General features: G+C 39.3%; 1 protein-coding gene across 1 annotated transcript; it reads left to right on the plus strand.

The window, feature by feature from the left end:
- The first annotated feature begins 83,014 nt into the window (after positions 1-83,014).
- On the plus strand, positions 83,015-241,700 carry FREM2 (FRAS1 related extracellular matrix 2). The gene is made up of 24 exons (XM_032611517.1): positions 83,015-88,443; positions 100,531-100,620; positions 155,080-155,226; positions 162,078-162,308; positions 172,224-172,349; positions 173,428-173,679; positions 200,643-200,792; positions 202,481-202,690; positions 204,299-204,496; positions 205,283-205,447; positions 206,017-206,199; positions 209,370-209,500; positions 211,223-211,381; positions 215,147-215,450; positions 217,533-217,664; positions 220,682-221,013; positions 230,407-230,599; positions 232,059-232,163; positions 233,664-233,791; positions 233,890-234,024; positions 234,770-234,896; positions 236,150-236,337; positions 236,914-237,060; positions 240,001-241,700. Exons 1-24 carry the CDS (start codon positions 83,265-83,267, stop codon positions 240,508-240,510), a joined length of 9,522 nt encoding a protein of 3,173 aa, XP_032467408.1. The 5' UTR covers positions 83,015-83,264; the 3' UTR covers positions 240,511-241,700.
- The last annotated feature ends 7,446 nt before the right edge of the window (positions 241,701-249,146 follow it).

Genomic DNA, 249,146 nt, shown 5'->3' on the forward strand with positions numbered 1-249,146 from the left:
GACATTAACGTTTATGATGAGTTTAACAGCTTGTCAGGAGCTGTTCAGAGTACTTAAATGTATTAACTCATCCTCACAGCCGTATGAAGGAAGTACTATTACTAGTTCCACTTTATATGTGACAAAACCAAGGCTTAGCAAAAGTAAGCAAACAATTCAGGTTTATGGAGAAATTAAGTGATGGAATTGAGATCGGAACACTGGCAGCCTGGATCTAGAGTTTCTATTCTTTTATTTTTTAATTAATTTTGATTGGAGTATAGTTGCTTTACAGTGTTGTGTTAGTTTCTGCTGTACAACAAGATGAATCAGCTATACATATACATATATCCCCTCTTTTTTGGATTTCCTTCCCATTTAGGTCACCACAGTGGACTAAGTAGACATAAAAAGGAACGAAATTGGCTCATTTGTAGAGATGTGGATGGACCTAGAGAGTGTCATACAGAGTGAAGTAAGTCAGAAAGAGAAAAACAAATATCGTATATTAACACATATATGTGGAATCTAGAAAAAATGGTATAGTTGACCTTATTTGCAAAGCAGAAGTAGAGACAGACGTAGAGAACAAATGTATGGATACCAAGGGGGAAAGGGGGATGGGAGGAACTGGGAGATTGGGATTGGCATATATACACTATTGATACTACCTATAAAATAGATAACTAATGAGAACGTACTGTATAGCATAGAGTTTCTATTCTTTTTTTTAATATAAATTTGTTTATTTTACTTACTTATTTTTGGCTGCACTGGGTCCTCATTGCTGCTCGCGGGCTTTCTCTAGTTGCAGCAAGTGGGGGCTACTCTTCCTTGTGGTGCACAGTCTTCTCATTGCGGTGGCTTCTTTTGTTGTGGAGCACGGGCTCTAGGCACGCGGGCTTCAGTAGTTGTGACACGCAGGCTCAGTAGTTGTGGCACACGGGCTCAGCAGTTGTGGCTCGCAGGCTCCAGAGCACAGGCTCAGCAGCAGTGGTGCACGGGCCCAGCTGCTCCGCGGCATGTGGGATCTTCCCGGACCAGGGCTCGAACCCACGTCCCCTGCATTGGCAGGCGGGCGCTCAATCGCTGTGCCACCGGGAAGCCCGAGTTTCTATTCTTAACATATATATATATATATATAACTCTCTCTCAATAAAAGACTCTGAGACAAAAAGACGTGTTTCCAAGGAAGGCAAGAAGCATATTTGAGTAAAGAATAGACATCACATAGTGGAGGGAACAGAGACAGCAACAAGCAAAGATAGACGAATGACAAACTTGAAAAAACATTTTCAACAAATATCCAACGATCCTGGAACGGAGCTCTTCTAATGGGCACTGACAAGTCCTACCACTCACATTCCCATACTGATTTCCATGGGGCCGGGCTTCCCTTTAAGAGTCCAATAGAGAGAGGGATGGAGACAGTGCCCTTAGTTCCCTCTATCTATTTGTGCCATGGAGAAGATCCAGAACTCCTTCATGCTCTAGCAGGAGCCAAGAAGGTGATGACAGTGGCCTTGGATTGAGAGATGGTGGAGTTAAGACAAGGAAGGCACAGAAGATCTGGACCACAGGACCAGGGGCCGAGAATGGAAGCACAAATATCAGTGAAGGATGTAGCTCCCAAGAACACATGAGTCCTAGTACAATCGCAGATGCTGCATAAACAGAGGCCAGGGCTTCCCTGGTGGTGCAGTGATTGGGAGTCCGCCTGCCGATGCAGGGGACACGGGTTCGTGCCCCGGTCCGGGAAGATCCCACATGCCGCGGAGCGGCTGGGCCCGTGAGCTGTGGCCGCTGAGCCTGCACATCCGGAGCCTGTGCTCCGCAACGGGAGAGGCCACAACAGCGAGAGGCCCACATACCGCAAAAAAAAAAAAAAAAAAAAAAAAAAAAACAGAGGCCAACAGCAAAGCCCAAATGGGAGACACATCTCAGTAGCAACAGAGATTACAAGACAGACAACTCTTAGCAACTATCACAATGTTTCCCAACTTTTCTTCTTTCTCCATAAAGGAGAAAGGAAAGCCCTTGAGAGGAGAGTACTGAAGTTATTGAGAAAGTAAGTGGGAAATAAATGGCTTTAAATTGAAAGAGATGGATTTAATTTAAGTGACTAGATATAGTCTTTTCTGTCATTGGTACAAACTGGTTGAGAATGTTACATTTCTGCATACCTGAGTTGCAAACGTGTAAATTTTAAGTCCGCTTCTTATTTATGGCATTTCTTTATAAGGACCAACGTCAAAAAGAGTGTCTAAATATCCCTAAGTATTGCCAATGCTCAAACTAATATTTTATGATCAAACTATACATTGAGAGTCTTCACGTTTTACTAGAACTTCAACATTATGTGTTTTTTTGAATGAAATTCTATTTAGTATTTCTATTTAGAAGCAAGAAAGTGTACTTTATTTCCTTAGCTTGCCTGATCAAGTTATCCAAAGTTAAAACTAGTATTTCTAAACACACTGCCGTTTATAGGGGGAGAAAAGTGTAATGGCTAAGAATCTAGAACCAAATTATTGTGTTCAAATCCCAACTCCATCACTTACAAGCTATGTGGTTTTTGATCAAGCTGCATAACTTCTCTGTTTCAGTTTCCTCATCTGTAAGATACGTGTCAAAACAGTACCGTATAAAGTTCTTAAGAGGATTAACTAAATTAATATTGTAAAATTCTTGCAATAGTGCCTGGCATATAGTAAGCACTGCATAAGTCTTATCTATGGTTAATATATTTTTTTTAATGTTCTAATCCTGAAGGTCTTTTTAAAACAGAAGCAGACTGGGGTCTTAAATGCCAGGCATAATCACCGATGATCAGTACTACCCACCTAAATCAGCTCTATAGAACGACAGTGGGCTGACAGTCATATCTAATTTATAAGTCTCTAAATATGATTTACTATTCTTCTGTATTCTTTATTTTGCTGTTTTCCCTATGACTAAAATTGTTTAGATGTCTTTCTTATTTACAATATCCCCAATAAGGAATGTACTAGTAAATTGACCCATCTTTAAATATATCATTTTCATGCCTAATATCTGCACTAAAGATTTGCTTTTTGAGTTGTCACCTTACAAATCTTCTAAAAAGGAATGTAGTTGGATATTAAGACGTCATTAAGAATAAAGATCCTAAGTAGCAAAACAAAGGAAGGATTTTGAGTAAGTTTAGCATGGTATTATGTTCTTAAAGAGTATCATTATCTTATTATGTTAGAATTTGTTTATTAGAATTTATTTATTTATAACAAGGTCCATCACTGATAGAACTCAGGGAAATATAATACATGTCGAATATTTTGGGGAGGGACTTAGTTTAATTGTGGGTTTGTTTGTTCCTTTTTTGTTCACGCACTTGGTGGTATAGCATGCAAATAGCATTAAGAGTCAGACAACCTGGAAATGAGTTCCAGCCTCGGTCATTGGTTATGAAATTGCAATGGGAAGCAATTCAAGCCTTGTAGCTATCTTTGCATCTAGAAGTGACAGTAAAACTCCATACCACTTAATGGTTAGGACCGGAGTTAGAGTGGGTTCTGGAGTTAGAAAACTCGGGTTCTAATCCTAGCTTTGGCACATACCAGCTTTGTGACATTGGCCATGTACTCAATTTGTCTACGCTTAAATTTCCCCATTGTAAAATAAGAGTAATAATAATTATTATTATTACATATTGTAACTATGTGTAATAATAATTTTAAAATCAGGTAATAGTGAGACTTGAATGAAATACTACATATAAAACTCTTAGCAAATTTTTGGGTAGACTGTAAATAATAAAGGTTAACTCCTTTATTTGTTTATTTATTTATTTGTTTGTTTACTTTGTGGTTGAAAGGGATGAGTGCATGATAGCCACCCATAAATAATACAGGACGATGCTAATTCAGCATTGATATGATTCACAAAAATACCCATGACATGTCCTCCATATTCTCTAATCATCAAGACAAAGGAAAACTGTATTTCTAAGGAAATGCAGTGGAGAACTAGTTCTTCACCTAGAAAACGTCCTAATCCGTTACTAGAAACGTAAAAATGAGGGCTTCGCTGGTGGCGTGGTGGTTGAGAGTCCGCCTGCCCCGGTCCAGGAAGATCCCAGGAAGATCCCACATGCCGCAGAGCGGCTGGGCCCGAGAAAGTGAAAATGAAAGCACAAAAGAGTTCATAAGGATTTTAAGTATAGCAACCTCTGTGTCAATTTCTGCTAAAATAAAAGGGGGCTGCCCACGTATCTACGGTAGAAAGAACATGTATTTTTCTTGACCAAGAGGTCTCCCTTGGACACCTCTACACCCAGAGAAGCCCCTCTGCTGGTCACCATAAATGACCAGTCAATTAAGAGTTAAGGACTTAGAAAATTATTGGTTAGTCTTATCCTCAGGTTCACACTCCCCTTCCATTTCTCAGTCACAATTAAATTTCATTATAGCCTTTTTTAACTACTTGGTATTCTCAAAACCACAAACACTCTGGATATTTTCCCCCCTCTACCCACAATGCCGTCCTCTCTTCACTACCCACCAACGCATACTCATCTGACTCAACCTTATGAGTCATAAACTTATCTGACTCATATCCTTAAAATTTTGCTTCAAATTTCACCTCCTCCAGGATGACTTCCTTGATTTCCTCAGGTGAAATTAAGAATTTTCTCTCTTTAATGCTGTGTACATAACTCAAATCTATTTCTTCTTGAATTTTAACTTGTTCCTGCATGTATTTATTCCTACAACAGAATATAAACTTGGGGATCAGAGATTATTGCCTATTCATTTTTGTCTTTTATATACTTATCACAGTGTTTGGAACATGGTAGACACATTAAATTTTTGCAAAATATAAGTCAAGATGAAGAGAAGATTCTAAGATGTGAGCTCGGAAAGGTCTTTTCTCATTTCTGACATGAAAATATTTCCTGTAAACAAGCGGTCTGAAATTCAGCAGAAATTGTTGGGTCCGTAGTTTTTTAAATTTTTATCTATTTCGAAGCAAGTGATTTACTTCATCAACATTATTAAAGTTGAATGTCTTCGGATATGCATTTCAATATTTTTAAAAGCCTAAATGGAGAAATACAAATGATATCAAATACCTGACTATTTTTCCTCCCTGCGAGGTTTCAAAGATATATAACTTCAATTTTTTTCCTCTGTATAAAATAAATATAACAAAGCATAAAAGTATAAGTGATTCAGTGACATTTTAAGAAATGGAAGCTTTTTTTCCATTTTAAGAAATGGAAGGTTTTCCTGGAACATCCCATGTGCGGAGGCTTGCTATCAATGACGAGTCCAACTGTAAAGTAAACCCCCTTCCCCTGCTGTTGGAAGGCAGCGTATGTAGCACTTTCCAGACATTATTCATCATCTTCAAACATGGTCATCTTAAGCGAGTCCAGCGCAGAGACTGCGCTCTTCACAGAAGCACAGCAAGGCTTAAACTATCACTCAACAGAAAGATAATGATGCTTTGGCAAGGTTGTGTCATTTGATCTTTAGTTCTTTCATAAATGCCACTAAGTACCTCTTTGGCCAAGCATCAGGTTTAGCAAACAATGTGAATTCAAATCTCCAATGAGATTGGGCAGGAATGTGCACTGACTGATCAGGTAGTGGTGGAATGAGAAAGCAGAGCCCTTTGGATTGGGGTTGGGTTCCATCTCTTTATTGGTACCACGGGCCTCGCGGGGCTGATTGGGGCTGCTGCTGCTGTATATGCAGCATCCGAAAATAGGAAGTCACCCTCCTCAGGTTGCTATACCTGCTGCCATAATTGTCAATGGTCTTTCCTCACAGAAAATTGATCAAGTTTAACCAAAATCAAAACATGGTTAAAACATAGCAGCTACCTAGTTGTCAATGAAAAGTTAGTAGACTTTCAACGAACTTAAAACATTCCTAGAGAAGTGTATATATGTCAATCCCAGTCTCCCAATTTATCCCTCCCCCCGCTTACCCCCTGCTAACCATAAGTTTGTTTTCTACATCTATAACTCTACTCCTGTTCTGTAGGTAAGTTCATTTGTACCTTTTTTTTAGATTCCACATATAAGCGATATCTTATGATGTTTGTCTTTCTCTGTCTGACTTACTTTATTCAGTATGACAATCTCTAGGTCTATCCATGTTGCTGCAAATTGACATATACACACTACTATATATAAAATAGATAACTAAGAAGGACCTACTGTATAGCACAAGGAACTCTACTCAATACTCTGTAATGACATATATGGGAAATAATCTAAAAAATAGTGGATATATGTATAACTGATTCACTTTGTTGTACACCCAAAACTAACACAACATTGTAAATCAACTATACTCCAATAAAAATTTAAAAAAAAACAACAACATTCCTAGACTGGAGAAAACCCCTCATGAGTACCTCCAATCTGTCAGGCTTGTGGTGGGCCCTTTACCTAAAGGCACTTGCTTTTATCTTCACCGTCACCCTATTCGTTTGGCATTATTATGCCTACTTCACAGATTGAGGAAACTGAGGCTCAGAGAAAAGTTATATAACTTTTTCAAGTTCTCATGGGCGGGATGTATCACAGCTAAGATTTGAATTCAGGAATCTAATTTCCTTCCCACTACAGCAAATTCATTTCTATTTCACTCCTGGCCTCAATATTTCTAGGTCTTATAAATCCCCTTTTCCCTACCCTAACCAGTCTTTATTCTTTTCATCTCCTTCTCCCTTACACTTTCTATTGATAAAACCATAAGAAAATGTACCAACTTCATCGCATGCTTCCCAAGATTTTGTTCGTAACCTTCACAAATTTCAACCAGGCATAGGTGGCTTCCGGATTCTTATTGTTTGGTAAGCACACACTTTCTTGTGGTAGGAACCACTTCCAAACATAAGGAAATCAACCATGTTTCAGAGTGGACTCAGAAACAGGTAAAAGAGAAAGCACGGGCTCTTTAAGCAGTTGCTTCTTTGGAGAGACGTTCTCACCATCAGCAACGGGTGCAAATGTATCTTCATTGTACTTCGCTTATATGAACGTGCGATGCCCTAAAGCTGCACCTTGTCTCCAAATAAAGCCACTTCACCCTGGCTTTTTGCAGAAAACAAATATTTCACTCGACTTTCAGAGGCTCTTTTTTCCTAATTCTAATTTTTCAGATCAATGAGCAATAGCAACTAGAGAACACATTTGTGAAAAGGACTTAAAAGGCTAATTGTATGCCAGTTTATATGTGACTATTTATTTTCTGATATGTACCAAGATTTGAACGTTTAGACTTTTGGATTTTAAAAATCAACTACAAGTGTTCGTAATTTGCAGGATGATTTCCATCAGCTGATCAGTTTCCCAACTGCCACCTCACACTCTCCATGTACAGCCTGCATCAAAGACTTCAGTACCTGCTGCATTGTGTGTCTTTCCACCCACGTTCTGTCGTCGTCCTGGCCAATAACATCATCACTGACAGCACATATGATAGCCCAGAAAACCAGCTCCTTGATCTCCAAGGATATTCACCTCCATTCTCCATTCAGCTACAGATACCCCCAGACCATGGTTCCAAACTAGCTAATGTTATCTCCCAGAATGGCAGATGCTTGCGAAACCCCAAGCCCAAGGTTGCTGGGAGCAGCTGAAAAACCATCACACAACCTTCTCTCAGATGAGTTTGTCTGCTGGCTCATGGGGGACCTATCTTAACTGGGCTTTCAGTTACCATCCTCTCCTGTCCCGGGAAATTCCCCTTTTCTCCAAAGCTGTTCTTTCATAACCTTGTATAACTTTGCTAGAATTTACTACCCAACCATCTGCCTCTCTCCCACATTTAAGTTTTTACTTACTTATTTCTTCATAATGAAATATTTATTGAACACCTACTGTTTGCCAGACCCTAAACTCAGGGTCTCAACTCCTACTTCGCAAAGAAAATGGGATCCATTAGAGAGGTAAGACTTCAGTTTCTTTTCATGCCATCTACAAACTACCTGACATCCCTACCCATCCTTTCCAGCTTCTCTGTATCAGAAGGGGTTCCCACCTTCATCCTGCTGAAGATGCTCCCATCCTTCTATGCTTGGTTTTTTTTTTACTCCTTCCAACCTGCTCTCCTTTACCCCAGCCTCTCTCTCCTTTTCTATTGGTTTCACGCAACCAACACAAAAACATCTTCAAACTCTCTAAATTAAAAACAAACTGAGCAAACAAACAAAAAACCCCTCTCCTGACTGCACCTTCCTTTTCAGCTACTGCCTTTTTCATCCACTTTCTCACCTCCCATTCACTCCTCCACTTCTTGCAAACCAGCTTCGCTTCCCATCACTCTACACAACATCACTCGTCAAGGTTATCAGCAATCTCTCTGTTGCTATAGCCAACGGACACTCGATAGTCTTTAATCTTACTTCGCCCTTCTCAGATGTTTGATACCCTTGGCCACTCTGTCTCTCTTTTGAATTTAGAGACACCTTGCGCTCCAAGTTTTCTTATTATCTTCTCAGGTTCTTTGTGGGTTTGTCATTCTCTCTGCCCTGTGCCTTCAAGTTAAAGTCCAGATTCACTCACATGGCAAAACTCTGTCTTCTTCCCAGAAGGTCCTGCCTCTTCTTCATCGTAACACCTACAACTTCACTTTTCTTTCTCCCGGACACCTTCCATTTTCACTCTTATCTGGCAATGCCCACTCACTGACAGGTACCACCTTCTCTAAGACTGGTTCTCATCCTGCCACAGCACTAATCACACTGTATTGAAATTGCCTCTCTCCCTACCAGACTGTGAACTTCTTAAAAGCTGAAGTGATGGAGAGTGCATTGTTTTATCTTTAGCATGGGACCTGGCAAATAGGTACCCAGTGATTTTAAATTTATTTAATTTATGAATTCTGGGCATTTGTATCTTTTTCATGTACTTCACCCTTCTTTCCTTGATACTACACTATCCTCCCATAAGATTTCTCAAAGTCTCATGCCCAAGGCTCTCTTAGACATAGAGCTTTGTAAGTGTACATTATTAATGCAAAATAATTTTGCTGGTTAGAACATTATGAGTCAATAGTAAGAAGTCAACCTACTACAGAGTTTATTATTATCAGAGTAAATTCCAGTTTAATTAAAATGTCCTCTCACTTTTAAAGAATTAAGTCACATTTTACAGCACACCACAAAGTATATGATATCAAACATAAAGTGACAAACATCAAAGGAACAAGAGAAAAATCAAGAAGAAAACACAAGCTCTAAAACGGAACACAAACTGAAAAAAACAAAAAATGAACCTAGATGTATACAATATTGTCAACATCAACTTATGGAAAAGGGTTAGTGTAAGTAACTTTTGAATATAGTACTCTGTAAATTCCTGGTGGGATATATTCTGAGGACAAAAATAATTGTAAGGAAATCTTAAACTTGACTCTATGTTTAGTGACAGTAGTGCTATTGGTATTGTAATTCTGAAGAGATTTCAGCTATATTATAGGATAAAGCAAATAAGTAAATACCCTAATGTTATTATGAATCCTGATTTGCAAAGTAAGAGAAAAGAAATTCAAAGACATTTAAAAATTAAACTATATTATTAAACGCAAATTGGAAATAGAAATATAAGCCCATATTTTCTGAAAAGTATATTTCCTAGCTCTAGCCACAGAAAAAGCCTGGAAGCAATGACTCACCAGTACCAATTGGCAACCTTAGCACCTAGATTTTTGTTTCTAGATCATTTACATTAAGTCAGATCCACTAAGAAGCAGACATGAAAACTGAATTATGGGCTTCCCTGGTGGCGCAGTGGTTGAGAGTCCGCCTGCCGATGCAGGGGACACGGGTTCGTGCCCCGGTCCGGGAAGATCCCACATGCCGCGGAGCGGCTGGGCCCGTGAGCCATGGCCGCTGAGCCTGCGCGTCCGGAGCCTGTGCTCCGCAATGGGAGAGGCCACAACAGTGAGAGGACTGCAAAAAAAAAAAAAAAAAAGATTAGCCAAAGTGAATTTTACCAATTGATTGTGAATAAACTAAAACAATTGGAGATATTGTTTATGGAGTACCTACTACACGTTACCATTCTGCTGGGCTGTTTTCAATTCATTATCTAATTTAATCTTCTCAGTTACTTAGGGAAGTAGTAGTAGTACCAGGAAAACTGAAGCTCAGAAAGCTTAAATAATTGGCCCATAACTGAAAAATGGCAAGACAAGGGTAACTTTCTCTCTCTGTATAATTACAAAGTCCATGCTCTTTCCTCTGTGCCACATCCTATTTAGTTGAGAAATTCTTGAAATAAAAGATTAGTTTATCCTTTAAATGTAAAGATGATTCCGTGCTTTGTGTTTTTATGTTCAGTGTGTCGATTATTTAAACATCTTTAATTCTCCTCTGTCTTCCAATCTTACAAAAGGCTACTACATTACTACAGTGACTAACAAGATTTACTATATTAGGTAACGTAAGACCTCGGTTCTGTTTCCAAGTTTGAGCTTGGACAAGTCATGAGATTATTGTGCCCCTACTTATTCACTATATAGTTGAGAGTTTGGACTAGGTGAATTTTAAGGTTTTTCTCTAGCTCTAAAATTTCTCTATTAACTCTAAGTTAATTCATTTTTTGAGTTTATTCTCCCAATGGAGGGAAAACATGTGGTTCTCCCAAGAACTTTTCTTTCACCATAATAAAAGATTATTAACTCAAATAACATGGTTTTTTTGTTCTTTTTTTTTATTGGAGTATAATTGCTTTACAATGTTGTGTTAGTTTCTGCTGTACAAAGATGTGAATCAGCTACATGTATACATATATCCCCATATCCCCTCCCTCTTAGACCTCCCTCCCTCCCTTAGACCTACCCCTCTAGGTCATCGTAGAGCGCCGAGCTGAGCTCCCTGTGCTATACTGCAGGTTCCCACTAGCTATCTATTTTACACGTGGTGGTGTATTTATGTCAAATCTAACCTCCCAATGTAGTTAACTTGGAAATTATGGAGATGAAGGATTCAAAATGTTAACTCAAAATGCCATACACGAAAAAAATACCATACATGAGATTTGTTAATGTTTTTCTACTAAAATGTAATTTTTAAAGCTTCAATATTAATAACAATTTTGACAAAGTGAGTCCTGAATATTTATGTATATATTACTAAAAAGTGGAAGGAAAGACAAATGTCCACAATCCAAGTTCGACGTGAATTAGTAAAGACTGACGCCTACAGTAATAAATTTCAGGTCTGAAGATATTCTATCTCTGGTCCACGATGACTTCGGCCCTGGTCGTTACAAGTGCTATTTTACTATCTTCACGTTAAAAAAAGTGACATCTCAAGATGGATAAGAGAAAGGCATTAACACTAGAATTCTCACTTACATTATCAGAACTAGTCTTCCTCTCCCCTTCTGCTATATGTTGCTAAAAGACCAGCTTTGGAGTATGAATTCTCACACTCCCACGTTACTCCTTCCAGCAAAGTTACAGAAATGACAAGCAACACATGAAAACATTTGACAGCTTAATATCTGTGCCTCACATTTCAGTGTCTCCTTTGATGCTGTAAGAAAAGCTGGTGGCTCTACATAAGACAGCAAGATTGGGAGGTATGTGTTTCGACTTTGACTATATCACAGTGTGATCACCTTACCTGAATTTTCGGTTCTTTCTAAACTAGAAAGACTCCATTGTCACAAAGTCAAGTCTGAAATAAATTATTAAAGGAGGTACCCATATTGTGTTAGTAGTGAAGTTAATCTAAATCTTAAATCTCTACCATAAAATTATTCTGTAACGAATTAGGAGTTTGAAGTAAAACATACAAAATAAATTTTTGCTCTCCTTGAAAGCATTTAGAAGTTATCTGAACATTATCTTCAGTTCCAAGCATTGCACTTTAAGAAGAAAATGGTTCAGTGGAAATATAACTCAGAGAAAATCACCAGGTTGGTGAAGGAACATGAGACCACAGGATATCAAGAACTGCTGAAGTAATTGGGGGGTTTATCTTAGGAAAAATGAATATTCGGGAGAGAGACGATGATTATATTCAAGTATCATTTGAAAAAGATGGTATTTGCCTAATAAGACACTGAGATTTAAAATAAACCCAATATATAATAATTCCAGGTAGGAAAAGAAAAGAAAGAACTAATTTTTGGATACCTTGAAAAAGAAAGGGCTTCCTTGGAAGGTTATATAGTAATATATTCCCTATAACTAGAGACGTTCAAAGAGCCACAGTGACCTGGTGGATTCTGACCCTGAATGAGTGGGCCAGATGATCATTGGGGTCATTTGCAACCATGGATTCTGTGATTCTCTTATTCTATGAAAACAGAGTTTTTAGAAAAGTGATAAAGAGCTTCTAAATAATGTGTTCCAAGCATAGAAACAAGTAAAAAGTTGTTATTCAATTATAAAATGTTTCTTTTTTCATTCTCTGAAAAAATATAATTCCAACCGATTTTTCACTCATTTTCAAGGATCCAAGGAACATGGTAAGTAAACACATTATTAAAAATAAAATATTCATTCCCAGTTTTGTCAACTCTTTATGAAACTGAACTAAGAGAGTACCTGGAGATGAAGTTTTCATCCAATGAGATTTTACAGGGCAAGCAAAAAAAGCAAGCAGCAGGACAGCAGGAATAGTATTTAAATAAGCGAAAAATTTTGGAAATACAGAGTAATGATGTTTGCACAACATTGTAAATGTAATTAATGCCATTGAATTGTATACCTAAAGATGGTTTTGATGGCAAATTTTACACTGTATATATTTTACCACAATAAAAATAAAGGCAGTGATGACACTGAGGAAAAAGAGAAAGAAAGAAAGAAAGAGAGAGAAAGAAAGAAAGAGAGAGAGAGAAAGAAAGAGAGAGAGAGAGAGAAAGAAAGAAAGAGAGAGAGAGAAAGAAAGAAAGAAGAAAGAAAGAAGAAAGAAAGAAAGAAAGAAAGAAAGAAAGAAAGAAAGAAAGAAAGAAAAAGAAAAAGAAAGAAAGGAAGGAAGGGAGGGAGGAAAGAAAAGAAAAGAAATAAAAGAGAAAAAATTGGAACATACACCAAATTACTAAGTAAGGAGTGGTTATTAAGAATAAATCTAACTTTGTACTCATTCATAATATTTGAACTTTGTTTCAATAATCCTGTATTATTTTTTAAAGTTATATTTAAAATAATTGTTAAAATAAAGCTAACAGAGGACCAACCCTTCTTTAGTACTCAAATAAATATGAATGGCTTTCATTATAGAAGTTCTCAAAGTACATTTCTGCCTTAAATATAATTTATTTTGGATGGTACTCTGCATTAAATGTCTATTAGATTTAACTACATACCAAAGGAACAACACGTGAGGAAAGTAAAGCACTATTCCTTTCTTCATGAAGCTTATAATCAAAAAGAAAGGGCAAGAAATACATCCACGAAATAACTAAGGGGCATATTTACCAAGCAACATATTAACAGAGTAGGGTTCACTAGAGAATAGTGAAAAAAAAACTATGTACAGAAATGTTAAGGAATCCTAAATAAAGGCAGGGTTAAAATTAGGTGGGGTTACACAAAAATACCTTCTGGATGAAACAGAGATGTTATTGCAAGTTTCAGAGAAGATAAGAGACGAGGAAAAACGTTAGATTAATTGTAATTGTATGACTCCTTCTCTATCACTCTTTTAATTATTAAATCCTTTCATAGATTCTCACCCCCACTTAGGAAAGCAGGTATTCAGTTGTTCTCTTTGCCGCCTCTGTGGAGCATGTAGTGCCTGGAAGGCTGGCCTCAGGCCCACCCACATGGACACCCTCCCTCCTAACTGTGCCTCAGTGCCTTTGGTGCCCTTGCTCAGTGTTCCAGGGAATGCCATGTAAATGGAAGGTTTGCACGCTTCCCGGGCTTCACTCACGAAAGAGTAACATTGAACTCGATGTTCTTAACTCACTTGAACCTATCCCAGTGTGCTCGCTATGTAACTGGAAGTGTGGACTAGGTGACTTAGTTGATGGAAAATCCAGTCCTACTCCCTGGGCTTTCAAATCTAAGAGAGAAGATCCAAGTCCTCAACTCTACTCCCTCTCTCAACTCACCTAGTCCTAAGGGCTCTCCTCTGTTTTTTAGGAAGTCACGGTCTTATAACTCAACCTTCCTCCTCTACAACTCTTTGTGAAAACCTATGCTCCAGAATTCTAGGTGTGGCTTTCAGGATTTCAAGGAAAAACCTTTCCTCCATTCAACAAAGTCTGACTTTTACAAATCAAAAGTACTTACTTTTAGGCTATGATTTTCCTAAGAACTCAAAAAACTCTACTTATTTTAAAACTCAAAGCAACTTCTTTGTGTCAGGGGTATTCTGAAGGAATGAATGCCTCCCTTTCAATGGGGGAAGGCCACAAGATAATTAAGGAATGAGAAAGTAGCTATAGGAGATAAAGACGTTGGTTGAATATTATTTTAAAAACTTTATGCCCAATATTCTACATTTCCCTTGCTCATTAGCAACTTCATTTCAGCATTTCTGACGGTATGCATATGTGTATGTATACGCACACAGACATACACACATTTATACATGTACTGAGATTCTCCTTTGAAGTTGTGCAAACATCTTATCAGTTCCCTCATCAATGAGTGAAATGACATTTTTTATACATATTCATTTTTATTTGCATGATTTTATCCTGTGAAAATTATACTTAAGGAAGGGTTTAATATTTAAAGTAGAATGGTCAGAGAAGGTCTCCCTGGTAAAGTAATATTTGGGCAAAGGCTGAAGGAAATTAGAGAACAAGCAGTTTGGTTCTCTGAGGTACGATTGTTGCAAGCAGAGAGAAAAGCAAATTCAAAGGTCCTAAGATAAGAGATGTAAATAATGAGAAAAAGAAACTGACCCACTTCCATCTTTCACAACCTATGTACAATTGTGGGCTTTAAGAATAGACAAGAAACAACACACACACATTGCATGGACATGGGCTACAGATATCTGGAGTCTATGTAATTCAAAAGCAGGACATACAAATTTCTGAGGGGACTTAGCAAAGGAAATAATTGATTCTGCTTGGACGAAGAGGCAGAAGGCTTCCCTACGGGGATAACAATGAACATTTGGCAGTTTAATCAGGCTGATATGTGGCTATCCCTTGTCTGGTCATTCTGAGTAAAAGTTACATTCAGGATAATTTTCTTTTTTAACAATTGTCCTTATTCATGAGAACATGAAATTTAAGAAATTAGTCTGAACACGGTCAGCTTTTTGAATAATGATGTCTACTAGCAAGCAGAAATTCTATAGTTGTCTTTCTAATCGAGTTTTTTCCTTAATTTCATACTAAATTAATCTTGAAATATGATTGTAGAGAATATTCAGAATTAAGGTGCATTAACAGGCCCCTAAATCACTGAGATCTGAGTGGTCAGTTAAGGCAATTCACTGTATCACATTTTAGAATGTATAAGAGAGTTGTAATATATACTATATATATTATATATATACATATATTGTATATATATAACTGAAAAAAATAAGAAGTCATATTCTATTAAACAAACTTTAAAATCTGTAATAATTGAGTGATTAGTGTCTTGCTTTACATTTTGCCCCAGAGATGAATACGGCTCAGATATAATAATAAAGTTGATTTATGGATACAAAGCAGGTAATTTATATTTCCTATTATTAAGGGAATATTCCCAGAGTCTCTTTAGGAATGTCAAACCACATATGAAAAGAAAATAAAAATTTCACCAGCAAATAAGTCATTTTTCATATTTCTGAAAGCTGACAGAGGCAGGTTGTCTTGACCGGTTTTTATTCTACTTATGCTCTCTTATGTGAGAGATACCATTGTGACATTTTAAAACATTAGGCCAGAGGATGAAGATACAACCTGTTTTGAAATATTTGTCTGCATTTCCCAGGCTTTCCTTAAAATGTATAATTGTTTTGGGCAGTATAAATAAGTGAATAGTTGTATGGAGATACATTTATGTCCATGGTCCCAAGCAGAGTCAGTGTCCCTACTATCATTTTCCTACTCAACTCTTCTTGTCAACCTACAACAAAAATAGACCCTTGCTCTCCTCCCAGGAAACAGCCCAGCAAAGCATGCACAAGACAGCAAGGTGTACAAAGAATGCTCTAAAATAAAGCTTAAAAACTGTCATCACAAATACAGTGAGAATCTACATCCTGACCCCACCTTAGCTACAAACGTAGGTGCTGGTCTCCAGGAAGTGTCAGGGTCTAGAAAGCAAGAATGACGGAGCAAGTGATCAGAACAACATCGATTTCATTCATGACTGCCTTTGATGGCTGGGGTCACGAGTGCAGAGCGGCATTCATGCCACTTAGCACGAGAGGCAGCTAGAAGAGCACCTGAAGGAAGAGGCTGCCAAAGGATGCTCTCAGGAAGAGAAATAGCAGAGAGGAGAAAGGGGAGAAGAGGTTAGCAGCAAGAATAAAGAAGCTCTGATTTCTTTAGATCTCTCAAAACCTGAGAAAAATCTACCTATAATTTGGGGGTTTGGGGTGCAAACAAGAAATCTACAAGCAAACATTGTATGGACATAGTTTTTAGATGTCTGGTTGGTGGAATGAAGTCGATTTCGGGAAACCTCCTCAGTTTTAAGACAGCTGGAATGCAAGAATTTCCTTCACCTTCAGGGATCCACAAAAAATTGTGTCTTTGGGCAAAAGATTAAAAAAGAGGAGAAAACCTACTGAGTTAACAGCGTTTCCTGATCTATGATAATTAAACTTGTCAACCAGTTCGGTTAAAGTCCAATTTATATGTTGGAGGGCAAACCATCGTCCAGGTCAGTGTCACAGATATTCTACAGAAAGCAGTATATCCATAACACTCTTAGGCCATTTGGGGGCATCAACAAAAGGCTTTGTTTGTGTGTGTGTGTGTGTGTGTGTGTGTGTGTGTGTGTGTATGTGTGTGTGTGTATGTATAGTTGGATTATACACAGGCATTGATAGAAAATTATTTCTGTTAGTATTGTATCCTGAACATTTTGACATTCTAACTAAAGACTTTCTTGCTGTCATCTCCAAGAAGCTTCTGTAAAGATTAAGAATTAAGCAATTTGAGGTTATATTGGCTCTAATGACAAAATCATTTTCTAGGTCCTCGAAGCTTACTGAATTAAGGTACAAAATTTCAATCCGGCATGCCAAATTTTGTACCTTTCACACTTTATGTGATTCCATCTTATCACACCATCTGCAACAGCAACTCAATGTCCGGTGTCCAGTACATATCACCCCAGCCATTCAAGTAATCTAGTTTGTAAAATGTTTGGTTCAATATTATGAAAAGCACAAAGTAGACAGGTGGTTTCATAAAACAGCCTTCAGTTTTATGAAACCATTTCTGTATCTCCTGGTGGAAGCATTCCTTTCTTGGGAACTTAGAAGACTTTTAAATCAGGAAAGTCCAAAGTTGCAATGAAGGGAAGCAAACATTTGCTAATAGATCACTAGAAGGAATTGTGAGAGGAGCCATAGAGATGTAAATATTTCTGATGTAAATATTTACAGTGATTAATGTTTTACTGACATTATGAGATTATAACTGCTATGTTCTTATCGAACAAGTAATTATTTAATCGATAATTAATTTTTTTGGCAAAATAAGTGCATTTCTCCCATATAATAAATTAAATATTTAAATGGTATGTGATGCAATTAAAACTAAGGTATTCAACAAGCAACTTATTCAATGCCACAACCTCAAATCCTTTCAAGAATGAGGCAGTGGATAAAAAATTCATAAAACTAAACATTAGGTACTATGTACATTGTGTTATACACTTTGCTATAAGATTTGAACCATAAGAAGAGTATAAAACATAGACTATAAGCTTTCCATATAATAAAAAATTGTTTCACATAAGCTTATGCTCAGAGAATATGATTTAACTGTGAAATAGATGGAGAATCAAACGCTTTCTGCAGCTTCCTAATTGCCTAAAAGTCTTTAATGCACTTTTTATGGTTTGAAAATTTGGCTTTAAATGAATAAAAACAGCAACATTTATAATTAACTCCTTTATCAAAATGTTTTCAGGCAGCTAATTCTTCAGGAAATATAGCATGGTCCACTGCCAGGTAGAATGAATTAATGCTTTATTCTCCCTAGGTAGCATCTCACACCTGTTTCTAATATTTGTTCCTTTGAAATAATTCCTCATACTTGGTTCACTGATTTCTCCTTTCCATGTCTGCCTCGTCTAAAAGAGTTGAGCGTAACTACTAAACCCGGGTGGTCTAGAAATCTTTATCACTGTAGGATTGCGGTTAGCCCTAGTGGGTGGCAGTGGATGTAATGCTGAACAAAACACACCACTTTCTTAAAAGAAATCACATAGACCACACAGTCCTACTTCTCCATTCATGGAGTTGTCTAACGAGATGGGTAAATGAATTTAGCTTCTTCAAAGAAATGATAGAGCGACTTCCAACATAAACACGAATTGTTATGCTACAAGGAAAGCAGGTGGTGATAAATATCTTTTTGCGGTTTTGAAATCCAGCTAAAGATAACCTGAATAAAAATGCTGGACATTTGAACTGATTTATCCCTATAATGTGAGGGAGCTTCATTTCCGTTTGTGTCGTGAACTTTTGCCATTCGATTGAAAGCCATAGATACACAAATATATGATCTTGGATTCACTGAGCATGCCTGAAAAAAAAATTTATTCATTGTTTATTCTGATAGATAGAACCCCTGCCCTTATAAAGGCCACAGTCAAGTGAGAAAGGCAGATAAAACCACCAAATGGTAAGTGTTAGGGTTTACTGCCAAAGTTCAAAGGAAGGAGATCTAAATCAGAAATTTAGGAGGAGAAATGCAAATCTAACAAATTGTTCCAGTGAATTTAACCTAAGCTGAGCCTTGGGACCAGTAATAACTAATCAAGTACAGAAGTTCAGAGAGAGTTTTCCCTGGTGAAATAACAGCTAGAAGGTCAAAAATAGTCATAGTGTTCAGGGACTCTCAGGCAGTTTTATGGGACTGACACAGGGGCCATTTGTGGAAGTGACAGAAGATATTAGGTGGATAAACCTGTATTTGATCATGAGGTTACACTATCTATACTTGATTACTTGGGTTTTACCTAAAAACCTGAGTAGCCATTGGAGGGTTTCAGGCTATAAGGTAGCATGACTATATATTGATACATTTTCAAAAGAACCTTCTGGCAACCTGGCATTAATTGGCAGAGTGTCAGGTTATATATAGGAGAGATATGGAATAAGACCCATAAATGGGGTGGTGATAATGGGGATTCAAGGAAAGATATGAATTTATGAAATATACAAAGAGTAGTGCAAAGAATTTTAAGAGGATGATACATAGGTTTCTGAGTGATTGGTGTAACAAAGCAGATTAGTCTGTTAAGGCTGTCATAACAAAATACAGTGACATACTGGGTGGCTTAAATAACGAAATTTATTCTCATAGTTCTAGAGGTTGGAAGTCCAAGATCAAGGTGTCAGCAGGTTTGGTTTCTCCTGAGCTCTATCTCCTTGGCTTGCACATCTGTCTGCACACATCCCTGGTGTCTCTTCCTCTTCTTATAAGGACACCAGTCCTATTGGATTAGGGCCACACCCTTATGACCTCAATTAACCTTAATTACCTCCTTATAGGTCCTATGCCCAAACACAGATAACATAAATATTAAGCCCTCAACTTATGAATTTTGTAGGGGATGCAATTCAGTATATAACACAAAGTAAGGACTATTGTTCTCAAACTTTAGAGAGTATGAATCACATGATTAGATTTCTGGGAATGTAGAGATGGAGATCACCCGGCTCTAAAGCCTTGGTGAGAGCTCCACATCTTTTCCCCATAGATAGGCTTTTGAGAATCTAGAGAGCAGAGTCATAGTGGGAGAGAGCCTGAGTTCCAGATAAAGGCAAGGAGGGGAGCCTTTGTCTCTCTGCTCTGCACTGTGATAGGAGCAAGAGGGGAGACTTTTTTTTTTTTTGGCTGCATTGGGTCTTCATTGCTGTACACGGGCTTTCTCTAGTTGTGGCGAGCAGGAGCTACACTTTGTTGCGGTGCACAGGCTTCTTTGTTGTGGAGCACGGGCTCTAGGCATGCGAGCTTCAGTACCTGTGGTACGTGGGCTCAGTAGTTGTGGCTTGCGGGCTCTAGAGCGCAGGCTCAGTAGTTGTGGAGCATGGGCTTAGTTGCTCCGTGGCATGTGGGATCTTCCTGGACCAGGGCCCGAACTCGTGTCCCCTGCATTCGCAGGTGGCTTCTTAACCACAGCACCACCAGGGAAGCCCAAGACATTTTTTTAATATGTTTATTTTGTATTGTATACTTTACTTTGAGTACTTCAAGAAAGAAAATCATTACAGTGTTTTCAGAATGCCATCCTTGGATTCAATGAAAATTCTTTACCTTTATACCCAATCAATATCTAGAAATGTATGTAGAGACTCAGTCATCTAACAAAATAAATAAGATAACTAGGTAAACTATAAATCTCAGAGGTGAGGATCATTTCATTCATTTTGCTACTGCCAGCATTTTTTTTAAAAAAAAACATAATCACATTTGTTTCGATCACATATACATCCATTACAAGTTAGATAAAACCACTGATGCTAATAGCTTAGAATTGTGATCTTTGCTACCTTAAAAGAAAATTTAATTTAAAAAAGAAAGTCAAGAAGAAAATTTCAAGATTCTTGATTAGGAATTTTCAATTCTATGAAAAGACATAGAGGAAACTTAGATGCATATGACTCAGTGAAAGAAGCCAATTTGAAAAGGCTACACACAATATGATTGCAACTACATGACATTCTGGAAAAGGCAAAACTGTGGAGATGGTAAAAGTATCAGTAGTTTTCAGGGGTTAGGGAGGATGGAGGGATGAATAGGTAGAGCACAGAGGATTTTAGAGCAGTGAAATTACTCCATATGAATCTATAATTGTGGATACGTGTCGTTCTACATTCGTCCAAATCCATAGAATGTACACCACCAAGAGTGAACCCTAATGTAAACTCTGGATTTGGGTGATTATGCTGTGTCCATGTAGGTTCATGAGTGGTAGCAAATGCACCACTCTGGTCGGAGATAATGGTTGATAATGGGGGAGGCTATAATATGTGTGGAGAGGTAGTATATGGGAAGTCTCTGTACCATCTGTTCAATTTTTTGTGAACCTGAAACTACTCTAAGAAATAAAGTCTATTAAAAAAAAGTAAAACGTTCCTGTTATCTTTTGTTCTAAACAGTTTATTAGACTAGGTGGTAGAGGGCAAAACAACCAACCACATTCCTTCCTAACAGAGGAAACACTGAGGAGGCCAGCTGCTCCACGCAATTTTCATCTTCATAGTGTGTACCAAGCTCTGATAGGGTGTGAGGAATACTGTACTATATGTCACAAAAATACTTGGAGATATTTCTAGATAATTCGGGATAATGGAGAAACACTTGATTCATTTCAAAAGATTCTAAGACAAACTTGTGCTCAGCAACCTTTAAAAATATAAAGTTCATTTAAAAATTATAAAAGCAATAAGGAAATACAGAAATTAGTAAAATACTACAATGTTGTACAGAGAAGTTCCCCTATAAATCCCCTTCCCTCGTACGGAGATAACATCAAGCAGTTAAACATTCCAAAAATGCTAAAGTGCTTGAGGCTTTCGTCTCATAAAAACCTAGTTAGTCAGATTTCAGAGATCAATGATGTCCTCATATCATCCCCTTTTTCCTCTTTATAGACGAGTAAACTGACCATGGTGCATTTCCTAAAGCCACCTAAGATAATGGCAGAATTAAAACTAGAAACCCCTACTGTCTGCTTTCTGCCTAATTACGACTTCCTTTAGTAAAATATTTTTAAATGTTTTTTTCCTGCTTTATCATTCCTACAAGTCTCATCTCAAATACTTACCTCAGTAAAGTGTTATCAAAAAGTGATCAGATTTTACAGAAGCAGTATCCAAAAAATCATTTACAGACTATAGCCTTGTTACTTAGTACTGTGTAGCCTTTAACTTTTGAAGAATAACATTTCAACATTTCATTTGGGCTTTATGCATATACTCCTGTCAGACTGAGCTTGCTATATACATTCTATAGAAGACAGGAAGTCATCACCCCAAGATTATGTCCAGAGAATTATCAGAAAAAGTAGAAAGGACAGATTTGGTAAGTTTCACTAAACACAATTTGACTAAAAACCATATGCTTATTTTCAGAATAAAAATGAGCATATATTGTAGAAATACAGGTTAAACTGTTATTCCACAAGTCAGAGGGCTCTGACTCGTGGGCTATAATGTGAAGTCCCGATATGTTCAAAGGTAAAGTCCTGATAACAACTGGGATTGGAGAATGTGCTTTACTATAAGAAGTCTATGTGACATTTGGATTTAGATTCATTGTGTCTTCTGACGGACCATACTTGCAATTATTCATGGATGAGGAAGGAAGAAAAAAGAACACTGTATGTGCTTTTGAAAGAGGTGGCCCTGTGCTTGTGAGTTTAGTGTGTGGGAACAGGAAGTAAGAGAGAAAGCTCCATGGTATAATAATCCCTCCCCCTAGCGAAGAACTGTCCAAGGAATATTAGTTTCAGAAGTAAATTGTCAACCCCTCTTACTTTGGGAAAAAGCCAAAAAGGTGTGAATAGAGAGTTAGGAGAGTCTCCCTTTCTCATGGGTCAAAGGGTTGAAGTAAAGGAAACACCATCTGAATCTTTCTCACCTCTCCAACAAATTCTTTTTTTTTATCTCTGATGAAAGAAAGAAAGAAAGAAAGAAAGAAAGAAAGAAAGAAAGAAAGAAAGAAAGAAAGAAAGAAAGAAAGAAAGAAAGAAGGAAAGAAAGAAGGAAAGAAGGAAAGAAGGAAGGAAAGAAAGAAGGAAAGAAGGAAGGAAAGAAGGAAGGAAGGAAAGAAAGAAAAAGAAAGAAGGAAGGAAAGAAAGGAAGAAAGAAAGAAAGAAAGAAAAAAAAGTTAGCTTTTGACCCCTCATATTAGTTTTATATAAACATTCCAAATGAACAACTTCTTGAGATTATAATAAAGTAACTCTCAAACCATTTGAAACTTTTTTTCTGGTTTTATTTTGCAACACTTCTATAACAATGGGAACTCCCAACATTGAGATTGCCAGAAGTTATTCACATAAATTAAGATTAAGGAAGAGATGAACAGTCTTCTTATCTGACTTGATACCTTTGTTCCTCATTCAACATCAGTTGCCAAGATGCAAAGATAATATAACAACGAAATATTTCTAGAACCAAACTGTTGAAGTAAGCTAACAATACAAATGCTATTTCTCATGATTCAATGTCAGTTCATGTGCAATAATTCAAATCATCCTTAACATCAATAATACGTCAACATCTTAAAACTTTATTAACCATTTCATCCAATTTTGCCTGGTCAGCACTTACTTTTCACTTCTCTTTTGCTTTTCTTTCTTTTCTTTACTAACACAAGTTTTTTGTCAAGTTGAGGAAGTTCTCCTCCATCTACAGTTTGCTGAGAGTTTTGATCATGAATAGATGTTGGATTTTGTCAAATGCTTTTTCCATACCTATTGATACAATCACATGGTTTTCCTTTTCTTTTTTTTAAGCTTTATTGAGGTAAAATTGACATACAAAAAATCGCACACATTTAATGTATACAACGTGATGAGTTTGGACATATGCGTACATCTGTGATATCATCACCACAACCAAAGTACTAAACATAGTCATCAATCACATGGCTTTACTTATTCTATATAATGAATTACATGAATTGATTTATGAAGGTTGAACTAATCTTGCATTCCTGCATTAAACCCCACTTGTGGTGTATGATTCTCTTACACATTGTTGGATTTGATTTGTTAACATTTGTTGAGGAGTTTTGCAACTGTGTTCATAAAAGATCATTGGTCTGTAGTTTTTCTTTCACGTAATGTCTTTAACTTGGCTTAGAGTAATGCTGGTTTCATAGTATGAGCATTCCCTCCGCTTCTGTTTTCTGGAACTGATTGCAGAGAATTGGTATAATTTCTTCCTTAAATGTTTGGTAGAATTCAACAGTGATACCATCTGAGCCTGGTTGTTTCTTACTTGGAAGATTTTTGATTAAATTTCTTTAGTACTATAGTCCTATTCAGATTATCTATTTCTCCTTCTGTGAGATTTGGTACTTTGTGTCTTTCGACGGACCTGTAAATTTCACCTAAGTTGTCAAGTTGATAGACATAGAGTTTTTCAGTAGGGTCCAGGGTCTGACCATTCCCTGGAGTGAAAATCTGTTTCAGTCATTTTGGGGCAGAATGCTTTGCTTTGCTTTGCTCTTTTTGTTTCTTTAACGCACAAGTTGATTCGGATGGATTTCTAGGTTTAAGAACCACTAATGCGCAAGAATAATCAACAGGTTTAATTAATTACCAGAGATGAATTATTTGACCATATATCTTTCCAAAAGGGTTATACTCTGCTGAAGCAGGTAATCTTCCTAGTCAGCAGAAGTGCATCATTCAGGCAAATGACTATATATAGACATTTCTCCCTATAGAGTCTCCTCATAAGCTCTTCTAAGGTACTTGGAGTATTTTAAGTTAAAACTTTGGATTTAAAAATCCATTATGTGTAGAGTATTTTATTACACAAGGGGAGAGACTAGAATAATCCACATGATAATGGACTAGTTTTGGAGACGTCAGTGTGAACTCATGTTTAGCTTAATATAAATAGATATGATTGGGGGCTTCCCTGGTGGCACAGTGGTTGAGAATCCGCCTGCCAATGCAGGGAACACGGGTTCGAGCCCTGGTCCGGGAAGATCCCACATGCCGCGGAGCAACTAAGCCCGTGCGCCACAACTGCTGAGCCTGCGCTCTAGAGCCCGTGAACCACAACTACTGAACCTGCGCTCTAGAGCTCGTCAGCCACAACTACTGAGCCCGCGCGCCTAGAGCCTGTGCTCCGCAACGAGAAGCCACTGCAACGAGAAGCCCGCACACCACAATGAAGAGTAGCCCCCGCTCGCCGCAACTAGGGAAAGCCCATGCGCAGCAACGAAGACCCAATGCAACCAAAAATAAATTAATTAATTAATTTAAAAAAAAAAGATATGATTACATACAGAAATATTTATAGAAATGTAGAGAAAATTTATGGAAAATTAGAGATTTGATTTAAACTTACTTATGCCGAGGTATATTTGATGTAGCCTTGAAATCTTATGCGCTTTGTAATGAGTATTGATGCTTGTAATTGTGCTGGTTAACATAGCTGGTTATGACCACTTCATTTTACTTAGGTACCTGTTTGGGAAGGTTGCCTTTTGATCCATGGCCACAGAGACATTCCTGACAGGCACGTAAAGGGCTGGATAAAGGAAAGGCGTATGTAATCTTGTCCTGATTAGTACCAGGGCACAGTGATTCCGACTGGATGCATGCCTCAGGAGGTTTAAAAACTCTTACCACACTTTGTCTGAATTTCCTTACTCTTTTGCTAAGCACATGCTTGGAGCTTCTCTCTCTCTCTGTCTCCCCTTCTCTCCTTCCTCCTCCACCCCTTTCCCCTTTCCTATTTGTATTTCAGTGAGTAGCTGGGCCTCTCACACAGTGTTTGAGTCCTCGATCTGGAGTGAAATTAGCAAATTTTGGGGGGGTAATTGAGCTTTTTTTTTCAGTTTTTAACTCTCAATATATTTATTGTTTTATAAGATTCACGAAGAGTAATCTTTTTCTACATTCGTGTGGTATTCACTTACTAAATCACTTGAAAGAATTAGCCACAATTCACTACTCTCACCATATACAGTTATAGCTTCAATTTCATGTAAATAACTTCACTGATGTTTATTTTCATGGTTTTTCTTGTTGGATAGGACTATGAGAAAAAACTATAATTTTTAAGCTGCTATAGACAGCGTCTCTAATCCACTCACACCTTTTTCTTGCTTTGAATAGAGAAAGCAAGTATCACACCTGATACACGACATAGGAGACAGCCTGCTCCCAAATATATGCTCAGATATTTGACACTTATGCATCTTTCACAGCATCTGTCAGCTCTCTTACCAGCTGTAGCTTACACCCACTCAAATAACAGAGAAAAATATTTGCTGTGTCTTAACATGCGCCTCTGGGGGATGACCTACCTTAACATTCATTCGTTTATTAATAAGTTCGATGGACACTCATCAAATATCTAATATATACAAGGCATTATCATAAAAGCTGTTGATGTAAATGCAGAAAATAGAATGGCATTTTGATCTACTCCATCCAAACATAGAAGGCTCCTTCTATTTTATGTTCACATGTGTTAATTAAATAAGCATGGAATTAAGACTGTCTTATATGCATATTATTCTAAGAGCTACCATTTGCTTTTGCTATTCCCTTTGATCTTTCTCTTGACTTGTTCGAATAATAGTTACTCTACATATTAGAAACAATGGGACTGGAATTTCTGACACTACACTTGGACATCCAGAAGGAGTTTCTATAAACCATGGCTTGTTGTCCACCAAATGTCAGGCTGACAGTGAGGGGTAGAAGAGAAGAAAACACTAACTTCTTCCAAGTACCACCACATGGGTGAGAGCATTCCTCAGGCTGATTCTGTCTAAATCAATATGCAGTCTAGAGAAACTGGACAGACTGCAGCTTGCAGAGTGAGAAGTAAATTCTCTGGTTATATCAGATTGGGGCTGTATTGCGGATGGGAACGCTAAGGAATGGGGTTAAAAAGTGATTCCCAATCTTGGGGCAGGAGGCTGGGAAAACAAGACAAGGGATGCAGGTCCTAGCCTGATATGTGGAGAATCAAGTGATTTCCCTGAGTGCCAGCAGAGATGCCATGAAGGGCCTGATGAGTGTTTTGACTCCCAATAATCCCCATCACAATATTCTCCATGATTTCAAATAAAAAGAAAAACATATATACAAAACACACAAACGTAGACCGCAGTTTTTTTTTTCATAATATCCAAAAACAGAAAGCCCTGGTATATCTATCAGTAGGAGAATGGATAAACAAACCTTGGCATATCTACTCAACCAAATACAAGTTTGAGATCAAAAGCCATGGACTACTGATACAGACAATAAGGTGAGCTAGAAGGAAGGCTTGAAATGCATTCTGACTGCGGAGTCATATTTCCAGCTAAAACTCAGGAGCCATGTCATTTAAGAGGGAAGAGTATTTGTGGACAGCAACAGACTCTCTGCCACAATCAGTAATGATTGTAAAAAGCTGCCTTGCAGATCTGTTGTTTCATATGGTAATATGTAATGCTTAGCATAGTAACAAGTAATAAACTGTTGTAGTGTGCATTTATAATGATTATTATTATCAACCGTTTATATGTGCTTGAGTCCAAAGGAAGACGTGCTATCCAACTGGGCTCTAGGCTCAGAAGAAACTGTGTTGTCAGCTGAAAACCAGTTCTAGCAATAACAAATATCCCTCCCCACAAAAATTATTCAGTACAACCTCTTTCAATAATTAAATTTTTTCAATTTTTTTTTTTTCTTTTTCAGTTCAAGGTTCCAAGAATAGTTACTTCACATTCAGAGATGCTTCGCAGGAGGAAGTTTTGTTTCTATGACCAGCCCTAATGGGTTCTTTGAATGAAATAAGTGGATTATGTATAATTTGCAACAGATTTGTTAATTGCCGACAGGAATTATTTTTGATATTTACTGCCTAAAATCGTTCCCTTAAAATCACTGAGGTAATGTTTCATTAGATTCAAGGTTTAATGCCAATGAACTAAAAAGAAAAACACATACACCCCCAAATGAAAAACGTATAAAAATGATTGTGAGAAAAGAATTTTAAGTCGAATTGCCATATGACCCAGCAATTTCACTTCTGGGTATACACTCAAAGAATTAAACAGAAACTCAACAGATATTTGTACACCCCTGCTCACAGCAGCATTATCCACAATAACCAAAAGGTGGAAACAACCCTAGTGTCCATCGATGGATGGATGAATGATGAAACTGTGGTCTACACATACAGTGTAATATTATTCAGGCTTAAAGAGAAAGAAATTCTAACACATGTTATAACATGGATGAACCTTGAGGACACTATGCTAAGTGAAGTAAACCAGTCACAAAAAAACAAATACTGTATGATTCCAGTTAGATGAGGTACCTAACGCAGTTAAATTCATAGAGACAGAAGGTAGAATGGTGATCGCCAGGGCTGGGGGCCCGGAGGAGTGAGGAGTTAGGGTTTAACGGGGTCAGAGTTCTAGTTTGCCGAGATAAAAACAGTTCCGAAGCTGGATGGTGGTGCCGGTTCCACAATAGCGTTAATGAACTTAATGTCACTGAATTCTACGCTCAAAATGGTTAAAATGGTAAATTTTACATTATGTGTATTTCATTACAATTTTTAAAAATAAAATAAATGATTGTGAGAGGAATATATGTTTTACCTGCGTTGAGTTCCTTCTCCCATAAAATCTGTCACCCTCTTGGTCTTGTTACTATCACTGAGGGTCAGCAGTGGACCAAAGGCAACCATAAATTTGCATAGAAATACATGTACCAAGTAAGCATTAACTAGTGTCCTCTGTGTTGACTGAGAACCTTGTAGTCTACTCATGAATGGCTTCCTAAGAGAAAAAATAATAATATTGCTTTCTTTACGAACGAAGAGTACTTTTTTAAATTAACGTAGGGATTCATTCGTTCATTTGTTCATTTTTTTTCACCCATCTGCTGGTAAGTGCCTGCTGTGGATTCAGTCACGTACACTTTTCCTTTTGCAGATCCTCTTTGTGTTGTAAAAGTAAGATAACTGAATCTTAGGGCTGGAAGGAGAGAGAGGTTGAGGCCAAGAAATAAGCCTTGGAGTTCATCCCTGTGTCTGGAAGCCGCAGGATTATCTAGAAATGTCAGCTGTCTAACGCCTTACGTGAGTCTTTGGGAATTTCTGGTTTTTAAATATTTAGCAGTTTTAAATAGCAGCAGTCCTTTATTTGCAAAGGCACCCAATTCAAATCGGCTTCATAATCCAGTGGCCTTCTATTGCCCATAGGGGAGCTCTGGTTTCAGGGATGGCCAGACCTTGGCCAGCAGGACTCCCCTTTCTGTGTCCTTGTCCTTTGTCTCCCCTTCTTTGTGTTCACTGGTTTCAGGTCTCTTGCTGTCGACTACTCCATTCCTCATCTGCTCTGCTGCATAGGCATTGCTCTTCTCTTCTGTTTCTAGAACATTCGAAGTGTGATCCTTGCCTTACAACTTTACATTTACTGCTTTTCTTCCCTGAGCCCTTTCCCCGCAGGTATCCACATGGGTCACTCCATCATTTCATTCATGTCAAATGCCATCTTGTCAGAGAGGTCTGTCCTGACTACATAATTTAGTATAATACATACACACACACACACACACACACACACATACACACACACAGGCTCACCACATCTCTGTCAATGCCCATTCTCCTTACTCTGCTTTATTTTTTCCATAGCACCCAAATTTGATTATTGTCTAACTAAAATGTAAGCTTCATGCAAGTAGAGACATTTTTTCATTTGGTTGCATTTCCAGTGTCTAGAGCAGGGCTTGGCAAGACCACAGCTCACAGCCAAATGTACACTGCCTGTTTTTATGTGGCTTATGTGTTAACGACAAGTTTTTATGTTTTCAGATTTTTTAAAAAAAATCAAAAGAAGACTATCTTGTGACATATGAAAGTACAGAAAATTCAAATTTCCGTGTCCATAAATAAAGTATTATAGGAGACAATCACATTTATTTATTTATGTATTGTTTATGGCCGCTTTCACCTTACCATGACAGAGTTAGGCAATTAGGACAGAGACCATATTTGGTCTGTAAAGCCTCAACTTTATAGAAAATTTGCTGACCCCTGGTCTAGAACAATACCTGGCACATAAAGGTGGATGAAATAAATACTGGTGAGTGAGTACATTTCTGCTCTCCCAATAATAGACTTCTTTCAGTGACCTGAAAATTATACACAGCTTTTATCTAATCACTGGTTCCTCTGATAAAAGGATTTAACTTTCCCTAGTGATAAAGGAATTGGCACAGAATCCAAAAAATATTCTACAAGAAAAAAAAGAGAGAGAGTAAAATAAGAACAAATGATAAAATCACAGCATAGTCGTATATAAAACTTATGAACAGCAATATATCCAGGAACTTAATAACATATTCATCTCCGTACATTATCATTAAATCCCTTCATTCATTCCCTTTTTCTCTTTCTTCTGCTATATAATCCAAGTCTGTCTGATACACCCTATCCTTCAGCTAATCATGACTCTCGGTTCCCCAAAATACCAGATTTTCCTTCCTTCAATAAACCCACACATTCTCCACCCTCTGTCTGGGATGTTTTCCTTTTACCCACCCGCTGAATGAGTGCTTGTTATTCAAAAGATGAGAGCTCAAATACTACCACCTCCCCACCATCCCAGTACAAAAACTCCCATACATGATGGCTCACATCTGCAATCATTCATTCATTCATTCATTCATCCTACACATATCCGTTGGACAACCACTCTATGACAAACATTCTTCCAGATACAGGGCTACAGCCGTTATAGAGAGAGATTTCATTCTACTCTCTTAGAGCTAATATTTTATTGGAGGAAAAGGCAATAAAATTTTTAAATAAATGATATTTCCAGTGTTGGATAGACAGTGAGTGAGTGACACGTTGTTAGTAGTTTGAGTTCACTATTAGGAAGTGGCACACAGAGATGGAAAGTATGTGAGTATTTGAAATATTAGGAAAATGTGCACCAATTTCAGAATTATGAAACTTGTGAGAAAAATAAATGAGAAGATAAAAATTATTGCTATTTAAAGACCCGTTTTTAAAGGGAGCATAAAAGCAAAAAAACAAAAAAGGGGGGGGAGCGAAACATGAGTGTAAACTTAAAATTATGTGAGTAGAAAAAATTTCCGTTGTTGGAACTGAATCAGATAATTTTTTAAATCAATTGGTTCATTGCTTTGCAATTCATCTGTGTAGCTGGAATCTGGAAGTACCAGTTTCACATCATATTAAAACGGTCCTCGTTTTTAAGTTGCACTGACCAATTTTTTTTTTTTTTTTTTTTTTTTTGCGGTACGCGGGCCTCTCACTGTTGTGGCCTCTCCCGTTGCGGAGCACAGGCTCCGGATGCGCAGGCTCAGCAGCCATGGCTCACGGGCCCAGCCACTCCGCGGCATGTGGGATCCTCCCGGACCGGGGCACGAACCCGCGTCCCCTGAATCGGCAGGCGGACTCTCAACCACTGCGCCACCAGGGAAGGGAAGCCCCTAACCAATTTTTTAAGATTTCGTTTTTCTCCACTGATTCCCCGCCGTGAGAATAAGCACTGTCTCGAGCTAATTATTTCTATGTCTAAAAAAATATTTAAAAGGCATAAGTGTCCAAGAATGATAATATTCTGAGCTTTCAATTTAATTTTTAAATTTAAAATATAGGTAAATTTCATACTCATTTTCCGCAATTTCATATTCAGTTCATTCAAATGTATTCAGTAGATTCAAGCAATGGTAATTAAATGAGCTATAGTAATTTTTTAAAGTTTACTTTCTCAGAAGGGCTAAACAAGGTCAAGTTTATTTGCTGATGCCATAGTTTCTCAGAACTTTTCCAAGACATCTAGAGAAGAAAGGCAGGGAGACAGCTCTCTGAAATATGGCTTCAAGAAATCCTATTTCATATCAAAAACATTTTGAGTGTGTGTGGACACAAGCTATGTGTGTCAGAAAGAGAGTCTGGGTGTGTGTGTACCTTTGTGTATTTTCATGCTGAGAGCACAAGAGTAACATAAACATTTGGGAATGTTTTTGATTGAAAAAGTCTCCCACGTGATAGGAATAGAGATTACATGATATTTGCTGTTGATGTTTCAATCCTAATTATTGAGGCTCAGCGTCTTACGGTAATTCTTTCTTGAGGCACTGGAAGACACTCCCATTGAAAAGAAAGACAGTTGCTCAAGTGTGTTATGTATTAACGATGAAGACAGAAAAAAACAAGGTGGGAAGTGCTTGGCCCTAAAATTAACTTCCTTTCTACTACAGAAGAATCCCTATTTATTGGCATTCAGGGCAATGTACAAAAAGAATACCTTTTGCCTCAATTTCTGAGAATTAGCAGAAAAATGCAACTCAGTTGCCTGGAATCACACTTTCTCCTATTTGTCTGTCTAATTAATAATTTCTTCTATCTTATATTTGTGTATACAAAGGGTAACTACCTTCTTACAGGATGTCTCCAAATTTCAGAGTTTTCTAAATTTTCAAAGACAAAGTACATAACTTTGCAAAATAAATAGAGTGATTACCGTAACTTTGTGACTGCCCAACATTAAAAGCGAGAGATGTCTGACAATCATCTGGGTTAAACCGACTTTTGATTCATAGAAATATGTAGAGGATACTTCTGAAATGATCATTAATATGGTTAATTCTGATAGATATGGCCAAATGAAAATATGATTTTGGTTAATCAAGGAGCAATTTAATGTCATTCAGTGGTAAATGGGAGTTTAAAAAATGTGCTTGGAATTTTGTCCATCTTGACATTGCAGTCAGCTGAGACATCTGCCATAGTAAGCAGTTACTACGGACAAAATCACATTGACGCTGCAGAAAGGTCATCATTGCTGTAGCAGGAGGAAGCCTAGATTAAAGACAAGGAAAACAAGACAGAAGGAGACAGCAATCCAGGGAATACACGATTACGGCTTGAATTCAAGCAGTGGGAATAAAAATGGAGTGAAAGGAAGGATTTAGAGACATGAAGAAGGTTGAATCTAAAAGACCTAGAAAATGAATGGATGTGGTCTAGGTGGACTGAGGGATGAGTGAGAAGAAAGAATTGAAGATGTGCTTCAAGCTTCTAGCTTGGATAGCAGACTCTGACGGCAACTGGGGGAGAAACAGATTTCGATATAATCTTTCATGAATATACTAAAGATGGTGATTTTAAGAAACAGCTCTACGGAGGCATAATGCACATACCATACAACTCACTCATTTAAAATGTGTAATTCAGTGGCTTTCACCATGTTCCCAGAGTTGTGCAACCACCACCACAATCAAATTTAGAACATTCTCATTACCCCCAAAAGAAACACCATACCCTTTAGTCGTCACCCTCAACACCCCACCCCATCTCCCCCAAGCCTAGGCAACCATTAATCTACTTTCTGTACCTATAGATTTGTCTATTTAGGACATTTCATATCAACTGAATTACATAATTAATTACATACATGGTCCTTAGTGACTGACTTCTTTCACTTAGCATAATGTTTTCAAGGTTCATCCATGTTGTAACATGTATAGGCCCATTATTTCTTTTTATTACTGAAAATGTATTATCGTATAGATATGCCACCCTTTACGTATCCATTCATCAGTTCATGGGCGTTTGGATTGTTTCCACTTTGGGGCTATTACGAATAATACCGCTATGAATATTTACATGTAAGTTTTTATGTGGATGTATGTTTTCAACTCTCTTGGGTATATACGTAGAAGGAGTATTACTGGGTCACACTGTGACTTTAGCCTTTTGTAGACTGCCAAACTGGTTTTCTAAGTTGTTGCATCATATTATGCTCCCTCCAGCAGCGTCTGAGGACTCCAGTATTTCCACATCCTCCCCAGTATTCTTTATTCTCTATCTTTTCTATTATAACTACCCTAATGAGTGTGAAGCGGTATCTCATTGTGATTTTAATTTTGATTTCCCTAATGACTGTTAACATTGAACATCTTTTCTTGTGCTTATTGACTATTTGTATATCTTCTTTGGAGAAATGTCTATTCTTAACTTATGCCCATTTTTCAGTTGGGTTATTTGTCTTTTTGTTATCCAGCTGTAAGAATTCTTTATATATTTTAGGTACAAGTCCCTTATTAGATACATGATTTGCAAATATTTTCTCTCATTCTGTAGGTTGTTTACTCACTTTCTTTCTTGTTTTTCTTTTTTCTTCTTTTTTTTTTGGTCGTTGTTCAATATTTATTTCTTTATTTACTTGGCTGTGCCAGGTCTTAGTTGCTGCATGTGCGATCTTCGATGCCTCGTGTGGGATCTTCGCTGAGGCAGGTGGGATCTAGTTCCCTGACCAGGGACTGAACCCCGGCCCCCTGCTTTGGGAGCATGGAGTCTTAACCACTGGACCAACAGGGAAATCCCAATTCACTTTCTTGATGATGTCCTTGGAAGCACAGAAGATTTTAATGTTGATGATCTCCAGTTTACCTATTTTTCTGGCATGTACTTTGGGTGTCATATCTAAGAAGTCATTGCCTACTCAAAGCCTACAAAGATTTATACCTATATTTTCTTCTGAGAGTTTTATAGTTTGACCTCTTACATTTAGGCCTGTCATCCACTTTGAGTCAATCTTTGTATATGGTGTGAGATAAGTGTCTATGGTATGAGGTAAGTATCTAACATCATTCTTTGAATGTGGATATCCAGTTCTCTCAGCACCTTTTGTTGAGGAGAGTATTTTTTCCCAGTGACCTGTACTGGCACCCTCTCATGGTCCTAGCTGATTGCCCCAGGGTTGCAAATCTGACTTAAAGATAGTTGATCCGTAAGTTTGCCAATGGTAATGATGTAACCTGAGGTCTAAAAACTCTGCTTAGTAAGAAAGAACTCTGTCAGTGAGATTTTCCCTCTTGGAAATTTGAATAGACGTGCAAAAAAGAATTTTGTAATTGGAAGAAAAACTAAAAGATTATAAACAAAAATGTCGTTAGTCATATGATGATTATGAATGAGCCGAATTATTAATAAGTAGATGCTATAGATAGAGAAAATATAGACAGAGAATGATTTGATTGATCTGACAACTTAGAGGGAAGTGACAAGAGACCCAGGAGAAGCAGAGCCTAAAAGTGCTGAGTCATTGTCGAGACAGAGTGGAGAGATGATACAGAAACCGTTGTTAAGGGTTTTATACAATTTTTTTTCTTAAATTCCTAAGAACTTCTAGACTCTTCCTTGTGTTAGCCAGAGAGATTTGCTGATCCTTGCAATCAAAATGACCACCCACATGTGTTCTGACAGTTAAATCTACGGGCTCCATAGAATACTGTTAAATGAAATGAGACAGCTTATGTTAGCAAGTCTGACACATACCTGGCTCCTAATAGAAGCTGCACAAACACCAGTTTCCCCGACCTACTCTCAGACTCTCCTAGTAGGTTTCACGGGCACTGTCTGAATTCTGCAGGTATCAGAGATACCCCAAGTCATCCTGTTGTAACATGGATACACGGCAATCTAAATCATAACTGAAATTCCTTTGGCCCCAGGAGTAAATACTGTAATGAACGAGGTACCAAATTTAAGGGATGCACAGATGGGGCCCGTCCAGTTGACGTCTCTCTTCAGATTTCCTATTCATCCACCTCAGTAATTTTTTTTAACTTGGAGTCTTTTTACTGGTAGAAAATATTTTGGATCAGATACAGTACTTTTTTTTTCACTTAATAGGAGAAATCACGTTGGAAATGAATACACACACGCTGTGAATACATGAGCGATCTCACAGATACTATATTAATGGTAATCTCAGCCACATATTCTTTCTTTTAAACTAATTGTGATCAACTTTTTGTCTTTGATTTCATGGAATGTTTAGTCTTTTCTTTTTTTTTTTTTTTTCACTTGTCAATGGATTAAGCTTGAGAAGATAAGCCTGGAGCAATGCAGCTTTGCAAGGAGGCACTAATATTCAGACAAAAATGATAGGGGTGGAAAGCAGATTTTAGACAAAGTTCCAGGTGGGCTACAATAGCAACATTCTTGAAGACTTAGAGCTTCATTCAGATTTTTTTGAATGTTGACTTTGCTTCTAGGATTTAATGCTGTATAATTATTTTCTTTCTTTACTCCTTAGATCATTACTGACAATAGAACATAATTTACATGGAAATCTGGGTTACAACAACATAATTAGTGATTTTGCTAAAATGGCATCAACAACAAATTTCATAGAATAAATAGTAATTATAAATTATGCATGTCTTTATTTTTATTATTCATTTAAACCTCATTGGTCCATCAGCAGAACTTCTGTATTGGATGTGGGTCTCCATTTGTGCTCTGGCCCAAGCCCTGCAAATATTGGGGGACAAGTGACAAAACAGAAGATAGAAATTTAAGGCAGAAACTAACTTAATAAACTAGCAAGTGGGAATGTGGTAACTTTTGGTGGCTGTTAAGTGAAAAACAAGGAAGAGCAAGACTTAGGATGGGAATTTATTTGCACTTGTTCTTTCTTCCTTGCTAGAATCATTTTATTTGCTTCCTAACTTGCACCAAAAATGTTAAGTCTCTGGCTCAAGCTACTGCCAGGTGGAGCGCCCTTGTCCCTGGAACCTCAGATGTTTTATTATTCCCTCACTGTTATTTATTTTTTAGGTTGTTGGGATCTTTTTCATATGGGAGAAAATGACCAGAATATTAAAATAGAAAACCCATCATGTTTTATTCTCTCACATAAATATAAAAACTGTACATCAATGGAGTGTAATGCAAGGATATTTCTCATAGGTAAGACAAACACACGAACACAAAAGCCATAAACACCATAAATAACACTGAGCTAAAATCAAGCATCATCAATGAAATAGAAAGATGCTTTCCTTATTCATAATGCTAACTGAACTCTGCAGTGAGATTAATGATAGCTGCAGATAGCGTTAAGTTATTTTGGTAACAAAATTCAAGTGATTACTAATCCTCCATTCATTACAACTTCAACTGAAGTCACCGCATTAAATCACTTGAAGGATTCAGAATTTTTCTCTCATACAATTTTGAAGAAGGTCTGTATCAGAAACGATATTTTCATATTTGACTTCCTAGAATGATAATATGTTCCATGAGTACACCAAAGCAAGTCTCCGTATTACCTTGTCATGAGGGATGGTGTCTTACTATCCTTCACATCAAAACTGAAACATCTTTTCTGCAGAAAGACCTTGCCTGATACCCCAGTCCAAATTTGGTCACATAGTTTTGTAGAGGTATTCCTCATTTTATTGCATTTTGCTTTATTGCACTTCACGTTTTTTACAGATCGAAGGTTTGTGGCCACCCTGCACGGAGCAAGTCCATCGGTGCCTTTTTTCCAACAGCATTTGCCCACTTTCTGTCTCCATGTCACATTTTGGTAATTCTAGCAATATTTCACACCTTCTCATTACTATTATATTTGTTTTGGTGATCTATGTTTAGTGATCTTTGGTGTTACTATTGCAAAATGATTACGACTTGCTGAAGGCTCAGATGATGGTTAGCATTTTTTAGCAGTACGGTGTTCTTAAAATTAACGCACGTACCCTTTTTTAGTCATAATGCTATTGCGTACTTAATAGACTACAGTTTAGTGCAAACAACTTTTACATACACTAGGAGACCAAAAAATTCATGTGACCTGCTTTATTGTGATATTTGCTTTATTGTGGGGGTCTGGAACCGAACCTGCAGTATCTCTTAAGTTACGCCTGTATTCGCTGTGTGTTTCCTTTATAGGGATTGTTACAATTGCCGTTTACTTGGGCCTTTATGTGTTCTAGGTCTATGCCACTAGATGAAGTTTAACAACTACAAGGACCATGTTTGTTAGGTTCACTACACATCCCTGACACCTTGCACTGTTTCTGGCAAACGTTAGTCACTCAAAAATATCTGGGGGATAAATTTTATTCACCTCATCACCATTTACACACTCTGAAGCTCATAATGCAGAAAAGGTAAAAAGTGCAAAGGGAGGTTGGGGGGAATGGCGTGATGAAGACTCAGAGGTTCTTAATGTTTAAGGTTCCCAGAGGGTCACACAACAAGCAAAAGGCTTGAAGAAGGTGAAAATAGTTTCATTTTGGAATGAAGTCTAGGAGGGCCAATAAGGTGGGCCTGGGTTTATCCTTTTGAAAGGATGCTGATCAATAAGGTGGGAGTTTTATGGCCTCTTGAGTTTCTCTTGTTTAAGAAAGATGACAAACAGATTCAGAAGAGGGTGATCTTGCACCTACTGTTTTCAAAAGTAGACAACGTTTGCATCAGCCCCTCAGGACATCTATTTCAGTTGAGATCTATCATTTACTAGTCTGCTGGTTACTCTAAGGGAAAATAAGATTTTCAGACTCCAGTTTGAAAGATTTCATCTATGTCCTCATAGACAAAATTATTGAAGTGTTGAAAAGTTCCAGTTTTCCATTTCGTATCTTTTCTGTTGGGTTCTGTACTCCCTGGGAATATATTACGGACTTTACCCAATAGGAGAATGTGAAAAATTAGATAATGTCGATAATCCACCCCCTTCCCAAACTAAATGTGACCTTTGTGTCTTATTTGTCTTAATGTCCCTAGAGCCTAGGGCAGTGTCTGGCACATAGCAGATGCCCAAGAAATATATGTTGAATAAAAATACCCATGCAAAAGTACGTCATCTATAGGTCATCCTTTCCCCCCAAACCCCCAGGCCCACCCTCAATCTCATTAGATTGAAGAATCCAAATATATAGGACTGTTTGGAGTCAAAGAGATGGCAGCATAAAAGGAGGGTTTGGAAGAAAGTTGCTAAGAACTTGGAAAAGCCCCTCCACACACATCCCCTGGATAAGAGATAAGTCTTAGACAAGGTCCAACCAGGACGAAGCAGATTTATCCATTTTCTGTATAGACATCTATAGGCATCTTGGACATATGTTGTGATTAGGAATGAGGTAAATCCAAGACACTCATGTTAAATGACAGCAGCAAATCAACTGGGGAATAAGACAGAACTTTACTCTCCCAAGACAGTCTGATCAAGACGCCAGGAAGATACTGCCTTCCCTAGAGGACAGTAGTTTCTAACCTTTTGCTATAGCGTATGACGTAGAGGATCTGATTAAGGTGCTGGACCATCTGAAGATTGATGTACGTTTCCTGTAGTGCATGGGAAAGACTACAACCGTAGAACATCACAGGACAGCTTAGCATCTTTACCCTTCAACACAGAAACAGAAGAATATTGTCAAACCCCACTATGTGAGGCAAAGCTTTTAGAAATATTAAGTAGATGACACTTTACTGGTCCCCTAGAAAGAAAGAAATAGAAAGGAATAAGAAGAAAGAAAGAGGGCTTCCCTGGTGGCGCAGTGGTTGAGAGTCCGCCTGCCGATGCAGGGGACACGGGTTCGGGCCCCGGTCCGGGAGGATCCCACATGCCGCGGAGCGGCTGGGCCCGTGAGCCATGGCTGCTGAGCCTGCGCGTCCGGAGCCTGTGCTCCGCAACGGGAGAGGCCACAACAGTGAGAGGCCCGCGTACCGCAAAAAAAAAAAGAAAGAGAACAGCAAGCATGTGGTGGATTCTAATTATAAATAACCAAGGCGGGTGGGGCAAAGCCTGGTGCTCACAATCATTAGTGTTAGGGAAAACGCTTCCCCCCCTCCCACCCCCCAGCTCTTTACTTTCCATGAAAATTCTTAGGGAATTTTCTGGGAACATCTGGACTTGCTCTGCCCCATTACTTAGTCAGCCCCAAGTGGAAAGACTTATCAGATCGATAAATTTAGTAAGAAAAAATCAAGCATGCCCTGCCTCTTTTCCTTGGGAGCAAACCTAGAAGCAAGCTATTCCCCAGTGATGAGGTCAGTTTTACTCTTCTTTTATGCCTACATCTTAATTTGTACAGAAACTTGATGGGGAAGAAGCCATTTGCGGTTTCCCGTTAGAGACCTCCACTACTCGGTACCAAGTGATGCTCAGCGCATGTGGTACTTTTTCATTGGTTCGGTGATGTGTACATGGTCTCACCTTAAGCAAATCTTTTAGACATCTCAGGATTATTCTCAAAGAATCTTTACAAGGAGGAAGTTTAGGCATGTTCTACAGAATCTTTTAAAATTATGTAACCTAAGTCGATTCTATTTTGAATTTAAACATAATCTTGTATGGAAATTAGTAGTGAGGAAAAAATGGTCAATGGCTCCATGCTTAGATAACCTTGATGAAAGCTACTTTAGAATTTGTTCAGAGCAAGAAACAATTAATGACGGACTAATTTTTTTCTTAGGTGTAATTGCTGAAATAAACCTCTAGAAATCATGTAAAATCAAAAGCCCAGGTTGTATAAGGATACATAAGTAGATAACAGTTTTTTGTAATCTTTGAAATTAGTAATAAGCTTAAATTCACACATACCTATATAGACTTTGCTTAAAGGCATTCCAACAATGTTCAAAGGGATTGCCCATCTGAAGCGTGGTGGCTAATAAATAGGAAAACACCCCTGGGAATTCCCTGGCAGTCCAGTGGTAACGGCTCTGCGCTTCCATTGCAGGGGGCCGGGGTTCGATCCTTGGTCAGGGAACTAAGATCCCACAAGCCACTCAGCGAGGCCAAAAAACCCATACAACAACAGCAACAAAAACCAGCCAGTGTTCGTCCAGCTCTCTGGGTGACTGGTGATGTCTGGCTGGACGTCTGCTCTGAATGGTTTGTCATTAAGAACAAGTTGAGCAGGTCAGGCCACTCTCCATCAATGCATGTTATCAGCAAGACCTATTAAACTTTAACTCCACATTATGCGACTTTTGTGGCTGAGAACATTGAGGGTGTAATACAGGAAATGCATGTTCAGAATAGTTCCCAGCAGGTATTTGGTGAATAATGTTTGTGTCTACTCTAATACGGTTGAGCGATAAGACATTTGATATAAACATTGATTATCTTTATTACAGAAAATTTTAAGTGCAATTCCAAATGAAGCAAAGCCTATATACAATTTAAAAAAATACCACTTATTTAAAAAAATTTTTTTTTGGAGTATAATTACTTTACAATGTTGTGTTAGTTTCTGCTGTACAGCAGAGTGAACCAGTTTTATATATACATATGTATCCCCTCTTTTTAGATTTTCTTCCCATTTAGGTCACCACAGAGCATTGAGTAGAGTTCCCTCTGCTATACAGTAGGTTCTCATTAGTTATCTATTTTATACATAGTAGTGTATATATGTCAATCCCAGTTCATCCTCCCCCTTCCCCCCTTGGTATCCATAAGTTTGTTCTCTACATCTGTGTCTCTAGTTCTGCTTTGCAAATAAGTTCATGTTTACCGTATGTTGTTATTCTGAATATAGTACATTTTAAAGAATGATTTGAGTGTATTGGATTTGGGGATAAGAAAGCCTTTAATCTATATCTTGTTATTAAATCGTCATCACAACTACAGATAGGTATTTTACATTGGATTTGAATTTATTGCCCTCTAAAAAATATAAAATACCTTATGAGAAATGGAATATTGCCTGTCATATCACTAAACAAAGGATGTCACAGTCATCAGTGATTACAGCCATCACCGAAGGTAAGCTTGTGAGCCCTAAGGGAACTCAGGAAGGAAACAAACAATACCTGCCATCTAGCAGCCATCAGACTTCAGCCACTCCCCACGGTGAGCCCTGAGGAAACTCAGGATGGGAAAACACAGGATCCTGGCCCCAGATAGCTGAAGTGTTTATCAAAGGGATGAGCTCAGGGAGCCCAGACTCTTGCATCTTCCCACACACAGAAAAGCACTAAATTCCTTAACTTGAAATTTCTAGTTTTCTTTAATTAACCGTAATCTTTTGTTCCTACTACCTGCCCTTTGTTGCAAAACTCCTACATATCCTAGCTCTCCCTTCACCTCTGCAGAGCAGTTCTTTCAGGGTTACTTGAGATGCTGCCTCCCCGGCTTGAAGTCATAAAAACTTTCGCCAAGTAAAACATAACTCTCAAATTTTAGGTCGCGCACTTAATTGTTTAGTCGACACTTATAATGTAAAATTTTAACCAAATTTGAGTTATTTCTTTTAGACGGTCATCGATAAACCTGCTTCATTTCTATTTCAGTTATAAAAAAAATAGTCAATGAAAATAATGTATTCTGTAACTCTGATTTCTAAAATGCTAAGTTAATTGAATAGGTTTTGGTTAAATATTTGGTGGTAGTAAATACAAATTAATTACAAAAGAATTACACAAGTTCACTGCAGTGAAACCTAAAAGCTATATGGAACATAGGAGAGAAGGGAGACGTAGATTCTGAGGCCACAATCTTTCCCCTTGGCTATTGCAACTAATAATCCTGTTTTCTCTCTCTCTCTCTTTCTTCTTAATGTCAATGAGCCAATGTACCCAGAAGCATGGATTATAATGTTTGAGTTCATTAAGTAGAATTTTATTTTTAAGTCAATGAGGAGCCCATTGAGACATTATATAAGGAAGAGCACAGTCCAAATTCACTTGAGAAAGGGGCATGTTAGTGAATCCAATCGAAGAAATAGGTAGGGAGCTGGGAAAATGATGACAGAGGTCCAGACTCAACATGGTTAAATCCCAGGCAGGAGTCCTTGATGAGATAAAATATAGGGTTAAGTGAATGACTGTGAAAAATACAGGAGAGAAACACGGTAGATTGAATATAGGTATTTTCTTCTATTCCCTCCTGAAACTCAGGAAAATGGTGATAAAAGGGATTTTCTTAGAGCGTAAATGCCCAAGAACAAATGGTAGAGAAGATGTGGCAGCTGTCAAATTTGGAAGCTGAAAAGCCAGTGAACGAACCTAACAGAGTAGAGGGAAGCCTGGACCTGAGTTGGCCAGTCAGAGAAAGGCCAGCAGCAAGGCCATCTGAGCCGCAGAAGCCTAAAAAGGCACCGAAATTGGAGGGACCATGTACCTGAAAGTAAAGATGCAGTTAAGAATAAAACTAAGATAGGCTACCTGTTCACATAAGGAGCAGTTATCCCCAGATTCTCTTACCCTACCCAGCTGAGCAAACTGCTTCTCATCCACCCAGGCAGAGGGACAAGTCTGCCTTCCACAAAGTAGAGTTGGGGCAGAATGTGAGGCCAGACACCAGGCTCCACTGAAAAGGCGAGTGAGTGAGCCACTGAAAGTGAAAACTGGGGCTGCGGTGAAAAACCTGTGTGAAGAAAAGAAAAAATCTCCCACCACTTAAACCCAGTCGACTGGCTTATTCTCGTTTGTCCTTCTAGGCAAAATGATAAGTCTAGTTTACCATCTGTCACCATACAAAGATAATATATTATTATTGACTACATACATTCCCCACACTGTACATACATACCTGCGACTTATTTATTTTGTAACTAGAAGTTTGTACCTCTTCACATATTTCTCTTATCCCCCTCATCACCCTCTCCCTGGCAACCACCTGTTTGTTCTCCATGTCTATGACTCTGTTTCTGTTCTATTTGTTCATTTGTTTTGTTTTTTAAATTCCACATATATGTGAAATCATATTCTTTTTGTCTTTCTCTTTCTGACTTATTTCACTTAGCATAGTGCCTTCTACGTCCATCCATGCTGTTGCAAGCGGCAAGATTTCTTTCTTTTAATGGCTGAGTAATATTCCTGTGTCGTGTGTGTGTGTGTGTGTGTGTGTGTGTGTGGTGTGTGGTGTGTTGTATCACATCTCTCTTATCCATTCATCTGTTGATGAACACTTAGGTGCTTCAATATCTTGGCTATGGTGATAATGGCTGCAATGAACACAGGGGTACATATATCACACACAGAACATTTCCATCATCACAGAAAGTTGTATTAGACAACGCTGATCTAGATTAGTGTGTTCACTATGGAACATGGGGACATGGACTTACTCCTCTGAAGGGATTTTATGTTATCAATAATAAGTGATCCAAAGCCATCCCAAAGCTCTAGATTCTATCATCGTCATCCAAGATGTTCAGAATCAAAAACCTGATTGCGCTTACCTTTACATAAAAGAGTTTAAAATTCACTATTTTAGATACATTATTTAAAGTTAACAGATTTCTTTACTCCAACAGATCAAGGCTAAATATTTTAAATTATCGTCAACATATTTCTCCTTCTGATCTTACCAGGTATAGCCATACGATCCTCTCCTTTCTTCCTAGATCAGAAAAATCAAAACTTTCTTATTTTCCAATGAAGTTAATTAAAAGCAGAATCAACAAGAGAACAATTTTTTTAAAGAATGCATAGCCATAATAGGTGTAGATAACATTTATCCATGACATCCGTATCAGAGGAAAACTCAAAACATTCAAGATAAAGGTAACGTTTTGATTTTGGTTTGGGGGGGTTTTCTTTGCAACTCTGAATGTAAAATTTGCCACTGAGTAAATTCCTTTCTCTAACTCAATCATAAGAATGTATGAGCACTATATTGAGTTGTACAAAAACATTTTTCTGGATGAATTGAATTAACTCCCAACTTCTAAAAGTTTTAAACATTTACTTATAGATAACACATATAAATATCATGTTTTATTTTATTATATGAATATCAAGATATTGGATTAAAAATATTATTATCCCTACCTCAATATGTCAAATAAGCCATTTAATGGGCTCATTAATTTGATTATTAATGAATCCAATCATTATTAAAAAGAAAATTTATATAACTGCAATAAAAGATAGAAGTAGGACTTTTTTTCTTTTACATCAAATAATACCCTATTCTGCAAATGGCTTAGGACTTCAGCCTTTAACATATTCAAAAAATAGTTAATGAACATCTATACGTGCCGGAGAGTCAATACTTAGCTAAGCATGGTGCCACCCGCCGTGAAATTTTCAGGCTAGTGGTAGAACTGACAGCCACGTAGACGTTACACCCATTTGCATGTCATGGGAATATGTCAAACAAGATCATGACACAAATCATCCCTAAGAATCTCAGATATAACCTGCCATACATATTTATTAATTCAATAACTATTTATTGATTTGTGCTATATATCAAGTACAGTTCTAGGCCCTGGTGATACAACAATAAATTGATACGGTTTTATAACCCAAAGAACAATCAGCATTAGTTTATATAATCATATTCAAGTTTTATCTCTTGCTTTTTTTTAGGCTCATATAGATTGAGAGGGGATTCACGTTGCTGTGAATTTTATCTCTTAGTTATTTCGTTTGCATATTGAGAGTAGAAACCAGTGCCCATCAACTCTTTTCTTCAAATCATAACAGGGACTTCCCTGGAGGTCCAGTGGTTAAGACTCCGTGCTCTCAGTCCAGAGGGCACAGCTTTGATCTCTGGCTGGGGAACTAAGATCCCGCATGCCGCACGGTGTGGAAAAAAAAAAATCATAACAAATATTTGTTGAGCCTTGAGATACCATCTGAGAGTAGTAATGAATAATTAAATAAACACAAAGTGATGAGGCTGTTATAAAAATGTATCCAAGTACTCCTGGCTGTTAGAGGAAGATACAGACAAGTATTCCAGAGTAGACTAGTAAGGATTTATAAAAGAGAAGACATTTGAGTTTAGTCTTGAAGATGGGTGGATGTTTCCTAAGCAGAGAAGAGCATGCCAAACATAGGAAAAAATGAGAGCCTCTGAATTCAGTCTGGTGATTTAGAGCGCAGAGTTCAAGGGGGAGAATGGCAAGAGAATGAGATGACATATTTTTAGAGGGTATATTTTTACCATGAGAAATATATGTGTTTGAACTGAATTATCAATCAAGAGCTCTTTTACAATCTGACTCACGAGCCAAACATCCACTTTTTCCTCTTATGTCAAGCTTTTTCACAAGAAATGTATCGTTTTGCGGCATTCTATTTTGGTCAATGCTGGTTGATAGAAAGAATGTAAAAATCATCCTTAATATATTTTCAACTAAAATTTTCATTAACCTAACAGATATTTTAAACCATCTGCTCTGTCCCAAGCACAATATACGGAACTGTAGTAACACAAGAGGTAAATAGGATACAGTCTACCTTTGAGAATTTGCTGTTTAATTGGGGAAACAAAGGTGATCCAACATAATTACATACAAACATGACATGTGCTCTCTGATAAAGATGAGGGAATTTGGAGGGGAGGAAAGATGTGGCTACCTCAGGGAAAATATAAGATATTTAACAGAAAAAGTAAGATTTTCTGTGTCTTTAAGAATGATTAAGGACTTGGCAGAAAGAAAAGTGAGAAGAAATTATTCTAGGCAGAGGGATAAAGATAAATGATGTCTTCTAGCTATAAATGTTCCTGGCAAACATTTCTCTGTCCTAGTTTTGGATGTTAATAAAAATATTTTCAAATGTAAGAAATTCATATTTTTATAAACATACTTGCTCATTATAAATGTCTATTTTACTAGATTTTATATGCAGCCAACTAGACACCATGCTTTTGAAAAATATTATTTATGAAATAAGCATATTCTAAACATCAAAACCCGTGGACCCAATTTTCATTCCTCCATCATATCCTGGATGTATTTCCTCTACTTAGAAAGCCCCATTTGATATTGCTGTTGACAAGAGCAAGTAAACTTTTAGAGTAAAACAAAGCCAGCATGGGAGACTGAAAAGCCACACAACTTTAATCGAAAAATTCCTTTCCAGTATTTCTCCAAATTTGGTCCGTAGCAAAGTTGGGAACACCTCAATAATACACATTTAGATAAGATTTCTCTCCTTTCTGCTTTAACAATTCCAGTATCTCGCTCTTTTATATTTATAAGTTTTTACTAAGGTGCAGTTTATACATAGTGAGATGCAAAAATCCAAATGTAATTTTTGATGAACTTTGACAAATATATACATCCAGGTAACCCACACTCTAACCAAATATTTCTGTCACCCCCCAAAATTTCCCTCTTCTTTCCATGTATAGAAATTGATATTAATCATTATTGGTGTCTATATTCTTATACATTAATTTATAACCTGCAATATCAAGTATACAGGAAATCCAGTCTCTGCCCAAAGGTAATGGTATTTAAATACATACACAAGCAATACATAAGCTAATCATAAGTTCTGTAATAACAGTTTCCCTGTAAATACAGTAGTACTTTTAGCATGGAATAGATACCAAAATGTCATCACTAAAAACACTTATTATTTTTATCATAGAAAGAATGTACATAACTATATTTATATGAATGAGTCACCAAACCAAAATAAATTAATACCAAATATAAAACACTTATAATAGAACAATGCTATATACAGACTTTACAGTAAATACTTCATGGAAGAAATGAGATTTCAGCAGAGTGCTATATAAGGAGGAAAATACAGGGACTTTCAGGAAGTCACGTGGAAAATGCAGGAAGAATCATGTGTAAATGCTACATGCGTGTGTGTGTGTGTTTATGTGTGTGTGTGTGTGTTGGGGGCAAGTTAAAAATGGAACATAGTGTAATTTGTGAAGCATGAGGCATTAGTAATTGCTTAATAAAAACAGTGCTTACGTGAATTAAAATAGATCATAGAATCCATTGAGTAACTGCTGTATGAGAATGTCTTGAATTTCTAAGCAAATTCCTGAGACAGAGAGACCTCAAATGGACTGTGGTACAAATGCTACTGGTGTAGAAGATTTTTGTCCTAACCTTTGTCATGTGCTTAGCTGACAGTCGATGGGGGGGTAACAATTTTGACCTTCTGTCCTTGGATAATTTTCACCACTAGTAGATACGATAATGCTTATTATAAATGTCCTCTGGATATTGCTAAGAAGATGGCATGTTTTATAGTTGAAAACAAACAAAACACCTCTGTGTGTTTGCATTACTTACTGTTATGCTATTCAGTTCTTACCACGACTGCAAATACAACCTCGTGATGACATAAGAAATCTCTTCTTGGACTTGTTTGCATGTGGCTTTGAGTTCATTCTTATTTATCTTTCCAATGAATACCATCTGTTTTTTCCAGTTAGTCTACAAATTCCCAAAATATCTTGAGCCCACTTCTCTACATTGTAAATAGTCAATAAAGGTTGAGGACAGAATGACTTTAGATGACCACTTATAATGTAAGCTCCAGATGCTTCCTAGAAACATACAATGGATACAAGTCTTTCTCCATTACTCTTTAAATATACACATAAAGCCTTTTATAAAAATATGAGATAAAGTTGATTTATTAAGTTTAGGTATGTATTTACATTCACTTTTTTTCTTGCTATAAATCTCAAGAAAGCAGTAACTGACTCTGTATTTATTTCTACTTGTAAAGTGACTAATGGGACATAAGGCTTCAGTAGAGACTTAAGAATATATTCTGAGTTAATAATCATGCTATCTAGCTGGGTTATAGTATTATGAGCAGAGAGAGCAGGCTTTCAACAACTGTTCTTAATTGGGAAAAATAAGCCCTTCTGAAAAAAAAATACTTACATTTTTAAATCAATACCCAATATAAAACTATAAAAAGGCAAAAGGACAATAAAACACACTAAAAGGCAATAAATAAGGAGCAGGTCATTAAAAGTAAACTGAAGTATTTCTGGGTGTAATCATCTTTTGATGGGTCTACCTGGCTGAGCTACAATGCCCAATTATTCAACCAAACATTAATCTAGTTGTTGCTGTGGAAGTATTTTGTAGATGTGATTAAAGTTCATAATCAGTGACATTAAGTAAATAATATGGGTGGGCCTGATTCAATCAGATGAAAGGCCTTAAGAGCAGAGCTGAAGATTTTACATAAAGAGGAAACTCTACCTGTTGACAGCAGCTTCCGCTCCAGAGTTCCAGCCTGCCTGTCCTGACAGCCTGCCCTATCGATATGGGCCTTGCCTACCATCCCCACAACTACATAAGCCAATTCCTTGCAATAATTGTCTTAATATATATCTCCTACTGCTTCTGCTTCTCTGACTGAACTCTTTCTGATACCAGGCATGCATTAAATGACAATGTTAGCGCTTTTATATAAAGCTTCTATCTCAGCCCCTCATTTTTAGTGACAAAGGATTGCTATAATTGCATCCTAGAGGAGAAATGTCCTGAGATCACGGACTTTTTTTAAAAATAAATTTGCTTAACACCATTTCAGAGAGCTTTGTATTAACAAGGATTGAAAACTATATCTTCAAATATTTTAAACAGAAACAAATATTTCAATATTTTGTGATCAGAAAGTCATAACCAAGAAAATGTTCTTTAATTCATTTGATGTAACATGTAAACAATAACCAAGTAAGAAAATTTCAACAGAGTCTTTCAGGTCATTTTTTTCCTAGGTTTTAAGGCAAGTACCTAAAGTAATAGTTCAGCATTCCTAGCTTATTTGTTTATGCAATGAGAGCCATTAATCATTCCATCTGAGCTCAAGTATTTGCAACTGAACCTTGTACCAAAGCTCTGATAGAGTAGTATACTTGAAGACTGACCCTGTGGAATTTCTTTTCTTACTTCAACAAACAATTCAGTTCAGTTCAAACATTTATAGAATACTCATTAGTTACTAGGAACATAAATTCTTTATGGCTAAGTTTTGATTATTTGCCTATTAAACTCTCAAATACAAAATGGGTGTCAGGATTCAAATACTTACACTACTGAGAAATGTTAGAAAATTAGAAAGCCACCATTATTCATATTCTGAAAGAAATTTTCTTCCGTTGACACTCAAATGAAACAATTTCTAATATTTTCCCAAACTTAAACCATACCCCTCTCTTTCCTAATTTGGAGGAAAACATTTTATAATGTTGTAATGCATTTGTAATGCAATTCTGTAGCTAAACTAACTACCACTAAATATTATACTTTCTGAATGGATTAGATTAGAAGAAAAGAAAGAAGCTTGGCCAGCACTTAGGGTATAAAAATAGATGACAAAATCAGAAGGGGTATAAATAAATGAATATGAAGAGAGGGTAGAGAAATGGTCAAAGAAAAAGAAATATACAAAAAAGGAGTAAGAAACAGATGACAGACATTAAACATCTAAACATCAGGAAATAAAAGCAAGGAATAAGTTTCAAGCAAAAGGAATTTTAAAAGTCATTCTTCTGTGGAATAATCAATTAACAATAAAAAAAATATTTTAGCATCCTTAGAAGAAAGCCTACATAATAAATCTCAGATGATTTGGTCTTATTCTTCCGCCAACTAGACAGTAGGAAGGCTAACTAAACTATTAAGTCTGAGGCAAGGAAACTGATCCTCTAGAATTCGGATTTATAATACCAGTGGAGATGACTATGGAATACACTCTTATTTTTCTCCTTAGAAATCTGGGAGTGGTCTAAGGCCTAAATTCACTTGAGAGAGTGAATGGATTGGGGTACAGAACTCTTTTAAAAATGTATCTGAACCCACCTTGCATTCTAATATATTAATAGCTCAAAATAATACATGTCTGTCTGCCCCTACATTTAGCCCACAATGTCTGTACGGCTGGCCTACTTTATTAAGAGCTCCTTTTGTTTTTATGGGATTGCATAGGTATGAATGCAACCTATCTGCGGAATGAACTGCGGCAAATCTTACCACGAATCTCTGAAGTCAGATCTGTTCTCCTCATAATGCACAAAATCTTGTTTTTCTCTCATTCCTGTAAAGTAGCAGAAGTTTTTCTGCATGAAAGGTTGGTTGTGGGCAAATTCCAAGAAGCAAAACAAATTGAAAGACTCATGTCAAAAGGTCAGTTTTATAAAGATTCTTCCCTTGGTTTGTTTTCTCTCCTGATACACCTCCTCTGGTGTAAAGTAAGGCAAAGTGTTTATTTCTTACAGTCAAAACATTTGATTCAGCCCAGGTCCTCACTAGGACAGTAGGAGTAAAAGGGCTAAAAAGAACAGGGGGTGTAAAGACGGAAAATGGTAAACACATAGCTAGTTTGTTTAATGTAAATCCTAACATGCAAAGCCTTCTTTACAAAATCCTGTTTGCAATGTTAATCTTTTTATCCTTGCCATTGTTGAAGAATGTTCCTCTTCTGGTATTATAAATCCTGGATTGTTTCCAAAAACTCCCTAACCCAAGAAAAATGTCTCAAGGCCCTAACCTATTTCTAAAGATTTATGAACATTAAAAGAAATTAAGGATTTAAGTATGAAGCACGGTCTCAGTCTCTCTGCTTATAAAGTTGGTGTGTGTGTGTGCTACTTCCTTAGGCCTATTTTACATGACGTTGTTTTATTGATATCAGCATGTTGGAAGTTTCTAGGTTTGTTTATCTGAAGCATTCGTTACTGACATCTTTTTCTTTCTTTCTTTCTTTCTTTGTGTGTTTGTGAGTCTATTCATGTGACTGCTAGTTTTTCTGGTAGCATGGTAGCTGAGAGTTTTTTTGTTTTCTTTAATTTTATTTATTTATTTTTGGCTGCATTGGGTCTTTGTTGCTGCACACGGGCTTTCTCTAGCCGCTGCCAGTGGGGGCCACTCTTCCTTGCGGTGCGTGGGCCTCTTGTTGCGGAGCATGGGCTCTAGGCACGCAGGCCTCAGTAGTTGTGGCACTCGGGCTTAGTTGCTCCACAGCATGTGGGATCTTCCTGGTCCAGGGATCGAACCCATGTCCCCTGCGTTGGCAGGTGGATTCCCAACCACTGCACCACCAGGGAAGCCCAGTTACTGACATCTTTAAAACTTCCTGTAGTGTACTTACATGCCCATTTTGACTGCATTACAGAAGAACTATCTCAGCAATAAGAAGTAAAAGAGGGCATTATTTTTATCGATTAAGGGATCAACTAAAATATTAGAAACTGAACGCAATGAGAGGAACATAAGTGGGAGAAGGTATTGGATAGGAAGAAGCAAAATAACGGATAATATATAATGAATGATTACTACGATGCCGTCACACTTCTAATTACTTTACATCTGTTGTTTCATCCAATCCCTATAGCCATTCAGCTAAGCAATAGCTCAAACAATATTTTTATTTCTATTTTATAAATGAAGAAACTGAGAAATGATGAAATAAAATAATTTGCCCAGTGATTACACAAGTAGTATATGGTGAAGGTAGGATTCCAATTTGAGCATTCTGACCCCGATTTCCACAACTTAATACTACGCTACATCGGCTCACTTAAATTATTTTCCTGAATTATATATTAACATCTCTATGATCCGAATTATACCTTAGCAAGATGTCGGGGACTCCCAATACAAAGGCCAGAATGACATCCTAACCAATGTTTCACTTGCTTACACAGATTTGTCATAATAGTAGATGATGATCCCTCCCGATTTTCTTCACTTTTTAAAAAAACTTTTTCCTGGTTTTTCCTGCATAACACTGTAGAAAAGAAATTCTAACCTTTTTGGCCCCATGGCTCCTTCATGCTCTGAAAACCGCTCTGAAAATTTATTGAGAATCTCAAAGACATTTTGTTTATGTAGGTTCTATTTTATATATTAAATCTGAGAAATGTTTAGAAGCTAAATTTAGTACTTCATTTTAAAATACAATAATAAACCCATTAGATGTTAACATAAGTAAACATATTTTTATTAAAAATAACTACATTTTCTAACACAAAAAAAGCAAGAAAATTGGCATTATTTCACATTCTGGCAAATCAATGTCTAGCATAATAGGAGACAGCTGGATTGTATGTCTACTTCTATGTCAATAACGTCCTTAACTGCGCATGCACTGGTGGTGAAAAATACAATGACCACCAGTACCACTAGCATAGTTCGGTGCACTGTGTTGACATGCGCTAAGGCACCAAGAGTTTTGCCCATCATTACGTTTGCTCCTTCAGTGCAAAGGCCAAGAGACCTGATATTTAAATCCCAATTATTTAAAAAAGAAAAAACTAAACACAACCCTGACCAAATAAAGCTTTTGTTTCTACCAGCACACTAATCAAACAGTAATGGAAGAAATCATCATTTATTATGGAATGGTTTTCATCATGTGATTTTAATCCAATGAGGAAAGTTATTGGGAAAAGAATGGAAACCTTGATCTGATGCAGAAAGCAAAAAGCAGCGCCAGGCTCCTCCTTTTCAGGTGGCAGCTGTTTCTCATAACCAAGACACATGTTTTTTTGTTTTTTTTGCGGTACGCGGGCCTCTCACTGTTGTGGCCTCTCCGCTGCGGCGCAGGCTCAGCGGCCGTGGCTCACGGGCCCAGCCGCTCCGCGGCATGTGGGATCTTCCCGGACCGGGGCGCAAACCCGCGTGCCCTGCATCGGCAGGCTGACTCTCAACCACTGCGCCACCAGGGAAGCCCGAGACACACGTTTTATTTTCAAAAATAATTGTGAGGACTAAGGAAGAGCTACAAATGCCTTACGTAGAATTAGAATTGTTGTATTTTTATTTGGTTTGTGGAACTTTACCAGAAAAAAAAAGAGATCAAACACTGTTTAAAGGAACTGTTTGAAGTCCATTGAAAAAAAAGGTTGCAATGAGCCATGTTATGATACTTCAGTCTTCCTTTGATACATACTGGATAAAACTCTGGCAGACATATATGTCTAGCTAAAAAGATCGGTGATGGTTATGTGACCAAAAGAGTGTGGCCTGGTAATGAAGACTAGACTGTGGTGGAATTGGCCCGCCTTTCTCCTGGCAGTAATTAGCACCTTGGTTGTGTACAAAACAACCAACCAAACTAACTGTGATATGGCATTATTGTTAAAAGATGCTTTTTACTTAGTATGCTCACACCAAAGGACAGGAAAATCTTGCAATCATCAAGTGGGGTCCATAAAACTAAGCTCTCTATTTGTTATTCTTAGAGGGGGCATCTTTAAACACAGAACAAATAAAAGAATGAATTTTTCAGAATGGCGGAACCAACACCATCAAATGGGACACATAAACAGAAGTCCAGCAGAGATGTTCTAACACCTTCCTTAGGCCATAGAGATACTTGTCAATCTCAAAACTGAAACAACGAGTTACATTAAAGTCCTGTACCATACATATATTCTGAGCATCTAGAAAATATACTCTTAAATAAATGTCTCCCTCCAATGACTTATTATCTGAGTAATGGTTTCTCTATTTAGTATATTGTATTATTGCACTTGAGTGTTTCTAAGTCTGTCTGCCTCTGGGACTGTGATATTAAGGCTGAGAAACATCCCTCTCTGTGCCCCCAGTGCCTGGCACACAAAAGGGACAACTTTATATTTGTTTATATCTGTTATATTCCAAGAGTGCAGGGATTTTCCACTATTGCATTCTCAGTGCCTAGACCACTGGCATCCAGTAGGTACTCAGTAGATTTGTTGACTGAATGGCACAATTATGATTAGTGGCCCACGTATTTCTGCCACTGAAAGACAGAAGAAACTGTTCCTTTTCTGTTAGTTTATTTTAAATAGCATTTTTCCTAACCATGACATAGATTTCTATGGCTTTTGTTTTTACTGATTTGCCCTGGCTAGACCCTTAGATTATAAACTCTTCAAAAACCAAAGACAATTGTCTTACCCATATCTGAACTCTGTACATTTCTCTTCACAACAGTAAACTCTAATGATGTTATCCATGGCAAAATGTCATAGCCTATTCTCAACGTTTTCATTTTATGTTAAGAAAATGTTAAACCTATCTCCTTCATATCTCACTTTCTACGTCCATCAAAAAGTTAAGAAAATCAAATAAGCGTATTTTAGAGAAACGCAATTAGTATAAGCACTTAGAATGCCCTCTGTCGCCCATCCGCTCCTGCTAGCTCTGGTCCGGACTTGTCCTAAGACATCTCCCTGACAGACAGGATCAGGGTGTGGCTCACGAGGCAAACAGTGGAGTCTTCTAGTTCTTGCGACTCACGATGGGTATCATGCATAAAAGAGCAAAAGTCTATAGAGTCCTATATCTGTGCAATGGCTATTAGGAGAAAATTTCTGTTAGTGTCCTATCTACTATGTTTATGCAATACTAAAGTATAAATTATACTTACTCAAATTGAGTCTAAATGAAAAGTTTAGTTTTAATACTAAAGTTACAAATGTAATCGTATCGACATTAGGAAAAAATAATTTATGAAAATGGTCTTTACATAGTAGCCCCTATTTATGTTCTGGAGAGCTCTAAGGGAAATGACTCTGCCATAGGGAAGCCCAAACACGCACAAAACTACAGAAGATCACTGCTCATCCTTCTTTAGAGGTGGAAGTCATGGAGTGCAGTGGACTTTGCTTCTATTGACCAGCCATACTGATAGGCTGGTACCGCCCCCTTGTTCATAGAAGGCTATGACCACCTTCACCCAGGGCCTCCTTTTTCCTAAAGAGTCTGGCTTCATCTCCATTCCACAGCTAAGTTAGCTTCCCCAAAGATTATGAATCATCTTCTAATCATCAAATGCAATGACTGGTGTTTGTTTCACATTCTGTGCCATCCCACTGAACCAGTCCATTTCCCCTTCTACTTCTTTCCCCTTCTTCACTCTTTCACCATCTGCCCCTCACTTTTTAAAAAAAATTTTAATTTGTTTATTTTTCGTTGCATTGGGTCTTCGTTGCTGTGCGCGGGCTTTCTCTAGTTGCGGCGAGCGGGGGCTACTCTTTGTTGCGGTGCACAGTCTTATTGCGGTGGCTTCTTTGTTGTGGAGCACGGGCTCTAGGCTTGTGGGCTTCAGTAGCTGTAGCACGCAGGCTCAGCAGTTGTGGTGCACGGACCTAGTTGCTCCACGGCATGTGGGATCTTCCCGGACCAGGGCTCGAACCTGTGCCCCTTGCATTGGCAGGAGGATTCTTAACCACTGCGCCCCCAGGGAAGTCACTGCCCCTCATTTTTAAAGCTGGGTCTTTGATCTTATTCTTTTCTCACCCTGTCTGCCCTTCCTCAGAAACCCTATTCATTCTCCCAGCCTACATCTAGAATGTATATCACTTGGCTTTCCTTCCCTAATTTTCTTATTTCTGTTTGTGGGGTAGCATCTCTTTCCAAGCACCTACACATATTTTGTGCAAATATTAAATTTTACTGATTCTTCACCTTATTAGATTGAACCATATGGAGTAGCTATTAATGTAGTCAAAAATGGTCAAATATCAGTAATTTCACATGATTCACTTTATAATTACCAGCAAACAAGTTCAAGTGCTTTTAATCTCAAACTACTCCAGTGGCCTCCTGTCTCTGTACTTCCATTTCTATACCTACAACAATTTCTAAAGGCTGTAATTTATCAATCCTTCTGAAATACTCATCTTTGAGCACTTACTTGTCTTAAGTAAATAGACTAAATTTCTTCACTTTTCATTAATCACCTTACAATTTGCTCCAAACCTACCTTTACAGGCTTGTGGCCCTACTGACCTTAATATTCCTCCCTTCCAGTTGAACTGGTGTAAATATCATCTCTCTCCCATCTTTAGTCAGAGAACTCTCCTTTCTTATTTCAGAGATTCCTCTGCCTATAGACACACGCAAACGTTAACCTTACGTATACGTGGGACATTCCCAGCATCATTCACTTCGTTTGCAATTATTTTTACTCATGATGTGTCTTTCTACACACTGTTTAAATGCCTTCAAAGTACAAATGGTGTCTTTTATGTCTCTTTATTTCTTCTTTAAGCGGAGTAGAGAGTCTTATATATAGTAAGGGATCAAAAGATAGTTGCTCTCAGTGATTTTTTAAGTGGTCTGAGTCATCTCCCAGATACCATCACTTAATCTTCTCATCTGAAAATAGTTCTCCGGGCCCAGAGATGGGATGTCTTTTAAAGTAGTTTTTTAGACGAAACTCTTTCCTATCAATGCTACTGCAATTCATGGTATCACGCACTTGTGGACTGATTTATCTCCTGGGCAGACTCCTAGATTTCATCAGAATAAAAACTGATGAAAGATAGAGACTTTTCACAGGTTTTTAAAATCTTGGACTAGACTTGAATTTCTTTAAATCGCTAGCAATGAAATCTTGTAGAGATGTATAGTGATATATCTCAGAATCTACTAAATCCAAACAGCTCAATGACTAAAGTTAAATTGAGAACTTTGGTACATGAATGCTGTTTTCATGGGACCTCATAATCTGTTATCTGAATATCCAGACAAGAAAATGCCTTTTGTCATCAAGTCATAATTGTCTGGTTCGTCTACTGCCTGCTTGATTTATTTTTAAATACCCTGATCTTTGTCTTCTCCTAGATCTAAATAAAGTAATTCTTACAGGCCCTACTGGTCCCCTAATGTCTTCTACCCATGTTTCATCTGTTCTGCCAGACAATTGCTGAGATCGATCCAAGATGATTTAAAAATAAGCTAGTTTATGTTTTTAGATAACTCCCTAAAAAGGCAACTCTCAATCCTAAAGTTGTATTTCTTGAGAAACTTCTATTGCATTGTCCACTTTATCGCACAAAGGCAAAAAAAGACTAAAAATGGGTGGTTTTGACTTTAAAACAATTCAAATAACTTCTATAAAACAGCATACTCTCTTCTGGTCCTTTGGGCCATTTTCAAAGACTACTTATCAAAAGAAGAGTCAATAGACTTAAACAAAGGTTTATACCATTAAGCTCCAGTGAGGAAAAGATTCATTTCAGAGGACCACAAAAATATATGAACAGGGAATAAAATAAATTAAATTTAATCTTCAGATAGGACATACTTAGGTAGATTTTCTAAGTATCTGATATGATAGCATTCGAGGTCATTTGGTTTAAATTCATGATTAAAGAAATCACATTTATTTAAATGTGCTGTATTCATTAATTATTGAACCACATGACTGACTTGCTATTTTACCTTGGTTAAAGATTAATTGTGGTTGTTCTTAAGCTTTCCTTAAATCTTTTTACTTTGTAATTGAGTGGAAAGATTATGCTTAAAGTTAATTTCTATGTCATATTAGGAAAGAAGGGAAATTGATTGCACCAGGCAGAAAAATTTCCCTTAACTCAAACACATTGATCTAAAAATGAAGGCCAAATGAAACAAAAGATCCTGGGTTTTTTTTTTTCTTTTTTTTTAATTGACCTTTGTTCTTCGTTTGTTTGTCTTGGAATAGGTTATGAAGCTTTCTTACTAAACATTTCATTTCTTGGCTTACAGTCAATGTAATATTATTAGAAAAACATTTTCCCTCTCTATAGAAATTCTTATGTCCATTAGTTCTTTCTTAAATACTGGTATCTGCAACCTAATTGTAATTGATGTACTTTTAAATTAAACATCATCATTTATTTCTCCAAAGGAAAAAAATTTGCATTTTTATTTGCTATCTTCCAATTCACACCCCAAAATAATTATTAAATGTCTACTACGTGAGAGTGCTTTAATAATTCCAATAATACTTTGTAAGAAATGCAAGTAAAATGTATGGATACTTTTATTTTGTTTGTATTAGGTGCAATGGGCAGCCTTTACAATGGCTCCCAACAATCCCTGCCTTTCTGTGTTTGTGTCCTTGTGTAGCCTCCTCCCAAATTGTATCAGAGTTGGTCTGTATGAATGTTGAATATAGTAGAAGTAAGGTACTGTATAATAAAACATGTTCCTGGCCTCCCTGATCTTGCCCTTTGCATCTCTTCATTTGACTGGTTCTGATTTGTATCCTTTATAATAAAACATTATAATTATACTATTATAAATTTATAAATATAATTATACTTATATAAATATAATTGTAATATTTTATTACAAAATTATAAATATAGTGCTTTGCTAAGTTCTGTGACTCAGTCTAGTGAATTATTGAACTTGAGATGAAAATAGGAACCTACAAATTTGTAGCCAGTTGATCAGAAGTGCAGGTGACCTGGTGTCTGGGGTTGAGGGCAGCCTTGTAGGAGACTGTGCCCTGAACTTGTGAAATTTAACCAAACTCAGGGAAGCGGGAGTCAGAATTGCATTGCATATGGTATGTCACTTCCAACAGTACAAGATACAAGATATCGTGGCTTCTGCCTCTCTCTCTGAGATCCCTTGCTCTGGCGAAATTAGTTACCATGTTGTGAACAGTCCTAGTAAGAGTTCCATGGTGAGAAACTGAGACCTCCAGCCTACAGCCATGTGAGGGAGCCTGTTTTGGAATTGGATTCTCCAGACTCAGTGAAGACTTTAGATGACTAGAGTCCTGACTGACACTTTTGTTATAATCTCATTTGAGACCCTGAGCTAGAACTACCCAGCTAAACCATTCCCAGATTCCTGAACCACAGTAACTGGAGATAGTAATTATTTTGTTGTTTTTAGCCACTAAGTTTGGGATAATTTGTAATGCAGCAATTATTAACTCACTAGGGAGTATAAGGTTATTTGCGTTTGGTTTCAAGATTCAGATCTCTTGTTTTCCAGTCCTTCCAAAAGAATAACATGTAACTACCCGTTCGTGTCATTGACTGATTTTTCTTTGGAATGGATCTCAGTAAATTTGCACTAGTGCCCCAAAACAAGTAAGACTATCCCTCTTGACTCTAAGATAGGCTAAACAACCCCAAATCTCTCTCGCTTAACATAGTAAAAGTGTCTTTCTTGATCACATTGTAGTTAGATGCGGTCCAAGCGAATGATCAGCATGCGAGCGTCTTCCATCTTTTCACATCCCCACATGGGAAAAAGTGGGGAGAGTCTTATCACCAGGGGTCTTATTACCAGGGCTGGAAATTATGTACCTTACTTCTGCCCACATGCTGTGGCCAAACTCAGTCACACAACACCAACCTAACTTCAAAGAAAGCTGCAAAATCTGCTTTTTATACCTGGCCAAGAAGAACAAATAGAATTTGTGACGATCAAGAGTCTCTGCCGCAGAGATCTGCTTTCTTTGAGGTCCACTGGCTCCGGTCAGTAGCATCAAAAGGTATAAATAACATCTTCCACCCCAAGTAGAGGAATCTTCATGATTTAACAGAACATAGGTTAATGCAGTAACACTAAACATCTCCATGAGACGGCACTCGTGGTGTATCACGATTGTTAGTTTCTATTTTGGTGAAAATGTTCTGCTGTTTATTTACACTGTCACAAAACAGTACGAAATGTCGGTTTCTCTATTTCGTGTACTATTATGTTTTTGTTCTGTCACACTTGAGACAGTTACAAGGTCTGTACATTTATATATGACCTGATTGTGTGGACTCACTAGGATGAGTAGGGGAAGGGCATTCTCATATGCACCTAGAGACACACACACTCAGGTCCTTTGTTCTGACCTGTGTTGCTTCCGAGATGGACTAGTTAGTGCCTAATTTCTCCAGCTCCTCTCATCTGTGGACGTTAACTTTACTGAACTTTTATGTTTTGCTCAACTAGGCCCCTGAGCCAGTACCCATGATGAAAGTCATTCCAATAGGCTGTTCACCAATATGCGGCAATAGAGTAGAGCTAATCATTATAGTTCATCTTGCTGCCCTAAATACATGTACATCATATCCCTCACCTGCCTCCTTCTTCGTCAATGCACACCCCTGCCCCGCTTCGTCCTGCTGCCTGTCATACACACACACACCTTCCATGTGTGCCCAGTCAATATGCTTGGGCTTATGCTTAATTGTATGTCCATTTCCCACTCTGAAATTAAAGCATTGGACTGAAATGTAACCTACTACATTTAGGCTCCACTATCCACTTTGGTTCTTGTTAAATTTGAATCTGAAATCTCCATACCCTTTTAAGATATTTAATTTGGACTAAAATACTAGAGGGAGACCTACATTATACATTTTTCTAGTGTCTCTGGACCTGCTCATTACTAAATTCCTCCCTGTACTGGCAGCCACTGCTGAAGTTTCAGCATGTACGAAGGCTAAGCCTCTATGGTTATGACGTTACGTTGTTTATTGGTTTCATTCAAAGACCTTACAAAGACGAAGTGAGCTAGAGATAAAGAGAAGCTTAAAAGGACTGAATATTTATTTTTGAAAATTGAGTATTCTAAGTAATTTTTGGTATCTGTAAGATATTAAAGAAATCACCATAATGTATTTTCACATATATGGATGTGCTACAATAAAACAAAGAATACAGAAATAGATATAAATATGTAAAATAGATATAAATATGTAAAATTGATTATGTTGGAAACCAAAGAGACAATATATATTAAAATAAAACACCTTAAATCATTCTCTTTATATACTCATTCTTTAGTTCCTGAGAACCCAGAAGAAAAAAGTATATATTATCCAAGCTATTTGGGACTCACTCAGAACCTAGACTTTAAATTGAAACTTGAGATTAAAAGCCAGTTTTGTGGCTAATTGGCGTATACCCTAAAGAAGAAGGGGATTATCCAAAGATTCAGACACTCCCTTTCCCAAAAATCTGTCAGCAAAGCTACCTTGAACTTTAATGATGGTAACAAGATTGAAGTTTTATCATGCTTTATTATCTTCTTGAAAAACAGGTGAGGATGGGGGTAGAGAAGGGGAAAAAAAGCACTAACGAGCACATTAATTACTCTCTTTTAAATCTTGATTCATCAGACTTTCCAAACTGGAAACCCTTGATATCTTATCCTGAGCTCTGCTATTTATCAGTGGATAGATTAGAGAAAGAAAATTAAAAAATAAAATAGCCTCATGTGTTCTGACCTCTTCTGTAAGGGCTCTGAAAAAATGCTTTAAATAAACAGGCATGTAGCATTTTTCTTTCTCTTCTCTCTCGAAGAAGAGAGCGAGGGGCAGATGTTTCCACTGTCCTTTCTTCTAAGCACTCTCTGTTTTAGCTGCCAACCACGCTTAGCAAAGAAAGGGGGCTGATTACAAAATCAGTTCCAAACGTTCTTCTTAGGATGAGAGGCTATAATGAATCATTGAACTGGAGACTTGGGCAAGACCCCAGCTGCTTACAGGCAGTAACTCTTACAGTCGAGATAAAAAGAAAACTGACACAGAAAAACTTAGACAAAAGCAAATTTAAACTTTTCTTCTCCGGAAGTAATAACTGAGCCAATTTTGTCTTCACGTTAAAGCTGGGTGGGAAGTTTTTCTCCCAAAGAGAACAAATGGAAAATTTTTTTGCATTGCAAATATTAACTCCAGGTTTAAATTCTCACATTCATAGGCAACTTGTCTTTCTGGAAGGCTCTCAGAAAGAGCCTTCATCATTTGCTGGTGATTTTATATAAGAAACATTAAGGGGGATGCACTAACTCCACCCCCATCCTCGCTCAAGGGGGCGGGGACTACAGGATGTAGTCCTGTAGCGATGTTTTCATTCACAAATATTCGGAGAACTAACTATGTGTCCCACATATTTTAGGTTCTAGGGACAGAAAGATGAACAAGAGGGTCAAGAGAAACGGTTCTTCCCTTATTATCTGTAGGACTTTCAGGTCATCTCTCTCTATTTAAAAGCTTAGTTCCCACGCTGTGAGCCTTAAGAGGTACTTTCCCTACTCTGAAGATGTCTTTATCCTTCCAACGAAATCCAGAATATACATTTTCTCACAGGGCACTGAGACAAAAATCAACATTGTCGACAACTGGGGTGTTCCAGCCCTAAATGTGTGTGGAAGGTCGGGCTAGGAGTCAGGAGAGGTGGGTGGGCATCTGTTTAGCTTTGGAAAAAATGCAAAACCTTTCCAATCACCAAAATAAAATATATTTCTGAGACACTATTGCCCTTCTGCCCAGGTGAGTGCATGGTCTAAAGACGGGATAGAGGAGTAGGCCCTAATTCATCTCTTCTTCCCACACTTACCCCACACCCTTGGGTGTGACTGCCTTTCTAACACGTATTATTTCCCCTTATGTACCACACATGCATATATTTGTTTGTTCTCATCTTATATTCCTTCTGTCTCTGAAAGAAATGCTGACATTCCTTACAGCCCTGTAACACCCAGAAGACATAAATAGGAATCGGCTCTATTTTGGTACTATTCTGTTAAGGATGCTGTTTAGCTTCCCCCAAATATTAGAGTGTGATGGAATTATATTTGTCTTTCTCACTAACAATACCAATAAGGTTTTATTTTGCTTGTTAGTTTTATTAATTCGAGACATTATAAAGTCAATAAAAGAATTTGTAGATAAAACTAAACCTAGTTTTTTTAATCAATACATATTTATTGAGCATCTATTATGTGCCAGCCACTTTCCTGGCACAAAGACAGACAAAAAAATCTTCTCTCAGGGAGTTTAAATCTATGAAATGTATGAAATGTATTCAGTACACACACACACACACACACACAATGACTTATAACAGGTAGTGTGTGTCTTATGTAAACTAAATAGTATCTTAGAGAAGTCTTTAGCAAGAAAGCGGGAAAGACAAGTGATGATTACCTAGTTTACATTCCATGTCAGACGCTATACTCATTACTCATTTAATTCTCCTAACCGCCTAAGAGATCAATATGATGAGGAAATTGGGAATTTAAGAGATTCCACTGTTCAGTGGTAGAATAGCAAAATTCTTTTATATCCACAACTCCCTAATGCCTTCTATAAAAGAACATGGTTTGAAATGAGCAAATTAGCCTTTGACATGTTAACTCTGGAAAAAAACCAGGAACATCATAGGAAAACTAAATGAATGTTGCTCAGTAAGCGGAAAGGCCTTCCCTTTCCTGCCAATCTCTGCTGTCTGTTCCTCTTTTCCTGTCAGTGAAAATAGTACTGCCATGTCCCCCCAAACCAAGCAAGAAACAGAATAATTGCTCACTTTTCTCAGTTCTTTAAATCGCACTATAATTCAGCTGCCCTATTACTCTCAAATCTTTTCACACAAATGCCTTTTCCTGAAATCTTTCTCTCCTTTTTACCCTTACTTGACTCACCTGCAATCTCTCCCCTAAAATATTGAAATCTCCTCACCGCATCCTTCTAGGTCCTGCACACCACCCTCTAGCCACCAGTGTCAGAGTGGCTGCTCTACGTAGAGACTCCACTCCTTCTACAACGTTAGATCCCAAATCAGCAGCAAATACAGCCCTATCTTTATTAATCAGATTAAAAATACATCGTGCAAAAAAATGTTTCTTCTTCGTGCTTGAATTATGGAATCTGTCGTTAAATCTCTACGTCATTGCGTTTCCACAGTATAACTGGGAAAATTTTTAGTAAGGTCATAAACATCACTCATACCACTGGGGGTAGCTTGCATTTCTTTCATAATACTGATAAAACTTGCAATTTGCTTGTTTACCATTTGTCTTGTGCTAAGTTGTAAGGGCACCTTACATTTGTTTAGCTTCCTTTGGTCTGGTTTGGTTTTAATTCAACAGTATAAGCTCAGAGCCTCACACACCTGAGTGAATGAATAACACAAAGTCAAGACTGGTGCCTGGAACCAAGGAGTGGCTTTGCAACCCAGCTAACTGGCTGCAAACTCACAGTTAATCAGCAAGCATTTACTGCATTGTACACACTCTGCGTCTGGCGGTCTGCGTTTTGTCTGCCTCTAAAAACATGTATCTGCTTTTCAAGCTGTCATCATTGCTTTTCGTCAGCCTAACTAAGGTAGAAAGAGACATGCAGAGGTGGAGAGAAAATAACTGTGCTCTACGTGTTCAAACTTGATGGTGTGTCGTTTTGGTGTTTGCATAATAAAAATATGCCTAAGACTGAATTATGTCAAATATGTACGAATGGTATTTTGCCTGCAGTAGTACCAGAAATCTTAGAGCCTTCAGACCTCTGCAAATCAAAGACAGACACACAGTGCCAGCTACCAGGTGATGTAAAGAAAAGGTTTTCCCATTTTGTGGGAAAGGCGACGGATCTCAAGTTAAGTAATTTGCCCACAGTCGTCAAGTAAATCAATGAAAACACCAAGGCTAACACAAGGTGGGCAACAAAAGGTAACACACTCCCTGTTTAAAAAAGCTTATGTTGGGGCTTCCCTGGTGGCACAGTGGTTGGGAGTCCGATGCAGGGGACACGGGTTCGTGCCCCGGCCCGGGTAGATCCCACATGCCGTGGGAGCAGCTGGGCCCGTGAGCCATGGCCGCTGAGCCTGCGCGTCCGGAGCCTGTGCTCCGCAACGGGAGAGGCCACAACAGTAAAAGGCCCGCGTACCGCAGGAAAAAAAAAAAAAAGAGGTTATCTAGTAGGAATGTTCTGACATCAGTCAACCTTAGTTTAAAATTCAGAAGCTTCTGGGAAGGAAAGGAAGGAGAGAGAATCAGAGGAAACCAAGACACTGTGGGATGAATTTTATGATTCAACAGAAGGGTTAAATCTGAAAAGATTCTATTACTGGCCCCCCATCATACCTCTCTATTTCCAGGCTCTATTCCATTTTAATGCCTATGTTGAAATTTTAGTCTTTAGCCGGCTGTCTGCTTCTTCTGTTGGTTTCTATAGAGCAGATGTTTTAAATCTAATATCTATGAATCCCTGGACTCCACGGATGCATTGGAAGCCCGGGAAGTTCCTCTTCATGAACTCCTTGAAACTGCAGGCAAACCTTTGTGTAAATGTGCAGACGTGCATCTCACAGGCAAGGGGTCAATAGCCTTGATAAAATTGCCATGAGAGCTAATACTATGCAAAAATGAGTCGATTACTGCCATAAAAAATAAATAACAAGACCCACACAGCAAGTCCTATTCGGAAATCAAAAAATTGTTTTGTTTAGAAATACAAGGAAAGTATTAGCTGAAAAAAGTGTTGATAAGAAACATAGAACTCTAAATTGTGCTACTGCTATGCTAGCTGATGAGGGTAAAGCATAAGTGCAGTAACAGAAACTTCTTCCCCCTACAAAGGGTCACCTTCCCAAACCTGCAGGAACCCTTCACTCAGCCGTGGCTTATGACTCAGTGAGTCCCCTCCCAACAGTGATGGATGTTTTGATGCCCACTGACCGCTGATGTCTGTTCCTTCCCTTTTATCTCCAGATCTTTGGTTTTACTGAAGTTAAAGCTTCCCTTCCAATAATTTCTAGAGTCCTTTTCTCTCGAAAAATATTTATTTGTTTTTTTGTTTCTCTTTCTCGTGTAGTGCATCAAACAGTACATGATGTGACTTTCTGGGTGCTGTGACATCACAGATGTAGTCAAGTTTCTAGTATACATCTCACCTTCCATCCTGAACGGCAATAGTTAGTATTCAATGATAGGTTTAATATCTTAAGAAATGCCCAATTTTAGAAAAGATATTCATCTACAATCTACCTAAAATGTAATATTTTCAGATTGTTACATCCTTGTGCTAAAAACGGATGACTCTAGTCTAACAACTGACTTCTCAGGCTGATCATGGAAAGAGATTTTACAGTAGAGCAATCAAAAGGAAGTCCTGTTCTCAACTTTTTATCGTAATTCAACTTTATACTGTAACCAAGACACAGGAAACAGAAAAGCAAAGGATTCAGTCCTCATTGTTTTTCTAAATACTTAACTCACAAATGTACCGAAGACTGAAGCAATTTAGCAAAGATTTTAAAAAAATGTAAATATAAAAATAAAAGCACGGGATGTGTCCAGGCTAAGTTAGAAAATATTCTGATGAAAGAGTGTCCTTAATAACTCTAAAAGTTTTTCTGTCTCTACCTAGCACAAAACAAGTGTTTCCCAACAACTGAATTAAGAAATGTCTCTTCATTCAATGGGACTATTTAATGACAGTTAACTTTTATCCTTGATTAGTAAGACCTTTTTGCTGTAATTAATGGAAAGTGAACTCAAAATAGCCCAAGAAAAAAATGGGAGAGGGGGATTTATTGCCTTACATAATACACAAATATTCCTATTTCTCCTTCAGTTCTGAGTTCTAAGTCACCTCCTCTGGAAAGTTTTCCTGAACCCCTACAAATCCCATAGGTGATACCATAGGATGCCTTATAGATCCCATCTTGGGGTGAGTTTCATTTGAGAATTTTTTTTAAAATTCTATATTCCTAGGAAAAGACTAATCGTTTTATAGCCATGGTAATAAGTAGCCACCAGAACTTTAAAATCGGTTTCTTCCGTGACAACTTGCCTCAGGAAACATATTTTTGTAAGCCAGCCAATCAGTAGCAACGCCTCATCAATCAGGAATCAGCCAATCAGAAATAGACTCAGACTCAGTCCTCTAAACGCTCCTTTAAGTGCCAAACAACCCACAGCAGTCTCATCGAAACATATTTCTACAGATGATGTTCAATTCATTTACATGCTTGAAATTTTGCCAAACTCTGAACTGCATTCTTTTTCTAAACCTTGTGTGAGATCAACAGCCTCCTCTGCTCAGAGAGACTGTGCCTGGCCGATGTAGTTCCCCCTTACTACAGTAAACAATCCACTCATCTTTGTGCTTTTTGTTTTTTATATAGAGTAGTCATCTCATAATTCTTTGACAATCTATATAGTCTGTTTTCTTATCAGTATCCAGCACTGGACACTCCCATTAGGGCAAAGGCTGAATCTGTGTTTGTTGCAGTTGCACTTCCCTTGCCTGGCAAGGAAATATACACACAGCATTTGTTGATTAAATATGTGGATGCATGTGAGGATGGACGGGTAGGTGGGTCAATGGATGGATGGATGGATGCATGCATCGGTGGATGGATGGTGATAGAAAGGCAAAAATCATATTGTCACCTGGAAGGTTCTGGGAGATGGCCCTCTGGGCAAAAAACATCAGAGGTCTCAGAGGGAACTCCAAAAGCAAAGGTAATGAAAAGATCCTTCATAAAGAGATTGTGATTATATGTGAGATACTGGCAGAAATTCTCAAAATAGGTCGGGATAAATTTTAATGGGGTCCTTTTCCGGTTTTCTAGAGCAGGAGAAGGGGGCCCATGAGAGAGAAAATGATTCAGAGACAATAGTGTCTCAATGAATATATAATCTAACATTTATCCGTCATCAGGTGGAATCAGAAGAAACTCAGATTATTAAATTACTTACCAAGCCACTTAGAGAGTTGAAAGTTTAGAACCCATAGCTTAGCATTTGATTTTATCCAAATCACATTGCCTTAGGTTGGGTTCCGTGGGGAAGAAGCCTAAGATGGAGATTCTTGTTCAAGTGATTTTTTGAGGAAGAACTCTTGTGAGACTGGGAGTGACAGAAGCAGGACCATACAGGGGAAAAATCCAAGCAAGAATGTAATCTCAACTACAACCTGACTTTGGTGTGATTCCTCAGGAAAGCTCTGAAGTATGAATTAGTCCGCAGAATCAGTCGCTCTTGAGGCAAGGGAGCTAGACTTGTGAGCCACTGGCCTTGGTCTGATGCTGTCTGGGTAGAATAGAGTCTTAGTTTGTCCAGTGAAGTGGTTCCTGTTTGGCCAAGGGCAGTTCTCAGAGCAGAGAGAGGGCACGAGGAGTTATCAGCCGACCCCAAAGCAGCTGGCAGACAGATGCACCTTGGGGATCTGGGCAAGGTACCAACAGCATCCTGTACACAAGGCTAAAACAGGGCTTCTCAATGGTGGTAGTATTGCCAATTGGGGCCAGAAAATTCTTTGTTGTACAAGGGATATCTTGTGCGCTGTAGGATGTTTAGCAATATCTCCAGCCTGTACCCACTAGATACCAATAGCACCACTCCCCTTTTTTCCCCAATTGTGAAAACCAAAAATGTCTCCCAACGTTGCCATACGTCCCCTGGGGGCAAAAATCACCTTGGTTGAGAATGCCTGAGTTAGCACAAGAAGTGAACGTGAAGATTAATTAAGTAACTTTATCTTTTTTTTTTTTTAACCAGGGCCTGGGACTTTATTTTTTATTTTTATTTATTTTTTAACATTTTTATTGGAGTACAATTGCTTTACAATAGTGTGTTAGTTTCTGCTTTATAACAAAGTGAATCAGTTATACATATACATATATCCCCATATCTCTTCCCTCTTGCGTCTCCCTCCCTCCCACCCTCCCTATCCCACCCCTCTAGGTGGTCACTAAGCACTGAGCTGATATCCCTGTGCTATGCGGCTGCTTCCCACTAGCTATCTATTTTACATTTGGTAGTGTATATATATCCATGCCACTCTCCCACTTCGTCCCAGCTTACCCTTCCCCCTCCCCGTAACCTCAAGTCCATTCTCTAGTAGGTCTGCATCTTTATTCCCGTCTTGCCCCTAGGTTCTTCATGACCTTTTTTTTTTTTTTTAGATTCCATATATATGGGTTAGCATACAGTATTTGTTTTTCTCTTTCTGACTTACTTCACTCTGTGTGATAGACTCTAGGTCCATCCACCTCACTACAAATAACTCAATTTCATTTCTTTTTATGGCTGAGTAATATTCCATTGTATATATGTGCCACATCTTCTTTAACCATTCATCTGTCGATGGACACTTAGGTTGCTTCCATGTCCTGGCTATTGTAAATAGAGCTGCAATGAACATTGTGGTACATGACTCTTTTTTTTTTTTTTTTTTTTTTTTTTTTTTTTTTTTTTATGCGTTACGCGGGCCTCTCACTGTTGTGGCCTCTCCCGTTGCGGAGGACAGGCTCCGGACGCGCAGGCTCAGCGGCCATGGCTCACGGGCCCAGCCGCTCCGCGGCATGTGGGATCTTCCCGGACCGGGGCACGAACCCGTGTCCCCTGCATCGGCAGGCGGACTCTCAACCACTGCGCCACCAGGGAAGCCCATGACTCTTTTTGAATTATGGTTTTCTCAGGGTATATGCCCAGTAGTGGGATTGCTGGGTCGTATGGTAGCTCTATTTTTAGTTTTTTAAGGAACCTCCATACTGTCCTCCATAGTGGCTGTATCAACTTACATTCCCACCAACAGTGCAAGAAGGTCCCTTTTTCTCCACACCCTCTCCAGCATTTATTATTTGTAGATTTTTTGATGATGGCCATTCTGATTGGTGTGAGATGATATCTCATTATAGTTTTAATTTTCAGTTCTCTAATGATTAGTGATGTTGAGCATTCTTTCATGTGTTTGTTGGCCATCTGTATATCTTCTTTGGAGAAATGTCTATTTAGGTCTTCTGCTCATTTTTGGATTGGGTTGTTTGTTTCTTTGATATTGAGCTGCATGAGCTGCCTGTAAATTTGGGAAATTAATCCTTTGTCAGTAGTAACTTTATCTTTTGCGGCACAATGCAGAAGAGGCTGTGACACAGAAGAGTCACTAATCAGATATTTTTGAACAATATTCCAAATTGTGAGGTAAGGAAAAGGGACTCTGAAAGAATTCACAATTGACTCTCCAGCAAAAATTATCTCAACAATTTTGCTCTTTCCATGTACAGAAGTATGCACCTATTAATTGTTTTGAATGCATAGATAAATGCTTCTAACACAATGTAACACATTGCTCCCTAAGTAATGTGTTTCCTCAAGTCATGAGGTACCTGTCACCATGGGGTTTTCTGACAGTGACAATTATCATACTCTCTCATTCTTAGAACCGGGCAAGTAAAACAAAATCCATTGTCAAAAATAGGGCTCAGAGCAGGTGATCAAGCCAGACAGGATATGAGGAGGGTTAAGCAAGAAACTTCAGTACATGAGAAATGGAAAGAAAGCACCAGTTGTATAGACTCAAGTGGAAACTGAGAATGTGATCTAATGTATTTCTGCAATTGGTGGCTCAGCAGGACAGGTGTCAATAGTTCCAGCAGCAAGTACCTGAATCAGTCATGGAGGCATCAAATTCAGTGATGAGACGCCTCCCAGCTTGTCTATTTGATGGACGTGTACAAATCCCTTCCTGAAGACTCAGTTGAGTTTTCATCTTCGCTGTGAAAACTTCCCACCCTGCTCTCCCCACAAGCAGAGGTGAGGTTTCCCTCTACTCTTTTTCTATTCTACCCAGGGCATAGATCTATTAAAATACATACCCATTGTTTCATCACTGTTGGACTATTTGTCATTCTCTCCAACTTTAAAAAAATTTTTATTTTATATTGGACTATAGTGGATTTACAATGTTGTGTTAGTTTCAGGTGTACAGCAGAGTGATTCAGTTATACATATATCTATTCTTTTTCAAATTATTTTCCCATTTAGATTATTATAGAATATTGAGCAGAGTTCCCTGTGCTATACAGTAGGTCCTTGTTGGTTATCTGAGTTTGGGATTGACCTATACCTTCTCTCCAATTAAATGGTGAGCTTCCTAGAACAGGGTTTTGTTTTTTATCTTCGTGACTTAAACATCTAGAACATTTATGCAATATTCATTCAACAAGCCTTCACTGAGTACTTGCTATGAACCAGCCACAGTCTGCCTCAACGCTATTCTGTCCTACAGATTCCCTATAATAAGGGAAGAACACCTCAACACCAAAAAAAGGAAGTATTACCTCTCATTGTCTTGAGAATGACATCACCCTGTTACCCTAAGAGTCTCTGTGCTTCTGTGATGGGCTTTGATTGCCATTCTCCATCCCAGGGAGAGCTGCACTGTGATGGATTCAGTGTCTCACGAAGTCTGTGTGCCCTGGGCACTCCCTGTAATTTAAGCTGTCCCATGAAGAGACAAGCAGAGAACTCAGAACATTTGCCGCAGCTGATTAGCGTTATACGACTGTTGATGATGAATGCCCCCGGCAAAGGGGAATATTTGATATACCTCTCTGGGATTGCCTGATTTTTATTGCTACTTTTTAAGAACTCATATAAATCAGAGCCACCTCTTCTCATAAAATTGTTGAGATTTTTCTAATATTCTTAAAATCTAATGTGTCATTCAATGATATTGGGAAAGAAATAAATTATATTGGAGAAGTCAAGTGGATCCTGATGTTCCAATAGTTGTTTTCCTTTATTCACGTCACCAGCACTGGGGACATGCAACATATTCCAAAAAAAAGAAATCTTTTTTTTTTTTTTTTTTTGCGGTATGCAGGCCTCTCACTGTTGTGGCCTCTCCCGTTGCGGAGCACAGGCTCCGGACACGCAGACTCAGCGGCCATGGCTCACAGGCCCAGCCGCTCTGGGCATGTGGGATCTTCCCAGACCGGGGCACGAACCCGTGTCCCCTGCATCGGCAGGCGGACTCTCAACCACTGCGCCACCAGGGAAGCCCAAGAAACCGTTTTTAGAAGCTACTTTCATTTGGAGACATTAATGGGTTCTTTTAGTAGCCTGATTTCCCCCTATCTAAGGTTATCCAGAACACTTGTGAAATATTTTGATATTTATAGTTGTAATACACCAGTAATTTCAATCACTTAAACTCCCAGATGACATCATAGTAGTACTATCTCAAAATTAGGAATGTTTTACAAACTTTTTCTATCTCTATTATATATGTTTTTATCATATACATGTATGTATTTCTATTATTCCTTTAACAGCTGTTCTACAGTCGGGGCTAGCATAGCAAGATCAGCACCTAAGGTGTTATTCTCAAGCACACACGTAGCCTATCTGGAAACATAATAGTATTACGAGTATTGTGATTTACATTCTCTGGGGAACAAAGGCAATAAACAGAGTCAGAATTTCATCATGGCCCAACGTAAAAAAGATAACCTTCTGCTGTATCATATACCCATATCAACACGCCTATAAAAGCAACATGTTTCTAGATAAAACAAAGAACACAAAGATAAACATATATATTTTTCTGAGTTAAGACTCATCTAGCTTAGCTGCATATTTTTACAAAAACCATCCTCGCAACCTGGAAAGCTGTACTTAGATACACAGTCAGACAGATATCAACATGCAGGGATCTTGAGGCATTAGGAAGAAGAAGTATGAAAACGCCCCCAAATATTATTTTGGCTACATAATTAAAAGAAGAAGATAACTTCTAGAATTGAAGTGGCAAGTTACACATGTTAAAATATTGTAATTATATTATTTCAAAGTCTAAAATAATAGTGCAAAGAGCTGGAAGAAAAATGCTCACTGGAGTTTGAGACATTACAACTCTCCATAAGCAGAGCCCATTATGACTATCTTTGAGCATAACAGTTTTACACCAGGAATAGATCAAAGGAATGTAACAGCCTTGTGTATATAATTACAACCTTCCATCCTTTGAAGACAGTATAGTAGATGTGGGTGTGTACATGTACATGTATATAAAGGCATGCTCTTCTGGAAAAAGAATTGGGCCAAAATTCTCTTGCTTAGGTTGTGTTGAGTTCCAGTTCTTTGGGTCCATTTTCTCCCCACACGTTAGCGGTCAAACACTTCCATTCCTGCTCCTTGTGAAGTCAGTTCTCCACTCTTCCAGTTAGAAACCATAAAGCTGTCTTTAATTCCTCCCTCTTCTTCATTCTCTATACTTCTATCCATTCTTAGCATAGTCCTTTGCACGCAGTAAGCATTCGACAATTATGGCTTCAAATTACTTGCTGTGGACATATTTTTACTTCCAAGTGTTCTAGCCTTTCCTTTTGTTCCTTATTTCTGCAGCGACCCTACTCATTCCACCCTAGTCATTCCACTGTAGTCCTAGGCACTCTATTCTTATTTACCATACAGGAAACTAGCTGCCACATTAATCTTCCTAAAGTATCACTCTATTGATCACCTTGAAAATCCCCAATAACCACTGCTACTTTCGTTTTCAAATCCTAATGCTATTTCCTTTTTTTAAGTGACTTTCTAACCTGAATCACCACAGAGTACTCATCAATACTTTCATTTTATACCACTAAAAAACCTATTTTCACCATCATTATCCACTACTAAGGTGCAGGGTTTTGGGGGTTTTTTGGGGGGGAGGCGGGGGTTTGGCTGTGCAGCATGGCTTGTGGGATCTTAGTTCTCCGACCAGAGATTGAACCCAGGCTGTGAGAGCGCAAAGTCCTAACCACTGGACGGCCAGGGAATTTCCTAAGGTGCAGTTTTAACCACAACCTTTGATGTCCTCCCTGATTTATAGACTCTCCTCTCTTTATTCAGTTATTCAAATGCATCCTTCAATTTCCAACCCAAACCTACATCCTTCATTAAACCTTCCTAGTTTCTACTTCAAGTACTTCGTTCTTTTTCTGAACAATTACAGTCTTTATCTACCTTGCAACGTTCATTATTTAATTATATATTATTCTTAATTCCCTTCTAATTTTCCCTTAATTTCCTTCTGATTATTCTGGTCTGGTCTATCCAATTTGGTGGTTCAATTTTTAAAGGTAGGACAGGTTTTAACCACCATCTCTGAGCTCAAAAATCATGAATAATAGGCATAGAAGATATAGCTGCTTATTTTGTCAATGCTATATACTGATTTTGATGCTCTAAGTCAGAAAACATCAGACAAAATAATTGAAAGAAAAGTAAAAACTACTTTTTCCTTCCAAGAAATCAGTGTCAATGGTAAGCATCATATGTAAGTTATGGAAAACAGCAGATGCATTAAGTTCAAATTCATCAATATGAATTTGAAAGCTCTTTAAGAAAATTCAGAAATTGCTTCAGTAGACTTTACCGTTCTTGTTCTTCCCATCAGCAATTATTCTAGTAAGCTTTCTTAAGATGTAAATCAAGGAAGGTGAGAAACCTGTATATTCCTATTAGTGGAAAATAATATGATGACATTTACAAGAAGACAAGCTAACAATTAGGAAAATTTGTTTCAATTAAGTTAGCTTTTTAAATGTATTCGATTTAGTATTAGGTTAAAATATCTCCATTCATTTAAAGTGAGATGGACACATTTTGTTTTCTGTAACTGACATTTTCATTGAGAAATAATCTCCTTCCTTTTATCCATCCAAATCCCAACTGCTTAACCTTAGACATAGTAAGCACTCAAAAATTATTTCTTCAAATGACTGGCAATGAACACATTCTTACTTCCAAGTGTTTTTTCTCCTTATTCCTACAGCCACCCTAGTCATTCGGTCCTAGGACCCTTATTTAAAATATTATAAATAATAACAAGCACTTGTTACGTATTGATCTACAGTGATTTTCTGGTGTTGTTTTGTTTGCTTAGGACAAGGTAATAGGTACAGACAGAGCCATAGTCTGTGACTCAGTAACAACAGCTCATATGTAAAAAGGCAGCAGTTGCCAACCCTATTGTGTAATGCGACTCCTCAAGCGACTTCTCTGTTAATTTGCTAAATTTTAATTTATCTATTTTCTTTTAGACAGTTTTTCTTTGTAACTTTTTTAAAGTCCATTATATTGCCGTAAACATCTTTGTTTGTATAGAACTCATTTCAACCTTGGATTAGTTTCTAGGATAAATTCTTAAAATGGCAATAACTGTTTCAAAGGAATAAAAATATCATCTCCTCACTGGGGGCTAACTAATATACTAACAATAAGCTAATTCCTTTCTGAACGTGTGGTAACCGTGTATACATTTTCTATAACTTAGCATTCCTATTTTTTCCTTTTCCTTTTTAATTTCTGTTGCTGTTGGGTTAGGGTTAGGGCTTTGTTTCTCTGAGAATTTAAGAGGTTAAAATGGAGCTAGGGGGCTTCCCTGGTGGCGCAGTGGTTGAGAGTCCGCCTGCCGATGCAGGGGACATGGGTTCGTGCCCCGGTCCGGGAAGATCCCACATGCCGCGGAGCGGCTGGGCCCGTGAGCCATGGCCGCTGAGCCTGCGCGTCCGGAGCCTGTGCTCCGCAACGGGAGAGGCCACAACGGTGAGAGGGCCTGCGTAACACAAAAAAAAAAAAAAAAAAAAAAAAAAAAAAAATGAAGCTAGGGAACTTTTCAGCTAATTTATTTCTGCTGTTTCAAATTATGTTTAGCAGGATAATGTAGCTTATTTTACTTTGAAATATCCTTGAACCACAAATAATGGAGGCACTGTGTTGGCAGACAAGATTGTCTGGAATAGAAGAACCCAGTCACCGGATCTATATTACCTGGGTTCAGAGCCCAGCTCAGCCACTTATCAGTCCTGCAATCCCAAGAAAGCTATTGTGCTTAGGTCTTGGTGCTACTTTTTAAAACAGACACTGATAAACAGAGCAAGCAAAATGGCAAGGGGTCTGGAAAACGTGTCGCAGAAAACAGTTGAGCAAATCAGCAATATTTAGTCTGGAGAAAAGATAACATGGTGGGGACACGACTGCTGACCTCAAATACCTGGAGAGCTGTCATGTGGAAGAAGGAGTAGATAGAATCCATTTCATGCCAGAAAAGAGAATAAATGGAAATGACAAGGAGGCAGTGTTCAGCTTTATGGAAAGATGGACTTTCTAATAATTACAGCTTTTCAGTGATAAACCCAACTGCCACCTGGAGCAGCAAGCTTTTTGTCATTGGAGGATTTGTAGCTGCAGCCAAATGACCATCTATCCTAGATGGTGAAAGTTAAATAATGAAGTCTGGACAGGAAGGAAGGAGATGGGGAACGGAATTTGGGGGGCCTGGCAAAAGATAACAGGGCTGAGCGGGAGGGAGCAAATTGGGAACACTGCTTGAGATGCTAGGAGGTCACTGGCAGAACCAAGGCTGGCATCTTTCTAGGTCGGGGCTAGAAAATTGTTGGAAAATGGGGTCTAGAGATTGATTCATAAATAAAAAAGGAAAGAGAATATTTTTTGAAATATGTTAGTGACCTACCAATGAAATCATTCTCGAGGCCTAAGTCATCTTAAAAAATAATTTCTGAAAATAAATCTGTAATTGTTTCTCTGTTATAACCTTATAATTTTGTTTTGAAGCTATCAAAATAAACGTTTTTTTTTCCCCCTCTAGGAATGTGTGCACAATTCATTTCATATTAAAGTTAGATTTTTTTAAGTTTATTTACATGTATCCCTTAGATTCCTCTGTCTCACAGAACTTAATTCGTGTGAGTAGACGGGAGAAAGCACTCTATTTCAAAGGGGCTTTTGTAAAACTCCACATGGTATATTTCTAGGACACAGTGAGTACTTCGTTAGAAACCTACTAATAGGAGTGGAAAATAGAATTGCTGTAAGAAACCTACAGAAGTCATCCCATAAGATTTTGTTTTTAATTTAAATCCCAGTAAGAGAAGAGTTTTTCCCTTATTTGTTCTTTGTTTAGTTCTTCTGGGTTCCCCTGAGTGGTGGCCTCTTGTTTCAACTGTGCTTAAATTCCACTTCGTTCTGAGTTTTGTTTGAAAACTTATGGGTGGAAAATCCACAGCTATTCATGCCCTAGGATCAATGGCTTTAAAAAGAGATCTTAACATGACACAGCCAAATATTGGGGAAAACTGTTTTAAGGGCGTCAAGGCTTTTATGCTGAACCTCAGGACACAATGAGTTCTTATTGCTGGCTCAGCTCAGGTCCCTGCAAAGCACAGTGACATGGCCTCTCCTCTCTTCTCCCTCCTCCGTCAGTTATTTTTCTCAACAAGAAGGATTTTCACAACTGTGTGGATTGAGTACGTTTCCAATATGTAATCCAGTTATCCGCATTAGGAAAGCCCGTCAAAAGATAATGCTATCATGGACCACTTTCCCCTCTCTGCGGTGCTCAGTAAGCCTTTCACTGAATAAGAAAAACATACGCAGGTTTTGCCAAATGTGCTTAAAAATGTTTTTTAATGGCATATTTCAGAATGTAAAAGAAAGAACAAACTAGCAGTAGTCAGATGACACTTTCCCCGTGCCCTTGGCAGCTAGAATGTGGGCCCGAGACTTAAGCTGGAAAAATCCATGCCTGCCTGGATGTTTGAATTTACAGTGACAGAGAGAGAATTCATTTGGTCTGTGGCTGCCGTGACCTCGAGTCCAAGAGCGGCAGAGGTGATGTTTACCGAGCTGCTGCCTCACGCCCAGTGCTGGCCGTAGCGGAGGAGTCGCCTGCAGGGTCCACTGTCCAGCGGTGACTGCAGTGCCATCCCCACAAGACCCTTGCCAAGCAGGACTTTGCTTCTGGTTGCCTAGGCTTTTCGGTTCATGTTCACTTTTCTGAGCCTTCTGCTATTTGCCTTCCCAGAAATTATGAGAGCAATCCAATATCTTTTCATTTCTTTTTTGCTTAATTCTCTTTTGCTTGCTACTAAGAAAACTGAATAGTATACCTGGCTACCTCCCAAAGGTGTTGTGAAATCTGGCTGAGTTGTTTCAATCTGGCTTGGAAAAGAATAAAATGTGATCTAATTTCATGCAATAGGTGTTTATTAATGTCTTTATGGAGGTAAAGGATGAGCAAGTATTCATCAGGCTGTGTGCTCAAGATGCTTTCAAAATAGTGATGGGCACAAGAACACAACGACAATAGCACAACATACAGTAAAAGTGGTTTCAGGTGAGAAACACAAGCAAAGGCCTACGATGCAGGGGGAAGAGGATGGAGAAAGAGTCAGAGATGCGTAGCGTGTACTAAGTTGAGTAGATGAGCAAAGATTCCACGGGAGAGTGAATATTTGACATCAGCCTTAAAGGTTGAATTGGAGCTTAAAAGAGGATACAGACACTGGCTTTGCAGTTGGAGCTAGGACTCTCTTTTCCTCTCCAGCTCTACACCCAGATCTCAACCTCCTTGGTTCCGTTTCCTCACCTACGATAGGAGGAAGTTATGGTATTATAAATGGTCTATAAGGTTCTTAAATTTCTGATAAACTCTCGTGGGCAGAGAAGGAGAACATTGCAGGTAGAAGGAGCATGGTGGGCTAAAAAGTGAAGGTTAAAAAGGTGAGATGAGCAAAGATCTAGAAGGAAGACAGCAAGTTCAATCCCCAGACAATGTATAGTTTAGCATAAAATATAAAGATGAAGACAGTGTGTTTTACTTGACAGACAATGGGAAGCCAGAAGAGATTATAGCAAAACACTGTGATCAAAGATGAACTTCTGTTTTTTTCTGGAGCGATGCATAGAATGGCAGATACAACAGTAAGGAGACTGGGATTTGAAGAAAGTTAAAAGAAAAATAATGTTGAACTGAACTAGGACGATGCCGGACAGGATTGGGAAGAGAGGACAGTTGTGAATGGCATTGTGGAGATAGATTCTCTCCAGCTTAATGACTCCAGAGAATGAGGCAAGTCACGGTCAAGATAACTTGCAGGGCGAACGTCACCCGATAGAAGGTTTATAAATCTGTTTGGTAAGGAAGTTGAAATAGTAGATTCAGAAGATTCAAAAGACTCAGCAAGAGCGAGATGTGTGCATAGTTTGAGGGGGTATTGCTACTGAGGGAGATTGTTTTCTACAAAATAGGAAAAATTAAGCAAGATTTTAACCAAAGATGAAACAACTAGGAAGATCGGAAATCCAAGCAAGAGAGGAAAACTGATAGGACAATTAATAGATATAATTAGGATATATTATTTGTTATAATCACAATCAAATGTTTCACTTTCACTAATAAGATACTAGGAAATAAATTCAGAGAATGAGATAAGGAGAACCAAAGAGAAACTATGAGTTTGCCATTTTTACTTCAGAAAAATTTGGAATATATCTCTGTCTATCTATCTATACCTATATATTTTTAGATATAGAAAGGTATTTGAAAACAGTGATCATTTTTCTTTATTTCAACTTTGCATATATGCATATACATAAATACATATACATTTTGTTATTTCATCTTTCCGATAGCTTCACGAGGATAGTCAAGGCAGTATTTTCACCTTCCTTCTCTCCTCTCCAATCACATTTTTAGAAACGGAGACAGTGACTTGTCCACAGCTCCAAGCAAGTAAGTGGAAAAGCCAACTTCAAAGCAGGGTTTTCTGACTTCTAGTCCAGTGTTCTTTCTTTTTCCACATAGTAGACCCCCATCTGAACATAGCTTCGTCTGGAAAATCTGGGTATTTATGACACTATTTGTATCACCTTATGATAGATCCATCTTGAAAATTTACCTATCCTCATAATGAATTTTAATTTAGTTTTGTATTGCCAGATTTTAATTTTGATTTTCTTGTTGATTAAAAACTATAGCTACTTAATGATGTTGTATGTAAACTGCCCATGTCAATGAATACAAACATTGTCATACAATCGAAAAAGGCACAATCGATTCATTGGCAAAGCGCACAAGCTATGAGTTCTAAGTTTTCTAACCTAGTAGTAGTGACTTATTTTTTATTAACAGAGTCAGTCTTTCTGGCAAGAATGAAAACTATTGCCTCTGAGCACAGAACATAGGGAAGGAAAATGGCGGGTCATCCATAAATTTGGTCTTATGGCACCAAATACCAAAACCCAAAGGGTAACCAAAGGGGAATTTGTCCACAAAGACTGAGTCCCTTGTTTTATAGTTGAGGAGACTGTGGTTACAAAACAAAGGGAACTGCTGCAAGTCACACAGTGGGTGTCAGAGCCAAGGCTGGAACCCAGCTCTTGGTCAATCAGCGCAGGGCTGCTTACCCCTTCAGCACTGCTCTGAAATCAGTTAAGTTTGGATTTATAGGAAGCCATGGTTTTGAAGCCATCAAAGAATAAAACTCTATTGAGAATGCTTACAGATTTTTGACATAAAGCTTCAATCACTCATCTGTAAGTATTTTTAAGGCGCCTATGAGGCAATCTCTATTGGAGTCTTTTGAGCCAGTAGAGGAACATAACAGATGTGAAATAAACCCTGAAGTGGCACTATAGCGATCAAAATGTAACCAGGTGTATCTTTAGCTCCAGTCTTACTTTAGAGTACCAAACCCGTTGTCCAGTTTCGACATGAATATCTTGCCTGCACTGTAAATTCATCACATTACCTCTTTCATTTTAGGGCACAAATTCTCTGGTGCTTAACCTTAGGTCAGAAGTCATTTGAGTTTTAACGATCAATAAATTTAGCTTTAAGTTGGTTTGAGGAGACATTCTGGTGTGTTTTTCATAGAGTAAACAAATTTAAGAATTTATTATAGAGGATATTTTCCCCAGAATATATACAGCAATTGTCTAAAAGCTTAAAAAGGTAAGAACTGAAGAATTAAGCTCAGATTTTAAAAAATTACAAGTTTGTCGGCTTATTTTATCTCTTGTAATATTGTGAATGTTGGCCATAAAATATCCTTGCTAATTTAAGTATAGAAATATTTTAACACTGAGCCATTTATCTTAATGCGAGATCGTTACCACCAATAATATTTGCTTTCAGATGAGAATTTAATATTTCACTATTATATCGACGATCATCAATGCAAAATATATTTAAGCAAATGACAGTATGTGTTACCTTCGATGTAATTTAAAAAACCCAAATAACTAAGACATTTACCAAAAAATAATAATAATTCCTAAGAATCATTCCATCGCTTCAGTCAAGGCAGGCTAAATTAAAAAGTCAAAAAAGATTATAATTTACTGATTTCCTTAGGCTACTTGAAAATAAATGTGGACCTCTATTCTTCTTCCCATGAAACAAAATATTGAACTCTGCCCTTCGGGCATACTGCCATACCTCAGATGCTGATCTTATCATCGCTTGCAAGTCAAACAGAGTTGGACTTTAAAAGGAAGAAAGGAAATGCCTGGAGCCATTGGGAAGCATCAGGGGTCGGGATGCTGGTCTCATTCTGGTCAGAACATACCCAGAGTCACAATGCCTGAATAAGGATGACTTGGCTTCCAGCTGACGTTTTTCAATCAAGACACATAACCAGAATTTGAAATACAATATATAAAGAACCATATTCTAAAACTGATGTCTTATTTCACTTGGCATCTTCCCATTTGTTTTATTTGTGAATAGGACATAATAGATGTTTTCCTTGTCACTACAATTTGATTTCTGTATGTAATAATAAATAAGCATACTAAATTAGAAAATAATAATGTCCAAAGCAGATTGGAAATTGATGAAGAGTTGGTTGGGGATTTTCTCATACATTTAAAAGATTAGTCACATCCCTTCTGTGTTCCTGGATATTCGTTTTGTACTAAATTGTGAAAGGTATGTATCAATTGTAAGCGGGAGTTCAAAGTTCCCTAAAAGTACAATATGTAGAGAATAAGCTGAAATATATTCAATTAACTAAATGTTATTTGTTTGGATAAGTGGCTCACTTAAAATTAGTCTCTCTCTCCCTCTCGACTCCCAGGGCCAGACACTGCCCAGCGGGCTTCCTGGAGCCGTCCCTGATTATCAATCACTCAGCCCTACTTATGCACAGAGGTGATGCTGTGGCCTTGAAGATAGCTCTCAGTGCTTCAGGCAGGGATCAAAACCCTCAACTGGAGGAGCTCAGGAGAAAGACACGAAAGGTTTAAAGGGATAAATGCTTCTCACTGCAATGTACCCGCGTATGCAACTTATATCTTCAATTTGGACTGAAATGTAAAAGGGAATAACACTGTCTTACACTCCTTTTTTTCCCCCCAAATCTAAAATACCTTTAAGCAGGAAAAGGGCAGGATGACCATTATTTCAATTTTATATTCCAATTAATTATCTGATTTGTAGTATCGGAGAGAAAAGAACATGACCCAAAATAAAACATTTTGCTCAGGATAACCAAGGCTGCTTAAAGAATGGTAGAGTATTCATTGTGAGGGTTTGGGGGTGGGGGGGAAGCAGTTAGAAAACCTTTCGGAAAGGGAATCTACACACTTCTGAAACCCGACAAACACAAGGGGGCAGGCAGAGCTCGAGTCTGACTTGGAAACCTGCTGACTGAGGGTAGCTAACCTGTTTTAGTTCGCCTTCCGGATATTTATCAATTCTCCTGGCAGGCCAAGAAATGTGATTCTGACACGCGGGTCTAGTTAGTACTTGGTCTAATTACTGCGAAGAGAACAGGAACGTCTCTAGTGACCACTACCTCAACAGCGGCGGCTTTGGAAGAGCCAGGGGGCTACATACCCTGGAACGTATCCTCTGCTGCGACTCTCTCGATTCCGCTCTGATGGCATTTCTCACACATTCCAAGCGCCCCTTTTTCCTTTTACTCTGAAATTTGGTTGCAAAGGAGGGGCTTGTTAAAATCTCACCAATCCGAGAACTGTAGTCGTTGTAATTTACGAGGAGACAGCGAGGGGCGGGGGCGAGGGGAGGCGCAAACTCCTCTAGACGGGCTTTTAATTCCAGCTTTCCTTCTTATGCGCAAAGGCCCCAGAGTTTCTCCCTAAACTGCTCTGGGTTTTGATTCACACTCAAGCCACGTTGCGTCTAACTTTCCTCTCGGGTTTGTTTGCAAGTTACAGTGAGAAATAAGCATTCCCTGCGCGGGATCCCATTGAATTGGGGGGATGGGAACTAAAACGGGGGTATTGCTGGATCGCAGGCAGCTGGAAGAGTGAATCTAGCTCGGCGGCGTGTTCCGGCTCTGGGGCTGGGGAGCCGCAACCCCAGCAGTGCAGTGCGGAGCTAGCGCCCTCACTTCCAGGACAACGCGTCGCGCGTCCTATCTCCTCCCCTCCGCGCGGTTTCCCGGCCTCCGCCCCTAGGAGCTGATTGGCAGAAGTCGCTACCCAACCCTCGTCTCGGGGCCTCCTCCCGGGACCGACGATTGGCCTCCTGGGAGGACTGGAGTAAGCGGGTGCGAGGGGAGGGATTTCTCTCAAAGCTCTGGGTCCCGGGCCCTGGGAGGGAGGAGTGCCGGGACTCAGTTCTCCGCTCGACTGAGACGTGAGCCGCGGAGCTGGACCGGCCGGGACGGTTTAGCCTCCCCGGCAGCTCCGGGGACCGTGCCGAGCCTCTTTCCCATCCTTCTGGTCCAGCCTCGGCTACAGCAGGAACCCCCGGGCGCCGTGCGGAGTTCCTGGCACTTTCCGGAGGGCTCTCTTACCACCTGCCCCGGACTGGGACTGACTGCGCTCTCAGGGCGACCCGTCCGAGCCCTAACATCCGGACCATGCACGCAGCCCGGATCCCCGGGATCACCGCCCGCGCGCGCCACGCAGCTAACCCCACCACCTCTCAGCTGTTGCCTCCGCCGCCGCCCCGGCTGGTGCTGCTGTTTTTGCTTCTCCTGTCACTGGTAAGCCGCGTCCGGGCACAGCCCCCTGACCCCGGCCGGGCGTTGCTGTCCCCGGATCTCGCGGGCGTTGCAGGAGTCCCCTCCGAAGAGGCCATAGTGCCGGCGAACCGCGGGCTCCGGGTGCCCTTCGGCCGTGAGGTCTGGCTGGATCCGCTGCAGGACCTGGTGCTGCAGGTGCAGCCGGGGGATCGCTGCGTAGTGACCGTGCTAGACAACGATGCGCTGGCCCAGCGGCCCGGCCGTCTGAGTCCCAAGCGCTTCCCGTGCGACTTCGGCGCTGGCGAGGTGCGCTACTCGCACCTGGGCGCGCGCAGCCCGTCGCGGGATCGGGTCCGGCTGCAGCTCCGCTACGACGCGCCGGGAGGGGCGGCAGTGCTACCCTTGGTGCTGGAGGTGGAGGTAGTCTTCACCCAACTGGAGGTTGTAACTCGGAACTTGCCCCTGGTCGTGGAGGAGCTGCTGGGCACCAGCAATGCCCTGGACGCTCGGACCTTGGAATTCGCCTACCAGCCCGAGGCTGAAGAGTGTCGCGTGGGCATCCTTTCGGGCTTGGGCGCGCTGCCTCGCTACGGGGAGCTCCTTCACTACCCGTCAGTCCCGGGACGTGCCGGCGAGGCGGGCACCCAGGAGCCGCTCCTGATGGACTGCAAAGCTTTCCAGGAGCTAGGCGTGCGCTACCGCCACACGGCCCCCAGTCGTTCTCCAAACAGGGACTGGGTGCCCATGGTGGTGGAGCTGCGTTCACGAGGGTCTCCTGTGGGCAGCCCTGCCTTGAAACGCGAGCACTTCCAAGTACTGGTGAGAATCCGAGGAGGGGCTGAGAACACTGCACCCAAGCCCAGCTTTGTGGCCATGATGATGATGGAGGTGGACCAGTTTGTACTGACCGCCCTGACGCCAGACATGTTGGCAGCCGAGGATGCTGAGTCGACCCCCGACTTGTTGATCTTCAATCTCACCTCTCCTTTCCAGCCTGGCCAGGGCTACCTGGTGAGCACTGATGATCGCAGTCTGCCCCTCTCCTCCTTCACTCAGAGGGATTTGCACCTCCTGAAGATTGCCTATCAGCCCCCCTCTGAGGACTCCGACCAGGAGCGTCTCTTTGAACTGGAGCTGGAGGTAGTGGACCCAGAAGGAGCAGCTTCAGAGCCGTTTGCCTTCATGGTGGTGGTGAAGCCCATGAACACACTGGCTCCAGTGGTCACCCGGAACACTGGGCTCATTCTCTATGAGGGCCAGTCTCGGCCCCTCATCGGCCCTGCAGGCAGTGGACCACAGAACCTGGTCATCAGTGATGAGGATGACCTAGAGGCAGTACAGTTGGAGGTGGTGGCTGGCCTCCGGCATGGTCACCTTGCCCTCCTGGGTGCCTCAAGTGGCAACTCTGCCCCTAAGACGTTTACGGTAGCTGAGCTGGCAGCCGGCCAAGTGGTCTACCACCACGATGACAAAGATGGCTCCCTAAGTGACAACCTTGTGTTTCGAATGGTGGACGGCGGGCGCAGACACCAGGTGCAATTCCTGTTCCCTGTCACCTTAGTGCCTGTGGATGACCAGCCGCCAGTCCTCAATGCCAACACGGGGCTGACACTGGCAGAGGGTGAAACCGTGCCCATCCTGCCCCAAGCTCTAAGCGCAGCTGACATGGACTCAGATGACTGTCTGCTGCTTTTTGTGCTAGAGTCGCCCTCCTCAACTACAGGGCATCTGCTTCTCCGTCAAACCCATCCTCCCCAGGAGGAAGAGATGCTGATCAGGGGCCCTTGGAGAAAACAGGGAGCGTTCTACGAGAAAACGGTGACAGAGTGGCGGCAGCGAGACATAACGGAGGGGAGGCTTTTCTACAGGCACACTGGGCCTCACAGTCCTGGGCCAGTAATGGACCAGTTCACATTCCGAGTCCAGGATAACCATGACCCCCCTAACAGGTCTGGGCTACAGAGGTTTGTGATACGCATCCATCCCGTGGATCGCCTCCCTCCAGAGTTGGGCAGCGGCTGTCCCCTTCGGATGGTGGTACAGGAATCCCAGCTCACACCGCTGAGGAAGAAGTGGCTGCACTACACTGACCTGGACACAGACGACCGAGGACTACGCTACACGGTGACGCAGCCCCCAGTGGACACAGATAAAAACCACTCACCAGCCCCACTGGGAACCTTGGTCCTGACTGACAACCCTTCAGTGGTGGTGGCCCATTTTACACAAGCCCAGGTCAACCACCATAAAATTGCTTACAGACCTCCAGATCAAGAACTGGGAGTGGCTGCCCGAGTGGCCCAGTTCCAATTCCAGGTGGAGGACCGAGCTGGGAATGTAGCTCCAGGGACTTTCACCCTTTACTTGCAGCCAGTGGACAACCAGCCACCTGAGATCCTCAACACTGGCTTCACTATTCAGGAAAAGGGCCACCACATCCTGAGTGAGACTGAGTTGAGTGTGAATGATATAGACACTGATGTGGCCCACATCACTTTCACTCTCACGCAGGCACCCAAACATGGCCACATGAGGATGTCTGGACAGATCCTGAGTGTAGATGGGATTTTCCACTTAGAGGACATAAAACAGGGTCGGATTTCCTATGCCCATAATGGGGATGAATCTCTGACTGATAGTTGCTCCTTGGAGGTCAGCGACAGACACCATGTGGTGCCCATCACTCTCAGAGTGAATGTCCGGCCGGTGGATGATGAGGTGCCCATGCTGAGCCTTCCTGCAGGCACTCTGGGGTCCTATCTAGATGTTCTAGAAAATGGGGCTACTGAAATCACTGCCAGTGTTATCAAGGGGACCGATGAAGACACTGATGATTTGATGTTGACTTTCCTCTTGGAAGATCCACCCTTATGTGGAGAAATCCTGGTCAATGGAGTTCCAGCAGAGCAGTTTACCCAAAGGGACATCTTGGAGGGCTCAGTCGTTTATGCCCACACTAGCGGGGAGATAGGTCTATTGCCCAAGGAGGACTCTTTCAACCTGAGTCTGTCAGCTATGTCTCAAGAATGGAGAATAGGTGGTAACACTATCCAAGGAGTTACCGTGTGGGTGACCATCCTCCCTGTTGACAGCCAGGCCCCAGACATTGCTGTAGGTGAACGGTTTATAGTGATGGAAGGTGATAAAAGTGTTATAACCTCAATGCACATAAGTGCTGAAGATACCGATTCCCTCACTGATGACATCTTGTGCACCATAGGTATTCAGCCTACCTCAGGTTACGTGGAGAACATCTCTCCAGCCCCAGGCTCTGAAAAATCAAGATCAGGAATTGCCATAAGTGCTTTCACTCTGAAGGATCTCAGGCAGGGTCATATAAACTACGTCCAGAGTGTCCATAAAGGAGTAGAACCGGTGGAAGACAGATTTATATTTCGTTGTTCTGATGGCATTAACTTTTCAGAGAGACATTTTTTCCCCATCATAATCATTCCCACCAACGATGAACAGCCAGAAATATTTGTGAGAGAATTCATGGTGATGGAAGGCATGAGTCTGGTGGTCGATACGCCCATCCTCAATGCTGCTGATGCCGATGTGCCCCCAGATGATTTAACTTTCACCGTTACCAAGTTTCCTACCCACGGTCACATCCTGAACCAGCTGATAAATGGCACGGTTTTGGTTGAAAGCTTCACCTTGGACCAGATCATAGACAGCTCCAGCATTATTTATGAGCACGATGACTCTGAGACTCAGGAAGACAGTTTCGTGATTAAACTAACAGACGGTAAGCACTCTGTGGAAAAGATGGTCACCATTATGATTATCCCTGTTGACGATGAGACCCCCAGAATGGCCATCAATAATGGACTGGAAATAGAAATTGGGGAAACCAAGATTATCAACAACAAAATATTAATGGCAACTGATTTAGATTCTGAAGACGGATCCTTGGTTTATATTATTCGTTATGGGCCAGGACATGGCTTATTACAGAGACAAAAACCTACAGGCGTCTTTGAAAATATCACACTGGGCATGAATTTTACCCAGGATGAAGTGGACAGGAACTTAATTCAGTACGTCCATTTTGGGCAAGAGGGCATTCGGGATCTAATTAAATTTGATGTGACTGATGGAATAAATGCCCTTATAGATCGTTACTTTTATGTGTCTATTGGGAGCCTTGACATTGTCTTCCCTGATGTGATAAGTAAGGGAGTGTCTTTGAAAGAAGGTGGTAAGGTCACGCTCACAACAGACCTACTAAGCACTAGTGACTTGAACAGTCCTGATGAAAACTTAGTTTTTACCATCACCAGGGCTCCCATGAGAGGTCACTTAGAATGCACAGACCAACCTGGAGTATCCATCACATCTTTCACTCAGCTCCAACTGGCTGGCAACAAAATCTACTACATCCACACAGCTGACGATGAGGTGAAGATGGACAGCTTTGAGTTTCAAGTCACTGACGGACGTAACCCCGTCTTCCGGACATTCCGTATCTCCATCAGTGATGTGGACAACAAAAAGCCGGTGGTCACCATCCATAACCTGGTTGTCAGCGAAGGAGAAAACAAGCTGATTACTCCCTTTGAACTCACTGTGGAAGATAGAGATACTCCAGACAAACTCTTGAAATTCACTATCACCCAGGTGCCTGTTCACGGTCAACTCCTATTCAACAATACCAGACCCGCCATGATTTTTACCAAGCAAGACTTGAATGAAAACTTAATCAGCTACAGACATGATGGCACCGAGTCAAGTGAAGACAGCTTCTCCTTCATGGTGACTGATGGTTCCCATACAGAGTTCTATGTTTTCCCTGATACAGTATTTGAAACAAGAAGACCCCAAGTGATGAAGATCCAGATCTTAGCTGTTGACAATAGTGTCCCCCAAATTGCAGTGAACAAAGGGGCTTCTACACTTCGCCCTCTGGCCACAGGCCACTTGGGGTTCATGATCACAAGAAAAGTATTGAAAGTGGAGGACAGAGACAGCTTACGTTCTTCTCTTAGGTTTATTGTGACGGAGGCCCCTCGACATGGATATCTCCTCAACCTGGGCCAAGGCAACCACAGTGTGACTCAGTTTACACAAGGTATGGTTCACTTTTCTTTCTTTAGAATCAAAGGGCACTCCGGGGCTTCCCTGGTGGCACAGTGGTTGAGAGTCCGCCTGCCGATGCAGGGGACATGGGTTCGTGCCCCGGTCTGGGAAGATCCCACATGCCGCAGAGCGGCTAGGCCCGTGAGCCATGGCCGCTGAGCCTGTGCGTCCGGAGCCTGTGCTCCGCAATGGGAGAGGCCACAACAGTGAGAGGCCCGCATAACGCAAAAAAAAAAAAAAGGCACTCCAAGTCTTATTTCTTGAGATATGGCTGTCACTGAGAACTTCGTAAATAGAGCATCAAATTAGAGTCCAAGGGAAGAGAAGGGAAATGAAGGGGAGGTGAAAATACAGGGACTCTCTTTCCTGGGAGAACAGCTCCCTTCTTGCCATATGTCCTACTGCAGTGACCTTTATTAGAAGGAGTGTCGTATTTTGAAAATACAAGCTAAATTGTCAAAGGAGGAGCTCGACTTTGGTGAATTAAATTTAAAGCAGGCTTTCCAGTTCTGCTCTGTTAGCCACACCCGTCCTCTGAGCAGCCTGTTTTATATGCTGCAGGCAGTTCATGAAGCATGTTAGCATCTTAGAGAAAGATGTGCTTTCTAAATTCTATATATCCACATTATTATTATCATCACCCACCATTCAAATAGAACCTTCAAATTTACATTATTTTGATTGCTTTTTTAGAGGATTTGTTCTAAGTCTGGTATAGTTGTTAGAAAGTTTGTAACGAAAATAAAAAGATGTATTTATTTTATAGATTTTATAATTTTTATAAGATTTTATGACTTAGGCTAACACCAGTCCAAAGATGTAAGAGGTAAACACCTATCTAGATTTAGAATGATTATATGTACAAGGCATGCTACAACAATCCACACAAGAAAATAAAGTATACTTAATGATGTATGAGAAGACAATAAGTCCACCACCAAAATATACAACCACTTCATTGTTAAGAACCTGCAGATATGTTAACAAGATTAGTAGTAGAAGGAAGAAGTTTTCTCATTTCAAACCTCCTCTCTGCCCTGTTTCAAACACAATAACCAACACCGTTGCCTGAAGCATCTGTATCCTTGAGACTAAAGCATTTTTGTAACCTCAGTTTTCTTTGTGTGTGGACAGAATCTGAGACAGGAAGGGCAGGTGACCTGCACAGAGTTACTCAGTGACTAAAGGGAGAAGCCCATTCAATCTGCTGGCTTGGGAGTTAGAGCTCTGTTTTCTAGAACGTGCGACTTTCATTACAAAGAGCTTTGGGTTGCTTTCATGAAAATCTCACCCTTGTCAGAATGGAAACCAGATGGAGTTAAACCCCAGGGCTTCCCAGGGGGAGTGTTCTTTTCCTGCAGCAGTGTTGTGCTCTTAGATAACAAATGCTTTAATAAACATGGATGTTGCAAAGTGTAGTGTTAAAGTAAACTGCTTCTCTGTTTTAGATGCTGGCAAATAGCCCTACACCCCAACCTCCTGATTCTTGGCTGAAAGCCTGACTATATCCTAGGGCTTGCAGGGACAGGAAAACTTCAGAGTGCCAGTGTCATGCCAGAGCAGCAGGAAACTTTTGTGTGAAGGCTTTCTGAGGGTAGAAATGCATGCAATCTTAGACCGGTTTATTTTCATGGAAAGTAAAGCGGATGAAAGGAATATGGAAAGGATATTCTTTACAGGATTGAAAATGTTACTTCAAACGACTCCTCTGATGAGAAAATATAACCTGATTTTAGAGATTTTTTTTTTTAAAAAAAGAAGGAAAATAAGCAAATGATTTAATTTAAATTCTATGGACCAAGTCCAACAGCTCAAAGTATTGGAATATTATTTCCTAAATATTGAGCCATAAAATTCTGCTATTTCATTACAGGCTGTTGCTCTATCTGTCACTGACTTGACGTCACCATGATTACTTTTTATAGTCACTTGTAAATATAGAGTAGCTATGAGTTTATTATAAAAAGTGAAGATAAAATTTTAAGGTTACATTTTAAAAGAAATCATCACGTTCCAATAAGAACCCAAATGTCGACTAGGAAAATTGTTGGTATTTAATCACACAGGACTCATTACAACAAGTTGAGGCTGGAGTTTGGTTCATAGAAGTTATTTATGGAGATTAGATAAGTGAGTCAAAATGGAGACACCTCCATTATAGAGCTACCAAGGCTGCTCTTACAGTAGAGAAACTAAAAGCAGTGACTAAAGCGAGGACTGTACTGTCTTTTTCTTTGTTTTTGTTTTATCTTGAAGGGATGAGATGAACTATATTTTGATGGATTTTCAATGCACTGAATTAAGTCCACTTAGCACATATGGCTTGGAAAGTCTATTGCCAAATAAATTGACTAAATGGTCCCTAGGAGAAAAAAAAAATATTTCTAAAACTTATTAAATTTCACTATTAGGAAAAGTAAACAAGGTAGAATTAGACAAGTTAAGGAAATTATTTAGTTATTTCAAATTCTGCTCTTTCTCAAGGTGCCCTTCCCTGCTCTCTCCACCCCACATCTAAATCACTTGTCTCAAGTACCTGGATTTTTTCTCTACAATAGATACATAATAATATCTTGTGGGACATAATTTAGAAATCAATTTCAGAAATTTCCCAAAGGTAGCCAGGGTGTGACTACCAGGAATGTTAATAAATTTAGAATTAAAAAAAAAATAAAACATGGAATGATTATGTAGATAAGCTGAAATAAATTCGATGCATGTTTAACAATGAGAAGAAAATCTAGTTAATTGTTAGATGTTTACTGAAAGAAAATAACATTTTGGCTGAGGTTTTTATCTTCCTAATACTTCTGTGCCTTAAGAAGCAAGTGTTTCTATGTATATTTATAGTGTGTTTTGTTATTTTTAGAGGTACCTGTAGAATAACAGTGTTATGATCAAAGTCTTTACTCACTTGAGATTTTTTAAAAGCCCCCCTTTCGAACAATGCATTATTAACAGAATTATGAAAAGGGTTGTAGTTTGTTTCATCTAATCAATAGCCTAGGCCTAACTTGAAGAGAAAATTTGACACCTGAATGTCTTATAATTGAATTCATGTTCTCATTACTTTAAAAAAGAAAAGTTCTTAAAAATCAGTCTTGAAGAGGTATTTTATTTCAATGAAACTGTCTCCCAAGTATGATAGTTTCTGCTTAGAAAACATTGAGACAGGGATTGGGTATTGTTGTTGTTTTTCCTATAGTGGAGCCTTTAGATTTTCTTATAGAATTAAAGAAGAAATGGGAACATTGGACAAAGATCTTCCCCACATGACCGGAGGATGTTGTCTTTATGCTAAGGACCTATAGTCAGAGCAGAGTTCACTTCATTCCTAAACCGATAATTTAAAGGTTGTAAAAGTTAAGAGTTGTAAGAGAAAACAGGTAAAGAGCAGTGCAGGGGGCTTCATTACCCCCAGAGAGACATCATCCATTCGAAGGGAGAGATGCAGGTGTGGACCACCAGACCTCCGGGCTCTTTCATTTTAGATTAACAAATATTTGAGCCTTTACTGAATGTAAGATCCTGAGCAAAGGACTGTGGAAACAAAAAACAGATTGGAAAAAGAAATTTTTAATCTTCTACAAGAGGCAGCCATGCAGAAAGAGGCAGAATTTGGGGAGATTACAGTAGAGTTAGAAAACAAATGCTAAGGGAGAACAACACATCTTGAACTTGCTTCACCTTTACGTATCTCTATTAACAAGAAGGTACTATTAACTATTAAATCAGATTTTCCCCTCCTCAAATGTCTGATTGTAAGCAAGTCACCTTCCAAAACTGTGTGAGCCAAGGTAGATCATATGTTTCACATCTGTAAAGCGGAGCTATGGAAATTCATGGAGTAATTTGTTGATTCTAATACTTTGCATCACTTGATACTATTCTTTCATAAAATCATTTTCTTTTTTTTTTTACATCTTTATTGGAGTATAATTGCTTTACAATGGTGTGTTAGTTTCTGCTTTATAACAAAGTGAATCAGTTATACATATACATATGTTCCCATATCTCTTCCCTCTTGCGTCTCCCTCCCTCCCACTCTCCCTATCCCACCCCTCCAGGCGGTCACAAAGCACCGAGCTGATCGCCCTGTGCTATGCGTCTGCTTCCCACTAGCTATCTACCTTACGTTTCGCAGTGTATATATGTCCATGCCTCTCTCTTGCTTTGTCACAGCTTACCCTTCCCCCTCCGCATATCCTCAAGTCCATTCTCTAGTAGGTCTGTGTCTTTATTCCTGTCTTACCCCTAGCTTCTTCATGACATTTTTTTTCTTAAATTCCACATATATGTGTTAGCATACGGTATTTGTCTTTCTCTTTCTGACTTACTTCACTCTGTATGACAGACTCTAGGTCTATCCACCTCATTACAAATAGCTCAATTTCGTTTCTTCTTATGGCTGCGTGATATTCCATTGTATATATGTGCCACATCTTTATCCATTCATCCGATGATGGACACTTAGGTTGTTTCCATCTCCGGCCTATTGTAAATAGAGCTGCAATGAACATTTTGGTATATGACTCTTTTTGAATTATGGTTTTCTCAAGGTATATGCCCAGTAGTGGGATTGCTGGGTCATATGGTAATTTTATTTGCAGTGGCTGTATCAATTTACATTCCCACCAGCACTGCAAAAGGGTTCCCTTTTTTCCACACCCTCTCCAGCATTTATTGTTTCTAGATTTTTTGATGATGGCCATTCTGACTGGTGTGAGATGATATCTCATTGTAGTTTTGATTTGCATTTCTCTAATGATTAATGATGTTGAGCATTCTTTCATGTGTTTGTTGGCAGTCTGTATATCTTCTTTGGAGAAATGTCTATTTAGGTCTTCTGCCCATTTTTGGATTGGGTTTTTTGGTTTTTTGTTATTGAGCTGCATGAGCTGCTTATAAATTTTGGAGATTAATCCTTTGTCAGTTGCTTCATTTGCAAATATGTTCTCCCATTCTGAGGGTTGTCTTTTCGTCTTGTTTATGGTTTCCTTTGCTGTGCAAAAGCTTTTAAGTTTCATTAGGTCCCATTTGTTTATTTTTGTTTTTATTTCCATTTCTCTAGGAGGTGGGTCAAAAAGGATCTTGCTGTGATTTATGTCATAGAGTGTTCTGCCTATGTTTTCCTCTAAGAGTTTGATAGTTTCTGGCCTTACATTTAGGTCTTTAATCCATTTTGAGCTTATTTTTGTGTATGGTGTTAGGGAGTGATCTAATCTCATACTTTTACATGTACCTGTCCAGTTTTCCCAGCACCACTTATTGAAGAGGCTGTCCTTTCTCCACTGTACATTCCTGCCTCCTTTATCAAAGATAAGGTGACCATATGTGCATGGGTTTATCTCTGGGCTTTGTATTCTGTTCCATTGATCTATATTTCTGTTTTTGTGCCAGTACCATACTGTCTTGATTACTGTAGCTTTGTAGTATAGTCTGAAGTCAGGGAGCCTGATTCCTCCAGCTCCATTTTTCGTTCTCAAGATTGCTTTGGCTATTCGGGTTCCTTTGTGTTTCCATACAAATTGTGAACGTTTTTGTTCTAGTTCTGTGAAAAATGCCAGTAGTAGTTTGATAGGGATTGCACTGAATGTGTAGATTGCTTTGGGTAGTAGAGTCATTTTCACAATGTTGATTCTTCCAATCCAGGAACATGGTATATCTCTCCATCTATTTGTATCATCTTTAATTTCTTTCACCAGTGTCTTATAATTTTCTGCATACAGGTCTTTTGTCTCCTTAGGTAGGTTTATTCCTAGATATTTTATTCTTTTTGTTGCAATGGTAAATGGGAGTGTTTTCTTGATTTCACTTTCAGATTTTTCATCATTAGTGTAGAGGAATGCCAGAGATTTCTGTGCACTAATTTTGTATCCTGCTACTTTACCAAATTCATTGATTAGCTCTAGTAGTTTTCTGGTAGCATCTTTAGGATTCTCTATGTATAGTATCATGTCATCTGCAAACAGTGACAGCTTTACTTTTTCTTTTCTGATTTGGATTCCTTTTATTTCCTTTTCTTCTCTGATTGCTGTGGCTAAAACTTCCAAAACTATGTTGAATAAGAGTGGTGAGAGTGGGCAACCTTGTCTTGTTCCTGATCTTAGTGGAAATGCTTTCAGTTTTTCACCATTGAGGACAATGTTGGCCGTGGGTTTGTCATATATGGCCTTTATTATGTTGAGGAAAGTTCCCTCTATGCCTGCTTTCTGGAGGGTTTTTTAAAATCATAAATCGGTGTTTAATTTTGTTGAAAGCTTTCTCTGGATCTATTGAGATGATCATATGGTTTTTCTCCTTCAATTTCTTAATATGGTGTATCATGTTGATTGATTTGCGTATATTGAAGAATCCTTGCATTCCTGGTATAAACCCCACTTGATCATGGTGTATGATCCATTTAACGTGCTGTTGGATTCTGTTTGCTAGTATTTTGTTGAGGATTTTTGCATCTATGTTCATCAGTGATATTGGCCTGTAGTTTTCTTTCTTTGTGACATCCTTGTCTGGTTTTGATATCAGGGTGATGGTGGCCTCGTAGAATGAGTTTGGGAGTGTTCCTCCCTCTGCTATATTTTGGAAGAGTTTGAGAAGGATAGGTGTTAGCTCTTCTCTAAATGTTTGATAGAATTCGCCTGTGAAGCCATCTGGTCCTGGGCTTTTGTTTGTTGGAAGATTTGTAATCACAGTTTCAATTTCAGTGCTTGTGATTGGTCTGTTCCTATTTTCTATTTCTTCCTGATTCAGTCTTGGCAGGTTGTGCATTTCTAAGAATTTGTCCATTTCTTCCAGGTTGTCCTTTTTATTGGCATAGAGGTGCTTGTAGTAATCTCTCATGATCTTTTGTATTTCTGCAGTGTCAGTTGTTACTTCTCCTTTTTCATTTCTAATTCTATTGATTTGAGTCTTCTCCCTTTTTTTCTTGATGAGTCTGGCTAATGGTTTATCCATTTTGTTTATCTTCTCAAAGAACCAGCTTTTAGTTTTATTGATCTTTGCTATTGTTTCCTTCATTTCTTTTTCATTTATTTCTGATCTGATTTTTATGATTTCTTTCCTTCTGCTAACTTTGGGGTTTTTTTGTTCTTCTTTCTCTAATTGCTTTAGGTGCAAGGTTAGGTTGTTTATTTGAGATGTTTCCTGTTTCTTAAGGTAGGATTGTATTGCTACAAACTTCTCTCTTAGAACTGCTTTTGCTACATCCCATAGATTTTGGGTCGTCGTGTCTCCATTGTCATTTGTTTCTAGGTATTTTTTAATTTCCTCTTTGATTTCTTCAGTGATCACTTTGTTATTAAGTAGTGTATTGTTTAGCCTCCATGTGTTTGTATTTTTTACAGGTCTTTTCCTGTAATTGATATCTAGTCTCATAGTGTTGTGGTCGGAAAAGATACTTGATACAATTTCAATTTTCTTAAATTTACCAAGCTTGATTTGTGACCCAAGATATGATCTATCCTGGAGAATGTTCCATGAGCACTTGAGAAAAATGTGTATTCTGTTGTTTTTGGATGGAATGTCCTATAAATATCAATTAAGTCCATCTTGTTTAATATATCATTTAAAGCTTTTGTCTCCTTATTTATTTTCATTTTGGATGATCTGTCCATTGGTGAAAGTGGGGTGTTAAAGTACCCTACTATGAATGTGTTACTGTCAATTTCCCCTTTTATGGCTGTTAGTATTTGCCTTATGTATTGAGGTGCTCCTATGTTGGGTGCATAAATATTTACAATTGTTATATCTTCTTCTTGGATCGATCCCTTGATCATTATGTAGTGTCCTTCTCTGTGTCTTCTAATAGTCTTTATTTTAAAGTCCATTTTGTCTGATTTGAGAATTGCTACTCCAGCTTTCTTTTGGTTTCCATTTGCATGGAATATCTTTTTCCATCCCCTCACTTTCAGTCTGTATGTGTCTCTAGGTCTGAAGTGGGTCTCTTGTAGACAGCAAATATATGGGTCTTGTTTTTGTATCCATTCAGCCAATCTGTGTCTTTTGGTGGGAGCATTTAGTCCATTTACATTTAAGGTAATTATCGATATGTATGTTCCTATTCCCATTTTCTTAATTGTTTTGGGTTCGTTATTGTAGGTCTTTTCCTTCTCTTGTGTTTCTTGCCTAGAGAAGTTCCTTTAGCAGTTGTTGTAAAGCTGGGTTGGTGGTGCTGAACTCTCTCAGCTTTTGCTTGTCTGTAAAGGTTTTAATTTCTCCATCAAATCTGAATGAGATCCTTGCTGGGTAGAGTAATCTTGGTTGCAGGTTTTTCTCCTTCATCACTTTAAATATGTCCTGACAGTCCCTTCTGGCTTGCAGAGTTTCTGCTGAAAGATCAGCTGTTAAACTTATGGGGATTCCCTTGTGTGTTATTTGTTGTTTTTCCCTTGCTGCTTTTAATATGTTTTCTTTGTATTTAATTTTTGACAGTTTGATTAATATGTGTCTTGGCATATTTCTCCTTGGATTTATCCTGTATGGGACTCTCTGTGCTTCCTGGACTTGATTAACTATTTCCTTTCCCATATTAGGGAAGTTTTCAACTATAATCTCTTCAAATATTTTCTCAGTCCCTTTCTTTTTCTCTTCTTCTTCTGGAACCCCTATAATTCGAATGTTGGTGCGTTGAATGTTGTCCCAGAGGTCTCTGAGACTGTCCTCAGTTCTTTTCCTTCTTTTTTCTTTATTCTGCTCTGCAGTAGTTATTTCCAATATTTTATCTTCCAGGTCACTTATCCATTCTTCTGCCTCAGTTATTCTGCTATTGATCCCATCTAGAGTATTTTTAATTTCATTTGTTGTGTTGTTCATCATTGTTTGTTTCATCTTTAATTCGTCTAGGTCCTTGTTAAATGTTTCTTGCATTCTGTCTATTCTATTTCCAAGATTTTGGATCATCTTTACTATCATTATTCTGAATTCTTTTTCAGGTAGACTGCCTATTTCCTTTTCATTTGTTAGGTCTGGTGGGTTTTTATCTTGCTCCTTCATCTGCTGTGTTTCTCTGTCTTCTCATTTTGCTTATCTTACTGTGTTTGGGGTCTCCTTTTTGCAGGCTGCATGTTCATAGTTCCCTTTGTTTTTGGTGTCTGTCCCCAGTGGCTGGTTCAGTGGGTTGTGTAGGCTTCCTGGTGAAGGGGACTAGTGCCTGTGTTCTGGTGGATGAGGCTGGATCTTGTCTTTCTGGTGGGCAGGTCCACGTCTTGTGGTGTGTTTTGGGGTGTCTGTGGACTTATTATGATTTTAGGCAGCCTCTCTGCTAATGGGTGGGGTTGTGTTCCTGTCTTGCTAGTTGTTTGGCATAGGGTGTCCAGCACTGTAGCTTGCTTGTCATTGCGTGAAGCTGGGTGCTGGTGTTGAGATGGAGATCTCTGGGAGATTTTCACAGTTTGATATTATGTGGAGCTGGGAGGTCTCTTGTGGACCAGTGTCCTGAAGTTGGCTCTCCCACCTCAGAGGCACAGCACTGACTCCTGGCTGCAGCACCAAGAGCCTTTCATCCACATGCCTCAGAATAAAAGGGAGAAAAAGTAGAAAGAAAGAATTAGTAGAAGTAGAAAGAAAGAAAGAAAGAAAGAAGGGAGGGAGGGAGGGAGGGAGGAAGGAAGGAAGGAAAAAAAGAAAGGAGATAAAGTAAAATAAAATAAAGATAAAATATAATAAAGTTATTAAAATAAAAAAATAATTATTATTAAGAGAAAAGGAATTAAAAAAACAAACAAAAAACGGACGGATAGAACCCTAGGACAAATGGTGGAAGCAAAGCTATACAGACAAAATCTCACACAGAAGCATACACATACACACTCACAAAAAGAGGAAAAGGGGAAAGAATCATAAATCTTGTTCTCAAAATCCACCTCTTCAATTTGGTATGATTCGTTGGCTATTCATGTATTCCACAGATGCAGAGTACATCAAGTTGATTGTGGAGATTTAATCCGCTGCTCCTGAGGCTGCTGGGAGGGATTTCCCTTTCTCTTCTTTGTTCTCACAGCTCCTGGGGCTCAGCTTTGGATTTGGCCCCGCCTCTGCGTGTAGGTCGCTGGAGGGCATCTGTTCTTTGCTCAGACAGGATGGGGTTAAAGGAGCAGCTGATTCGGGTCTCCAGCTCACTCAGGCCGCGGGGAGGGAGGAGCACGGAGTGCGGGGCGGGCCTGCGTCGGCAGAGGCCGGCGTGACGTTGCACCAGCCTCAGGCGCGCCGTGCATTCTCCCGGGGAAGTTGTCCCTGGATCCCGGGACCCTGGCAGTGGCGGGCTGCACAGGCACCCCAGCAGGGGGGTGTGGATAGTGACCTGTGCTCGCACACAGGCTTCTTGGTGGCGGCAGCAGCAGCCTTAGCGTCTCATGCCCGTCTCTGGGTTCCGCGCTTTTAGCCGCGGCTCGCGCCCGTCTCTGGAGCTCCTTTAAGCAGCGCTCTTAATCCCCTCGCCTCGCGCACCAGGAAACAAAGAGGGAAGAAAAAGTCTCTTGCCTCTTCGGTAGCTCCAGACCTTTTCCCGGACTCCCTCCCGGCTAGCCGTGGTGCACTAACCCCCTTCAGGCTCTGTTCACGCCGCCAACCCCAGTCCTCTCCCTGCGCTCCGACTGAAGCTGAGCCTCAGCTCCCAGGCCCGCCCGCCCCGGCGGGGGAGCAGAGAAGCCTCTCGGGCTGGTGAGTGCCGGTCGGCCCTGATCCTCTGTGCGGGAATCTCTCCACTTTGCCCTCCGCATCCCTGTGGCTGTGCTCTCCTCCGCGGCTCCGAAGCTTACCCCCTCCGCCACCCGCAGTTTCTGCTCGCGAAGGGGCTTCCTAGTGTCTGGATGCTTTTCCTCCTTCACAGCTCCCTCTCACTGGTGCAGGTCCCGTCCTTATTCTTTTGTCTCTGTTTTTTCTTTTTTCTTTTGCCCTACCCAGGTACATGGGGAGTTTCTTGCCTTTTGGGAGGTCTGAGGTCTTCTGCGAGCGTTCAGTAGGTGTTCTGTAGGAGTTGTTCCACGTGTAGATGTATTTGTGGTGTATCTGTGGGGAGGAAGGTGATCTCCGCGTCTTGCTCTACCGCCATCTTCCCGGAAGCCCTCCATAAAATCATTTTCTTGTATGTAATGCCTTTAAACTCCATAGCATGAACTTATGAGAGATCTTAGGAGATGAATAAACCATAGAACATACACGAGACAAATAAATATCATATACTATTGTTGAAGCAATTTTTAGCTATGATCTTGGTTTTATGTAACCTTGGAAATAACTACTTGCTGATTGGCCCAGATCCAATAGAGGTCTACTGTGAGTATCACTGAACAAAATGATGTTTGTTTTATTATGTTGTCTGTGTGGCATTATTAAGGAGAAAAACTGATAAAATGGATGAATAAATTTTCAAATTGTATTTTAGTCAACACTGAAAACAAACTATAGTGAATTTGATAGCTAGAATAGAAAGCATTAGAAAAAGCCTTTCCGAGGCAGAATAACTTTTCACTCTGAATAAAGGTTTCAGCTTTCACCCGATGTTTCCTAAGTTCTCTTTGGCATTGGGTCATGATAGTAATTTCAATCCGTGGGATTTTTTTAAAAAAGATTTTCTTCATTTTTCCTTTCAAAAATTTGGAGAGCTTAAAAACAGCCTGCTATACCACGAGAGGTAAGAAAAGTTAGCCTGAGGTAGAGCCGAGGAATCTCTTTCCTCTTAGGGCCAGTCCTACAGGGAGGCAAAGGGTGTGATTTCAGTAGTGCCAGGAAATCTGCCATGCCTCAAAATATCTCCCTTTCCACCTGTCATGGAGTCTGACATTCCGTATTTAGATAGTCACTCCTTTGGTGCATGAACACGCGACCATTGGGAAGGGCAACACCTTGCTATTATTATAACCTAGCTCTTGCATTCTATCTGTGTAAGGGATCAGATTTCCAAGGGACAGCTGAAATCAAGGGGCTTAGAGATATGAGAAATAGGATAGCACTCTTCCCCTTAGGAGAAGAAGGAGATCTAAACATGGCTCAGAAAAGTAATAGCCAATAGGATTTACCATAAATGATGAGTCACCAGTTTTGCCCTAGTAATTAATCATCTTCTTATTTGGTTATTTTCTAGCTGACATTGATGATATGAAAATATGCTACGTCTTGAGAGAAGGGGCTAATGCCACAAGTGACATATTCCATTTTACAGTTGAAGATGGTGGTAAGTATTCACTCTCCTGTTACTATAAACAAGGAGAGTGACTTTTATTCGTTGCTCTTTGACTACTTTATTACAGGGAATCGGTATCAAGTATCAGTTTATGTTCACCTGAGTTTGTACTGAGTGAAGTTGGTTTTCGCTCATGAAAATCTTACATTCTAAGTCTGACACAATACTACTCTGCAATGATTGTAAATACATGTTCTAGTTATATTATTCTTGTCTTATGATTTGTAAAGCACTAAAGAGAAAGATCTATGTAAATAGGATCCCCATGTCCAGTTGTTCAGATTATACTCTGCATAAAGCTGTCTGCTTGAGGCTACCAGAGGATGTTGGGACCAGCCCAGCCCCACTTGCAAACCATGTGTTCTACCTAGGTGTGTCTGCCCAAAGGGGGTGCCTTTTTCTAATTTTCTTGGGTGCTATGTGGACTAATGCTGGTGGATCATATGTCACCTTCACCAAGAAATCAGTGCTAAATAAATGTGTATCAAGCTCAGTATGTCTAATGATTTTCTTAGTTTTCTTAGTTTGGGGCCTTTTGTGACTTGGTCTAGCTCAGCTTTTCCTTGATGAAGTCTGAATACTGCAGAGAATAGACTATGATCTGGGATCTAAGTCACCTCGGTAATTTATTGTCATCGCTCCCCCAGAGCCCTGACTGCCTCTCACACTCTTCAGCTCCCTTCCCCCACCTGCAGCCTAGGAGGAGAGCTGGCCACTTCTAGATTGATCATAAGGATGATTGTGTTCTCACTTGCTGTCAGGAGAAGGAAAAGAACCTCAGGAAGAATGTGTGAACAGGACACAGGAAATGAGGGGTCCTGTGTGCGAGAGAAGAGAGAGGGAGAAATGATTCAGTCACCTGTTCCCTTACGATGCTTTATAAAAATGCACAGTCTTCTGTCATCTATCTCAGAAAGATTCCATGCTTACCCTTCCTATTTTTTTGAAGCATTAAATAGCACTTATTTAAAATGTCGTTGGATGTAACAGGATCACAGCTCTGAAAAATGACATCTGCTGGGTGTGTGACAGAGAAGAAAAAGAAAAAAGTGTGTTAACTTGGGTTCAACTAAATTTAATAAGTTTAATGCCTTTACTTTTTTAGCAACCAAATCATACTTTAGTATTCTACATATTGATAAATGAATCTTAGTATGAAACCAAGTTCTGAGAAGGAAATCAACTTATCAGAAAATAATCTGCTTGTTGAATCTTGTTGCCCAAATGGGAAATACTACTGCGAGTAAACTTTAGAGTGAGACTCTGAAATAATTCAAATGTCTTATATATATACATATATATTATATATATATGTGTATATATATATATATTTTATATATGTGTGTGTATATATATATATATATATATAAATGTAAGGACTAAATCTTTGTTTCCAAACACCATGTATATCTTTCCGAGTGACTGAATAAACCTCAATAGCAAAAGTATGATTTTCTTTAAAATTCCCCAAAAATGTTTGAAATCCAATGACTACAATTCCAAGACATTACAGCCTATACTTTTTTATACATTTTGCTTTTTCTTTCTTTTTATAGATATATATGCTGTATTATTATGCACTTTTCTTTCCTTAGCTGAATGGAATGGTAGCAATTACTTTAAAATTTTGGTCTGTATTCAAACTTTGGAAAACACTATACTGTATCATATTTCAAAATATTAAGTGAGGAGTGACTAGTTGAAGAGACTGGGTTTATTTTTGGATTTGCTGAAAAAGTGGCTGAGCCTCTAAAGATTGTGTTTATGGAAATAGGAACTAAATCATTTTGGGAGCTTTTTCAGAGCTAGAGTTTCATGTGAGAGAGAATTCCAGAGATATTGTCCTTTACTCTTCTCCTCCCGCTGACTTAGCGTTACTTACGGGGCTCAGGCAGATTCTCGCAACTCTCTGTGGAACAGAATTTATGTTAATTTCCCTGATGCAAGAAAACTTCCCTTTGACAGAATAAATACGGAGACCTGCAAGATTATAAAATAAAAAGTCATATATGTATTTCAAAATAGTTTCAATCTGATACTTATTTTTTTAGGATTTTTGCATTGTCTCTTGTAACATATTCTAATATATCAATGAGAAGTGCAATACTATTTAAACTTACAGAGTATCTTGAATGAAATTCTCCTCCCTGGGAAGTGTGAGGTATTTTGCTAAACAGAAGTAAAAAAAAATGTTTGCAATATTTGTGATAAAAGAAGAAATAAAGATATTCTTCCTCTCTACAAAAATATTATACTAAGAATTATTAATTTTTTCTGACCTAGCTATTATATCTTCTAGTAATACAGTCAGTAATTTCATCAAAATATACTCTAGAAAATACCTATTTTATAGACTGTAATATTAACATTTATTTTCAAAATCTTCAAATGTAGCAATGTAAATTTCATGAACTAGATGACATGTTTATGAAGATGCATTTGTGATGTCGTTTGACACTTCTGCAAGATAGGTATGCCTCAGGAATTATGTCAGGTAATACAAGGATTGAATTTTATGAACAAGGATTCTCCTTGTTTCTCAGTTGGAAGGATCTAGGTCTCCAAGTAGCCAGGTAACTTCCCCAAACACATCCATCCATCCATCCAGGAAGTAACAGAGCTCCCTCTAGGGTACTTACTCTTCCCGTCCATTTGATGACAGACATTTTGGACCAGAGGGTTGGTTTAGTTACTGAATTCAGCTGTAGTCATTTATTATCATTTACTTTATACAATTATAGTGAGCATATCCATACACCATTCCCATGAAATATATGAAATGCTTCAGTATTTCAGATCTGAGAAGGAAGTCAAGGCACCATGGCATAAAATCAGTCAACTCTCTACTGCCAATTCTCTCTCCAACTCACTAAAAATCACTTTCTTCAAGTCAACCAGATTGATTTTAGGACAGTGACTATCTAAGGAAATTACTGGAGCAAATATAATCCTCACATAACATTAAAAATAAAACATAGGACTTCCCTGGTGGCGCAGTGGTTGAGAGTCCGCCTGCCGATGCAGGGGACGCGGGTTCATGCCCTGGTCCGGGAAGATCCCACATGCCGCTCGCAGCTGTGCCCGTGAGCCATGGCCGCTGGGCCTGCGCGTCCTGAGCCTGTGCTCTGCAACGGGAGAGGCCACAACAGTGAGAGGCCCGCGTACTGCAAAAATAAAAAAAATAAAACATAGCTTTTAATTTCAGGAGTCAAGAATAGGAGAGGAGGCTGAGGAGAACAGAAAACTAAAATCCCTTGTTCTCGATTTAATTATATTATCATAAGAACCTGGCTAGCCACAGAATTCTCCTGTTACAATGTTCTAACCGGTTAAGACCACCCATGACTAATGGATTGGTGTTTAGGACAGAGTTACTACTTTTTAGTGTTTGGAGGGCTTTGGGGCAATTACCGAAAGACTGGGCTAAAGAATACACTAATTGAAGAATAGATAACATCGGGATTTTCACCCCGGAGTTCTACTGTGTTTGGACTTAATGAATGTTGGTTAATATAGCACATGTATACACACACACGCGCACACAGATCCTCATATGTCAGGGTTCTTTCCATTAGATCTTTTATTAGAACTATTGTTTATGCAATTTTGCCTTCATAGCTCCGGGCACAGTTAAAAAATACGTATATTTGGCAGATGAGTAAACTGAGTCACAGATATAGCTAACTCCTTCAAGTTGTATAACCGGGCAGCTACAGGCCAATTTGAATCCCAGATTCTCTCCTCAAACAGTGACTTCGACACTTATTCAGGATTGACATAAGAGGGAGGAATACTTGAATTCTTCTGGGTTCTCCAGACTGACTTTTTAGGCATGTTTGATAGACGAGAATGAAGTCAGAGTAGGATCTGCTGAGAGACAAAAAGTTCTGCATCCTCTGGGGTGTACAGTTTTATTTTAGAATACTTTAAAGGTCACTGCATCCTAACATTTATAGTATTCTTTCCTGGTATCACACTGTAATTTTTCTACCTACATGTGGAAAAAATTTTATTCCTTCTAAGGTTGAAATAAACACAAATCAAATCAACCTTAAGGTACCATTTTTTTTAACGTTTTTATTGGAGTATGATTGCTTTACAATAGTGTGTTAGTTTCTGCTTTATAACAAAGTGAATCAGTTATACATACACATATGTCCCCATATCTCTTCCCTCCTGCATCTCCCTCCCTCCCACCCTTCTAGCTGGTCACAAAGGTACCATTTTATAATTACTTTATCTATTAAATTACAAAGAAAGTTTTTAGAAATTCACTTCAGGGATTATGGTGAAACAGGTACACTTCCAAACTATTTGTGAGGTTGTAAACTGAGAAAATAAAGTTGAAGAAACATCTGTGAATATGGAGATGAAGTCAAGAAGGCTATAATAGGGCTTCCCTGGTGGCGCAGTTGTTGAGAGTCCGCCTGCCCATGCAGGGGACCAGGGTTCGTGCCCCGGTCCGGGAAGATCCCACATGCTGCGGAGCGGCTGGGCCCGTGAGCCATGGCCGCTGAGCCTGCACGTCCGGAGCCTGGGCTCCGCAACACGAGAGGCCACAACAATGAGAGGCCCGCGTACAGCAAAAAAAAAAACAAAACAAAAAAAACCCAGAAGGCTATAATATTCCACTTGAGACAGGGCTCAACAGAAGCGAACATTTGTAGGCACATGTATGTCACCATGCGAAAAGTAGCAATCTGGAAATTACTAATGCCAATAAAAATAGAGCTTTTCAGTAATGGTATCTGCATCAGGAAGTGTTATGCAGCCCTTAAAATTCATAATTATAAATTGTCATATTGTAATTCTTCAAATGGTCATTTAGTAATGAAATACATTTATTGGAATATTAGTGAAGAACCTGAGCAAATTCCCCAGCAGTCCAGTGGTTAGGCCTCTGCGCTCTCACTGCTGAGGGCCCAGCTTCAGTCCCTGCTCAGGAAACTAAAATCCCACAAGCCGCACGGCACAGCCCAAAAAAAAAACCCATGAAAATGTTACATCAAAATAGGTCATCCATCCAGTTTTCTGGGGCCAATCAACACATGCATCTTCATAGTTACAATCTAAAAGGTCAAACTCTGAAATTAGGAAGTGTATTCCAGTTATCTGTGGCTTCATCCAAAGAGCTTTTGTATATAAGTGTGGGTAGCAATCACCTATGGATTTAGCTAAACCATCTTCCATCTCTTTTGCTTTTACCCTTTATGTCTTCTCAAGGGTGATTCAATGTAATAATAATAATACAGACTTGGGAAACACATCCTCCTTTGATAATTGCCTCTGTGAATTAAAATTCCAGATCTAGTACTTGGAATTTTGTGGGAAGAAAAACAGCATGTATTCTTGTTTTGTTTTGTTTTGTTTTCCTAAGCTAATAGAGGGAAGAAATTAGAAAACTAATAATAATGAAATAAATCCAAAAGATAACAAGAAATGAGAGAAAACAGAACATAGAACAGAAGAAACAAAAAGAAAGCAAATATTATGATGATAGATATAAAGCAAAATGTATCGATAATCATATTAAATGTAAGTGAACTAAATGTTCTAATTAGAATATAAAAGTTGTCAAACTGGATAAGAAAACAAAATCCAATTACATGTTGCTTACAAGAAGCACATCCTTGAAAAAACATGTATTCTTTTATCCCCTTCATAATAGAGCATTTTACCTGATTTCTTCTCAGCGTTTAACTCTGTAATTTTCCTCTTCTAACATTATAAGTATTCTAACATGAAAGAGCTCCTGTCCCTTTTTAGTTTTGTCTCCAAGGAAATCGTCTAGCTCTTTATTATGATGTGAAATCCAGTCTCATGTAACTATTCCAGTTATGTCCCACCCTCAGCCCTGATGACCGCTAATCACTCCTCAACTTTCAACTCAGATGTCATTCCCTCTCCAAAGTTGCTCCCAATATCTTGATAACAAAATTAGCCATGCCCTTTTTTTGTGCTTCTATCCCTACCTTTCTTTAGGACAAGAATGTTGTATTCTGATTATTTGCTAATGTGAAGACCTCCGTTAGTAGAGAAGAAGCTTTTTCAAGTCAAAAAAAGGTGTCATTAATCTTTATACCACAAGGCCTATCCAGGGGTGAACACACAGTAAATATTAAACAAATATTAAAATAAATGAATAGACAAATGGCCAAAAGAAGCTCTATTTTATATAAGGATCAATTAAATAATATTCTACAAAAAGCTCCTATAAACAGTTCCCAGGGGACCCTTTGCATTCCTTTAGAACATTCTCTTATCCTAGCATTGATTTAAATCCTTGTGGCAGCAAAAAAGATTTTTAGTAAAGCTTTCACATTTTTAAATACATGAAACTAACTGCTGTAAAAATGGCTTTGAAACCTTCAGTGAAATGTACTTAAGATTGAAGAGATTCACAGTAACCACCAGTTTAGAGCTCATGTTATTCTTAAAGAATTCTTTTAAGAAAAAAAAAAGTTGTCAGTATGTTATATACTGACATATATAACTGTATATATGTTATATACGTATATAACTGTATATAAACATACATATACTGACATATGTATATAAACATACATATACTGACATATATAACTGTATAAACAGTTATACAATTTTAAAATTTAAAAAGAAATCAACATTTTCTATAAATCACTGAAATTTTTAAGTCAGCACCACTGTCTTAAGTGTTTTTAGTCACCCCAATTTTTTTGCCTCATGTGAGACAACTTTATGACAGGAGAGAAGTAGAAAGCTATATTAGCATAAAGTATCCTCAGTTCTTATTAAAAAGCCATTATGTATATTTTTATGTTTCTTGTTTGTTTGCTTGTTTCAAGTCTCAAAGCCTGATCATCAGATTCAAGATACTTCTTTTTTTCCTGCAATATTTCTCTCTTTTTTAAATTTTTATTTTATGTTGGAGTATAGTTGGTTAACAATGTTGTGTTAGTTTCAGGTGCACAGCAAAATGATTCAGTTATACATGTACATGTATCTATTCTTTGTCAAATTCTTTCCCCATTGAGGTTATTACAGAATATTGAGCAGAGTTCCCTGTGCTATACAGTAGGTCCTTGTTGGTTATCTGTTTTACATATAGCAGTGTGTACATTGTCAATCCCAAACTGTGACATAAATCAAGGTACTTCTTGATGGGCAGAAGAAAGAATTAGGATACGTGATCATCTGGCCCGGTATACTTAGTAGGAGGAGCCCTACTTTTTTCTCCATTATGAAAACTGGTTTGCCGCTTCCTCATTTGAGCTCTCATATGACATGGGCATACCGTCTATGAGAGCCTCTCTCTGGTTTTGGCACTGAAACTGGGCGTCAGACATGATATGCGTGTTGGCCATTATAATGTATCTGGTCCATAGCCAGACACGTGTTGCCACTGTCTTTGATTGTGCCTTGCGGTGCCCAGTTTTTCATCCGCCAAGATCCCTAATTCATATGCTATTGAAAGATATAAATAGCTTCTTGACATAGTAGAAAAAGCTGCAAAGTCATTTCTGTATATGAAATGTCAGTTAAGGACGAGGCTTTCAGAATTTTATTCTGTACCTGATGGTTGAATACTCAAGACACCAGGAGACTGGAAGCTCTTCATGTGGATTTAGAAGAAGCACAAGTTTTTGCTGGAAGGTGACCAGTAACTTCAGGGTTTAGAGCAAAGTCATTATTGATAATTAGCTTGAACTTAAAGCAAGGGCTGGAAAAATATAAATAAGTGCAGTAAGTCGGAAAATGAGGTCTGAGTACAAGCATTAAAAGATTTTACAGACATTCAGCTGAGAGGAAAAAAAGCAAGCATTCTTGGCAATAAAGTTAATTACTAGTGACATGAGAACCAGAGGAAAGACACTAGTGCCTCAGGGGGTTATAATAAGACGGTGAAGTAATGTCAGGCACTGATACAAGTATTTTTAATCTGTAAGAGAGCACAGATCCACTAGAATACAGATCCTGGGAGGAGGTGTTGGCGACTATGGCATAATGTTTGTAAGCCTCTCCTTTTTTATTGAACAGTTCAGAACAGTTCAAGTCGTCAGGATCTTTCTATGCCAGATCCCTGCCTTTAAAAGCATGAATCTATAAAATACCTGTACTGTACTGTCCATGAAAGAATTTGTACCTTTTAAATAGAAAAATATAAACTAAATTTTATTAGTTATTATTCTTTAGGTTCATTCCAAAATTATATGTCATATGGCTGTACTGTTTTCATTAGCTTTTGTTCAGAGGAAACTTTTCTTAAATCATTAAATCTTCCCGTGAGTATGAATCCTTATTAGACACATTTTTAGAGGTTTAGCATGGTTCTATATTTACTCTCAAAACAAATGATAATCACCTTTTAAAAACTAAGCAAATCTTTCATAAGTGACTAAAATACCATAATCTCAAATCAAATATTTGTTTGTGGTATATATTACATTACTCAGTAATATCCCAGTCTGTCTTTTTAAATTTGCTCTGCATGGCCGGGAGAAAGAGACCGTGGTGTTCAATGACAGTTGTCATTGGTATGATTCTATATTTGCTAGAACCTATAAGAATACAACAGAGAACCAGAATGCAATGGAAGAGAAGGTTCAGAGTTTCTATGGTGAAACTTAAGGAGTTTCCCTATTCACTTATTTATTGAATTATTCAACAAGTATTTTTGGTGCCCCAACTATGTTTCAGGTGTCTATTGGGATCTTGGAAAATAACGATGATCATGGCAGTTTTGACCTGTGACCTGAGGTTCTGATAGCTATGGATGATAAAACAGTAGACAAATACAACACGTATACCTTGTTTAAAGTACTATGGGGGTTATAATTAAATCCAAGATAGAGATGCAGATGTCAGGAAAGGCCTCTGAAAGGTGTGCTATTTAAACTTAGACCTAGGATGAGATGAAGCTGTGTCAGGAAGAAGGGAGGAAGAAATGTTCCAGGTGGAGGGAAAAGCACGTGCCATGGCCCTGAGCTTGGTGTGTTCAAGTGACCGGAAGAACATCAACACACCTGGAGCTCAACTAACAAACCGGAGAGTGGGACAAAGATGATGCTCGAGAGACAGACTGGGGCGAGAGCCTTATAAACCCAGGGCAGTAATTTAGACTTTGTTCTGAGGGAAAGAGAATCCCCCAAATCCTTTTTTTAACTTTTTATTTTATTTTGGAGTACTGTTGATTAACAATGTTGTGTTAGTTTCAGGTGCCCAGCAGAATGATTCAGTTATACGTTTACATGTATCTATTCTTTTTCAAATTCTTTTCCCATTTAGGTTGTTACAGAATATTGAACAGAGTTTGGGATTGACATATACACACTGCTATATTTTAAATGGATAACCGACAAGGACCTACTGTATAGCACAGGGAACCCAAATCATTTTAAAACAAAGGAGTAACACATTCCAGTTTATGTTCTCAGATGATGACTCCTGTAGCTGTGGAGGGTCAAGGGGACGTATCAAGGAGAAAGCAGGGGCTGTTGCAGGAAGACATCTGATACAGAGAGAAAAAGACAGGCTTGCGTAATTTCAGATCTCAGTCTATAGTACTTACTGATGGATTGGATAATGGGGTAAGGAAAAGAGAGAATTAAGCATGATTCTGGGTTTCTTGGCCAGCAGAATATGGTGCTGCCATTTGTTGAGATGGAAAAGACTAGCGGGGCATGGAAAAGGTTGAAGGGAAATTAAGAGGTCCTTTCCAACATATTAGTTATGAGATGTCTTACTTCTTTGAAATGTGTACACAGGAAGGTCAAACTCTTGACGCTGCTTGTCTTCCTCTCCATCCAAGTGAGGGGCGCAGCCTCTGGAGTTAGAAGTGGGACAAATACCAGTTGGTGATGTGACCCTGAGCCAAGAGACTGAACCTTTCCAAGCCTCAGTTTCATTTGTAAAGTGGGACAATAATAGTACCTAGCTAATAGGGTTCTTTTGAAGATTTAAGTAAGATTATTCGTGGAATAATCATTCACGCAGCACAGTTCCTGCGGCATAGTAAGAACTGTGCAGGTAGCTACTACTATGAGGGTTTCCAGAGCTTCTCTTTCTGTTTGTCTCCCTTTTTTTTTTTTTTTCCCTTGCTTATTTTCCCTCTCTCACTCCTCCTGTCATTTTCTTTCTTCCTTTCTTCCTTGTGCTTGCCTTTCTCAACTGTGTATAAAGTTTGACTGTCTGACTGTTTGTTTTTGGTGGAAAGATGGGATATACAGGGACGAAAGTGGAAGAATAATGAACACTTCTTCAATGCTGAATCTAAAGGCTAAGAATGCTTCCAAAGTTATTGGACCACTAGTAAGTAGCTAAATTAAGATTTCCATTAATCTAATAATAATGAGTTTTCACTTTGGCCAAATCATAGCAATACAAAACACTGTACCTCTTTTCACTGTACATGTTTTATTTCTCTTTTTTACTGACTGGAAATATAAATTTTATAGACTTGAAGGTTAAATACAGTAACATGCTTTTACCAAAATGTAGTACTCCAAAACATCTTGATTTAGCAATTGTGAGGTTTGAGGGACAGTTTTGATTGCAAGTCTAATGCGCTGGGACACAACCAGCCGAAGACAGTGATAAAATACCATGTCTGTTCAGGTCTTAGAATTTCCTAAATATATTTAGTGTAGAATGCTGTACTAAACTATACTGTAGCATAGTTATACAGCTGACAGGTGTTCCATTTAATCATTATCATAAAGAAAAAAACCAATAAAAGCATCTTTGAGAAAATTAGTAAATTTAAGTAATAAGAAGAGCATATATTTTGAAATTCTCCGTTTATGTCATTGGAAAATAAGTGCCGTGGATTTGTGTATTACTCTTAACATGTTCCTTAAAAGCTGAATGTTGCTTATGTGAATTATTTGCAGTAAACGGATACTTCTTTTTTTTTAATTAATTAATTTATTTGGTTGCTCCGGGTCTTAGTTTCGGCATGCATGTGGGATCTAGTTCCCTGACCGGAGATCGAACCCGGGCCCCCTGCATTGGGAGCACAGTGTTAACCACTGTGCCACCAGGCAAGTCCCCAGTAAACAGATACTTCTTGATTCCGTGTAATAAAAATGTAAAATCTTATTTTCCTGTGATTTTACAGGAAAACTGTCTGCTTTTTAAAAATCTCATCCTTCTAATGTTCTTAAAAATAATGATTGGATAATATGTAGGTTTTATTTAACAGCTTCATTTATCTGTTTCTACCTGATAAGTTTTACAGCCATGGGTCTTTCTGCAATACTCCAGTGAAGTCAAAGGGAAAAATGTCATACCTAATCCCAATTGCAGATAAGGAGAAATGTGGTTTTTTAACATTGTGATAAAGTGAGGAATGTGTGAACCACACACACACACAAAATATAGATGTTTTTGTTCTCGCTTCACAAATGTAGACTGATTTCATAATGTACATTTCCTAGGAGCAATACTGTTTGTGTAAACGAGGGGGAAAAAGTTCTCCTGAACCTTTTCTTTTAGAACAGTTAGTGTAAATTTACTAGGATCATTCATTTGTTGATCTGTTTCTGCCCCTAAGGATAAAAAATCAATTGCCAAGTAGTGGTATCATTAGCGATTTTTCATTAGGGAATAAATATAAGGTTAAGAAAACAGTGTACCCTTGGGTGGTTCACATTTAGAATTCTCGTATTGTTGTTACGGTAGAAGATTCCAGAATGAATTATTCAGTTATGGCTAAGTACCATGTCACATAAGACTCACTTTTTGCAGAGGCTATTAGTATTCTTGGTGCTAAGAAATTAAAAGAAAAGATTAAGGGAACAAAATTATCTTGCTATGTTTGGTTTTCAATTTAGAATTACGTTTTATTCTTCTTGTTGATTTTGATTTAAGCTTGGAAAATAGCACCTTCATAGTATGTTGATGAAGGAAGCCAGGACACAGTTCTCCTCTTTTTTTTTTTTTTTAACATCTTTATTGGGGTATAATTGCTTTACAGTGGTGTGTTAGTTTCTGCTTTATAACAAAGTGAATCAGTTATACATATGTTCCCATATCTCTTCCCTCTTGCGTCTCCTCTTTTTGTTTCAAGAGAGCTCTGACTACTTTCCTCCAAACTGTGAGAGCAGAAGTGCCTGCTCTATTTCTTTGCTGGCTTCCTCTGTGCAGAAAGAGCTAATCATTTCATCTTGGTAATGCCCCTCCTGTTACCTTTAACTCCACTTACATAGTTATTAGAGGCATGATTTGAGAACACTGAAAACAGTGTTTTTAAGCATAGCTCAAGAGAGCCACTTCAGAAATTGAAAATAAAGTGGTAAAACTGGTTAGTAGACTTCAGAAATCCAAGAGACAGAGAAGAACCATTTTGTGTTCCCATAATCCTTCTCTTGCTTTGCTTTATTTTTATGCAGAAATAGCCCCAAATTAAATGCATGGCATCATTGCTATAGAATTAAGAAAAGTAGGCTACACTTAACCATTTAAGAAATTGTTATTAACCATTTAAGAAAAAGTTATTCTTACTGCCTAAACCTGAAGAACCATTTTGTTTCGCCATGCAGAGCCATCCAGTTACTAAGCCAGTCAGTTTTACCTGCTTCCTGAATTTCTTTTGAATCAGATTCCTTCACTAACTCTATGGCTATTGATCCCGTTAGAACCACATCAGTGTGGTTTATCTTAAATGATTTATTAAAAGTAAACTGCTTAAAATAATGATTGGCACAGAATAAGTGCTATATAAATGTTAGCCATTTTCCCCAGCTGTAATATAGTAAGCTATCCACGAGAACTATCTCTGTTTTTTACCCTTGTTTTTCATTGATGTATCCTCAGTGCCTGGAGCATATAGCTGCTCAATAAATGTTTATTGAGTGAATGAAGGACTTTTTTCTAATGTAATTCTTCTAATGGATCTCTTCATCTCTTTGTCACTTTACCCTCTGACCCAGATACACACTGTTTCTATAGATATCTAAAAAAACTGTTGTGATTTTTAAAATTATCTTTAAAAAAAACCCTTCTGTCCTTCCCTCTGCTGCCACAGTTCATTTTCTACAGTGCAAATGTGATACCATTATTACTTTCCAACTCACAATGGTCTTTTGTTATGCACAGGATAAAACTCAGACTCTTCTTGGGAATTCCCTGGTGGTCCAGTGGTTAGGACTCCACACTTTCATTGCTGAGGGCCCAGGGTTTTTTTGTTTGTTTTGTTTTGTTTTTTTATATCTTTATTGGAGTATAATTGCTTTACAATGGTGTGTTAGTTTCTGCTTTATAACAAAGTGAATCAGTTATACATATACATATGTTCCCGTATCTCTTCCCTCTTGCGTCTCCCTCCCTCCCACCCGGGTGTGATCCCTGGTCGGGGAACTAAAATCCCACAAGGTGCACAGTGCAGCCAAAAAAAAAAAAAATTCACACTCTTCTTGATGTACAAACTAGCCAAGCCTAATCTATCCAGCCACACAGCCTTTTCAGGATTCCTGCACATGCCACATGCCTTTCCTTTCTTCTTTGGTATCCTTCCATTGTCTCTGCATGAGATTCACTCCAACAGTGTATTTTCTCCCTGATTTCTTCTACCCCTGTTATTAAGGTCAGACATCACTTCCTCTGTGTCCCCATAACTACTAATATTTGTATCCAGGGACAATATTCAAAGTATTGATTTGTATATCCATATATTGATGTAAATAATAATTTAAACCATTGTCAATTATAAAATTATATATATATACATACATATGAATGTGTATATATACACATTCATATATCTATAATTACTTAGCAAGTGATATAAGTGGCAGCACAAATAATTAATAATAGCATAATATAAGAAGGCTGTTAATATACTATGCAGTATAATATATTACACATATATATGTTTTATAAAAGTGCTTACAAGTATAAGTTTACAGTACAAATCACTCATCAAATCACTAATAATTTTAAAATGTCGTTTTGGTGTCATCTTTTTTGAAAGCAGCTTTCTCAAGCTAAAGCATACCTTCCCTGGGCCATGATTTGACATAGGATCAAACTCTTCCCTCAAACTGGTCATGATTAAGTGACTTGTAACACTAATTGGTAGAAGACTTCTCTCAGCATCAACGATATTGTTCATGGTGTTTTTGTTGACCTAAATCAATTACATCCAAATTATTTCTAAGCCCTACAAAATATATGAGGCTCATATATTCAATGTCTATGTATAGATAAAGTCACAAAAATTATTCACTGGAATGCAGGGTTTAATTAGGTAGAACTTCAGGACCATTGAGAGGCTGGGTATTATCTTGGTTAACAGTGTGAGGTCTTCCAGGCATTTTGGGCTTGAATTCTGACTCTGCAAGGTTTTAAATAATCTTTCCGTCTACTTGTTGATCAGTACAGATGCATTCGCTATTTTAACAATCAGTATACAAGCTCAGAACATACCACTGTGTCCTGGAACACTTTACGTACATCTGGGTTTGTAAAGCTTCTCCTCTGCAGGAGCTGCTTTCTTCATATTCCTGTCTCCTTGTCCAGGGCTTAGTCTCCACATGGCACTTAGTTGGAGGTCAATAAATATTTATGGAATGAAATCATGAATAAATGCTGAAGGTAAATAACTCATGGTTTCTATTTTCTCTTAAAGTTGTATGTGGAGTATCTTCAGAAGTCAAGAGAGGAATCTAAAGGAAAATAGAAAAGTCTTACCCATGTAAAAGAATGTGAAATAAACAAAAGCTTGTCTTGTCTTGTCCTTTAGCTGTCTTCCAAACACACAGAGGTGTATATGAACATATATTTTCCCAATATTCTTTGCATAGAATTTATGGTGACATCCAGCTCTTTGTCTTGCTTATTTTATAATGGAGTTCCTCTTCTTATGTGTATGCCTGGATATGTTTCCAGTTTAGAGACTTAGCTTTTAGACATTTAAGCTTTTGTAAGTGCTACAGTTTCTTTGACTTAGTTATTATAATAAGCGTGCTGAATCTTACTGATTTATGTTCTAGACACCACTGAGAATGGAATGAGTTTATACTCTTAATAGACTCACTTCACGCCCCTTTTCCTGCATCATTTTGACAAAGCTGAGAAAACTGCTAACCCCTTCCCCTCCGGGTTCCCACCTCCGCCTCCTGTATGTATGTGGTAAAAGTCAACATCCATAAGAAAAGGTACAGAGTCAATTAAATGTGATCTGATAATCGTTTCATTTAATTTGAGAGAACAGTAACACTGTAAGAGATAAAGTGAATTAGCAAAGCACTGGAGATTCTTCCAAATAAATAGTGTTGCTGAGTGATGTGATAAAGTAAATGTGTTTAGAAATGAATCAGTCTCTACTTTTACCTGCCTGATTAAATATTCACTGTATGAATTTTTTAAATAGATCTTTATTGGGAAAAACACTATGAATTTATATAGTGAAGGTGGTGAAGACCATGTTTACAGAGTCTTTAGAATTATAGATACAATATAGCATCTGATTTTGAGATTTCAAAGAAAGGCTTGTCTTTTAAAAAGAAGATTCCTAAAGTTTTACCATGTTGATCAAGTCACTAGCTTACTTTATTCATGTAGAGATGGTTTTCGGGTGTTGGTTTGTTGGTTTGTTTGGGCATGCCGTGCGGCTTACGGGATCTTAGTTCCCTGACCAGGGACTGAACCCAGGCCACTGCAATGAAAGCACCAAGTCCTAACCACTGGACCACCAGGGAATTCCCTAGAGATGGTTTTTAAAAGTCTTATTACTTATTTAAAAGTTAAAAATAATTTTAAGATTTTAAAGCAATTTTTCCATGAAAACTACTGAAGAGAACTGAGTCCATGTAATTATAAAAACATCAATTAAAAAGAGCATTTGACACTTTGTTATTACTATCCTCAAATACCCACAGTGCACAAACAGTTTTAAATACAGTGGCTTATCTTGTAGATTCCAAGAGTTAAGGAATTAGATGCAAATAGGGTAGACCGGAAACATAGGTGTGTAGACTGGTTGTGATTAAGGGCTCTTCTGCAATTCTCTAGAAAAACATGATTCTGCTTTATTAGGTAGTTGCTTAATCCATGGTGATTGAGTTATTTGACCCAAGGTTTTTTTTATTGTTAATAATAGATACAACTGATTTCATGATTAAGGGTCTTTTGAATCTACCAAGATAGCTTAATACAGGTTCTGCCATATTCTTATTTCTTCCTTAGGGATAATATATCCATATGGACCCCTTCTCGTATTTTAGTGATCATTCGGTATCTTTATTAAGTAGAATTCAGAAAGCATTTTATATACACTTTCTGTTTTTATCTCATCAGTTACTTTGAGTCAGGACAGTACACACACACACACAGATTTCTCCTATGGAATCCTAGTATTATCACCATTTGGCAAGCAGTTTTACACTTTAATGAGTTAATAACATTTTCCTGCTACCAGTTCCAAAACTGGCCTCTTAAGCAATAATATGAACAAAGACTGAAAAATATTTTTTTTTACGTTCTGAGTTACTCCTGGATGGTAATTTGGTTTGGCATCTAATTCTCACATTTAGGTGGCTGTTATCAGACACGAGTCTTCTATCATCCCCATTTCTTTTAATGGTATGTCTATTCTCTCAACCATCTAAACATCTTTATAAAATATTTTTGGACCCATCTATATTCTCTCTTCCATGCTAAAGGTGGAATCAAAGCTGTATTCTTGTTGCTTTTAAGAGTTGATGAGACCAAGACCCCCCGCCACCTCAGCATTCCTTTTCCCTTTTTAGTATTAATGGAAAGAGAGTATGGTTTACAATGATCTTTTGAACTTTGAATTCCTGGCATGCTTATTCAGAGCATCTACCATCTCAGAAGTCATTTTACATCCCCAGCGATAAGCTATACATAAACAGAGTTTTTTTTAGTATTTGCTAATAGCTCTTGTTCTACCAGTTTCTCTCTCTCTCTGTCCTTCACTATAGAAAGTTACACTAATATTGATACATTTAAGAGATAATTCTTTTAAATCTATTAGACAATTATCTGTTAATTACATGCCCTCAGTTTTGAATGTAGCCATCATTGCAAGATTTGTGGTTGGTAGTGGGCCTGCAGATAGAAGAGATAGGAAACAGTGTGTACTGAATACTTCCTATGTAACCAGCCGTTTACCCAAGTCAATTTACTGGATTATCAAAAGAGCAGTCAGTGATTTCTATTATTGCCATTGTACCTAGGAAGAAAGTGAGGCTTAAAGAGTTAAAATAAATTTCTCAGAGTTACTGTATTAATTTCCTATTGCTGCTGTAAAAAATTATCACAAGCTCAGTGACCTAAAACAACACAAATTTTCTTATCTTACAGTGTGGGGATCAGAATTTTAAAATGAGTCTGACTGGGTTAGGATCAAGGCGTCGACAAGGCTGTGTTCCTCTGGAAGCTTTGGAGGGGAATCCGGTTCCCTGCCTTTTCCAGCTCTCAGAGGTTGCCTGCATTCTTTGGCTTGTGGTCCCTCCTTCCATCTTCAAAGCTGGCAGTGTAGCATCTTCAAATATCTCTCTGATGCTGACCTTCTGCTTCACTCTTCCACTTAAAAGATTCCTTGTGATTATATTTTGCTCATCCAGATAATCTAGGACAAACTCTCCATCTCACAGTCAGCTCATTAGCAATCTGAATTCAACAGACAATCTTAATTCCCCTTCGCCACTAGACTAACATACTCACAGATTTCCCTGGGGGTTCGGGGGAGGATGTCTTTGGGGAGCCATTATTCTGCCTCCCAAAGTAATCCTGTTTGTAGGAAATAAACCAAATGATAAGTCAAGTCCAGGTTTGTCCACATGTTGGTGGAATTCAAGGGGCATGAGGCACGTCCTCCTGTGCAAAAATATCTCACCCACTGCCTGCCATAATACCTGAAAATCCATCGTTAAGAGTTACTTTCTTTGAGGTTTGTATGTAAAAGTCACCAAGAATCCCCCAAGTAAAATTCAGACGTTACAGGTCCTCAGGAGGAGATTTGTCAACAGCTTATTGAATACAAGGGGCATTTCCGGAGCAGGAAGTAAGGGAAAATGGTAGCAAAGAAAGTCACCAGAAGGGGAAGTGTAGTGATGCCAGTTCTCTTCCCAGCCTATGACATCATTTGGCCCAGAGCTAGTCTTAGTGGTAGGATTTCCCCCTTACTTAGGGATACGAGGCATGTACAAACAGGGTTGTAACTTTTCTTTGATGTATTTTCTGTATTCTTAATCCTTATTTACTACTCTCTTGTTGATACTTGACAATTTAACTCTAAAGAAAATCAGTTGGCCCACTCTCAACTAGAATGGAGATGCATGTTTGTCTAGAGAGATTGACACTAAATGGACAAAATTCCATTGCCTTCTTGGTATGTGCAAGCCACATTGCTGAAAGATGTAGGGATTACATGCACTCTAGCAGATACTAATTGTCTCAATTCTGGGTAGATACTGACATACAAAAGCCTGGGTTTATAAATTCAGACCAGAACGATCTATGCGGATTAAAGAAAGCTACCTGAATCATACCCAATAAAATTAGGTATCTGCAGTGTCCCATGTACCCAGGCAGGGGTTCTGAGCCCGAGCTGGATGAGGGTAAGGGTAGGTTCCCGGCGCATAGCCTAAGGGGCAGAAAGCTAAAGTTCTCAGTCCGAATGCATTGAGTTGAATTGAAGATGCTGCATAGTGCTTTGCAAATACTTTATGAGGCAAATGACAGACGCTAAAGAAACCAGGATCAAGCAACCCAGTTCAAAAGGGAGGGAGAAAGACTGAATCTAGACAGCATGGGGCCCCTTGACCTCCCTGGGGTGAGGAGGGAGATGTTAGGATGCTCAGAGGGTTGGGATCCCAAAGAAGGAGTCCTGTTTCTAAGATGTATGTATTATTACTCTCCTCAATGTGGATCCTGTACTACTTAGTATCCTCAAATGTGGAGGTAAACCAAGATATTTCTGACCATGACTTCAATGAAAAGCAGCACAGTGACTATTACAGCAATTGTGTGTGTGGTAGGTGCAGAAGGAAAAAAAAAAAATCTTGTTGGCTGGCAGTGCATTGAAGTGAACTCCAGACGTCTCTGAAACTTGAGGAAAATGAGATTAACTGACAAGAAGACATCAGAGGGAAGAGCCTAATGGAGAGCATAGGTAGGGACCAGGGAAGGTGAGCGGGAGCAACCCCAAAGAAAGGAGCAGCCTTGGATGAAGACAGCAGACCAGAAGGAGAGCAGGGATGGCAGAGGTAGCCATCTGGGGTAGGGAAGTAAAGCCAGCCGCATAGCTTTATAGTCAGTGGGTACATTTCCTGTGGCACAGTGGCAAACTGATCCTTATAAACAGTCCCGTCACCTGCACCAGAGCAAGGATGGAGGTGTCAAAGATGACATCTACTGATGCTGATCCAAAAGGCAACTTAATACCACATTTTATGAGAATAAGTAGTCGGCCAGGCTATGCATATTCAAGCAACAAGATTTCAACACACTGTGAAGCTGCAGGGGGGAAAAGTATTAAAATTTCATAACTCTTATTTCTGAGACCAGCTCTTGATAACATTTTAGCACCGATGAATCCATGTTGATGAAATTTGCCAAACTTTATTCCAAGGAACAGTAAATTAAGTAATAGTTACCCTTGCATTTTAGTGGAATAAATACAGGCTTGTTATCTCCTTATGGTACCCAAAGCTACTAGTGCCAGAAAATAAAACCTTGAAAATACAAAGTTTAAAGATGATGATAGTTTCCATCCTTCCTGAATACTATCTACAGCTTAGAGAGAATGATTTCTCAACCACGGTCAGGCATCAAAATCACCTGGGGAGTTTTTTAAAATCCGGAAGCCCAAGCCAGCCCCAGAAATTTGAATCTCTGGAGCTGGGACACAAGCATTTGGTTTTTTTTTTTTTTTTCAACTCCTCAAGTAATCTTAATAGGCAGCCGAGATTGAGAAACACTGACTTAGAATAAGTTCTGAATCCTGCCTGGAACTCTGACCTCTTCTTTTCATTTAACACTGATTTAACTGTCTAAGCTAAGTCTACATTGCTTGAGAAATGGTTCTCAAATTTTAGCATGTAGGACTTGTTAAAACACAGATGAAAAGGCCCCGCCCCTTGAGTCTCTGATTCAGTAGGTCTGGGGTGGGGCTCCGGCACACTGGAAGCACATTTTGAGAACCTCTGTTCTAGCAAGATGATGTAAAGATAATCAGGCAGAGTTTGTATCTGGTAATATTTTTTCCATCCTACTGCCTATCCACTTGACCTCAGATTCAATCTATGACCCAGAGTTAATATCAAACATGAGATTTCAGATACTTTATATTACTCATTTCTGCCAGTTGAAGAGGTTTGCAAAAAGTTTTGCTGAATGTTGAAAATTTAAGCTTGGAGGTATTTAAAACCCAGCTGGAGGTGATCATGAGGGTGTGCTGCAGTCAATGTGTTTATTCATCTTAAATCTGTTAATATCTGTGTCTGGCACATAGTAAGCAAGTAGAGCTTGTTAACACATGCATGCATTTTTAATTTGTCAAATATAAGAAGAAATTTTTGACAATATACTACTTATTTAGAGAAAATTTCCTTTGTATTTACCTATCCACTGTTTGTTTTTCCCGTGCTTATCAATGTTGCTGGGAGAAAAAGAAATATGTCCTGAAATAGACAAATTTTAAAAGTAAATTATACTTTTTTTGAAATACACTTTGTAGGGAAGAAAAGAAAGAGATGAAGTTATAACTAGGACTTACGGGGAATTATACATAACCCCCGGCGTATTTTATATAAGCCACAACCAGTAATCTGGGTGTGTAAACGCAAGTGCAGACACACACATTCATTTATTATTCATTTATCCATTCATTAACTCTTCCTCATCTAACAATTTTGTGTCAAGTACAATACTAGGTGCAGGATTTAGAACAATGAAGAAAACATAAGGAATCCTTGCCTTTATAGTTCCTACAAGGAGGGGAAAAAGAAACAGTGGACAGGTAAACAGGTAAAATTTTAAAATGGTTATAGATCATGATGAGTGGTCTACAAATAAAAGGAAACAAACAGTGGGTGAGATGGAGAATAATGGAAAGACGGGGAAATGTAGGAGGTATTTAAACTTTCCTAGGTAAAGCCAGAGAAGGCCCTCAGTAAGCTGTATTCAAACTGAGCCTAATAGGTGAGAAGGATTTAGCCCAGGGAAGACTTGGGAGAAAGCGAGGCACTCAGTAGGAACAACACCGGCCATTTCTGCAAAGGTCCGAGGTAGAAAAGAGCCTCGCTTCTTCAGAACTGAAAGAAGCCCAGGGTAGCTGAAAGCACAGTGAAGTAGAAGGAAAGTGAGCAGAAGACAAGTCATTCAGAGCTGTTTAAGCTCCATGGATTCCATCTAAACTACGGTGGGCGTCATGGAAGATTTCTAAGTAACTGATAGAATCAATCTATTCGTTAGAATTAATATAGATCTATTTTTGCGGATCTATAGAGAACTGATTTGGGGGGTTTTCAAGCTCAAGTAATTGGATAAATAGCGAGGCTTTTGGCTGGTGTGGGGGGCTGTGATGTGGGGAAAATGAAAAGTTCTGCTTTAAACACGTCAAGATAGAGAAGTCTCTGAATGAGGCAGCAAGTGCGCAATTTCACGTGGGACCTACAACTCACTGAAGTCTGGGCCTGTTTTGAAATGTAGGTTTCGTTATTATTCAGATATGGTGAGGCCAACAGATTAGGATTCAATGCTATTGAAAAGATAGTTTGTTACTCACAGTTCCCAAGAGGAGGGGGTAGGTACATCATGTCACACGGGGCCACACAGGGAAGCACCAGGGTTGGTCAGGCGTCACAAGGCGCAAGGGGAAAGCATGGGTAGCAGCCTTTGCTGTGGCTCCCATCACAAGGCAAGGAGGGTAAGCAGGCTTTAGGACTGGCTGGTTTGAAAAATTTCGGCAGTCTCTGGGGTATAGGTGCTGTCTCCAGCTGTCTGGTACCTGACCCGGGGTGGTTAGGACAGAAGAGTATTGCCTCCTGAAGGGTAAGAACCTGACACAGGAGTTGGTTCAGAGTACGTGCTCTGGATTGGTTGGTTTGCATATGAGAAGCATGTTACTGGGAACAAGACCCCAGACTCCAGAACATCAAGAATACAGAAAATAGGGCTTCCCTGGTGGCGCAGTGGTTGAGAGTCCGCCTGCCGATGCAGGGGACACGGGTTCGTGCCCCAGTCCGGGGGGATCCCTCATGCCGCGGAGCGGCTGGGCCCGTGAGCCATGGCCGCTGAGCCTGCGCTCCGCAACGGGAGAGGCCACAACAGTGAGAGTCCTGCGTACCGCAAAAAAAAAAAAGAATACAGAAAATAATAAATTGAGAGATCGGGATTGACATATACCTACTACTATATATAAAATAGATAACTAATAAGGACCCACTGTACAGCACAGGGAACTCTTCTCAATACTCTGTAATGACCTATATGGGAAAAGAATCTAAAAAAGAGTGGCTATATGTACATGTATAACTGATTCACTTTGCTGTACAGCAGAAACTTAACGCTGTAAATCAGCTATACTCCAATAATAATTTTTTTTAATAAAAGGGCTACAGAGCAGCATCAAAACAAATACAGACAATAAGAAAGTATAGTTAATACGGGATTGGAGGTATGAATTTGTAAATGGCATCTATTGTGTGTATATGGAGGACAGGGTGGTAAATAAAATCTGAGAACTACCCACCATTCCAGATACCTTTGGTAGATGCTGAAAAGTATATCCAAAAGAGAGGTGGAAAAATATTCTTTAAAATTTTTTTTCCCTCCACTAGTAAAGATTATGGCCATAGGGAGCCTAGACAAAGAAATTGCAGCTGCTTCCCCTACCCCAACCTGTTGCCCAAGCTATTCTTATGTGGTGTTTTAGCACAGACGTGTGATTGTGGGTGGAGGAAATAAAAATATTTACCCAGCACGCATATAATGAACTTACAGCTGTGGCTGCGCCTTAATTTGGAATCTGATAGCTGCTTCTAAAAGAGTTAAGTGGTGGTTCAGTTAATCGGTAAAACTTCTGCCAAGTTTCTAGGTATTTTAATTAAAACAGTTGAAATGAAAGGTGGTGATTGTCAGGGCTGACAAAGTAAGATTCTTTCCTGACTTGAATTAAGGTGCAAAGGAAGTATTGTTTTAATTCCCCAAAGCTTACTGGAGGTTGTTTTTATGCTTTGGGTCCAATTTCAGCCATACTCAACCAGCAGTTTTCCTCTGTTGCCCCAAAACCCCTCTAAATCGTGGGTATTTAAGTTTTAGATTCAAGTCTAAAGGGTAGAAATCTTTACCATATCATTGATAAAAGTAATGTTAAAAGAAGCCCTCTGGGTAGTGTACTATTTTATTCCTTTATGTAAAACGCTGTAAAAAGTGCAGATCAAACTTCTGCTCTTCAAATGCATTTGAAAACTTTTCTTTTATGGATAAAATATTGCAGGCTGCCTGAAGGCAGGGACCACGTTTGTTCACCATCTCATCTATCACCTAACAGCCCTTGGCACAGGGTAATTCATCAATAAAATCTAGTGAATAAATGAATGCATGGACACCAAGTAAATTACAACAGCAGCAATTATCATCTATGTAATAAATGTTGCCATGTCCCTCATGCTTCTTCCACTGCATAGCCTCTCAATATCTTTCTTTCTTCAGCCCTGTTTTGCTTCTGCCATAATATTTCATGATTTTATTATATAATTTTAGTGATGGGAAAAGTGGAACAATTCAGAACTATAAAATTAACTATATTTCTCTTTAATTATAACAAGTTAATCCAAGCTTGTTACATGAGCATGGCTTATGTGCAGATGGTTATACAACAGCAACATTGCCAAAAGGGTCAGCCGACTCAAGATTAACCTTATAAATGCTTATTGGACCTGGGGTTGGCCCATTTCTCAGATGAAGAAAATTAGGCAAGTAGAGGTTTTGGATATACTTAGATTCACACGGAGAGTTAATGGTACATTCAAGACTAGAATCCTCAGATAAACCTTGCCCTGGTGAGCACATGATATCATAAATAATGCAGAACATGGTATATTCTTTTCCTTTCTTTTTTTTCTACCTGGTGGTTTTCTGAGTCTCTGATAAGGACCAGGTTACCTGTTATCATTGGCAGGGCTGCCAGTGTTAGCATTCTTCACCAAGCAGGATTAATACTACAGGAGTAAATATACAATAAGCGTGAGCTTTGGTTTTCTCCATTTGGGTTATCGAGAAGGTCAAATATCAAAGGCTTTGTGTTTGAGATGGAACGTTCACTAAGACTCCCCACCCTATCATTTCCATGAATATGTTTTATAAGACACAAAGCTCATGAGATAGCTCATGAAAAAAGTTTCATAGCAAACTCTGTTTGGGAACTACTGCCTACTTTATCCTCCTCCTAGAGAGTCATAATAGTTTAAGAGCTCTGAAGAAAAGAAACCTTTAACTCAGCATTTCCCATACTCATTTGAGCACAGACATTTTCTTTTTCAAGTAACACCAATGAGTATACTATAGGATTTGTCTTCCAAAAAACACAGTTTATTATGCAACTCTGAAAGAGAATGATGAATTTTTGTGCATATGATACTTTCCTTCTGAATTATTTTATTTATGAGATAACAGCAAGATAGGAACTTGTGTGTCATTCTTGAAATGTATTGCTACATAGCTGTCCAAAAAGATAGTGTAATTTTGTCATAGCCTCAGGAACATCTTAGCAGATAATTTCCATTATTGCGACATCACCAAGATAGTGAGTTTTTTAAATGTTATTTTAATAATTATCATTAAATTCTAGATCAAAGAGGAATTTGAGCTAATTTTATTTCTGGCCTGTTCAATGTTTCTAAAGGACTTGGATTTGATTCTCACTCAACTTCCTTTACCCATGAATACTTCTTTCAAGACCCTATACCCATTTGTGAGTGGTGCGTTAGGACAAATACAGTATTGTGATATACGGAATGAGGCTTTCTTTAGACCTTTGCACGAGTGTTAAATGTGGGCTCTGTCATACCTAGCAGTTTAATGTTTGTGGTCAAACTGTGGTCAACATGTTTCTTTCAAAGGTACATGATTATAGAGGTTTTTTTTTTTTTTTTTTTTTTTTTTTTTGCGGTACGCGGGCCTCTCACTGTTGTGGCCTCTCCTCCCGTTGCGGAGCACAGACTCGGGACGCGCAGGCTCAGCGGCCATGGCTCACGGGCCCAGCCGCTTCGCGGCATGTGGGATCTTCCCAGACCGGGGCACGAACCCTCGTGCCCTGCATCGGCAGGCAGACTCTCAACCACTGCGCCACCAGGGAAGCCCCGATTATAGAGTATTTAAACTGTAGTTTCCTATGCTGAATTAGTAACACCGGGAGAAATGATAGTCTTATCTGTGGTCTGGCAGTAAACATAAAGTATCTTATGTTGGCTAACTATGTTTTATCCAGATCTGTTAAATGATAAAACAGAGACAGCTGTCAGAATAAAGCTAAAAGTGTATGAAGTAGGTAAATGAAGAGATCAAAAACATGAGGGGCAATTTCTCTTTTTTTCTTTTTTTTTGGTACAATTACAGCACAGTTGTTTAGGAGTCATGAGGGGAGTGAACCCTGATGGCCGAGAATTTAGAAACAGTGTTAGAACACTGCCTTTGGCTAATGTTAGATAAACCAAGAGTCCATTGCCCTGCACCTCTCATGGCAGTCCTGGGTCTAGTTGCAGTGTGAAGAGGTCTTTGTTGTAACTGGAATTTTCTTATTTTCTGTTGGACTGTCCCAGTATGCTTACGGCGCATCTGTTTAAAAGCAAAAGGATGGGGGGAGTGGATTTTTATACATTTAACCTCTTTATAAATGATTTTTCTTTTTGTTTACAAAGTGATTCTCTCAACCATTATTCAGTGGTAAAAACGCAAATGGAATCTAAGAACTTCATATATGGAATATGCACAGGGGAGGTGAACTTGGCACCTCGGCCATTAGTAATGGCACTTAGGTGCTTGCTAGAGGGATTTCTGTGAGCTTTTGCATTTCTATCAGTGTGAATCAGTATCCCATTCTGGGAGAAAGGAATGCTGCATTGCTGGAGATTCTCATTAAGACTTGGCACTTTCTTGGAAAGAGTTGCAAGAAGAAAGTAAAAGAATTATATTTGACCTATTCCTCAGGCAGCTCACCCTCACTCCCCATCCGCCCCAGACCTATTATTTGCACCTATGTGATTTGAGATGTGTTCATGGCTTATTCTTCCAAGTTTAAAACACTTTTATTCAACCATCATTTGTCATCTAGATAAGGCTCCTTGCCTTCACTTTATAGGTGCAGATAAGATGAGAAAAATAGCCTGAAATATTATTGTTTGCATATTTAAGGAGGGAAAGATCAAAGACACTTTTTCTTCAAGTTTCGAAAGTGTAAAACCTAGCCAAATACACCGAAAGGACTGTAAAAGTATTTTTATGCAACTTAATTTTAAATAAGCTTTTCTTCTCCAAAGTCCTCACCTATGCCTTTGCTGAGAAATACTAGTGCCGCTACGAATATTGTTTAAAGGATCCATAATTTTCTTTTTAGACTTAAATTCAAATGCAAAGCTTAATGTTTACTGTTCCATTTCTGCCTACCATTTTTTAAATAACAGTGCTCCATTCAAAATTTTATATCGGAGAACTCTCCACAAACGTGGCAAGAAAAAGTAACTAAATAAGACTGACAAATCTACGTTAACTTCCAGAAAATGTAGCCACTGAGGAAACAATTTCTGCTTCACTGACTTTATTTTACTTAGTAACTAATTTAGATATTAAATCAAGAAAATTGTAATGACTGAAACATAAAAATTAAACGATTAAAATTATTCTCACATAAATGTCCTGAAAAACAGCATATGGATGTTACTGGGGGATGGGGGACGGGGGTGGACAGAAATTATAAGATGCCAGTGAGAAATAGCCAAGCAGCAAGACCTCTGTTAGACAGATTAGCTTATCAAATGGGTCTGTTTTTCTTTTTGTTTTTGTTTTTCGGTACGCGGGCCTCTCCTGTTGCGGAGCACAGGCTCCAGACGCGCAGGCGCAGCGGCCATGGCTCACGGGCCCAGCCGCTCTGCGGCACGTGGGATCTTCCCGGACCGGGGCACGAACCCGCGTCCCCTGCATCGGCAGGCGGACTCTCAACCACTGCGCCACCAGGGAAACCCTCAAATGGGTCTTTTATGTCATCCTCTGAGGGAATCAGGTGGATGATATAACTTATTATCTAGCCAGAATACTTTTGAGAGGGAAAAGGGGCACTAACCTTACTGGACACCAAGACAACTGATATAAACAGAAATCGTCCTGGATAGATAGAAAAGAATGCTCAGCCTACAGATTATGGATTCTCACGAGGGGAATAGAAGACCCCTCAATAATCATGCTTCATCATTATTTACTGTGTTCAAGGCACTGGAAAGAACTCTGAAATGAACAGAGAGGCCCATCTTCCTGGAGCTTACTGCTTATATGATCGGCTGAAAAAATAAAATATTTGCCCAGGATAGAGTGATTTACAAATAGATGGCCTTAGTCTATATATAACTTCAAGTGTACTGTAGAAATGAAGCAAATAATGACAGTGGACTTAAAAAGAGACCCCATGAGTTAACAGTATTTGATACCTGGTATAAAGCAGGTGATTCTGAATTTCATTTTTAGATGTGTCATGTAGAGCCTTAAAATGTTACACTAGTTCATAACACCAGTGACTTCATATTCAAGTTAAACTGGTGACTGCAAAAGATACGTGAAATATGTACGTATCCCTTTTCTTTTTTTTTTTCTTTTTCTTTTTTTTTTTTTTTTTTTTGGCGATATGCGGGCCTCTCACCGTTGTGGCCTCTCCCGTCGCGGAGCAGAGGCTCCGGATGCGCAGACTCAGCGCCCATGGCTTACAGGCCCAGCCGCTCCACGGCATGTGGGACCTTCCCGGACTGGGGCACGAACCCGTGTCCCCTGCATCGGCAGGCGGACTCTCAACCACTGCGCACCAGGGGAGCCCCCTTTTCATTTTAAAGCATGTACTATTAAAGGTGCTTAAACTCTAAGCTTGACTAAAATCCTCTTAAAAGAATTTAAGTTGGAAAAAAATGTCATGTCTTTGTAGTCCTTTAGAGTGGAACAGTTGAATATCATTTGCTCTAAGATTTTTAATATTAAGACCACATATACGTCAGAAGTTATAGATTCATGCTCTCTGTCAGATCTTGCCAAGTTCCTTACTGGGCTTTGCTAATCCATGGACATTGCCAATTGAACAGAAATGACTGCTAATAATAAAACATACATTCATTAAAATGTATGCTTTATTTTCACTTAATAAACTAGTGAAAACCATTATTTTCCATAATAAACTAGTGAAAACCATTATTTTCAAAGTGTGCTGTCTGTAAATTCAGTAAGTGTCTATTGAATTTGTGTTGTGTGTAAAGCTTTGTGCTAGGCTTTATATGGTGATTCAGAGATCACCAAGATACAGCCCCTGGCAGGAGGAGGTGTAGCAAGGAGGAAAGAACTGACATTGGTGTCAGACAGCTTGGGTTCAAAGTCCATAATTTAAGTGCAGTGTCTCTACGGTGCTGTCCTAAAATAGCACGAAAGCTCGCTGGAACTGAAAGAACTGATGGACGTTCTGAAAGGAAGAAATCATCCTAGCAGGTATAATAATGGAAGTTAAGAAGAAATTAATACAATAATTGCCAAATAGTGAAGATTCAGTATGGGCGTAATGGTGAATCTGTAGAGAATGCAATCAGACACGGTTTGGGGAACTGTCAGAAGAGCTTAGAATGCTGATTGGGAGGGGTCCCACCGGCTTGGGAAACGGTGAGAAATGTTATTGTATTATTGGGATATTGTTCAGTAATTGACAATGGTTAAAGAACTATTACGGGTGAAAGTGATGCCAGAAGAGGATCTTTGACAAGGACAGTGTGAAAGAGACTTCATTATGGAGTATTTGAGTTACCTACACAGAGGATGGCAACGGATGATGGAGAGAGGAAGACTGTCAGGCACCTGCTAGAGTCATCAAGTAAAGAGGAAGGGTGTCTCAAAGGTCTAGGCTGAAATATGGGATCCAAAGAGGGAACTGGTTTTCAAGAAATGGTAGTAGAACTGCCGGTTCCTAAGAAACACTGAGGAGTAAGGAATAGACCAGTACCTCCTTCCTCAGTAATGAGGAGTGGAAACAAGCAGCTTCTGTTGGAGAGAACTTTGGAGGCAATGGTTTTTCCTGAGGATGGGCAGGTTCAATGAAGGCAAAACAGTGACACACGATAGATAACCTCAAATGTGTACAAATGTTTGCCTCTAATAGAACAAGGATACAAAGGGCACAGCAGTTGTCCAGAAACCATACTTACCCTTGCTATCTACAGGAAATGGACATTTTCTAGTCTACTCCTTTTATTTAAACATTGGTTGCAACCCACCCACTAAAATGATTCCACTAACTCCTGATGAAATGTATTACAGTAGAAGATTTTTCATGTAATTAAAAAAAAAGTTTTTAGGGAATTCCCTGGTGGTCCAGTGGTTAAGAGTCTGTACTTCCACTGCCAAGGGCCCAGGTTCAATCCCTGGCTGGGGAACTAAGATCCCACAAGCCATGAGGCGTGGCAAAAAAAAAAAAAAAAAAAAATAGTTTTTAAGAATCTTTAATCCATATGTATCTACAGCAAGTGGTATAATGATTAAAACAGAGGTATAATGTCATTCTTCAGTTCAAATCCCTTTCCTTTGTTTTATTGTTTTTAAAAATTATTCGACAAAATACCTCTGATATTTATCTTATGGAAACATAGGCTGCCTGCGTTTGACAAACAGCTTACATAGAACTCTATTTACTACCTATTAATGATGAAAATAAATCTTCTAGTCTCAAGCCAGAAAAAAATAGCTCACCCAAACAAATGTTTAGGAAGCCTAGTGAACAGGTTGTATAAAGTAATGCAAGGAAAGCAACGTTTACACTAAAAACTAGACTTGATGGCTACCTGTTTATGTTCTTATAAAAAGCCATTGTCAAGTGAACAAACCAAGTAAAATGAACCCATTCTTAAGAAGTGTCAATTTGTAAAACAAATACCATGTATTGCCCTATTTTTTTTCTTTAATCATGTTTTCTGAACTTTACATGTTCAACATACATTTCGGAGCCTGGCAAGAGGCATAGGACAATATGAGAAAAGAGAAGCTCAGGTGGATTTGTGGGGCAAAAATGTATTTCTTTCTTTTGCACCTATGAAGTATTCTATCTATATAAACAGTTAAAAGATTTTCCTTGACCCTAGAGCCTTTGTGATTAAATAATTGTTTATGCATATTGTATAACAGCAGTGCTCATAATTTTTTGGACTGAGAACTTCCTTTTACTCTTAAATAATTCTTGAGGACCTCAAAGAGACTTTAGGGGGAGATATATCTATTGATATATGCCGTAATTTAAACTGAGAAAAATTTTAAGTATTCATTATTAATTCATCTAAATATCATAATAATAAACCCATAATATATTTTTAAAATATTTTTATTAATAATAACTATATGTTCCTAAATAAAAATCTTAGTGAGCAGAGTGGCATTGCTGTACAGTTTTAGAAATCTCTTTAATGTTTGGCTTAAAAAAAAGACAGTCTGCTTTTCATATCTGATTCTGCATTCAATCTGCAGTGATATGTCATTTTGGCCAAAGTATATTAAGAAAACTCAGCCTCACTACTTTCCCTTTTATGGAGAATTCTAATATCTTCATACTATATATAATTATTAGAAATTGAGGCTCACACTTATGTATAAGATGTTAAAATCATCTCAATTTATAAGTATTATAATCCAAAATATAAATATGCCCCTTAGTTTAGAAATTATGTGGTCAAATTTTGATAAGCAGAGACCTCTGACTGCAACATATATATCCAATAATGGCTATGTTTGAAAGTGAAATTCGCTAAGGGCAGGAATTATCTGCTCTCTTTGATGGTTCTTTCTTGATTATATCTGTGAAGAAGATAACTGCTCCTTTGTCATTCTATTTTCAGTTTTTATTCTTGGTTAAAAAAAAAAATGTCCATTGATCAAAATAGTAATTACTTGTCACCACAGCAGGAAATCATAGCACGAACTTTTGACAATGCTTACTCAGAAACTACTTAGGACCATTTAACTAGTTGTCGCTGGACAGCTTAACACACAGTAGTGCAGAGTCCAAAAATGCTCTGGTTGGTCAGAGGATGAATGGAGTGGCTTTTAGGGTAGCCCCAGAAACTGAGTTTTCTGTTGTCAGAAACCTTGCTCCAGGCAGGTGAGCGTTTGCGGGAGCTGTGAGCACCGGCACAGTCAGGTAACACTGACCGCTTCTCTCTACCTCCCCATTCCCCCCGCCCCGCCGCATCTCTCTACCTCACCCATCTTTCCAGGTGATGAAGCTAGGAGAAAGAGATTTAGTTCTCCTGACCCCCTCCAAGTCTCAGAGACGCTGTTGGTGTGAAAGTTGGAGTCCCCATTTCGCCAGGGAGCAGAGGGGAGCAGTCAGTGGCAGAATGGAGGGTGCAGAACACGTTCCCTTTGGCTGCAGAAGCCTCTTCAATGTATTCTAACTGCCCCCTCCCAACAAGCGCTGAGAACTAGACTAGATTGCACTGTTTACTCAATCAAGCTTTTCTTTGCCTCAGAGGTTCACTTAATGATACAAGATATCTCAAACCTTGAAAGATAATTTTTAACTAGAAAGTAACCTATTTGTAAGAATGATTTTGAGCAAGTGGTTCTAACTGGCTTGTGTTTTCTGGCCTTAGGGTGCTACGAAATTGTTTCAAAAGGAAACAAATAGGGCTAAAAGCAGACGCTGGAAATAGGGATGGAGAGACTGATTTGTGAAGGGAACCGGTTTAGACGTATTATGATTTTATTAACGGATACATCATCAAAACTGCTCTCTGTAACCAGGGAGTGGGCATTGTTTTTGAAAAGCAAAAGAAAAGGTACTCATAATTGATTGTAATATTTTATGTCATTTCAACATGTGAAACCTTTTTGATGGTTTACATTGAAATGGCTGCATTTTTACACTCTCCTCCCAAATGTTTATTTATGTATTACAATATGTCCTCTCTGTCCATTATTTGGTGTGAAACATAATATATAGCAAGACAGTTTTGAGCATGTGGCTTATAGGAGAAGCAGGTCCATAGATTCACGGTTAAACCTCAGCCATGACGAAGACAAAGCAAATAATAACTGGTTATTCCTAATTTAAATAAACAATGGAAAACCATCATGGAAAGAAATTTATACTGATGCTAAAAACCAACACATTAACCTTTGATGAAAATTCCATTAACCAATAGACAGTGTTAACTTTTAGCAGAAGATACACAATCAGGTGACTCACACATAAACAGTTTACTTTTGTTCCTGCTCCCATAATTCTTTTTATTCATTTTCTCTCTTACAGCTTACTTTTAGTGGCCTCTGCGTTTGGTAGTCTCTCTGGCCCCAATGCCCTTATTCCCTTCTTTATTTAAACAAAGTGCTCTTCGTCTGTGAAGATTCAGCTTCAGCACGGTCTCCTCTTGGAAACTGTTAGTGACTGAGGTGAAGTAGCTGTGTACACCTCACCCACAGGGGTCCTGTGCATGTGTGCATCGTGTGTGGGCGTTTCAGTAGTTGGCACTCTTGTCCATCTCCCCTTGGGGGCTATCTCTCCTTCATCTTGGGATCATCTACCCCATCTACAGCCCCTTGCACATCACACATGTTCAAGGTTTGTTGAATAAATAAATAAAATAATGAATTAGATTTAACTTTTGAACAATTCGGAATCCAAGGAGGTCCCGTAAAAATTATTATTTTAATGCTAGGTGTGTGGAATGTACATGTTTTTGCTATTTAGATTTTTAAAATTAAAAACAGTATCCGAGACGAATCTGAAGGAAAAAAAAATACAGCAGTGCTCACATTTCTTTTCAGTATCTATGGCAAAATGCAAGCTTAAAAGCTGCCCAATGGATTTGACTACTAAGATTTGGTTGGTGATCTTACTAAAAACGGTTTTCCTGGGACCAGAAGACCTACTGCAATGTAGATCAAGTGTTAATGGAAGGTGAAGAAACCAGTATTCATTATGCTGAGTCCTCTTTAGACTTTTATGGGAAGGAGAAAAATAGGGCAGCTTTTAGGTGTAGCCCTCTCAGCATGGCACTCCTGACCTGTTCAACCTGGCCCTTCATAAAATCAAATGGTTCCACCTACGGTTGCCTTCCTTTTCTCATACTGTTTCCTTCCTCAAAACCAGAGCCTGTTCTGATCATCCTCCCTAGGACTCAGCCAAGCCCCCAACTTCTCTGTGAAGTCTACTCTCATCTCCCCTTTCACTGGCTCTCCTGTGTTCCCTCCTTTAGAACGTATCCCCTGCACCAACCCCACAGCACCATTAAGATCACCTTAATGCTATTGTCTATTTCCCAAAGAGATTCTACCCAGTGCCTCTAAGAACAGGGATTTGGAGTCTTGTTTGGTTATGCAATGCCTAGCTGGAACTTGTTTTATTGATAATGATAACGTAACTGGAATATATTGAGATGTAATTTAAAGTGGCTTTTTAAAAAATAGCTGTGGGGCTTCCCTGGTGGCGCAGTGGTTGAGAGTCTGCCTGCCGATGCAGGGAACACGGGTTCGTGCCCCGGTCCGGGAAGATCCCACATGCCGTGGAGCGGGCTCGCTGAGCCTGTGCGTCCGGAGCCTGTGCTCTGCAATGGGAGAGGCCACAACAGTGAGAGGCCCGCGTACCGCAAAAAAAAAAAAAAAAATTAGCTGTGATACTGGTATCAGAACCTCAGAATCATACACAGTTAAAGTCTGAGGGCATTCAGAGAAAGATATTATCGCCTGCTGATACCAGCATAATTTTATCCCTCAGCTCAGAGTGGCTACATTTAAGCCTGTTTGAAATAACAAGATGGATCACAGTGTTTCAGCTGTTCCTTCCACTCATAATTTATTTGATTCTTTATGGCAGTTCAAAGCCAAATAATATACATACTTTTACCAAAACTTGTAATTGTGTTTTTATAAACTCTAAGAAAACTTTTGGTTGTGAGTTATAATAATCTATTTTAATATGTCTTCAATATGTTTTTATTTATTTATTTATTTATTTTCATTTTGTGGTACGTGGGCCTCTCACTGTTGTGGCCTCTCCCGTTGCGGAGCACAGGCTCCGGACACGCAGGCTCAGCGGCCATGGTTCACGGGCCCAGATGTGGGATGTTCTCGGACCGGGGCACGAACCCGTGTCCCCTGCATTGGCAGGCGGACTCTCACGGGCCCGGAGAGGCCATAACAGTGAGAGGCCTGCGTACCGGAAAAAAAAAAAAAAATGCACGTGCATATCTAATAATGAGTATTTCCACTATGTTCCATGAGGCAGGATTCCCTAATTTATATAGCACAGAGATCATGAAAGTGAGAAATGGGATCAGATTCCTCATATAGAGAAATTGTATAGACTAGGAAGGGTATCAGAACGTGAATCTGGCACAGGGGACAAAACAGAGGCTAGCCGTGAGGCGCTGCCTGGTGCCATCAATTTCTGAACCTACTTTTTAGGGTCCTTAGACACAAATTAAGTCTCTGGGCTTTTCCCAATGTTGACTTCATTTTTCACTTTCTCTGATCTTCTAAGTCTGTTACACTTGTCCATCTGCTTTCCAGATTTCAAATGTTATTGCTTCTACATTCTTTCCTGTTCTCTTTGTTCTTGGGAAATTATGCCATTTTATTGTTTACTGGATTATAATTTTTATGAGGCTTCCAAAGAGGGTAGAAATATATCTGTGTGGAATCTTCTAACCGTGAGCCTCCGCCCTTGTTCTTTACTGCATGACAATAGTTCTTCCAATGAGTTTTGAGTTTAGGACTTAAATGAGGATTTAGCTTGGTCTCCATCTACTATATTGGCAAGAAACAACACTTGTAATTACTGCAACTGTTAAATGATTGTCAGGGCAATGGCAACCATATCGTTGGTGGAAATGGCCCAGTCTTAAGGTCTGAACTGGGTTTTGTAGGATGACTTAGACATTGAACTAGGACCACAAATACTGGAACATTTCACATGTGTAACCCTCAACGTACTTGGCCAACTTATCTATATGGAGCACTGATCAAGAGGAGCGAGTAGGGGCTTCCCTGGTGGCGCAGTGGTTGAGAGTCTGCCTGCCAGTGCAGGGGACACGGGTTCAAGCCCTGGTCTGGGAAGATCCCACATGTCGTGGAGCGGCTGGGCCCGTGAGCCACAACTACTGAGCCTGCGCGTCTGGAGCCTGTGCTCCGCAACGAGAGAGGCCGCGATAGTGAGAGGCCCACGCACCGCGATGAAAAGTGGTCCCCGCTCGCTGCAGCTAGAGAAAGCCCACGCACAGAAGCGAAGACCCAACACAGCCAAAAATAAATAAATAAATATTAAAAAAAAAAAAAAAAAAAAAAAAAAGAAGTGCTGCCGGAACCGCTGGGGCTCTTCTTCCTGTTATCCAGCAGCTAACTTTATACCTGGCATACTGGAGTCAGTTTTCCACCTAAGTTTTTGTCACTCTGGATAGTATGTTCTTTACCATTATGCTGTTCCGCCCCCACTAAAACTTTGTGTGCCAAGGTTTCTCCTCTTTGGTTCACTCAGAGTCTGTGGAGCTCAGTTTGTCTCATTATTCCAGGCCCCCGGCAGATTTCAAGGATAATATTAGGATGGGTGCAGAGAATCTACTTAAAAGAGGGGAGCGTTAATAATGTAAGTGATGGTGAACAACTTACAATAATGGAAGAAAGGGAAAATATTTTAAAACAAGCCCAGAAACTCAAAGGGCACAATGGGGGCTATTTAGTGTAAGTACAGAAAGTCTTGTGGTTCTCAATAAGCCATGAGACATCGCTTTATTACAGAGTAGTGTAATAACAGCTGTTCCTAACTGTGTTCCGGAGTCTCTAAGCCAACCACCATAGCACCTTTTGCTTTCTGATATCTCAATACTTAACAAACAGAACAATAAAGATACCTTTCTATGTCTTTTCCCTTCTTACATCATAAGCTGGCTTTTTACATCCATGGCCCTGGCACCTAGCACAGTGCCTAGTTCATGGTAGCCACTTGTAATTACTTGTACAGTAAATGGCTTAACAAAATGGCTAGCAATGTGGATAGATAGATAGATAGATAGATAAAAACAAAGACAAGTATTGCTGAAGACCAGTGAAATACTTTTGAAACAAAACATATAAAGACAAATTTTAATTCTTACAGAAATGGAAGGGGAGAGGTGGAAAAAAGATAAAGTGAAGAGAGTAAACATAAAGATTTTTTGGATTTAAAGAGTGTCAGCTAATACTATAAACTACTAACATCTGTGAAGTCAGACGAAAAGCATCTACAACATTTTGTTGTTATAGCTCTAGTTTACAGGTTAGTGGCAAACCTTAGTTTTTCTTTGAATGACTCGAACTTGTTTCTGAACTTAAAATAATACCAAAAAATTCTATAGAAAAGAAGCCAACTCTTCAATTAAAAGGGATGCCACCTTCCTTATCCAGATAATTAAGCAAATTTTCTTTCTTTTTTTTTAAAATTTATTTTATTGATTTATCTTTGGCTGCTTTTGGGTCTTCATTGCTGCAAGCTGGCTTTTCTCTAGTTGCCACAAGTGGGAGCTGCTCTTCGTTTCGGTGCGCAGGCTTCTCATTGTGGTGGCTTCTCTTGTTACAGAGCACGGGCTCTAGGCTCACAGGCTCAGTAGTTGTGGCTCGCGGACTCTAGAGCACAGGCTCAGTAGCTGTGGCGCACGGGCTTAGCTGCTCCGTGACATGTGGGATCTTCCTGGACCAGGGATCAAACCCACGTCCCCTGAGTTGGCAGGCGGGCACTCAACCACTGCACCACCAGGGAAGCCCCCCAGATTTTTAACAGTACTTTTACTCATAGATACCATGTGATAATAAATAATCACAGTCATTATTTATTTAATTTTATATAAACTAACATGACATGGGAGTTCACTGAGTCATGTGTTTCTCACTAGAAGTCAAACTGTCTACATTCGGATTATAACTTGTTTTTTTCTAAGGCAAACAGCATCATGGCCATTAAAATATTAGTTAGGATGAATGGCCCAGTAATCCTCAAATATGAAGGTAATGCCTGTGTGGAAAATAGAACTATCTTAGAAAATACACAAAATAGAAATTGAGGAGCACATAAGTAGTGTATAGAATCCAAATGATTGGGGCTAAATATTCATAAATTAAGCAGGCTTTAATCTGATTCAATTATTTTAAATTCTGTTGAAGTATGTTTTTAATAGTATAATAATAAAAAGAAAGACTTTGCGGAGTGTGCTATTCATCTTTTGTGATACGTGTTAATAAGAAAAAGTTCCAATCTGGGTGACAAAACCAATCCTGAAACACACCTCATTTAACTAAAGTTATTTGAACTTCCATCCCATACTTGATAAAAACTATGAGTATAGTCCCTGACATTTCATAATAGCATTCTTTATATTTCATTCTGGGTATGATTGCTTATAAAAGTCAACGGGTAGTGAGTGCTTAATCACCTCCCTGGAAACACCAGGCTGGCTGTCTTGCCTGTGTGGTTTTCACATATTTTGTCCCATCCTAAAAATATTTATGAAGAAACAAAATGTAAATCTTAAAAATATTTCTCATATTTTGCTCCCTTCTTCTCCTCTGTTGACCTAAGAAGTCTAGGTTGTCATGCTAACCCAGTCACTTTTTTTTTCTCCAACATATTATGGGTGTAGATCAAAACCAGGAAGCTGACGAGGTCACTGCTAGGGGATTATCCATATTCTTAGAAGAGATTTGGGGGCAAAAATGGGGATTTTCTGCCTGTGTGTGTTTGCCTACCTCATTTCTCCATCTTTCTTTGCTGACTCCTCACAAGCTGGCCTCTGTGTCAAATTCACATTCTGGGGTAATGTACCCTTTCTAGTCCTCATAATTCCTCTATATGAAGAATCTGATCCCATTTCTCACGCTCGTGGTTCCTGTACCACACAAACTAGGGAAGCTTGCCTCACAATACAGTTCAAATACTCATTATTACATGGACAAGTGTATTTTTTGTAGAACCCTTATAATTGCATCCATCTCTACTTGTCTGTCCTAGCTTGGTCTTTAAACCACTTATGTTAACTAGAAGCTCTAACATAGGCTCAATAACTATGTACTCTTATTTTCTTCACGTCAGCCTCTCAAGCCTATTTAATTTTTGGTAAGGCTTATAAACAAGTTCATAAGTAGAGAAACGTATGCACTTAGAAGCTACCATATGTCTTCAGACTGTTCCCATTGGAAGATGTATAATGCTGTCTAAGTGTGTTGAGCATGAAGGGTGATAAAGTTCTGATCCTGACTTTGCCACAGCACATAAAAATGTCCACATTCATATTCCCAATACCCAGATTACTTTTCTAACCAAAACTCTCTCCCTAGCAATGGTAGGGGTGAGGGATGCGGGCTGGCCAGTGGGTGGTGTAAGGAAAATGAAGTGAACCAACCACATAATCTTATGAATTTACTCCCTGGCAGATTAGCTAAAAATAATGGTCTAAAGTAGACAACAGTTATTAGAATATATGCTTTCAAATATCTCCACTATGAGAAAAATATTTGCTGTCAAGAAGGCCCTCATTTATAAAAAAAAAAAAAAAAAAATCTTGAAAAGATAAAGTTATGCATAATTTAGGCTGAATTAATTAAGAGAAGTTTTTTAACCCCTGACAGTTTTTAGGTAAAGAGGATTAAAACTGAGGTTAGGAAGAAAGAAGGGAAATTGCAGAGCTGGAGGGCTGGCATGAAAGGAGTAAGAGCTTTAAATGACCAAAGGTGATTGATTCCTCCAGAGAACAAAGGTGCAGAAGAGATACACAGAGACAAACTTTGCCTACCTGGCAATATTGCCTGGGTCCTTGATGGAGCCAGAGCGGAGTTCCAAACACTGGCTAGGTGTAGCCTACCAAACTAGTCCAGACATCTTACTTCAGACCTTGATCAAAAAGTAGGGCAGTTTGGTCCAGTTCCCTTTGTTCAAATTCACTTAGTCCAGCATCTATAATTTCTATCACGTATTTCCTGATTTGAGCCCTATCCCTCACCTCTCCTGAGCCTCTCATTTTGAGAAAAGAGAAACAAGATAACCAAAAAGAAAAGAAATGTAAGTGTTCCTCACCACTTTACTCACTTTGTTATCAGTAAGGTACTAAAAGATACTTACAAGATTTTCAACTCTTAAGAAAGCATCCTGGGCTTCCCTGGTGGCACAGTGGTTGGGAGTCCACCTGCCGATGCAGGGGATACGGGTTCGTGCCCTGGTCCGGGAGGATCCCACGTGCCGCGGAGCGGCTGGGCCTGTGAGCCATGGCTGCTGAGCCTGCGCGTCCGGAGCCTGTGGTCCACAACGGGAGAGGCCACAACAGTGAGAGGGCCGCGCACCGCAAAAAAAAAAAAAAAAAAAAAAAAGAAAGCATCCTGAGAGTCTTCTATATTCCTAAAAGCTAGTTTTCCCATTATTATTCTTTCTTTTTTTTTTTTTTTTGCGGTGCGCGGGCTTCTCACTGTTGTGGCCTCTCCCGTTGTGGACCACAGGCTCCGGACGCGCAGGCCCAGCAGCCATGGCTCACAGGCCCAGCCGCTCCGCGGCACGTGGGATCCTCCCGGACCAGGGCACGAACCCGTATCCCCTGCATCGGCAGGCGGACTCCCAACCACTGCGCCACCAGGGAAGCCCTACCATTATTATTCTTTAAAAGGTACTCATGATCTGGTTTTCTGTTTGTGTGCATTTTCTCTTGTAAAGATTTTCAGTTTCAGTTTCTTGAATATATGTATGTATACGTTGGTGTATATACTCTTCTATACATATATACCCCAATAGTGGAGTTAATTAACAATTTGCATTTGTTTCTTCAGTGGATAAAAGATATTTTCCAGCAGAGCTGGCTAATATCATTGACAGCAGTCAGTTGAGATGTGAATCAGTGACTCAAAGATGTTCTTCTGCTTCCTTCTAAAATTGATGAGTACAGAGCTGCTGTATTTATTCATATTCTCATGGGAAGTAGTTACTGATCAGGGTGAGGAAGACGTACAGACTAGGGAACAATGTGCTTTCAGATTTTTAAAAATCTGTTTATCAGCCTTAAAGTCTTTGTTGCAGCATTATCCTCTTTCCAAAACCCAGCTAAGTCCGTCCTTCCCGTGCCTGTTGTTTTAATAGCTTCAGAAGCATTCTTCTCAGTAAGCCTTTAAACCCCTTATCAGAGTTGGGCAGAGCATAGGGTTCAAATAGCCACAGGGGGTAAGATCCAACTGCAAATGGGAGGCTGACATGGCTCTTTGTACGCTGTTGGTGATTTTAGCTGTATGTTTTTGGAACTGGCCAAAATCCTAATCTTTGTCTCTTCTGACATCTGAGCCCGCATTTGACTAATTAAAAAACAGAGCTGAGGCACTATAGTGTTAAGCCACAAAAATGGCAAAGCTTGTGTCTCGAACAGTAAAGGTGGCCTCTAGGGAACAGGTATACCAGTAATCAGTCGTATTTATTCGAACTTAGTTTCTTTTTCTTGGCATTCTACAAGGTAACGCATTTACTTTTCCATTCGGATTAGGAAATGGAAGTGCCTTGAACCAGAATTTATATAGCTGATAGGAGGAAATCCCTTAATTTTGTTGGTTTTTTCTCCTCAAGATTATGAAGTACAATTCCAACTTTTGGTGTCAAATGTGAACAATTATGTTACTTGGATGTGATTGACACTACACAAGGCTCTCTGCTCATATCTGGATTTTAAATGCTTTATACTTGAAGCCAACTTATCCCAAAGTACATTCTATAGAACAGAGTCTCACAGGCTAGCTTCAGGAACGGGTTCCCTGGTGAAATGAGATTGAGAAATGCAACACACTCTATTCCCTTCCTTGTACAGGCTCAGTGACATTCGTGTATCAAAGGCCCTAAGAATTGCAGCAGTGAAGAATTCTGTTTATATAGCTTAATCCCGGGATATTTCTCTCCTAGTTGACTCAGAGTGATTTTTTTAAACACAATACCTATTAACAGACAGGAAAAATAAGGTTTGAATAAACGTATTCAGGGAAATGCTTCTCTAATTTGTTCAGTGGAAGACCATTAAAGGACTGTGTATTCTATACTTCTGGAAAATGTTTTGGACAGTGTTCTCATTCTTTGTAAAAGCAAAAGAAAGGGGGGTGTGTATGTGCGCACGTGTACGTGCCAGCACACGTGCATTTGAATAGGTAGTATTTCTCCTTTCAACTACAGAAAAGCATGGAAAGCTGGATGACCCGTGTCCAGTTTTGTCCTAAAATGACCAGCTCACACTCCTAAAATGACCTTAGGAAGTGAAGCCCTTCTACTTCATACTCTCAACTCTCAGGTGTTCTGGTGAAGCCTAATCTCCTGAAAACCTCTAGAAGGGAAATCATTGCCCACATATTTGATTTCATACTAAAATCTAAATCATGCATACATTGTCCCTTTGGCATAGTTTGTGCATTTCTCAGTATCCTCACTCCTGACTTCCCTGAGGATTAGCCATAAATTTTGACTGTGTAGGAAAACTACTGGCTCAACTACTTCCTGCAACAAGAGAATCAACTCTTTGTACTGGAAACTTTCCACATCAATGATGGTTTTGAAAATCTCTGCATATTTATGTAAAAAGAGAAGGCGGGTTTGTCATTTGACCACCTGTATTATCAGTTCATAAGAAAACATGGAATTTATGGAGAAAAGGCAAATAATATGTTTATGTTAGGTTATATATGTTGATATGTCAGAATATAGTAAGTTTTAGATGATTGACATTTGGGGTCAGATAATTCTAATTCTTTATGCACAGTCAAATCTTGACTGTCCTGTACATTGTAGGGTCCCTAGCCTCCCTGGCCTCTACCCGCTAGACACCAGTAACATTCCCCTCTCTCTCCCCCATTGTGACAACCAACAATGTCTCCCAACATTGACAGATGTCTCCACAAATGCAAAATCATTAACCCTCTGCCCACCGCTGGGAACTACCCATCTAGACTAGGTTATGAGCTGCAAAGTCAATGTATGGCTTTCCAAGTGTGCCTCTACAGAGTTTTCTGTGACCCATGAATTCTTTGCAGTAATCGTTGTCTCAAATCTTCAGAATATTCAAATCATGCCACCGGCATTGCATATTAACCAAGTGAAGGAAAATGTGGTTTATCTCGGCCTGAAAGCGAATTTCGTCATACTGAGCCACATTTTATTTTAAGCTGAGAGAGATAGGAGTCAGAGAGAGAAACTTACCTGTGGCAGTTTCGGCAAAAGTTTTTCAGTCTGCCAGTTCAAGTATTCATGATATTGATTGTTTATGGTGGGCATTTTGGTTAGCCATTTTATTTATTCTTGGGTAAATTTGAATATCCTAACTATTCCTATTTTATTGTGGACAAAACTTTAATTTTCTTATAGCAATATTCATAGACTTATTGGTCTATGAATATTACTATATTCACAGCAGTATTCCATAGCCAGTGGAAGACTCATTTATCTTCCACTGGCAAAAACCTAATTTGGGGAATTCCCTGGCAGACCAGTGGTTAGGGCTCCTGGTCTCATTGCGAGGACTCCCCAGTTCCATCCCTCGTCGGGGAACTAATGTTCCACAAGCTGGCAGCGGCCAAAAATAAATGATAAATAAATAACATTATTTTTAAAGAAAGAAAACTAATCTGGGGGGGTACTTGTGAATGATACCTTTGATTCCTAGTCCAACTTTATTCTAACGAGTCCTTGAATAATTCTACCAAGCTAATATTTCTTAAAGTAGAATTCAGATTCTTTCTCTACCCCAAATTTCCTCCATCCTCCCCCTGACTACGCCCCAGCCTATCTCCTCCTTTTCCGATGTGCTTCCGCAAACCCTGCAAAGCTTGACTGTTCTACTGATGAGCACACCAAGCCGTCCTCCTGCACCTGTTTTCCTGTGATTTCTTCCCCTCCCGAGTGGCACCGTCCTTCCTCCCCCGCCCCGTGGCACCTCATGTGTCAAGACTTCTGTGGTCCCGGTTGAATGCCCTCCCGTCCCTCCCAGGTACTGTAGGCTTACCCTTTCACCTTACATGTTGCATTATAATTGACATATGATTTTTGGTTTACCCTCCTTACTAGAGTCTGTCTTACAGAAGGGACTACATGTGAGCCCTCCTTATTCTTTACAACACATGTGTTTGCACAGAGCTCTGTTTAAGCAAACACGTTGCTGTATGTTGTCTAAATTATTTCCCTGCAGGGTCTGGTGCTCTAAGACCATACCAACTTGTCTTTATACTTATTGTGTCTTTTTTCTTTCTCTTTCGGCAGCTATATATGACAGTAAAATCACCAAGAGCGGATGTATTTGTAGCTCTGGCATAATTTTAAGGGGACCAGAACAGTCACCAAGGAGTCTGACTGATTAAATAATGCACAAGTTGAGCACAAAAGCTAGCTTTGAGAAACTAATCTGAAATAAATGAAAAGAAAATGTGGGAACAAACATGACATTGATGGTTTTCTACTCCTTCTCTCTCTCTCTCCCCTCCCCCTCTCTCCCTTTCTCTTTCCTTCCCTCCTCCTCCCATCCTTCCTTGCTTCCCTCTCTCCCACCTTTCTTGACAGACATCAGTGATGTGGCTGTTTCTGTTTGTCACAGGAGCGATAGCCAGGTAACCAGATGTGATATGATTCCATAAATTTCTTTTTAATTTTAAATCTAAAATTTCCAAACCTTGGTTTTACTTCTGAGAACAAATACACCTAAGAACATGTTACTGACTCAGATTTGAAAACAGTGACAACAGATTAACCTAAATTTAGTGCTAGCCTCCTAGGACTCTAAGTCAAAATTCACTCACAGTATTTTAATTATAGAATGGTTTTTGTGCTGCCGTTCCACACTGATCCCTCCATCCTAGCCATCAAATTTAAATTGTGGTAAAAATGTAAACAAGTTAGGTTAAAGAAGGTTTCTTTGTTTAACAGCCATATTAAGGCACTTCTGGATGTCCCCCCCCCCCTTTTATACATTCGTCTCAAGGTGGATATAACACATTTTCAAAAGACAATCCAAAATAGAGCTCAAACTATAATCCTTGTTAATTGTAATGGTTGTGTCTTCTAGTAATGTGCACGGCGCTCTTATACAAATAGGAAGCAACCTCCCTTCACAGGGAATTGACTAAATGGTGCTAAATGGAGAGGTACAGGAGAAAGAACCATTGCTTTCATTTCCCTGAAGAGTCTCCTTGGGGTGAGGGGAGATGTCTGGCGCCACAAAAGGAATTAGGCTCTGGTTTGAACAGAAACCTGAAGGCTATTAAGTTTATTTTAAGAATGTGTTGCCAGGGATCTAATAAACTTATATGTTGCCTCAGGCAGTGCATACGTGAAATCTTGCTGCACCAGGTGTTTTGGTTTGCATTTTTTCCTTTCCCCAGAGGCAGGAGAGGGTGTGGTTCTTCTTGACAGACTTAACTCACTTTCGATAAAGTAGTTATTGTTTCTATGAAAGTATGGCAGTTTTTAAATTTTACTGCTATATGTAAATGGGGGGAAACGATAGAAAATTATCTGGGGGCTGCTTTACAAAGAAATGGTAAGTCCTCCCACATTTATTTATATATATTATATATATGTATTATAATTTCGTATCATCTTAAACACAATGTTTATGATCTTATGCTTAAACACAGTATTTGAGATCACAGTCTGTTAAATGGAAAGAGCGGTAGCTTAGGAGTGAAAACCCCTGGGGATTTATTTCTCTTCTGCAAATAGCTGCTTTGTAATCTTATTCAAATCACAGCCTTTCTGGATCTTGGGGAAATGGAGCTGGGAGAAAAGATGCAATCTAGAGTTCATTCTTGCCCTAAAATGCTTGGAGTTTATACTTGTCTTGTTCAGCAGATAATTATTTCTTGAATTAGTTGGTGTTCTTGTTTAGCATACAGAATCCCACTTTCATTTTCAGAAAATAGTTTCCTTAGTTACTCATATTACTGCATTAAAATGACGGCGCTAGCTTTTAATTTAGACTTCGCGTGATCCTCTGGAGCACGCATGTTGTAAATGAGAGTTCACCTTGAAATTATACGTTTGCGTTGTCCTTTGTCCTCTGTAGAGGTACATCTGAATTCCTTATCCTAGCGTGCATCCCAACAGTGAACACATTCATTTCACAGCGTGTAAACTCCTAATTAAGAAAGCAAAGTATTGCACAATTAAATCAGGTTTGTTTAAGGAAATATTTTTAAGCCCTAAATTAGGAGATATAAACTCATGGTTCTCCCCTTACTTTTTTTTTTCATTTTTTACAGGGACTGCAAGTAAGCACATTCCTTTTTTTTGCTAGGGATGGAGTTGGGGGAAGGGACCATGCTTAGAGAACTGTGGAGGATCCCTGCAGGCTGGGGCTTGCCGACTCTGCCCCAGCTGTGGCCCTGATGGAGCACATCATTCAGCCTGGAAGAAGCGTTTTCCTCCCAGTGCTCCTTGCTTTTGGCTATGGCCTCAAATTCATTCAAAAAATAAGAGAGTCATACCCTTAACTTAGGTTAATTTTTCTGATTCAGTCTCAACTATTTCAAAACTGACCTTCATATCCATTTTTTTCCCACTTAATTCTTACCATTTGTCAGCCTTGCTATGAATTAACACGAGAGGGCTTGCTGATGGTAGAGGGAAACACACTCAGATCATCAGTTTTGCTTCTATCCGATGGCACTCATTTAGAAATTAAGTTAACGTCACCTGGAAATAGAATATTGACCTAAAGGACGTAATCTGATTACTCAGAAGAAGTGTAAAAACAATATTAGCAGTTTGAATTTGAACCCTAAGTTGATCACATACTATATCTATAGAATTTAAAGTAATTTAACCTGACACTTAACGTCATCCATAGAATGTGAAGATGGGCTAACCTGCAGGGCTATCGTGAGATGCATTGAGATAACATACAAAACATCAAAATCACCCTGACCGTGGCCCCCACTGTGCCCAGCCCTCCTCTCCAAGCATATTCAGGGTCCCCAAGGCTGAACTGACGTTCAGCCAGTTTACACCTGCCCTCAGGTGAGTTTTAGTTCTTTTGAGCCATTGCCTTTTACGACTGGCCGGTGCCTGTGTTGTGCCAATCTTGCTGGTCAAAGGCCATGCTTCTGCCCACGACTAGGTGTTCTCTGTACTCAGCCCAGGGCCACCACCACTCTGCCGGGAATACCAGTTGCCATGTTCAGCCCCCCAATAACAGGGACCTGCCTGTGGCCCCAAGGCCCCCATAGAGTGGGTGCCAGAGCTGTGGGGTGATCTTTTCTGTTCTATTGAAGGGAAAGGATGTTTCAAAGTGTGCTGCTTGGAACCTGGTATAAAAAAGTAGATTAATTAAGCATCTCTTTAAATTTCCAGTTATGGTTTTCTCTCTTCTGGGACCCATTCATCCAGGAACCTGGGCTCCAGCTAGAGATGAGTAATACCTTCTTACTGTACTCTGAGTCCCTACTTTGAGCTGACGTTTAAGACTTTGTACAGAGGCTACAATATTGTACCTGGCACATCCATTTTTATAACCGTGAGTTCTCTGTTTAGAGGTCCCTTGGAGTCCAAGAAAATCAGTTTCCGTAGGGTCCGTTGCTCCAGTTTTCCAAACAAGCAGAAAAAGGCATGAATCCCCATCCTTAGCTGTTGCTTAAATTGAGATGCTAGAACACAGTATCCTAAGATTCTCTAGGATTAGGAGTTATTCTGCATCAGAATTCATTCCATGTATATTATTTTCTAAGAGGTTCAAGATAACCCTATGAGTTACCTAAATTCTCATAATATGTCCAAATTATAACAGGTAGCCATGCAGGGGAACCCGTCCACCCTTTACCCGTGAGTCATGACTGTGTCTGAAGCCTAGTGCTATTCTGACTAGGGACAGATCTTGGAGGGAGGCCAGGGCTGCCGATCCCAGAATGCGGTGAGGATTCATTTCAGCTCACACTCTTGGGCGTGAGCCAGGGGAAGGATTGATTAAAGGAAGGCCAAATGCGTGTGGAGGAAGAACACTTCCACTCTCCGCGCCCCATTGTGCCCTGTCCCCAAAGACTAACCTCTTGTGATTTGTATTGAGTAAACACAGCTGATTCTTGTTCTTCGCGGTAATGTTCTATAAAATCACTGTGAATACTAAATGATAGCTCCCAGGGGAAATACAGAGTTAGATTCCCCTGCAAGCCTCTGGTCATACATTTCATCAACCGATCAATACACAACCTTGTTTTCCGTGTGTTTCTGTTTAAAGACACCTTATTTGATATATATGTTGTTGATCCATTAACAGTGAACTCGTGGTCATCAGACTGTAACTCGTGCCTGAATGAAACTTCTGGAACATGTGTATTTTCTCCGTAAGGGTACATCGCAGCCTTCTTGTGCTCAGGAACACTGCACAGCACTTCAGCACTATGATTGGGGGCTATTTAAATAGAGAAATCACCAACGAAAAGCACAAAAATGTGGAAAACGTGGCACTAAATGGACGGCGAAAAGGACACTTGTTTACAGTACGAGAGCCGAAACAAGAACACTGGGTCAGATGATGCAGATTTTTCAAAACTGCTCAGCAAGTGTCCGGCAAGCCCACAAAATAAATGTTATCGAGTGGATGAATTCTTAAATATGGAATCCCAGAGTAATTAGAATTGTCTGTGTATTTATTAACCTCTTGTAGAGTAGATGAATGGGAATTCAAGTCTTTGGAACCTCGTGTATGAATACCCATTATTTACACATTACGGGTATATGTGTGATCAAATCATGTCCCTAAGGAATGAACCTACTCGTATTAAAGCAGATTGTGATGCTCTTCTAGATGCACATTGGTGTATTTGTCAGCCCCATATCCACCTCCGTATCACTTGGTAACTTCTTATCTTTAGAGCTTACCAAAGAACAGAGGGTAGAGTGTAAACTAATCCAGGCTTGAGCTCAATTTTATGTAACTTGTATGACAACGACCAAGTCATCACAGCTCCATGTCTGCTTTTTTATTAGGAAGGGTGTGCTTATAAGTGCCTTGCCTGAGAATAGCCTAAAAGACCTCTACATGAGTGTGTATATCCATAGAGGTCAACGTGTGCCGTGCCTGTTTCTCTCCACCTCTGGGTCTTTGTCATGCTACTTGTCTTTCTATACATTTCTGTTTGTATTCTTTCTGTGTCTTTGTGGATCTGACCCCCTGTTCTATGCTGCCGCTTTTTCAGAATGTGTATAGCAGTGGGAATGGCATGGCTAGGTGTGTACAAAACGGAGGAAGAAAATAATATCCCAGTTATTGAAAGTTGTATTGCAGCAATTTTGGAAAAGATTATTGGACTAAATCCTTGGAGTTATTAAATAGTCAGCAAAATTATAAAATCTCTTGACAAGTTTTCTGGGTCTGTCTGCCAGTTCTTCTGGAGTTCCGTCGGTCATACTAAGGCACAGCTGCCCTCAGATCAAGGCTCTTCATCTCTGGGGGTCTGGGTCAGGATTAGCACCACTACCACCCCTTCCCAGGGCAGATTTTGAATGCATCTTGACCACTCTCTCTTTGTCTTTAATATCCAATTACCTAAATAGGAAAAGGAGAAGGAAATAAATATTGAGTAAATGTCCTGAGCTCCTATCAAATTCTTTGAAGTTCCCTTTCTACTGGATTTCTTATCTCTGTTCTTATACTTAATCTTCCAGGAACACTTCCCCTCCCCTGCACCCATCCAACTTTTTAAAATAGCTGTATATTTGATTTCCAGGTCAGCTTCCAGGCTGAACTTAAGGCAAATGGAATTGTAGCAAGCTAGAAAATCTTAGCAGGTTGGAAAAATTACCAACGGATCATTTTCTATTGGTAGCTAACTTTTCTTCAAGAAAAAAAAAAATTGTCAAAGCTAAACGGACACCCAGAAATGATCCTTATTTAAGCACAAGTCAAAGTCGTGACACTAATTTCGTATTGAAAAAAGTATGTTCTGTCTTTACAGAAATCAGGGAGCCCTAAGTTCCTAGGGAGGGCTAATTGAAGCTTGTGACTCTTTGTTATTCTAAAAAAACTTGTGTTCCCATTGAAAAAGAAGATGAAGACGACTAAAGACCAGCTGGAAAAGTTCAAAAGAGGTCTTTTCATCAAAACCTTAATGGCTGTGGTGTCAGGGTTTGGGGACAAAGCATTTGGGAGTGTAGTTATCAGCTGTCAAGCTGTTGTATGGATTTATGACACAATTTACAAACTTTAATTTGTTTCCAGTGAGACGTTGAGACTAGCTCCTTGAGCATCATAGATGACAGAATCTATTTTAGAAAAGCAAAGAATCACATTGAAGTGAAACTTTGCTGGTTTTTAAAGTTGTTTAACTTCATCTGAAATTTTACATTCAGTAAGCTGTGTCAACAGTGATTATTCCCACTTTGAAGTTTTAGAGGAATTTACTTGGTAGATAATTAATGAATAAATAACATGTCTTTCCATTCTTTAGATAAAACACAGAGTTCCATTATGCAAGGCAATTTTAATAATGAGAGTTACAATAAACTTCAGCTTAGTTCCTCAGATCCTTATATCACTCCTGCATAATAAGTAGTGCCTAAGATTTTACAGATTCTGAAATGCAATATGATTTGCGTATGTAGAACTCAAAAGAGTTAGGTAGTAGTTAATCCCATTCAGAGTTAAGCTTTATACATTTAACTTTGTAGTCTCTAGCAAAGTATCGACTTAAAAATCCCCGATGTAGAGTGAATGCTGAACGTTTAAAACAATTGCCTGGAGCATGTCACTGTCTTGCAAAGCAAAGTTTCTCAGTATTGTTTTTGAATTTTATTTCAAATAAAATCTGAAAGTGGTCGGACATATAAAATCCTTGGCAAACTTGTTCAGCTGTGTGTCACTTGAAACCCCTGATTAACCAGTAACCGGGCACCCTCTTCCTTCCAGTACATAAGCACCAACCAGAAAATAAGTTTTATAATCTGTAAGTAGAGATGAAATTAGCTATCCTTAAGACCATCCTCATGATGGAATGGAAGGGTTAAACAGACCTTTTGTCATCAATAACCCATGGAGGTATGATCTAGACAAACACAAATTCCAATAATTCACATTCGTAGGTAATCATTTAAAATCTTTACATAGTGTTCATAGAATAGAAGTATGCAAGACATTTTAGAAAGAGTGTCAGTAAAAATAATTTTCGGGCTTCCCTGGTGGCACAGTGGTTAAGAATCCACCTGCCAATGCAGGGGACACAGGTTCGAGCCCTGGTCCAGGAAGATCCCACATGCCACAGAGCAACTAAGCCCATGCGCCACAACTACTGAGCCTGCGCTCTAGAGCCCGTGCGCCACAACTCCGGAAGCCCCTGCGCCACAACTACGGAAGCCCACGCGCCACAACTACGGAAGCCCGTGCGCCTAGAGCCCGTGCTCTGCAACAAGAGAAGCCACCGCAATGAGAAGCCTGTGCACCGCAATGAAGGGTATCCCCGGCTCACTGCAACTAGAGAGAACTCACGCAGCAATGAAGACCCAGTGCAGCCAAAAATAAACAAATTAAATTAATTAATTAAAAAAAATTTATTTAGGGAATTCCCTGGTGGTCCAGTGGTTAAGACTCAGTGTTCTCACTGCCAGGGCCCAGATTCGATCCCTGGTTGGGGAACTAAGATCCCACAAGCCATGCAGCGTGGCCAAAAATTTTTTTTAATTTAAAAATTAAAGAAATTAAAAGTAAAAATGAAAAAAAATAATTTTATTAAGAGAAAATGACTCAGTGCTAAAAGGGATATGTTACATTTATATAGGATATTTATATTGCCCATTAAATGAAGCACTACTGAACTTCTTTCAACCAAGACATTAGAGTGTCTAATTCATTAAATTGGCATTTTTCTAACAGTAAGCAAAATGAACTCCCTGCCCTCCTGGATCATGGGTGACAATGGGAGGAGACAGAATGAACAAACAAAAAAGAAAGCATAAATAGGATATGAGGTTATGGAAAGCACTGGAGGGAAAAATTGCCCAGAATAAAGGAGCTAGAGAATTCTGGAGTTTCCACCGGTGTTTGTTGTGTCCTATTAAGTGTCAAGGAAAGGCCTCATTGACTCAAGATTCTTAACACATGCAATATTTAGAAAAAGGGCAATATCACATCTTAAAATTAGCTAAAAATTGTTAAAGAAGTAGAGAAATGGTATGCTTAGTGATCTCATTCTTAGACATAGGGGAAAGAAATAGGAAGAAAGTATACAGAATTATAATAAAATTCATTTGTTAAACACAAGAGTTACCAAATAAGTCGGAGGTTATTCATCACAAGTCAAGTAAAACTGTAGCATGTGCTTTGTTTTTGTAAGCTGAGGGCTGTTATGAAATAAGGAATGAAAGAGGAGTCACAAAGGAGCCATTTTATTACCAAAAATCATACTTATCCATAGGCTTTTTAGTCAAGGGAGACATCTTTAGACCTCATTGTGTTCCAGGCACTATGTTCGATTTGGCTGCTAGAAGGATGAATTTGACCAGTACTTGTCCTGGGGAAGTGCACTCAGGAAGTTAGTGGCAGAATACACATGAAGATAAAAGAATTACAATTACTGTGATTGGAGATACAGAAGAAGTATACACTGCATGGTAAGCCAGGCTTCCTGAGCTTTAGGTGAGCTGGACCTAAACAAATTGCAAGGAGGAGTAGGAAGCTAAAGATATTCTGGGCAGAAGACTTCCCACATGCAAAAGCATGTGGGAAGAAAACAGTGAGAAGCTAGATATGACCAGCTGTTTCTCTCCGTGGAGAAGTGATAGGATGTGAAGCTGTAGGTCTTTGGACGGACAGGAGTGGCTTGGTATAGCATGACAAGAAGTTTGGAATAAAATCTAGGACTTGATGGAGCCACAATCTAATTGAGAGAGAAGTGTGGCATAAGGTTGTTTTCAGGTAATGATTAGTTGAGAAATCAGAAAGGTTTTGTGTATTAACTTAATTGATTAAATGTTATTCTGTTCTTGTTGTTTGTCTATGCCTTTCTAGAGGAAATGTTCCCAGTAATAGAACATAAACACAATAATGTAAAAAAGTATTTTTAAAGACAATAAGGCCAAGTGTTGGCATGGTAAAAGAATGCATGCCGGTCAATCTCTGACAAAAATGAGTACAATTAGTAAATGTGTACAGTTAAACAATATGAGAGGATATCTGCTAAAGCACAAAACTGCACACAATAACCAATAGGTGAAAAACTGCAGAATCACAGAGATGAGAGGGCTGGGGTCGCTGCAGGAGACTTCACGAAGGGGATGGTAAAGGGAGCCTTTGAGGAGTAGAAAGTGCAAGCAGAAGAATGATGGGGGTTATCGCTGTAGGCAGAAGCACGGAAGTAACAGAAAGAGTGAGGGTGGGAAATCCATGGAGCAGCAGGACTCTTGGATGAACCTCAGAGTGAGCAGATTGGAGACAGTGGGAAGAAGACAGGGCAGGGCACGTCTCACTTGATCCTCACAGCAGACGCAGGCATTAATTAATATGACCCTCATTTGATTCTCCGGATGAGGAAACTGAGGTCTAGGGAAGAAACTTGCTCAAAGTCAGACAGCAGATAAGAATGAAGTGGGCTATGAACTCCAGTTCTGGGTAGCCCCCAGCCCGTGGCCCCTCCTCTCCAGAACAGTACCCAGTGTCTAAGACGTGGCAGGCATAGTAAGTTCTTAAGGACAAAATGTGGAATGAATTTCCTGTTCTCCAATCGATTTATAGCTTAGATTTTTAAAATTAACGAAAATGACAGGTCCGTAATCCCATCAGCTTAAAACACCAAGCAGCTCCGTATTTGAAGTGTTTCATGTTACTACGTCACTGCATGCACAGTATCAACACCATTCGTTTCTGTATTTTGTGTTAAGTATTTCAACAAAAAATTCTTTTTTTTTTTTTTTGTTTAATGCCTGAATCGCATTTCATTGATTCGATGGACCATAAATAGAGTAAACTCTTAAGATTTTTGGTTTGAGGGCTATTATAGAAAATATTGCAACGAATAGTCCCTTACAAATAGATTTTTGCTTCTCGCACAGAAGGACTTACAAGATCAAATGGTATGAACGTCTTCTTGTCTCTTGCACACATTGCCATGTAGCTGTCTAAATGGCTCGGTGCTAATTTACAATTTAAACAGCAATAAATAAGAAAACCAATTTCCCTAAATAATCTCGGCTGTGCTGGGTGTTCATTTTAATCTTTAGTACGTGTCAATTCATAACTCGAAGACACTGCAATTTTTTTTTAAATTTCTAGCAAAGATGAACATTTTTTTCATGTGTTAATTATGTTTTCTTTCCCACGTGTGGATTTTTTTGCTCTCAGTCTGTTAAAGCCTTGATGTTTTCCTGTCTCATTTCTTTTTCTCTAGTGTAGCCCTGTGTGAACTCAGAAGAGAAGAAACTGGAGTTAAAATTGTGTCTTTAGCTGTGTTTATTATTTGGGCTTTTTTCCCCCTTTTACAGAAAGACTTAAAGGAAATTATTGATGCCTTTGTGTATAAACTTCACCTTACTCTGAAATAATTGGTGTAGATCAAAGGAAGTAGAGGGATACATGCATAGTGATCAGCTGATAACCGTTTCTCTTTTCTTTCACCTAGCAGAGCAGCTTTCACATTAGAGAGATCACACACATTTTCTCCTGATAGGCAGCTAGCTCCATTTTGGTGGGAAGGTGGGAGGAGAAAGCCTTATCTTCAGAGTAGAATGGAATCAATGAAAAGACCTGTTTGCTTTAAGGAATGGAGTGGAATCTAGCGGGGAAGGGAGGTGGAGAAGGGATATTTGTTTTTCCTTAAGTGGTTATAATTAAAGCCTTCCACCCAATTGCTCAGTGAACCAGAAAAAGGTATTTGTGAAGTTGTGTGTGTGTGTTTAACATCACAGAAGAGCCCTGCAGCTTTCTTTATAGAAAAAATTGCTCTCCAGCGGCACCTTGTGGGAAATGAGTCATCCTGCAACTTGGGTACTTGACTTTGGATTTAACAAAGTTGCTTTTGGTAGTTCTGTGTTCCTTCCCTCTGACCCACTTCCCCTGCTAAAGATCAAGGGATTTTGCAAAGAATTATGTCAGTTGTATTTCTGCATAACAGTCAGTGAACAGTAAGATGTATCTTCATGTATGGATCCTAGATTGTGAATCAAACCAAGTAGCTAGAGTGATTCGTCATGTTGCATCATTAAAGTCGTCTTTGGAATGTCTAAGGTTATTCATTCAAGAAACCACTAATTCGAGGCTTTAAAATTTTGTTTTCCAGGTGGAAACAAGTTAATCAAGCAGCATTTTAGTCTGAATTGGGCATGGATCTCCTTTGAAAAGGAATATTACTTGATCAATGAGGACTCCAAATTTCTAGATGTCGTGCTTAAACGTAGAGGTTATTTGGGAGAGACTTCCTTTATAAGTAAGTTTAATTTGCACTTCTGTCTCAAAATCCCATTTTTCTAGCAAAAGTTCATAATTTTTCTATGATTAAAAATGTTGGGCTTTCCTGGTGGCGCAGTGGTTGAGAGTCCGCCTGCCGATGCAGGGGACGCGGGTTCGTGCCCCGGTCCGGGAAGATCCCACATGCCGCGGAGCGGCTGGGCCTGTGAGCCATGGCCGCTGAGCCTGCGCGTCCGGAGCCTGTGCTCCGCAACGGGAGAGTCCACGACAGTGAGAGGCCCGCGTACCGCAAAAAAAAAAAAAAAAAAAGTTTAGTTTTCTGCTCTAGTTTTAAAGCTTAGGGAGATACTGACAATTAAAGGTTCTTTACTAAAGAAACATGCCAAAAGTTTTGTGCTGAGGCTAAATCAAAGAGACAGAGGCTGAAAAAATAGGAAGTATGTAATCAAAATATATACCTCTTCAAATCTTCTACCTACATATGATATTTCTCTGATATAAAATAACTTTACAAAATGACAGTAATAGCTCATAAATTAAAATAACTTAAGTGTCACTAGATCTTAGAATAGGCTTAGGCAACTCTGTAATTTATAAGATAAAATCCTGCTGAAATATAAATTTATGAAGGCTACTTTAATACTAAGTAAACAAAAAACTGTTCAGTGATCTATTAAGACATTGAAGTGTAATTTACTATCTGTTTGTTGCATTTGAATGCTCTGGTAGGTCACTAAAAGTTTCAAAAACCCTAACACTACATAAGAGCGCTACATAAAAGATAAATGTTGTGAATTTTCTTCCCAACAGTAAGGTGTTAAATACTAATCCTTTTCTGCTGCCTTACCCTTTTAAATAAAATCAACAAGGACCTACTGAATAGCATAGGGAACTCTTTATGGGAAAAGAATCTGAAAAAGTTTGGATATATGTATATGTATAGCTGAATCACTTTGCTGTACACCTGAAACTAACACAACATTATAAATCAACTATACTCCAATATAAAATAAATTTTTTTAAAAAAAGAGTCAAAAGCAAATGAGTAAACCTTTTTTCATCTCCAAGCTCACATTCAATTTCATGTAAACATAAAATAGAGAAAAGTAGGTATATTAGTCATTTTAAACAGTAATATAATCAGCACAAAATATTTGGCATGGTGATGAAAAATAATAGCACCCCAGGTGATTATATTATTTTTGGTACCGTGTGTTATATAGACATCTAGGCTGATAGAATTTTCATGCGGTGAAAGAGACTTCATTGTGAGTATCAACTAAGGTAGGAATCTAGGAAAATGTTGGCAAAATAAAAAGCTGATAACCCTGTGTTTGTTTCCAAAATGATTATTTGAGATTTTACTGGTCCATGAAATTCAAAAGCCTTAAACAGTAGATCCCTATCAACACACACACACACACACACACACACACACACACACACACACACATTCTACACACCATACTTTTGCCATGAACTCTATCCCCACCCACCTGCCATGATTTCCACTGATGCTGGGATGCTGGATATTAATTATCCCTTATTTCCAAAATGCTTTTTGTTTTTTAACTTTAGATGACGGTTTTTCACATTATGCTTTACTGACCCCTCAAGGCTCCTCTGGCTTCAGGAGTGCGGGTCCACCTGCAGACCCATCTGGCAGCTCTGCTTTCATCTTTATTTGCCTGTGCCTCTTTGTAGGCGGTCATTTACAATCTGTGTTTAACCTTCTAAAGCACAGTGAATGCTCTTATTGCCCTCAAAGAGGCGTGTTCTTTCTGCGCACACACGTGTGCCCTTCAGATCAGGAATTTGATTCTGCCTTACGTATTGTCAGTCAGAGATGCACCTTAACTGTGCTTTGTGCTTGAAAATGTAGCAGATAATTCACAGGGAAAGTAATAACTAAAAGACAGAGCACCTTAGCAGTTCTTAAGGATGCTTTCATCTATTTGCGTTTTACCTAAATTCCCACTCCTAGTGAGTATATTTAGTTATTCACTCCCATACGGCCCCTTGATAGCAATGGGAAAGTTAATGGTTGAAAAATAGTTTTAAAACTATCTTTTCAGATTTTTCTCTCTGTTGCCCTTTTTTAAGCTGAATGCTAAAATATTGAACGAGCCTCTTTTTTTCTCCCGAAGTTATTTTTTCAATGAACTATTATTTCCTTCAGGCGTGGAGATCATTCATAATTCTAAAAAGGCTCTATAGCGCTACTTGGTTAACCTCACAATGTTACTTAGTAACCCAGGGTGATAGAAATTTGGAAAGACTTCTGTGTGTGGCCCATACCCATCGATCATTGAAGATGGTAATAGAATTCATGCTAGGACTGGCAATGGAAAAGTCAGGTTAAAGCAAAGGGTAGCCCTGTAGAAGTTCTGCAAGGGATGTGTTTCGTATTACTGTTCCCCTACAACCTCCAATTTCATGTATGGAGGTTTAGAATTAGATAGCTTGTATTATAGCTAAAGACAGAATATCATTTACCCTCAGGCACACAGTTAATAAATCATGTATTTTGTATATGTATTTTCTCAGAGATAATTGTTTATGTTATAAGCATTATAATCCATTAATAAATTAAATATGTATTTGCCTCTCACAAAAGAATTTCAATTTCAAGGATCTTAATGCTCCCAGTTACTGAACACGCATTAAATGCGAGATATTCCACCAAGCACATTAAGTGCTTTACCCATCTCTTTTACTGTTTACAAGAGTAAAGAGTATTTTTTTATTTTTTATTTTTTAAAAAAATTTATGTATTTATTTTTGGCTGAGTTGGATCTTTTCTGCTTTTAATACATTAATGTATTAATGTATTAATACATTAATAAATTTATGTATTTATTTTTGGCTGAGTTGGATCTTTTCTGCTTTTAATACATTAATGTATTAATGTATTAATACATTAATAAATTTATGTATTTATTTTTGGCTGAGTTGGATCTTTTCTGCTGCACACGGGCTTTCTCTAGTTGCAGCGAGCGGGGGCTACTCTTCGTTGTGGTGCGCGGGCTTCTCATCGTGGTGGCTACTCTTGTTGCGGATCACAGGCTCTAGGCGTGCGGGCTTCAGTAGTTGTGGCTCATGGGCTCAGTAGTTGTGGCTCGCAGGCTCAGTAGTTGTGGCTCGCAGGCTCTAGAGCACAGGCTCAGTAGTTGTGGTGCACGGGCTTAGTTGCTCCGCGGCATGTGAGATCTTCCCGGACCAGGGCTCGAACCTGTGTCCCCTGCACTGTCAGGTGGATTCTTAACCACTGCGCCAACAGGGAAGCCCTCTTTACAATCTTTTATTCACTAACTCAACTAGTATTTTCTTGAGTGCTTGTTAAGTGCCAGACACTGTGTTAGGTAATGGACTGTGGGGTGATAATAATGATAGCTAATTTATTGAGTTATTATTACAGGCCAGCCCTGGTTCTCAACACCTTACATAGTCAACCCCAAGAAAAGTGGGTCATTATATCCCCCGTTATACAGGTAAAGAAACAGAAAGGTTGTCATATCCCCAAAGTTACATAGCTACTAAGGCCAGAAGTGAGATTTGGCTCCAGGGCAGATTCTCTTAACTACCACCCCACAGCGCTTCTTAAATCCTCTGCAACCGAGGAAGTTAACTTGCCTATGATTTCATAGCCGCTGTGTGGCAGAGGTAGGACTGAAGTCTAACCTCTCATTCCAAAGTACCTTGCTTAACCCCCATACCATTCTTCCATGCCACGGGAAGAGATGCAATTGTAGTTTCATTTAGTAAATCAAAGTAATATGTTTTGTTTAATAATTATCTTTGAAAAAAGAAGCATAAATTTAAGCCCAATTTATGTAAGCCTTTTAATTTCCAGAATTCTTTTTCCCCAATATAATAATATTTTTGTAATATGTATGGTTTACTAGCTGAATATTTGTATCTCCAAGTAAGAGCAAAATTTTCGAACATTGTGTGACTGTCTTGTCTACCACATTAAAGTATGAACTAATCTGTCTCCTTCACAATCTATACACCATTTCTTCATCCTTTATTAAAATTGGGCACCTATGTAAGAGTGCCTCGTGGAGGTATGATGTATTTAGTAGGTATCTACCCACCCTCAGATCTTAATGCACATAAGACTTACATGGGGATCTTGCTAAAACGTTGGTTCTGATTGAATAGGTCTGGGGTAGGGTTTGAAATTCTGCATTTCTAACAAGCGTCCAGATCTGGTCCATGCTGCTGGCCCATGGACCACACTTTTAGTAACAGGGTAGACTAGCCCTGCACTTAGAATAGGTACTGTGTGTTAATTATGAAAAGGGAATCTTTATTTTTGACCCCAAGTAAATTTAATATTCCATCATGGTCTTATTGTACCTTTTGAAAAAGATGACATGCCCTTCGTTGTTTTCTCATGTTTGAGAAACATACCAAACAGTTTAAGACAATCTTTTTCATAAAATAGAACTGCATTCCTCTTCACCTGACAAATCAATGATATACTTCACATTCAGTTGGGAGTCTCTTTCAAAATCCACCACAAAATGACAGAAACAACTGAGATTTGGCTTTGCAACTTATTTTTTATTTAGGTTGGATGATTTGATTATCAGTTAGAAGTATGACTAGTTGGAGCTAGTGGACACTCCTTGTATTATACGGAGTCCTTTTGGTTTTTCACTGCCTTTTGAATCTCCAGGAAAATAATGCATTGTTGATGAAACAAAACAAATCGGAAAAGTGGGCAGTAGCTATCAGAGTCCAAATCATAGATTCTTTTGCTGGTCGTACCACTGGAGATAAATGGGTCAATGAGCCGCGTGTGTGCTGGAACCTCAAGAGAGAATGATTCCTTTCATCATCACCTCGGCAGTGAATTGTGGTGGATCCAAGAGGTGTTGACAGCCACCCTGTGAGCATTAGGAACCAGAGAGCTAACAGGAAGTCTGCAATGCTCAACAAGATACGTAGTGCTGAAATTCCTGGTTCTGTGCCCTTTTTTCTCTTGCCATTCAGTAAATTATGCTTCACCTCCTATTGAAAAAAAAGAATATTTCTGAGATCTATAAGACAGAAGTAGTTTAGTGAAATATTTATCTTCATCGTCATTTTAAGATGAAATAGTCAGTGATATATTCAGATGAAGAAATAAATATTCAAATTAATCTTGCAGGGTGGGATGAATTGGGAGATTGGGATTGACATATATACACTGTTGATTCTAGGTATAAAATAGATAATTAATGAGAACCTGAAAAAAAACTAGATAAATCTTGCATAAGCACCACAGGACAGAGGTTTTATCTGTTCTGTCTGGCTCATAGTAGGCACCCAATGAACATTTGTGATTGAATGGATCTTACTTGGTCCAGTTTCATTTCTAGTTTGAAGAACAAAAGGGCATTTTCTGAAAATAAGATAATTTTTTTCAGAAGTGAGAAATGGTACAAAGAATTTATTTTCAGACTTTTTAATTCTAATAGGCACAAGATTTTATTTTTCTCTTTTTAAATCTTTCTACCAAATTCTCTGAAAATGCCAATATTTTTGTTTTTTTGCATCTTTATTGGAGTATAATTGCTTTACAGTGGTGTGTTAGTTTCTGCTTTATAACAAAGTGAATCACTTATACATATACATATGTTCCCATATCTCTTCCCTCTTGCGTCTCCCTCCCCACCACCCTCCCTATCCCACCCCTCTAGGTGGTCACAAAGCACCAAGCTGATCTCCCTGTGCCACGTGGCTGCTTCCCACTAGCTATCTATTTTACGTTTGGTAGTGTATATATGTCCATGCCACTCTCTCACTTTGTCACAGCTTACCCTTCCCCCTCCCCATATCCTCAAGTCCATTCTCTAGTAGGTCTGTGTCTTTATTCCTGTCTTATCCCTAGGTTCTTCATGACATTTTTTTTTGAAAACGCCAATGTATAAAGGAATATATTTGAAAATTATTCCATTAACTTGTATCATTAAGAGGTTCTGATCAGTACTTGAAAATATACTAGAACAAATACTAACTGCAATTTTGTAATTTTTCTATGATGTTGAATTTGTTGACTCTTACTCATTGCTTTATAGATCATACATCTTAAGATTTGAGTATGTAGCATAGTAATGGCAAATAAAGATGCTCTTGTAATGTACTTAGAGACTCAGGGATCCTTTAACCTTCCCAGCTAACTGAAATGGACCTTGAGTGAACCAACAGAGTACTGCTCATAATAACCATATACATTTAGCTCTCCAATTCTCTTCGCATGGCTTCGTGGAATTCTGGAATGCTCCACAAAGAAAATCCTGGCAATAGTCATGTTGACAAACGCTGAATTAGATTTTTTAAGGGTCCTAGTTCCATTAAATGTTTAGAGAATATTTTAATTTTTTATTATCATGCTTGGCCATTTACAGCTTAGATTATCAAAGAATTCTTTGACTCACAGAGTCTCTTGCTGGCTTATATTTTCTAGTTAGAGAATTTTTCTTAAGTTTTTAAAATATAACACATGCAATACAACCCATGCAAAAAAGTAAATGTGAAGAGTTTTTAGATCGTACGAATTTGTGGGTGTGAGACTATTTCAGAATGTGAGCATCGATTTCCTCGGTCCTGTTTTACAAGTGGTTCTAACACAAACTTAGCTCAAAGAATATATAGCAAAACCATAATAGGGCAAGAGTAGAACAGAATCATGCACTGCTTAACACCTACAGTAGAACACTTTTACTGTAAGACCCATACCCAATTATCCATCTCATGGAATCAAGGCAGGATTTACTTTGCACTGCAGGATACAGTGACACACAAAAAATTAACAACAAGGAAAGCCTTAATAACTAGTTGAAAATGAAACAAAGGAAATGATACTGTGTTTCTGTGAAGGTATTGGCTCAAGAGATGGGACTGCAAAAAAAGACAAAGACTTCAAGGGCAAAGCACAGAAACAAGTGCAGTTCAACCCAGGCCAGACCCGGGCCACGTGGAGAGTGCGGATCCTGAGTGATGGGGAACATGAACGGGCCGAGACCTTCCAGGTGGTTCTCTCAGAGCCCGTGCTGGCTGCCCTGGAATTCCCTGCAGTGACCACAGTGGAGATCGTGGACCCAGGAGACGGTAAGAGCTACCATCAACTCAGTGGTGTTGTCACTGTTGGGTTTTTATGACAAAACACCTAATAAAGGAGGTTTTAAATTCAATGTTTGGATTTTCCATAGAGAGAACTTTCTAGATGAATGGTTCAGTATTCTCAGATATGCTGATGGGAGAGAGAACCCGAAAATTAATGAAAGGAAGCGATATTTTTTCAAGTCAATGGACTACAAATACACCTAGGATTATCAATATGTTCTTTCTCTTATTATAATTTTATCCTTCAGAACCGACGTCGCTCATCTCATTTTTCTAGAATTACTTCATGACTTTTTAAAGTCTTTTAAATGTGTTTTAAAATGTCCTTTAAACAAATGCTTTAAGAATTAGACCATTTGGGGATTAATTTGTTCTCCATATAACACTTTATTCAAATTTCTTCATATATACACCAGCCAAAACTTTTCATTCTGCCATATGTTTCCACATTTGTTACATAATACCCACCAACCCACCCCCTCTCCTTGGTGAAAAATACCTTGCATCATTGCTCTTAATTTCTATTAGATCATGTTTTCTTGTCAATGCACACCCTTAGCTGATGTTGGTTCAAGTGAGCCTCACTGATTTGAGTGTAAATTGACCTTTCCCTCCCCTGCCATACTCCTCCAGTCCTGACTTGTCTCGGTGCAGCCAGGGGAAAAAAAAGGTTGAATTTGCCTTTTGAGGGCTGGCATTTATACAAAGCTTGGTGAGCCTCCTCTAAAGCTGAAATCCTGTCAGAAGACAGACGTGACTTTCTTTTAAACCGCCAGCCTATTTATTTCGTTAGTCAGAAAACTCTTAAATGTTCTGTGAAGATACAATCTACTGAGTACGTGAAACGGAGACATATGTGGAAATCTCTGGGTTTAACAACTGAGCATAATTAAGGAGAGAGGATAAGAGAACCGGAGCTCCGGCTCTGTTTGTTTAACTAACATCTCTGCCTTTAGTTGCCTATGAACTTCAGTTATGTTTATCATTTCCGTTAAAGAACAGGACGGAAATGTTAATTAGCATTTAATTACATTTAATTTTATCTGCGTTATCTGGGAATAAACAATTAAATTTTCTTCTAGTCCTGAGTTTGGGGTAAGTGCTAGCATAATAAAGCTTTTCTCTCTTTTGAACAGGCCCATGACAGCTTTAATACATATAAACTGGCCCATTAGTTACAGTTTGTTTGAAGCCATTTCTTGATGTTTTATTTGCCCATTGGTATACTTGCCATACTTGACCCCAAGAATAGGACACTTAAACTCATTTGTGCCTTCCTATTTATAAGCCCAGAGTGACACACAATACTCCCTACCCGTAGTAAGTCTGAGAAGTGGGATTTTAAAAACAAATGCACACAATATACATACACACACACACACACACACACACTCCTTATATAATCTATACTCTTGAAGGCTACCAAATTAAAATTTGCCACAATTTTATTTTATGTAATGGTCACCTGAGTTGTCTTGGCAATTTTCTAGATGTTCAGCGCTATTCATCCCAGGCCACGATCATCCCTATGACGGCTGAAAAGTGTGCTGGCACAGCAGATGCCTAATATAATCCATGTCTTGTTGAACATCAGTGGTCTTGAAATGACAAGGCATGGGTTTGTTTCCCAACTCTACAATTTATAGTTGTATGAGATCTAACATCGAATCACATGGCTTTTATGAAGATTTAGTTTCCTAATGCACACAACAAGGAAAATTAATTATTCTCGTGGTACAGCATTCTTATGAAAGAGTTCCATACGACATAAAGCAAAATACAAATATTGTTGTTATTTCTAATAGCATACATACAATGTTAGATTTTTTGTTGTTGTTTATTTTTTGCCATTTGTATATATTGTCTATTATTTTCAATGTTAGATTTCATATTAAGAGATTAAATAACCTGATTTCTTTCCACAAAGGATCACTTTCCCAACCATTTCAAAATTTTGATTATTTCTTTCTACACTCGCTTGTAACTCTTCACGTGTGAATTCACTAGCTCTAGGAACCATTGTGCCTATAAGCTCTCCCTCTGCTGCTTATTAACTCTAGGACATGTTATGAGATTTTTTTTTTGCATGTATTAAAAATGTATCCAGCTCACACTTCTGCTGGGGACAGCACTATGTATTGGGGATGCAAAGATAATAGGATACAGTCTCTTCTATCAAAGAGCATGTGGTCTAACGGGAAGCAGAGCCCTGTAAGTAAGTTATGGTGGCAGAATGTGATGTAGTATCAACACAACAAAGAATGAACAGAGTGTTATGGGAGCAAGAGGGGGAATAATCAACTCTGCTTTATCTTAGGCTGGGAACTGCTTTTACTTATTAGCCAGTTTATATAAACACATGCAAGTACACACTTTTGCCAGTACTTACCAGTAACTGGTACTGATAACGATAATAACTGAAATTCATCGAGCACCTGCCGTGTGCCAGACAGTGTACTTAGCACATTATATACGTTCTTTCATTCACTCCTTTACCTCACTACCTTTCAGTCATGCGTACCGTTTAACTTGATGTTTATAGGATGCTCTCAATTCCACATGAGACAAATTTTAGAACATTTGTTCCCAAATTTTATGACAAAAAACTTAGGAACATAAGCTTTCTACACACACACACACACACACACATATACATACATACGTACATCATGGCTCCTCACATGTTCATAATTATACTCTTAGAATACTCTCCCTCGATTTATGTTTTTAAATTACATAGTCATGGCTCAGGTAAAGCTTTTTAATGACTATGACTTTATTCAGTAAATGAGTATCTACGTCTACCGCGAAAATAACAAACACCCTTAGGTGCTTATTTATTTAACTCGACTCAACAGTCAGTGCCCATATGGGTGCTCTGTAATGCTTCTCATGCCTCCAGATGTCTGCGACTCTCTGATTGGGCACCATGGCTCTATCTATAATCAATAAAGTTGACTCCTCTCTAAAGATTGGTGCAGTCGTTGTGTTTTCCTGCATCATCTGTGCAAGAGTGCAGCCTGACTCGAGGGGCAGACACCAGTGAGAGCCTGGTGCAACTGCACCCCATCCCCCTCCCTCACAGCCCTGGACTGGCCTTGGGTAGAATGGAACCAAAGCTCCCAAATGCCCACACACAGATCTCACAGCCATGCTGGGACCTGCCCCTGCCCATCCGGGAGGGGCCACCCGAGCGCAGTTCAGCTATCAGATGGGGCTTCGGAAGCCCACATTTTTGTCCAGAACAGACTTATTTTGTTGCATAAAAGTGGAGACTGAAAAGGAGCTTTTGGTACTATTCAACAGAATGCTGTTGGAGCACAGAGAGGGAATACAGCGTTCTGCCACGATTATGGAAATCGGTAACTTCCTAGGCAAATGGGTTTAGTCATTGATTAAGTAAATCAGTAAATTCAATTTCCTCATCAATTGAAGCCTGGGGTACAAAGAGAAAAACTAAAATAAGCAGAGAACGGACTGCGGAGCAGAGAGGTGAGCCTCTCTGTGTCACACCCCCTACGCCTCCAGGTGTTTTTGCAGCCTCAGGGTGCACACCCGTGGAAAATCTGCTACTGTTAGGAGTTTTACCTCTCTCCTTCATCCTCCTCTGTCACTTTGCTGTCCTCCCTTGTTTCACTTTGATTCCACAATCTCCATCTTTTGCATATGCCCATAGAAAGTTCCAGCTGGGAGGGGTTTTTAAGTGCATGAAATGTTTAACTCCTTTTCTGGATGAGGAACCCAAGAAATTGGGCCACCTTTTAGCCTCTGCCTAAGTCAACCACTTGAAAGCTGTTTTATTTGGTTTTCTTTTAGTATCGGCAGAGATGGGTGAAGTTACATTTCATTTCAGGGGATGGGCACTCCTCTGCGAAATTCCATTGAATGGTACCAGTTGTCTTCTGTTAAAAGATCCGCTGCCACTAGGCTGGATTGTGATCAAAAGCAGACAGCAGATTTCCATGAGACAAGAAGGGCTTTGAGGAAACTTCAGATCACTGTTATTCCTCCTGCCCTGTTTTCTAACCCAAATCAGAGAAGTCCGAAAGGATTATTCCTTAGGCAAAGGGTTTCATAATAATCATCATACCAGTCTCTACCACACTGGAGTGCCCACTGTGAGCCAGACACTGCATTAGGACCTTTACAACCTTATCTCATTCCAACCTTATGTTTACAACTCTGCAATTTATATATCAATTTCCAAATGAAATCTCTGAGGCTCAAAGAATTTATTTTCCTAAAGTCCCCCAGCTAGTAAGTGCCAGGGCCAGTGTTTGAACAGACAAATATACACACACACATATATGTATATATACACACACATGTATATACACACATGTATACACATACATGCACATACACGCACATATGTGTATACACACGCACATTTGTATATACGCGTGTGTGCATGTACACACACATGTATATACACGCGCATGTATGTGTATATACACATACATGCGTACACGCACACATGTACATGCACACATATGTGTATATGCATATATGCCCAGCCGTGTATATACGCACATGTATGTATATACACACATATGTATATGCACACATATATGTATATATACACACACACACACACACACATTTCCTCCAAAGCTCTTCTCTTTCCTCAGTTATACGGTTGCCTGTCATTTCACATGAAGAAATAATGAAATCATATCCAAAATCATAATTAAACAATATATTTTGCCCTAGCAGCATTGTTTCACCTATTCTTCTATATAAAAAAGTAATTCCTTTTATTCTTATTCTATTATCTTTTGTCTTTATACATCAAGCCTCAAATATATGAGTATAGGTGAATAAAAGCAAGTGTTCTAGGAAAATTATCAAGACCACTTTAGCCCTTGTATGATGTATCTGTGTGTTCAACAAATGTTTATTGAGCATCTGCTATATGCCAGGAATTCTGCTAAGAGCTAGGGATATATGCCCGAGTGAAGAACGCACACTGACCCTGAAGCGTCATATCACTCAGTGATTACATTCCACTAAATTGTTACATTTAACAATACAGATGCTATGTGTTATGATAAGGGGAGCAATCACGGTGTCCACAGAAGTATCTAACCTGGGATGAAGATTCTTAACTTTCTTTATACTAGGTTCCCTAACCGTGAGAAATTACACCATCTTTCCTCACTCTTAGAAGCATATAGGTATTAATTAATATAAAACACTTTAATTTCTGGGAAGAGGAAAATATGAAGAACTAAAACTTTTGATTTCATATAAAGATCCCTTTCCTTTTTTACTGTGTGTCATTTCTAACCAGTAAAATGACTTTTATGTACTTTATTAGGAGAACACAACCTTAAATATAGGTATTTGAGTACAGATACCTAACATAGATATCTGAAGCCTATAAGTATTTTATGCAATTGTTTAGTTTGTACACTTGAAGTATCTGCAAACTTCTGATTGAAATGGGCTTATTCTGATATTTTAATGATGTCAAAACATAGCCATGAACTAGTAGATTAAAATATATGATGTCTAATCATTTTTGGCGGGACGAGTTTAGGTTAATACTATATAATATATAGTAGAGAATAAACATACTATTCTAGAGGAAAGTAGAGCTTATATCTCAAGAACGCTAATCTTATCGGAGACAAAAAAAAAAGGCAAACTTTTGTGTGCTGAGTGAACCAAACCCATTTCATGAGGTAGAATTCAGATGACATAGGCTGACTAATATACGAAATTCAAATATTATTACTTTTCAAATTTCGTACCATCGGAAATGTTGACCTAAAGAGATCACTGGCTAGCTGATATTTTGACATGAGTGTGCTAAAACAGAAGGTCCAGAATTAATGAAATGATCGTCAGTGGCAGCTGATGACACCAAAATGATAAGGCACGCAAGAGCTTCAACTTCAGTGAGTGTCAAAGCTTTCTTCTTTTTGAACTCTATTGCTGTACGGCATGGGTCATTGTCTTAAGAGAAAGAAAAAAATATTAAACACTTGTTCAAAGGATAAGCACACATTTGTACGTTTTTGGCCCCAAAAAGGTAGATAAGGGAAAAGGTGGTGCAAAGTAAAACTATTTCAGTGATGGAGAACTTTCCAAAATTTTCTACATTCACAAAATAAAAACATTGAATGATATGAACAAAGTTTACTCAGAGATTCACTCTAACCAAAGTATTGGCATAGTACTTCAGAATAATTTTTGGACCTCATGGTATCCTGATGTGAACTTGTAACACTTATTGTCATGTGACTTAGATATGTTTTCATTATTCTGTTCTTTTAAGTTCCTGTTAAATTAGCCTATATTACCATATCTGTTTCAGAGTTAAAACAAAACAAAACAAAACAAACCACTGAAATGTTAGAAAGCTTTCCACTGATGTTCAAACATCAGTGGCAGACTCCACACTAAGTACCATTTGTTGGCTAGTCTGAGGGCACCGGAGCAGCCTGAAGATGTACCAGAATATCTTCTGAGTTGTTTTTGAATGTGCCAAACTTTTTAAAGATGATGAACACTCAGGGCCTTCATCTAGGCCCTGCATTTTCTTTCCCTTCTTTGTTCTATTATAGGAAAGATTTTTAGGAGATATTTTTTCTATCATGTTTTTAGCAGAGTCTGGTGTTTTTGTAATCCACTCAGAATAATTGAGCAAAGGACATCTTTCAAATTTTATTTCTTAGAACAGAAGTCATTTTTTTGCCTAAGTTACAGCACAGTCAAAACCTAAAAATAAAAATTGCCATTAGATAAATCAAAGTACTCCTTTCAATACAGTCACATTGACTAATAAAGCATGCATTCACTTTATTCAGCTTTATCTTTCAAAACAAAGAATAATGAAACCAATCTGAAAATATAAAAGTAACACATGTTCATTGTCAAAAATTGACAGATTTAAAGAAATAAAAGTCACTTGTCCTGCCACGTGAAGATAACCACTGTTTACACTGAGAGGATGTCCCTGCAGTCATTTTTTTCTGTGTCTCTATTGACTTATTAGAGAGTTTACTATTTCCGTAATATCACCCTTGTTTTGTCTCTCGGTGTATATAGTAGCGTGTATCTGTTAATCCCAAACTCCAAACTCCCCACCTTTCCTCTTTGGTAACCATAAGGTTTATTCCACTGTAAAACTTTCCCACTCCTCTGCCTGCCTTTGGGTCTCAGCCAAATACAAGTGATGGTGGCTGGATAAACAGCCTTTGCTTGTTTCATCCCACTGCCTGGTCCTTGTATATTTCCACAGGATCCTGCTCTGAGTAAAAACCAAAGTCCTGCCAGTGGTCCTGAAAGCTCCGTGCGATCCACTCACCCCCACTCATTGTCACTTCACCAGCCCATGTTCTGTCCTCTCCTCCTTGCCCAGTTTACTCAGACCATCAAACCACACTGGTGTCCTGGCCATTCCTTGCATATACCTGGCCTGAAGTATATACACTTGTTCATTCCCTTTGCCAGGAATTCTCTTCCCTAAATTACGCACATAGGGTATCTCATTACCACCTTGCCATCTCAGCTCAAATGTAACTCTATCACAGACACTTTCCTGTATAATACAGACCTGCCGTGGCGCATACCATGCCCCAGCCCTCCCTCCACCCTCCACCCCCCGCGCCCCCCTGCATCCCCGCCGGCACACTCCATCTTCTTCATATCATTTGTCACCTCCTGGCATACTATATATTTTCTTGAATATGTGTTTATTTTCTTCCTCCTCTCCACCCCCAACTAGAAAGAAAACTCCATAAGACCAGGGATTTTGTTTACCTCCATGGCTCCTGTGCCTGGTTCAGTGTCTGGCAAGAAGAAGTCACCCAATCAATGTTTGATAAATGAATAATTAGTTATTAAATCTTACATCCACAGATTTTTTAAATGGTGCCATTTTTTCAATTGCTGTATCAGTCAGAGTCCCAGGAGAAAAGAAATGGCACATTCAAAATTAGCAAATTTAAAATAATTTAATAACACGACTTTTGCAAAGATGAGGCCGAGAATTGGGAAACCACCAGGTTTAGTTAAATGCCCCAAGGCTTGTAAGAGCGGATACCATCACCACCTCTAAGCCTCGGGGGAAAGGGAAGGAGAAGTTAGCTGGACCAGTGAACGAGCTAGGGCAGCCAGTGGGCACGATGACCTTTACTTGGTGGGGTACAGCCAGCTCTGGAACCTTGAGGGGAGCCAGGGGGATGAATGCTGACCCCACGTTGCTCTCACCCTCCAAGTCCTGCCTGTGCCGTCAGCCAGAGACAGAGCACAAGGGAAACCTTTGATGTGGTTCTCATTAGTCAGCCCCTGGAGTACAGGGCAGGGTGGAGAGGGGTGGAACGTGGACCTTGACGGCCAGCGTCCACTATTCCAGCGTCTTTTATAATCATCCAAAGCAGTGTGGCTTAGTGTTGTAAAAATAATCATGAAGCATTTTCCGTGTGTGTGTGGGACTTTCAGTGAAGCAGACTCCCAGGCAACTTCCAAAGTATCTATTTGAGGGTTATCATGTCAAACTGTTGAACTAAACGTTCTCTTGAACTAAATGTAGTTTTGCATTGAACCACGATTTCCAACAATTTAATTATGCCATTTTTATTATTTAGTGTACCTTTGCGCTACCTTAAAAATGAATCAGTGAGACTCATAGTATTATATAAGTATAATGTATACTCTGTGCTATTGTCACTCCTCTAGAGGAGGAGGGAAACCACAGATGTGTCCCTTACAGTGATACATAGATTTCTAAATTCTAAAGGGACTGCTGTTTAAAACACAATAAACAGACAAAAACACCGTGTCAAACAATGCATTATTATACTTTTATTTTTTAATTTTATTTATTTATTTTTTAACATCTTTATTGGAGTATAATTGTTTTACAAAGGTGTGTTAGTTCCTGCTGTATAACAAAGTGAATCAGTTATACATATACATATATCCCCATATCCCCTCCCTCTTGCGTCTCCCTCCCTCCCACCCTCCCTATCCCACGCCTCCAGGTGGACACAAAGCACCGAGCTGATCTCCCTGTGCTATGCGGCTGCTTCCCACTAGCTATCTACCTTACATTTGGTGATGTATATATGTCCATGCCACTCTCTCACTTTGTCCCAGCTTACCCTTCCCCCTCCCTGTGTCCTCAAGTCCATTCTCTACGTCTGTGTCTTTATTCCTGTCCTGCCCTTAGGTTCATCAGAACCATTTTTTTTTTAGATTCCATATGTATGCGTTAGCATATGGTATTTGTTTTTCTTTTTCTGACTTACTTCACTCTGTATGACAGTCTCTAGGTCCATCCACCTCACTACAGATAACTCAATTTCGTTTCTTTTTATGGCTGAGTAATAATCCATTGTATGTACTTTTAATCATTAATCATTCAAAAGGAACACGTTTGGGGTAAAAAAAAATAATAATAATAGAGTGGACATTACAAGATCTGAGTTGTAATCCTGACTCGACCAGTAAGAGTCCTTGACAAATAATTTCAACTCTGTGGGTCCATGTTTCCTCATCAAAGTAAGCGGTGAGACAAGATGACTTCTGAGGCCTCTTCTAAGTCTAAAAGTCAACTACTCCAACAGAAGGTGGAGATCTTTCCCGAGAGAACAAAGTTGGATTTAAAGGAAGTGTGTCAGCAGCACTTATTAATTGAGAAAAAAAAAAAAAGCAATTACTGGAGATAAAAGCAATGCTGGGTCTTATTTCTAGGTTAAGAATTCACTAGCCCGGAGCCTACACACTCTATACCTGCTTCTTCTCCCCTGTCTTCCCTCCTTCCCCTCACACTGCGCTATTCTAAAAGAATATGCCAGGGGAAATGATCAATCATGAGAGCAATTAATTTGCACAGGATTATGTCATATGTAAGACGCTCAGACAAAAACAATTGTGTTTTCTCCTTAGAATCAACTGTGTTCATCCCCCAGTCTGAATACTCCATCGAGGAGGACATTGGTGAACTTCTCATTCCCATCAGGAGAAGTGGAGATGTGAGCCGGGAGTTGATGGTGATCTGTTACACGCGGCAAGGTAGCTCGATTTGTGAGTGAACTAAAATGTCCCCGCGAAGATATAAATAAGCCTCTTTAACATGCTGGAGGCATAACATTATACCACGAAGGTTATACTTTACTAGTCCAGTTTTCAAATAGGAAAAAAGTTTCCAGGCGGACGTCTTCCTTCACTGTGGCACCTTTGAGGATCTGGAAGGACTCTGCTGCTTATTGGAAACATTTCTGATTCATTTGGTTGCTTTAATACTCAAGGCCTTTGGGGTTGTAAGAAGTTGAAGCTCCCCTCTCCCGCTCAAGCCTGCTCAAGTAGAAGGGGGTTATTGTTAAAAACAACAACAACAAAAGAGGCAAAGAAATGCATACCCAAGGAAAAGAAACTAATTTCAAACTGGTCTGAAACTCGTAGCGACCAAATTTCAAAACATTTGTTTTGCTCATTGAGTAGGCTCCCTCCAAAAGGTGATTTTATGCAGTACAAAATTAAAGTTAATACATAATACTCATTAATATACTGAATGCCTTTCTAGGAAACAGGTAGACTTTTCTAAGAATGTAAAAGAAAAGGTCATAAATGCAGTTGACACTGCAGACTTCCATTAAAATTTTCATTAACGTATGTGAGTTGAAAGGCAGTAAAGAATCGCGGTCAAAATGCAAATTTCAGGATCAAACTTGAGCTCTGGGTCCCAGAACAAGCGGTTGGACTTCTGTAAACCTCAGTTACCAAACGTGTAAAGCCCAGTAGGGTGGTTAAGAGGATTACGGAAGCAATGCATGTAGAGCGCTTGGCACTTTGCCTGCACACAGTAAGCATTTAAATGCTAAACTACTATTCTGTATTATTGTGTTGTTTTAAAAGACCACTGGCAGGAAGCAGAGGAGAAAACCCTTGAAATGTACTATTTGTCAGATGTTGGAGACCATTATAAAGGTGACCCATGATGCTAGCACAGTATGGAGGAGTTACTGCAGTTTCCAGGGGTGTTCATAGATATGATGGACCATGAAAATGCTGCATATGAAAAGAATCGTTTCTGGAGGTACCCTTGTAGTATGTTCTACATAAACCCCTTTCGGATTCTCTCTGTTTCCAGGAACGGCAAGAGGAACTGTGCCAACATCAGTGCTGTCCTATTCTGATTACATATCCCGGCCCGAGGACCACACCAGTGTTATCCGCTTTGACAAAGACGAGCGGGAAAAAATGTGCCGGGTCGTTATAATTGACGACTCCTTGTATGAGGAGAAGGAAACATTCCACGTTCTCCTGAGCATGCCGATGGGTGGGAGAATTGGATCAGAGTTCCCAGGGGCTCAGGTTACAATCGTCCCTGACAAAGACGATGGTAAGTACTAATTTACCCAAAACTTATTCCTCCTACCAGGCGCACCAACGTCAGGCACAACCTTCTAAACAGAAAGACGAGAGTGCAAAAGAATTTTCACATGCACATTTATCTTATGCTTGATTTTATAGTGCGATTAAGATTCTAAGTTGGCTGCATCAATCAGTTTGTCTTTCATGATTTAGTGTTTTCAAAGAGCAAAGTCACACCTATGTGTTTTCACCTGTGTACAGTTTCTTTTACAACACCATTTATCATTAGGTGATTAAACTTTAAAAATTTCCTGGTGAAGAATTGAAGCAATTTTAATAGACAATTTATCTTTTTGTTTGTTTGTTTTGCTTTGATTGCAAAAGCTTTTGTAACTTTAATCTCCGTGTTTGAACTCGTTTAACAAAGAAACCCATCAGACGAGGCTATTAAATGACCGAGGAAGGTAATATATGGAAAATTGAGTCCAACAGGCTTCCCAAAAGGGAGAGGGTTTATCCTAGACTACTCTTCCTGAGGGAAACCTAATTCCCATAAAATAATCCCTCTTTCTGAGCAGAAAAAGGAGCAAAAGGGTCTTAATCATCACAGTTCAAAAAAACAGTTTGTGCTTTCTTGTGAGAAAAGAGAACAAGAGGAAAGACTGTGAGTCATCTTGTAATGAAAGTGAGAGCGGTAAACTGAGAGATAGGACCCCAGGACTTGAATATTTTTCTGTCCATCTTGAATTTTCCTCATGGTAGATAAAAAGAGGAGCAAACTCGGCGGATGAATCTTTTGGTTCACAAACTGGAGGAGAGTCAGAAGACTGTCATTCGAAATAATCTGAAAACTCAGGAAGTTAAAAATTACCTACCCGGGAAGTGCTTTGATGATTGTGATAGTTAAGTTAAAAAGGCTTTAACGTGTCTTGTGAGCGTATACTCTGTTCCAAGCCCAGTGCTGGGTCCTTTGTACGTTATGCTCCGAACAATCCTGTGAAATATATAATAATGTCTGTTTTTTACTGAGAAGTAATGAAAATTAGAAATGATTTTATCAAGAAGGATTTGAAGAAAGTCTTACTTCTACCTTAAACTTAGATAATGTCCAGTAGCTTTAGTTGACTAGTTTAATAGGAAATTCTATTTTGTATTTAAATATACAGAAATTTTATTTTAAATTCAGTTGATCTCAGAGAAGAAGCCAATATTTTGAATGTCAGCCAGAACATAATTAATAGCCCACCCTGAACACCTATCTGCTATCTAGATATCTCTGTTTTTATTAATATAGATAGAAAGATATAGAGCTTTAATTTTAAAATAGAAAATACATTTAGTGATTGGTTCAGTTTGCAAAAAATTTTTTCCATATGGATTGTTACAAGATGCACATGGGAAAAAAATAAAGGTTCAGAAAGAAACTATTATTTATTAAGTGCCAGGCATTTTCACTTGTACATTGCTAGATCTTTTCAAGAGTAAAGGGTGATGTCATATTTTTACATATGGCAAGGCTGAGAGAGGCCAAGTGATTGACTTGAATTTACAAAGCCAGTATGTGGCAAAGTTAGTATTATCGGAGCCCCATATATGACCTTTCCATACTGTCACTCTGCCTCTAGAACAAGTGCCTAGTGGTGACAAGTTTGTGGAACCATAGGTACAGTATCTACTACTACATAATGTTTGTTAAATGTTTTATTAGCATCAGTGTTTCATTTGAGCATTACAGTTCCCTGGTGTAGACAGCTAAAGGGGTATTAGGAGTGGGGTAGCCAAAGCTCTTAGAAGCTTTTCACCCCAGAAGAGGACTGGGGAATTTGGATGCCACAGGCTTTGATTTTAAGGCATTAGAGTACCATGCAAACACTGGACCAGGAGTTTGTCAGGAATGTTACCAGCAATCACCCAGCCCCCGTTTAATAGAGCAGAAGTCCTGTGTATACGTCTCTGTTTTCTCCCATTTGTCCTTTCCCTTCCACTTCTAACTTTTAATTTTATTTTTTAATCACTCAGGTCCCACTAACGTCTTACCTTGTGGGAAGCACCACAAGTTTTCTAAGGATAAAATAAAACAAAGCAAATAAATAATCCCTACCCTCAGAGAGCTTTCACTGTAATGAAGGGAACAAGGCAAAGGTACACTGAACAGACTCACAAACATAAAACTTCACCAGAAAGTACACGATTAACTATAAGCAGATACAGTGGTATCCTCTACTTTAAATAAATTCACAACGTAAAATTTTAACTTAATAAAGTACAGCACAAATTTAGCTTTGGAAGAAGGAACTTGCCACTTTAAAGATCCCCTAGTGGAGTAAATCAAGAGATGGAATCTCTGGATAGTGTCACATTGCAGTTTAGTAAATATTTGTTCCTTTCTTCAGCACATAGTTTTTAAGAATGAAAAATTCACTCATTCATACATCTGTTCATTAAAAATATGAGTGAAGCACCTCTGTACTCACATATTAGTACAGTAGCAACAAGGGGACACGAGCTCTGAACTCATGGACTTTTCAGACTCGGGGGGGTACACAGATAAGTGAACAGGCAAGCATAAAATAAATGTAATAAGTGCTCTGCGGAGGAAGGAGCATCTTTCTCTTTCAGGAAGAGCTTCTTTGAAAACATGATTTCTTAGCTGAAATTTGAGGACAATATCAGAGTAACCCGGCAAAGAGAGAAGGGAAGTGTGTTCACAAGTGCAAAGGCTGAACGCGTGTGATGCTTTCAGGGAACTGAAAGCTCGGATATAGCACAAATCTACAGCTCAAAGGAGTGAATAACAAAGAAGAATTTGGCTGGGCAAGGAGTTAATCTGATAGGATTGGGTAGCCATGTAAAGAAGTTGTGTTTTATTATTGAAATAGAAATCAGAAACTCTGACAGGTTATAAGGAGAGTGACAAAATCAGATTTGCATTTTTGAGATATTACTCTGTCGTGGCTAAAATACAGAGACCAGATTGAACTGCTCTGAAGGCTGTTGGAGAAATATGGGTGCTAGGTGATGGCGGCTTGAACAGGGTGGTTGTATGAGGATGAAGAGACCAGGGAGCATGGCCATGACGTGGGAATTGACTGGACGTGAAAGGCTAGAGGACAGGAAAGTCCAAAGAATGGTATCTTCGTTTCCAGCAGGGCAGTTGGGCTAAGCGTGGTGCAGTTCACTGAGACAGACAAAACAGGAGTAGAACTGGTGTAGGGACAAAACAATGAGTTCATTTAGGGCGTGTTAGTTTGAAAAGGCTGCATGACTTCAAAGTGCTGGATATGGAGTAGGCAAATGGAGACATAGGTCTGGAGATTAGGACAGAGTTATGCACTAGAGACATTAAATTACATGTTATCTCTATTGATAATAATAAAAGTCATACAAGATGGCTTATACAAGAGGATAAGATGGCTTCAGAGGCCATGCAAAAATGGCCCTCATATGACTTATGACATGGACAGATTTTACTTGATTTTCATATTTTTTTAAAAGGAGCACATTTCACGACTGTTAAGCAGAGATGGGAAAGAGTGAAGAGAAAGGTAGTTAATGTAAGGGTGTGACAATCCAGCAAAGAAAGTGCTAAAAAGAATCTAAGGATCAAACATGTTTCAGTGTCTAAGTGCTGTCAAACATTTTTAATCTGTAATGTCTAACATGCAGCAAGCCAGGACATTATCTTAATTCCTCTTGCTATTCCAAGCTTTGGGGGATTTTTTTTCAACATGCAACTATTTCACTTGTTTTTTAAATAATAGGAAAGATAAACCTAAAACTTATTTTAGAGAAATTTGCTTTGTGATCATCTTTGTTGGAATACTTCATATCTTATGAGCTTTGGGGTCAACTTTTATTAATGTCTCTGAACCTCAGTTTCCAGGAGTAAAATGAAGAGTTTACCTGTATTACCTATATTTTACTAATTTTTCCTATATTTTTTCGTTTTAGAAGTTGAAATCTTACGATGTACGTAGTTTATAAGCGAAAACAATACTGCTACACATAAAGTACTGTCTATGCAGACTTTCACCAGTTCATCATGGGAAGAAAGAATGCCCGGGTTAATGGGGAGAAAGTCAAATTTCATTCAGGTGCAATAATACAGTTGCTAACAGTTGTCACGTTTGAACACTTACTACGTACAAAGGACTTTACATGAATTATCTATCCAGTTAAATCTCAAAATAAGGTATCTTCTCCATTTGATTGATGGAAAAATTAGACTTACATAGGCTAAGAAAATTGCTTCATGTCACACAGATGCAAAGTGTTGGATATATGTCCTAAATTGAGGTCTATTTAAGATTTGATTTGCTTCTCCACTAGGCTATAATGAATCCTGAAATTCATCAAAGGGATTAAAATACGTCATACCTAATGACATAACTGAAGGGATACGATTGTCATAGAATCTAGAAAAGGATAATCCAAATATAGGTCAACATTGGTCAATGGAGGGGTGTTGTTTCTGAAGGTGGCCAATTGCTCAATCCCTAAAATTTTATGTAATTGGAGCAGGGAAAATACTTAAGCCTGCTACACAATCTGAGTGAAATATCCTGCATGACTTTCCAACCTCTTTTGCTCTGATTACTGTCTCCGTTTCTGTGGTAATGGGCATACCAGATGACGAGTCCACCGACCAAATGTTCCCGGACTAAAAGGAAACACATCCTTTATAACTTTGTAACTCAAAGCAATCTGAATTTTTAAAAAAGGAATTGATTCTCCAAAGCTAGATTATTCCTCAGTGAACTTATAGGATACCATTTCTGTGGCTGCAGAGTGAAGGACCAACACCTGGACGGAAAGTCACTTTTCTTAGGCGCAGATGTTTGAAAATCTCAACTGGGACCAAAGGTTTTCTCTGTACTCTTTAATTATATGAGAGTAGAGCAGGGGCTCGAAGGACAGAAATATGTCCTGACTAAATCTGTATTACATCTTTAAGAAACCGCTAAACTCTTCACTGTGTTTGGAAGAGACTCACACGTGAACGACATGCTGACACAAGAACAGTGCTCTCACTTTGTGCAGATATCCTGAACGTCAGTGCCTTCAGTCCTCAGTACTTCCGTAAAGGTTACAATTTAATACTACAGCATGTGTTCCTTAGGAAGAGTAGCAAGTCAGTGCTAACAGTATTTCACTAATCTTTGCTGTCGGTCTTTGGTAGTTAATTAAGGAACACTTAAGCTGAACCCATTTTCAGCTTTTGTGTGCCCACCCGCAGGGGTTTTCACTAAAGTGGCTGCCTTCCTCGACCCCCCCCTAGAAAAATTACCGTGCTGGTAGGTATAAACCAGAGACATGTAAAAGGTAGCATAGCATGGTGAGCCCTATAGTAGATGTAGCTCAGTTCAGTGCCATTCCAAAGCTTCCAGACATCAGAAAAGCTTTCTCAGCAGCAGGAGTACCATAGAGAAGAAAGCATTCCTAGTGCCAGAAAAATACATCATGGTATGGTGTGTGGGTGAAATAGGTTTTATGCATTTGTACTGAGCTGAAAGGCTTGGTCACCATCCTTTTTATTCTTGAATACTATTATTTGCATTTGTGTAAACTCCAAGTAAGAAACGCCAGGCCAGTCTTTGTAAGGAATGGCCAAACTCAGTTAAACTAACAACTTGACAAAACAAAGATACATTCTGCATTTGGTATGCTTGGGTTAGAAAAATATTAAAAAATCAAGAAATGGAAAAATGAGTTTCTGACTGCTCAGAATATGAATGCAATGAAGCCCTCAACAGACTATTTAATGTAGTTGATAATGCCAAGGATTCAGGGAAAGCTAATGGATGTTTAATGAGTGTCTGGTCTGTGGGGAGGCATTGCAAGAATTCGCTGAATAATAAAGATTATATCCATTTTTCCACATTGGAAGAATACTAGTTGAATGATGTAGATATTACACCCTTTGAAAACGAGCATAAGATAAAGGAAAACATATGAAATGTCTTGCATTTAAAAAATATTTAATCTCACATACCACACACAGAGCAAATATTTATTGTGCCCTTACTAAGTGTAACAGGTGGGGACTATAAAGACACTTAAGGCATAGGCCGGGATCTCAGAGAGCTTAAAATCTATTTGGGAGAAAAAAACACCTAAGTACGTAAAAGGTTAAAGGAGAATAATTTATTTCGGTAATAATTTGAAACACCACAAAGCAGACAGAAGAAAGCAGTGTGATTAAGAGCAATGGTACGATCACTCTGTGAGTCAAGAGGAAGAACAGATAAAGGCTTTAACAGATGGAAAGGATTCAGGTGAATGGAGAATAAGGCAAAGTATTCCAAGATCGCATGCGTGAAAGCAGGAGGGAGAGAAAGACGTGGGAGCAGAGGGCAGTCCAACTTGGCCACATTGCCTTTTCTGAGAGAGGCTCATTGCCCAGCTTCCAGGATTAGGTGTTAGGAGATCTGGGCTGTGGATGCATTTTTGCTGCTTTCTAGTCAAGGAATCTTCACCAATCCACTTGTCTACTTGTACCTGTTTTCCTCATTTGAGTACATTATCACCTGAATTTCTTATTATACAGAATCTTCATGAGGACCAAGTAGCATCTGTATGAGAGCACTTTAAAACCTAGCTCAACTAAAGAAAGGGTGGGAGGCATTGGCAGTTGACTCTGGAAAAATGGGTTGGAATTACACTGTGGATGCCATTGAATGAGATAAGAAGTTCCGACTTGACTTCGTAGGGAGCACCCAAAAGTTTCTGGACAAAAGAGCGCAGTAGGGCTTCCCTGGTGGCGCAGTGGTTGAGAGTCCGCCTGCCGATGCAGGGGACGCGGGTTCGTGCCCCGGTCCGGGAAGATCCCACATGCCGCGGAGCGGCTGGGCCCGTGAGCCACGGCCGCTGAGCCTGTGCATCCTGCTCCTCAACGGGAGAGGCCACAACAGTGAGAGACCCGCGTACCGCAAAAAAAAAAAAAAAGAGTGCAATAATCAGAGTGTTGTTTGGAGGTTATTAATTCAATAGCAGTGTAAGTGAGCAGAATAGGAACCAAAAAGGGAAGTGGACCTGTAGGGTGAGGACATTGGGACTGGAAAGGAAACAACCTACCGCTGAGAATAAAACCTGCTAAGACTTCGACCTCATGTAAGGAGGGAAATTTAAAAATATGTATCTGAGTCACTTCACATCATTTTTTTTTAATTGTAATGGTTTCAGGAGAGGGCTTTCGAAATTACAGGATTAATTCATTTTTAACAAACTCGTGAAGGGGAGAGGGCAGGAAGAAAAAGAGCATTGGTGAATGTGAATGAGTGAGTCATTCGCTGAATACAAATTGGAGGGGAGAGAGAAGGGAGACTTCCCAGGCTTGGCCTTGGGAGGACCCACAGGGTCCCAACCCCCAGTCCTCTCTTCTTAATTCTGGACCTGGCTGAACTGAGAGCCCAGCAGGCCAGCTGTTAATAGGAAACAGCTCCACGTGGGGCTTGGGTACAGGGACACAAATTAAAATAAAGGCAAGTAAGCAGGGGTCCGAGGCTGCTGGAGTGGGTTCATTAGCAGCGGGGTACCTGTTATGGTCACCGGCTCTAAAGGAACTTGCTGCTATGCTGTTGGGAGCTGATCTTTTTGAAACTGTTGGTGCAGTATACTGCTCACAGCAGGAAAGGCGTTCAGAGCTTTGTTCTCTGCACACACACGAGCTTGGCAAGCAGCCACTTGAATCTCTGCTACCAGTCGCATGGAAACATTCACCGCTGTTACCAGAAAAGGCAAAGGCTCCAGAGTTCTTTGTGAGAACAGCTCACCGTTTTGTATAACTTACATTGAAGAATGACCTTATGGCTCACCAGAAAGTGAGCACAGGGAGCTGTGCCAGGACATAGGGACAGTTCACCCAGAAATAAGCTCTCAGATCCATGGAATGTAAACTTGCAGATATGTTGTCTGCTAGGGTAGTTCTAAGATATTAAGGTTACACTATTGAATAGGATCATACTGTTTGCAGTATTAAACTAACTCATGTCTCTATGTTTCAGGGCTCCATAGATATCACATATGTCATGTAATGATAAGTATAATATATAGTTATTGTAACTATAACTATTATATTATAACTATTATATGTGATAACAATAACAGGTGTGCTAAGCCTCTTACTTGAATGATTTCATTTAACACACAGACTATGAGCCTGGTTGTGTTATGCCTCAGTTCTATTGTCTTTGAGCGGTTAGGTAACCTGCTCAAGGTCAGACAGTTGAGAAGCATTTAGCCAGGCTGACCACAGAGTCCATGGCGCCAACTGCTGTGGGGCCCACTTCATACTGTACTGGCAGCAGGTATATTTAATAGATATTCTACACTGTATATTCTACACTGTGATACTCAAAAATAGCATGAGGCTTGCTAATAGAAATGAAACAAACTGTATCCTTTTCCGTGCGTGCAGACTTGAGGACCCTAGAATACTTAAAATGTTAGCAGTTATAGACGTAAGGCTAACTTATACATGAATTATTTTGGTTCACTTTTTACCAATTATAACTCCTCCAGCATCATTAAGAGAACATGTGATGGAGTCTGGTAGTTCACCTGCACAAGGAAAAGCATTGCTTTTCCACATCATTTAGCAAGTTGTCCAGTGGAAGGGTTTCCCTTCTGAAGGACTGGGTTTGGGCTGTCTTGTCAAGTCCTCATGGATAAATGCTGTCTTGTGTTTGTTTTGTCTTCTTCATGGTAACACTATCTGCCTGATTCCCATCTTTTCCACACAGGAGGGTGTGGATAAATATTGCTGACGTATTATCACTCAAACCCTGGAAGCAGATCACTACACATGTTATAGGAACCGCAAGGTCTCAGTCACAGCTGAATTCCATGTTAGTGCTAAAAATCACATAAATCTGGGAAGCAACTTCTCAGATACTAGACTTCAGAGTTTGTAAGCTTAAAATTATTAAAAGAGATATTATAATCAAAAACAATAAAATTCATAAGAGACTGAATAATTAGAAAAGATCTCTTAGTAAATGTTATCAGTAGCATCGGAAATTCCAAATTATTCACCAGCAACAGAGGTCTAGTGTATTCTTTTGTTGAGATTATAAAGCACAGAGTAAATGCCGATAAACCAAAACTACGACTTGGCTGAAAGCAGAACACTTACGGTCTTGACCTGCATGCTCCGTGATGTAAAGAGAGGCAAAAGTCTGTGAAATACTACAGTGAAATCACAGAGGTCTGTGTATTTATTTAGTGAGCCCAGGCAATGCACTACGTACTGATGGTCTGTTGTTGAGAACATACACTTCATAAAAATCCATTACTAAATAGACAACAGCATCTCCTTTTATTGTATTAGAATGAAAAATTAAGAAAAACATTTTGGAATGTAGGTACTATTTTCTGACACTGTTGGTATGTCCGTTGGTCACTGTAGAAATGTGAAACTTGTTAGTTTGCTTCCCTGAGAAACTTGTCACCAACCGGAAATAGTTCTTCTCGAATTAGAGACCTTGAATGGGCGTCCCTGTTCTCTGTATATCTTACGTGCTCTGCACAGGTAGATGTTACCTTTCACGGGAGGCTGATAGGGTTTATGATCTCCCTAAGAAGCAGGTCTTCGTTCTTTCTTACTGAAGCAGACATTTGAATCTCTTTTTCTCTCCCTATATTCCTAGTTTACAAGTCATATACATACCTTTTTTTTTTTTTGTCATTGGCCTTAAATCTTCTTTTAATAGACATCAAGAAACTTGCTACTGACCTCAAGAGATACAAGATTACCCTGTGAAGTATACGGGTAATATCATTTGATAAAACCAGTGGACTACTTCATGCTACAGATAATCACAATAATAATCTATGTTAGGATTATAAGATGTAGCTAAAACTAAAACCACCTCTTTTCTTTAGGCCATTTGAAACAATTTGAAGCACTTAAAATTAGGGGTAAAACTTTCCCTTCACACTTCTAGAGACATAAAGCATCGCTGCATCCTTTCTCTAAGACACAGGTTGGGCTGCCCTGGTGGCACAGTGGTTGAGAGTCCGCCTGCCGATGCAGGGGACACGGGTTCGTGCCCCGGTCCGGGAAGATCCCACGTGCCGCGGAGCGGCTGGGCCCGTGAGCCATGGCCACTGAGCCTGCGCGTCCGGAGCCTGTGCTCCGCAGCGGGAGAGGCCACAACAGTGAGAGGCCCGCGTACCGCAAAAAAAAAAAAAAAAGGACACAGGTCTTCATTCTGCCGTAGTGAGACAGACAATTGAAATAATGTATATTCAGACATTTATTTATTTAAAATGTTTGCTGAGCATCTCTAATGCACCAGATGCTGTGCCAGGGGAAAAGAGATGAAGGATTTGTCCTGCCCTCACTCCTTATGTATATACGTCAGCACTGTATAGCACCTAGTAGCCCCCCTTCTGAGTAGTGGGCATCCCCCAAGCCACCAAGGACACTGTGATGAACAAGACAGGCCCAATCCATAGAGGATTCCAGCAAGGAAATAGGCAAACAGATACAAAAATGGCAGCTGATCAAACCAGGCTCCACGTGCAATGGGTGCTTTCAAAGGGGCATCCAGTGGGACCAGAGGTTCTGGGAAAGCCACACAAAGAATCAAAAAGACTGAGTCACGGCATTTGGCAGCCCAGAAATTGATGTGCATTGTCACATGTCCCCTCGGGCTGTGACAGCAATCACTGAGTTAAACACAGTCCTGGGAAAAGAAATTAAATGGTTGGTAGAACTTTATTAGCCAGCGCTTAATAATAAAAGAGTCAGGAAAGTCAGAATATTGACATTGTAAGAGAGAAATAGCTTTCTCTTTACACTTCACAGGGCTGAAATGTATCTCAGCTTCAATTTCCCTGAGGGTGTTTCACAAACAATCTGTTTCACTGTCTCAGGAAGGATGCCACAAAGCTGAAATTCTGGTCAAAATGCCAACAAGAAGCTCATTCTTCTTTTTGTTGTTGTTCAAGAATCACACTTCTTCAAAGGGATAATTTTCAGGACCACACTCACTGCCAGGGAAAGCTTTAAAAAGCCAAACCCATAGGGTCCTTCACAATCTCAGCGCTGCAAGGTGATCCTCTAAGTACAAAATAAAATTATAAATAGTACAGATGCTGCTTTTACACTTGTGAATCTGTGGTGCATGGTATGCAGCTCAGTAAACTGGTAAAATACTGTCTACACTACACAACACGGTTGAAAGAAGTACAGAGATTTATACCCACTTTCCAGGGGATTGTTATCCTCCCAGTGAATCAAGCTTGCACGTCTTAACTGACATTGGTCCAGAATACATATTTTGAAGTTTTTTAAAATGTCAGTACATCTTTTTTTTTTTTTTTTTTTTTTTGCGGTACGCGGGCTTCTCACTGTTGTGACCTCTCCCGTTGCGGAGCACAGGCTCCGGACGCGCAGGCTCAGCGGCCGTGGCTCACGGGCCCAGCCGCTCCGCGGCATGTGGGATCTTCCCGGACTGGGGCACGAACCTGCGTCCCCTGCATTGGCAGGTGGACTCTCAACCACTGGTCGGTACATCTTAATAGCCCTGTGTACTAACCTACTTCAGGATACTGAGAGGACAAATAAACTGTTAGCAGGAGATGTTTGATTAATTCTCTGAGGACAACTTCATTACCTCGTTCAAAACATGATATCCCGTGACATTTCTGTGAATAGGGAAACTCCATTAAACCCTTGTGTTATAATTATGGGAGACCCAATAATTAAGTTATGTATGGAATTCATTTCTTTTCTTCTTTTTCTTTTGAAACAGTGAAAGTAATATAGGCATACAAGTAACCATGGCCCTAGTGCCTTAGCTTCTGAAAGAAATCAAAGCAAATCAAAGAAAAAAATAAAGAGCAGCAGTAGTCCTTGCTCTAACCTGGTTTTCCTCCTGTATTCTTTTTTTTCTTCTTCTTCTTTTTATTTTTGGCTGTGTTGGGTCTTGGTTGCTGTGCGCGGGCTTTCTCCAGTTGCGGTGAGCGGGGCCTACTCTTTGTTGTGGTGCGCGGGATTCTCATCGCGGTGGCTTCTCTTGTTGCAGAGCACGGGCTCTAGGTACGCGGGCTTCAGTAGTTGTGGCTCGTGGGCTCTAGAGCGCAGGCTCAGTAGTTGCGGCGCACGGGCTTAGTTGCTCCGCGGCATGTGGGGTCTTCTCGGACCCGTGTCCCCTGCACTGGCAGGCAGATTCTTAACCACTGTGCCACCAAGGGAGCCCTCCTCCTGTATTCTTAATCTTGGTGACTAGTTCTCCCATGACTAGACTCCTGTCTCCCACTCCCTACCCCAAATCCTTGACTCTGTCTCCTTTATATCTCTGAATGTTGTATGCTTACTATCTTCGCCCATCTGAACTGCTACCACATCGTGCAAGCCAGCCTCATACCTGGCCTAGATTTCTGCAGTTGCTAACTAGTTTCTCTGCTTCCAGTTTGCCCACCCCACCCAACATGCATCCATCCTCCAGACCTTTTAAATGCATATTTTATCACATCAGCCCCCTTCTTAAAACTGAGCCCACCTCTCATGTGATAACTTCTGTGACGAGGTTCCAGCGCCATAGCGTACCACACATGACGTGGATAATTGCCTTCTGTTTTCCCCATTCCCCCCATCTCCTCACCCGGAGTAGCATACCAACCACTCCAAATTCTCTGCAGTCCCCAAATACGTGAGGCTGTCCATTCATTGTCTGCTCTAGCTTCATGCCGCCCTTTCTGCTTGGAAAGTCCCCCCACTCCATCTTCTCATATTTCACCTGGCTAACTCATATGAAGGTCCCCAAATGCAGCTGCTGATAATAATAACAGGGCTTCCCTGGTGGCGCAGTGGTTGAGAGTCCGCCTGCCGATGCAGGGGACGCGGGTTCGTGCCCCGGTCCTGCGCGTCCGGAGCCTGTGCTCCGCAACGGGAGAGGTCACAACGATGAGAGGCCCGCGTACCGCAAAATAATAATAATAATAATAATAACAGCTTACCCCAACTGGGCACTTACTATGTGCAGGTAATGTGCTAAGCAACTTATGGCCACCTTCTTATTTTGTCTTTTAGAAGAAAACACCCATGGGGACTTCCCTGGTGGTCCAGTGGTTAAGACTCTGTGCTTCCAATGCAGGGGGCGCAGGTTCTATCCCTGGTCAGGGAACTAAGATCCCACATGCCACGTAGCACAGCCAAAATATTTTTTAAAATAAAAGAAAAAAATAGAGGGGTGGGATAGGGAGGGTGGGAGGGAGATGCAAGAGGGAGGAGATATGGGGATATATGTATATGTATAGCTGATTCCCTTTGTTATAAAGCAGAAACTAACACACTATTGTAAAGCAATTATACTTCAATAAAGATGTTAAAAAAAAAAGAAGGAAAAAGAAAATAGATTCATAAATAAATAAAACACTCACAATTAAAGAACAGGGGAGAAGGAAGAGAAATGAGAGAAGAACCAGGAGAGAGTGGTATTATAGAGGGAAAAGGATAAAGACATTCAAAGGATTCAAAAGGATAAAGACTAGGCTTTTCTCTAGTTGCGGCGAGCGGCGGCTACTCTTTGTTGCGGTGTGCTGGCTTCTCACTGCGGTGGCTTCTCTTGTTGCGGAGCACGGGCTCTAGGTACATGGGCTTCAGTAGTTGTGGCACGTGGGCTCAGCAATTGTGGCTCGCGGACTTTAGAGCACAGGCTCAGTAGTTGTGGCACATGGGCTTAGTTGCTCCGCGGCATGTGGGATCTTCCCAGACCAGGGCTCGAACCCGTGTCCCCTGCATTGGCAGGCAGATTCTTAACCACTGGGCCACCAGGGAAGTCCCTGAGCTACCTTTTAACCACTTAGTTCACACAACTCAGTCCTAACTCAGGGCTGCTCCTTTTATCCCAGGAGGTTATATGGCTCTATTGTTTTTAATTTCACTTTTTAAAAATATTAGACAGATTTCATCCTCTATAAATGAAAACAAAACACAAATCTAAAGGATTAAACACGATGTTTTCTTAGGACCCATGTATATTACTGAGTACATTTTATCTGAATATGAGAAGTCACATGAAAATCATAATGCCTACACTTCTATCATCTGGGTTTATGGTTTCTCTTTAATGTGCAAACCATTTATGAGAAAGAATGGTTTTTTAACTCTTATTTTTCCTTGAGAGGAAGCAACTCTTTTCAATAAAAAATAAAGACAGCATAGATAAAATGTTGAATGAGAGAAATAGCTGCAAGCTAGTATCATCATCCACGAGAAAACCACCAATCCGAGAAGACCAGGAAGAAGGTGCACAGACCCGAAAGCTTCATGATCTGACTTCGCACAGCTGAACTGGGTTTCGTCCATTTGCAGACCAGGAATCCAAGAACCATTCCTCTGTCGATGGACATTGAGGTTGCTTCCACGTCCTGACTGTTGTAAATAGTGCTGCTGTGAACATCGGGGTACATGAATAGGAGGGAAGTCCCAAAGGGAGGGGATATCTGTATGTGTATGGCTGATTCATTTTGCTGTGCAGCGGGGAGGCTAACACAACATGGTATAGCAACCATACTCCAATAAAAATTTAAAAAAAAAAAGAAATCCAAGAACCAAAGAGGTTGACTTCCCTAATGTCAGGCATTTCAGAAGAGACTGAAAGGGGACTTGCACTCATGGCTTGTAACAGTTTCCTGTGTTTTTTCCCCATCACACTGCAAGAGGATGGAAGACTCCCGGGACCATTTTTCAGGTTCTAGCTAAGAAGCAATGGAGCAGAGTCGGCCACTGCTACTGAGTAATACAAGGAAGAACAGAGAAGGAGGATTCTTGCAAAAAAGGAGCACATCCCCTCAGCTGGAAGTGGAGCAGCTTTGGCTATTTATTTTGGAGTCCCTTCCTTCGCCGCCTGCAGTCATGTTTCAGGTGTCGGTTATTGAACAGTCTGTGGTCAAGGTTATTTATTTTTTGAGTGTCAACCACATGCTTTTTTATTCCTGAGACCTCACACAGGTTGTGTTTGACACCATGTTGGCCGCAATCTTTCTTCGTTCAGCTGCTGGGATTCCCACATAAATCACCCCGATGTCAAAGTCTCTGCAGACTCCGAAATTTTATGAAATTCACTTTTAGTCCGCAGGAATAAAAATATACATGTATGCCTTCTGATGGGTGATTTGGGGAGCAGTAACAATTTTAAATGAATGGAGAATTTAAGAATAAGGTGGTATCTTAATTTTCTTTTTTTTTTTTTTTTTTTTTGTGGTACGCGGGCCTCTCACCCCTGCGGCCTCTCGCGCAGGCTCAGCGGCCATGGCTCACGGGCCCAGCCGCTCCGCGGCACGTGGGATCCTCCCGGACCGGGGCACGAACCCGTGTCCCCTGCATTGGCAGGCGGACTCTCAACCACTGCGCCACCAGGGAAGCCCTGCTCTTGTTTTTTTAATGAAGAAATTTACCTTCACAACTGAGGAATACTGATCTATAACATATTCTAATTTTTCTCTTACATGGAATATTGTGTCTCTGTCTTTACAGACTCTCATTACACTTCTTTAAAGAAAAATATTCTTAAAATGCTCATTTTTCCATTTTTTAATCATTTTCAGAGAAAGTACTACATAATAAAAAAAGCACAGATTTTGCAGTCTTAGAAACTTACATTTGAATCCTGCTTCCACTATATATGAGCTGTGTGACCTTGAGATAATTATTTAATCTCTCTAAGTTTCAATTTCTTTTTTGTAAACAGCAGATAAAAATAATGACCTTATAAGTCTGTGTTGGGAGCACAATAGGTAATATAACAAAGATTCTAGAGATTCTGATGTGACCTGCAGAGGCAGACACTCAGTAAAAGTAGCTATTACATCATAATATTACTCTTACACTAGCTTTAATAGTAATTGGTGTGTTTTCACAAGATGAGCTTTAGAGCTATAGTGATGATTACTTTGGATTAGAGACGGGAAGCAGTATCAGTCTTAGCTTATGTCTCCACACATTATTTTATGACCTCGTATGTCAGGCTCCACACTTCTCATTGGAGTTTATGGATGACAGTAGTACTTGATTTCCGCCTTTGGGGAGGTCTCTGTCTAATGAGGGAGATGAGTGAGTAAATGAGTCATGTGAATACAGCGTGAAAAGCGCCACGTGAAGTATGAGCTGCAGGGCTTGCTTGACGGCTGTCAACTGGGAGGAGGTTAGATGTGAAAATGGAAAGGCACAAAGCTTGCAGGACCTTGCAGAGTCTTAGATAATGATTTTTTGGAAAGTTCAATAACTTCTCAGTTCCCTAGAGAGGATACTCATCCACACCACTGAGAAATACTGCAGCAAGTTGGTAAAGACGCCAGAATCTGTTAAGGGTAAAAAAATGTTTTAAAGATTTTAACAAGAGAGAAGAGACTTTCCACTCTGTAATAAATGTTTTTCTTAAATCTACTGTTTTGAGGTTATGTTTAATGGAGGTGTGTTATGCAGATTAATTCTTGCTTAGTATTAATACTTTCATTACAAAATTATTACATGAGCACCATAGAGAAGTACATAAACTAAATGGCAGTAGTCTTATCTCCCTCTTCAGACCCACACCTCTCCCTTGAGGTCACTTAAGTACAATGTGTGGCTTTTCTGTACACACAATTACATGCACACATTTTCTTTTACTTTGATTAGAAGTAATTATTGTTATAGTGAAGAGGCAATGAGCACATATTCTAGAGGGAGGCAGTCTGACTTCCTTTCCACTTATTGGCTGTTGATCTGGAACTCCTGGGCTTCAGTTTCCTTATCTGTATAGTGGAGATGATAATAATACCTACCTCAAAAGGTTATGAGCACTTAGAACAATTCAGGCATACTGAAAATACTCAATTAACGTTTGTTATTCTACTTGATCTTTTTATGCATAGTATTTTATGTTATAGTTATTTCACATAACAGTGTATGACACAAAACTTTTTGTGTCATAAACCTACTGATTCTTTTTAATGGCTACATAGTATTCCACAGGGTGGCTGTAACATATTTTAAAAAGTCCGTATTGATGAGCTTTTAAGTTGTTTTCAGATCTTTTTCTATCCCACTCATGAGATAGTAAATGTCTTTTTCACATATGCAAGATATCTCTTATTTGCTTAGTACTTATCATTACATTCAGTTTTAGATGCTACAAAGAATACTGTTTGGGAAATTGTAAATTGAATCCATTGAGTTGAGAAATCAGTTAGAGAGATATAACCAGTTTTCCTTCCTCTCCCTTGTTTATATGATGTGATATCATATAGGATAGAAACAAAAAAGAGTTTTAAAAACACTCTCCTAGAGATGGGTTCTCAGAAATATTTGTTGAATAAAGAATATTCAGGAAGCCTTCTTCAAATGCTACTGGATGGTGGAAAACTCTGATGACCTTAACATTTAAATTTTATTTTAAACTTGTATCGACCCTGAAAAAGACAAAATCAGAGTTTTGGAGTGAAACTAGATTGACAGTAGAATCTCTGATTACAGTATCTTTTTTGGAGAAAGGCTCACCACATATTCTCAGCTGAAATCTTGGGAAGATTCAGTCCTTAAGTTATAAGCATTTTAGACATGTCCTGACTTTTCTTTATTCTTTCTGAGAAAAGTATAGTTGGCAAGGAAAAGAAATGTCAAAACATGCCTTTAAACTGATATATACTCAAACATATATTTGACCTTTCTTTTTTCAACAAGAATTTTGAAAGTGCTTTTTAGAGACTAAATATTAGGTCTTTCTTAAGAATGTGTGTTTACACATTTTTTGAAAGAAAAGTAGGGAAAGGCCCAGTCAAAATTATTTAAAACTAATTTTTTACAAGATGTTATTTATAGAAGGAAGTTAATCTAATTTTTTTTCTTCCTATTTACAAACGTAATAGATGCTACTTGGGGAAAAAATGTAAAATATATAGCAAATTAGTGTGTGGAAGAAATGTGCAGCAAGGGAGGTAAAATTTCCTCATAATCCCATCTCTAAGAAATAACCAGTTAGCAACTTGCTATATATTCTTTCTTATTTTTCTGTGCGTCAATAATATGTGTATGAACAACATGGATTATTTGATACATACCATTCTATAACTATCATGTAAACTTTTTTTTTCTTTACAGAAGTGTACAAAGATTGTACAGCGTAATGTGTGCTCTATCTAAAATTAACCAGTGTTCCATTTTTCTTAGTTGCCTCAGGTCCTTTAAAGGAATCAAACACTAGACTTAAAACATAAGTTTCCTTCTAGTACCATTCAACTACCATGGTCCTCCAAAGTAGCAATGATCGCAAACAGGATAAGTATCTATTTCAACTTGCTTTTTTTTTTTTTTTTAAATCAGCATCGTGTTTTCAAGATCTGGTTATTTTGATGAATTTAGATGAGTGTTATTATCCATTCCCCTGCTGCCCTACTGACATTGGGTTTTGTATGTATACATAGAGTTGCACTAAACATATTTGTAAATATTCCTGAATATACATGTAGGGAACTTTTCTAGGGTGATTACCTAAAGATAGAATTGATGGGTCATGCTGGACGTGCAAGTTCAATTCTACCAGATATTGCCAAATCTCTCCAAAGTGATTGAATCAGTTGCCTTTCTACCAGAGCATCTGAGAATGTCTGTTTCCACACATTGTTGAACTATTTGGGTTTTGCTAATCTTATGAATATTAAATAATATCTCATTTTAAGATTATTTACATATAACAGTGAAAGTTTTCTCTCCTGAGCTTTGAACGTTTATATAATTTTTCAATTTTTCTATTTGCTGTTAACATTTTTGTTGTAGATTTATAAAAGTTGTCATTTATTTCGGGTACCAATCTTTTGTTTTGGGGGTCAGGGATACATACATGCTGTAGACAAAGGTTATGTTGCGATATTTTTTAATATTCCTACTAAATTATTTTGCCTCATCTATCATTTTCTGAGCATGGTAAGATTTAAAAAACCCACTATAATCGTAGATTAATCAATATTTTCCTATAATCGTCAGTTTTTGCTTTATATATTTCAATACAAATTCAGGAATGTCAGATAATCTTGGTTGGCTGTTGTTTTGTATTGTGTGGAATTCCTCTGTATTAATGAATTTGCTTTAAATTGTATTTGGACTGTTGTTAATGTTACTACACTGCCTTGCTTTTTTCCTGTTGGCTTAACGTAGCTTTCCTACATCCTTATAGTTTTCATATTTTCCTCAAATTTTGTTTACAGCTACTTTTTTACGTCTGTTTGTTTTTTAATCCAGCCCATCTGTTTTAAATAAGGAAAGTTAAGCCATTTGCCTTATTCTAGTTATGGCAATATACTTGGGCTTTTAATTTGGGGTTTCTGCATATGGATTTTTCCTTTATTTTTTTCCCTCCTTCACAGCTTCTTGTTATGCCAAGAAAGTTTTCCGTATCCTTTGTGATCTTTATTTTCTACTGGTTTCTGTCCTTTTGGTGGCAACTCATAATTTTCATGAAGATACTTTACTATCTGCCTAACAAAGTTTACTCTCTTGAAAAAGACAAGGACATGGAAGAGTCTAGACACCCACTGAATTCATCTGTTTATAACTTCCTCTCTGTTGTCTCAAGTTTCAGTTTCAGCATCAAGTTGAGAATATCAATTACGATGATTGTTTATGCTTGCAATCAATAGTTGGATTTACCAGCATATTTTATTGATTTGCTCAGCAAAGTGTCTTGCATCCAGTTCCTCCATTTGATTTTACTTTTCTTCTGTGCTTTTAGCACTTTCTCAGTGTGCATCTATAGGTAAGAAAACCTCTTCGTCTTTAATGGCTAAAAATATGTTTATTTTGCCCTCACTCTTGAGTTCCATTTTCCTCTGGTTTCTATGGCTCCAGTGTTGATTCACAGCCTTTGTGCAGACTTAAGAGGCCAGCAGAACCATTCGCTTTGCGCTCCACTCACCGCTATGATGTCCTGTTGTTCTGTTACGTTTTTAGTTCACAGAGATGCTTATCTTGTTTTGAGCAGAGCTCTCCCTTTCCTTATCAAGCATAATAATGATAAAGGGAAAGTCTTCAAAGCTACCAAAAAGAAATGGCATGCTATCTTTAATTTTTAATCTATCATTGCTGCTGAGGAAGCCAAGTAGAGGGTGTAAAATCACTAAACTGTCTTTAACCAGACGTCAATGTCTTCACTAGATTTTCTACCTTAAAAAAAGGAAAGAAAAAAAAATCAACTTCATAGCCTGGTCTTTCATTTTCTGAATGAACTGTAATTCAACCAGTCCCCTTCTGAGGGATTTTGGGCTTGTTTTCAATTGTGCCTTAGTACAAATGAAGTACAACATACTTGTGTATGTATCTTTGTACACTTATGTTAGCATTTCTATATGATAAACCTACATACATTGAATTCAGGGTAGAAATTATGTTCATTAAAATCTTGTGACAACCTTTTGTATTATGGTTGCCTTAGTTAAGGTTAGTTAGCTTAGTTAAGGGTACACACTTTATCTAGGCATGGATCCTAATGCACCATTTCCCTGATGTGTGACTTTGGGCAAATCTCTTAATCCTTAGTTTCCTTATCTGTGAAAAGAAGACTAATATAGTACGTACCTCATAGGGTGGCTGTAAGGATGAAGTAAGATACTGAAATCAAAACAATTAGTGTGGTATCTAACCATTACTTATTATTTGCTAAAGACACTGACATGAGCTAAAACAACCTGAAGGTTGCTGAGACCTGTAGAGGTTTTCAAAAGCACTGGTGAGATACATGGGTGGGGCTGGGAGTATATGGTAGATCTCTGTATCTTCTGCTCAGTTTTGCTCTGAAAACAATTCTGAACTGAAAACTACTCTAAAAAATATAGTCAGCTTAAAAAAGGAAAGAAAGGAAGAAAGGAGGAGAGGAAGGAAGAAAGAAAGAAAAGAAGAAAGAAAGGAAGGAAGAAAGGAAGAAAGAAAGGAAGAAAGAAAAAGAAAGGAAGAAAGAAAGAGAGAGAGAGAAAGAAAGAAAAGAAAGGAAGGAAGGAAGGAAGGAAAGAAAGAAAAAGAGAAAACACTGGTGCCTGGGGGAACCCATTGGAAATTATGATTCGATAAATTGGAGGTGAGAGCGAGCATCTGTATCTTTAAATCTCCTTGGCAGATCCTAATGCACATCCAACTTGGAAATGCCTGGAGGCAAAGTATTTAAAAAGTGAAAGTAAAAAAAAAACCCTTCTCTTGGAGTTCATGGTGGTGGGCTTCCCTTGCCCCTGTGGACCTGCTCCAGATTCAAAGGTCAGCCCTTCACAGTCATTTTACTGCAAAGAGGAGCACTTCATCCTCCTGAGGCTTTGTAACTCCCACTGCCTGATGCTAAGGACGGTTGTCTTCTAACTCAGCCACCACCACAAAGACGTATTTATTCATTTGCTCTGGCAAATCAGTGATCCTGTTTTACACGAGGTTCATTACCTCCGCAAACGTTAATTGAGCACCTACGGCCAGACATTGATTACACTAAGTGTTAGGAAAACATCAGTGAGTAAAGGAGGCTTAATTCCTCCCCTTAGAGAGCTCAGAGACAGTGAGGGATACAAGCCTGAGGTGACTGGGGAGGGGGCGGGGTTGACGAGGGAAGACAGGGTGCTCCCCAGCACAAGTGACTTCTACTGAAACCCGAATTCCCTGGTGTCCAGTGGTTTAGGACTCCGCGCTTCCATTGCAGGGAGTCTGGGTTCCATCCCTGGTCAGGGAACTAAGATCCCACAAGCCGCGTGGTGCGTCTAAAAAATAAAAATAAAAAAAAATCTGAAACCGGAGTTATCCTGTGAGGAGGGAAGAGTGTTCAAAGCAATGGCAATGGCATAGCAAAGACTGGGAGTGCCACATTTAAGACATTCAAGACACTGGATTTTGGGGTAGAAAAGAGGCCAAAATGAGATTTAAAAGGCAAACTGAGACCAAATGTTTAGTGTTTTACAAACCAGTGTTTTTAACCAATGTTAAAGTCTGTTAGCAGCCCTAAGAGCGTTGAAACATTGAAAGGCTTTCAGCAAAGGGATTGCCATGATGAGATTTGCTTTGGGGGATGGCCTCTGGTTAAGAGCCTAGCTAAGTTGCTGTTGGGAGAGTTCAATGTCAGGTGATGCTGGCTGCATCTAAGGTAGTGACAGTGACATAGAGAGAAACCAGGGGGTGGGCAGTGGTGGTGACTCTACTGCCTCTGTTTGAGAGTTTACCTTGAGGTGCCCACAGCATGGCGTTGTATAGGCAGCCAGTTATCAAGGTCCAAAACTCAGAAGAGATCTGAATTGGAAATCATTTAGGAAAGTTCCTTTGTATTATTTTCAGCCCTGAACCAAAAGATGGCGTAGAAGTTTTTTTGTTTTTTTTTTTTTTTTCAATTCTAAGCAAACATCTTAGAGCTACAAAGCCTACTTGACCAATGTTCCAGCTACACGTGAGTAAATAAGATTTGGCTCCAGATAGCAATTACTACTGGCACCTCTTCCTTTCATCTCATGAGACACAAAGTAATTGTAAACATCAATCTAGACACCACAGACTCAGCAAAGGAAAAAAGTTCACTTTTTCCCTGTGGGGAAAAACTTAAATGATTTTCCCTTTGTCTTCATTGCAGGTGTGTGTGTTGTACGGCTTGCCAAGCCTCCTCGTCAACTATGTTTGCAAGAAATAGACATGATCCTATCTGTGTTGTTTGTATTGAAAGTATTCCCAACCTTGAAAAGCATATTAATGTTTAATGAACTAAAACAGACTCTTCTGTAGGCAATGCCTTGATCTGTGCCCTTTCTTTAAAGGTGTTAACACCACAAAGGATACAGAGAGTAGAGTTTGGCTTCCCTTGAGAATTTCACACTATATCACGTGGCCAATTTAAAAACCTCCCTTGTGCTTCCCTCACACTGTTTGTATATAACTTATCTTTTCTCCGCTGGGGGAATAAACGTGCGTTCTGCCGTGTCACCTGTGGTTGGTGGAGTGGTGACGAATGACTGTTTTATGGTGTTTTGTGGGTGTGGGCTACATGACTTTATTTGATATTTTCTCATTCCAGGTAGTAATACCAGCCACTGACTGTTTTCTCTATTAAGATTGTGAACTTACAAGGCACGGTGTGTATTTAAGATCTGATTACACAATTAAATAGGTTTTTTTCTTTCTGATCTACTTGAAGTTGTAATATGGATATTTACAAAACTAATAGACAGAGGTCTACAGTTTACTTAACTTTTAAGAGAAACCAAGCTCCTAGATAAAAACAAACAAATAAGCATCTTACCAAAGAGAGGTGAGTTAAAATCTTATTCATAAATAATAATAATTTTCAAGAACAAGCAATTCTTCTGAATTTCGCCTAGGTATCCTTTGACTGTTGACAGTTTCATCCATATATCTTTCTTTTCCTTTCACTAGTTTATTACTTCCACATTAAAATGTTCAAGGAAACTCTTGCCAATTACCTTGAGCAATTATCTATACCTCAACCCACTGCTTGAAGGATTTTTAAGTCGTCCACATTACATGAGATTCTGTACAAATGGTAATAATTATAAATAATATTTAAGTTTTAGAGACTTATGACAAGGTATTGAGAAATTGAAATAACAATAATGATGATTCTTTTCAGTTCTCCTTCAACCACACCGAAAAGATACAGAGGTGCTAATGCCACCATTTCTTTTTTTTTTTTTTATAAACTTATTTATTTATTTTTGTCTGTGTTGGGTTTTTGTTTCTGTGCGTGGACTTTCTCTAGTTGCGGCGAGCGGGGGCTACTCTTCTTTGCGGTGTGCAGGCTTCTCATTGTCGTGGTTTCTCGTGTTGTGGAGCAAAGGCTCTACACGTGCAGGCTCCGTAGTTGTGCCTCACGGGCTTAGTTGCTCCGTGGCATGTGGGATCTTCCCAGACCAGGGCTCGAACCCATGTCCCCTGCATTGGCAGGCAGATTCTTAACCACTGCGCCACCAGGGAAGCCCCACCATTTCTTTTTATTCATGATGTAGGAAACTAGGCAGTTAAGGAGAATGAGTAAAAACTATTCACATGTGTTTTAATGTCATCAGAGTCCCTTTAATTGCAGTGACTGCAATTGATTAATAGACTAATTTTCCAGTGATCATGAATAGAGCACAGAGAGGGAGAGAAAGCGCATAAATAACTTAAATCTACAGGTAGGCAAAAAAAATCAATCTTAAGGAGAAAAATATCTTTCCTAATGCGTTCTATTAGCTGCAGTGGTGAAATTGAGAGGTTTAGGAGTAAAACCCTTTTTCCATTCCTCCTCTTTCTTTCTGCTGGAGGTAACCACACACTATACAATGGCGATACGATATATTGTTTGCATCGTTCACATAAATCTTATTATTTATTGCATTGTTACATGTGCTGTGACCTCCCACCTCTGTCTCTCTCTCCCTTCCTCTCTCTCGTTCTCTCTCTCTCTCTCTCTCTCACACACACACACACACACACAAAGCACATATGTCAGACACATAATAAATGTTCTACACGTGGTAACTATTATCATTACTCTTCACTCTTAATGACAACTTGGATAAAACATTTTCAGCGTACTATTGAATACATAGAACTCTTTTTTTTCTTATATGAACGGCACGTTATGCTATAACATCAAAACACTCGATCTACAGTTGACGGAGTGAGTCTGAACACACACTTGCAGAACAAAATTTGGTCTCTGCGTAGCCCATTTGGTGATTAACGGTCGTATTCACTCACATGATTTTAGTCTGTTCCACCTCTAGTATGTATCTGGGAGGAGTAGAGAGACGGGAATACGGGAGGGGTCTCCCTTACTGCATTTCACAGATATCTTCCATAACTCAAATCTAATCTGTACAATGATGTGGTTTGCCAGGAATGTGAAGAGGCTTAGGTCACTCACTGGATGCAGATGATCAGGCCTCTGCAATAATCACAAAAGCCTTTTGAAAGACACACAGATGTGCTTGGTGTGGTCATCTGGTCACGATAAGCACTTTCAGGGTTTCGTCTTCACCTTTGCCCCCTACTCAGCGTGAGAAATGTCAGGAATTTACTGGCTTGTATTTGAGGTCCACCTTGGCTGAAGTTAATAAGATAATACCTTCATCTGTGTACATCCACTCACAGGCCCTAGCACTGTCCAGGCTGAAGGGATGAGAAGGTGAAAGTATCCTGTAGGCAGATTTATCACCCCGTGAACCAAAACATGCAGGCAAAATTTCCAAGGTTGGTTTTGTATTATTCAAGAGTTCAGGGAGCTCTGTGCTTTTTATCGTGCTCGCAAATGAAGAAACAAAGAAAACACAACTTTCCAGTTTCAATAAAGATAATTTATTTGGGGGAAGGAAAATAAAGAATCCTTACTCGAGCAGTGCACAGAATGGGTTTCCTGTGGTTGTGAGCCATAATTGTAGGGTTTTGTTTCATTTTTGTGTTTGGTAATTCAGTTAAATGCTCTGAAACGTGATAGTCGTCTCTTGAATGACCTTGTGTTTTAGGGAACATTGATGTGAGTTGCATAACCTTTTAGACTTAGATCTCTGGAGTCTTGTAAAACCACACACAGATGACTAAAATGTCTCAAGTCAAAGGACTGTTTGCCTTATCACATGAATATACTCAATTAATTTATCTTTGTTGATAAGCTCACAATAGGGAAAGTATACACTCCATTTACTATTTCTGCAATTTCCCACAAGCCTATAAATATTTCAAAATAAGTTTTGGGGATTTTTTTTAAAAGCTCACAGATCGTCTCCCAGGTTTCTTCATTAGTCAGCTAACTGCTATCCCTCAGACTCTGGCAGCTGTCTCACGAGGTAAACTGCTGGTCACGGGTAGAATCAGACAGGGAATGATGGTTAGATCAATTCATCGCCAATACTGGAGAAAAATACAAAGTCTCCAAAGTGTGTGTCCTGTTTTAATGGCCTAAGTCACATGATTTTCATACACGTTTAAAACAAATGTAAGGGCTTCCCTGGTGGCGCAGCGGTTGAGAGTCCGCCTGCCGATGCAGGGGACACGGGTTCGTGCCCCGGTCCGGGAAGATCCCACATGCCGCGGAGTGGCTGGGCCCGTGAGCCATGGCCGCTGAGCCTGCGCGTCCGGAGCCTGTGCTCCGCGGCGGGAGAGGCCACAACAGTGAGAGGCCTGCGTACCGCAAAAAAAAAAAAAAAAAAGTAAGCCCCTTGGTATGAGATTATTTCTCTAGTGGAACCTCAGTATAGAGTACCCCCGAAACCCTATAGGTAACCTACTATCATGTCCTAAAGTCTTCAGGACTCATAATCATATATATTCTAGTTATGCCAATCGTATGTAGTCTATTTGAGTATGTGTCTTTAATTCATTTTTAAAAGTCTAGATATGCCAATAGGGGCTAACTCTCTAGGGGTTATAAGAGGCCCAAAGACAGTGGACTGATGGACTAGAAGATGTCGTTATGCAAATAGTCTCCAGAGTGATGACGCGGTAGGAGACGGGAAAATGAGCCGTCGGGCCAAATTCATAAAATTTCAGCTTTATGTGTTTTGTTTCATTTTGCAGCTACTTTACCAGCTAAACTTTTAGGAAGTACATTTAGAAGCCATTTATAACCCCACATACAGGGGACAAAGTAACTCACGTGCCTCAAGATAAGGACGCTCCATTAGAGGGAATTCCCTGGTGGTCCACTCGGTGCTTCCACTGCCGTGGTGGGGGTTCAGTCCCTGTTCAGGGAACTAAGATACCACAAGCCGTGCAGCGCCGCCAAAACAAAACACAGCAAAACAACAACAACAAAAATAAGCAATAAAAAAAAGTTCCATTAGACACTTTACCATATGTATTTTTGTTTGAGGCATTTTGATCTGAAAACTGTGTAAGTCTAGAGATTAAAGAGATGTTATCTTGCTAAAAGGAAAAAAAAATGATGGTATAAGGAAGTCGGTAAGATGAAGCGAACTGTTCTTTGGAATTTCATTGTACAGTTTGATGTGGAAAAGTAAACGTAACAGAAATGGTTTCTGTTTCCTTCTTAACAGAACCCATCCTCTACTTTGGTGATGTCGAGTACCCTGTGGACGAGAGCATAGGCTCTGTGGACGTGCGGGTGTGGAGAGCCGGCACTGACCTGTCCCAGGCTTCTAGCGTCACCGTGAGGTCTCAGAAGACAGACCCTCCCTCTGCTGATGGTGAGCAGTTTCCTACAGCAACTCTTTTGAGTATTCTACAGTTTTCCACTTGCCATGATGAAATACCTTAAAGCCCAAATACTTCATTCACTTCTGTTTAAGCAGTCTGGTTGAATGTAATTTTTTCTGAAATTATTACTGTATAGTTGGCAAATCTAGGCTCTATTTACTATCGTGAGAAAATACATCTAAAGGGCCACAAATCAAAAGCTGAGTTATAAACATATAAGTCAAAGACTCTACATTTGAATGCCTTTATTTGCATGAATTGGTTCTCGATACTTGGGAAATCTACCATCGTTGAATATTATGACGTCATATGCGCAACTAGAATAATCGTGAAGGCCACCCTCAGAGAAATCTAGTGGCATTTAAGTATCATGCAGGTTTGTATCTCTAGCTTGGCTCCTTCCTCATTTTAAACAAATGTCCCCATAAATACTTGGGACCCAGAGGCTTTTCCTACACTTCATTATACAAGCTGTCCTAGCCGACACATGCTTGCCTTTTATTCTGGAATCTACACTGCTAAAAGTTTATCATAAAGCTAGGACAAGCATAAGATAAGACATTTCCTTTTTTGTCCCATCTAAATGACCAGCAGTACAAACTTATCTCTTACACATGCCCACACACGTACATCATACACACATCACACATTCATCACCCATATCATTCATCCCATTTTATGTCACCCTTAAGTTTTCACTTCTTAAATGTCGTAGAACCAGCATAGTGTTTTGCATGTAGCCGGTGTCCAGTAAACATTTGTTTAGCCAAATTAGTCATTTCTTTAGAGAAAATTCAAGTCAAAGAAACAGATGAGAATAAAGGTGAAGAAGAAGAGGAAAAGAAAACCACAGAAAGAACCACAGTGAGATACAGAGACTTTTAAAAATGAATTAAAGACACATACTCAAATATAGTTGCATATTCAGAGGTAAACAGATACAAAATGAGAGTTAGAAGAGCAGAAGGTATGAAAACAAGGAAGAAATAATACTGAACACTCTCCCCTATTTCCAGTCTTTATGGATGTAGTGCCTAAAGATTAAGAGAAAGTTTTGTTTTTTTAACTACTTTAGAACATAAATGGAGATGTCAACACTAGTATGCGCCCCACAGTCTGAAAAATAATAAGCCAAAAACCAAATATGTCTCTGGGGCAGGTGTGGGTGAAGCATGTCAGACAAAAGCTTGTATCTGAAATGTGTTGTTTTAACCAGCAGGCAGTCACACACCTAAAGTTCTGTAGTAGCTTCTGAAAATAGATTTGGATATTTAACTAATGATAACAAAATTTCAATATTTATATTTCATATATAATTTATGATAATCAAATACTTGATTGATATGCTGGTTGTTTTTAGACCTGATTTTTACTAGTTCTATTTGAGAATTCCAAAAAAGATGAAAAAAAACTATAAGAAAGCTAAAATAACTAAAGGTAAAATAACTTGTTAGACATAGATAAGACAAAGTTCAGAGCCTGATCTTTGATCTACCATCTCAATAACCAAAAGGTTAGATACTAATCTTTTGCATTTCATTAAATGTATTTTCTGTAACGGTATGCTAGTCTATATATTTTAAAAAGGATTATAAATATATCTACACAGTTTGCTTCTCATAATTTTGTTTAAATTGAGTTAGTCCCCAACTGAAAAATTCTTCTGTTACTGTCATAGCTGGAACAGACTATGTGGGAATCAGTCGTAATTTAGATTTTGCACCTGGAGTCAACATGCAGACTGTTCGTGTTATCGTTCTGGATGATCTTGGACAACCGGTGCTGGAGGGAATTGAGAAATTTGAACTTGTGCTTCGAATGCCTATGAATGCTGCCCTTGGTGATCCCAGCAAAGCCACGGTGGCCATAAATGATTCTGTCTCAGATTGTGAGTGTTTATTAATTTATGAAGATAAGTAAAACGATAAGGTAGACTTTATATAAATGTTAAGTAAAATGATAAACTAGGGTTTATATACCCATATTAGTTTGCTAGGGCTGCCATAACAAAGTACTACAGACTCAGAAATTTCTTGTCTGACAGTTCTGGAGGCTAGGAGTCCAAGATCAAGATATCAGCAGGGTTACTTCCTTCTAAGGGATGCAACAGAAGAATCTGTTCCGACCCTCTCTCTTGTCTTGTAGATGGCGATCTTTTCCCCTGTGTGTCATTACATCAGCTTCTATGTGTGTCTCTGTGTCCAAATTTCCCTTTTATATAAGGACACCAGTCATATTGAATTAGGGCCCACCCTAATGACCTCATTTTTACTTGATTAGTTCTGTAAAGACCCTATCTCCACATAAGGTCACATTCTGAGGTACTGGGTGTTAGGACTTCAACCTGGGAATTAGGGGACACAGTTCAACCCATAATAATACCTTAGCTGACCAAGTCTTACTTTCTCATCCTGATTATTTTGATAGAATTAAACAGCTTCAGAAGAAAACTTTCAGTCTTCCTCGCAAATTTAAAAAAATGAGATTGCTGGGCCTCCCTGGTGGCGCAGCGGTTGAGAGTCCGCCTGCCAATGCAGGGGACATGGGTTCGTGCCCCAGTCCGGGAAGATCCCACATGCCGCGGAGTGGCTGGGCCCGTGAGCCATGGCTGCTGGGCCTGTGCATCCGGAGCGACGGGAGAGGCCACAGCAGTGAGAGGCCCACGTACCGCAAAAAAAACAAAAAACAAAAAAAACAAACAAAAAAAAAAAATGAGATTGCTATCAATATCTTGATTGTGTGTCAAGAACTCCCCCCCACAGATGGGTGGAACCACATGGCGTTGCACAAACCCTTGAGTATTAATGGTCTTTTTCGATTTCTCAACACAAGGCACTTTCTGTTATCTCCTTACTCCCAGACTCCTGAAATTCCCCTAATGATGTGCCAAAGACACTGTTCTGAAGCGATAAGCTTCAGGACACATGGCAGGGCTCTCTGACACGTCATCACAAGAAAATTCTGAATAATCTTCTACCACGATGATCCTGACATTGCTTGGAGGAGTCTAACCTATTGTCAATGAGACCTGTAGTTAATTGACCTAGTATAGGTGTCACCTTCTATTATGTAATATATATAATATTATAGCCATTGTCAACTTTTCCAACACGGTCCAGGTAAACTATGCATGTGATTATGTGCACAATATTTAATATTATTCATATCAAGAAATTCTGAAAAGCTCATGATAAAGCAACATATATAGATACAGACATCTTTAAATCTCTGGTTTTATCTACTTTTTCACATTTCATTGCATCTTCCTACTCCACAAAATAGAGCAAAATTACAAGGATAAGGAAATCAAAATACTGAGTTAAGTGATTTGTTCAAGGCCAAAACACTGACAAGTGACTGAGTGGAGAGTTGGTTCCAGTTCTTCTCATTTCTGTTCCATTATTCTTCCCACGAAACCATGTTTTCTGAAATGCCGTTTTCCTTACATTTCTATTCACTTTGATTCATATGTTTATTTTCTTGTATTTTTTTGCAGTGCCTAAGATGCAATTCAAAGAACGAGTATATACTGGCAATGAAAATGATGGGCAGATAGTTGCCATGATCCACAGGAGTGGAGATATCCAGTACAGGTCTTCGGTGAGATGCTATACGCGACAGGGGTCTGCACAAGTGATGATGGACTTCGAAGAACGCCCAAACACTGATATGTCCACCATCACCTTCCTCCCTGGTAAGTTTTGGCTTGAAATTTTTATTTGGAATTTGCAGAAGCCAAGTTTTGGGTGTGAAATATCTATCAAGGAAATACAGGTTCTTGATTTCAACAAGCTTATGACATGGTTTAATGTGCACTAAATGATAACAAATTGAGGTAGATCTTAACAGGGTGAATGAATGTTCTTTTGGTTTCCATATCAACTTATTGATCAGTTTCTAGTGATGTGCTATATTGTTTATTCAAACTTTATGCAGCAGATAATGTCCTATCAAATGTGTAGATTTCACAGTACTGGGCAAGACTTAATGTTCAAATGACAGAAATGAAAGGAAATAGATGTCACATTTTTAACATGTGTCCAATGTCATAAAATATTTGACCACTTTGATCCAATAATTGTACAAGATACATGTGCTGTGGTCAAATTAACAATGACCAACCTGTACAAAGTTGCTAAATTTGCCTCCTGATCATAATGTTAGAAACTTATAAATAAAATTGGCATTTCCTCTTTTCCCCTTGTTTTCAGACATAAGTGACAGAACTTAAGACAGGCATTAAACATTAAAGAACTCCCTGTACAAACAGGGCCTGTCATTGCATATGTTCAAACCTCATCATTCATTCAGCAAATATTAATCAAAGGCTTATTACATGCCAGACACTGTTCCTTGCGCTGTCGATACAGCAGGGAAAAAAGCAACATCCCTGCCCTCATGGGGCTTACCTCCTGGTTGCAGATGCTTCCCTTATGGCCTACGGGATGTGATTGTCCTGCTGTCGTTATTATTGTTCCAGGTGAGACTGAAAAGCCTTGTATCCTTGAGCTGATGGATGACGTACTATATGAAGAGGTAGAGGAGCTCCGTCTGGTTCTTGGCACTCCACAGAGCAACTCCCCTTTTGGAGCTGTGGTTGGTGAACACAATGAAACTCTGATAAGGATCAGAGATGATGCTGATAGTAAGAAGCTGTTTCTTGCGTTCAACTGTAAATTAGGAACTGAAATCCATCTGTATTAAAGTTTTAGGTGGCTCAGAAAATAACCCCCTCTTTCTGACTTGGCTTTTAAAGTAATTGAGAAATAGGAAAAAGGCTAAGATAAGTGGAGAACGAAGTAAACCATTTAAACTGAAAGTTATGTCGAAGAATATGGTTGATACCTAAATGCTAAATCCCAAGCATTCAGACCTCCCTACTCCTCACATACCCTTGGGTGCAGGTCGTCCTGGGTCAACAATTTCCTCCTTTCCTTCCCTTAGTCAGTGGCCCACTCGTGTAAAATTTTTGGCGCATAGACACAGCCCACAGCACGTGATTTCTGGGGGCTGGTTAATTGCTAAGGAAGGAGCTGGGCCATGCATGCTCAGTTTCTCATGACACACCAGTGATACTGAGCGAGGGGACAGAGGGAAGGGAAGAGAATAATATAATTAAGCTCCTCCCACATGGGAAACAGATAAACCATTAGAAGTGGAGAAAAAAAGCATTCCCTTTACAATTTAATTTGTCCGTGTCTCCCACTGTTTTAGAGACAATTATTAAATTTGGAGAAACCAAATTTAGCGTCAGTGAACCCAGAGAACCAGGACAGTCGGTGGTTATAAAAATTCCAGTGATTCGCCAAGGAGACACTTCAAAGGTTTCCGTTGTGAGGGTTCACACCAAGGACGGTTCAGCCACGTCTGGAAAGGACTATCACCCCGTGTCGGAAGGTATGGGGGCTCCTAGGGCCCATGTCCAGATGGGTTGTGCTCACACTGTGTTAGTGCTGGTACCCTTGAGAAAAAGGAAGAGAGATATCCATCCAACTGAAATACAAATACATGTACTCCTTGAAATGAATCTCCGTCAGGAAAACAAAGTGAATGGAATTTATTTCCAGAGTTTCCCTTTTTGGCTGCTGGGTACATGTGTTAGGGACATTTTGAGTTAGTGTGCTAGATGATCTTCTGTTTTGAGTCTACAGTCCTTTAATTTTCAGTGGGTTTTACCTGCGTTATGGCAATCCGACATTAAATAACAATTTTCCTGAATACCCTGTGGCACTGAAAATGTGCACGACAGCCAAGAAGATAGTCATAGAACAACAACAATCCAGGACTTCAAGCTAGAAAGTTTAGTGTTAATGGAGGACAGTAAAAGGGGGACAGATTACCAACCACAGGGCCCGTGAATTCTCTGGGCCTTAGGAACTCATAACGAATACATTTCATCCATCCCTCTCCTTCTTCAAACTTTCGGATCATTTCACCCATTACTTTTATGAGTATAAAACCAGTCAGTTCTTCTCTCTCCCTGTGGATTGTTTACTGGCAAAATAGAGACTGCCAACAGTTTTTGATGATCATAGACCACGGGCGTTCATCTTGATCTGCTCACTTGAGAACAAAGTTTAGGAAGTGACAGAATCAGTGATAGAATTAATGAAACAGTTGGAAAAACTAGCATCCTCTACAAAGGAACACTTATTTTCTTTCCACATATGGTAAAAGTATGATGAACTATAGAGCTTCAAAGTTATCCTCATATTATTTTCTATGTAAAGAATGATAATATATTGGAAATATATGCATAAAACCCAAAAAGAGAGGAAAAAACTGATCAGCTGCTAAATTATAAAATCTAAAATAACTCTTTCTAAAATGAGCATGTTTTACATGAAGGAAACACCTTCTAAATGTGGATGACATGACCTTTAACAGAAGATGCTTTTCTTGTAAAGAAAACAATTCTTTTTGCTAAGACAGAAACAAAATTATATGTATATAGTAATTTGACAAATGAAATCAGAGAAAACTTAAATAACAGTAAATCAACCTGTGTCTCTTTTATCCTATAAATGTCAACGTGTGTTTATAAATATTTATAATAAAAATTTAATAATCTTTCCTGAAATATATTTTAATTTCTCCTTTTATGGTCCAAATTGAGGTAGTCATTTACAATAAACAAAAAATTAAATATAGAATAAACGTTAAAATATTTTTGGGTTAAAAATGTCTAGGGGCTTCCCTGGTGGTGCAGGAGTTAAGAATCCGCCTGCCAATGCAGGGGACACGGGTTCGAACCCTGGTCCAGGAAGATCCCATGTGTGGCCGAGCAACTAAGTCCATGCGCCACAACTACTGAGCCTGTGCTCTAGAGCCTGCGAGCCACAACTACTGAGCCCATGCACCTAGAGCCCACGCTCTGCAACAAGAGAAGCCACCGCTCGCCGCAACTAGAGAAAGCCCGCCGGCAGCAACGAAGACCCAACACAGCCAAAAAATAAATAAATAAATTTTTTTTTTTTTTAAATGTCTAAAGTGGCTGAGGAAACAACTATCACCTAGCATGTATACTGTAAGAAAACAATTAATTTAAGCATTTAAAATAAATACTTAAGTTTTCAACTTCTCAGAAACTAGGTTTATATAATTCAGAGGGTTACAAAACTCGAATGTTTACAAGGCCAAGACAAGCAATGAGAATGAGGGAAGCAAGGAAAGTGTGAGGGAAAGATGGAGTGATGGAAATGTTCTTCAACCAGAAAGTCCATTCCGTGCTGAGAAAGACCTGTACTGTCATAGCCAGATGACTGTTGCCAGGCAGAAAAGTGCAAAAGATCTAAAAAATCTGTATTTTTCTATGAAATCCCCAGATGTTGAAGGGTTAGAAAATAAATTTTCATTGCACCTTCACACAGGTCAAATCAAACAAATTGGTGACCCAGAAGTGATCAGCTATTTTCATCCTCTGGAACGAGGACCGTACGCCCTCTTGGGGTATGAGAAATCTAAGGCTAATGGTATCAAAGAACTGGCTAAGGCCAGTGTGGAAAATGGCTGTACCCAGAAACAGAACTAATTTTAAAGATGAGTCTGGCTTCCAAACACAATTTTAAAGAAAAAGATCCTTTTCATAATTGATGGAAGTAGGAAAAGAAAAATACGTTGGAGACACATTTTCTTCTGCCACATTTTAAAGGATTCCTTAATTTAGAATTATAATGATTGAATACCGCCGTTACATGAGAAAGCAGCGTCTGTTATCGTCTCTGATTGGAATGATTATGCATTATATTCTTTATTTTCTCCTCTGAACCAGTTTTTCACAAGGCATTGTAAAACCAACAAAATTGTTTATCCAAGTTTGGTCAGCTGCTTATTCTTGAGTTCAATAAAATCAATTAATTTTTTAACATTTTAAGAATCTCAGAATGAATGGTCAAAAAAGGATTACCATTATTGGGTTTAATTTTCATGACAATGAAGGAATTATTTTTAGTGAGGAGGACAGGGTGAGAGAAAAAAAAAACATTAACATTTTTCTTAAAAAAATTGCTGAATTTCCAAGATTAACATCAACAACCAAAAGAAGTCTTTTTAAAATATAATTTGACATATATTAAAAATTTCAACAATTTTATGTCCAGCTTTTCTAGATATATACATAATGAAAATACTATTCACACTCAATAATGCCTGTGATCGTATATTTGACTTACGTCCTATTGGTTTAGAAATTCTGGGAAATGAGAGGTGAGTTTGTCTGATTGTGCCGATATCGAAATTGTTGAGTGTCTATTCCATAACTCTGCATTTTTTCAAACTGTGGGTCAGAAAATCAATTTAGTTGCTTATGATTAGAATTTTCTTCTGGATGAAATGGAGTAGAATAGAAAATATTAGAGTGCAATGCATATCGTAAGAATAGGTGATGTTTTTAAAACTTTTTATTCCATTTTATCCACACTCACATGTGCACACAAACATATACACATAAGTGTACTGGGCCACAGTATAAAATATATTTCTCATTGTGGGTCACTGTCAAAGAAGCTTAAGAAAAACTTCACATATTCCTATGTAAAAGATTTAAACCTGTGATTTTGCATTTGTAGAAATTGAGTTTAAGGAGGGAGAAATCCAGCACATTGTTGAAATTGAAGTAATATTCGATGGGGTAAGAGAGATGAGAGAGGCCTTCACTGTCCACCTAAAACCCGATGAAAATATGATAGCAGAGACGCAGGTAAGTAATTTATGGATATAAATTTGTGGCCAGCATTTTATCATGGAAAATGCGTGTAAGCATCACATAGTGTACAGTTAAATAATCAACTTTATACAACCCTTGATTAAAGTCAATGCACATAATCTCTTTTCACCTCCGAAATAAATTTTGTTTCCATTCGAAAACAAGAATCAAGAAAGTCCTAAATTCCCTGGCAGTCCAATGGTCAGGACTCCATGCTTTCACTGCCGAGGGCATGCATTCGATCCCTGGTCAGGGAACTAAGATCCTGCAAGCCCCGTGGTGCAGCCAAAATAAAAAATTCCTGTCTCTTCCTTGAAAAATCATGTTTATAGAAACTCAAGGACTAGAGCCTCTGAGTCCCACATCAGCCCAGTTACCCTTCCTATTTTAGTCAATAATGACTGAATCTGGGATTAACCTCCAGAGAGAAAGCATAGTCTCAGCACAAAGATGAGGCTATTAGTTTAGTGCCACAACTCATTAAAACACACATTTCAACCCACAAAACAGTTTGCTAACCCTCAAAATTCCCACCTGCTCATCGTAACTTTATTAAATTGATGTCCAGAGCCTCAATGACCCAAATGTTACTGTCCTAACACTTCTTTCCTGTGTTTATTTAATTTATATTGTTTCATCAACCAGATATTCTTCAAGATAAATGTAATTTCCATAGAATTTTGACCTTTAAGCCTAATTTTTAAGGCTAAATGATTTAACGAACAGACCAATGTTTACAGTATCTGTGCTTACGTTTACTCTATTTCTTTTATTATGTGTTTCACTATTAGCATGAGATCAAATTGGGGAGACTTTTTTCCCCTTAAGTACAGGTATTTTTAATATTTTATAATTTTTACTACTTGATGGTATTTACAGTGCCTTGGGTTTTTTTTTTTAAGTCGTATTTAAAATTCAAGAAGTAGGGGCAGAAAATCTTTTTCAAATATATTTTTGTAAGTCTTGATCACATAAGAAGTGAGTCTTTAGTTTTTATGGAGCATCACATTAAACTCTTTTGAGTAAGAGGAACAGAGATTCACTCAAATCACTTCAAGTGATCAAAGCCCCTTTTAAGAAGACACACGTAAATATAGGCTTGGAAACTGCAGTGTATCGTTGGACATTGGAAGATGATTCGGGAGCAAAAGGCAAATGTGTCAGTGGGGTTTCCTTGTCATTCTACCCCCAGTAGATGTTCACAGGTTCCGCTTCTGTCTGTGACTCAGCTTCTCCCTCTGCCTGTGCTTCTGTCCTCTGCTCCTCTGAAGCTTCACTTTTCACCTGACTTCCACTTCAGCAGGGTCCATGCTGTCACATGACCTCTAGGATCTGCCTTCTCCCTGGTCTCTTTCAGCTTTCCTCCCACTATTAACTAATTGACTTTTTCATGGATCTTCCACTTTACCACCCCGAGACAGACTTAACTACTATCATCACAATTTAGAGAAAAAAATTCAAGCCCAAATACTTTGTGGGCCACTGGCCAACCCAGGACTCAGGTACCCTCCCCTGCACCATAAGATATGACCCAGGTGCCAGGGTCATGAGGAGCAAAGCACATAGAGCCTGTCACACTGCAGAGGCTCTGGGTGTGACAATTTTTACTATAATGAAGCCATGGACTTGCCAAGCATTGTAAGTATTGTTCTGCACAATAAAAGCAGTAGGAGTCTAATATGTCAGTAATCATGGAGAATTATCTTCTCCTTCTAGGCCACCAAAGCCATTGTGTACATAGAAGAATTGAACAGCATGGCAGATGTCACTTTTCCTTCTGTCCCTCAAATTGTGTCCTTACTGATGTATGATGACACTTACAGAGCCAGAGAGAGTGCTGGACCTGTGTCTGGTTATCCTGTTGTCTGTATCACGGTGAGTAGGAAGTTGAGGAAAATTGTAACATAGTTAAAATAATCATGAACATTAACCAATATAGTATGGGCTTTGTCATGATGAAATAAAAGTGGGGGAAAACTGCAGGATTTAATCTGTGAACTTTGGAAAGGAAACTGTTGATCAAGTAAAGGTCCTATGTTTCTTCCTTCATCCAACAAAGGTTTACTAACTGATACACACATAGTGTGTTATCTCATATTATCTCAGGGTTTGCCACTGAGAGAAAAATAAATAAGATATGAACTCTACACTCAAGGAATTTAAACATAAGGGAGAGGAAAATATATAAGAATCAGTCACTCTACTATAAGGCGTGATGTGATCATTATACAAACTAGGAGATAGAACAGCAGCTCCACCTGTGAGGGAAGGTTTGGGATCGTCCGATGAAAATGTCAATAGTTTAAGAGTCACATAAGGGGGAATCCCCATAAGGTTAACAGCTGATCTTTCAGCAGAAACTCTGCAAGCCAGAAGGGAGTGTCAGGACATATTTAAAGTGATAAAGGAGAAGAACCTAAAGCCAAGATTACTCTACCCAGCAAGGGTCTCATTCAGATTTGATGGAGACAAGCAAAAGCTGAGAGAGTTCAGCACCACCAACCCAGCTTTACAACAAATGCTAAAGGAACTTCTCTAGGCAAGAAACACAAGAGAAGGAAAAGACCTACAATAACGAACCCAAAACAGTTAAGAAAATGGGAATAGGAACATACATATCGATAATTACCTTAAATGTAAATGGACTAGATGCTCCCACCAAAAGACACAGGTTGGCTGAATGGATACAAAAACAAGACCCATATATTTGCTGTCTACAAGAGACCGACTTCAGACCTAGAGACACATACAGACTGAAAGTGAGGCGATGGAAAGAGATATTCCATGCAAATGGAAACCAAAAGAAAGCTGGAGTAGCAATTCTCATATCAAACAAAATAAACTTTAAAATAAAGACTATTACAAGAGACAAAGAAGGACACTACATAATGATCATGGGATCAATCCAAGAAGAAGATATAACAATTGTAAATATTTATGCACCCAACATAGGAGCACCTCAATACATAAGGCAAATACTATCAGCCATAAAAGGGGAGATCGACAGTAACACATTCATAGTAGGGGACTTTAACACCCCACTTTCACCCATGGACAGATCATCCAAAATGAAAATAAATAAGGAAACACAAGCTTTAAATGATACGTTAAATAAGATGGACTTAATTGATATTTATAGGACATTCCATCCAAAAATAACAGAATACACATTTTTCTCGAGTGCTCATGGAACATTCTCCAGGATAGATCATATCTTGGGTCACAAATCAAGCCTTGGTAAATTTAAGAAAATTGAAATCATATCAAGTATCTTTTCCGACCACAACGCTGTGAGACTAGATATCAATTACAGGAAAAGATCTGTAAAAAATACAAACACATGGAGGCTAAACAATACACTACTTAATAATGAAGTGATCACTGAAGAAATCAAAGAGGAAATCAAAGAATACCTAGAAACAAATGACAATGGAGACACGACGACCCAAAACCTATGGGATGCAGCAAAAGTAGTTCTAAGAGGGAAGTTTATAGCAATACAATCCTACCTTAAGAAACAGGAAACATCTCAAATAAACAACCTAACCTTGCACCTAAAGCAATTAGAGAAAGAAGAACAAAAAACCCCAAAGTTAGCAGAAGGAAAGAAATCATAAAGATCAGATCCAAAATAAATGAAAGAGAAATGAAGGAAATGATAGCAAAGATCAATGAAACTAAAAGCTGGTTCTTTGAGAAGGTAAACAAAATTGATAAACCAGTAGCCAGACTCATCAAGAAAAGAAGGGAGAAGACTCAAATCTATAGAATTAGAAATTGAAAAGGAGAAGTAACAACTGACACTGCAGAAATACAAAGGATCATGAGAGATTACTACAAGCAACTCTATGCCAATAAAATGGACAACATGGAAGAAATGGACAAATTCTTAGAAATGCACAACCTGCCGAGACTGAACCAGGAAGAAGTAGAAAATATGAACAGACCAATCACAAGCACTGAAATTGAAACTGTGATTTAAAATCTTCCAACAAACAAAAGCCCAGGACCGGATGGCTTCCCAGGCGAATTCTATCAAACATTTAGAGAAGAGCTAACACCTATCCTTCTCAAACTCTTCCAAAATGTAGCAGAGGGAGGAACACTCCCAAACTCATTCTAGGAGGCCACCATCACCCTGATATCAAAACCAGACAAAGATGTCACAAAGAAAGAAAACTACAGGCCAATATCACTGATGAACATAGATGTAAAAATCCTCAACAAAATACTAGCAAACAGAATCCAACAGCACATTAAAGGGATCATACACCATGATCAAGTAGGGTTTATTCCAGGAATGCAGGGATTCTTCAATATACGCAAATCAATCAATCTGATATACTATATTAACAAATTGAAGGAGAAAAATCATATGATCATCTCAGTAGATGCAGAGAAAGCTTTCAACAAAATTCAACACCCATTTATGATAAAAGCCCTGCAGAAAGTAGGCATAGAGGGAACTTTCCTCAACATAATAAAGGCCATATATGACAAACCCACAGCCGACATCGTCCTCAATGGTGAGAAACTGAAACCATTTCCACTACAATCAGGAACAAGACAAGGTTGCCCACTCTCACCACTCTTAATCAACATAGTTTTGGAAGTTTTAGCCACAGCAATCAGAGAAGAAAAAGAAATAAAAGGAATCCAAATTGGAAAAGAAGAAGTAAAGCTGTCACTGTTTGCAGATGACATGATACTATACATAGAGAATCCTAAAGATGCTACCAGAAAACTACTAGAGCTAATCAATGAATTTGGTAAAGTAGCAGTATACAAAATTAATGCACAGAAATCTCTGGCATTCCTATACCTATAAAAAAATAAAGAGTCACATAAGGAAACGTCATTCCTGTATGAAGTGGTTGCCTTACAAATGGCATAGTTACTTTTTCAATTGCCTTCTCTTAACCTACGAATTATAAGCTCCTTGTGAGCAAAAACTGGGACGCATTTATTCTTACTTTGCAATACCTCTGGTGTAATGACGTACATATAATAGGTATACAATAAATGTTTATTGGATTAGCAAGGCAGAAATAATAATGCGGTGCAAGTTACAGAGGTCTTGAAATGTTATATTAAGGAACGTGCACTTCATTTGCTGGTTAGCAGGGAGCCCTTGCACAGAAGAATGGCATGAGAAGAGGGGTTGTATTGGAGTGTTACCGTGGCAACCGTGGTCACCTGACGAGAAAGGCCCTGAATTAGATAGAAAGGTGATGCTTGGAATGGGAAGGAAAAGACCAACCTAAGAGACATCCTACAAAAAGAATCAACCAAGTTCACTGACCCACTGGATGTTGGGGGCAAAATGAGAGAGAGAAGAGAGGGAGAGAGAAAAGAACAAGGACGATTCGACAGCTCTGAGGATTCGAGAGATGATGAAATGAGTATCACTTTTACTCGTATCAGGTTAAAGGTGGAAACTGCCAATAAGCTGTTGGAAATGCAAGATTAGAGTTCATAAACGCTAGCATCGCTAGGACTAGGAATTTGAAAGTTGCATGAATAACATGTAGAAATGGAAAAAAAGTAGCAGTGAAAACACTAAGGGAGAGAGAACTTAAGAGGAATAATTTACACCTTGTTGTGAACTGTGGCCCTAACATAGTTATTTGTTTCCCATAGGCTTGCAACCCTAAATATCCAGACTATGACAAAACAGGATCCATTTGTGCAAGTGAGAACATCAATGACACTTTGACCCGGTACCGATGGCTGATCAGCGCACCCGCGGGCCCCGACGGAGTGACCAGCCCCATGAGAGAAGTGGACTTTGACACCTTTTTCACTTCATCCAAGAGGATCAGTTTAGACTCCATATACTTCCAGCCTGGCTCCAGGGTGCAGTGTGCGGCTCGGGCTGTGAATGCCGACGGCAATGAAGGCTTGGAGCTGATGAGCCCTACCGTAACCATCGGCAGAGAAGAAGGTAGTGCGTGGCCATTTTCACACGAAGGTCGCTGGAGTACCATGGAATGTTATATATGTCTAATTTCCAGTTATTCATTCCTCCAAATGCCCCATGTATTCCGTAATACTCTATAAGGTTTTTGTTTGTTTGTGGTACGCAGGCCTCTCACTGTCGTGGCCTCTCTCGTTGTGGAGCACAGGCTCCGGACGCGCAGGCTCAGCGGCCATGGTTCACGGGCCCAGCCGCTCCGCGGCATGTGGGATCTTCCCGGACCGGGGCACGAACCCGTGTCCCCTGCATCGCCAGGCGGACTCGCAACCACTGCGCCGCCAGGGAAGCCCTCTATAAGTATTTTTAAATGATAATCTATTTTCGCAAAAATATTCATTAGAAAAGAAATATTTATTCATTTTGCATTTTTCGATCACTGAGCATATGTCAGGCTTTTGGCTGTCATGAAAAATAAGGCAGGATTCCTGCCTTCCAGGAGTCCATACTCAAACTGAAGACACAGACAAAGTTTAGTCTGGATGGGACACAGAAATGCAAAAGTAGTAGTGATGGGTTCTAGCCTGAGTGGATCTGGAAAGGTTTCATCAAAGAGGAGATGCTTAAGCGGAGTCTTGAAAACAGTAGAGGAAAACAAGCGTGAGCAGTGACTCGTAGAAGCATGAAAAAACATGGAGTGTTCTGGGAATGACAAGCAGAGAAATGGGGCAGGATGAAAGGGAGAGGAAGGGAGATCAGGAGATGAAGCAGTTGGTACGCAAGGGTCAGATCTGGACAGGGCAGCTCATGTGTGATGCCAGATCCCTCCCAGCTGGTGGCTGGCTGAACAGGAGTTTGCTGGGGCAGGAGGGGAAGGACAGTCCAGGTAGAGAGGTGTGTACTAGTGTCCATACTTGGTTATTAGAGGGGAGGTTGAGGTCAGGGCTAGGGCCCGGACACAGTGGAGGTGGAAAATACATGTGGCCGGAGACAACGCTGACGGGACAGGAAATCCACTTTATAAACTGATCCTTTACTCTGCAGAAGAATGTTTAAATCAGAGTTTTAAAATAACCGTCTTTTAATCAGATTCTATTTCTAAAAATTCCATTTGTGTACAACACTTCGGATGTACATAGGTTGCAGCAAGAGAAGTTATATGTACCGCCTCCCAGCATTATATATTCAGGATCAATATTTATTGATAACATGTAGAGTAACCGTGTTCTTTTATTAGGATTAGAATGTATGGTTTTTAGATTTCTCTTAAAACCAAGCTATTGTGTTGGTACCAAAACTAAATTAAACAATGCCTTAAAATGAGTCGCCCCCAATTAATAAAGCAGACATCCCAGATGCTAGGGCCTGATTCTGATCTGTTTTCTACAAACAGAAAAGAAATGATGTATTGCCTAGTTCTCTGGAAACTGTGATCCAGCATCGGGCGGCCTCTTCCATGGTATTAAAATGAAGACACTACAGTGCTTTCAAAGCAAACGTACGAGGAAGATTTTCATGTTAAAATTCTAGAAAGATAGATAGATTAGACAATGAGTTATAATTTATAATACGCATACTGTAAGAAATTACATACATAGAGAAAACTATATATTTTGCTCTCTAAGAAGGCTAGTTTTTGTTTTTTAGAATGAGTGCATTTTTAGTTTTATTATAAATAATGTAAATTTTATGACTAGTCTTAAGGAGTTAATTCTAAGGCAACAATCTCATTCATTGAATTAAACTACACTTACTTTTTCCTGTTGTTTTTCAGTCGTTTTTACTATGCCTGTTTATACTTTATGTTAAGACGATTTTGTGAATATGACCATAACAGATGGTGTCCAGTACAAATTAAATCCCACTGAATAATATTTATTTTTTCTTAAACTTGATAAAATACCCCCAATGTTAAGAAGAAGCCATTGAACTGTCTGCTGGGATTACTTTTCCCATGATGGTCTTTTGCTTCGTCATATCAACCCTCAGCAGTGCCTTAGTTCACAGAGAATTTTAAAGTACACAGAAAATTAATAGTGCCTGTTTAAAAATATGTACTTCAAGTGTTGTCTGTTATCTTCTTTTAGCATAAATGTTTCATTTTGCCTCGAGGTCTTTGTCCTCCCCGGGTGCCAGGGATAGTGGGAGCAGAGCCCTTCTCAGCTAAATTGTGCTACACGGGTCCCGAGGACCCCGAGTACACAAACCTCATCAGGCTCGCCGTCACCATGCCCCACATAGACGGTAGGTGACTTGGGAAAGCAAATCCATGGAGGTGGTTTGGGCTTCTCTTTACCTGCTTTATTTGACGGAATACAGGCAGACCTCATTTGATTGCACTTCACAGATACTGCGTTGTTTTAAAAATTGAAGGTTGGTGGCAGCCCCGCTTCCAGCAAGTCTATCAGCACCATTTTTCCAACGCTGCCCGCTTACTTCATGTCTCTCTGTCGCATTTTGGTAATTCTCTCCGTGTTTCAAACCCTCCACCGGCAAAAAAGATGAAGACTCCCTCAGAGGATGGTTAGCATCTTTTAGTAACAGAGTATTTTTTAATGAAGGTGTGTACCTTGCTTTTTAGACATACGCTATCGCACACTTCATAGCCTACAGTATCGTTTGTTTTTAATTTTTTTATCGCAGTGTAGTTGACTTACAATGTTGTGTTAGTTTCAGGTGTACAGGAAAGTGAGTCAGTTATACATATGTATATATTTTCCGTTCTTTTTCAGATTCTTCCCCATATGGGTTATTACAGAAAACTGAGCAGAGTTCTCTGTGCTCTACAGTAGGTCCTTGTTAGTTCTCTATTTTATATACAGTAGTGTGTATCTGTCAATCCCAAGCCAGTCTCCTAATTGGTCACTTCCTCCCACGTTTCCCCTTTGGTAACCATAGATTTGATTTCGAGCTCTGTGAGTCTGATTCTGTTTTGTAAATAAGTTCATATCATTTTTTTTTATCAGATTCCACATATAAGTGATACTTGTCTTTGTCTGACTTACTTCACTTAGTATGGTAATCTCTAGGTCCATCCAAAGTTTCTGCAAATGGCATTATTTCATTCTTTTCATGGTTGAGTAATATTCCATTGTGTATATGTACCACATCTTCTATATCCTAGTAAATTTTAACATAACTTTTATACGCACTGGGAAGCAAAAAATTCATGTGACTCACTTGATTTCAATATTTGCCTCATTGCGTTGGTCTGGAACCAAACCTGCAATATCTCTGAGGTCTGCCTGTTTTCTGAATGACCAAGCATACAATAAATGCTCAGTTTGCAACTTAAGCTTCAAGTCCTGCTTCTTTTGAGTGTTTCTGTTTTCTTTCTGCCCAGTTTTTTTCTCAAGTCTGACAATTTTGATGTTCTTTAAAATTAGATAAATTTCACACATGTCACAACACAATGAAACAAAGCTTTGGTTAACGTGCTCGCTGTCTTTTATGACACGGAACACTGTGCCTTCAAAACTCTTGAGCTTGGAACTTACAGGAAAGCAATTTGGAATCTCAATCCCTGCCTTCAACACCTATTTGCTTCTCCATATCTGGAGTCTCATAGATCTTTCCCAGTATTTATTGCAACAACTAAGACATCTCCTAGGCATTAAAATAAGGTTAAAAAAAAAAAAAAGCAATTAACGATGTTAAATTTTGTGTCCATTTTCTCTGGATAGGGAAGTGTGGCCAGAATTTCTGAGTCAGTAACTTTACCCACATTTTATGAACACTTCCTCAAGTACAGAAGACATTTTCAAGTTCTATTCCTCTTAATTCACTTTATTCCTGAAGTATATTAATATTATTACTTAGTATGTTAGTTATATTTTAAGTACCTAAAGGACAGGAAGCATTAGGCAATATTAGGAGCTACGAGGTAGAATTTACCTGCCTTATGAAAAGGACATAATTCTGCTTTGTCTGCTTATTACAAACCCAAATTTATGCTGGTGGGCACAGGTACACAGAGATCTGCACCTCCTTACTTTACAGTGGAATGTTGGGTCCATGTTTGACCACCCTACCTTTAGACCCACGTGGGAGGTGTGATTCAGATGTGCAGAGGGCAGAAGGGACCATCAGGGAAGGGCAGACCTCTAGTAGTTCTTCCTGATAGAAAGATTGGTCCCTCGTCCTTCTCCTAGAGCTTGACTTAGCGTTTTCTGAAACATTCGATAGCCGTAGCTCCGCAGAAGCTGACCGGTTCTTTCGCGGGGCCAGAGAATCTAAGAGGGAGAGGTGGAAAAGGTGCCAAGGGAAGACCTCTTTCACAGTCCTTTTTGCTGCATTGCTCATGCCAGGGCTCAACCAGCTGTGTCCGATGGACTGGATCTAGCCTTCTACCTGTTTTTGTGTGGTCTGCAAGCTAAAAATGGTTTTCACGTTTTTTAATGTTTGGAAGAAGCCAAGCATTCTTCTTCTTCTTTGAAAGTAGCATGTTTCATGACACATGAAAATTATGTAAAATTCTAATCCATTGGCCGTGATTAAGTCTTCTTGCACACGGTTATGTGAATTCCTTTACAAATCATCTGTGGCAGCTCTGGCTCTGCAATGGCAGCTTTGAGCTGTTGCCCACAAATCCTAAAATATTTACAGTTTGGCTCTTTACAGAAGAGGTTTGCCAACTCTTAGCCTATACCGTATAGTGGTAGTTTTCACACTTTTTGGTCTGAGGACACCCTCAAAATTATTTATGGCCACAAAGACCTTTTGTTTTGTGGGTTATAGCTATACATATTTACTGGATTTAAAATTGAGGTATTGTTAAATACGTATTTATTCATTAATTTTAAAATAAGAATAAATCTATTACGTGTTAACACGAAAAACATACTTTTAAGAAAAAGAACTACAATTTATAAAGCAAAACAAAAGAGTGGCATAGTTTCACATTTTTGAAAATATCCTTAGTGTCTGGCTTAATAAAAGACTGCTGTATTCTTATGTCTGCTTCTGCAGTCAATCTATTGCAATATATGATTTATTTTAGCCTCTGAAAAACTCCGCTGTACACTACTGAGAAAATAAGCGTGGAAAAGTCAAATAATAGAGTCGTGAAAATAGCTTTAATGTTATAGATCTCCTGAAATATTCTCAGGGTCCTCTGGGGTCCTACGATACCACTTTTATAATCACCACTCTGCAGTATTTTATAACACTTGTCTTCTCAAGAGATAAAGAGATTATAAACTGTTCAAAGGCCTTTGCTGTTGGTAAAAATGGTAACAGTGATTTACAAAAATCCCTTGTAGGCATGCTCCCTGTGATTTCCACCAAGGAGCTCTCCAACTTTGAGCTCACCCTCAGCCCTGATGGCACACGAGTTGGAAACCACAAATGCTCCAACCTCCTGGATTATACTGAAGTAAAGACCCACCACGGGTTCTTGACTGGTGCTACCAAAAATCCAGAAATAATTGGAGAGACGTATCCTTACCAGTACAGCTCGTCTATCAGGGGTTCCAATACCTTACGCTTCTACCGAAATCTGAACCTGGAAGCCTGCTTATGGGAGTTCGTTAGCTACTATGACATGTCAGAGCTGCTCACGGACTGTGGAGGCACCATTGGAACCGATGGACAGGTATGGATGTTTAGCATCTGAGCTTTGGTCACTGGACAAACCAGTTGCTTTTGTTCAGTTACGTAGACTTGGAATAAATCTCAGCTCCAGTCTTCCATCCTGGTGATGTAGGTTATTAGGCACAAGAAAGAGCAGGTAATTGGCATGAGTGGTATGGAAATCCATGTCTGTTTCCAGAACAATGTGTCAAAATCCATGTATTTTTTAGCAATGGGTCAGTAACATTATCTTTGTATTGAAAGGACACCGTATAGTTATGCTGTAAGCTCCAAATCTACTCTGATATTAGAAAACTCCAAATACGAATTTCTCTTCGAAGTACACATATTCATTTCTTGTGTTATGTACGGATGGCCGTGATGCATCATGAACGATCTCAAATGAGGGTCCTCAGGGTCAGTCGAGTTTTTCTCCCTTCTTACTCTCTTCTTTCCCCGCCTTCTATCTTTCTCTCCTTCTACTCCCATTTCTCCCCCTTTTTCTTTCTAGCTTTCTCCCCATTTCCTCCCTATCTGGTCCATTTCTCCATCACTAACATAGTCAAAAGTATTTTCATTTAAAGCTTACTGTTAGTTCTACTCTACAATTGCTGATTCCTCTTCATACTACACAGGCAGACATTTACACATAAAACACACACACACACACACACACACACACATAATCCCCTCCCATCACCACCATCACTATTGTTGTCAAAATGATGGTGAAGCAAGGTTTCCATTAGCAGTTATAGTAGAGAATCTAAAATATGTAGGGTGTAGCTTAGATTTGTGATGAGTATTTGAATTAAAAGCCATGCTTTGTCCAACTGGACTAAAACAAAGGGCTTATTTACGTAACTTATACATTAAGACGTTGAATGGTACCCAGAAGATGTCTTATCTTTCAAGATTTAGCTGAGGTGAGGCTGGATTTTTTTTTCTGTGCTATATTCCTGTGATGTTAAACTATAAAACAAGTAGTAACAAGAGAAATGTAGACAGTAACTGTCAGTTTAATTCCAGAGCAAAGCTGTAAATCTTGACCGGTTCTGCTGGCGTTGATGTCTAAGGGCCACATATTATGTCTGGGAACTGTTGAGCTCCAAGGTAGTGAGACTTTTATCTCTGTCTCCTCTAAAAGCAACAAAATATCCAAAAAATCTCAAGCAAAAACACCAACAGGAAGACAGTGTAGAACAGTGGAAAGAGCCTGCATATTGCAATCAAGCAAATGTGGACTTATATCTGGCTCTGACATTCTCTAGCTACGTCTTCTTGGGCAGGTTACTTAAACCCTCATAAGTGTTACCTCTTCAAGTCCCTCTTTCCCACCCTGTCTTTGCTACCTGGAAGAAACGTGAAAGAAAAAAGGTCCTATTCTCAGAATAAAGACTCATATTAACACATCTACGTCAGCCTCTTCCTTTATAGGTCAAATATCTCCATTCCTTTGGCCGTTCCTCCCAGAGCCTGTTTTCAATCCATTATTAAATCATTCCTGTTTTCTTTCTGGATGCTCTTCTCTCAGGATCTTGCTGAAATCACAGGCTCTATTGGCATAAGCGAAATGGGACATAGTAATGGATTATATTGTAGTTCTGGGTCTTCTTTGTTAAAAAGCACTTCATCCCATGAAGCTTCTCTGTGGGTCTCGTCTAGTCTGTGGTCACTTTTTAGCCTCAAGAATGTTTTCTATCTTCTCTGCAAATGGCAGTAATTTTCTGTCTTTCATACGTGAAACCCAGACAGGCTTCCCTACTGAAAACCCTGCACTTATCCTACTTAAGCTTTATCCTACTTAAGCCTATATCTGCCACTTTTCTGGTGTATCAAGGGCATTTTGAATGCAAATCTGTCTCTCCAGCCAATCCTCACTATAAAAATGCTCAGCTAAATTAATTTAACTTTGCTGGAGTTTTAAAATCACTGTTCCTCTATTTAGTTAAGTTCCGGGTTTTTTTTCCCATTACAACTGCTAACTAGAAAAGCTATTACCCTGCTTCCGTAGTTGAGCTATTGACTGTTCTACTCCACTAGGTGAAAACTGACACCTGCCGGGTTCAGTGAAGTTTCGCCTGCCTGAACACTTTATGTTACTTTCTACTTAGGGAGAAGAGAGAGTGCGATATAAGAATTATTGAACCATCCAGTTCCCAACTGGCTTGTGTTGCCTTGAGGCGTAAGATGGCCAGCTGGTTATATGAGTTTCTTCTGAAAGAACTTCTCTGCTTTCGCATCGTTGAAAATAAATGTAGTAACATAAGCATGCTGGTCAACATAATAGACGTGACCAGATTCAGTGTAAATCATTGAAATTTCAGGTTCTTGTGACAAATTCTTAAAGCCTCAGTGTAAATGGAATTGCAATAGCATCTAATAAAGTGTGTTCACTCTCAGAGTGAAGCTCAGAGATGGCTATCTCGTTTTCCCCAACTTTCTTGGGTTTGAACTTCTACTTCTCTAGTTACTGAGATCTTCTTCTATATCCTCACCTCCCCTGACACATAACATTATTTAAATGTAGGTGAGGGAGAAGAAAATACATATTAAAGTAAAGGAAATATAACTCTTTGAGATATTTTCTTAATTTTCCTCACAAGTTTTAGGTTCTAGAGAAGTGAAAATATCTAATAATATTACTACTACTACTAATAGTAATAGCTAACATTTATTTAATATTTACTATATGCCTGTCATCGTGTGTAAGTACTTTACATAGTTTCACTAATTCTGTCCTCAAAACAACACTGTGAGACAAATACGAATTTTGTCTCCATTTCTGGAGACACTGAAGCAAAGAGACTTCAAATAACGTGTCCCACCAGTTCAATTCGTTTGTAAGCCTGTGCTCTTAACCACATCACGATACCTATCTGGACATTTAATTGAGTGAATTAAATGTCATTTAATTGGGCGAATGTGAGGAATGGTTATGGTCACAGATGAAATTGCAAGAAAGGCAAATAAACTTTTTCCTCTGTTCTTTGTACAAGAACAGAAGTAACCCCAGGTCTGTTTGTCCTCTGCCAATTCCATACTGCCCTGGCCAAGCAGCTAATAGATGTGTCTTTCCCTCTTCTGGTCCTTTTCTAGACTTGCCACCTTAGATCAAGGTAATCACTCTGCAAACAGATTTTACTAACTGGTAACTGCTTCTGCCAGGAACAACATGATGACAAACCGATGTTTATCTTTAGTGTTCTTAGTAGCTAAAGCTACTGCCTGGAAATATTGCCAGGGCCCTGCATTTTATTTTGTGATTAAAAAGAGGTTTCTAACACACTCTTAAAGATTTCTGTCTTCTCTAACCTCCCATATTCAAATTATTTCACTTGTAACAGAGAGTTACCAAACTGAAGGGATCACCGGAAATATCCAAGATAGTTATCTGTTCACAGCAGATAAGTGAAGTCAATAAATGAAGCTTTATTAAGTTTTATGCAGTTTGACTACAACTAGCTTTAGCTGATATTAAGACCAGTTCTGCTTTTTCCATCTCGTTCGTTGTCCATTCACTCATTAAAGAAATAATCAGTGAACACCTACTCTGTACCAGGGACCAAATGGGTACCCGGTGAGGACACCAGACACAGACCTCAAACTCCTTACAAGTCGAGTTATGGAGTCGAATACTTGCTCTTATAAAAGTTAACAATTTTACTTGCCAAGAAGAAGAAACTTGGAATTTCTCTAATGATATTCACCACTAAAATCCCTCCTAATAGTTACTTTCTAAAATGTAAAAGCAGATATAGCAGGAAAAGAAAAATAGAGATAAATAAAATCAATTATTCCGCTCCACCTTTTTGTGTGACCTGTGTTTTATAAATAAAACTTTAACTTGTTTGGGTACACAATGAAAAACACTTGTGATGCAAAGTAGTCAGTAATGTTAAACTAAGTTTTTAAACTATTGGATATTTTCGGTGATTTTTCTCTTGGAAACAACTTCTCTTAAAACTAAAGAACTTCAGTTCATTTCACCTTTCATCAGCCTGACTATTGATGTTAAAAAGTCAGAATCTTAACTCTCACCTTGTTAGGTAAACAGCAACTGATAACATCACTCAAGGAGCATGACTGAGTTACAACAATTCAACTCCAATCATATGACATTGTAATTTACTCATGAGAAGACATAGCCTGATTTGGGGAAAGTACACGTATTTTTTCTGAGTTCCTTGGTTAGTGGAATAATTTTCCTTTTTTAAAAAAAGCTATGTGTTTGATTTAGAAACATAGACCTTTGGGGCTAGAGTATACTTTAGAAGTCATCTCTTTCCATTCCATTATTTCCTACTTACTACACTGATTTAATCTTTTTTTTTTTTTTAAAGATGTAAGGCACTCTAAATCATTCTGCAAGAAATGGCAAGAAGAATCCAAAATGTATAACTTTCATGAAGTATGTTGCTTCCTATTGTGTCAAATTTGTCAATTAATATTTTTAGTGGTGTAGGTTTTTTGGTTAATGAAAGTAAAGATATTACCATGGAAAGCTGGGAAACTAAAAAAGTATAAAAAAGGAATTCACTCATTATCCCGCTATCACTGTACACAGACATATTTTCTAGTCTCTTTTCAATATACATACACATTTTTAATAGTAGAAGCAAAATGTTATCCATACCATTTTGTAGACTGCTTTTTAACTTAACATATTGTGATTCTTTTCCCATGACAGGGAAAATTCTTCACATAAATGATTTTTGATTACGACATATTTCACCTTGTTGCTGTGCCATCATAATTATTTAAATATTCTTCTATTACTGGTCATTTAGATTATTTATAATCCTATACTGTAGATATCCCATAGAGTTGTCCTTAATCCTAAAGAATTTGTGGACCAGTATTGACCCTCCCTCATTCCAAGGTCCCTTGTGCATCTCTGATATCACAGCCCTTCAGAAAGGCTTGTAACTGGAAAGAAGCCAAAGTTTCCTTCCAAATGTTCCTGGATGTGTAGACTGCTATTACGCAGAGACCTTGGCTAAGAATTCTAACTTGTTAAAACAATGTCTTCCACGGAGTCGCTAAGTACACACTTTACTGAGACTTCAAGCTATTGAGATCTATGAGCCTTCTTTACACATTCACAAACACCACCGTCTTGATGATACAGACATGCATCTGGCAACAAAAGCAGCAACAGAAAGAAATTCCAGCCAATGGGAAATCCCCACCAGTGGTTGTCCTTAGATAAGGTTCTAATGGCTCTGGCTCAGTTTTCAGTCTTTGAAGTAAGCACAAATCACTTGTGCTGCGTAAAGTAGGGTAGCTGCACGACTATCAAAGATTTTGAAATGATTGTTGTTTTCAATATATGTGGTCTAATTGAAAGACCTTGGGTAGAAGAGTCTAATCTGTGCTGTCCAATATGGTAGCCGTTAGCCATGTGTAGCCACTGAGCATTCAAAATGAGGCTTGTCCGAACTGGGATATGCTGTGCGTGTTAAATACATACCAGATTTCAGAGACTTAGTACAGGGGTTTCCCTGGTGGCGCAGTGGTTGGGAGTCCGCCTGCCTATGCAGGGGACACGGGTTCGTGCCCTGGCCGAGGAGGATCCCACATGCCGCGGAGCGGCTGGGCCCGTGAGCCGTGGCCGCTGAGCCTGCACGTCCGGAGCCTGTGCTCCGCAACGGGAAAGGCCGCAACGGTGAGAGGCCCACGTGCCGCAAAAAAAAAAAAAAAAAAAAACACTTAGTACAAAAAAAAAGAAGGTAAAATATTACATTCTAGTTATTTTATATTGATGGCATATTAAAATGCAATATGTTTGACATATTAGGTTAAGTAAACTATTGTTAAAATTGGTTTCACGTGCTTCTCTTTACTTTTTGAAATATGGCTACTGGAAGATTTAAAATTACATGATTGGCTCACGTTATGATCCCATTGAACAGTGCTGGTCTAGATACTTGAGTATTAGTCCTGAATGTACTGAATAATCTTCGGCAAGCCAATTACCTTCTCTGTGGCTTAAGTTCAACACGTGTAAAATAGTGCCTTGCTCAAGTGAAAGCTGCAAAGGAACAAAGTAAATCTGGATTCGTTTTTATTAGTTACATACCTCTATTGCTTACTTCTATAAGAATTTTTAAATATCTATAAGATAATATGTAAATTGAATAGCTTCAGCTACAAGTCCAAAATAAGTGAGGAATGAAAACTACTTGCGGTTTGGGCTTCCCTGGTGGTGCAATGGTTAAGAACCTGCCTGCCAATGTAAGGGACACGGGTTTGAGCCCTGGTCCGGGAAGATCCCACATGCCGCAGAGCAACTAAGCCCATGCACCACAACTACTGCGCCTGCGCTCTAGAGTCCGCGAGCCACAACTACTGAAGCCCGCGCGCCTAGACCCCGCGCTCCGCAACAAGAGAAGCCACCGCAATGAGAAGCCCGCACACCGCAACGAAGAGTAGCCCCGGCTCACCGCAACTAGAGAAAGCCCGGGCGCAGCAACGAAGACCCAAAAACAGCCAAAAATAAAATTAAAACTACTGCAATTTTCCTCAGCAATAGTTTCCACCTTGGGCAGCATTGTGAATGTAATTTTTCTCTTGGGGTACTCTTCTTTCTTCCTATTCTTCCCCTTTCCTACCATCTAACACAGATCAGCAGACTTTCTCTTGTCCCTTCAACAGGCAATATCTCCCCAAATATAAACCTCACTTACTAGTAGTGATAGAAACTTATATCGGTATGGTACCTTTCACAGGTCATTTGCACTTTGCACTTTCCCTTTAAATACGGAATTTAAGCTATTGTTTGCCTTTGTTGAAGAAACAAATCAGTAAGGATGTGTAAGCTCACTCATCATGTCAGTTTCTTTAAGAGCAGTATACCAGATTTAACATACATTTCTTTCAGTATAAACAAATACTTTTAAAAGTCCTGTGGAATAGGCTGAAGGAAAATGAAGGGTTCATTAAGATGGCATCTAAAGCAGGGGTCCCCCACCGGTACCGTTAGGAATCCGGCCACACTGCAGGAGGTGATCGGCCGGGCAGGTGAGCGAGGCTTCATCTCCTCCCCACCGCTCGCATTACCGCCAGAGCCATCCCCCCGCGCCCCCCCACCTCTTCCGAGGAAAAATTGTCTTCCATGCAACCGGTCCCTGGTGCCAAAAAGGTTGGGGACCGCTGTAGAGGTTACATTGATTGCACTGTGTTCTTCAATTTTACAGGAACGAACAGGTAAGTGACCTGGGTGATCTACCTAGTCCCATTTAGGCTCCAATTCCTTTAGACAGAGATTCTAAGCAGACAAAAAGAGCTGGCTGTGGTGAACAAGAAAATGCAATAAGATGCCAATTCCATGTCCAGAAATGAACAAACTCTAGGTTACCAGGAGGATCAAATGAAATCACGTAAGAGTTCGTCAGGGAGCCAAGTAACTTGTTCCTAGGATGTGAATGTTAATAGTTCTCTCCAAAATAGCACACTCAGTAACATCTGATGGATGGAATGTAATGTTGGCAAAATTATTTTTAGCACCTAGAAAGTTTAATTGGAAATCCATGTCTACAGCCTATTCTTTAATCAGTGTTTATTAAAATCACAGGATGAAATAGTCATCTTAATTACCAGTGGCATATGGATTGACAGTTACTCTCCATTACACTGTCAGGGTGTTAAAACTGCACTTCAAGATCCATTCCTCAATGACTGCAGGAATAGCTACCCTTAGAAACTGCTATCTCAGAGGACTTCAGTGCAAAGGCGCCTCTCCTGCCGACCACGTTAGGAGATGATGAGTGTTAGCTACTACACAGCTGAGAATCAGATAATTTGCTTGGTGGATGGTTTTCTTTCGATATATTTTTGTTGGTGACTCAGGTTGTCATTTTGGTGATTTGAGGAGTTTACTTTTAACCCCATGACAAATGATAAATAAGAGCTATCATGTTTTAGATTATTCAGTAACTCCCATGTATGCTTCCTGTTGCCACCTCAGGGTGGAAGGAGAAAAAGACCTATCAGAAAACCTGACTCAAACTTGTAAGCAGTGTGATGTGACCTCAGCCCGTTTCCTCTTTAAAAGAAGACAGTTGTATTTTCCCTGCTATTCTGCCGAGCTATTCTGAGAATTAAGGATGATAACCTTTGTTAGGTGATCTTAAGACCACCCTCAGCTTGGTTTGGAATATGATAAAGTGTGAAAGAGTAGAAAAAGCATGGGCCAAAGGCTGGGGTCTATTATTGGTAGGGCTACTCCCGAAGGAAGTGGGAAATTTGCTTTATTTCTTTGAGTCTTAACTTTCCTCTCTCTCTTTCTATCCATCTCTCTATCCATTCATTCAATCATCCACACATACATATAAATATAACTATGGGGAAGAATGAAAACATTGAGTAGCTTTATTTGTGAACTTAACACGATGTCTGAAAAGTGGTAGATGCTCAATAAGTAATTAGTAGCTTACCCTCCATGACCTCAGTCCACCTGCAAAATACAAAAGAAGAAAGTATAAATTGTAAGAAGACACTTCAACTAATTATTTTTGAGCCATCTTAAAGATTACATGGAATCTTAAATGTTACATGTCACCACTAAATACGTTTGCTTCCAGGTCTTTGCCGCTTTATTTCCTCTTCCTCTTCCTCTATATAATAATTTAAAAGTAACTTACAGCACTGTTATTCGTAATAGGCAAAAGCTGGATATAACCCAAATGTTCATCAACTGATGAACGGATAAATAAAATGTGGTATATGCGTACAGCGGGATGCTATTCAGTAATAGAAGTACTGAAACATGCTACACTACGGATGAACCTTGAAAACATTACGCTAAGTGAAGGAAGCCTGTCACAAAAGACCACATGTTGTGTGATTCCATTTATATGAAATGTTCAGAATAGGCAAATGCCTAGAGACAGAAAGTAGGCTAGTGATTGCCAGGGACTGGGGAGGGAGGATGGAATAAGGGGATGACTGCTAATGGATATGGAATTTCTCTTGGAAGTGATGAAAATGTCCTAAAACATTGCGGTGAAATGTTTGCGGTGGTTGCGGTGGAAGTTGCACAACTCCCTGAATATATTAAATAACATTGATTTGTCCACTTGAAATAGGTGAGTTACGTGGTATATGAACTATTTCTTAATAAAGCTGCTACCAAAAAAAAGCACTGTTTTAGTATGCTCAAAATAATGTACTTTAGCTTAAAGATTTCTGCTGCCTATCCTTTGCTGCAAAGGAAATAGTAGCGTAATAACTATTTAATTACTCCAAAATTAAGTGAGGGGGACAGTAGTGTTATAAATGCTGTCATTTCCTTTCCTCAATGATTAACTCAAAACCTTCAGATAAGTGAAAGGAGAAAACGGCTTGCACAAAATTAAGCTGGTTTCGTTAGCAACACTGAATCGTGTTGATAGATATAATTTTATTGTTTTAGGTCCTAAACCTAGTGCAGTCCTATGTGACTCTCCGAGTCCCTCTGTATGTTTCCTACGTGTTCCATTCCCCCGTTGGGGTAGGAGGCTGGCAGCATTTTGACTTGAAGTCAGAGCTTCGTCTAACTTTCGTGTATGACACTGCCATCTTGTGGACTGATGGAATTGTCAGCCCCCCAGAAGCTGAACTCCAAGGTGAGCTGACAGAGACTCGGAAAGCTAGTTTTCTTACCTATTTGAATGACTTAAGAGAAATTTTTACTGCAGCTAAAAATAATAGAAGCACCTTTCAATGTATTTTATTTTTATGGTCAATATTTTCAAATAATTTCATTTCTGTCATGGAAAAACTTCTTTAAATTATATCAATGCATCAAATTTTGCATAATACGTGACTGTTAAATATAATGTCCATTTTAGGCGATTAATCATTCATGTGTTACTCAACACAATCTCTCTCTAGATTTTAGAAAGTGGATAGGGAAAGATCCAATTGAAAGTAAGGAATGAACCCCAAAGAAAAAGTTACACATTTTTGTTTATGAAAATGGGAGATGCATTTTAAAGCCCAGTATACACTGTGTCCTGGATTCTAGTTCCGGGTCTGTAGCTAACTAGCTGTGTGATCTCAAACATATTGTTTGACCTTTGGCAGTCAATTTCTTATGAAAGATAGACTAGACTTCTAATTTTCTTTCAGTTTAAAAATTCTATTATTCCATAATACTTTAGCTGAATGTCTTGGAACAGTGGTGGTGCGTGCCACTACAGTTTGGGCCCCCAAATCATCTGCATAACTTTGTTTCAGTCTTGATGTCAGAATCATAATTCAAAGTCCACAAGCATGAAGCTAATGAATCCGTCAGTAGAATTAGTGCTGTTTCTTTTCAGACACGTACTGCTGTTCAGGTTCCACGCATGTCCAACCATCATTACTTCTTACGAGCCAGAGGGAAAATTCGGTTGATAGGACATCTCAAAGTGTGTTGTCTTAAACAGATTAAAATTACCTTAAAGCTATGTGAAAGGTAATATGATCACCCTAAGTAATCAGTCTAGATCATTTCAAATGTTTTAATTCCATATCTTGCCTTAGGAAATGTATATTAAGTGAATCTTAATGCAGATCCATCTCTTGGTTCTCAACTTCTACGTAAGGATCGCATGTTTCCTTCTTCTGTCTGTAGCCAACTTTGGTCACCTTGCTAAATTTCTTGGGGAAGTTTTGGTTTCATTAAGCCTATAACATTTGGAATTACTCTGGAGAGCACAGACCTGTTTCCACCTACATGTCCAGATCTTCAAAATTTGACCAGTTCATCCCGTCTCTCAATTTACAGCTTAATTTCTATAGACTAAAGCTTTAAGAAATATCTTGGCCTATTGTAATCACTCTGTATATTTCATATGGACCTCATTCATGTGACCTTATTCTATTCTGCCTACCTTCTAGACAGCTTTTCCTGTTAGAAAACAAAACAAAACAAAATGAGAATATTTCTGCCTCTCTGATCACTCAGAATTTTTCTGATAATACCTTTCGGCTAGAATGCTTAAAGATGAGAGGAACCTGAATTTGGTTTTGGAAGAAACCCCAGACATTAGGAGTCCTTGGTCACCAATATTCCCACTCTTGTGTCCCATCCCATCATAGGTTCTCTCTACCCAACTAGCATGCGCATCGGTGAAGAGGGGCGTTTGGTCGTGAACTTCAAGACAGAGGCACAATTCCATGGCTTGTTTGTGCTGTCACATCCCGGTAAGCCCCATTACCCTTAAATAGCCGCTCCCCACACAACAAGGATATAGTTGTTCCATATTTGCACACGTTTCAGCATGCTTCCTTATGAGCTTTGAAGCCCTTAATTTCAAATGAACCGTGTATGTACAGATATCTACATGAGGGCTTGATCGTTGCTCAGCTACGTCTTATAAGCTACAAAATCATCACTGTAGAATTTTAGAGAAAATACCAAATGGTTAAAGTACATTTAAAAGAAAACCACTTGGAGTTCCCTGGTGGCCTAGTGGTTAGGGTTCCGTGCTTTCACTGCCGTGACCTGGGATCAGTCCCTGGTCGGGCAACTCAGATCCTGCAAGCCGCGCAGCGTGGCCAAAAAGATAAAGAAAGAAAAGAAAACTCTACTGAGTTAATTTTAAGAGTTTTCCTTTAGATTGAGAACATAGCCACAACATTCCCATTCTCTACTTCATATGTGTTGTCCAAAAATTTGAATTTTAGGTCATTTGTTCAGCGAGCACAGCTCTTTTCTAGGTACTGTAAGAAACCTTTATAGTGGAGACAGAAGTGCCACTTCACTATTACGCTTGTTGCAGACACATGAGCTAATTATCTTAAGTATTAGCTATGTAATTTCACTAATTTGATGGATTGTGCTGTGAATGTCAATAATGTGGCAGTCACTAATGTCCCGTGTCTAAGCTTTTACAAAAAATTTCATTTCATTAGAAATAATTCTTTATTTGACTTCGCCTTACTAAACTGGTTTGCACATCTTACTGGTGTGCCAACTCATGTCAGATTGGAAGAGGGAAATAATTCACGCGCTGTCTTCTGTGTCCTTCTTTTTTCTGGGTCGGACGGAGAGAATAAGGCTGAAAATTCAGGAAGAGAAAGACAGTTTGCTGTATTTTTGTGAGTCTGAGCTCTGAAATACAGAACCAAAAAGAATCATTTTGCTTTATTGTAATTGACTGTTCTGGAAAATGAGGATTTCCTGGTCTTTACAGTTCCCTTCCACGTGTCTACCTTTCTATTAAACTGAATCTTTGTTTAGATATGATTGAGGCAATCTCATTAAAATTAGACTCCATGTATAAATTGGGTGTGCCTGGCTCTGTGGATGCAAATAGTCCGAGGTTCTGTTCATAGCTTCAGTGCATAGTGAGCGCGTTCACATCAGCCTTTATTGAACGGCTGTGCCTCCCTGGAAAGTAGCCCTGAACTATGTGAGCACTTCCGTACAATTAGTTTTTGGCAGCATTATATAGAGTGGAAAAAGCACTGCGTTAGCCATCAGAAGGCACACAGCCCAGCCGTGTGATCCCGGGAGAGCCACACAGTCACTCAGCCCAGTTTCTTTAACTGCGAAATGAGGATTATTATACCAACCCTGCTACTTTGCAGGCTTATTATAAGAATAAATGCAAATAAGGGATCACAGGGCACTTTGAAAACTCCAAACCGTTAGGCACCCTTTTAACCACTAGACCATTATTGTTCTTGGCATTTTTCTAGCGGCCTTCACCAGCTCCATGATCATGTCAGTTGATCACCCAGGTCTGATGTTTTCCCTGCGTCTCATAAGGAGTGAACCGACCTATAACCAGCCAGTCCAGCAATGGAGCTTTGTATCTGACTTTGCAGTAAGTGACTAAGGCTCTTACTTTTCCCTTGCTTCTGCCTTTGACTACATCTCAGCCTTTTAAATGAAAAACACGGATGTCGTCTCTGCTCTTTAAAGGTACGTGACTACTCGGGGACGTATACTGTAAAACTGCTACCATGCACCACTCCGTCACACCAGGAGTACCGCCTGCCGGTCCACTGCAACCCCAGAGAGCCTATCACTTTTGACCTTGACATCCGATTCCAACAGGTGTGTCTCACAGAATCTTCTCCCACATAGAAGCCCGCTTGGTTAAAGTCATAGTTTACTTTTATCAGTAAAAAAGAAATTTTTTCTCACCCAATGATTTCAGTTCTTACATGCTGAGAAAAAAAAGAAGTCAGGCAGGAAGGGAACAAGGGAGGAAGGAAAGAAGAAAGAATTGCCCTTTATCCGTTGCGGTTTCGGTATATAAAATCCACAGGTTAAGGGTACGCAAGGGTTATTTTTTTTCTTATGGGATCTGATCTCCTCCTGGAGTTTGCTGCCTTGGAGATTTGAGAATTTTCCCCGGAGTTCTGTACTTCTTCATCTTGTCCTTGATCATCAAGGAGAATAAATATCCTGTAGTTCATGCCACCTCAGAGTGCCTCATTGCCAGTATGTATTAAAAGAAACGTGATGGCATCTTTTGCCCAAGAACTCTTACTAAACGTTGGCCTTCCGCTGTTTGCAAGTCCCTTATACATTCCAGTAAACCAGTGGAAATGAGCTCAAGCCATGCTAGTTAGTCCCATTCGAAAAATGATGTAACCTTGACAGTTTTGTCTTCTTAAGAAGAACGAAGTCAGCGTTACAATTCCCTAAGAAGGTGGTTTGGCTGGACATGAAAATTTCCGTGCAGTGTTTACCATTCTTTATGTCAGCGTACAACGCATGTGTGTATCTGTAAATGTGCTTGTGCACCACCAGAACCGTCAACAACACATGAAAGGGCCTTTGCGCTTGGTTTTAGGTCAGTGATCCGGTAGCAGCTGAGTTTAGCTTGAACACCCAAATGTACCTGCTCTCCAAGAAGAGTCTCTGGTTGTCTGATGGATCCATGGGATTCGGACAAGAGAGCGATGTTGCCTTTGCAGAAGGTATCACTTTACACATGAGACGCCTGCTCATCTGTTTGCCATTATATCTGTCGTCCTTTACTGGGATCGTGTTTGAGGGGGGCAATTATAACCTCCTTTACGGTCTTGAGATTATAACTGGGTCTTTATCATTTTGGCAGGGAGGGGTCACTGAAATTGGATATATGTTACAGGATGGTTTTTATTCTGGGGAAGTTAACCTCTATTTCCCTTATCTAAATGACTTTTGAAACAAGTCTGGATTTTTTTCCTTGAATGTTTTTTTTCAATTTGCATACACACCAATACTGCAGCTCCACGAGACTATATAGTTCATGGGCAAGGGTTGTGCCTGTCTTGTTTAGTGGTATATTCCCAGAACCTAGCAAAATACCTAGTACACGTGGTAGGTGTTCAGTAGTAGCTGTGAAAGAGATGATGAAATACCAGGGAGTTTCCTTAAACCCTCTTTCAAAATCAAATAAAGCTGGGTTTGGGGAGGGAAGGATTAAGAGTTTGGGATTAGCAGATGCAAACTAGTATATACAGAATGGATAAACGACAGGGTCCTACTGTATAGCACAGGGAACTGTATTCAATATCCTGTGATAAACCATAATGGAAAAGAATATGAAAAAGAATATATATATATATATATATATATATGTATAACTGAGTCACTTTGCTGTACAGGAGAACATTGTAAATCAACTATACTTCAGTAAAATTTTTTTTAATTTAAAAATCAAATAAAGCTAATTCAGCTTTTTATTGATGTTTTCTCTTTTAGTGTTATTCTATAATGATTTGCCTAGATCTCGGCAACTAATATACTTATGTAAACTGGACTTTAACCACAAGGGATGTTATGAATGTTAAATTATAGGCCAATGGGAGGGAGCCGCAAGAGGGAGGAGATATGGGGATATATGTGTATGTATAGCTGACTCACTTTGTTATAAAGCAGAAAAGAGTTATGTCTGGGAAAAAAAAAAAAATTATAGGCCAAGCCTTGAGGTTATTCCCACTACAGGCTGAGCATGTTGAGGGTCAATAAATCTCCAGTACCTCTGTCGTCTGCAAAGTGGTCTCATCTGAGGCCTGGGAGTGGACCAGATCCTGAAGCTAACGCAAAAAGGGCTTCAACATTTGATGCCAGATTAGGAAGAGAAGGAAATGCTTTCTAGTGTCATTATCGTCACAAACTGTTTGCAGTGTCACATAGACATACCTTATCACTTAACAGAAATAACATTTCCACGGCTCTGTTTCAGGCGATACAATTTATGGTCGGGTCATGGTGGATCCTGTCCAGAATCTAGGTGATTCCTTCTACTGCAGCATTGAGAAGGTGTTCCTGTGTACCGGAGCTGACGGCTACGTTCCCAAGTATAATCCAAAGAACGCAGAATATGGCTGCTTGGCTGACTCTCCTTCACTCTTATATAGATTTAAAATTGTGGTAAGTGCTTTGGCCCAAACAATGAACTGGGTAGATACTCAAAGCTAAATGTTTTTGTCTTCTGTTTTAAAACAACAGCATCTTTTTAAATGAAACCAAACGGTGGCATTTTATGGTACGTCCCCTACATATGAATGAGTTCTGTTCCAAAAGCGCACGCGTAAGTCCAATTTGTTCGTAAGTCCAACAAAGTTAGCCTAGATGCCCAACTTACACAATCAGCTATACTGTAGCCGCTATGTCACCGCTGTTTTTACGCTTGTTTCTGGACATCCTGGGCTTGAAATAAAGATACTGTACTACCGTACTCTCTACAGTACCGTACAGTAAAGTACACAAAAGCGCAGCCACTTGTAGAGGATGCACGCACGTGACAGTGTACCCCAGAGACGTGAACTAACTCATGTGATTGGACAGGCGAACGCACGTTTGCATCTTTGAAAGTTCGCAACTTGAAGGTTCATATGTAGGGGACTGACTGTAATTGGTACTTGCACAAAACTAATAGGAAAACCTTCTGCATTTGCAAAAGTTGGCCTTATGTACAGCAATCCTCGTTTTCCTTATTGCCTAAAGGACAAAGCTCAGCCAGAGACACAAGCCACCAGTTTCGGAAATGTCCTGTTTAACGCCAAACTGGCAGTGGATGACCCTGAAGCTATCTTGTTAGTGAATCAGCCTGGATCCGATGGCTTTAAAGTCGACTCAACACCACTCTTTCAGGTGGGCCAATAACAAGGTCACTTACAAGAGGTGTGTAACCCACGTGCAAGTTACTTAACATCTGAGCCCCTCAGATGTCTCCCATGTAGAAGGCAGTGATTGTCATATTCCGTAGAGTTAATGTGAACTTTGAGTAAAATAACGCGTGTAAACCACACCAGACCCTCCTGGGCTCAGAGCGAACATTCCATAAATGTTCGCTATTATTATGTTTACTAATGTATTCATGTTATTTTAAGTCTACGTGTAATGAAGACCCTTATTCAGTCCAGAATATAAATCTAAATGTGATGGTTGGGAACTCTGCTCTTATTGTTCGAAACCTCCTCTCGGTTGACTTTTTATGACCACCTTTATAAGAGTGATCTTGTGTGAACTGCTGGACTCAGAGAAACAACTGTGCACAGCCCAGGAATCTCTATTCTTTTTTTTTAATATAAAGAAATTTATTTTGAAATAGAATAAAGTTTTGGGGGTACAACATAGTGTCACAATTTTAAAGGTTATACTCCATTTATAGTTATTATAAAATATTGGCTATATTCCCTGTGCTGTACAATATAGCCTTGTAGCTTACTTATTTTAGACATGGTAGTTTGTACCTCTTAATCCCCTACTCCTATCTTGTCCCTCCCCTGCTTTCCTCTCCCCACTGGTAACCACTACTTTGTTCTCTATATCTGTGAGTCTGTTTCTGTTTTCTTATATTCACTAGTTTTATTTTTTATATTCCACATATAAGTGGTATTATACAGTAGCTGTCTTTCTCTGTCTGACTTATTTTACTGAGCATAATACCCTCCAAGTCCATCTATGTTGTTACAAATGGCAAAATTTCAATCTTTTTCTGGACGAGTAGTATTCCATTGTACATATATATACCACATCTTCTTTACCCATTCATCTGTTGATGGACACTTAGGTTGTTTCCATGTCTTGGCTATTGTAAATAGTGCTGCTGTGAACATTGGGGTGCATATATCTTCTAGAATAAATATGTTTGTTTTCTTTAGGTATATACCCAAGAGTGGAATTGCTGGATCATATGGTAGTTCTATTTTTAGTTTTTGAGGAACCTCCATACTGTTTTCCACAGTGGATTCACCAATTTACATTCCCATCAACAGTATACAATGGTTCCCTTTTCTTCACATCCTCACCAACACTTGTTATTTGTGTTCTTTTTCATGATAGCTATTCTGACCAGTGAGAGGTGACAGCTTATTGTGGTTTTGACTTGCATTTCTCAGATGATTAATGATGTTGAGCATCTTTTCGTGTGCCTTTTGGCCATCTGTATGTCTTCTTTGGGAAAATGTCTACTCAGGTCTTCTGCCTATTTTTTAAATCAGGTTGTATTTTTTTAACATCTTTATTGGAGTATAATTGCTTTACAATGGTGTGTAAGTTTCTGCCTTATAACAAAGTGAATCAGCTATACATATACATATATCCCTTCCCTCTTGCGTCTCCCTCCCACCCTCCCTGTCCCACCCCTCTAGGTAGTCACAAAGCACCGAGCTGATCTCCCTGTGCTATGCGGCTGCTTCCCACCAGCTATCTGTTTTACATCTGGTAGTGTATATATGTCCATGCCACTCTCTCACTTCGTCCCAGCTTACCCTTCCCCCTCCCCGCGTCCTCAAGTCCATTCTCTACGTCTGTGTCTTTATTCCTGTCCTGCCCCTAGGTTCTTCAGAACTTTTCTTTTTTTTTTAGATTCCATATATATGTGTTAGCATACGGTATTTATTTTTCTCTTTCTGACTTACTTCACTCTGTATGACAGACTGTAGGTCCAACCAGCTCACTACAGATAACTCAACTTCATTTCTTTTTACGGCTGAGTAATAGAATCTCTATTCTTAAATACTTTATAAACGAAGATAGAAAGTTCTAACCTAGAGACAGAAGGTAGAAAGAGACCCAGGAGACCATAACACTGAGCAGACAAATGAGACAAATTCAGAGATGTGTCCACATTGTGAATCCTTGGGGGAGCAAGTGCATCTTTTAGGATGTTTACTGAAAATTGTCCAGACAGGATGGGCTGGAGAAATACGTTATCTTTATTCCTCGTGAAGAAGGATGCCTGAGAAAGCATGTTTGTTCTTCTGAATCTTTTCAAACAGGAAGTTAAGTTAAAGTATGTTTTGTTTTGTTTTTGTTTTTAATGTTAACTCTGAAGGCACTTGACCTCTTCTAAATCCTGAAGGCTTCAAAGAGCCATCAGAAAATGCCTTCTTTTCACAAACCCTGAAAAGCAGAAAAACTTACCTTTTCTATGGCCTTATGTGTAAAATACACAGCAAGACATACTGGAAAAGAGTCTTGAGGTTCAGAAGGTCTGAGTCTAGTCCTGCCTCTGATACCAACTAGTTCAGTGACCTTAGGCAAGTCACTTAACTGCTACATATTCTCATTTACTCATTTTTTACTATTTAATTTTTGTACAATTTTTAAAAGGTTACACTCCATCTACAGTTATTACAAAATATTGGCTGTATTCCCCAGGTTGTGCAATGAATCCCTGGGACCTGTCTTACGCCCAATAGTTTGTACTCCCACTCCTGTACCCTTATATTGCGCCCCCTCCCTTCCCACTGGTAACCGCTGGTTCGCGCTCTGTATCTGTGTCATTCGCTCGTCTTTTAAGTGAGTAGGTTAGACCGTGTGATCCGGAGTTCTCTGCAGCTCTGACAAGTCACAGCTTACCAAACGTTTACCACCATCTGCTCCCTTAAGAGCTGCACGGCATACTTTATAGAGCGCTTTACACAAGGCCCTGCGCACACTACACGTGTAAAAATATTACAGATATGAGTTCTGCGGACCAAGTTAAATGATTATTATCTGTGCCATGAGTTTCTCTTGCAGCGTCGTGAATTTTTAGGTTGGCATAGGCTTCAGTTTTCTGATGAATAGAGTTGTGTCTCCTAGGTCTCTCTGGGTCGAGAATGGTACATACACACCATCTACACAGTAAGATCCAAAGACAGCACCAATCGAGGCCTTGGCAAACGAAGCGTGGAGTACCAGTACCACTCTCTGGTGAGTAAAGGGAAGCCCCAGGCAACTTCCAAGAGCCGGAAGAAGAGGGAAATCAGGAGCACACCCCCGCTGGTGTGGGAAATCGGGGCTGAAAACAACCGAGGAACAAACATCCAGCACATCGCCCTGGACCGCAGCAGCAGGAAGCAGATCCCCCAGGGGAGGGTTCCTCCTGACGGCGTCCTTCCGCGGGAGCTCAACCGTCCCACCTCTGAGGTCAGCCTGGTCACGGTGGTGGGAGGCGTCGCGGTGGGACTCCTCGCACTCTGCCTCACTGCCATTGCAGTCATGATGCGCCAGGGCAAGAGCGGCAGGAGAAAGGACACCCCCAAGGGCTCCGGCAGCACCGAGCCCATGATGCCCCCACGGGGCCATCGCAGCGACAGCTCAGAGGTCTGACGGCCACGGGTGGAATTCAGCCTTTTCCTCAAGTGCGCGGGAAAAGACAATGGAAACCCAGTGCTCTGTCAACAGCAGAGAATTGGGGACTTCTGTGACAAAGCTGCTCAGAGGACCTGACTGTACTAGTGAACTTTGATTCGCATGCTGTCCACTCGTTCAGGCATCAAAGGACAAATTGAGACCACAGACCACATCTTTCCTCTTGCCCAGAAGGCATCAAGTATGTATCCGGATGTACACAGAGCCATAGATGGACGGTGAGGAATGTACTTCTCACCTTAGGCATTTTCTCTACACAGTAGAGATGAACCTATTCAACGGTGCTAACAGACCCCTTCAGAAGTTTAAGAGGAGTCTATTGTTGCTATATTAGTACGTCCTGAAGGTGCAATTATCACATTGTTTATTCATTGTATAACAGTTTATTACTAAAAAGGTTTTAATTGGTAGTCTCGAAGAATGATGAATACCCTGTTTATTGTGACAAGTTTTCTAATAGGCGAAGACGGCGTGGAATTACGACCGAGGGTAGCTCAGCCCACAGATCACATTTTTTCCTACTGGAGAGAGAGTGGAAGGAAAGACCGAGGGACAGTAACCTACTCACTTCAGTTTGCATTGCTTCTCGTCTTCGTCGGACCCTTCTTGTTTCATTTGCTTATTTAATTTTAAATTAAGCCAAAGAATATGTTAAGTCTGGAGAAGATGGCTGAAGAGTGACTGCTCTGGTCAGGTACCTGGTCAGAAATAGAATTCTTGCATGATAATACGGTATTGGTGCTCATCGGAGAGGGTTGGTGACATTTTGATGATGAAGAAATGCCATAGAGTTAGATTCACATTTACAAGACAATGTTCTTTAAGAACTGAGCCTAGATGTTTGCAGTATTGAACCCATAAATGATCAGGACAAATATCATTCTGACGGTGAAGGGAGAAAGTGGTATTTATTAATATAATATGTTTAACCAAAGTGCCTCTTACCTATACTTTATAGAATAAAAGAACATTTTAACAACGACACATGAGTTTAACCCTCACAACAGCATCACACAGCAAGGTCCAAAACTCAATTTGTCCAGAAGACATTTTATTAGCTTTCTAATAGACACCTGGTCCAAACGATGGAAATCCCTTCAACCGTCATTCCAGAGATGATCTTAGAGGTGGCCAGCATCCCTGATCATATTCTTTTTTTTTTTTTTGGCCATGCCACGCAGCATGCGGGATCTTAGTTCTCCCACCAGGAATCGAACCTGTGCCCCCTGCAGTGGAAGTGCAAAGTCCTATCCACTGGACCACCAGGGAAGTCCCGATCATATTCTTTGATCAAAGAAGAAAACTTCACTCTCTGGCATCTTCAGTTCAGTGAACTGACGTGGTGTGGCCCACCTCAGTACCTAAAAATATAACTTGTAATACTGCTTGCAGTGTTCAAAACCAAGGAACTTGAGTGAGCTTGCTCGGTAAGCTTCTCATTGTCTTTCTAAGAAATGTGCTTGCATCAAATGGCAGAATTTTCGATCGGAAAGGGAAAATGTCAGTAGTTTAGTGACCAGTCTTCCAAAAGCTAGTAAATGTATTTCAAACGAAAATAAGGTCAGGAGAAAAAGAACCCGACCTAAAGAGTAACCCTCAAGTGCTGCCTGGGGTCCTCTTTCATTTCTAGTTATAACCTGGCCAAGCTGGACGTCCTGGTGGAATGGAGATTTTTAGAAGGCTAACCTCTCCTCGGGTCATACAGTCATTTCCAGCTCGGTGTCTGTGAGTACCAACCATCTCTTGATTGAAAAAGGGAAGCGACACTGGTGCTGGGAGAGAGGCCAAATGTATCCAGTACTTGCCTCTCTTCTTTGGGGCAGCTCTGCACTTGACATTCGAAGTCTTTTAAAGGATAGAGTAGACCGTCTTCTCCTTCCATTGGGGAATATACAAATGCCACCTACAACTCAAAGGTCTCCCAAAGGACTTATATAAAGAGAGAGTACTGTACAACCCAGGAGATCACTTATCAAATAAACATTAATACTTTCTTAATGATCCCCTTTTCTTTTGCTTTGCCCTCTGGGAAGATGCTTAGCTACTTCTTTGGCTACCTCGTAACTTGTATAGGAATGAGCTTGACTTAAGCAACTTCGGATAGTGTGTGGACTTTTTACTACTTAACCGTTGGATTCGGTGTGTGTAGACTGTTAGAACCTAAGTCCTCTCGGCTGACTTTATGTTACGTGAGGAGTTAAATGCTTCTGAGCCTGACTGTCATACAGCCTTAGGGGTCTCTGTGACTAAATATGTCATCAGTGAAGCATCATTACAAGAAGTCTATTTTGAGCCTTTGAGCCAGGCTGGCTTTTACCAAACTTCTCTCTACAGTGAGTTGTTCTAATGAGACGACTTTGGATGAATTGGAGTGCTTATACAGTACAGGACACATCCTCTCCTAACAAAGAAAAGTCTCTCCCTCTCTGCCCATCTCCTTCTCTCTTTCTCTCCCTCTTCTCTTCTTCCTTCCTTTCCTCCCAGTGGAAAAAAGAGAGTCTGTAGGAATTAAGCAGAGTTTCTTAAGTGTAAGCTTGGATTTCTGCATCATTTTCTTAATATTTACGTACTGAATATGTGACTTAATAGACATTTAATCAAAAACTCTTTTTAGTGGAAGAAAGAATCAAACACAATGCTTTGTTGTGCAGTAAAACAGATCCTTAGTTTCAATCTTTTGTTTTTAGAGAATTATTCTGGTACGATCAGAATAAATACATAAAATAACTTCCATGGAGGACAGGATATAAGCAGTAATAGCTCCTTAGATACTCATGGCTTCTGACTCCAATGAAAACAAGGTCTTGTTGACATTATATAGTAAACACAAAACAATATTAAGCTTTAGTGGCTCACCTGGTATATGAACCATGACACATGAAAACATCTAACTGTGTTTTAACAATGGTTTTATTTATTTCAGTTAATTCCCTCAGTTAATGTCTACCAAATGCTCCCCTAGGATTAGCCACTTTGAGAGATTACGTGGAAACCAAGCTACTCTCCCTGCCCTCGGGCAGGTTGCCGTCAAATGTGGCTCTCTTTCTTTGGACTAAAGGGATCGGGATTTGTATTGGTTTCTCTCCTGGACAAACAACACACCAGGCACATCTGTGAACTATAGTTTAAAAATCTCTCTAGAGGACCAGCTGTAGAGTCTACTCTTCTCCATCTAAGGAACCCCACATGTTAGGGATCATTCTGAACACTAATACAAAAGATTTCAAATCAGTAATTTAATGGAATCATCCTTTGCAAACCCACTCAGAGAAAGTACATTGCAGAGATGTAGGTGGCCCTGCATATTCTTTTCCTCTTGATGGAAGACAGACCCCCTTTATTCCAAGAATGGGATATAACACCTAAACTCTTCTTCTAGTTCTGTAACCTCACCAGCACCTCCTGAAGTCCACTCTTTCACAAGCATCACAATGTGTGAACAACATGAGGACAGGTCAGCTGGAATTCTGCTGCCATACTTCTGCACAGCATTTGTGACAAGAGGACCAACTCTTGTGAAGGGATTCAGCTCTGGAAGCAACAAAAGAGCCTCTTTATCAAGTCATCTTACCTCTAATTATTTTCCAAGGTACCAACTCCAAAGTCAATTTTTAAAATGAGAACAGAACTGTGTAAAACCCACAGAGAGCCTTTCCTCATACAAATCAGTGCTAAAGGCTAAAGCAGCCCCCAACTGAGAAATTAAATTAGAGTAACAACAGAGTGAAATGTAATGACATTTAGATTTTAAAAGTTGGAAATCTGATTTCAGCTACTGCTTTGAAAATATCTATTTAGTATCAACTTAAAAACCAACTTAGTCCTTTAATAGGAAAACAAAAGTTTTTTAAGATACAAATGGTTTAGAAATTTACATAATTGTATTAATTTGAAAACAAGCACATTATGGTTCTTTGAAACTTTCATTTTTTTTCTAGCCATGATAGCAATAATAAAAGGATGAAAACAGGTGTCTTCACTCACCATATGGCAAATGAAGGGCACTCAAAGATTCCACATTCCAACTTGTCAAGGCTTAGAAATGTATCATTTGGCCAGAAACTATAAATACTACTGTTATCTCTCTCTGTCTCTGTCTCTCTCTCTCTCTCTATCTCTCTCTCTCTATCTCTCCAACACACACACACACACACACACACACACCCACACACACGTGCATAAAAAAACAGCCAAACAACTCATTTCGAGAAAACAACGACCCAAAAAACATAGTTCTACCCGAAAATGCCCATTTTGAAGATTTTCAAGGTCAACGCAATTGTCATTTGTAAAAACAGACTATAGTGGGAGTTTCTTTGACATTAATTCAAAGGTTAATATGTTTCCTTAAGATTTTTCTCCTAGAATTGATCCCAGTATTACATGGTAATGACACAGGAATTCTTAGAAAATGTCTTCCATAGGTTCGAAATATTCCTCACTGTTTATTTCTCTTTGTTTCCATATCCTTGGATGTTAAGAACATAATACTTTGAGACTTTGGTAGTTATTTTTATTTTGATAAGAGATTTTAAAACAGAAGTACATGGTATTTTCCTACAGTTTTTACTAGAAAGATTACACAGAAACATTTTAAATAGGGAAAGAAAGCCGATTCTGTCTTTAGAAATAAAGTTGATAAAACAAAATAGACTAATGTGAGACTCTTTTAATTTTATTGGGAGAAAAATGAGAATGTTGACTTTACAAACTTTTTTTTTTTTTTCGGTTCCCGGACCTCTCACCGTCGTGGCCTCTCCCGCTGCGGAGCACAGGCTCCGGACGCGCAGGCTCAGCGGCCATGGCTCATGGGCCCAGCCGCTCCGCGGCATGTGGGATCTTCCCGGACCGGGGCACAAACCCGTGTCCCCCTGCAACGGCAGGCGGACTCTCAACCACTGTGCCACCAGGGAAGCCTGACTCTACAAACTTTTAAACAGTTTTGCTTTCTTCCCGATCTTTCAAGTGCATTTATTTTCTTTTCCCTGACCTTTGTGTGCATTTTCTTCAGTATTGTGTTTCGCTAAAGAACAAATACAGCAACATCAAAAACAACTGCTGTAGGAACAACATCTACTTTTACTTTGTTTTCTCTCCTTTTTCCTTCCTTTCTTGCTTTCTTTTCTTCTTTCTCTCATGGGCTTTGTTTTTTTCTCTCTCTGAGATATGTCGTTCATCCAGTAATGTTTCCCTTTTAGTTTTGAAACCATTACCATTTTCACTAAATCATTAGCACGCTTATTCATCTGAAAGCTGGCAAGTGAGCACAGGGTTTTCGCAGTAGCCCTGCTTTAGAAAATGTTCAGGCTTTCGGATGAAGGGAAAAAAAGAACTTCCTGCAAAAGATCAAAAGCATCATGTTGAATAATGTGACGACAATCTGTGCCTTGCTTTTCTCTCAGTGGAGGTTCAACACTGACGTTTAAGATGTAAAAAAGAAAAATCCCTGTAAGACTTTAATTGAGTGAGAATAAAAGGTCAAAGATCACACAGATGAAGTTGTTTTGGATGACTGAACACTTTGCGATGAAATAAATGGCAAAAAAATTATTAAAAGCTTAACAGCGTTGAAGTATTGATATTTAAAATTATAATCGTCAGATGCACAAGACGTGGCCAGACGTGGCCTCCGCTGAGTACATGATTCCTTAAACACTCTAAGTGAATTTCTACTACAGATATTTTTTTTTTCTGATGTTTGGCCCTGTAACATAGGAAATGTCTTAAAAAAGAAGAAAGAAAAGAGAAATGTAAACTTTAAAAACTAACGTTAAAAATCAAGCCCATTATAATAAAAATCACTTAAAATACAGAAAGGCAATTACTGGTAAGACTAAGAGAAAGTTTGTGTAGGGGCTCACATTAAGCAGATTCCTAAAAGTACAAAGCAGAATCTTTCTCAGTGGCCTCAGGAATTCAAGCTTTTGGCAAGGTATTTTAAGCCCATTTGTCTATACAAAAAATCTTTATCCTGGACAAGGAATTGTATGTTTTATAATCATTTTAAGTGCCTGCTTCTGTACCAAGCGCCCTCAAAAACACTCAGCAAATTTATATTTATCTAGCCACTGAGTGACATAACTGTGTGTAATAGAATTATTCACAGAACTTAATAGCCTTTGTGACTTTCCCACGGGAATTCTTCAGAAACATTCAGGGTCTAGTGTTTTTTCATCTGTTTACTAGGGCGCTGCGTATTGGCACGATATTGAAGTTTATCCCGGGGGATTCAATTATGCAGATAATTTGGAGCCGTTCAGTCTTAAATCCACGTCTAAAATAATTCTTCCTACCACTTGCGCCTGTTTTCCTTCAAAATATATCACATGTTGAATATAAATAAAGCCCATGTAAATATAAAAGTGTTAAAATGGCCAAGTTATAGTGGTGCATTTTATAACTTTCATTCACACTAAAATCACAGAATCCCAGTGGTCTGCAATGAGTGGCAGTTCTTCCCATTCTGGTTCTAGAGACTCGGTTCCAGGCTTTCACCCTGGGATCTGTGCTCCCACTACCTCCTTAGTGCAGGTGGCAAAATGTTGCGCTCCTCTGGGTCCTAGTGTCTGCCTACCCATTGTAGACAGGGGCAATGGAGAGTTAGAGGCAACAACATATTTAGGTGACTAACATTTTGTCCCGGGGAGCAGGGTGATAAGACCTTGCTAAGCTCTGAAACTCTGCCCGGCTACACTGGTGGGGATGAATCAACTGATCTGATCTATTGCCGCGTGTCTTTACTGCCAAGGAGACTAGTCACTTTTATGCAAAGTTAACCTAACTCAATCATTACTTGATTATTTTTAATATCATTTGATTAATTTTAAATTAATCATTTATTAATTTTAAATTAATTTGTATTTTAATTTAACACCAGAAGGAAATGCAAAGACAGCCCCTATAACTATTGAAGACAAATCCCCCCAAAGGGGCAAAATACACAAAAGAAGGCGGAGTCGGGGGTGGGGGGGGGGGTGGGGGGAAGAAATCCTGTCAAAGCTCTTCCGGCACTTCCAAGGCTCAGGGGAGAAATGGTCATGTTTTAGCAAAAATGTTGCGATCAGCAACAGAAATGTGTGGCCCAATCAGTCCTCACCATAGGAGAAAAAGAAGGTGTGTGTGGTAGGAAAATTTCCAAGCTGCGTGGGACAAAGCCTGACCTCCAGGATGTTGGGGAAGGGAACCAAGGAAAGGAAGATTCATGATCCAGCCCCACCAGAATATTGACGGTGGAAGGTAGGATCTCCCTGCCAGAAAGTCACAACCAGCACACAGGCACCCAATTTAAAGGAAAAGCCCCCAAACCAGATTTAGTCAAAGTGGACCTGACTAGAAAAAAAGTCACCAGGAGCAGAGTCAGCCTCTGCCGAGACTACTGATTCCTCCCTCACCGCCCCCCAAGCCAGGAAACTGCCCCAGAGGAAGTTTGATAGGAAGCTTTGAAAATCCTATTCCCAGCAGCTCCCAAAGCATTTCAGGATGTTAAGATCTCATCCTAGAAACTTACATGTGACTAATTGCAAAGTGACAAAAGGTAGTAGAGAAGGTTACTGGACAGAATAAGATTATATCCAAAGGAAATTGGGGCAGGTCAGAGATGCAGGCAGGGTACTCACCAGGGGAAGAATATTTGGAGAAGGGTATCAGCGAAAAAAGGTGAGAACATTTCCCCAGACCTTCCTCAGAGTTGAAACCGTTCAGAAGACAAAGAGTCAGAAACACATAGGCTGCATTAGAACACATGAGAGCTAAGGCCTGACGTCGTTCTGCCACTTCTCATGAGGACCCCCATCCCTTTCCACAGCACTGCCACCATTTGGCTTGAATTCTAGAGGGACCGCTAAATCAGGAGGCACTGCTGATACCCAGGTGGCAGAAGAGAAGGCCTCAAAGGCAGTGGCCTGAATCAAAGAAGCTTTGTTTATAATTTACAGATGGATGATTTTCTGTTGGAACGACCTACACAGCATATTCTTTCCAGGGCATTTCCTGTACATTAAAACAGGGGTCTGCTCTGTGTGGCTGAATTCTCTAATTCATCTCCTTGGAGATGAGCCCTCCTTCTATGGAGATGAGGACCCCAGGCTCATGACTTGGTGTTTTTAAACCTAAGTTTTATTATAATTCAGGTACGACACGGCCAACAGGTCAAGAGACAACTGCCATTGAAAAGATAGCTTAGTTATACTCACAGATCCCAAGAGGAGCTGGCACACTGCATGCACCACCAGGGCACTAGGGGAGCAACAGTGTACATCAGGAGGCAAGGGACTTTCCTGGTGGCACAGTGGTTGGGAATCTGCCTGCCAGTGCAGGGGGCACAGGTTCGATCCCTGGTCCGGGAGGATCCCACATGCCGCGGAGCAGCTGGGCCCGTGTGCCGCAACTACTGAGCCTGCGCTCTGGAGCCGCAACAACAGAGGCCACAGCAGTAAGAAGACCGCGCACCACAGCGAGAGATGGCCCCCGCTCACGCAGCAACAGAGACCCAACACAGCCAAAAATAAATAAATCAATTAAAACAAAATCAGGAGGCAAAAGGAGCAAAGGCAAAGTGCAGGCAAGAGCCTTTATCGTGGTTTCCATGGGAAGGA

Source organism: Phocoena sinus, chromosome 18 (assembly GCF_008692025.1).
Source record: "Phocoena sinus isolate mPhoSin1 chromosome 18, mPhoSin1.pri, whole genome shotgun sequence".
NCBI classification, from domain to species: domain Eukaryota; kingdom Metazoa; phylum Chordata; class Mammalia; order Artiodactyla; family Phocoenidae; genus Phocoena; species Phocoena sinus.

Coding starts and splice junctions, on each gene's coding strand:
- FREM2 (XM_032611517.1), top strand. CDS start 83,265: ATGCACGCAGCCCGGATCCCCGGGATCACCGCCCGCGCGCGCCACGCA. Junction 162,309..172,223: donor GATCGTGGACCCAGGAGACG/GTAAGAGCTACC, acceptor TTTTCTCCTTAG/AATCAACTGTGTTCATCCCC. Junction 204,497..205,282: donor CACCATCACCTTCCTCCCTG/GTAAGTTTTGGC, acceptor TTATTGTTCCAG/GTGAGACTGAAAAGCCTTGT.